At 37.7% G+C, this 240,000-nt stretch overlaps 2 protein-coding genes across 4 annotated transcripts; one reads left to right on the forward strand and one right to left on the reverse strand.

Moving 5' to 3' along the window:
• Positions 1-24,384: 24,384 nt before the first annotated feature.
• Positions 24,385-31,716, forward strand: LOC122334037 (high affinity immunoglobulin gamma Fc receptor I-like). The gene is made up of 9 exons (XM_043231928.1): positions 24,385-24,415; positions 24,976-25,011; positions 26,429-26,680; positions 26,761-26,892; positions 27,066-27,236; positions 27,997-28,284; positions 30,726-30,968; positions 31,057-31,170; positions 31,440-31,716. The coding sequence occupies exons 1-9, from the start codon at positions 24,385-24,387 to the stop codon at positions 31,460-31,462; spliced, it is 1,290 nt and encodes a 429-aa protein (XP_043087863.1). The 3' UTR covers positions 31,463-31,716.
• Positions 31,717-82,764: 51,048 nt separating this feature from the next.
• On the reverse strand, positions 82,765-235,619 carry LOC122334066 (metabotropic glutamate receptor 7). 3 transcript variants are annotated; one of them, XM_043231980.1, is made up of 11 exons: positions 234,351-235,591; positions 193,080-193,296; positions 160,023-160,158; positions 159,440-159,594; positions 146,527-146,664; positions 137,507-137,707; positions 130,144-130,283; positions 113,153-114,088; positions 90,752-90,998; positions 88,948-88,969; positions 82,778-82,814 (listed from the first exon to the last, which is right to left on the reverse strand). In XM_043231980.1, exons 1-10 carry the CDS (start codon positions 234,828-234,830, stop codon positions 88,965-88,967), a joined length of 2,655 nt encoding a protein of 884 aa, XP_043087915.1. In that variant the 5' UTR covers positions 234,831-235,591; the 3' UTR covers positions 82,778-82,814; positions 88,948-88,964. The 3 variants fall into 3 exon arrangements, with proteins under 3 accessions (XP_043087913.1, XP_043087915.1, XP_043087916.1); XM_043231978.1 differs by lacking the exon at positions 88,948-88,969 and having other exon boundaries at positions 82,765-82,814; positions 234,351-235,592; XM_043231981.1 differs by lacking the exons at positions 82,778-82,814; positions 88,948-88,969; positions 90,752-90,998; positions 113,153-114,088; positions 130,144-130,283 and adding an exon at positions 133,937-134,339 and having other exon boundaries at positions 234,351-235,619.
• Positions 235,620-240,000: the final 4,381 nt, after the last annotated feature.

Raw genomic sequence — 240,000 nt, forward strand, 5'->3', positions numbered from 1 at the left:
ACACACATATACATACAAGCACACACACACATATACATGCGCACACACACACACATGCACACACATATACATGCGCACACATATACATGCATGCACACAAATACACACACATATACATGCATGCACACATACACACACATATACATGCATGCACACATATACATGCATGCACACATATACACACACATATACATGCATGCACACATATATATATATATATACATGCATGCATACATACACATGCATGCACACATACACACACATATATACACATGCATGCACACATACACACACATATATACATACATGCACACATACACATAATGCATATATATACATACATATATATACATACATACATACATATATATACATATATATATACATACATGCATACACACATATATATACACATACATATACACATACATACACACATATACACATACATACATACATACATACATATACACATATATACATATACATACATACATACATATATATAATATACATACATATATACATATATACATATATACATATATATACATATAAACACATACATATATACATAAACACATATATACATACATACACACACAAATATATACATACATACACACATACATACATATACACATACATATACACGTACATACATACATATACACATACATACAAACATACACACACACACATGCATGCATACACATGCACATAAATATACATGCATGCATACACATGCACATAAATATACATGCATGCATACACATGCACATAAATATACATACATATATAAATATACATACATACATACATACATACATGTATAAATATACATACATGCATACATATATATAAATATACATACATACATACACATGCACATATAAATATACATACATGCATACACGTATATAAATATACATACATACATAAATATACATACATATATAAATATACATACATGCATACATATACACATATATAAATATACATACATGCATACACACATACATACACACATATATAAATATACATACATATATAAATATACATACATACATGCATACATGCATACACATGCACATAAATATACATACATGCATACACATGCACATAAAGATACATACATACATACATACATACATGCATACACATGCACATATAATATACATACATGCATATATAAATATACATGCATACATACATATATATATATACATATATACACACATATATAATATATATACATACATACATATATACATATATATAAATATACATACATGCATACACATGCACATAAATATACATACATGCATACATACACATGCACATATATAAATATACATGCATACACACATATATAAATATACATACATGCATATATACACATACACATATATACATACATGCATACATACGCATACACATATACATACATGCATACGCATACACATATATACATACATGCATACATATACACATATATACATACATGCATCCATACATACACATACACATATATAAATATACATATATGCATGCACATAAATATACATACTTGCATACATACACATGCACATGCACATAAATATACATACATGCATATATACACATACACATATATACATACATGCATACATACGCATACACATATACATACATGCATACGCATACACATATATACATATATACACATAATTATACAAACATGCATACATACACATGCACATAATTATGCATACATGCATATACATATATGCATACATACATATATGCATACATGCATACATATACGTGCACATAATTATACATACATGCATGTATACACGTGCACATAATTATACATACATGCATGTATACACGTGCACATAATTATACATACATGCATGCATACACGCGCACATATAATTATACATACATACATGCATACATACACATACACAAATATACATACATGCATACACATGCACATAATTATACATACAAGCATACATACATACATACACACATATATAAATATACATGCACACATATATAAATATACATACATACATGCATACACATGCACATATAAATATACATACACACATATATAAATATACATACATACATGCATACACATGCACATATAAATATACGTACATGCATGCATACACATGCACATATTTATACATACATACATACACACATATATAAATATACATACATACACATATATATAAATATACATACATACATGCATACACATGCACATATAAATATACATACATGCATACACATGCACATAATTATACATACATACACACATATATAAATATACATAAATACACACATATATAAATATACATACATACACACATATATAAATATACATACATACATACATATATAAATATACATACATACATGCATACACGCGCACAAATAAATGTACATACATACATGCATACATGCATACATGCATACATACATGCATACATGCATACTTACACATATAAATATACATACATACATGCACATATAAATATACATACATGCATACATACACATACATATAAATATACATGCATGCATACACATGCACATAAATATACATACATACATGCATACATACACATACATAAAAGTACATACATGCATACACATGCACATAAATATACATACATACATACATGCATACACATGCACATATAAATATACATACATACATGCATACATACACATACACATATATAAATATACATGCATGCATACACATGCACATAATTATACATACATACATACATACACATACATAAATATACATGCATGCATACACATGCACATAAATATGCATACATACACATATATAAATGTACATGCATGCATAAATACATGCATACACATAAATATACATACATACATGCGTACATACACATGCACATATAAATATACATACATGCATACACGTGCACATATAAATATACATACATACATACATGCATGCATACATACATGCATACACATAAATATTCATACATACATGCATACATACACATGCACATATAAATATACATACATGCATACACGCATACATAAATATACATGCATGCATACATGCATGCATACATACACATACACATAAATATACATGCATACATACACATGCACATAATTATACATACATGCATACATACATGCATACATACACATGCACATAAATATACATGCATGCATACATACACATGCACATATAAATATACATACATGCATACATGCATGCATACATACACATACACATAAATATACATGCATGCATACACATGCACATAAATATACATGCATGCATACATGCATGCATACATACACATACACATAAATATACATGCATGCATACACATGCACATAATTATACATACATGCATACATACATGCACATATAAATATATATATACATACATACAGTATACATATGCATGCATATAAATATATATACATGCATACATACATATATGCATACATACACATATATAAATATACATGCATGCATACACATGCACATAATTATACATACATACATACATACATACATATATATATATATGCATGCATGCATACATGCACATATAATATGCATACATACATACACATATATAAATGTACATGCATGCATAAATACATATATACATATAAATATATGCATACATACATACATACATACATATGCACATGCATATAAATATATACATGCATGCATACACATGCACATATACATGCATATATATACATACATGCACATACATGCATATACATACATATATATACATACATGCATACATACACATGCATATATGCAAATATACATACATGCATGCACATGTACATGCACATATAATATGCACATATATGTATATACATGCATGCATACATATACACATACATGCATACATATACATGCATACATGCATGCACACATGCACATATAAATATACATACATGCATACATACATGCACACATAAATGCATACATACATATACATGCATGCATACATACATGCATGCATACATATAATATACATATACATACATGCATACATGCATGCATACATATGTACATACACATAATGTATATATACATGCATGCATACATGCACATAAATATACATGTATGCATACATGCATGCATACATACATATACACATAAATATAAATACATGCATGCATACACATAATTATACATACATGCATGCATACATACATACATACATGTATATATAATATAATATACATGCATGCATACACACACATGCATATAAAATATATATACATGCATATATGCATGCATACATACACATATAAATATAATGTGCATGCATACACATATATATATAAATGTACATGCATGCATACATACACAAGCACATATAAATACATATATAAATGCATGCATGCATACACATATACATATATACATGCATGCATGCATACATGCACATATATATATACATGCATGCATACACATGCACATATATATATACATGCATGCATACACATGCACGTATATATATATACATGCATGCATACACATGCATGCATATATATACATGCATGCATACATGCATAAATATATATACATACATACATGCATACATACATATACATAAAAGTATACATACATGCATACACATGCACATAAATATACATACATACATACATGCATACACATGCACATATAAATATACATACATACATATATACATACATACACATATATATATATATATATACATGCATGTATACATGCACATATAAATTATACATACATGCATACATACACATACATAATGCATACATGCATGCATACATACACATATGCATACATACATATACACATATATAATGTACATGCATGCATAAATACATGCATACACATAAATATACATATATATACACGCATACATACATACACATGCATATAAATATACATACATACATGCACGTATATACATGCATATAAATATACATACATACATACATGCATGCATACATATATGCATACATATAAATATACATACATACATGCATACATACACATGCACATATAAATATACATACATGCATACATGCATGCAAATATACATACATGCATGCATACACATACATATAATATACATGCATGCATGCACATGCACATAATTATATATACATGCATACATATACATGTATACATACACATGCACACATAAATATACATGCATGCATACATACACATGCACATATAATACATACACATGCATATAAATATACATGCATGCATACATACACATACACATAAATATACATGCATGCATACACATGCACATAAATATACATGCATGCATACATGCATGCATATACATGTATACATACATGCATGTATATACATATAAATACATACATGCATGCATACACATGCACATATAAATATACGTACATGCATGCATACACATGCACATATAAATATACGTACATGCATGCACATGCACATGCACACATATGCAATATACATATAAATATCATGCATGCATACATACACATGCACATATAAATATACGTACATGCATGCATACACATGCACATATAAATATACGTACATGCATGCATACACACATGCACATATAAATATACGTACATGCATGCATACACATGCACATATAAATATACGTACATGCATACATACACATACACATGTATAAATATACATGCATGCATACACATGCACATAATTACACATACATGCATATATGCATGCATACATACACATATATAAATATAAATGCATGCATACACGCGCACATATATAAATATAAATGCATGCATACACGCGCACATATAAATGTACATGCATGCATGCATACATACATGTAAATGTACATGCATGCATGCATACACATGCACGTATACATATACATGCATGCATACACATGCACGTATACATATACATGCATGCATACACATGCACGTATACATATACATGCATGCATACACATGCACGTATACATATACATGCATGCATACATGCATGCACGTAATATACATGCATGCATACACATATGCATGCATATATATACATGCATGCATGCATACACATGCATATATAAATATACATGCATGCATATACATGCATGCATACATATAAATATACATGCATGCATATACACATGCACGTATAAATATACATGCATGCATACACATGCACGTATAAATATACATGCATGCATACACATGCACGTATAAATATACATGCATGCATACACATGCACATATAAATATACATGCATGCATACACATGCACGTATAAATATACATGCATGCATACACATGCACATATAAATATACATACATGCATACAAATGCACATATAAATATACATACATGCATACACATGCACATAAATATACATACATGCATACATACACATACACATGTATAAATATACATGCATGCATACACATGCACATAATTATACATACATGCATACATGCATGCATACATACACATACATATATATAAATATACATGCATGCATACACGCGCACATATAAGTGTACATGCATGCATACATACATACCCATGCACATATAAGTGTACATACATGCATACATACATACACATGCACATATAAGTGTACATACATACACATGCACATATAAGTGTACATACATGCATACACATGCACATATAAGTGTACATACATGCATACACATGCACATATAAATATACATACATGCATACACATGCACATATAAATATACATACATGCATACATACATACACATACACATGTATAAATATACATGCATGCTTACACATGCACATAATTATACATACATGCATACATACATACACATACACATGTACAAATATACATGCATGCATACACATGCACATAATTATACATACATGCATGCATACACATGCGCACGTATAAATGTACATGCATGCATACACATGCGCACGTATAAATGTACATGCATGCATACACGTGCGCACGTATAAATGTACATGCATGCATACACGTGCGCACGTATAAATGTACATGCATGCATACACATGCGCACGTATAAATGTACATACACATATATAAATATACATACACATATATAAATATACATGCATGCATACACGTGCACATATAAATATACATGCATGCATACATACATACACATACACATGTATAAATATACATGCATGCATACACATGCACATATAAATATACATACATGCATACACATGCACATATAAATATACATACATGCATACACATGCACATATAAATATACATACATGCATACACATGCACATATAAATATACATACATGCATACACATGCACATATAAATATACATACATGCATACATACACATATAAATATACATACATGCATACATACACATGCACATGTAAAAATATACATGCATGCATACACATGCACATAACTATACATACATGCATACACATGCACATAATTATACATACATGCATACACATGCACATAATTATACATACATGCATACACATGCACATAATTATACATACATGCATACACATGCACATAATTATACATACATGAATACACATGCACATAATTATACATACATGCATACACATGCACATAAATATACATACATGCATACATACACATACACATATATAAATATACATGCATGCATACACGCGCACATAAATGTACATTCATACACATGCACATATAAATATACATACATGCATACATGCATACATACACATGTATAAATATACATGCATGCATACACATGCACATAATTATATATACATGCATACATACATGCATACATACATATACACATATATAAATATACATGCATGCATACATACACATGCACATATAAATGTACATGCATGCATACATATACATATATATATACATACATGCATGTATACACATATACATACATATACATATATATGTACATATATGCATACATACATACACATATATATATGTACATACATGCATGCATACACATGCATATTATATATAAATGTACATACATGCATACATACATACATGCACATATAAATGTACATACATGCATGCATACACATGCACATATAAATGTACATACATGCATACACATGCACATATATATGTACATGCATGCATACATACACATGCACATATAAATGTACATGCATGCATACATACACACATATAAATGTACATGCATGCATACATACACATATAAGTGTACATACATGCATACATACATACACATGCACATATAAATGTACATACATGCATGCATACATGCATACATATATAAATGTACATATACATGCATGCATACATGCATACATATAAATGTACATACATGCATACACATGCACATATAAATGTACATACATGCATACACATGCACATATAAATGTACATACATGCATACACATGCACATATAAATGTACATACATGCATACACATGCACATATAAATGTACATACATGCATACATACACGCGCATGCACATATAAATGTACATGCATGCATACATGCACATATAAATGTACATACATGCATACACATGCACATATAAATGTACATACATGCATACACATGCACATATAAATGTACATGCATGCATACATACATACATACATACACATGTATAAATATACATGCATGCATACACATGCACATAATTATATACATACATGCATGCATGCATGCATGCATACACATGTACAAATATACATGCATGCATACACGCATGCATGCATGCATGCATGCACGTATAAATGTACATGCATGCATACATACACATGCGCACGTATAAATGTACATGCATGCATACATATATGTACACGTATAAATGTACATGCATGCATACACATGCGCACGTATAAATGTACATGCATGCATACACATGCGCACATAAATGTACATGCATGCATACACATGCACATATAAATATGCATACATGCATACATGCATACATACACATACACATATATAAATATACATGCATACATACACATACACATATATAAATATACATGCATGCGTACACATGCACATACACATATATAAATATACATACATGCATGCATACACATGCACATATAAATATACATGCATGCATACAAGAGCACATAAATGTACATACATACATGCATGCATACACATGCACATAAATATACATACATACATGCATGCATACACATGCACATAAATATACATACATACATGCATGCATACACATGCACATATAAATATACATGCATGCATACACATGCTCATAATTATACATGCATTCATACACGCGCACATATAAATATACATACATGCATACACGCGCACATATAAATATACATACAGTACATGCATACACGTCCACATATAAATATACATACATACATACATGCATACATGCATACACATGCACATATAAATATACATACATGCATACATACATGCATACACAAATATACATACATGCATACACATGCACATATAAATATACATACATACATGCATACATACATACATGCATACACATAAATATTCATGCATGCATTCACATGCACATAAGTATACATACATGCATACATACATGCATGTATACATACACATTTAAATATACATGCATACACATGCACATATAAATATACATACATGCATGCATACACATGCACATAAATATACATACATGCACGCATACACATGCACATATAAATATACATACATGCACACATACACATATAAATATACATACATGCACACATACACATACACATATATAAATATACATACATGCATACACATGCACATATAAATATACATACATGCATGCATACACATGCACATATAAATATACATACATGCATGCATACACATGCACATATAAATATACATACATGCATGCATACATGCACATATAAATATACATACATGCATGCATACATGCACATATAAATATACATACATGCATACATGCACACATACATATACACATATATAAATATACATGCATGCATACACATGCACATAATTATACATACATGAATACATGCATGCATACATACACATACACAAATATAAATATACATGCATGCATACACGCGCACATATAAATATACATGCATGCATACACGCGCACATATAAATGTACATGAATGCATACATATACACAAATATAAATATACATGCATGCATACACATGCACATATAAATGTACATACATGCATACACATGCACATATAAATGTACATACATGCATACACATGCACATATAAATGTACATACATGCATACATACATACACATGTATAAATATACATGCATGCCTACACATGCACATAATTATACATACATGCATGCATGCATGCATGCATACACATGTACAAATATACATGCATGCATGCATGCATGCATGCACGCATGTACATGCATGCATGCATGCACGTATAAATGTACATGCATGCATACACATGCGCACGTATAAATGTACATGCATGCATACACATGCGCACGTATAAATGTACATGCATGCATACACATGCGCACGTATAAATGTACATGCATGCATACACATGCGCACGTATAAATGTACATGCAAATATATAAATATACATACACATATATAAATATACATACATGCATACACATGCACATAAATATACATGCATGCATACACATGCACATATAAATATACATACATGCATGCATACACATGCACATATAAATATACATACATGCATGCATACACATGCACATATAAATATACATACATGCATGCATACATGCACATATAAATATACATACATGCACACATACACATACACATATATAAATATACATGCATGCATACACATGCACATAATTATACATACATGAATACATGCATGCATACATACACATACACAAATATAAATATACATGCATGCATACACGCGCACATATAAATGTACATGAATGCATACATATACACAAATATAAATATACATGCATGCATACACGCGTACATATAAATGTACATGAATGCATACATACATATACATGCACATATAAATATACATGCATGCATACACGCGCACATATAAATGTACATGCATGCATACATACATACACATGCACATATAAATGTACATGCATGCATACACACGCACATATAAATATACATGCATGCATACACATGCACATATAAATATACATACATGCATACACATGCACATATAAATATACATACATGCATACACATGCACATATAAATATACATGCATACATGCATACATATATACACATACACATGTATAAATATACATGCATGCATACACATGCACATAATTATACATACATGCATGCATACATACACCTACTCATTGTCAAAATCATACTCTAGATCTAATACTGTCACATGGAATGAATGTTAAAATGGTTGAAGTACTGCAGCAAAGTGATGACATTTCAGATCACTATCTAGTCTTGTGTGAACTCTGTATAGTTAAACCTGTAAACTCTGCACCTTATTACAAGTATGGTAGAACCATCACTTCCACCACAAAAGAAAGCTTTCTAAATAACCTTCCTGACTTATCTCAATTCCTTAGCTCATCCAATACGACGCAAAAACTTGATGATGTAACAGAAACTATGCACTCTCTTTCTTCTAGCACTTTAGATACAGTTGCTCCTTTGCACTTAAAAAAGATAAAAGAAAACAATCTGACTCCATGGTATAATGACAACACACGCACCCTAAAGAGAGCAGCCCGGAAAATGGAGCGCAGGTGGAGAAAAACCAAATTAGAAGTATTTCAGTATTGCCTGGCGGGAGAGTATGCTGTCATACAGAAAAGCATTAAAAATAGCAAGATCTGATTATTTTTCATCCCTTTTAGAAGAAAACAAACACAACCCCCCGGTATTTATTCAGCACAGTAACTAAATTAACAAAAATAAAGCATCAACAGGTGCTAATATGCCCCAAGAGTATAGCTGCAATGAGTTCATGAATTTTTACTTCTAAGATTGATACCATCAGAGATAAAATTGTAACTACGCAGCCGACAACTACAGTTTCACATCAGATAATGAGCTTTAGATCCCCTAAGGAAAAATTACATTCTTTCTCTATTATAGGAGAAGAAGACTTGTACAAACTTGTTAAATCATCTAAACCAGCAACATGTATGTTAGACCCTATTCCATCTAAACTATTAAAAGATCTGCTTCCAGAAGTCATAGATCCTATTTTGAACATTATTAATTCATCATTGTCATTAGGTTATGTTCCCAAAACCTTTAAACTGGCTGTAGTTAAACCTCTCATTAAGAAACCACATCTTGATCCCAAAGACTTACAGACCAATCTCTAATCTCCCTTTTCTGTCAAAGATACTAGAAAAGGTAGTATCCTCACAACTGTATTCCTTTTTAGAAAAAAATGGTGTCTGTGAGGATTTCCAATCAGGTTTTAGACCGTACCATAGTACTGAGACTGCTCTCATTAGAGTTACTAATGACCTGCTTCTATCATCTGATCGTGGTTTATCTCGTTATTAGTGCTATTAGATCTTAGCGCAGCATTCGATACTATCGATCACAACATTCTCTTGGATAGACTAGAAAACTATGTTGGCATTAGAGGAAGCGCCTTAGCATGGTTTAAATCATATCTATCTGACCGCTATCAGTTTGTGGCATTAAATGAGGAGGTATCATATCGATCAAAAGTGAAATATGGAGTTCCTCAAGGCTCAGTGCTAGGACCGTTACTTTTCAACCTGTACATGTTACCTCTGGGAGATATTATCAGGAGTCATGGTGTTAGCTTTCACTGCTATGCTGATGATACTCAGCTCTATATTTCAGCACAGCCTGGTGATACACACCAAATTGAGAATCTAACAGAATGCATAGTCCATATAAAAGCTGGATGATGAGTAACTTCTTAATGTTAAATTCTGAAAAACAGAGGTGCTAATAATTGGACATAAAAACCCCACATATAATAATCTAGAACACAGCCTATCACTTGATGGCTGCTCTGTTAATTCTTCATCGTCAGTTAGGAACCTAGGTGTGCTGTTTGACCGCAATCTTTCCTTTGAAAATCATGTTTCTAGCATCTGTAAAACTGCATTTTTCCATCTTAAAAATATATCTAAATTACGACCTATGCTTTCAACCTCTAATGCAGAAATATTAATTCATGCGTTTATGACCTCAAGGTTAGATTATTGCAATGCTTTATTGGGTGGTTGTTCTGCACGCTTAATAAACAAACTTCAGCTAGTCCAAAACGCAGCAGCCAGAGTCCTTACTAGAACAAGGAAGTATGATCATATTAGCCCGGTTCTGTCAACACTGCACTGGCTCCTATCAAACATCGAATAGATTTTAAAATCTTATTAATTACCTATAAAGCCCTGAATGGTTTAGCTCCTCAATACTTGAGCGAGCTCTTATCACATTATAGTCCTGCACGTCCGCTGGCCATTTGATAATACCTAGAATATCAAAATCAACTGCGGGCGGCAGATCATTTTCCTATCTAGCACCTAAACTCTGGAACAATCTCCCTAACTCTGTTCGGGAAGCAGACACACTCTGCCAGTTTAAATCTAGATTAAAGACACATCTTTTAACTTAGCCTACACATAACACACCAACACGCCTTTTATTATTCAAATCCGTTAAAGGATTTTTAGGCTGCATTACTTAGATTTGCTGGAACCGGGAACACTACTCCTAAAATACGATGTACTTGTGACATCGTAAAAAGAATGGCATCTACGCTAATATTAGTCCTGTCTCTTTCTCAATCTGTTTTCAGTTTGTATCCAGACTAGATGGTGGATCAGCACCCAGAGATTATGTTCATCAGAGACCAGAACAGCTAGATGCGCCCGTGGACCAATCACCAGATCCTGATGCACACACGCACACGCACACACTAAGTCATTTACACTACCTGACACAGCTGCGCTTTAAAATTGAACTGGAAGTTAAGTGCTGGGCCCGGGTCAGAGGAGAACTGACTCCAACCGAGTCTGGTTTCTCCCAAGGTTTTTTTTTTCTCCATTCTGTATGCATGGGGTTTTGTTTCCTTGCCGCTGTCGCCTCTGGCTTGCTTGGTTGGGGACACTTAACTTCTAGTGACTATCGTTGAATTGACTACAGAGACCGTCTCTGCATTTAATAAGAAATTGGTCACTCTCGTCATTATACATCCCTGTCATTATACTGTACAGTGCTTTGATGCAACCTGTGTTGTTAAAAGCGCTATATAAATAAAAATGATTGATTGACGCACATATAAATGTACATGCATGCATACACGCGCACATATAAATGTACATGCATGCATACACATGCACATAATTATACATGCATGCATACACGCGCACATAAATGTACATACATACATACATGCATTCATACACGCGCATATATAAATGTGCATGCATGCATGCATGCATACACGCGCACATATAAATGTACATACATGCATGCAAACACGCGCACATATAAATGTACATACATGCATACATACACGCGCACATATGAATGTACATGCATGCATGCATACACGCGCACATATGAATGTACATGCATGCATGCATGCACGCACGCATACATATGAATGTACATACACGCACGCACGCGCACATATAAATGTACATACACGCACGCACGCACACGCACATAAAAATGTACATACACGCATGCATGTACATACACGCATGCACGCACGCACGCGCACATAAATGTACATACACGCACGCACGTCACGCGCACATAAATGTACATGCACGCAGCATGCACGCGCACATATAAATGTACATACACGCATGCACGCACGCACGCACGCACGCATGCGCACATATAAATGTACATACACGAACGCACGCACGCATACACGCATGCATACACGCACGCATGCATACACACACGCATATACACACACATGCATACACACACGCATATACACACACATGCATACACTTACATACAAACACATACACACACACACGCGCATGCATACACGCATACACACACACGCATACACTTACATACAAACACATACATACACACACGTACGCAGGCATACATACATACATACATATACACACACATATATATACACATACACATACATACATATACACATACACACATACATATACACATACATACATACATATATACATATACATACATACATATATACATATACATACACATATATATTTTTTGTTTTCTTAATATTACTATGCATATAACTATTTAGCTAACCTTTACAAAAAAAATCATCAACCATGGTTTTACCACAAATATGGTTACTACAGCTTAACCATGGTAACTACAAATTAACCATGGTTTTGATACACAAACTATAGTTAATGCACATTTTAAATGCTAATCAATGTGGCAAATACTATGCTTTTACTACAACAAAACCATTGTTAAATGTAAATAGTCTATTTTAATTAGATCTGACATTAGCATGTTGCTAAGCTAATAACATCATTATAATTTGAAAAGTCTGCTTAAATTCAAATGCTAAGCTAACAACACTATATTTTTAACTGAACTGAGCTGGACAATGAAATGTCTGAATTCAATAATGAAATGCCTTAACTAAAAATTTAGTGTTTAATCATGCCATTATACATTACTGACTCTGTTCTTGTTTGATACTGTTAAGTGTTTTGACACAATCTGTTTTGTTAAAAGGGTTATATAAAAAATAAATAAAAAAATAAAAAAGTAATAAAAATGACAGTACCCTCGGCACTTGCTCTGTCGCAGCAAGGCACGTTTATTCAACCAAGACCAAACACATTAACATTGTCATGCACATTACTATGGATGTGAGGCTAAAATAACCGGATTGACAGAGCCGAGCAGCAGAAAAGCTTGTTAACAGCAAGAAAAGCTTGTGAACAGCAAGCAACCTGTTGATGCAGTCGGCTATGAAAGTTATGAAGTGCAACTGGAACTCTTAATGAGACTGGTGAAAGAGGCAACTGGAGCTTTGCTATACTGGGGAAGATAGATTCCCAAAAAAGGAAAGAGCAGAGCTGAAAGAGTTTAGCAATGAGTTGGAGGCAAAAACAGTCAAATTCATATGGGCTCGAAGGGCTGCTGAAGATGCGAAACTTTGGATGTGAGTGCATCTGCAGCACAGATCATGCCAGTAGTAATAATCAAACCTACAAGCTTACCCAAATTCAGTGGTAACAGGGGAGATTTCTACAATTGGAAAAAGGACTAGAAGAATTTCCAGAGACAAGAAGAACCAACAGGGTCAGCTGAGGTGAAAAAGATTAAGCTGGTGGATAGCATTGCTTTGATTGGAGCTCAGGTTATCCTCTTACACTGCTGTTGACATCTTCAGGGTGCTGGAGAACCGATTTGGGAGTAAAATCACAACCGCATGGAAATTGTTGAAGTATCAGAAAGGAGAGGAACTGAGGAGAGGAGAGGAGAGGAAATCAGCCAAGGGGAGTAATAGAGTTAATTCAAACGGTGGAAAAAGCCCTGGCAGATCTCACAGATCTCTGAAATATTGGCATATTCAAGAACCCAATTTACCTGAGTTTGTGAAGAGAAAATGGCTGGTCTAGGTGACAGAACTTGCAAACGGCATTACACCAGAGAACAACTTTGATGCACTACTAAAGTTCCTAAAGAAAGAAGAAGAAATTTTTGGAAAGCTTGAGCAGCTCAAGATCTCAGAGAAAGTTGAAAAGCCAGAAAGGAAATCTGAAAGGTATACTTTCACCAGAACTACAAAGTTTCTGCAGAAAGGGGATACATTGTATGTGGAGCTAAAAGACACGGAGACAAGATTTTTTTTCTGCAAAAAGTTCAAAGAACTGAAACCACCAGAGAAGAGATCCATTGTGGAAAAAAGTAGCTTGGGGTGCCATGAGGATAGTGACAGGTGCAGTGATGACTATCTCTGACTGCAAAAGAGTAGCCTCATTGGACCACCATTACTTCCTTTGTCCAAAAAGAGAACTCAAAGATATGGTTGAAAGCCAAGCTACCAGCAGAAACCTTAAAAAGTAAGCAGATTGACAGATGAGCAAAAAGAGTTTCTGGCTGAGCTCTCACCAGAATTAGCGGAATGGTATAAAAAAACTGGGAATGCTGGTTGGAAGTGCATTGAAAGAACTCCCTTTTATCACGATGTTGATGGAGATAACCATAAATCGAGGACAATTGGCACTCTTTTAGATCTGGCCTTGGACAAGTTATATTACGCATGAAGCTGCTGACAGAATCAAGCTGAGAAGAGAGAAAATTACCCTGGTTGTTCATGGAGTTGGCAAGATGGCCATTAGAGTGAGCACAAAAAGATACCTTCTCAGGATTAGAGTCATAACTCACAAGGAGACAGAGAAAGTTCACCAATTGATTTGGTTGGAGGAGATTGCCAAAGTCCATAGAAGTGTAACTCTAGAGCAACTTAAGTCATTCTTTGCACAAGCAGACCTTGCAGAATTAAAAAGACAGAATAAACTTGATTGATCAGCAATCAAGAGGGGAAACTTGTACAACAAAGACTGAAACTTGTGGAAGATCTCATGCTATTGGACAGTCTGTTGTGGAAAACTGTTGCTGGACACACCCAGATCTGTTTGAGATAGTGGATATGACACAGGGGTTAACATCGGAGATTGCCCCGCTGGATGCATTGCGCAATTAACTATGCGTGAGACAGCAAGATTGACAAAGTTTGAAGTGCAGAATCCTTGAAGAGGATTGCTATGTGGATGACATCCTTACATCCATACAAGCTTTGAATATTGGATACTTGGTTGAAGAGGACAAACATAATGATTTGCGTTAATTCTCAAAAAGGAAGGATAATGAGAACGGGCCAGAACTTCCTTGAAGACGAGGTGAAACTTTGAATACTCCTAAACCATTGACAAGGAAACATTTGCTAAGCCAGGTTGTTTGTCTATATGATTAAATTTGCCTTATTATACCTGCCAAGCAAAAGGGTGCAATTCTTGTCAGGAAGGCATTCCAAGAGGCAGGATATAGGAGCTTAACTCAACAAACGTGGGATAAGCCACTTTTAGGAAGTCTTAGGAATGAAGCCATTGAACTCTTTGAAGAGTATGTGCAGCTCAGTCAAGTTTCACAGAAGTCTCTCACTAGTTGGCTGGAAGTTAAAAGCCATCGGGGATTACATTCTTAGATGGTAGTGACAAGAGTTATGGAACTGTCTTGTACCCAACATGGGTGACTGACTCGACTAATCTGACATTTTATTCCTTGGACTAAGGCCAAGTTAGCACCACTGGACCAGAAGGCAGATGCTATCAAGGCTGAGATCTGTGGTGCAGTTTTTGCTGTAAGTCTAAAGAAGTACTTTGAGAAGCATGGGCAGATGGAGGTTAAACATTGGTTCCACCCAGACCATACTAGGGACAATTCAGTGTGAAAGTTATGGGTATCAGACATTCTTTGGAAACAGAGTCAGGGAAATACAAAAAACTGGGCCAGTGAGTGACTGGTGGTGAATCCCAGAGGATCTCAATATCTCAGACCTCATTACGAGGGGAAGCAGTCCTAAAGATCTAAATGAAGATTCTATATGACAGACTGGACCACAATTCCTCGGGCAACAATTAGAAGAGTGGCCAAAGAAGTCTGCTGCAGAGGTTGCTGCTGACACAAGGGAGAGAGTTAACTTACAAAGGAAGTTGCATTGTCCATGCATTGCCCCCAAAACCATGTGATGACAGGATGATCAATCCACTGAGCCACCTGTTCCTGTGGTTCCTGGAAAGACAACAACCAGCACAATGAATTGTGATTTGTTTGAATCACAAAAGACCACAGAGGTGATGCCTGAAATGCCTAACTGCTAAAAGTTCTCGTTGGGTTACGCTCCGCTCTGTTTAAGGCCCGACTATAATAGGCTATGACCCTCTCCCCTTTTTCTCCCTCCTGGGAAAGAATAGCACCCAGGCCTACATTACTAGCATCTGTGTCAAGGATAAATGATAATCTAGGATCCGGTGCAGCCAGAACTGGGGCATTACACAAAGCCTTCCTCAGGCGATCAAAAGCCAGTTCAAAAGTGATAGGTGGGCCAAGAGTACCTCCCTCTACTCTGGCCCCTGTCCGTTTCCTGAGGGCTGCATAGGTACCCCAACATCCAGGCCGTACATTCTCAACGCATATGACATGCTTCTCCACAGCGCCAGCAAACCACAGGTTCCCTCTGGGGTGCGCTTGTTTTAACTGTAAGAGTATGCAGCAAAAACCCAGGGATGGGCAACAACTCCACTAGACCATTCATCAAATATCCCATCTATAACTTGAGCTTGGTCTAGGGCTACGTCAAGAATAGATGGCCGAGCAACTCATACCTGCTGTCTTATGCAATGTGGAGTCTTGTGTGTGTGTTTTATACAATCCTCGGACAAATATATCCAGAGCCAATGCATCTCTTATTTGTTTGCTGAATGTAGGACAGCTGCGTTGAGCTAGATGTTGCAGGTCAGCCATAAACCCACCCAATGGCTACTTTGGTTGTCTGGGGTGCTCATGAAACTGTTTCCGCAGGACTGTAAGGGGGCAGTGTCCATCAAAACACAGAAACAAAGCATGACGCAGTGCCTGGGAACTATAAACCTGATTTCCTTGGACATCCAACAATACCTGGTACATGCGTCACCATCTAAGGAAGCTGCAATTTGACCCCCTCTCTCAACTTTGTCCTAACCATTAACCTCAGGCACCAATTTAAACTTCTGAAATGCCTTATAAGAAGAGCGGCCATATAGCGCCTGAGGTTCAGACAGCTACGGGTTTTATTACCCCCTTGTTCAAGCTGGGGGGAGGTTGCTAGCACTGACAGGCCAGAACATGTATGGCCATCTTTGGAACCTAGTATGGACGGACAGAGGGAATGTTGGGATACATTGAGCTGATATTCTGATGTATCAGAATGCATTCTAGCTTCCCAAGAAACAACAAACGGGGGACTCTTTTTTTTTTATTTCTTCTTCTTCAAAGGCTTTTCAACTCCTCTCTTTTTTCTCTTCTTTTCCAAACTTCCCCACACACACTTATTAATTAACCTTACCCTGGAGAGAAAATTTTTTTTTTCAAAAGAATAAGTTGCAGTAACAAACCAAGATCTGAAAACCACTGATATGAATATCTTTTCAATCTGCATGTGGTTTCTTGGGAATCAGTTACAAATTCTTTGTAATGTGTTAATACAAGCTATTTAGTCTTTCTCTTGAATTTCCTCTTCCTCCACTTTATCGTGACATAAATACATTATTATAAATACAGCTAATACCACCATTACAATAAGGAACCATCAAATTATTGCTCTAATTAACATTAACAATATACACATTTGGTTGGAGAAAAACCCTAAATACTGCAAGTCATAATACAAATACATACATTGAATTCAACAGGTTCGCTATAACTGTGAGAGTTGAAAAGGTCAGCACTATCTACTGCAAGCTGAGACCAAAGTTCATAAAATAAAGAAAACCAGTCCTATCTGTAGATGCGTAGAATGACGATGGTGGTGACAATGGTGGTGATGAAGATGATGATGATGTCTTGAACTTGGATGTTTGGTCATCATGAAGAATTAATTCCAAATACACTCAGGGAGGTGCTTCAGCAGTATAGTAAGGCCATAGTGCAAATGCAAAGAAGTAGTGACATACTTGTCCAAGAGCTACAGCATAAATAATCCTGCGAAATTGAATCAAGCTTATTTCTGTTCTCCAAAACAACTGATACAATCAATAAACATTAAACTTACATTTAAACAGGATTAGGAAGTGGGTCAAGGCAACCATGAGGCAGCTTCAAACACAACCAAAACCTAACACCAAATCAACTTAAATAAATTATCAAATTTATGTTTCAGCAGGAAACAACAGGAAAGTTTCTCAAAAATTAGAAAGTAGGTCAGGGAAACCAGGAGGCAGCATCAAACAGAACCCATTACTTACTCTAGTACTTCTGGCTTTTCTTTAATGCAGGTGAGCTACATGTTTCCCCCTAGTGGCTAGGATGAACACAACTTTGACAATCAATGCAACTTTGACTGTTACAATGCAATCCTGCAGAGGTGTGTCAGTCAAGACAGCCTCACAACATCCAGAGACTTGAGGTACTCAGGGCGGATCTCATCCACCCCTGGTGCCATGCCACCAGGAAGACTCTCAACTACCCCAGCGATTTCAGCCTGGGTGATAGTCGAGTCCTCGGTAGGACTGGCTGCATTGTTCCTGTAAAAGCTCTCCCAAAGGTGGGAGGGGGCTCTGCCAAACATTGCCAACAGACCCTCACAGTATGTTTTTGCCTGCTGAGTCTGTCCAGCTTCCTCCCCCGCCAACAGATCCAACTCACCACATTTACATTTACATTTACATTTACATTTAAATGAGTGTTCAAATGAGTGTTCAAATTGAGTGTTCAAATTAGTACATGCCAGAAGGGAAGGAATAAACAAGGGGGAGGAGAAGGGAGACAGAGACAGTGAGAGTATTTTTTTTTTTTTTTTTTTTTGAAAATGATGAGGTCAGGTATTGCTGAAAGATGTGAGTTTTCAGCAGTTTCTTAAAGATTGACAGAGATCCAGCATTCCGGATATGTACGGGAAGATCGTTCCACCAGCCAGGAACAGAGAACGAGAAAGTTCTGGAGAGTGATTTCGAGCCTCTTTGAGATGGTACCACGAGGCGTCGCTCGCTAGCAGATCTCAGACTTCTAGAGGGTGTGTAGATTTGTAATAGCGAGTGGAGACCGGTGCCGAGTCTGTGGTTGTTCTATATGCAAGCATCAGTGCCTTGAACTTGATGCGAGCTGCAATCGGTAGCCAATGTAAGGAGATAAAGAGAGGTGTAACATGGGTTCTCTTGGGCTCATTGAATACCAGCCGTGCTGCTGCATTCTGAATCATTTGTAGAGGTTTTATTGTGTTTGATGGAAGTCCAGCCAGAAGAGCATTGCAGTAGTCCAGTCTAGAAATGACAAGGGCCTGGACAAGTAGCTGTGCAGCTTTCTCTGTTAGAAAGGGCCTGATCTTTCTGATGTTGTGTAATGCAAACCTGCAGGATCGAGCAGTCTTTGCAATGTGATCTTTGAAGGTTAGTTGGTCATCGAGGATTACACCAAGATTTCTGACTGAGGTTGATGGGGTAATTGAAGAAGAACCTAGCTGGATGGTGAAGTCATGCTGTGTCGTTGGAGTGACAGGGAATACAAGCAGCTCAGTCTTTGTCAGGTTGAGCTGTAGGTGGTACTCTTGCATCCATGCCGAGATGTCCGCCAGGCAACCCGAGATCCGAGTAGCTACCGTTGGATCATCTGGATGAAAAGAGAGGTAGAGCTGTGTGTCATCGGCGTAGCAGTGGTAGGAGAAGCCGTGAGCCTGTATGATGGGACCACCAGGCGGTGATCAGTTGACAGCTCTGCCCCTCTCTTCACCTGAGTGTCCAAGACAAATGTCCACAAAGTCGATCATCGACCTCCGCCCTAGGGAGTCCTGAGAACAGAGAACCACATGTTCCAGGGAACCAACTATTCGTGTTCCTGCTGACCCACGAACATCAGAAATGTTTCTGTATGTATATTTCAAAACACATCAGTGTGCTGTGACACATCAGTGACAAAAGTAACAAAACCTCAAGACAAAGAGCAAGAGTTAAACAGTATTTCAGACAGATGAAGAAATAATACTTACCTTTTATCTTTGGCTGAAAAAATGGTATAATCAATAAAAAATCAACAAAATATAACCAAGAAGTTTTGTTTTTTTGGATCTGTATAATAGTCAAATTGACCCGGGAGTGGTACGAATGTAAAATAAATCATGCATGTTCACGACCCTAAATGAGGAAAAGTCACAAAATTTTGTCATTACTGTACAAATCACTCCGAGGCTTTTGACAGAACTTAATCTCACTGATTCATTTGATCAAAAGTAATTCCATTTTGTTCATTCATTTTGATCAAAGTTTATCGAAGTAAACATCAGCAAGCAGATGATGACATTTTGAAAATGCTACATAAATGGTTCACATGATGAGAACGGGTTTTTTTTTTTGATTTTGTAAACGCCACTGAACATGAACACATGCTGTCAAATGCTAAATAGAGCTGTGAAACTCTAGAATAGTGTTAATAGTTCGAAGAAATGCTTTTCAAAAAATGTATTTTGTTTATATGTTTGTGATATTTGGCTTTTTTGAATGAATTTCAGTATTTAAGCAACTTAGCAACTGATATATACTGATATATAAGATCAAGATCTGAAAACCACTGGTATAAGCTGCTCTTCACATGCATGTGGTTTATTTGGCATCGGTTTGAAATTCTTAGTAAAGTGTGTAGCAATCTCTTGAATCTGAGAGCCTCGACGGATGCGTGAGGTTTCCTTAGATTCACCACACAAACACTCAAACAGCATTTTTATTCCATACACCTTGAAGCGATTCACAACACCGCACAGCTCCGTGAAAAACAAATCTTGTAGTCTGTTAAAACAGTTAAGCTCATAAACATTAACTACATAAAACATCACAATCGATTACATTGCATAGCAAACATTCATGATCATCATACCTTGCTACGCTCAACAAGGAATACGAACAAATACGATCGTTTCATCATCAGACTTGTGTAAAAATCATTTCCAAGTCATACAAAGTAAATCCACATTAAAACCAATTAAGCTCAAACGATTCGCGGCTGACATGGGTGTGTGGACACCCGCCATTTTATTAAGCTCACGAGTCCACCGTCTGCCTACCGTGGCTGAAAAGGACAATTTCAACAGTTTCAAGCATTCCTGTTTTCCGATTTCAATTGAAAGTACAAAATATCAAGATCTCTCGATGTAGAGGAGCGACAGGTTTACTCCGGGCTCTTCCCGAGTGACCGAGAAGAAGATAGAGCTCATAGTTGTAGTTTGTTCTGTTTCAGCTCCACCATACAAACCATTGAAGAATAAGCAGTTGCTCACTTTATTGTGACAAATACATCATTATAAATACAGCTAATACCACCATTACAATAAAGAACCATCAGAATATTGCTCTATTTCCCTTCTTCATTAAACACACCAGAATACAGCTTTTCATAATAACAAATACAGTTAATCTTGTTCAGCTTAATACTCTTACTGAAATGTGAGCCAGCAGAAAGCTTGTGTTTTATTCAGTGTGTCATTCTGTGAAAACTAGTTAGAAGATTATCAAAAGATCTTTAATGTCTTTAATGTGAAAGATCTGACTCAGGTTTCAGGAAGTCATGAATCTTTAACGCAATCTGTGTCTTTAACCGTCTGTCATCATTCAGTCAGTATGAAGCTCAGTCAACTTCCTCTTGTGCTCTGTGAGTATTATTTTTCTAAATTTGCTTCAGTGGAACTGTTATTATATTATGTAGATGATCACAAAGCAACTCACAAAGCAATCAGACCAACAATATATATTTTATATATATATATATATATATATATATATATATATATATATATATATATATATATATATATATATATATATATATATATATATATAGACCAAAACAAATATAACAGAATAGGAAAGTGCTAGTATTAGTTGCTCGGGTAATGGGAAAAAGAAAGATCTAGTTCATGATATAGAAGTGAAGGATAAGTTTGAGAGAGGAAGATGTTTGTGAAAGATAAAAAAACTCTGTTGTGTTGTAGATCAGTGTTTGTTCAGTTTTGTGATGTGTTCGTTATCAGACTGTTTTCTTGAAGTTCCTGAAACAGATCTCTGCTACGATCAAATCTATAAATACCAGTTGAATATTTTCATGTTTATCTAGACACATTTAGTCCCCACACAATATCTCAATATTTGTTCACATTTATAATTATCAACTCAATGTTCACATTGTAATGACTTTTTCTCTTTGTTTTTTAGTGCTAATTTCAAACATTTCCTCTCAACATACTGAAGGTGAGTTTGATTCATATACTTCATCATGTACAGTGGTTGGACAATAAAACTAAAACACCTGGTTGTAGACCACAATAATTCATTAGCATGGTGTGGGGCCTTGTTTGGCCCACAGTGGCCAAAGGGATTTTGAGTCATTTTTCTTGCAGAATATTTTCCAGGTCACTACATGATGCTGGTGGAGGAAAACGTTTCCTGACTCGCTCCTCCAAAACACCCCAAAGTGTCTCAATAATATTTAAATCTGATAACTCTGCAGGCCATGGGATGATTTTCAACTTCACTTTCATGTTCATCAAACCACTCTGTCACCACCTTCAGGATACAGTGTTTGAACCATTGGGTGCACATGGTCCTCCAGAACGGTTTGGCGGTTTTTGGCAGTGATGCGCTCATCTAGCACCATGATATTGCAGCCCAAACCCTCACTGATCCACCCCCATGCTTCGCTCTGGGCACGCAACAGTCTGGTGGTACGCTTCTTTGGGGCTTCTCCACTCTGTAACTCTCCTGGATGTGGGTAAGACAGTGAAGGTGGACTCATCAGAGAACAACACATGTTTCACCACATTGTCCACAGCCCAAGATTTTTTCGCTGCATTGAAACAGATGTTTGGCATTGGCACGAGTAACCAAAGGTTTGGCTATAGAAACCCAGCCATGTATACTGACCCTGTGGAGCTCCCCATGGACAGTTGAGGTGCACATTTAATTCTGCAGTGAATTGGGCAGCTGTGGTTTTATGTTTTTTAGCAACTGGACATCCCTTTCCGACAGCTTCCTCTGGTGTCCATAGTTTCTCCTGTTGGATGTGGTTGGTCCTTCTTGGTGGTATGCTGACATTACCCTGGATACCTGGATACATCACAAAGACTTGCTTTGTGTCACAGATGTGCCACCAAGATGTGCACCAACAATTTGTCCTCTTTTGAACTCTAATATGTCACTCATAAAGTTGTGTCCATTGCAGTATTTTAAGCAAAACTGTTACTCTGCTGATTAAACCTTCACACTCTGCTGTTATTGGTGGAATGTGCATCAATGAAGATTGGCCACCAGGCTGCTCAAATTTAGCCATGAAACCTCCAACACTAAATTGGCCAAGTGCTTTAGTTTCATTGTCCAACCCATGCATTTTCATACAAGTGATTCTACTATGCAAGTGAACTTTTATAAACTGACTGAGAGTTGAGAAATTGCGTACATTTTATGATGATTAGAAATGCAGCCTTTTAACAAGTTGAATAATTGATTAGACAATTCTGAGGAGTGACAAGGAACAGTATAATGACAGATCTGTAACAACTACAGGGAACAACACTTCAGTCTCATCTGATGTGGCGTGTGTTTACAGTCAAGTAGCTGTGTTCAGTAAAAACAGTGCATTATTTTCATTGTGATTGTTGTCATTGTACAGCAAGACCAAAAGTGACTATCAAACCTGATCAACATGTATTCAGAGGAGAGAGAGTCACTCTCAGATGTGACATATATAGCTGGCGGTACAGCTGGTATAAAGATGGTTCAGACACTGTTTTCAGTGATAAACAGGAACACGCATTCAGTTCTGTTACTGAGTCTGACGCAGGTAAATACTCCTGTTCTGGATCAGAGAGAGAAGGATCACGAACATCACACATCAGTGAAGAAGTTACTCTGACAGTATCAGGTGAGTTTGATCATCTCTTCACACACACACACACACACAAAGGTTTGTCATGCTATTAATGAAAGATTTCTCTATTTCAGATAAAGCCACAGCAGTGTTAGGTGTTTCACCACAGACGTGGTTGAATGAAGGAGATCCAGTGACTCTGATCTGTGAGGTTAACAGCTCCTCTACAGGCTGGACATTCAGCTGGTTTTCTCTACTCTTATCAGGTATAAAATATAATGTGCTTCATGTAGCAACATCGGCATAAACTGATTTCATAAAATAAATATTATAGAGAGTAAAAATTTTGAATACATTTTGATTATACCAACAAAAGGTAATTTAAACATGTAAAAATGACTGCTTGTTTGAGGTAACTGCAAATTTTCACTATTTACAGGCAACAGCAATCATTATAATCCACTCTCAGACAGCAGCAGAGGATCTGGAGGACACTACAGTATCAGTTCTGCTGCTTTAAAACACACAGGAGTTTATGTGTGTGAAGGAGAGAGAGGAGATCCAGTCTATAACACATGGTTCAGCAACAAACAGTTAATATGGGTCACTGGTGAGTTATGAACCACAGAATGAGTGAGACACTCTGGACAATTTTACTTGATCCTTTTAGAGAAAACACATCATAACACAGTTACTTTTTAATAGTGTGAATGTAGTAAGATGCTTCTGCTGTCCAGTGTAGTAGTGTATCTACTATCTCTTAATCTCTTAATGCGCCAATATCCTAAACTCTCTCGTTCAGATCTCTCCAGAAGCTTATGTTCTTACATCTCGTGGTTTCATCCCAAAGAGACACAAAATCACTCACAGACCTTCTCCTGGACTGTTCCCAGCTGATAAAACAAGTCCTTAGACATTTTCAAAAAACATTTTTAGCCATTTTCAATATCTACTCTATTATATTTGTTTTGGTCTCATATCTTTATTAAGAAGAATAATAATAAAAAATCCTTGATGTATGTGCACTGTGCTAGACTGATCACAGCACTTATATATTACTAAATCATAACTTAACAGTTATATAGAATAATATAGAATAATCAAATAGATCAGATTAGACATTTTTATTAAACCTATTTAATGGAGGTTTTTGCAGTTGTCTTTGGTTTGCTTGCTGATGACATAAACAAAATTACACCTTAATATATTTATCATGACATTTTGAATAGAAATATTCAGTGATGCCATATGTCCATATTTTATATATTACCTGTAATATCTTCCTGAAAAGCTGCTTTGAAACTATTTAAGTTGAGTAAAGTGTTGTATCAGTCTTGGCCTGATTTCTAAAAGTGTAATTGTCTTCTCAGGTGTTTCTCCTCCAGTCTCTCTGATCATCAGTCCCAGCAGAACTCAACACTTCACATCTGTCTCTCTCTCTCTAAGCTGTGAGGACCAGAGTAATTCTAGATGGACAGTGAGAAGATACACAGACAGCTGGAGGTGGCTGGAAGATTGTTCATCATCATCATCCTTGTCAGGATCACAAACAGGGTCTACATGTACAATCAGATCCACCATCACAGAGGACACAGGAGTGTACTGGTGTGAGTCTGAATCTGGAGAGAAAAGTCATCCTGTTAATATCACTGTACACCGTGAGTCTGTGTTTCTGTCTTTATTCACTTCACAAAGCCTTTGTGTTTTGTATTTAAATATCTGGATTGTGATCTCAATTCAATCACCCACCACTCTAGTTGGTAATTTACACACTTGTCATGTAAACATATAAATGTTACATATTTCATAATGCTGCTCCTCATCTCGGATACTCTCTTACACAACAACATGAACGTAATCCTCTTCTTACTTTTAAATAATGTTTTAAAACTCATCTTTTTAAACTAGGTTTAGATGTAATAATGAAATAAACACAAAACAAAATTAAAACTGTAGCCCCTCACGGATGACTGCTGCATTTGGAGAAAGTGGAAAAAATAACGAAACATAACGTTAAGCATAAATTGATTGTAGGTCCTTTAAGAAAATGTGCTCAGACTTGGAGGTGCTGATTCTCATCCCAGTGGTGGGACATGGAATGGAACGGGGACTGATTGGAAGGCGTGATTGGAAGGAACAACCCCCTGATCTGAACCTGAGTGGTGTTCTGTTGCTGGACTTCTGTGCTAGTCACTATCTCTAGTTGATACCTCTCAACCTCCTGCACTAACTCAGACTCCTTCTCCCCCAGAGGCATGACATTCCATGGCCCTAGAGCATGTGTCCAAGGATTGGGTCACTGAGGCCCTGCTCTCGGTCGCCGCCCAATCCACAATGCACTTATGCTGCACCAGGCGCTCGCCTACTCCCACCAGACCTGGCTCCAGGGTGGGGCCCTGGTTGCAACGTAATGGGCGACGTCACAAACTTGCTTATATTTTCTTTCATAAAGGGCTATGCACCACTCTTTATTTGGCATGTCACCTAGGACCTGTTTGCCTTGGAAGACCCTAACAGGGGCATATAGCCTCTGACAACGTAGCTCCTAGGATCATCCAGGCACTCACACCCCTCCACCACGTTAAGGTGTCAGTTTCATGAGAAGCTGGGAGTCTAGAGGTAACTCTTGGTTGCACTTGTCCAGTGAACAGAAGTCAGCCGGCTGGAGGTGAAAGGAAGAAGAATGCCTTACCCATAGAAGTCTACAACACACTTTCTGAAGAGACACTTATCAAGGCTGTTTAAAAGGAAAGATAGAAGTATTCTATGAGTGGTTAAGATCACAAATAGGGAATCATCCAACACATTTTTTAACATTTGAGAGCAGCTTTCAGAGAAAAGTGCAATGTATCTCAACTACTATAAACTATAAACCTTCAAATAGAAGGGGAGGATATTTGTGCCTACTCCCATGCATAATTGAGGACATTAGATATGCTGGCCTTAGGAGAGACCTTCAAAAGCTGGTCAGAGACAAGCCAGCGTCAACACTTTTTACCATTACTAGGTTGATTGTTGTTCCGTGTCTGCAAGGAAACTGATGTTTCCTGTTCAGGTGGTGATTCCTTCCCCAGCTCAAAACCCCAACATGATGCATTCCCAATACGAAGGATTGATGAGAGTTTTGACGCTCTTCAGGGAGCAACATTCTTCTCTTCAATTGACCTGGTGAGTGGATAACACCAGGTAGCCATTTACAAGTGTGATAGACATAAGACAGCCTTTACAACTCCATTTGGGAGTTTTTAGCACTGTCGAAAGCCTTTTGAGGTGTGCAATGGGCCATCAACATTTCAACGTCTTATGCACAACAATGGGTGATCTAAGTTTTCAAGTCATGCTAGTATATTTGGATGCACTAGTGTATCTGCACTTGCAAAATGTTGGACATAGTCTTTAAGAGGCTTAAGGAAACAGGTCTCAAGTCAAGCCTGAGAAGTGCCACTTCCTTCAGCATGAAGTAACCTTCAATCAAGTCTCTGTTACAGATCCTGAAAAAATTGAGGCGGTAAGAGAATAGAAGGTCCCCAAAACAATAAAGGAACTGCACTCATTTTAAGGATTCTGTAGTTACTACAGAAAGTTCATAGAGAGTTTTTCTAAAATTGCTGGTCCCCTTCATGACTTAGTAGATCTGTTTATTACCCAGTTTGGCCAAGGGAAGAAGGATTTCTGTGCTTTGTGGTCATTCGAGCGCCAATCAGCATTTGAGCTACTAAAAGAGAAACGAACCCCTGCTCCTGTATTAAGATATGCAGATTTTAGTCTCCAGTTCCCAAGCAGGTCACAAGCAACCTTTAGACAGAAAGCAACAATGGTTAGTCATTCATTAAGAAAGATTGAGAGTGGTTCATGACCCAACAAAAAATATGCTGAACATAAGGCTGTTGAGAGGTAAGTCCTGGTCCTCTCTGGTCTCACGCTGTTCACTTGTGTCTTGTGTTTTAGTATTGGGGTAGTAGGGTTTCTTGAGTGTTTTAATAGACACCTCTAAATAAAATACATTATTATTGTTGTTGTTTTTGTTGTAATTACATTGTAGATATATTCTCACTATATTCTTCCTATTCATCTGCTGATGTTTGCTCTGTTTCTGTAGATGGTGTGATTCTGGAGAGTCCTGTTCATCCTGTGACTGAAGGAGAATCTCTGACTCTACGCTGTTTATATCAACATTCAACCTCACCAAACCTCAGAGCTGATTTCTATAAAGATGAATCACTCATCCAGAGTCAAACTACCGGAATGATCATCTCTAATTTCTCAAAGTCACACAAGGGTTTCTACTCCTGCAAACACCCAGAGAAAGGAGAGTCACCCAAGAGCTGGATCTCAGTCACAGGTGAGAGTCAAACTGAGCTGATTTATTTCTTCTTATGTTCTCGTTCAGATATGGTGCTTGATAAAGTGTTTGTGTGTCTCTTCTTCAGCGTCTCATTCAGGATCTCAGATCTCTGTCCTCCACACATTCACTTCTGTTCTGACAGTTTCTCTATATCTGCTAGTGACAGTCGTGCTGATTTACAAATGCTGCAGGATGAGAGGTAAAGGTCTGATTTATTGCATTATATTAATGTTTTGGGTGGAACATCATGTATTATATAAATTGTTGTAATACAAATCAGTTCAACTGACTGTTTTGCTCCTTCTGTTTATTTTTTTACTCCCGTAAATACACATCTTTTCTCACCGACAAAGGACTTAATTTTTATTTTAGTCTTTTTTAGTCGTATTTAATGAGTTTAAAGATTATAGTTATGGTTCATAAACAACAAAGCTGTTCACAGAAAAGCTTTTTTTGTGTGTTTTTCAGCTGAATCTGTTGAAGAACAATAAATGAATGCGTCGTGATGGTGAGAAAACTTCAGCTTCATCCTGGAATCTTACAAAAATGAATGGCTGTTATGTACATCGTTTATTTTTTGTGCTTTACCTAAAAAGGTCATATCTCTAATTCCTGGGCGATCAAGGGACTATATTAAAGTACTAAGGTTATTATCAGAACAAACTCTTAAGTATCTGTAAGATGGACCCAGAAAAACTTGTACTTTTTTTGTATTTTATGTGCAAAACTTTAAGTACAAAATAAAGATACAAATAGAAGCATGCACGTGATACTGCTAAAATCCTCAACATACATCTCTTCAAATGGGCAAAACACACACAATATGCCTTAAAATGCCATCTATACGTCATTAGGTTTTATTACCTACATCTCAATAAAATCACACCAGGGATTATGTAGCACTAATGGTGTTTATAGAGTGAGTTGATTGGCCGTCGGATGTCAAGAAGACAGCGTGGGTCTGATAGCATAGAAATGAGCTGATTATTCACTCTCAAGTGAACACATGCTACTGTCATTTAACACACCGGGATAGATGTGTTCATTAGCCAGTCACCATCACATTCATCTCTCTGAATGAAGGCATATATATCATATTGGATTTCACGCACATGGATCACGCCGCATGGGTTTCCATATCATTTATCTTCAGTAAACAATCTGTAGTTGCGACGAAGATAATAACTGGAAATAAAGAGAAGGAAATGCCTGTGTGAGTTGCACTATAGTTTACATCGTGTCCTTCGAAATGGAAGGAAACACAATAGTGTTGGTGCTTTTAAATAAAGCAGTTTTTCCAACTTTGTAAGTTTGCCTTCGTGAACGCAAAGTGTTTATCAAGAAGAGACCACACAGAGTGTTATATTTTCTTTTGTTATATAAGGATTCATGAGAATAGGACAGACTCGACTTTTTAAGACCCAACCTTTATCTAACCTGAGAATAAACAAAAGGTAGAAGGTGAAGGAGATTTAGCGCCATAAAACAATAAATGCATACAAAAAAAGCATAGGATGGCAAAATTACTCAAAATTAAATCATTAAATAAATGTTGAATTATATAAATAAAGTGTTAAATCCATAAATAAATAAATATTCATTGAGCTCCCCTACATTCATGACTTGCCAACAGTGGTGACTATTATAAATTTCGAATTGTATAAAATGCATAAATATTGTACATTTTAAATACTATACATACGAGTAGTGTGGTCATTGAAAATAAAAACAAACGAAATGAATTAAACGCTTTAAGATAATGGACAATTTTAATTCCATCTCATTAATAAATAGACTAGCTTTCTGGTTGAAAAGGGGATTTGTAAGTGTTTTGCTAAGCGAGATACTGAGGGTGGTTTGCTTGGCTCCAGTTCAGAGATGACACGATTCCCCTTTCGTCTACCAGAACCCGTCTACATTTATTTTAATTTTTCATTACGGACAAGACTGATGTCATTCAGCACTTGCTCGGATTCAATTACCCAGAAGTGCTCCTTTAGCAAGAGCAGTCGCGCAAAAATAAAATAAAATAAATAAATAAATGTTAAATTAAATAATAATAATGTTGCGCCTTATGATTCAGTGCCAAGCTTCAGCAAAATATGTGCCAGCAGGTATTTCAAATTGAACACCAACTACACGAAGAAGGTGCTAACCCAAACCCAAATAGCATTACGGTATACCTTTTATAGCGACTTTTTGATTATAGCCCGAGTGGGATTATAAACGGTATATAGAACTATAACAGATCAAATATCATAAAATCAATAACAGTTATCAGATCGTATATGAACGTATGGATCAGTGCTCTCCTTAACGACAACAAAAGGCCGTTGAATGTTTATGGATGCAAATTCGGCTGATTTGTTCTTCTTTGTCGATGGTTTATCTCGCCCATTTCTGCTGTGAAAATCATTAGACAAAACGCCTCCACTGTCAGTTTTGGAATATAAACAAATAGACTCATTTAACTCTGATTAAAACCGCAACAACAAAAAAAACCCTGAAATGCAAGTAGATTCGGCCTGTCCTCCAACAAAACCCTACAGGATGTTTGTGCAAGTGCCTTATAAGACATATACTTACGTTTTTAAGCTAAGTGCCCTCTAGCGGGTGTAAAATAACGACGGTTGTTGTGTTGCGTCTAACGTCTTGAAAAGATCAAATAGCAGTATTATGAAAATGTCTTATCGACGGTTTCTACCTTGTTGTGTAGATTAGCGTTTATGTATGACTCGTTAATGACCTTCACTTTTTGGACCGCTATAGAATGGTGGTATTGTTGTCACGAAAGTTTAATGATAGTAGTAGCTCTTAAATCCTAGTGCGGTCAAGCTGTTTCGATGCGCTAATTAGCTCAGCATTAGCATAAATTAATACATGCCCATGGCCGCTTTTGGTCAGTTAGAGAAAAAGCTAACTTGCTGAATTCTGACCCCCTGATTCCTCCTGTACAAACCTTCTGTGTTTGCTAAAATAACAGTGCTTCGGTATTTTTTGCTGGAGATATTTTAACTGTACCACAACCCATCTGGTGCACTTTTGACAACAGTCCAACTGCACCATCAACCTCATAATGAGAGCCCACCTGTCGCTTTGGCTCAGTTTTAGACCAGCAGCATCTGGTACAGTTTAATATGCCAGTGACAAGATTTTATTCTTTTTTTTATCAATATTGTCATTCTGTGCCCTTTAAAATGAGTGCTACCTCATTGTCCAATCAATCAGAATCGACCGCTCGATGTCACAACTGACCAATCAGAATCGAGAATAATCAGAATATGTGCAACGAGCAACCAATCAGAGCCCAGTATTCCAGAGAGCCTATTCTATAAATTAAAAAAACACCTGACCGCTCAGTGCTACATCTGACCATTTGAGATCAAGTACCAGTGCTGCGGTCAACCAATCAGAATCCAGTATTCCAGACAGCAATGCAACAAAATAAAAAACATCTACAACCAACCAATCAGAATCAAAGCTACGAATAACCAGTCCGAATCGCATATTCCAGAGAATCATGTAACAGTTCCATGAAACTGATAAAATAACAGAAAATAAAAATGTCTGACTGCTCAGTGCTACAACTGACCAATCACAATGAAGTAGTTGGTAATTTAATTGTTGTCTAAATCCACATAACTCAATTCAACATTAACAGTTTATCATTTGGACCACTTTCTTTTGTGGCATTACATCACTGATCTGAAATGCAGCTATATAAACAGACATAATTACTAGTAAGTTGAAAATCTATGAAAAACGATTTCTTAATGCTGCAATTTCTAGAGCGTACTGTACTCTGTTTGGCCTACAACTACAGTGAATGAGGGCAGATTAGAATAAAGATTTGATAACAGTCCATAGGCTGGCGTTATGGAAATAAACCCAACGGGTAATCGCTGACTGGGGTTTCTGACACTCATTTCAGCACAGCAGTTCATAATCAATTTTTACTTTTTTGTCTTCTGCTTTCTCAAAATGTCATTCTGCAAAGAGAAGAAAAACCACATGAAAGATTTCTTACTATTAGGCAATTTATATTAAACAAATCTGACAAATAGCTAAAATTAGGAGAGACTGATCAAAAGTAATATAAATAGCACATGGTGTACTAAAAATAAAGTAGTGAGTAAAATATGACTGTCCTGGGAGGAGCACATAGTACAGTAAAAATAACAGTAATATGGACCTAATGAGTACTCCTGCCCTGAAAGCAGCTCTAAGTACACTAAAAATAACATTCATATTGAGTTCTTGAGAGCAGCTCATAGTAGCTCATAGTAAAAATAACATTTAAATGAATATTGAGTTCTCCTGCCCTGAGAACAGCACATAGTACACTAAAACTAATTCATATGAAAATTGAGTACTCCTTCCCCAGTAGCAGTGCAAAGTTCAGTAAAAATAATAGTAATATGATTATTGAGTAGGCTACACCTGCCTTGAGAGCGGTGCTTAGTACACTAAAAATAACTTTAATATGAATATTGAGTACTCCTGTCATGGTAAATACACTCACCTTGCAATAAATGCCATGTCCCATGAAGCCAATGAAACCTATCTGTCAAGTATTCCATCCTGTTAAAATTTCCTGACTCCGCCTCTGCTTCAATTTCATTGGTCGAATCTGTGAACCAATCATTTTCCTTTCTGCCTTCAGAACATATTTAAGTAAAACTTCCATCTGCCATGTAACAGTTGCATAAATGCAGTCAAATAAACAAAAGCATCTGAGAATGAAGAATTAATACTACAGTTGACCAGAAACTAGTATTCTGGAGAATGTGTAACGTCCGTAGAAAAAAAAAAATTCTCGAAGACCAATCACACTCAATCAAACGCCAATATATCTTAAAGCTTTATTAAAGTTTTTGTTTAAATTTTAAATCTATCAAAAATTCAACTTAAAGTCAAAAAGCCTACAAAGGCTTAAAATGATCAAATATAAGTGAACCCTTCTTAAATCATTGACAAAGCACTCTGTTACCTTCAAGCAGCTGAAACAGAGATTTGGGTAAGGCTGTTCTTCAAACAGCTAGGGGCTTTATTTGCTCTGTGCATAGTTCATTTTTCTTGATTTGGGATTTGTAGTTAAAACGCTGAAGTAGATAGATCCGTCTCAGTGCTGCATAGAAAATCAAGAACTTCTGTCGGACTGATGAGCTTCTTGGGGACCTCAGAGACTTTACAATGAGTTGCAAATGAAGACAAAGCTCTGTCTCAATGAGTTCGTTTTACGAGGTGAAATTCGTCAATAGCAATTTCAGTTTAACTTTTCTTTCCCTTTCGGCATTCTTTGACCTTGTATGCTCAACTTTTCCTTTAGCGATTTTATGAAATGGGTCTTTCATAATCTAGTGTAATGAATGACCTGTAATGCTGAGGGGAAATGCATTAAAAGTGCTTCTCTTCATTTGCCGTTTCAAACCTGTGAACTCGATATGGAAGTCAAGGAAAACCTTTTTTTTACCAAATGTTTTACTGGATAAACAATTTGGCGAACAGATACAAAACGATACAAAACATTATGTGGACAATAACTCTTCCTGCTTCCTGGCGTTTTAAATATTATTCTGAATAGCATCTATTCCTATCTTTCAGATTGCGTTAACCAAAAGTAGTTTTTTTTATTTCGTTTTTTATTTGTATTATTGATGGAAAAATCTAAAGGTTTTCAGTCACGTTGACAGATTACACTGAGGTTGATCCCAGTAGTGCACAACACAACAAAATTAAAAAAGCAAACATAAGCTCTCAACACAATGAAAATGCTCCAGACCACTAGGGGGGCAGTAAAACACCAATGCTTCCTCGAGAGACTCAAGTCTAGTGTTCGGTAGCATTATTGTTGCTTAATTTCGCTTATTTTTGTTGGTTTTTTTAAATTGCGTTGTGCGTTGAGCTTATGTTAGTTTTTTTAACCTCGTTGTATTGTGAGCTTACGCTTGCTTTTTAAATTTTGTTATGTTTGTGCACTACTGGGCCACCGTATCTATTGTAAATTCCATCTATAATTCGCGCTCCTCTCCAGTCGGTGGCGAGTGTGGGATCATCAGCTCCAGAACAAAATAAAAACTGAGTCTTTCGCTAGTCATTTCATTACGCAAAAACAAATACCCAGTATAAAGGGAATCTCTAAAATTTTAATTTCGCCCAAAAATTTAAACGTGCTTACCCCCAGGGCATTCAAGATGAAGATACGTTGCAGTCTGTCGGTCATATAATGGAAGTCAACAAGAACCAAACGTTCCAAAGCGTTCCAAAGAGAGTCAAGAAAACAAAACACACACAGACGAAACCAAATTACACCCTATGACTCGTAATGATACATTGAGGCGTTAAGATGCAAAAAACTGAAATAAAAAATATATTATTTCATATCAAAAGTAATAAAGCACAAAGCGTAGGCTATTGTGATTTATTTGATGGGAGGCACACTATGTATAGTTAATTAATCAACTGGAAACTGCATAGACCAAAAGATTGAGAATCTATTAAAATAGAGCGATAAATCTTTTAAAATGTTTTAAATCTAACCACATTTTGCTGTTCTTGGCAGAGCGTGGACAAAATTCAATTTTGCTACACTAACCGTAGTTTAACCGTAGTGTGGTTATACAAACGGTATGCCAAAAAAACATGGTTATACACTATAATGCAACCATGGTTGATGTTCATAAGGGTTATCTGATGGAGTTTTTATGACCCAGTCTGTCAAAATGACGAACAATATTAAAGCCTAACGCAACCTATCTATTGATTTACAACAGTTTCGATCGATCTGCTCTTTCTATTCTCCATCAAGAGCGTGCAGAGCGTTTGGTCTCAGGTGGAGGTGCGGTGGGGTTCGCTCCAGAGTCACGGGTCGCTGCTGTAGGACTGCGACCTGTCCGTGTTCTCCCTTCCTAGCAATAATTCAAGCAGACAAAATGAGCCTCGTCATAATCACAGAACGTCCAAACGCAGCGTGTCAATCGTGACACGTCTTGAAACGCGCAGCAAAAAGGTCGCCCCGCGGGTCACAGCCGGTGCGTCAGGCTCCTTTCCTAATGCGGCTGTCGGGACGCCGTGATGGATAGCGGAAGGGACGTGTCATTACCCATCAGGCTCGGAGAGATTTCCGCATATACGAGTGTCGGCTCAATTGGGAGGAAGTAATGCAAATTGATCACGCTTCATTGGTCCTCTAATTGACGTTGGGCTTTGGTGACCGTTTTAATGGGACAAACACATGAGGCTTGTCGCTGGAAAAAAATGTAATGCTCAGAGGACTGGTAAAGTCATTTTTCTACATTTCAAGATGCAATCAACATTACTCCATCATCGTCAGCATAATCTTTTTTTTTTTTTATGTAAGTGGCATCCAGGTCTTCTAATGGACGAACACTGAATGCACTGATGATCTATTAATGACCCTCATCAGGGATTAATACGTCGTGAATCTTCAAAAAAAAAAAAAGATTTTTTAATTATTATTAATTTTTTTTTATATAAAATGTGTTCGTGAAATATCCAACGAACAGCAAATAATACGTAAATAAAAATCTGCTACATGAGCATTAGGATACTGAACGATACAAAAATAATATAGTTATATACTTTTAATAAAATATGATATTATTAATGCTTCATAACATATTCATTTGCCAATTTATAAAATCAACATTTCAAATAAATAAATGACGTTAGATACATTATTACACATACATTACATATAATAGAAATGCAGCATTGGGGAAAGTTACTTTTAAAAGCAATGATTTACAGTATATCTATTTTTTGGAGGATGATGCATTGCGTTACTTTTTATCACCCGGGTTTATTTTTTTTTCTTATGTTTTTAATAACCAAAATCCCGAACGTTATATTTTTCCCCTATGACTTTTTATGTTATTTTACTTGTTACTACTTAAATGAGGTTAAATGCCATTTAAAGTGATTTAATGCAAAGAATAAATATTCATATGAAGCGTAAATACAGTGAAAGCTTACGGTTTATAAAGTTTGAATTACTTTATGATGGATGGATGCTTTTTTTTTGGTGTTCAAAACATTCACTGCAATTATAAAGCTTTTAGAAGCCAGGATATTTTGTAACATAACACAAAAAGGAGAAAGTTAAGGGAGAGTGAATCATGGGATAATTTTCATATTTAGCTGAACTGTCCCTTTAACTCGTGATAAAGTATAGAACCTTAATGTACGCGGGGGAATAGGTTCCCATTTTCTGCCTTAACTAAAAGTGACCGACTTTTTAGATATTGTTTTATTTCCTGCTAAAAGACCCTCAGCGGTCCCTCGGCGGTCACATCACCAGAAAAGCATTACATTTAGCTTAGCTGTTTAGCGTGTAGCCGGAATATAAATGACAAAGAGTCTGCAACAGTGATGTTTCATTGATTTCGGGCCAGTGAAGCGCATCCGCTAACCATTCTATCTCTCTCTCTGGCCTGTCTATTAGCTCCCAGAATTGGATTTTGTTCATAACTTTAGTTTACGACCTGCACTAGCAAGTCAGCAGAAATCTAGTTGTGCTGTAATGTCCGTAAACATCTACACTCAGCTGGAAATTACACATCATAATCACCGGAGAGAGTGAAAAAATAGAGCGGCGTTTGAAATATAAAATCTGTTATCTGCATTAAGGTGATTCACACGTCGTAAAAATGCCCGTGAAACGCTAAAATGAGGCGTTGCTTTCCAATCAATCACGCATCTTTCATTTGTTTGTGTGTAACGGACAGAGGTGAGCGTTTAAGGAAGCTCTCCGTTGAGGTGAATTGTGTGTAAACACTTAATAATGGCTGCGAGCAGTCGAATGAAGTAACAGGACTCGACAGACGAAGGCGCTTTGATGGGTTTGAGGCTAAACTTCTCCTGCAAAGGATTGTGGCTATGCTAGCGTGATTTAGACAAACAACGACAAGCGTGAACAAACAGGATAAAGATTGGATGGATTTGGAGCAATCAGAAAGATAAATGCTTTTGGGGAGTCTTGAGGTAATTAGGTCGATGCGGAGAACGCAAACAGAGCTTTGTTGATGATTTTTTTAAGGATTGTGGACTGAGAAATCAAAATGTCCTTGATCTTGTGACGTACTGTTAAAAAAAACCAAAAACATCCTGTAAGTTTGAGAGCTGAAAACTTTACGATTATACTGAAGCCGGGCCAAAACGGCAGCTTTTGAAATATTTTCATTCTGTGATGCAATAGTGTGAATAAGCACCGCCTCCACAGAAGATGACCTGCTCCCACGCCACTCCCTGTTTAGCCCCGCCCACCAATTCTACATCACTCCGTTTAGCCCCGCCCACCAATTATACATCACTCCGTTTAGCCCCGCCCACCAATTCTACATCACTCCCTGTTTAGGAGTTATGTTACCCAAATTAATGTTGTTGTTTTTTTCATACAAATGTATGCAATTTAATTATTTTTTTTGTTTATTTTTATTTACACATTAATCATTTTACTGCATACATTTACTGTGCTAATTTAGTTTATTGATAGAATTATATTTTATTCCTGCAAATGTATTCAGACACCTCATGCTACCAAAAATATTATTTCCATTAAATTTTAGCTTTTTTTTATTTCTATTGATGTGTTTAAGTATGTTTGCATATATTACGTATTTTGTTAAAAATAATCAATTTGAATATAACTTAAAAAAAAAAGTATTTAAAGCAAGCAATCTAAAAAGCTACAAATGTCACTAAGTATAAGCTTTATCGCTAGTCAACAAAGCCCACAAATCAGGGTTTTTATCTATACTTAGGAGTGTCCCAATTTTTGGTAACTTTCAAACCTTATTTAAAATTAATAGAAAATAAAATGGCTCATATAATATTTAGTTTGACCTTCTGAAGTGTATGGCTTTTCTGAAGGCTTTGTGCTTTCTTTCCCAGACCCCTGAAAACTAAATATAGAAAATAATGTTGAAGGATTTCCACTGACATAAGTCCTTTTGTCTCTCTTGACCACTAAATCAGTGTTTCATTGACTTGTTTAATGCTTAAGAGAATTTTTAAAGGTATAATGTCTATATCACCTTGGGTATGCATCCGTTTTCAGTGATCTTACTTCGGAATTTATAAGAACGCTCTTTAGTTTTTTTTCTAAACACTATTAGACTTTGCTGTAAATTCACAGTTACTTACTGTAAAAAGCCCAATAAAATACCATGTATAAATATATATAAATTACAATTGCTGTAATATGCATTGCATTATGTGTAATTTATATTAATTTTACAGCAATTTACCATATCTGTGAATTTGCAGTACTTTACCGTTTATGCAAAAGCAGTACTGCTACTGTAAATATATGCTGTAAAAGTACGTTTCAGTATGGGTATCATACTGTAAAATAAAACTGCAGTGAGGGCATCATACTGTAAAACTCATCTACAGGTAAACTACTGGAAAGGGGCAGTTGCAGTAACTTACTGGCAATAGTGCTGCCGGTAAGCTACCGTAAAAATACAATAAAAAAGTCTAACCGGCTTGTTTTTTTCTTTAAGTCTCAATCTACTCCAAGACCACAGACCAGAGTCTGCGAGAGCTCACAGAGCCCATAATGGAAGATAGGATTTGTGCCACCCAGGAAGTCGAACAGGAGAAAACCTGCTGTGGAAATCAATGAGTCTGAGGATTAAACAGCGGAATCAAGTTATCTGCCTTAAAGAGGGAATGAAATTTGAGGTGTATCAGAGTGCCCTTTTTTTTAATATGAGGTATATGGGGTATATGTCTGAATAATTAAGTTTCGAAAGCAGGCATGTTTGTCAAGAGACGTTTGGACCTTGCATGTTACCTGCGCCGTGTTGAGCGTGTAGCCAAAGCCACTCGCCTCAGTTTCCCGCGTTCTAAAGATTCGCGCCTTCTCTTTCATCTCCTGAAAACGTTCCGTTTGTCTAGTCGGCGTGTATTCGCGATTCCCCGCGAACGACCTGACGTGCGTCGCTGCTTCCGGTTACCGGTAAGGTACTGGCAAGCTGGAAAACGCGGGAAACCGGACCACCGAGAGCGTGGAGGGAGCTTTTTTGTTTTCGTATTCGGTTTACATTACGACAAAGGCTCTAACAACCCGTGCTTGAACTGAACTGAACACCCAAACGAGCCCGTTCAACCTCGAAGATTGATTTAAACACTTCAAGAGGATATAATAAATCATCCTTGAACTTTACTTAAAGTGATCGTCGAAGGATGTCGTGTGAATCAGCTGTGTGTTTGTGTTTCTCAGAAGTGTTTGTGCTGGATGATCAGATGTGGCCGGTAGAGGGCAGTGTATGAATGGTTTATAACTGAACATGCTGGTGTTAAAGACACATAAAACACGTCGAAACATACTCTAAAATAAAAATAACAATACTCTACATGTGTAACTATTATGTAAGGATTATTTAAACCATCTTGCTTGAGATGGTTTGATTAAAAGAAAACAACAACAACAACAACAATAATAATAATTGGCACTTTCATCATTACATACAATTTTTAGAGTATATCCATGGAAGAAAATTCCCATTTTACCTTTCTTTATTTATCTCTGTAATATTAAACATTATTATTAGTAGTAGTATTTTTTTTTGCAAGCTTTTTTTTTGCTTGGAAAAATATTATTACTATTATTATTATTATTATTATTATTATTATTATTAAATGTCCATTCAAATTTTGTAAAATATATTATTTATTTATTTAAAAACAAATAAATATGTTAATAAATGCATCATGATAACTCATAAGCCATAAATACTTTCTCATTCTCAGGCCATTGCATATTTTCCCTTTACAAATACCATCTTGTGTAAATATTTTTCTTTTATTATTACATTATTTACGGCAAATGCATAACCCACAATCAGTTATTATTATTATTTATATTCTCATGTTGTGTAAATATCAAAATTATAATATTTTTTAAATTTGTTTTGTTTTGTCTGTTCCATTTTATATGACGAATGGTATAAAATCACTTATATATATATATATATATATATATATATATATATATATATATATATATATATATATATATAGTAGTACAAAAATAATAATAATAATAATAATAATAGAATAATAATTATCCACTGACACACCAGTTAAGATATATTTATTTAAATTTTTATTTAATTATTAATTTTTTCTTATTAGTTATATACTGGCATTTAAACATGGTCCCTACAACTCCTGTAAAAAACACAATAGATCATGTTCATGACAATAAAGTCATACAATATAAGAGTTTTTTATGCCCTGTGCCAAATATTTCACCTGAGGATCTATGACAGCGCTTCAAAAGAATTCAACGAGAATTCAAAAGAACAATTTCTCCTCCGTGGCGTCGGAACAGATGCCTAATAAATGAATGAACTGATCACTATAGAGTCTGAAATCCAACGCACTCCCTGCCGCCGTTCTTTGACCATCTGCTTGTGAAGATCGAAATTGCCCAGTGCCTCCCAAGTCCTTAGCTTCAGTAAGGCTAGCATGCTAGTTCTTTAGCGTGAAAGGTTACCCGGGGAATTCGTTCTGGCAGAAAGACGCCGCGTTTGGCCCGCGTTCGTCGTTTTCCATCCGAGCAAAGACGTTTTTAATGAAACATACCGAGTGAATAAGTAAAGTCTCCGTATCTTTAAAGGTTTGGAAACCCCGATGTTTCCAATTTTGTGAAAAAAAGAAAAGTTCCCTGCGACAGCCCGTATGTTGCCTCGAGTAAGACTCAAATTAATGACCTTTGGAAGCGGAGCTGAACATGCTAGCCAGCGAGCTAAAGGCCAGGCCTAAAGCTGTGTAGTTGGACTGCGGTTTGATCCTCAAAGGACTCAAATTTGCCGTGACAGCCCAGACAGCATAACTGATGAACCAGCCTCACTCCATTACCAGCGCCAGAGAGGAGAAAAAACAGTCCTGCGCTGTAGATGCGAAGGCCTTTTGTAGCGTGATGTAAGCCCGTTCTCGTTTATTGCGCTCGGCTTGTGCAGATTTCGAGATTGATCGCGCTCTTCAGGCGGTGGAGTTTCGGTAAATCAGCACAAGCTAGCTTAAAAACAAAGGTGGATGAGATACATCCGGATGAGAAGACTCGCGCTTTTTCTCTGCCTGCTTAAACCAAGTTTGTTCCTCGGAGAAGTTGAGTTGCCTGGAAGTTCTCCTCGCGTGTACAGCAACGTCACAATCGAATTTTCCCATTTCGCTTCCAAACACATCACTTTATGGAGGTCGGCTAATGTTTCACGTTGCAATCAAAACTAGCCGGCTTTTAGACAGTTAGCATATGCTAGCGTTCTTTAAAATGTTGCCGTGGTTACGCAATCAGCCAGACCAGCGTCATCCTAGCCGTCTCTGTTATGTCAAAACTAATCAAATTCCGTCAGTTAGCATTAGCATGTGCTAGCATGCTTCTAAAAAACAAAAAAAAGTTCTTTACCGCGATTTCTATCACGACTCGGGCTTTTGGAGTTACTTTCGGAGGTGCCTCCAATTTGAAAATCTTTTGAGCTTTAGCTAGATTAGAAGCACCTGAGGCCAACGCTTTACGATAACTGACTAGCATATCAATGATATCCGCTTTGAACCTTCTTTTAGCCGCGGTTCCGTGCCAATTACCTGATCTGTCCTTTACTGTTAATTAGCATCATTAGTTTTTTTTCACACGAAGCCCCGGGGTGTTTTCACTACAGCTGCCCATTCGCTTAAAATTCTCTTTAAAGGACGAACAAACTGAGGCAAAACACCATAATGCCATATTTCTGCAGTTGCCCGGACGCGAAACATTTCATTTCTGCAATTACGGGTATAATCGTAGCTCGATTTCAGCGGCGAACCCTGGGAAACACACACTTAATCTAATACCTCGTTAACGTGTGCATCAACAGCGGTGTTGTAAGACACTCGGAGGTCACGCCGGCCCACACGAGGGAGATTTCTGCCCGGACCGGGCTTCTTCTTAAACACAGAAATAAATAAATCCTTTCAGGCTTAATGAGCTCTGCAGGGGAAACAAAAAAAAAACATGTAAAAATGTTTGGACGTCTTCCAAGTCGGAGCCATCCTTCATCAAAAAGCCAGAAAAGGCAAATAACGGTTGTTGAAAAATGATACTGCATTTTGTTTTTTCTTGAAAGACAGGAACCACGGTACTTTACTAGCATGTTAAAGAGCCATATGAAGAAATTTTGGCTACGCAAATGCGTATTAAAAAAAGCTTTTACTCATTGCAGTGTTTTTATATGGGACGCAACTATAAAAAAACAACACTAGAATCGATTTTAAAATCGTAATATTTCTGCATTTTGACGTGAAAGGGTTTAATTTAGTCAAACGATTGATTGTAAAGCGCAATGACTACGTATGACTGAAGTGGTCAAAAGTATTGGCGCCCTTGGTAAATATGATGTGCAAAATTAATCTGCATTGTTAATCCTGTTTTTAATTGAAAAAATCCACTACAACCCAACCTTTCATTGGATATAAAATGGGGGAAATATCATTCTGAAATAAACGTTTATACCAAATGCAAGTTGGACACAATTATTCGTACACTTAGAAATTCTTATTAGTAAAATATCTCTGAAGTGTATTCACATTTATATTCACCATTCTGAGCACTCCAGGGGGATTATGAACATGAAATTATTCAGCCATGGCTTCCTGTTTGACATAAATATAAATAGGAGGGAAAACAAAGGGTCTGGAGTGATTCGGGACGGAGGAATGGTCTCTGATCTCGTCTGGTGTTCTCTAACCTCATCAGACATTACAGGAGAACATGGAGATTTCAAAAAGTATTGAATGAAAGGGTACCGTTAATTGTGTCCGATGTGTATTAGAGAGAAACATTTGTTTCATAATGATATTCCCCCCATTTTAATATACTCTCCACTGAAAGGTCGGATTATTGTGTTTTTTTTAAATATAAAACATCAAGAGAATTAAAACTGCAGATTAATTTTCACTGCCTCTGTTTGATGATATTTACCAATATCTATATGTGTTTATTTTGTATATATAAATACACACACGTGTACATTTATTATGTTTGCGATTAATCACGAATAATCGCACTAGCTCAAATACAAGATTTTGTTATAATTGACGATAAATGCATGAAAATCACCAATTTTCTGAAAAAAAAATTATTTAAGCCACAAAATAAACTTCATTTATTAGATATAATGAACTACGCGAAACGCGTTTCGAACGTCTCCAGCACATTTTATTAATACCGAAAACTTTTTTATAGCTAGCATGCGTTATCACGTCCGTCAAGTTGTAATCATTAGAGCCAAAACCATCGACATGACACACTAATGGGTGTCACTCACTTCACTGAATACTTGCTCGCTGAGAAATAATAATACTAATAGTAATAATAATAATAATAAAGCCTTATGATCCATCTGTTTTCACATCGATGTCTGTCAAAAATAGCATGCATAATGCACGGTAGCCTTCCGAGGTTCAGACGTGCATGAATTACTGTTGTTTTTTTTATTTATTCTTGTATTGCTATTGCTTTCCAATAAGAAGAAGAAGAAATAGTGGCGTTAGCAGCTTCAGCAGAGACTGTAATGTAATGCAGAGCGCTTATTTTATTTTGCGTGCTGTTTTTCAAGTGCAGTCAGGGTGACATGTACACTGTTTAGTATGGAGTGTGCACTAATATTCCAAATATGTCCTTTCATACCGCGCACTGGTTCACATACTTTTAGTGAATAGGCATTATGCAGTAAATAGTATGCAGCGCAATGCACACTACTATTCTGACGAAATGCATAAAAGCTATATTTTGACATTAAGCATGAATAGTGTCCCGTGAACGTTGTTGGTTTTCTGGAACTCGTTTGTCAGCTATAGTATCCAGCATGTTTAAGTGGCTTTAAGTAAGACGAATGATCCTGCAGTGCTGGTATCTATTGAGTGGATTGTTCTTCTATTCCCTAATTCTCTCTTTTTCCCCCCGAAGCAGAGTTTTCACTCAGCAGTTGTCTGTCACCTCAGAGTAGAGGAGAGACATGTCTCCTAATGGAGCCACAGAGCTCCTATCAACCGTGTCCTTGTGCTCTCAATTTTAAATGACCATCATTCAACTATGCATTTACGACTTCATGAAATTACATTTTATTGGGAGAAAATGCTGTGTTTGGATTATTAAAGGAATAGTTCACCCAAAAATGTCATTATTCACTCACCCTCGAAATGGACTGAACCCATATGCTGGTTTTTCTTCAGCTTCAAAAGCACGTTCAAGTAACAGTTCATCTAAAATTGAAAATTGGCTGAAATTTTACACACCCTTGGGTCATCCGAGATGGAAATGAGCTAGTTTCTACTTCAGATTTGGATAAATCTGCAGTGAATAGCTAATAAAAACATCGCAATAATGCACAAGTAATACATACAGCTCCGATTTATGAATTAGCATATTGTTATGTAAAAAGCGGTCTGTCAAACATTACCATAAAATCCATATAAAATGTGTGCTTTCAGTAGATTTCAAATATTGTGCCTGATAGATAGATAGATAGATAGATAGATAGATAGATAGATAGATAGATAGATAGATAGATAGATAGATAGAAATAAAAGATTGACAACCTCAGAATTTTTATTCATTTTATAGGTATTTTCAACTCCGTTACCTAAATTATACAAATTGTGACATGGCTAAACCCTGTTTAAAAGTGATATAAATGTGATATAGACACTGTATTTGCAATGTATCTATCAATAAACATTAAACAAGCTTCTAAATTACATGGACAACGTATAACATTAACTATGGAAGAATGAGTTACAGGGTTGAACATTTAAACTAAGCTATAAGTAGGCGCTACGATGTGACCAAATTATGTTTTTGTAGTTATTGGTTAATAGTTATTTCCTATATCTAAAGAAGAATAATTTTTTTCCTTGGATAACAGGGTTGAATTTTTGTACAAGATGAATGCAGTCAACTCTAAAATCTGAATAAATGTAGGAAAATAAATTAGATTTATTATTTACTTGCCTTACTGCCATGTTCAGGTTTGACTTCCTGGGTGTCAGTTTTTAGTGTTTAAACCCTGCAGAAATAGGGTTGTAAGTATGACGTAAGACACAATTATTTCAAGTTAGTTAATACTTAAAATCAGTTATTTATATGCAATTTCTCAAACTTTATTAACAAACTAAAACATGTATTTTTTTTCTTCTTCTAGGAATAAACATCAGTTCAAGGTATAATTTAAATGTACTGCATGGATGAAATACCGAAAACACCTGCGTGAAGATTATTTCGAATATCACAGCTTTTGTTCAGCAGATGGAAAAAAGCGGAAGAATTTGTAAAGACTTGCAGTGAGTAAATACTGATAAAATGTAAATTTTTTTATCCTTTAAATGTTTCATTTAAATCCCTCACATTTCTGGCAATGTTTGCAGGTAAACTCCTGCTCAAAGGTTTATGGTCTATTTATAGATACGTAGAGGCAAAAAGTAAATGAATACAGCATAACGTGGTTGAGCATGAAGAATCTGAATAGGAAATTGGTTATGGCGGAACCTCTGAGAGCACTCTGTGAGGTTGTGTGTGACCAAAGCCTAGTTTTCATCTACACCATCAACCATTCATTCTGCAGATGGTGTCATCCACGTGTCACTTCGATGTGACAGTTTCAGGCTGATCGTGGAAAAAAATATCTTGAGTTTACAACAACAAATCAAAGCAAATGACATGCTTTCAGTCGCATTTAATAATGCCGTAAACATAGAATATTTGGGTCGAAAAGCAACCGCAAACTCAGGTAGGGATTATTAAAATCGAGTCTGGATGTTTATGGAATGAAGTCAATTATAAGGACAAATGGATATAAAACTACAATAATGGCTACACACGGATAGCAGGTATTTTTTTAGCAAGTAAAAATAAAAATAAAAATCTACTCTGTTACGAAAATGTGGACATGTCTAAATACTGCTTAAAAGTAATTTGTGTGAAATGCACTAACAGGGTTGAATATTTGAATGTTGAATGAAAGCAGGATAAATGCAGTCAACACTACAGATTTGTTTTTTTTTTTTTTTATCTTGTTTTAATACTATGTTAAAAAAAGAACACTGAAGTATTTTGATCATTTTTTCCACTCTGTTACCAAAAACTGATATTGTTATTTCATTTAAAATAGATAAAATTTACATCACTGATTATAATGTATTCCATGTCTGGGAGTAGCTGTTATCAGACCAAATGTTTTATTAAATAAAAATTAAAATATTCATTGGATCTTGTTTCTTGGGTAACAGGGTTGAGTGGTTTATAATCAACACCAGTTTGAGAATTTTGTATGGTTTTTACATCATGTATGGGTCTTGTCTCAATCATCTTGATTTATTTATTTTAATTATTTAAGTTGCGCCTGTAACGTTCTGAAAGTCTACTTTCCTGCAGAGTTCATCCCCGTCCTTGATCAAACTCACCTGCCAGTAACTTTCCAGTGAATCCGAAGACCTCGATTTGCTTGTTCACGTATGTTTGATTAGGGCCTGATCTGAACTCTGCAGGTAAGTGGACCTTGAAGGTCAGAGAAAAGCTGCGCTTTAAAAGCAGCCACGGACATCAACGTGTAAACTGAACTGAACCACACAAAAAAAGTTCATTGTGTTTTATTAGAGGAGCTTCATTCGAAAAGATTCATTTCCCTCCAAAGACTCGTAGGTAAAATTGAGAGCCTAGAAGAAAAGCTGTATATGAAATGATACCACCTTTGAGAATAAACGGTCGTGCTGTGATCTGCCAGGTGAGGAGAACATTGTATTCTCTTCAGCAAAACAGCATTATTGTTTCATTTTTTTATTTATTTGCTATTTGCTTTATGTTTCTTTCCCTTTTCTATTGTTTCTCTGTGATCTTGACAGATGCATGAATCCACCATCGTTACGCTGATCATTCTGAGGCCGAAGGAAATGCCATTTCATTTCAGAAGCATGGCCATCAACGTCTCCTTTTCTCCAGAGACCAAAATCTCTACAGCAAGAGATGAAAGGTCATTCTTTTCGAGGTTTGGCAGCGCGGTACGGCTTGTACAGGAGTCAAATGGAAAAAACGTGTCCTTGACCTCCAAATCTGATGTATTTTCCTTTGCACGGCCCGTACGGATGAGGGAACAGCATACGACGGCAGCTTCGGATTGGCTGACAAATAACAGATGTCTGTGATCGTATGACGTTACGTGGTTAGGAACACAATACAAAATACGTTTCAGGTTAAAGAAAAATATTAAAAGAATGATTCTTTTTATTCACTTGCAGTTTACAGTAAAAATTACTTACGTTATAAAAAGCTTTTCTTTTTTTTGTTATTCATGCTTTTATATGTACTTGTGTATTATGCTACATTTTTCATCCACTGTAATTGAGCCAGATTTTTACATTTCACTCTTTGTTTGGATTGCTTTACTATAACCTTTTACTCTAACGTTTCTAAATAATATAATAACAGCTTTAATACATTAAACATTATAATGTTACATGCATTTTTATTATGCATTTAAGAACATTTTCTGCATTTTCACATAATATATATATATGCGTGTGTGTGCATTTTAATTTAGTTTAATTTAATTTATTTATTTGGGAAAAAAAAAAAAAAAAAAACTTGACTGGGTTAAGGCAGGGTCTGTGTTTGGGGGAAAAAATACTTGACAAGCCTACACGTGCATGTCCCCAGTGAAAGACCCAGGACCGAGAGCATCCTCTCCCGCGCCACTGTCAAGTCCTCCGAGACTCTGTTTGTAAGACCCCCATCTGTTTCCCTGACAGGAATTACGATCCGCTCCACCTGGACCCGTGTTCAGCAGTAACCACACGTGAAACGCTTCCAGAAGTCGTAATTTCTGCACAGCTGCATGACTCGTCAATGATTTTTAGCACTTATTTTGGCTTACGGCATCGTAAAATGTGCAGAACACTGCACTTCGGTGGGAAAACGGGACTTTTATCAAACAATAAGAGCTTGGAAGAAGAAGAAACAAGCCTCAGAAATGGACAAAAGGTGTTTGTCAGGTGTATGTCATTTTTTAAGGTCACAGCGGCAAAATATCTATACTAATATAAACCCTTTCACAAAACCACATTACGTCTCTTCAGTCAAATAAATAATAATGATAATAAAATTGCAACGCACTACAAAATTATTGACTGAATGAGCATTTGAGTTGAAGTATGATGTTCATACAAAATTATATTCTTATTTATTTTCTGAAGCACATATTTTATAAAAAAATACATAAAATAATTTGTAAGTATTTAAAAAAATGTATATAATATTTACACATCTAAAAATAAGATGCAAATATTGTTTCAAACATTAAAGTTGAATGAAGATGTGTAATTAAAAGGGCAAGAAAAATAACTTTAGTACCGTGGTGTGTGTTTTTTTATCTGCATGATCAGCCACGGCAAAGATAAGGACAGAAGCCATAGTTAAGCAATAGTGTTATGCTAATTTACTACGTAGCTTGCATCCCAAGTTATTCATAAAAGCTTTGCTTACCGGATGTTTTGTGAATTTCGATCGCTCTGCCACTCCAGTGATCATAGATCCTGGATGCCAGAAACACTTTTCCGTTTAGAAAATTAAAACAGCGATATGATGGTTTCAGGGTAGTTCAGAAAACACTGAAAACAGACAGCTTTCGTAAATCACCCATCCCTCCAAACGAAATTAAAAAACACGTAAAATCACAGGCATGTCCGCGATGGACAGTGTTATTGTTATCATTAATGCAAAAATATAAAAGTATATATTTTTATCATATTAAAAAGATGTATTTTAAACAAACTATACCTGCTTATTTTTCTTTGGACTTGGATTCTCTAAATATTTCAAGGTCACTTCACACATTTCTTCAATGCTGGGTGTATTTAGAGTATCAGTGATATCCTAAAAGCTTTATACAGATCTGACTAAAAACACGTGACTCTTTCGCATTTTTGTAGACAGCGATAGCATCGTTTACAAAAAGCTGCACACTGAAACCCAACGCTTTCTTTTTTCAGGCCTTCCGATGCTGTTTTCGTGTTTTTTTTCTAGTCGAAAACAGTGTAAATGCTCCCAATCCATTCGACACACTGTATACAGTGTGGTGAATAAAGCCGTGGAAAACCGATGATATTTGATTTGATTTTCCTCATACACACTAACTCACCCAGCAGGAGCGTAACGGCGCAGATGTCAAATGGATAAGCAGAAAGAGAGAGAAAAAGCGGGAAACGTACAGCACCCGACTGTAAGAGCAACTCAAGCTGACCAACAGCATTTCACAAGGGTACGGAACGAACGCTTAAATAAAACACGAATCGGCGTTTTCTGATTCTCCTGGCTTTGTGACAGAATCCAAGCGTTCAGGCTGAAGGAGGTCCCACCATTTTCATGATAAATGAGGAAAGTCGACTGCTAGTTTTAGACCTCCGGTGTCACATTTAACTAGACTTTTCTTTGAATGTCATTACGTTGATGTATTCGGTGATTGGTGTTCCTGAATGAACATCCTTAGAGGGAGAATATGTACCAGTTTGGTGTTATTTATCATTTTTTTTGTTTTGAACCCCATTGACTTTCACTGTACGGACAAAAACAGCTGAGAGATTGCTAAAACGTTTTGGACGAAAGAAACTAAAGTGTATTAGAGTGAGGAAGCAATGACCCAGTTGTATTTTTTAATAGTCGTTTGACATAAAATCACGTAACGGCGTCATTTCGTGTTCCCAAAAAAACTCACATTCATAACTTCAGCGTTCCCACCGAAAAACATTCCCTTACAAAATGTTCACGTTCTCCTAAGAAAAGCTCGATTCGCCATTTTTTTCATTGTGCTGACAAATTTAGCATTTGCTCTTAAAAACTTTCGCATAACGATCTGCTCGCTCGAATTTCCCATTCGCTCGCGAATTCTCTGCACGCAGGTGCAAATTGTATTCTTTCACACTTTTAGTTTTACTGCGAATGCAAAACTCATAATGGAAAAAGAGGGATAGGATAAATTATATTCGTACGTGATTTGTGCTTTTATATGTGAAATGTTTGTATTTGCCAACATGCTTTGCATTCACTTAAAACTTTTGAGTTCCCCAGACAAACTTTGTGTTCACGTGCAAAACCTCTACATGCAAACGCAAAACTGTTATTGGCGAAAAAACGCGACGGGAGGATGATGTACATGTTTTAAGATCCCTCACAAACTTAGCATTCTCGAATGACAAAAACGGCATTTCCCTGTGCAGATTCCCTCTGCATTTGCTCACAAAAATGTCGCACTCTCTTGCATCTCCAAGAAAAAGTCACAAAACGATTGCGCTTCCCAAAAAACTTTGCGCTTGTTCACAAATATGTCATCATTTGCTCTCAAAACCCAACAAACTTTGCGTTTACTGGTTACACTTTCTTTTTATAGTCCACTTTAGACGTTCTAACGACTACATGTCAACTGATTCTCATCCATTTGCAACTACATGTCTACTAACTCTCAGAGTAGACCGTTAGGGCAGGTTTAGGACGAGTAGAACAAGTTGACATACACTTGTAAAGTTGCTCATAATCAGTATGCTGTAACCCATCAAAATAAAGTGTTGTCGGGGAACGCAAACATTCGCGTTCTTCAACGAAACGTTTGCGCTCAAGTGCTGATGGAAGTAAGATGAGGCAGAAGGATGCAAAAGAACCGATTATTAATGTACCGTAAATTCTGGACTATAAAGCGCACCTGCATATAAGCCGCATCCGCTCTATTTAAAAAAGTTTTGCTCTTCCTCCAGCGTCTCACCATAGACTCATTGACGCTAAGCTTCCGAGCAGCAGCGCGGTCTCCTTCTTGTATAGCGAGATCGATGGACTTCAACTTAAAACTTGCATCATACGAACTTCTTCGTGTGGGTTCCATGATGAAGGGGTGAGGATTTGAAAAGATAGAGTTTGACAGGATTGGTCATTTGTCGTCCTTCTATCCGCTTCTACCGACTTATATCTGCTAAAGGGGAACTAGCGTATTCTTCTTGAACTAGCGTATTCTTCTTTGCATTTATTTTGTCTTAGTTTTGATTCTAATTCCGGTTAGAGCGCCCCTAGGGGTGGGAAAAAATCTGCAGAATAGCCGCACCTTTGTATGAGCCGCATGGTTCAAAACCTATGAAAAAAGTAGCGGCTTATAGTCCAGAATTTACGGTAATGTTTCCCTAATGGCTCTTTAGTTTTCGAATATTTTGGCAACGACAAATGGTCGAGAAGAAAGAGAATTGAACAAATAGACGCCGACCAACTATAACTAAAGCGGCAACCATACCGTTTGCAACGTCCGAGTATTGTTCAAGTACAGTATTAAACATGTTCTGATTGCGTTCCTACTTATAAACCAAACAATGCTGAAAGTAAAGAGCTTGATAAACCCCAAGCCTCAAGGTATACGCACTGAATTTCCAGAGCCGTGACCGATCTGGTGTTTTTCTGCATTTCTATCTTCAGTCCGAAACGGCGCTAATAGTCCCTTATATTTTCAGGACACGCTTTAATGGTAAAAGACCGGCCCGCCGCGATGAACTCTATGAAAAATGTTAAGGTCAATTATCGATCTGTTGCACGTTCGCCGTCTGCATCTGCGACCCATCGACTGGATTCACCGAAGTACACCGCAAACCAATTTGCAGAGAAATTGCCACCATCGACACAATCCCCTCAATCGCGGCGTCTGCATTCTCTCCAGATTTCAATCTCACGTTCCATCTGCGACCGCGGCACTTGACGGAGTTAAGAGGTAATGATCACTCATTTGTCCAGACGCCGTCCCTCCCGGAGAGGCAGGCGCGACGCCGCGGCGAATCTGCCAGATTGCATGTTGACAAACATCGACGCGGGGAATAGATTTCAATCTCAATGGTCGGAACCTGAAATCCATCAAGGAAGAAATCCGCACGCCTGAGAGGGATAGCTGTCTTTGCTCTATAAGCGTGGAGTGCTCTCGAATGGCCCGTCTTCATCTGTATTCAGCTCGCCGCGCTTTCTCTCGCCTCTGTTAGATGGGTCTTCACGGTTGCGTTTAGGTTTTTGTCTTGCTGTCCTTATGGGTGCCGGGGCGGGTTTACCTAAAAACCTTGATTATTGCACTGCGTTTGTTGTGCTTCAATGCAATTTAATGATAATGCACTGCGTTTAGAGCCTCGGATACTTCCTGGAAGGTCCAGAACATTTAAGAGGTAGTTCGTTAGCTTTGTATATTAATGATTAAAAATGTATTTATATGAAGTATCATCAAGGCTGTGCTATCACACACACACATTATTTTTATAAAACAGTAGCATATACGTGTATAATTAATACATTATACATTTGTTAAAAAAATGTATAAAGTACTATATTTCGTTATTTATTAGTATATTGAAAACTTTATACTTCTAAATAGTTTAACGTAGAAAAACAAAAATGTTCAGTTAAACTTGCTTGCATAAATTTAATACATATTACTCATTTTGAAAGATTAGAAATTGAAAAAGATTTATTATGAACGTGAATATAAAACTATGCATTTATTGAAAAATGCATACGTTGCAATAATAATAATAATGTTTTAAAATGATGTATACAAAGAGCAAGCTAAAGCACGCATAAAAGTAAATATTAAAAATAAAAAATAAATAAATAAATTTTAAATAAATGTTTCATATTTTTGGAGCTTTTGTGTTGCCGATTTTACATAAAAAATAGTTAACACACATATAAAATGTTAATAATAATAGTAATAATAATTATAGTTCTTCTGCTTATTATTATTAATTTTCTGATGAAAATCTAAAACAATAATAATTATTGAATAAGGGGAAAAAAAACTTTTTCAGTATATTTAATACATAAACAGACATTTCTTTCATAGAAATAAAGTGCTAAAAATCAAATGTATTATTTCTGTAGTGGGGTCAATGGAAATATTATCAGGGCAGCTGAAAATGTGAACTCAGCAGAAAGGAAGGTTTATTATTGAGTCCTCATAAAACAGATAGCTGCTCCTCCGCTGTGTTTCTCCAGCCTCGAAAGGCTTTAAACTGGAAAGTGAACCGTGCATGTGGTAAATACGCAGTTCATCTCTCTCCCTCTCTGTCTGTTCGCCATTAACACCTGTGATCATTAGATCTTCACGCTGGAAGAAACCTCGCACGTTAATTCACCGCGTCTCTTCTTATCTCTCACGATCACTGTATTATGCAAATGCGATATTATTATGGTTTCTCGTGTCCCAAACTCTGGGTGTCTGAGTTTCTGTGCGGGCGGGATCTTCTCGGGTTCCCCGGCGAGTCGTACATCACTGCTTCAGCTGAGCGATCGCTTCTTTAAGCTGCATAAACACCGTGTCAGAGAGTCTCCCACTCCTTCACCTGCAGAAGAAGAACGACACTCTCAGCATCAGTCTGTTTATTCATTCACACATCTATCTTATTATTTATCTAGCCTCATGCATCCATTCATTTGAATATCCAGCCAATCATACATAAATCTACATTCATCTCATTATCTGAATATCTATCCGTCCATCCATCCATTTATTAGAATATCCATCCATTTATCTATCTTTCCATCCATCATACATACATCCTTTTATCTGAATGTCTTTCCATCCATTCATCCATCCATCTGAATCTATATTTCCATCCATCATCCATCCATCCATTTATCTGAATATATTCCCCTACATCTGTTTATCCAACCATCCATCATCATCCATCATCATCCATCTATCTGAATATCTTTACATTCATCCATCCAACCAACCGTCCTTTTATCTGAATATATTTCCATACACCCATTTATCTTAATATCCATCCAATCCACCCATCCATCCACCCATCATCCATCCATCTAATTATCTTTACATTCATCCATACAACCAACCGTCCTTTTATCTGAATATCCTTCATCTATCCATTCATCTAAATATATTTCCATCCAACCATCCTTTTATCTGAATATCCATCCATTCATCCATTCATCCGTCTCATTCTGTATTTCCATCTGAATATCCATCAATCCAACCATCATTTGAATATTATTCATCCATTCATTAGAATATCCAGCCATTCATACATAAACCTACCATCATCTCATTTTCTATCTATCTATTTATCTGAATATCCATCCATCCATTTATTAGAATATCCATCCAACCATCAATTTATCTATCTTTCCATCCATTCATCATCCATCCATCCATCCATCCTTTTATCTTAATATCTTTCCATCCATCATCCATCCATCTGAATATTTTTACATTCATCCATACAACCGACCATCCTTTTATCTGAATATCCATCCATCCATCCATCGTATTCGAAATGAAGCGAAACAGCCTGGACCCTGATAAAAGTAAAAACCTTCTACCTATTTTAGGAGGCGGGTCCTCGAGAAAGTTTAACACATTCCTCAGCTCCGAAGTGACCGAAATCTCAAATTCATAAATACATACAGGTCATAAATGGCTAAACTTTGCTCTCTTCCATTTACACAATATGCTTATCTGAGAAGCTGCAGTTTCCATGACAACTAAACCAGAACAAACAGGTGGAACTCTGGATGCTTTTAATAGAAAGGTGAGTCCAGCATCTCACTTTTTCTTTTGTTCTTCGTCTCCATCCTTTTTTTTTTATTAAATCTAATGTCTCGATATGGACAAAATAGTTTTTGTACACATTGGAAACGAAACAGGAAGTTAAATGGATGGCAAAACTACAAAATATACATTTTTGGGGGTCTCTCTTTTAAAGTAACACATTTCAAGCTGCTAAAAATCACTGTGAAGTACGGTAAGAATTCAAAGCAGCTCGAACATTCTTCCAAACGTCTCTTTTCTCATAATAACGGACGGCGTATGAGTTCAGACCGTCCCTTTTTCGTATGCACAGAGCCGTTTACATAAGCAGTTTGAATGTAAGCATGTTATCTGGGCCTCTTCATGTGTTTGTTCCCGTTCTGTATCTCTGTCGCTCCTCATAAGATTTCCTCCCACTCAGGACAGCACAGTGTGCTTCTTACACCCACTCAGCCTCCATCCAGCCCGCAGAATTCACTTTCCTCCTGTTACGAATTCTGCTAACTCGCATCGTGCGGTCGGGAGCTCTAATGGGCCGCTGCTTTCAGAAAATAACCTCGCGGTCGACGTGCAGAAAAGAATTAAGTCAGAATTCAGAGATGTGTTAGATGAAGCACAGGGGACCCGGGTTTTCTTGTGAGACATGGGATAACGTGAAAAGCTTCTTAAAGCGGCACCTGACATGCACCGAGAGCTCTTAAAGAAACGTTACGGGTTCGTTCAAACGTTACATAATATTCATTTTAGTTCTCCTATTTCATGCACGTGGTTCATTGGGCTGAGACTGACACTCTTCAATTCATTTCACTCTATTACCATATATATATATATATATCATTTTTGATTTAGATTTTTTTAATTAATACTTTGATAAGAGACACTTTTGACAAATCGAGAAAATGTAAAAGTTAAGCATGTCATTTGCATTACTATAATGTTAGGTTTTGAATTTAAAATGTAAAAGTTTCACTTTTCATATCTGATTATTTTAAATAAAATAAAATAAAATAAAATAAAATAAAATAAAATAAAATAAAATAAAATAAAATATTGCTTGGGAACTAGCTGAAATAAATAACTAGTTCAGTTTTAAATACTGAAATTGCAACGAATCAAATAATAAAACGCTTGGCAACAATTGAAATAAAACAAGCTTTAAAATAAAAAAAGTTTTACTAAAATTGCTACAACTGAAATAAATAAATGTTGTCAAATGATTAATCGTGATTTTTCAAATATAATATATTTGTGTATACTGTGTGTTTCTATCATAGATATATAAATACAATCAAGTTTAAATGTTAAATATATTTTATATAAAGTATCAAATATAAGAAAATGTAAACACTTTCAAAATATATACTGTATGTTTGTGTTTTAATATTGACATAATAAACACAGTAAAATGTATAAAAATATATAAAAAAATATATAAAAGTCAAATAAATAAAACGAGACTGAAATAAAACGAGTACTAAATACTAAACTGAAATAAAATACTTTTGACCTAATTAATGCTTATTAATTTCAAGGGAGCTTTTTTTAATTAACAGAAAGCCCAAGAGTATTTATTATTGTCTTTTCTGTTGTTTTTGATCAATTTCATTTAGTCTTTCTTTTTGATTTAAGATTACTGTATTTTGACGCTCTGTTAAAAAGTAAACGTAAACGTCCGTTAAAAGTGTCCATGTTTGTTTTTTACGGAGCACTTCTTTAACCAGGGCCGCGTCTTCAAAGAAGCGCTCTGCTGAAAACGCTGTTTGGGTTGAGCGAGGGCTAATTTTGTATAGCTGTCTGAGTAGATTAGTATGCATGTCTGAAGCTGTCTGAAAAGATATCTGTTTCTGCCAACGCCGTTTGAACAAATTATAGTGGGAAATTACATCTGTTTCCCCCCTAAAATCATCGTTCAGGTGTCGACGAGACATTCGGTTCACAAAATATCTCTCGTGAGCCCAGAAGTGATGAACGCAGAAGAGCGACGCAGTTTCCCGTGCATCTTTTTAACACTTTAGGTTTCAATCATTTGGTAACATTTTTGTTATTTTTATAAGTAATTTTTATAATTTTTTAGTCATTTTAGCACTTCATTCTAAATATATTTTATTTAATTTATTTGTTTTAATCAAGTTTTCAGGTGTTTAACTGTGCCTGAAGCTAAACACATTCTAAAATCTTTTATGTATGTGTTCCAAATATGAATGCCATACGTAATAACATTGAATTTATGCCAAACACAGACTCTGGAAGCCGTTTGGGGTTAAACTCTGAACATCCCGAGCCTGTAAAAGCTGCACAAGTTGTCTAAAATGAGTCTTGTCAAACCAGACCGTCTCCAAAATAAACCTTGTTGACAAGTCGTGTTTACCGCAATATTTAACTAATGAATTGCAAACTGTGGAAGATAGATAGCAAAAAACGGCAGGCAAACACATCACAGGCTAAATGTCAGATGTCAACGGGCCTGCCACGACTGAGCGCGTTTCGGGAAACTGATTTGAGATTGATTCTGACAGAAGTTAAATGACACTGAGCTCTGGTGACTTGAGCAACCATTCAGGAGCCTGGAGTTTCACCGCCATCCCCCCTCGCACTCACGGCTGTCAACCCCGGGAATCTATAACGCTGGATACCGAACTAGAGATACGCCTGACGAACGTTCGATCAACGGAAGAACGGTTTCTCAGCTCCCCCGAAAAAAATCCACCGATACGTAGGTGCCTTTGAAAAAACGTATGGCTGGATACACTTTAAAATCACTGCTAATGTTGATGTGTTACAGTGAATGGGTGCCGTCGGAATGAGAGCTGATAAACGCATCTCTTAGCGTGCATTAAAGCAACAATCAAATGCATAACTGAAGTGTTTCGACGCTTAAAATCGCTGAGTCAGGAGAGAAATACGGATCGAATACAATTTACAAGCAAAAGCAGCTTTTCGCCGGAGAAAGTGCTATTTTGAATTAAGGAAGTTGTTGAGGGATTTGTCTCTTGCAAACATGACGAACTGGAGTGTTTTTATCAGCTCGCGTTCCGACGGCACCCATCCACTCCACCGGCGAACTTAACGCTACATTTCTCTAAATCTGAACAGAGCAGAAAAGAAACGCACTCATCTATGTCTTCAACGGACGGGCGGCGAGTACGTTATGTTCAGCAAGTGTTCATTTTCAGGCAATATGAATATATCAAGTACAAATCGTCAATGAAACGAGCACATTTCATTATAAAAGCTGAAGAAACCGATTTGAGATGATGTAAAACCCCCAGACGCTGGTTCGTTGGAAATCGTTGCGATGGAACGAAGCTGCGTTCGTTGAAAACGTGACAATCGATTTCACTCTTCGAAGGTATCTAGAAATACAGCGAACCACTCGGACGGCACCACGGACAGCGCCTTAAAGAGGAAGCACACTCGCATATATCCTTAGAGTTCATTTTCAGCAGATGCTCGTGTTTGCTTTGAGCAAATATCCCAAGTCAGCTTTACCCGCTTCTTTAGCGACCTTGGGCCCCCGCGAGCTCTCTTTAGACAATAACAGGAGAAAACAAGGTGACCCTAATTCCACCCCCCCACACCATTAGAAAACCTTCTACGGCTGACTGCTAACAATCCTCTCGTCGAGACGTCCCTGAACATGGGTTATTTGCCTTCAAAATGTAATCATGCATGTAAATGTTTCAGCCCCGTTACAAGCCCCCCGAACGCTCGACGCGGTTAAATGATAAAGACTTCCTGGGACATGATGAGGTTCGTTTCTATTCAGTACCATTACCACATCTATTTGTTCTGCGCTATTGAGTCCTTTAAGTGCCTGTTGTGTACCTCTGACATTTATTACACGACAACAAAATCAATTAAAACACCACAACTATCACTACGTTTACTACTACTGATAAAACGAGAATAAATTCATAAACGCCATGTTAATCACTTTTACAATTATTACCAATCATTTATAACCGACATCACGGTGTACTTATCTGGCTTACACACGACATATTATGTTATGTAAATATTGATGTCTGTGTTTGTCATTCTGTTTACTTCGCTAATGCTGCTCAGCATCGAACACCCACGCTTTCAGCGGCATTGGTTTTTCCAGTTAATTCCCTCTGTAGGGGTTTCAAAAACGTCTAAATTTATCTATAAAGCATGCTAAGTCACGTAACAAACAGCTCAGGGATGAATCATATGATTGCAAACTCGGATTTGCAGCAAAACATTTAGAACATTGAACGATAAGATTTAAGGTACAAGAGCACAAATGATCATCACTAACATGTGTTATCATCGAAACATTTCTCTAGGGAGAACATGCATATTCAAAGACAGTTTATGACAGTTTATGTATTAGTTATGATACGTGGTATAATTTGAATCTTGAGTCTCTTTTTAATTAAACGAAAGCAAACCAGTCTTTTAAAGCGTTTATTATTTCAGGACAACGGACAGCAACCAAACAAGCTTAACAGGACCATGGACAGCATCCTCAATAGAAAACAATTGGTGGGATGAAGTAAAGTTTGCGAAACTTTTAATCATTTGAACCAATTCCGTCGTAAAATGATTCACTGCTTTGAAACTGAATAACACGAGATGGACAGAATGATGTCCTTCAGACACCTTTTACAAACCACTTTACAAAGTGTAACCTAATAAATAGATTAAATATGAATTGTCTGTGTAACGTTCGGTTTTAATACATAGTAGGGGTTGATAGCACCATGGACAGCACCCCTAAAGAGCAAACAGGTGCGTTCAACTTCGCAAGCGCAGCGTTACAGACCGTTCTGCGGCTGACTTGAAGCGGTGCGTGCCAGTTAGCATCAACGTACCGCAAGAGCATTTCAAGAGCGGCTGACTGACTCAGCTGGTGCAGTTTCTCCAGAGAGATCTGATGACGAAACTGCTATTTCAGTTCCAATAATGGACACAAATCTGTGTTTTCAAAGCAGTAAAAGCTTTTTACTGTAGTCACAATGCTATATCGAGTCCACAAAACACTAGATAGATAGATAGATAGATAGATAGATAGATAGACAGACAGACCCTACAGACCCTAATGAGAGTTTTGAAGCCATGTGTTCCCAGAGCATCTGATTTCAGGACCATGTACAGCGCCCTAAAGAGCAACATGACTAGAGAATAACATGCACACCCAGGATAAAGAACAAAAGAGCTCTATTCTTGCTCACTAATTTTGTACTTGACCGCAATAGTGTATGAAAAAAAACGCTACTACCAAATAATCACTTTTAGTACATTAAAGGGTCAGTTGAGCTCAAAAAGGAAACCCTGCCATTAATTACTCAGCCTTGTCATTCCAAATGATATTTTTGAAGAAATCAGAGAGCCGACTGACCCTACAAAGACAGCAACTGAAGTGTTCCCAGCTCCAGAAGTGTAGTGAATACATGGGTAAAACGTGGTAAAACTATACTTGCGTGAAAAACACAAAAATAACGATTTACTCAACCATTCTTATCCACCGAGTTACGTCTTCCGCAGTTTTATCGAGTATCACGACACGTAAGCATGCTTTCCGCTATCATGTACATGCATGCGCTTTCCCCCGATCCTAAACAAGTCCGATTACGTTCATGAGCTCGCTTTCCCCGCAAAGGGCCCGCTTTTTAAAGCAACCAGCTTCTATAGATCTTCTTTGAGTTTCCTCAACTCAAAACTAAGCATCTGCTGAAGTTTGCTTTCAAATTCGAGTTGGCTCAACTTTTTTTTTTTTACAGTGTAGGCAAGCTATCCAGAAAGGACCTAAAAAAACTGAAATGTCCAGACTGGATCAGAACCATCGTGCCAATAAGATCACAAACCGCTTACGCTAACATCAGATGTCAGCGGCTTTTACACTGCAGGAACCCGTCACGGCTCAGAGCGGGGCCGATGCCATTTTACACCGGGCTCGAGACAGCTCCGACGGACTTTGATGCGGCGTGTAAAATCCCGGGCCTTTTCCAGGAGAGCGGTCCTCTCCGAGTCAGCCGTTGTCTAGGTAAGTGAAGTGGGCAGTTTTAATAAGCCGGGACATCGATTCCTCCTGCTCTCCTCGCCCCTGCTCAACGAGGAAGCAAACAATCGAGCACCGTTCCCTCCGCAACACCTTTCCATTCCATTAGCTCCACACGACTCGACGAGCATTTCCCTCCTCCCGCCACCTGGGGTGTCAAGAACAGAAATAATGTGATCAAGCCGAGACGTTGTGCCCGCATATAAAGCTTTTTGTTGTTTTTTTTCCAAAGGCTGTCATCCGGCTGCTCTTTCGAAGAGTGTTTTTTCCGTATTGCCGTCAGATGTTATTTGTAATATTCCTTGACGATGTGCTTTACAGACAAGGATGTCGAACAAGTAAAATGGAGCGTAGAACCTAATGGAGGGAAGGAGTTCCTGGAGAAACATCGAAACGCGTTTGTGAAAAACAAGAAGAGCTGGAGCAGGTTTAGAGCTCAGAACAGTGGGTTATTTCCGGAGTCTGCGTTCGGCGCGCGTTCAAGGTATGCATTTGTAGGTTGTGTCTTTGACAGAGGTTTGTGCGTTTGTTTCAGGTCAGGCTTTGATGTGGTCCCTGCCCATGACCTGAATGCTAAATCAGATGCCTTCAGACATTTCCTGCTGGCTTACAAGAGAGAAAAAAAAACAGCGACTGGAAAAGAAGGAAAAACATTACAGCGACTATCTATCTACTATCGACACAGAAACATGTTTACTGACAGCCTGCTTGTATCTTACTCTTAGAGAATGTTAAGTATTATATTCATCCTCGCAGTCTTATCTATCTATCTATCTATCTATCTATCTATCTATCTATCTATCTATCTATCTATCTATTTTGTCCATCTATCTATCTATCTAGTCTTATCTATCTATCTATCTATCTATCTATCTATCTATCTATCTATCTATCTATCTATCTATCTATCCATCCATCTATCTATCTATCATGTCTGTTTAGCTGACTGTCTACCCATCTATCTATATATTTCCTTCTGTCTGTCTTTTTACCAGACTGTCTATGAAACCGTCTGTCTGTCTACCTTGCTTCCTGTCCGTCTTCTTATCTGTGTAGCTGATTACTTCTATTTCAGTCCGTCCGTCCATCCATCATCTTTCCGTCTACGGGGCTGACTAACCGTCCCTTTCTCTGTCTACTTGTGTTTCTGTCTAACTCTCAATTTACCTGACAGCCTGTCCGGTTATGGATTCAGAAAAAACGCACATTCATGCATCTGAAATGTCTTCTCAGCATGTCTTCTCGAAGTCCAGACCTCCGACAGGTGACCGAGGTGGCTTTTTCCAGATAATTTGCCGATATGCCGTGTCCACCGCTGCTATTATCTCTATTGTATAATGCTGGTTCTCCTGTCAGGTTATTGTACAGTAAATGTTCAATTATGAGGAACTCCGGAGGGTGTGAGGCCTTATCTCCAGCCCTTGAGTCAAAGCAGATAGACACACACCTCTCTGGGATAAATCCTTCACGCACACTCCACCGGGATAATGCAGAGATAAGATTTCCACGAGAAGCGAATCCTGACTTCAGCTTTTCTACACTTCAAAAGAGGCAAGAGTAGTTTAAGGAAATAGGAGCAACAATACAGCGGGGAGAGCGGGGAAAGTTTTCCCAGATCTCTACAGCATACAGACTGCTGAGGAGTGCTCGTGAGAGAATCACTTCATATAAATCCAGAGTGCTCTTAGAGAATCACTTCATATATAAATCCAGTCAAACTGATTCGTGAGCACCGCTTAAATGTAAGACCGCGTTATACGTCTTGGTTTAAACGCCAAGCTGTTTATGTTTCCTGATTTAAGCAATTCAATTAATAAAAAAAATACAACTTTTGCTGGACGATATTCAGGTGAAGTAGCCTCATCGGAGAAAAAACCCACACACTCATACCTTCAGGCCCGATTTTGTGCCCGTTTGTGGAAACCGCCTTGAAATAGCATAAAGCTTTTTCCGGCTGGATTATGCCGGCGGTGTTTATCGTCCTCTCGGGTGTTTGGCCCCTCGTAAGGGTCATCGGCTCTCTGTGCATCCAGGCCCCGTGCGACGCTATCTGCCAGAGCAGCCGGCCTGCGTTTGTTTGAGAACGAGAGTCAGTTCCGCTCTTTCAGGGAGGCGTGCGTTTTCGCTCGCTTGCGTGATAGGCGTTAAGTCTTTCGACGTATCCCACGGTGCAATTAAGCCACCCACGCATGCGAGAAGCCGGCTGGCGATTGGAGGGGGAGCTTTAGATTACGACAATGAGAAGCGGCGCGGTTAAGAGCGAAGCTCTAATAGATTGTGTGCGTGGAACGCTTCAGCGCTATCTGGCGCTCGTTCGACGGCTGAACAAATTCAGCGGATGTTGATTAGTCCAGCTGTGCAAAAACACACAGCGTGATATGATATGATACGGTAGAGACTTTATCTTCTAGTTAGAACAGAGAGAAAAGACTGCGGTTAATACGCTTGCATTTTAAACGGGAAGTCTTTTTGATCTCACATTTCATTTATTATTAATGTTAATTTGATATTAATGGATATCGTACAATAGTTGATCTTTTGATATTAAAATTAATGATATTACTTTAGTTTTTTTTGAAATACCTTCCTAAATGTAATTAAATATTCATTTAATAATCCCTAATTAGTTCAAATGAATAATTTATTATATCCTGTGTTTCATAATAAAATTTAGTTAATTTTCTGATTTCTTCATTTAATTATACAATTAATGCTAATTATATTTTATTTAATATTCTTCCAGTTTATGTTAATATTAACAACAACAATAATAATATGTTAATAATATTCATTTAAAAATCAAATGCATTCAATTTTAATCAAATGTAAACAGTATCTAATCATATATTTTATAATATTAGCTTCATGGCTTGCTATTTTAATATCAATTAAATTAACAATTATTCAATTATATGATTTCAGTAATCTTTCTTTCTATTTGATCCTTTAATTATTATTACATTATAAAATTAAAACCATTTAAATATTTGTTCAGTTTAATGTTAACTTGATATTCACTTTATTTTAATCGTCATTCATTTGAAGTACAAGTAAACCGTATTTGATCATATTTCTAATTAATTTCATAATTTAAGTTATATGTAACGATTTGATATTACCTGTGGAGCGCATTTACATTTCATTTCATTTACATTACGTTTGATATATGGTCTTTTTTTACGTTCGTTTAAAAACGAGAATAGCAACTTAATACCTTAATGAATAATTTAGTAATAATTACATTCATAAAATGATTTTAATTCACACACATTGTCAATGTCTTCTAGCAGCTGTTAATGTCGTCTCGAGGAGGACATTTCTAATCAATAACATTTTGAAGTCAAACTGAGATAATTACAGAGTCCAGCTTTAGCTTTTTTGCAATGATAATTTTTAAATAAATAAGATAATTAAGTACCATTTTTATGCACAATAGGTGCTTAATTTATTTTTCGTTACACTGCATGTCTTCTGCATTTCTGCACCATCACGAAATAAAACCTCAATACGGTTCCCCAACATAAAAAACAGCATATCAATCCACGTCCTAACACTAGATAGATGGTGCGCCCTTGAGTGTCTCACACTTTCACACCAGAAGCATTGTATCTCTCCTCACAATGCAAAGCAGTTTATTGTGTTTAAGTGTTAGTGCGGCAAATCCTGCAACAATTCACCTCGTGATATTCTTAGCCCCGTATTGACACGAGAAAGATTTGGCTGTATCTCTCAGCCGCATTCACGGTGTGTGAAATGTATTTATCCAACAATCGCAATATGCATCCAGTCAGTGCACAGGAAGCGGATTGAAAACACCATCAACGAGGCCCGTAATGGCTGCTATTGTGTCTTCGCATGCGCACATCAGCGGAGAGGAATTGTCGTTTCTGAAAACGCTAATGCATTCTGGGAGCTTTCGAGCTAGAAATGCATTGGTGACCTATGGATGTGAGTTTCTTCGTGTGTCTGCATTCTGTCCCGTTCTGGGTGACTTAAGATGACTTCCGACAATCATTCGCAGAGGCGTTGTTAGCTCGTCCTCACGGCGATCAAAAAAAAAGAAAGTCGTTTAAAGCTAACTATACAGATATCTGAAGCGAAAAGATTAAAAATCTGTTTTCAAGTTAGAACGACAGTTTATCATTTTCTCGTACACAGCGGCGTGATAAAACATGCTAGCAAACAAACTAGCATTGTGAAAAGCAACTTTCGGTAAAACACGCTAGCAAACAAGCTAGCATTATGAAAGCAACTTCGATAAAACATGCTAGCAAACAAGCTGGCATTGTGAAAGCAACTTGGTAAAACATGCTAGCAAACAAGCTAATATTGTGAAAGCAACTCGGTGAAACATGCTGCAAACAAGCTAACATTGTGATAGCAACTCGGTGAAACATGCTAGCAAACAAGCTAGCATTATGAAAGCAACTCTGTAAAACATGCTAGCAAACAAGCTGGCATTGTGAAAGCAACTCGGTGAAACATGCTAGCAAACAAGCTAGCATTATGAAAGCAACTCTGTAAAACATGCTAGCAAACAAGCTGGCATTGTGAAAGCAACTCGGTGAAACATGCTAGCAAACAAGCTAGCATTGTGAAAGCAACTCAGTGAAACATGCTAGCAAACAAGCTGGCATTGTGAAAGCAACTCGGGTAAAACATGCTAGCAAACAAGCTGGCATTGTGAAACAACTCGTTAAAACATGCTAGCAAACAAGCTGGCATTGTGAAAGCAACTCGTTAAAACATGCTAGCAAACAAGCTGGCATTGTGAAAGCAACTCGTTAAAACATGCTAGCAAACAAGCTAATATTGTGAAAGCGACTTCGGTAAAACATGCTAGCAAACAAGCTAGCATTGTGAAAGCAACTCGGTTAAACATGCTAACAAACAAGCTGGCATTGTGAAAGCAACTCGGTAAAACATGCTAGCAAACAAACTGGCATTGTGAAAGCAACTCGGTAAAACATGCTAGCAAACAAGCTGGCATTGTGAAAGCAACTTTCGATAAAACATGCTAGCAAACAAGCTAATATTGTGAAAGCAACTCGGTGAAACATGCTAGCAAACAAGCTAGCATTGTGAAACAACTCGGTGAAACATGCTAGCAAACAAGCTGGCATTGTGAAAGCAACTCATTAAAACATGCTAGCAAACAAACTGGCATTGTGAAAGCAACTTCGTTAAAACATGCTAGCAAACAAGCTAGCATTATGAAAGCAACTCTATAAAACATGATAGCAAACAAGCTGGCATTGTAAAGCAACTCGATTGAAACATGCTAGCAAAAAGCTGGCATTGTGAAAGCAACTTCGTTAAAACATGCTAGCAAACAAGCTGGCATTGTGAAAGCAACTTCGTTAAAACATGCTAGCAAACAAGCTGGCATTGTGAAAGCAACTCGTTAAAACATGCTAGCAAACAAGCTAATATTGTGAAAGCGACTATGTAAAACATGCTAGCAAACAAGCTAGCATTATGAAAGCAACTCTGTAAAACATGATAGCAAACAAGCTGGCATTGTGAAAGCAACTCGTTAAAACATGCTAGCAAACAAGCTGGCATTGTGAAAGCAACTTCGTTAAAACATGCTAGCAAACAAGCTAATATTGTGAAAGCGACTCTGTAAAACATGCTAGCAAACAAGCTAGCATTGTGAAAAGCAACTTCGTAAAACATGCTAACAAACAAGCTGGCATTGTGAAAGCAACTCGGTAAAATATGCTAGCAAACAAGCTGGCATTGTGAAAGCAACTCGGTAAAACATGCTAGCAAACAAGCTAATATTGTGAAAGCAACTCGGTGAAACATGCTAGCAAACAAGCTAGCATTGTGAAAGCAACTCGGTGAAACATGCTAGCAAATAAGCTGGCATTGTGAAAGCAACTTTCGGTAAAACATGCTAGCAAACAAGCTGGCATTGTAGCAAACTTCGGTAAAACATGCTAACAAACAAGCTGGCATTGTGAAAGCAACTCGGTAAAACATGCTAGCAAACAAACTGGCATTGTGAAAGCAACTCGGTAAAACATGCTAGCAAACAAGCTGGCATTGTGAAAGCAACTAGGTAAAACATGCTAGCAAACAAGCTAATATTGTGAAAGCAACTCGGTGAAACATGCTAGCAAACAAGCTAGCATTCTGAAAGCAACTCGGTGAAACATGCTAGCAAACAAGCTGGCATTGTGAAAGCAACTCGGTAAAACATGCTAGCAAACAAGCTAGCATTGTGAAAGCAACTCGGTAAAACATGCTAGCAAACAAGCTAGCATTGTGAAAGCAACTCGGTAAAACATGCTAGCAAACAAGCTAGCATTGTGAAAGCAACTCTGTAAAATATGCTAAAACATGTTATCAGCGCGTTCCAAAACATTTTAGACGTGTGTTAAAGTTATAACCCACCAAACGCGCTGGTAATGTACCAGAAATCGTAAAAACTGGCTAAAACGTGTCACCAACACGCAACATGCTAGCCTTAAGAAATGTTCTTAAAAGTGTTTAGCAATGTGGGATATTATTAACGCATATTAAAACAAGACTAAAAAAACATTTCGCAAATAGCATTTCGTCTCGAAAGCCACAGAAATGTTCTAATTGGTTTGTTAAGATGTTAAAGGAAACCCCGGGACCTCGAGGCGTCAGGCTGAGAGCGCTCCGATGGCCTTTGACACCCTTAAACAACGAGAGACAGAGATAAGTGGGGTCAGTGTGAAATATGATTAAACTAGAGGCTTGTGCACGCCTGTGATTTAAAGAGTATGCTGCAAACAATTCATCTTCACAACCCACACACATAGTCAGCTGGTTTTTTTTGGTTTTGTTTTTTCTGGAGGAGAGGAGGACGCGCCGTGGGGTAGGTGGACTAAACTGGGCCAGAAAAAGCATGTCTCTTTGGGAATATTTTAACAGGTAAACACATAAAAATGAATGTGCGCAAACGGCAGGCTTCGAAAGCAATGTTCTACTTTTTTGCGAACATCTGGTTTGCAGAAATGAATCTAGTTAAACTTGTCGATGGGAGAGCGCACCGAATTTGTGGCGCTGCGTAAACAATCGTGAAGCGACACACTTATCTTCTCCCCGATGTAATTAGCACATTTATCATACAGTTGGTGACGCTCAAAGTTTAAACGTATTGTTTTTGCATGCTCTCTGATGAAGACTTAAACTTCCTGACCAGAAGGGTTTTTAAGTAGCTCAGCTGTTTTAAAGGGCCAGTGTACCTTTTCCAACAAATAGTGGTGCTACGACAAACTCTCGGGTAAGTGTTAGAAAGACTGATTTATTATAACGAATCAATTAAAGGCAAACGGGCCACAGCTCACTCCTTACAGATAAACTGTGGAAATTCAGATTCAGTCTAGAGAAAAAAAAATATATAATTTTTACAGTAAATACTATAGGCTACTGTTTTTGAACCATACACTATAGTAAATGTATTATACTGTATATAGTCTTTACAAAACTAAATGCATACTATACTATAGTGAACTAATAAACTGTAACAGTACTGTATCCTTTAGTTTTTACTACAGTAAAAATGCAGGTACACAAACATGTAGCTTTGCAGAGTCTAATTTATTTTAGTTAAATTGGTTCATGTTAAAAGCTCCTTTCTCACACATAAGATGCGCACTGCATTATTTCTTAAGAAAAGCAGCTATAATAAAATTGATATTCCTTGTGAGGTGTAATGTATTTTTAGTATATACTATCACTTTTTATTTTTAACTTTGCAATTTAAAGGTTACTTGATGTGTGCAGCCTTCATATGGGATCTCGGAGGATGCTGCAAACCGATTCATTTTACAGTAGATTTTACATTTTATTGTACAATTTTTATATCATAATTATGTCATTAATTACTCGTTCCAAACCTTCGTTCAAAACAAATGAAGATACTTCTGAGAGCTGTCCGACCCTCCATAGACAGCGGCACAACTGAAATGATCGATCCAGAAATGTAGTGAATACTTTGAAAACAACCCATGTGACAACTAAAATTATTAATTCGAAACCTCAGGAAATCATATATTGTACGGGTACATTTTTATTTGCTTCAAAGTAGTTTCCCCAGCTCTGGAAACCCCTCTCCAGATCGTGCATGCTTGACCGAGTTTCCTTGAATTTTTCTTTACGGTCTTGTACAGCAGCAGATTTGGCGGCCCCGTTCCTCAGGACCCGAGGGCAACCGTCTCAGTCGCTTCTTCTCAACTCTAAACCTAGCTCCGACCAAAGGGGGCTTGTCTCCATAAGATTGATGGAGGCCTTCAGTGCCATAGACGCAGTGATCTATCTCCAGCGCTCGCTTCTGTGGTGTCCTGCTGGAGAAACGATGCTGTCCTACAGAACTTGCTCTTATAGACTGAGGTTAATGGGTCCAAGTAGTAGGATTCTTATCTCTTCATCCAACGAGGTCAAATACACTGTGACCCAGAAAAAGAGGTAAGCCGAGGAGCCGTTTCCGAGCAGCCGGCTGGTTATGCTGTCTTTATTTGTGGAGATGGCTGAAGGGGAAGTAAATGGAGAGACGGAGCGGTTAAAGATCTGGGCTAGTAACCGAAATGTTCCAGATGATCCATGAACATGAGCACTGTGTCCTTGAGCAGGACAATTAACCTCAGGTCGTAGAGAGATTTTCTGTGGAAGGACGGTTCAGTATCATGTCACAGCTGCTACTATATTGTACTTTGTTTTTAGTTTTTTTTCCCACTGACCCAATGCTTTATTGACAGCTCAACCAAGCATCTAAGATCAAACAATCCATCTAATAATAAATATTTAATACTGTTTGTCTTTGATATTGAAATTACAATCCGTGACTGGCGTATACGCCGTCGTTTTATTTATTTATTGATTTTGTGGTTTGCATTTTTTTTTTCAAACCTACAGTCAAAATATGAACTAAAAACAAGCTTAAAAGTGATTCGGTACGTTTTGCACACTTGACAATAAACAAGAAATAGATTATTTAAACAGTCAACGTTTAAAAAATGTAAAAATATGTAATATTATATATATAATGAAATAAATAAATTAATAAATTAATAAACAAACAGTCTAGAATATAATAGGTAATCTTTGCAAATTGAGCTTAGATTAAAGTTATTACTCAGTAATAATCTTTAGAACAAATGTTGGTTTGTAGATAAAAATATTTCCTATAAAAAGACATATATACACACACACACTGTAATTGCAATATATATTCGTAAATTATATAATTTATAAATCAATAATTATACATAATTTTACAAAGAAACTGTGAACAAATGTTGGCATATTTCCAATTAATATATAAATGAATAAAAATAACATTTGCTTTAAGAAAATGAGAAAAGCTACTTAATAATGGGCAATTTTATGTTAATCTAACATGTCTATTGGTTGCCAAGAAAAACATGAGGTTTGTAAATCTAATACCTTGCAGAAATTACACCCCATTTCTGCTTCTTCGTAATTTTCTACATGCATCATCGTTGTGCAACATGACACACAAAGCGAAGATGATGAGCAAAGAGAAGTCTAGAGAGGATCGTAGCACACGCTGGGTGAGTGCATTCAAGAGCTTGTCGTGGGAAGTTGGTTTGTGCCATGATGAAAGCCATTCCCTGAAACAAACCTCATCCATCACTGTATCCCCAGAGCCAGGGACAGAGACAGCGCTCGCATCCTCTCAGTCCTGCTGCTGCACTACACACACAGACGCTCTCTTTCAGTGCCAGTATGTGGTGTTGAAATGCCATTGCTGTCCTAGTTTGCGACACGTGGCTTCTGACAATTCAATTGAGGGGTGAATAAAATACAGTCAAATAAAACATGGTTTCTAACATTGATTCTTTTTCATTTATATAGGCTAATAAACTTTTTGAGCAATGTTGCCACTTTTCAAGACAACTTTAGCAAATGTTGCCACAAATGGTCAACCAGGTAAGACACAGGGCCCAAGACTGATCTAAATTATCCAAATGGAAATTCGTTACCCATTCTTAATTGAAAAGTGCCCAAGCATCATTGCTCAAAAAAGTATCAGGCTATATTCATGTTCGGATTGAGTGCTGGACTCTGCCAGGGCTGACCGGGTGATCCTGTCTTTGATATCCATGGACGGGATCTCAAGATGAACATGAGGGGTTGAAGGTATCTAATATATGGATGGCATCTCTGGGAATCCCAATCTAAGCCTGTATTTCCCAGCTGGGAAAGAGTGGATTGTCTGCTGGGAGTAAGTTGATTCCATAAGTAAAGCAGTTCAAGTACATCTGCCTTTTGTTGAAGAATGAGCACAGGATGAAGCACAAGATTGACAGGAGGATTGGTTCGGTGGCAGCACTAAGGCCGTTGTTCTGCTGAGCAGTCGTGGTGAAGAAAGAGCTAAGCCTGAAGACGCTCTAAATTTACCAGTCAATCTGTGTTCAAACGCTCACCCACGGTGTTTTGGCTGAACCTGATAAACAAGGTGTGGTTCAGACATTCAGGAGAGACTTGAAGCAGAGCAACTTCTTACCGCTTTGAAAGAAGCCCGTTGAGGTGGTTGTTCATCTGGTCAGGATACCTCCCAGACACCATCTGGTGCAGGTGTGCTGGGCATCTCCAACTAGGAAGAGACCCCAGGCAGACCTAGGGCAGGGAAGGCAAGTGTGGTCCTAGAGAGCAGTTTCCTGCAGAGTTGAGCTCCAACCTTAATAAAACACAGCTGAACAAGCTAATCAGTTCTTTCAGGATGGTCTTAGCCTCAGGCGTCATGCACATGGACCTTTGGCTAAACATCTGATGAATATCACATACAAAAGCTTTGAAGTCATCATTGGATTGGTTAAATTCTACAAGATTTACAGAATTCTACAGTCCTTTTTTTGTTCTGCCTTGAAACCAAACCCCCTTACAAAAAAAAACACTGTGTTGACGATGTGATGCTGAACTGTGACAATGAGCACTTATCAGGGTCAACTAAACTTGATTGATCGCTCAGTCATATAGCCTCTTGGGCGGTCCTTAGCTATTCAAAGCGACCAAGGTTCCCAAATGTCAAACTTCAGGATTACTAAATCTATAGGCAGATGAGTTTTTTATTTTTCAGGGTTGGAGCTCAGCAGGACAGCTGCTCGAGGATTGAACCTGCCTACCCCTGGGCATGCTGGTGGGATTATATCTCTTTAGCCCAAGACACACTGCACGATTTTAGCAATCCTATAGGATCATTGCATGTCACACTGCAAGACATGGATAAAATAATCTTGGCAGACTGTATAATTGACACGTATTGAGCCGTACACTATAATGCACATTTCTATAGAAGAATAAAACGACATCAGCATGCACTAATGGTGAACAAAAAGAGAATGAGAAATGACATTTAGCAGCTGTAGTTTTTGTGTGTGCTGAAAAAAACGATTAAATATTGCACTGTGTGTTTCGGGCTTTAGCTCAGTTGTTTCAAATTCAATACTTGAAGGGCCACAGCTCTGGACGGTTTTGCTCCAATCCCAAACAAACACAGTTTGAGATCATTGTCTTAGCTGGCCTGGCAATGCCTTGGGATCCTTCACGATATGGAAGAAGCAGCGGCCATAGGAAAGGACGTATAGGTGTTTTTGCTCAGCTTACGGCCACTGCAACCCAGTCCTGGATGAGTGGGGGAAAACAGATGGATAGACATTATATTTGGAGGTTTTTTCCAGCTTCATTTAAGGTAGCGTAAAATCGATATTGTAAAGAAAGCAGCATGACTGATCCAGACGTGTCAAGGTTACAGAGGACACGTTAAAAAATGAAGAATTTTCACTGCTTACCGAGGTTGTAAAAACATACAGCAAGCTAAATTAAAAATCTTTATTGTGAATTTAGCAATTAGGCTGAGATAAATATTCTTGCGTTGTAGAGAAACATAAATAAATAAAGATCATAAACTCTCCAAATTGCCAAGAAAGCTTCATTAAACCAAACATATCTGGTTGTGCTTCACTGTAACTGCGCTTTGTTGTCTCGGTGTGCAATGACAAGCGCTGGCATTCTCTAAATAGCGCTGAGTAATTATGGCCTAAAGTATCAACCCCAGATAAGACAAAAAGGTGAACGGCTGCCCCAACTGCCCCAGGACAGATGAACACCGCTTTCACCGTATGAGCAGAGCGCAAAAAAAACCTCTATGTCCTCCTAAACTTTAGGCGACTGAGATTCCTCATTTCAAGCGGTAAGGCGTCTCTGACATGAGCCTCTAATGGAATTTTCAAACACTGGGGCGTTTTGCCCCCTCATTTCATTTGTTAAAGTCAGTCCTATAACTCACACAGGTTGTGCTCTCCAGCCGAGCAAAGAGGATTTCTAATCTTTAAACAAGGAAAGTTAAAAAGCTGAAGAAAAGTGATACATACCTATGGATTTTCTGCCTCTTCTCTCATCGCAGAGTTAAATTTAACCTGTAGTAGCTCAAGCATCAATGGCGCTGATGAAGACTAAAAAGCAATCCTAAAGGGAGGTTTCCGTCAGAGTCCCATTTAAACTCCAACAATTATCACGATTCTGCATTTGTCATGTGCTTGCGATTATTCCTGTGAGCACCTTCCCGACTGCTTGTTCAGACAATTAAATCGCTTAACTTTACTGTCATAATATTTTAAAACACGACCGCCATCATCGGTCCAGTGAGACCATATGATAACAACTCGATTTCTTTTGCAGTCACTCGCTAAGTGTGAGTTGACGAGCACTACACATCAGAGAGATTGCATCAAGGATATATCAGGAAGAGAAATGCAAAAGCCAATCCCAAGATCACAGTCCAAAATCATATTAAAGCATGATAGTTAAAAGGTTTAACTACAATACTATTTTGATTTCTCACAGCTATGACAGCTAGAACATAGACTGTTAGATTAGCATGCAACTGATTAGCCTAAGTTAAAAGCTACTTATACAAATATTTTTGTGTGTAGTTGCCTAGCATACAACTGAAAATCAGATGCGTGGACAAACAAACAGCTGATTCCCATAAAATGCTAATACATGCAAGATTTAGAATGTAACTGGTGCTTTAACGGTCGTTGATAAACGGAAACGACCTTGAGCTGACAAAGCCACAGTCAGTTTGTAAGCCAGCCAGGCGCTGAATATCACTAGTTAATTATTCTTGCTTTTCAATTAGCCTGAAATTCACCTACGAGCTAGCCCTGCGCTTAGCATGACTGTTAATATTAGCCTATGGCTGTTTGTTTAAAAATATTATTAATGTAATAGTAACTGCAACAATATTTTGACTTCCTTGCTGGTATTGTAGCCTGACAGCTGGTTGTTTGTTATGCTACTAGCACCACGTATATTCACTTAAATAGTTGGCTAGCCTGTTAAAAGACAGAATTATGTTTGTTAGGTCTGTAAAGTGTAATTTTTGTGAAGTACTAATAATTATTAAGATTTAGCATTCAGTTTTCTCAGTTACTTTAGGCAGGTTTGTCAACTGATGCAGCTGGCTCAATTGATCCTGCTACATTTAGCATTTATCAACTGGATTAGTCGTGTTTCAAGCCCTACAGGCCCTGCTGAAAAAAAACAACATACATGTATGCTGTTTAGGTGAGAGCTGAAGCTGGGATGTCATTTGATGTATGGTCATTTGTTGGTTTATACAGGTCCAAAGATGGTCTGACCATCTTAAGAACAGCAACTAGACCAGCAACCTAGCTTTGAAAACCTACAAAACCAGCAGTATGAGTGTAATACACTCACTGATCAGTTTGATTGAATGCTTACATTACTTAACATCCTCTAGATTAGAGATAATAATAACTAAAACATCTGGTTAAAATAGGTACCACTGGCATGTGATAAATGTAAGGGTGACTGGACAACTATTGGAATGCTAAAGGATAAACATAGCAGATTAATACAGCTAATTAGCTTGTTAAAACTATTAGATTGCTACTTAATTACCTTAAGCAGCTAGCCTGGACAGCCTGCATATAACAGCTGATTAGCACAAGATTCAGAAACCACATTTTTGTATTATATAACAAAAATAAATAAACTAGTAAGTACAAATATATAAATAACTAGTTTTAGTAGCAATTTTTATGGTATGGAATGTTTTGAATACTACAGGCCGATTATCCTTATTTATTTAGCATACAATAAACTGCTTAGCCTGCTATTTGCCTCATAGCAGCTCGACAGCTCAGCACATATTTTATAGTTGATAAATCTGCTATATTAGCACTGCTGAAATAACCGATTATAATCAAAGCTATTAAATAAGCTACCATCATACAAAACAACAAGAAAGGTTATTTTGATTACCTCACACCTAGTCATGTTCAGTTTAGCATAATACTTGTTAATAAGTACCAAGGATTAGTACTAGTAATAGCTAATTAAAAACAGATAGATAAGCCATAAAACAATAACTAGAATGATCAATTTATTGTTAGCTAGCCTAACGATTAACTACAGTTAGCAACAGCCAACTAGCACGTCAAAAGTTATTGCCATCATTACAAAACGATGAGTACTATTTCAATTTTGTAGAACCTGGTATTATTTGTATTTATTTATTAACACTTTTTTCCCCACAGCCCTGAAATTATTCATATTTATTTATATAGTTCTTTTGGCTACTAGCCCTGTTTTCAAGAGGACACTTCATTTGATAGATGCTTAAAAAAAAATCTAAACATGCATATAGACTCCACTTCTTGCGTCATTTTACGCCAGAATATAAGTGCTACACGCATTCAATCAGAGTGCGACGGTATGAGAGATTTTTCCAACGAGTCGTGGTAATTAATACCAGATCGGCAGTTCACTGGGATCCAAATGAGCGAATAGACCTGCAGTCATCTGATGCATGGCATGCAAATTAGATGTGACACCTTTATGAGTGGCAAAATTTGTATTCATCATCATTCAGAAAACTTGAGCTGGTCAATCGTGATAGGCAATACAGTAGACTCATGTAACCACTTTATGCTCATGACTACTCCCTCTGCATACAAGGCCGGTTGTTTAAAGCTAAATGACTGGAGGTCATTGTGCCAATAATAATTCAGAATATTGCAATGACTCATAATCTTGGTTTTAAATCCTATGTATAGTGCGCCAGTATACTACTGAGGATAGTTCACCCTAAATATTATATTATACTAATTCACTCTCCTTTATTGGATGATGTCACTGCGCTTCTGGTGTTACACAATAAGCACCATGTTAACCTTTCTAGAAATCTTGATTGTTTAATAACCTGTTATAAATACACACTGAATATCACATCCAGTTGTTTGATCTGTCTGATTTTGAAATTGGCTCATAACCCAATTACTAGGCTGGCTGCCGTTTGATATAGCTCGCAGCACTGCGCGCTTATTTATCAGTGGTGAGCCAACATTGCTGACATGAATGGTTCACGCATCGCCCAATGGAATTAATGTGCCAATGAAGACCTTGAACTTGAATTACATTTCAGTATTGTGAATAATTGTGAAGCCAGCTTCAGCAGAAATGCATTGCCTTGACTGTGCCAAATAAAATTACAAATATTGTACATTAACTGACAGATAGATAGATAGATAGGATGTGGTGTTTTTTCTTTTTCTCTGTGGTTGAGTATGGGGAGATGAAATATAATATTTTATCCATTAGTACAGTCATAAAATTCATATTGGATATTGTCGTGGACATTTCTCCTCGTTACAGGGATTGCACTGGCACCAAAAATGCGGAACATATAATCTGGAAGAAAAGAGTTAAACGCCGCGTATGTTTTAGTGCCCGGAGATGAAATGTCAATACTTACTGAAGACGTGCAGGCTGAAATTAGATCAATGTGTCCTGAGTTGTCTCTCATTGTCCTCAGTCCCCTCCCACTCACAAATGGAAAGGCCAAGACGGCAACACATACCTCTCGGCAAGCAGGTTAATAACTTTCATTCCCATGGATTGCATGAATTAACCCATTGACACCTGCTATTCCTTGCTTGATGAGGAGACCCCTACCAGATCGGATGACTGTTTGTCTTTTTGGAGGTCTCAATTTTGCGTGGTTTAAGCCCCCATGCCTGGTGGAAATGAAGAGAGATGTATTGGTTTTACTTCCAAAGCTTTGTGAGAATAATCATTTCGATCATGTTCGTGTTCTGTTCCTTCAGAAGGAGGTTATGGGTATCGTTTGCGAGTTAGCTCGCATCCGACAAACCGAAAGTCAATAGTCTCAGCTGCAGACAGCAGGCCCACAGCCCTCCCACAGCATCTTCTCAAGCCACGATGATACACACACGAAAGCAAGTGCTTGCTAAAATACCCGTCTCCATTCTGATTGGCTGCTTCATAGGCAGAAATCTGACTAATCTGCCTGGTAACAAAGCTTTTTCGTGTGCCTGAATGTATGTCACATGTTATATAAAGCAAACTATAAGCGGTCAAATTCAACATCCGTTTGTTCTGTTTTATCAGTAGTTTGTATGCTAGCGATGAATTAGCCTGTTAATGTAACATATAACTAATAGCATTGTTAGATGATTAGACTGTTCTTTTAACATACCATTAGCTGACTAGCCTGCTAAAATACCACCAATAGAAATAACTAACGAGTATAAATGATAAAATTGAGTAAAAATCAGTTTGTTGTTATGTTTTGTCAGTAAGTTTGTAAGATAGTGAATAAACTTGTAAGCCAATTGGTTAGCCAGCTAGCTTTGCAGATACATTAGTTTATCTTTAACGCATCAGCCAGTAGATTAGCTAATAGCTAATTAGCATGTTAGCATATAGCTAGCTCATGCAGTAAGCCTTCTTACACTAACACCCGCTAGCTAACATATTAGTCGATTAACCGCTAATACCACAGGTACCAAAAAACTAACAAGAATATTGCTTTTATTATACAGACAGTGAAATTCACGAACTAATATTTCTCAAGTAATGACCTCGGATGCATCCACGTCCTCAGTACATGCTGATCCGTGACATTTGCTGCGCGGCGTAAACAAGTCAAAGACGCGTTGGCGAGCAGCTGAGCCGTGACAGTGCTTTAGCAAATGTGTTTTGCAAGCCACACAGATTTCCTTCCCCTGAATTAAAGACACTTTAGACTTTCTCTCGGCTGTGATTGAAAGGCGTGTCTCTGTCGACATCTGACAGGCCTGAGCTTCAGCACACAAGGCCTTCTGCTGACAGTGCAGTGCTAAATCCAACTGCACACAGGCCCGTGTGCTAACGCTCCGCCAATCAAGCGCAGCTTTGATCCCATTTTATAATTCAGAAGATGCTTTCCAACACTTGAGCACTAGGACTTAAACAGAAGTGTTTCCATCACCTTCCCATGTGGGAAAAAAGTTTACATAAGTCATAGTCTGAACTGAATCTGAATGAAAGAGTTTTTGTTAGCCTAGCACCTTTGGCCTTATTTGGCAGATGCTGCTTAACTACAATGTCAGATTCTAAATCCTTTTTCGTGACAACCATTCCGTGAGAACGAAACAGACCTTGAAGCTGCAAGACAGAGAGCTAGCAAAACAGCATTATAACGAGCATGAATAAATACTTATATTTGGATGCTGAAATCAGCAACACCTGGTTGATACTGCCCAACCATAATCACAGAGTAAAAAGGCATTTCTCCACTGGCAACAACTCATTTTATTACGTATGCATGTTGTAAATAATATAATATAATGCATAAATGAAATAATAAATGATTTATTACTTCAATTTAATTCAAATTCAAGGCTAATACAATGCAGATTCAAGCAAGGAAATTAGGCTAATAATAATGAAGTAATAATAATAATAATAAGTAATAAAAATAACCAAATGATTTTGTTTCATGTTGGTATTCTTAGACACAACACCACAGAGTATAGTTACATGGTGGCCAAACATAAAAGTCTTCACAATATCAGCACATAAGCAATAAGGGCAACATGAATATACTTAGTACAAACCAGTATAAAATATACAGCCTTTTATTTTTCCATATTTTTAAATATATATTCATATCTTTTGCACAATTTCTCCATAAGTTCCAGGAGCAGTAAAATTCAAGACAAATTAAACCATATTCTATGAGTGAATAGATATCTGAGAGAGAAATTCATTAAGAGGCAAAGAAAAATCAATAAGGAAGCTTATAAAATCATTCGTAAACAGGCCATTGTAGAGAGAACTGTGGTAGTTTCATTACTTCAACATCAAACATATCAAAGCGCCATTGTGCTTCCTCTGCGAACGCTTTCTTTAAAAAACTTTACAAACACCGCCCGGTCAGGGGTTTTAGTCACTGTAAAACCAGTGCAGCATCTCTCAAAGTCACACAAAAACTGATCGATGGTCTCTGAGCCACTTACAAACATAGAGTAGGGAATATCCGGAGCTTGGCATTCCATTTATCTCATCTTAAAAAGGCGAAAAAAAACTAACTTCAAAAACACTTAGAATCATCAAAATAAAGCAACAATCTTCTAGAAATGGGATCTCAAGAGAAAAATAACATTTCATACAATGCATATCCAGAAAAGCCAAGAAAACCAAAGAAGAAGCATTGCCAGAAACATAAAAACAACAAAAGCAGAACCAAAAGGCTGAACCACACAAGAATTTTGCCCGGAAAATCCCAAAAACTTGCAGTTCGGAAGTACATGTAAAGATGATGAGGAGGACACCAGTGCCAACATTCCAAAGCCATATCAGTTCATCAATTACCTGAAGAAAGTCACTGTGATGGAGTGTCAGAAAAGCGCCTTGTGAGAGTCCATCACTTGAAGATTACAACCTCAATCGTTTAAACTGACAGGCAATCCAGTACGTTTTTGTGCAGCTCTTTACACCCCATCAGTTTCTTCCATCGAAAAAATACAACTAAATTTATTTTACTCGCCTGTAATTCCTGTTACTTTTTTTGCCAGATGTCAGGTGATTTTTGGAATTTTTTTTTGGTGTTGGTTGTGCTGTTTTATGTGTCTTAAAAGTGTGAAAAATCTTCTGATGTCCTCTGACGTTGTTTTTAGCACAGGGCCCAAGCCAGCTGCTCCATAGCCCCAGGGCCAGAAATTACGGATGAAAGCAGGAAGAGGACACCGAAAGCATGTTCCCGTTTTGCTTTTATTCCAAGAGCCGAAAGAAACCAGGAGGTTTTATCGATCCACCTTCCTCCTGTGATGGGAGCCACTCAGATCACAAAGTCATTGTAGCTCACGTATTTCTTCTTAGCGGCCGGACCTGCGGAGAGAGAGAGATGAAAGGTTGTTTCCTTTTTCTTGCTGAAATAAGAGAATTCATTGATTTCTGTCTAGGGAGGCCTGGCGAGACACTTTAAGACCTAGTTTTATCAGTGTGGAACTGAAAGCGTGAATGAGATAGTTCGATTCCAAAAAAATGAAAATGAGCTCTTTCTGACATATGACTGTTCGGAGGTAGTTTCTGCTGTATTATGCTACTTAACATTTACATGCCCAGTATTTAAAAGTTTCTCCTCCAAATAAATATTTTGTCCAAATCGTTTCCAACCCCTAAAAGCTTTGTTCATCTACAGAACACAATTATTACTATTATATTCTGGATGAAAACCAGGACATAGAAAGCCATTAATAAACCAAGTAATAAACGTCAAAATAGTTTTGTACGCAAATTTCCATAAAAATAAAGTCTTTATTCAACGTTTCGTCTTCTCTTTAGAAATCCATTTTGTAGAACATCTGCTACGCGCGCACTCTTCTAAAGGTCAGCGGCGCCAAAGAGTGCATACTATTACGTTCGTTTAAATCAAAGCGTTAATACAAGCGATGATAATAAAGCGTATCCTCATCATCGTGGCTGGATATTCTCAAATGGAGCTACGGTGATGCAGAAGAGTCACAGTCATAATCGTGACAAAAGTATTCTCGTTGCTTCATGGAACAAAGTTTGAACCACTGATGGCACATGGACTGTTTTGATGATATCTTAATTATCCTGGCCTTGATAATGTTCATGGCAATCAATTTCATCCAAAATACCTTGATTGGTAGTATTGGAATACCTTTGTTTTGAGAAGATAAACAATGCCTTTAGGGGTTTGGGTGGAGTGACCCTGTGCTTTAAACATCCAGCGGGTAGGTTAAATGGGAAAATCCCTTGAGCCTCAGGTGAGCTGGAGTTAAGTCAAACTCACATAAATGAAAAAAGTACTTATTATTTAATGAAAGAGCAAACTCAAAATTAAAAAGCAGATGAATATGGCATAAGTCTTATGTAAAGAAGCCCTCCAAATGTCATAACAGTGTGACTTTCCACACTGCCAGCTGATGTGTTTGCAGAGACTCTGTGTAACTAAACGACTCAGTCTCAAAATTACAGCGCTCATCCATGATCTTCTTGTGCTCTTTTGCATGTAAATGAACTTCTAAATATTTAAAAATAAAGGTTACCAAGTAGAGAGATCATTGTGGCCTTTAAGTGTCAGTAGCCCTTTAGTATTTGAGTTAAATGTCACTCCGACAGCCATCTATTCAGAAATGTGGCCTTGGACAGATGTGAACTGAGAAAGTGCTCTCAATATACAAAAACAAACATAAATACATTTTAATACACATAATAGGAGTCAGAAGGAATAGCTACAGGTTGCTAGTGTTTTGAGAAGTTAATAGAAGGTTGCTAGGTTGTTAGGGTGGTTGGTTGCCTGTGGGAGTTTGTTCTGGGCTGTTCTCTGGGTGTGTTGTGGACAGGTTGCTAGGGGTGTTATAGTGGTCGCTAGGGTGTTTTTTAGGAGAGATGCTGGGTTCTAATTATGTGTTTGGGTGTTCTGGGTAGTTGCTGAGATATTCTGGAGATTCCAAATGGTTGCTGAGAGGTTGGACTTAAGATGCTTGGGTGTTTCTGGTGGTTTGCTAGGGTGCTCATGGGTGGTTGCTAGAGCGTTCTGAATGGTTTCATAGTGTTTGTATGTGGCGGTTTGTTCTGGGGTTGTTTTTATAGTGGTTGCTAGGGTGTTTTTTGGTGGGAAATTTTAGGTTCTAATTGCGTGCTTAGGTGTTCTGGGTGGTCGCTTAAGGTATTTTGAGAGGTTGCTAAGATTTCTAAGTGGTTGCTAGAGAGGTTGATAGAAAGATGCTTAGGTGTTTCTGGTGGTTTACTAGGGTGCTCATGGGTGGTTGCTAGAGCGTTCTGAATGGTTTCTATAGTGTTTGTATGTAGCGGTTTGTTCTGGGTCATTTTTGCTGTATTGTGACCGGTTGGTAGGGTTTTCTATAGTCGTTGCTAGGGGTGTTTTCTGTGAAATTACTAGGTTCCAATTGTGTGCTTAGAGTGTTCTGGGTGAGTCGCATGGCGTTATTTTGAGAGGTTCTAGGATTTCTAAATGGTTGCTAGAGGTTGACCGAGGTGGCTAAGGTTCCTGGTGGTTACTATGGCTTTCTGGGAGGTTGCTCCATGTTCTGTTGGTGGTTTCTAGGGTGTCTGTGGGATGTTCTGAGAGGTTGCTAGGTTTGATTTCCAGGGTGTTTTTGGTAGGTGGCACTGAATAGTTGCTAGGGTGTTATAGCTGATGGAATTCTGAGTGGTTGCCAGCGTGTTTTTAGGAGATAACAAGGTTTAAGGGTTATCTAGTCTATACACATGCCTGAATTATACCGAATAAATGCTGTTTGGACTGTTTCTTTATATTTGACAATTACACTTGAGAATGATGGAAAACGATTAGGGAGGCAGACAGAAGATAGGAGCAGGTTTATTGAAGGTTGCTGTATTTTCCTGTAAAATAAAGGTGATCGACCCCTTTTAAAGAGCTTATTTGTCCCCAAGCAGTGCAGCCTCAGATTACAGCGTATATTTCACATTCCTTCCCACATAATCAAAGTTCAGCCAGAAGTCATTGCATTTCCCTGACCTACTGCAGTACATCCTTACCGTGTCACACACTATAAATGTCTCAATGGGTCTGGTTTCACATCTATAGTACTCATGGGATGGGAAGAGTGTTAGGAAATGCGAGTCTGGCAACAGAACGTCGGGGATGAATGGAGAAAACCAGTGCAATGATGATTAAATCTGAGCGGCTTTATTGGGTTTTCTACATTTGCATGCTACTTTTACTCGCACTCGCATCACAATGATCACAGTTTGCTATGATGCCTTGAATCAACAACTCTATTGAGTTTTACTCATCAAACACGAACCTAATAAATGCTAATCTTTTTTCTTACAGTAAATGATTTTAAATCTGTGTAATATTTTTTCGCAGATACAGAAATCAAGTTATATGAATTTAAATTTTTATTTTTTTTTACAATCAATAATGTGACAGTTGCATCATACCAAATGACCAATTACCAATTACATTAAAAAAATTGTCGGTTAACATAAAAACGAGTGGTTTCACGAATGATAGCATGATATTTTGCATAATGTATTATATACGAATCGGTTTAAACAATTTATGTAATGCATAAAATTAACTAAAAATATTTTTGCACAAATGCTAACAAGATAATTTTGCATTTTGCAACCATTTCTTAAGAATGGTTATATAAACGCTACGAAAAATACATGACATATTGCTATAATTATGTAGGTTCGGGACATCACAATTCAAAATGCTTTAACAAACAAAAGTTTTACAATTTCATCTCATAATGCGAACTGTAAACGCACACATCGCATAATGCAATATTTATAACGATAAAGTTAAACATAATAATGTAATTATATCGTTTAACTATTATGTTGCACAGCAATTACGATGGCGTAAGAGACTTGAGAATGGTTATGTCAGTGATTGTGTAGCATATTTTACAGAGTAACGGTGCACTAAATACAACAATTAAATAAAAATGGTTATAAACAAATTATATACAAACTGAAAACCAATAAATGAAACCAATTTCTGGTCACTTTAAAGGACACACCGCTTTTGGCAAATAAATAGGCTCATTTTTCAACTCTCCTAGAGTTTTAGCGTTTTATAAATCAATTCACACCGTGCACCAAGACTAAACTCAACTGTTTAACTCTAGGCGAGTTGGAAAATGAGCCTATTTTCAAAAAAGATGTTCCTTTAATGCTATGAATCATTGTAGAGGCGTCATTAAACGACAGATCAACGCGTCTATCAGAATAGCCTCTTTGCGCAGGCTAATCTTTTACAACGGAAGAAAAATTTGATAGCGTTCATTTATAATATTTTATTAGGACGAGATTATAACATGGGTCATTAACATCTGTAATACTGCGCACACTCTCTATTTTGGTGGCGATAAGGATCATTAAGATATCGAACACGACGTAAAAGGCTCACGAACACTGTTGTGTTTTGGCATCGATGCAAAAATAATAATCATTGATGTAAGAGTTATGGTGCTGCTTTCAGAGCAAATCCATACATTGGTTTTGATGCAAACTGTGGACAGTTGCGTAAAAATTCTGATTTAAGGTCGCGTATCAAATAGACTCTTGGCATTGGCCTCTCGGCTCGGTAGTTTTAGCGCCTGTTCCCCGGTGCCAGACACTTCAGGTTCAGGACATCCATATACATACATATCCATAAAAATAATTTAGAGAGTTAGAGTGTACTGCTATAGAGGAACACAGAGTGCACAGGGAAGGCCGACACAGATGGTTCACGGCTCTTTGAGAGTCGCGTGGAGTCTGTCATGCCCGTAACAGCGGCGCTGGGGACTTGAGCAGTGGGACTTGCGTTTGAAGCTTGGGATCTTCCACGTGTCATCTGATTACCACCGAGCAGCCGAGTTCACCGTTTCATAACTACGCTCAGACGCTTCTTGGAAACATCAATTATGCAAAATGCATGCGCGTGTAGATGAGGCGGACGCATCGGGGTTTGAACGCTGCAGCTACGCTTAAAATCGCCGTCGTTTTTCCTAGATATTTGCTTCATGTCGACTTCAACGGCATTGTTCTCTCTTGTGATTGTGAACAGGAACCGTGATTTTAAAAATCCCAAATATGTTTTGCATCGCTTGTATTCGAAAAGCTCGCTTACGCTACTGCTTAAAAAAACGAATTTAAAAGGGGCTATTGCGACATTTTATCTCACTTATATTTTGAGCACTGAGAGATACAAGAAGTAATTGCGAGTTCTAGACGCTGTAGAACTTTATGTCTGGAACTGAATGATTCAAAGTCGCAATTCTAACGATTTTCTTCATAATCGTGGGACGTAAACTCGTAAAGTCCAACTTTGAACTGATATGTTCTCAGAATTGCGACTTTATATCTCACAGTTCTGACTTTATAACCCTCAACTGTGAGGATTTTTCTCAGAATGGCGAAGCGTTTATCTCGCAATTTTTGCACTTTACAACTTAATAAAATGAGTTTATATCTCACGACTCTGCGGAAAAATACCAGTAACTGTGAGTTTGCGCTCGAGCAATTCTGAGAAACAAAAAGTTGCAAAAAACCTGTTAGCAAGCAGTGCTACAAGCTAATAAAAAGCTATGCTAAATGCTAGCAATTAAATGCTAACCAACAGGGAGTAATAGGGATTAAGTCTAAATGCTAATAATAAGAAGAAAAGAAAGTAGTGATTTCAAATGATTAAACATATATATATATGTATAATATTTAATATAACATATTTCATATAAACACATTTTTGTATTTGTATTTATATATAAATAATAAATATACACATTATATATTATATATATATATATATATATATATATATATATATATATATATATATATATATATATATATATAATGCAAATTAAAACTTTTATTTTAAATGCAATTTATCACGATTTATCTTAAAAACAGTGCTACAAGCTAATGAAAAGCAATGTTAAATGCTAATAATAAAATGCTAACCAGCAGGGTTTATATATAGTTTCTAAATGCTAATAATAGAAACGATGGAGGAATATTAACTGGAAATATTTCTGTATGTAATTATACATTTTTAACAACCACTAAGAGAAACAGTTCAGGTCTGTCTAGAAGGTCATTTTAGTTTTATATTTTATTATTATCTATAAAAACTTTCCAGTAACCATTTCAATTAGTAATGTTTTTTTATTAAAGTCATCCACAACATTAAAATCTCTTAAACGATAGATTCGAATTGGGTTACTGTTCTGTTTTGTCGTAAAATATAATTATCATTGCACTACATAATGTCACAAACACCGCTTGCTCTCACGATCACCTGAGCACAATTTCGCAAAGGCTCAGCGGGTACAGTAATATACTGTATTTTTCGCTTTCTCAAAATGTAGCATTTTCTTAGCATTGGTGCAAGATCGACACTGTGGGATCGTCACAAAGACAGATTAGCATTCCCACCTCGTCCTTTCCCCAGCTGCTCAAAGCCAGCAAGGTCATAACCAAAAGTAGAAGATTAATTTGGTCTTACCTGATAAATTATGAGAATTAGCCTGTTGGGAGAAAAACAGTACTTGGTGAGCTGTTTCTGATTGGTCCAATAGAAGCAAAGCAGAGATTCTGATTGGTCCAAACAGCCATGAAGTTGAATTTCAAGCTGGGTTTGAAGGTGGGTGTATTTTATCATCGATTCAGTGACTTTGGATATGCCATTACGTCCCATCTAAGAATGGCATATCTAATAACGTCAGGGAAAGCATTGCCACTGTCAAAACAAAAGCCTCGACGTTATCATTTTATTTTTGTAATTAATTCCCCAATAGTTTCTTCTTTATGTGCCGTGAGCTATTTGAAAAACCCGAAGCAGCTGAAAGGTTGCAAAGAGTCGCATTTTCCCCAGTCAAAGCCGCATAAACAACACCAAAAGCACTTTTCATCTCCCGAAATTTCATTTCCTTTTCAAAGAGCCGCGGTTTTCTTTTGACAGTGACGGCACATGCTAATCCTCCGGGCTCAAACCGGTCCTGCGCTTATTACTCTCCTCGCCGCGTCTCGTGTTCATTAGAGGAAATGTGGTCATTCTCAGCAGACGACTTCATTCCGTTATATCTGACATGAGCTCATGCGCAGCAAGCAACAGGCCAAAGCAACAGAATTTCAGCTCATGGTGACATTCTGCGATGAATCTTGCAAGCACTGCACTCTGGGACACGAGCTCGCTTTTACACCCGCCGGCTGAGGAGAAGCAACTTTAAGGGTCAAGACTGAGATAACGGTTAAGTGAATTTGATATTAGCACTCCGATAACTCCGGATTTAATAGAATGAACATAACCGGTTGGCAAATCTATAAATACCGGGATAAATTAATTACTTTTTTGATGAACACTTAATGACTTATAATTATAAATATAATTACACCATTCTTATGGATTTGATTCTTGAATTATCCTTGTAATTTGTAGAGGCTTAAACTAATTAAAGTCATTATAAAATAGTATTTGTTTATTTACTTATTATCAGTTAATTATGGAGAAACAAAATGGACAATATAATCCAATATAAACGTCCTAAAACTGTACATTTATTTTTGTTAATAAATACACATTTGGGTGTATTTATTTATAATATGGTTTGCTATCTTTGTAATAAATATTATAAAAATAAATTGTTAAAAAATATTGATCAAATATTATTATTTTTATGCGTTATTTTGTCGGGCAGCAAATCTGAAATATCATGAACCGATACCGATGGTTTTTAATGGTAATAATACAGAGGAACCATATTCAAATACTGATTCTGAATTGAACTGATTGATTTTTTACATTTGTTTTTTAAGCTACGCTTTATGTAATTTAACCAATACCGTTATCGGCATTGCCAATAGTTTGTTAAAATCGTATCGCATCAGCAAAAAAATACATTAAAAATACATATCATATACTAAAAGATATAATGACAATATAATTACAATTGCAAATAAACTGTCAATTTATATTTTTATTACAATTTTTATTGTAGGGCGAAAACAGGGCTATGATTGGTGCAAAAAGCCAGAACACATGCATAACAATAATGTGAAATGTGAAAAGTCACATTATCTTATTTTGATAAGGTACATTTGCTCATGTGATCCAAAATATCTCCAAAAAATAAAATAAATGAAGAAAAATAATAATAATAATAATAATAATAATAAAAAATGAATGTAAAGACTCATTTTCTAACCACATCGGTTTCTCGGTGGCCTGGATGTACAACAAAGACATCTGAAATCATCATGAGCAAACGTACAGTATCAAGTTCCACCAATGACTCCGAATGAACACTTACTGTTTGGATCCACATTTTCGCACAGTTCGGTTTTGGCCTCTCCGTTCGGCCGGTCGCTGGGTTTGTGCGACAGACGCGAGGACATGGTGGCCGCCGTCACCACGGCCTTGAAGCTGCGCTTGCGTTTCTGCACGTTGAGCTCCGGGTGGAAGATGATGACGTAGACCTTGGGCATGTAGAGCATTCCCAGAGCCACGGACGCGCTCAGATTCATGGAGATGGTCAGCGTGGTGGTCTGGATGTAGAGCTATGGGGACGAAAAAGGAGGAAAAGGTTATTGCGGCAAGGGAAAATGAAAAATAAAAACCTCAACAGAGCTAACAATTTATTTGGATGCACAGGTTGTCAGGTGCAGTGCATGTAATAAACGATTTGATTAAATTTGTCACATTTCTTGAGGTAAATACATATTGTTACGAGCTGAGGAAACACTGACTGATTGATTACACAAGACAAGTTTTACTTCTTCTTTCAACGTAGGCCCACTTTCACACGTTTATTCAAGAGTGGGGGTTTCCCCACGGAAATATGAATTAATTATGCATTATTAATTATGAATTAATAGCATAAGGTTTCTTGCACGGACCTAACATTTCAATTTATAAGACCTCAAGTATTCACAAGTATTTATTTTGTGTCCTTTGATATGCCTGATGTTTTGCACCAATGACCTGGGTTTTCATCTAAAGATCTTCTACCGAGGAAAAAATTACACCTGCACTTAAATGGCTTGAGGGTAAGTAAATCAATTTTGAGTGAACTATCCTTTAGGGATGGATCGGTTGGCGTATCGGTACACATATCGGTAGCGTACGGTTCCCAGACAATTCCAGTTGGAAATGATCATCCCTATCCCCTTGGAGGAGGGACTTAGGGCACTACATTATGACACGCACTTGCCCTGCTCACTCAAAAGTTCCCTTTCAAGGAATAGAGATGATCACTTGGTACCGTCACGCTTATCCAGCCGCCCCTACTATCCTTTATGAGTATCAAAAAAGTCAAGAAACCTTTTTTTTAACCTAGCTCTATTTGGTCGTTCATGAATTATTCTGTGAACTCCAGGATGGTGTTCGAGACGAAATGACGAATAAAATCAAATCTGAAGCGGTCAGCTGCGAAGGCACCCGATATTGACGTCCTGGTGGGAGAATTCAAAGCCAAATGATGATAATTGTTCTTAAAAACTGGAGCTGCTGTCATTGCCTGAGAGTACAGCTCTTGCATGGATGTACTTTTCTTGTATGAAAAAAGGAGCTTGTCAAAGAATCATAATGAAGGCTTTCATGCCGCGGCCGTATCACATTAGTACTACGGCAAAGATTCATTTCATGTGGCTGTTAGCAGCACTCCGGCAAGTATGTAATTACCGATATCCTCAATGTGTTTAATCTTTAATGTACTGCGAGTTCAAAGCCTGTTAGGAAGGTCACGGGTTCGTTTCGATGGAGCGACGGCCCCCGTTCATAAAACCAGAGCGGAATGAATTTTAGTAAACCACATATTGTCACCGAAACGTGTTCCGCTCGCGTTTCTACTGCCATCGACCCAAGAAATCAAACGGTTTATGGTCTGGACCAATTTGTCACTAATTCAGGCCAAGATCTGTCTCCTGATATAGAAAAAGATGGTCTATTTTTTATTGTATAGCAGACAATAATGGCACCAGAATTAACCGTTTTTGCAAACAAATAAATAAATAAATTATTTAACATTTTGCTTTTACTTTTTTAATAATTCAACTTTTATAGCAGCTTTTCATCTGTCAATATTACATTTTTACCATAAATAAAAAAATATTTATCAAAAATAAACAGCCAAGCAAAAGATCCAAAGACAGTTATTGCAAAGAACAACGATAAATAAAAATGCACCCTTGGGACGCTCTCAAAGTTCTCGAAGCTGAAGAAACACCTTTAATCAACATCAACCGAGGTTTGTTTTGTTTTATCTGAACTCGATCGCACCACAAAAAGAATCAACCACCGCCAAAGAGTGTAGAATCTGATCGGCATCACACGGCCCGGCTTCTATTTTTAGTCCATTATGGGAATAACGTTCACAACTCCAAACGGCCGGATGAGTGAATTCCCGCGGGCTCTCGAATCACACAACCTTAAAAAATTCTGAAGGGAAAAAAGAAAGTGTGAAAACCTCCAGGGGCGTCGAATTAATTTGCCAGTCCAAAGTGCAGATGCAGTGAAGGGACACGAGCTGTGGTGCGTCAGAGATCGACACCTGATTCTTCAGACGCTGCAGTAGAGGAGAGAAGACCCACATTCACCTCCAGACCAGGTGTGATGTCTCAGCAACCTCCTCTGACCTGATCCTCTGGAGCTTGTCCTAAACTACACCACATCTTGAGGATCGCAAAAGCTCCTTCTGGACCCAAGTGCACAATAAATGCTATTCACTACCAAAACCCACCAATATGTGTGTGTGTGTGTGTGTGTGTGTGCGCGCTTTTTTTCAACTTAATAAAGTCAATTAGAATCTTCTAAAATAATATGTTTTGGAAATTTCTGAAAACAATTACATATATGCAGCCTTAAAAACAATACGTAACTTTGAAATGTTTTATACTGTATTGAAATCTATAAAATATTACATCACGCAATGCGATATTGTGTGGATTGCCGAATGAATGAAATAATGAATGAATGAATGAATGAATAGACTGAAATGAATAATAATAATATTAATTATTATATTTAGAATTTCACGTTGAAATAAAATACAATTTGAACGAGCTAATGAATTTCAGAATACCAAAAACTTTGAGTTGTACCTAGACATTTTGATTAAACCTTAAAACTTTGAGTTCAAATTTAAATATTTCCAATTATAAATATAAATTACAATTATAAATTATAAACAGATTTTAATAATATAATAATTTATATATATATATATATATATATATATATATATATATATATATATATATATATATATATATATTAAAAATATTATATATATATATAATAAAAATTATTATTATTTTTGTAGTTACATATCATAATTGATCTTTCTGTGTACAATAACAGTTGGCGATTTGAGTATAGATCAAACCGAATGTGACACAAAAGAGAAAGAAAGAAAAAGCCTACTAAATAAATCAGTGTGACAGCTTGATCATAAACTGCAGTATCAGGAAGCTTAATTGCGTAAGTCACTTTCTGAATATGAATCACTTATTGAATGGGTTTTGTGATGCACACAGCAAATCACACACACACACACACACACACACACACACACTCCTCTGGTTAATTACCGAGCGTTCAGTCTTAACCCGGCTCTCATCTGAGATGTTCGGATGTGAGGGATGATATGGAGAAGAGAGGAGAGTTTTATGGATGTGATTTGGGCTAATAATGGATCAGTCAGCTCACAAATAAACAGCTCGATAGATGAAAAACACCAATTCTGCAGAGAAGAGCTTATAAAACATCACAAAGAGACTGGAAATCGAACCAAGAAGCAATAGAGGTGCTATGAAAGCACAGAAGTGTGTCGACTGATACAGATATATACATGACGGCGAGTGGAGCAGCTTTACGTGAGGATCTATTATATAACATTCAACCAGAAAACACTCTTCATTAGCATTAAACTGGAAGCAAATATTTATACCGTATTCTCCTAATAATATTAATGAACTAAAATATGTACTGAACTACTCAATTAGATTTAAAATTGCTCAGATATATTATTTTAAACGTGTCTCTCTCTCCAGATAGAGTCATTTAGATTAATTATTGATGATAATAATTAATCGCATCCGCTGTAAAAGTTGTTTACGTAATCTATGTATATACTGTGCATATTTATTATGTATCTATAACTTATGCGTGTATATATTTATTCAAACATGTTATGTTTATATGTTAAATATGCATAACTATACATAATAATAGGAATATATAGATAGATAGATAGATAGATAGATAGATAGATAGATAGATGATAGATGGATAGATAGATGATAGAGAGATAGAGAGATAGATAGATAGATAGATAGATAGATAGATAGATAGATAGATAGATGATAGATAGATGGATAGAGAGATAGAGAGATAGATAGATAGATAGATAGATAAACATACAGTGTAATTTGAACTAAATATAGTCAATTAATACATTAACATTTCAATTAAATTTATTCAGAATCAGTTTTATCATTTAATTATGTAAGCTTATGTTAATTATCCAGAATAATGTCTTTAACACTAAAATAATAAATAAATACGTGCATTTATTATGGGTACGAAATTAGTTGTTAAAGCAATCCAGTGACTGTCAAACAATGAGCGAATGTCGCAATCTGATTAGTCTGACGTGATAAACACCATCGGCCAGCTTAACCAGACCTCGTCCCGCGCTAAGACACATCTCTGATGATCCAGCCACTTCCCAAGATCTCCAACGACCTCAACACATCACTTATGACAACCTCATTAACGCCGGCGACAGACAAACCCACGATCCCCACCTCAACCGATAAGAATTCAATTGGCGCGCCGACTCCTGTCGTGATCGTATGCTAATCCTGGCGATCCATCAGCCAGATTTCCGGTCTTCATTTATTCATTCCCGCAGTCTGTTTCTCTCCGCTGCTCCCGCTCCGTCAAACGAGGACACAAAAGATCTGAGATGAAGACGCTTTTCAGCCTGGAGTCCCTGTACTCAACCCGAGGCCGAACCCTCTCCTCAAACATCGTCTGTGCCTTAAAACCGTTTTTGAAAACCGATCTTTTTGATGCCTTCAGAGAGTCGCACCTATAGAGGAAGCGAAACATCCTACGCGTGCCACATGAGAAGCTTCGGGCGGCCTCAGACAGGAAGGGACTTATTATATAAAGTGACATACGTGTAGTGACAGAGCAAGTCGACTCAAAGTGCGCTGTGATGCCGTTAACCGTCACGCCGGCTGAAGGTGACACGTTCAGTACGAGAAACGCTAACGGGAGACGTACAGTAGGCGGAAAGACGGCGTTTTTGTTGCATTTTCTCCTTCTTATGCGCTAAAAGTCCTTTTCTTCCCCTTGAGTTTAAACATCACTTTGAATACAAGAAATCGAGGTGCTACCGTGACTGTACGTCTCGCCATCGTCGTTCCCATTACAAGATTGAAAGTACGACTTTGATTCTCACGATTGCGACTCTATATCTTTTCGCTCTCACAACTGTAGCGTTATTACTTTTGAATAATTGTGACTTTACTGTGTTCAAGCTCTCTGAAGACCAACTTTGTTTCTCTTCATTGCAACCATCTCATTTTGACGCGCGCAAATTGCACCGGTTTTCCAAATTGTGAGCAACTGTGAGCAATTTAAAAATGTTCAAAATGTGACTAAAACTGAGAATAAGACCAGATTTGTGCATAAAACGTCAATCTTATCTGATCCAAAGAAAATAGCAATACCTTATACTTCTAGGGTGACCATGAGAGCCATTTTTGCCAGACATGTCCCGCTCAGAATTTCTATATTGCCTAAAATATCTCGCTTTTGGCTTTTCTTGTGTGCCGACTGATCGGTGTAAGACATCCACATGTTTTCAGAGCTCTATACTTTCAATCAAAGCGATACAGAAATCCCCAAAAAAGTGGCACGTACTGTTCCCCTTATATTTCAGCAGAGCGACCCGCTTCATTCATAGTCGCGGCTGATGGGTGTATAGAGTTGCAATGCATTATATTTCACGTCACATTTACATTTAAGTAGCTCGGAGCACAGAATATCTGTGGACAGGCAGACGAGGGTGTAGCATGCAGTCTGACGTGCCTGACTTATGTAACTAATCCTAAAAACTACTGTATATATATCGCAAATTAGCTTGCTAGCGATCCAGACTTCCAAAAAAACCCTTAGTGTTGGTGGTATCAAAACATAAAAGCCTCGCTCATGTATGACACGCATGTATATGTATGATGGCGTGCTTTCAAGCGCGTATCCCGTAGGGCACGGTATACACGCGCGCTGTCGGTGTAAGTGGAGAGACAGCATGCCACGTCGCTGAAGATCCGAGGCACCTGCGTTCACTGACCTAAATCCTCATGGGAAGGCCACAGATGGCATAAATAAAACAGCCCCCTGCATTAAACACGGGTCAACGGTCCTGTACGCACTGTATCCTAAAGTCAGCGCCGCATGCATTTTCACCGAAACTGCATATTCATTTCTAAAAAGCACCTGCTTTGCTGTAGAGCAACAGCGCACTGTCAAATTTCAAGCCTGAAATACAATACGCATGTCATCTAGCCGAACGTGAATGCATTCGAATTCATTCTTTTTTATATAGTAGGGGTACATACTCTGCCGTGGTACGTTGTTTTTTCATCGTGGCCAACGTCTTGGTCACTTCGTATCTCGCAAATTGAAAACTTGAATTTTCGACTTCTCATATTTTGATGGTCACATTATCTCGGAGTTGCGATCTTATTTGTTGTGATCGCTAATTTGTGTTTCTTGGAAATTGTGCATCTAGATTTTATCTCGCTATTCCGACTTCGCCTCTTTGGAGACTTTAAAGACAACTCTCTCTTGTAGTTTGGGTCTTTATAATCATGCAATTTTGACTCTACCTCTCAAAATAGTTTTTCAGAATTGCCATTTTGTTTCCATAACTTAAGTTTGTGTCTCTTATTGTGACTTCATGTCTCCCAGTGGGACTATATCTCATAACTACAGCTACGTTCAATGGGCTGTTTTTAATAAATTGCTATTAAGTTCTCCAATGTGTCTTTATATCTCAGAATCTGCATTATATTTCATAATTGCAGTCGTTCTGATTTTATATCTCACAGTTTGACTCTATCTCATAAGTCATCTCAGCGTTTCCAGTGTTTTTAGCGAGATATATCTCACAGTTGCAGCATTGTTTTTCAAAACGACCGTTTAGTTTCTAGCGATTATGTCTTTATATCTCACAACCTGATTTTAGCAATTGCGCGCCTTCTTGAAACCGGGCCTCCGTTTTCCGTGTTTTGTCTCGGTTCGTGACTTTATTTATCGAACCTATGTGCATCTCGCCATAAATCCGAAATCTCTTTGGAAGCGCAAAACATGCACCAAAGAACACGAGCAAGGAATTGCGTAGCTCTGCTCGTGAGCGAAGTTTAGCTTTCAGCGGTCGCACCTGGTCAGGAGGTAATTCAGACCTGACAGCAACGGGCGCCCTGCGGCTCTAGAAAGCTCTTCGTCGCGTCCACACCTGCTCTAGACCTGACTCACGGCCCAGGTGGCCTACATGCTGACCGCCGATCCGAGCGACCGTTCAGTGTGCATGTCCCTCAGCGGTTCTCCTTAAATCAATGATGAAGCGGAAATCGGTGTAGGTTAATCCTTGTGCATTTATAATTATGGATGTTCCAGTCAGAAAGCAAATGTAGGCTGGGATTATGCAAATGAATGCATACAAGACACATAATGAGATTTATTGCAACATCCCGCACCTGCTAGGGGTATGATTGGCGATTATGTTCGGAATCAGTACGCAAGGAAACAAACGCTAACCAGGCTTTTCTGAAAGCATATCCGCCGGAGGAAAATGAGAGGCTGCGACTCAAAAACGTTGTTATGATTGGCTACCTGATGACTGTTTTGGTTTTTAAATAGTTCTGCTTGCTCAAATGTCAGCCTGGATTAGTGACTACGCAGAGAAAGGCTTCAGACCGATTATGGAGCGCTTTTCATATGTGACATCTTCTTTACTACCTCTGTGGTATTTCTACAATAATAGACATTGCTGATAGCAATAATTAAGCTGGGGAAAAAACAGATGAACGTAAAAATAGCCAATAATAATAACAACAACATTATTATTATTATTATTATTATTATTATTATTATTATTATTATTATTATTATTATTATTATTATTTAATTGTATTTGAAAACAGCATATTATTTTAATAATAATAATGTATTAGTATTATTATTGTTATCATTATTGTTATTTAATTATATTTAAAATCAGTAAATCATTTTATTAATAATCATAATAACATCAACACAGAAACAATGTTAAAAGTTAATAATAACTTTTAAATTAATAATAATAATAATAATAATAATAATTGTAATTTGAAAACAGCATATTATTTTAATAATAATAATAATAATAATAATGATGTATTATTATTATTATTATTATTATTATCATTATTATTTCATTTTAAAATCAGTAAATCATTTTATTAATAATCATAATAATAACAACATCAACCCAGAAACAAACTATGTTAAAGGAGATCAAGCAAATAAATAAATAATAATAATAATAATAATAATAATAATAATTATTATTATTATTATTATTATTGTTAAAATAATAATAATTACTTATTTGCTTGACCATTTTAAAGTTCAATTTGATCAAGCAAATAAATGGATAAATGTTATCACATTATTATTATTATTATTATTATTATGTGAATGATTTGTTAGGATGATTGACACCAGTATGTCTGGAATTTGTCTTATTGACTGAAAGATCCATTTGCAGTCAGAACTTTTCTTCATTCAACCAGTTCAGACATGTACGCAGACGTGAAAAGAAGCAGACATAGCACAAGACAGTACATTAACTTTCCTTTCGGCAAAGGAACCTGTAATTCATACACCTACACCGCCATAAAACAACTACAAGCTCTAAAGGAATGAATGAGCCCAGGGTAATTTCATCCACTCCAGCCTTGAGAGTTGCGGAGTGGTGCATTTCACGGCACGTCACCCCCTTCAGACCAAAGACACAATAAAACACCGGACTTTCTGAAACGGCTGAAAGCCAGCTGTGTCATTTCCCTGACAAGAGTAGACTTATAACACTCTTGCATCTTATAGCACATAAAGCTGCTCTCATCAGAACTGCATTTTTACAGTCTCTTCAGAAAGTGCGAGCGTTTCTTGATTATGGATCCCAAACTTTTCCACCAATAACGTTTCATTCAACTTTTCCGGTCCCAGCTAATAATTGAATGAAACATATCTTTTTTCTAGAATTATAGCATGGTCACACTTCATTTTAAGGTCCATTTCTCATCATTAATTAACTTTAGATTTTTTTTTGCCTCATTAAACACCTAATTACTGCTTATTAACAGTTAATAAGCTAGTTTTTACATCTAGGTATTGGCTAGGAATACAGAATATGGACGTGTATAATATGTTCTTTATGTTAGTAATACACATGCTACTAGTTAACAGTGAGAATCTTTACCTATAATATTAATAATAGTAGTATTACCCCAGCTAGCATGGAATGTTTTAGCCAAACATTCTTTAATAGAATATAAATAGAATGTTCAAACAAATATCATTTATGAAACATTGTTCTGATCTTAGCTTGTCTAAATGCTAGTGGTTTTAAAACATGATTTAACACTGATTCGTTTTCCACAAAGCGCCATAATGTTCGCAAAGTTGTTTTTTTCGTACCATTAGCAGAATATCCTTACATAGTTGTCTGTATTGTTATTATTTCACATTTAAAAACCATTTAAAAACCAAATCCATAACGATAAATGATTATTTTGCCCTCTGTTGTCTTAAAACCCGTCATCCCTACTGCGTTCGAGTTCAAGAATCAGACCCGAATACGAGTCTCCATCAGCGATACGTCTAATCTGTGCGCTGGTGTCCCGATTCACAGCAGCTGATGAGAAACACCCCCAAGGCCTCCTTGAGCTAAAGACTCCGTGTCTGAACCCTTCAGCTGCTGTGTTTCGCTGGGGCAGGTCGGGGAACTAGGCCACTTCAAGAGGAAAAAAGAAAGGCAGGCACAAAGGAAGAGAGATCAACCTGAAATCCGAGCTCCTCTAGCTTGTCCTCGTTCCCCCTTGATGTTTTCCCGTGAGCGAGCAGCGTTTCTGTGTTTTATGAGCGCGGGGTACGCCTCGGCTACCGCGTCGCGTGCTTTTAAAAAGGCGCATTGATGTATTGTCCAGTGTTGGGGACACTGCTTTGAAACTAGCTTTACAAAACAGCAAGCTCGTCATTAGGCGAGGCCGCATTACTTTACTTGGTTGAAGTGACCCAATTCCGATTGTTTTTCACAGATCAGATACGGCCCACGAACAAAATCCTCATTTTCGCCAAGCCTCGTTCGTACCGTACGTGGAAACATATGCGATACGAATCGGACGATGCGTCGACTGATCAGATATCCCCATCGATTCAAAGCAACCGAAAACAAAAATAATGGCGACTCTGGCGGACGCGATTCCAATGAAGGAAAAACCATGGCTGAGCTAGTTTTTGATTGGCGTTTGGGGTGGTTTTGTTTCGCAGACCTGGCAACCCTGATTCTGGTTCAGTACGTCTACACTGGGTGCATAGTCGAAATGTAGACATCAGATACGGGTCACAGATCAGACTTGGTCAGCAAGGCATCACTTTTGCTGGAAATATACACTTAAGAGCATCTTATTGATTGACTTTTTGCGCTTCCTGCAGATTGCCCTAATAATCATAATAAGCACGCCCACTCTTTTCATCACTCTCAAGCTGCAGCGAAGCGTTTCATTCATTTTTATGCAATGTTTTTGCGCTATCTCCAGAGTGAACTGCTCCATCAAACACATCCTGTATGTGGGAGCATTCGTGTATTTGTAGGGTTGTTACTGGATTCAGCAAAAAGTCGCGTTAGACATTATCAGCCAAACTCGTGCACATCCCTTCAAATTCTATGGATCATGCATAGCTAATGTTGCCGCGATGCTTAAATATAACAATTCGTTTGAAATGACCCAATGATTTCTTACTAGTTTGGAGTTATTTACAATGATTTTTTTAAGATGATTCACTTCAAGAATCAGAATTCTTCTTATGTTTCCTCTAAAGAGCAAAGAGAAGAACATTTTTTTTAGTTAAGGCCCATCATTAAACTGTAAATGATATACACTCACTTACAGTAGTCACATACAGTAGACGTGCTCGAAGAAATCTGCCGAAAGTTAAACTGAGCATCAGAACGGGAACCGAATGTGGTTTAAGTGATCATGGCACGCTGAGTATTTCAGAAACTGCTGATGTACTTTGATCTTCACATACAAGCATCTCCAGGGTTTACAGAGAGCGGTCCGAAAAAGAGAAAAAAAACCCAGTGAGCAGCAGTTCTGTGGGCGAAAATGCCTCGTCGATGTCAGAGGTCAGAGGAGAATGGCCAGACTTATTCAAGCTGATAGAAACCGAAAACGGTAACTCGGATAAGAGCTTCGCAGAAGAGCAGATCGGAGACCAGAATCGGATTAATAGATTAAAAAAAACAAGGCTGCCTGGTTTCTGCTGTAACGTTTGGATGGTAGAGCCAGAATTAAAGCATCCTGTCTTGTACTGATGTTTCAGACCTGTGGTGTAACGGTGCGGGAATATTTTCACGAAACGCTTTGGGCCCTTTAGCACCAGTTGAGCGTTGTTTGAAAGCCACGGCCTGCCTGTCGCTGACCGTGTCCATCTTGTGATGGTCGCTTCCGGCAGGATAAAGTGCCATGTCACAAAGCTCAAATCACCGCAAACTTGAACAAGACAGTGAGCTGATTATACTCCAATGGCCTCCGCAGTCACCAGATCTCAGTCTACTAGATGGGATGGGAGATCCAGGGACCACCATCAGGTCAGTATGCACCAAAATCTCTGAGGAACGTTTCAAGCACCTTGTTGAATCAGTGCCATGAAGAATTTAGACAGTTTTAAAGCCGACTCGGTGCTAGCTAGGTCCACCCAATGAAGTGGCCATGTATTGATTGAACGGATTCATAAAAGAAAAAGAACTGACTGTGTTGCACTATGGCAGAAAAGCAGCTAAAAAGAGACAGACGAGAAACTGCAGGCTAACTTAGCAAGCTAACTTTCAGTGAAGCACGGTTGTGTGATCCGTAATAAATCTCCATCCAAAGGCCAAAATAACTCCAGGAACCCACTATAGAGGTTGCCGAATAAACAGAAGTTTAAATGTTTGCATTGATCCAGCATGACTAATAAACACACGACATGCAGTATATGGTTTATCTGAGTAATACTGTGCATTATTCTGTGTAAGAAGCCACATCATCTCACAGAAGGATGTATTTCACTCGACTGCCATCATGAAGTGAGTTTGGAGTAAAACCACATTATTAAACATGGCATTTTCAGCATGTATCACACAAACAGGGAGATGTGCATGACGACTGTATTCAATTAGTTACGCAGCGCTAGTAAGTAGCAATGCTACTTTAGTTCATTAGCTCAAGTTTGTCACTACAGAAGTTCATTGGGAATTGCTACTGCTGATAAATAGCTTTAGCAACCGAGTTACATGAGCTACAAGGGGTTCAAACCTAATACCTCACAAAAACGACTATTTTGTGCATTTAATAGGAGCTTTCTTGGACGCCGTACAGATTCCCGTACAGTCAGGTTTTAAGGACTCCTGCTCGTGAGCGAGGAAGCTAATGGAGGCAACGTGCGGCTAATGAATTTGGGTCACACTCCAGCGGAGACGCTCTCTAAGGTCCTCTCCGAGTTTCACAGAGTCAAAGAGCGAGTTCTGTTTTCGAAAAACGAAAATAAATCGGAAACACGCAGAGACTGCGTGCCGCGAAAAACAGAAAGTCTTTTCTGGGGCATCACATCCATCTATTCAAAGAACTCTATGATGGTAAGCAAACAATTCCGACTCATTTCAATTGCGCTGCTCTTCAGTTTCATGTAATACTTCTCTGTCCACCATCAAGCCTTCAGTAAATATCAAACATTCATAAATTTCCTACACCCTTCCCCCCCCCCTGGTGCCGTTGCCATAGAGACACTCGTATGAAATAGCCGGATTGACAAGCATGAACGATCTCTCTTCTGAGTTGCGTACCTCCACGGTGAACCCTTAAGAACGGATTCTGCGACGCAGACATTTCACGGGGGTGATGGCGGCGAGCTTTTAGTTGTTTTTAGCGAGGGAAAGCGCGAGACTGCCATTACCGCATGCTCAACGGAAAGTGACAGACACGGAGCCCTGAGGGACGCCCCATTAAACTTAGCTGCTTAGCTTCACCACTTGCCCGAAGACGCCGGCGCGCAAACAAGACAGACTGTTTACATATCAGACGTTTTCTTGCGCGAGGCGAGGGTAACAATGCATTTTACGAAAAGATTTTAACAGCTGCTTTCTGGTGCAAAACGACACGTTTTAAGGCCCAGAGTTATGTATCATATTATTTGATTATTTTTTCCCTAAAAGTAATACGAATTTGCCTACAAAAAATATTCAATAATTACGAAAATGTTTTGCTTAGTTTTTGCCATTTGAAAATATTTTTTAACAGCAACATCTATCCTTAAAACGTTGGGTTTTGTTTTCTTTACGCATTGCGCGGGTTGTTTTATCTCAAGCTCTTTACCGACATTTCCCAAACGTGACGTGAAAAACGTATATATACGAGAATGTAACGCGGCAGACGAGCAAACAGGCGGGAATTAAAAACGTCAGAGTTGAAGAAATCCATCCACTTGAGCACAAAAGTGCACAAAAATTAACAATAACCAAACGCTGGGACATAAAAGTGTCTGAAGTTGAATAATATAATGTGACAAAAAAACACTGCAATATATGAGTCTGTAGAAGAAAAATATCACATGATAAACACACACACACACACAAATAAAAAGCAGGACATAGTGTTTGAAGTTGAATAATATAACGAGAATAAAACGGAGAAGTCTAAAATGTCACAGTAGATACAGAAACATGATGAGTATCAAACCTAAACCCACAGAGGGTGCTCCATTAAAGCGAGACTAAATATGTTTTTAAGTTATTTTGCTTTTGGCAACGCACTTTGTAAACAACTGAACTTGTTGGCTCATTGCAACCATGATTCAAACGGTACTCAACATCTAAATGACTCTAATTATCATCCGCAAATAAGTGTCTCTGTAGCACTGATTGAAAAGCGCCGCGGTCTGACGGAAGAGACGCCGCCGCATGCCACGCACGCCGGGTTTTTATACGCGTAAATGCAAATGTGCCATTTCAGACGAGTCTGCTCCAAGCGCAATAAACCAGTGCCACTGGCAAGCTGGAGCACAGCTCACGCTCTCTGACACCGCTGGCTTTTAAGTGGACGCTGTTTGAGGCATATTCGTTGCATTCGTTGAGAGCTGCGTGACGTCCTAAAGTTTTGTTCTTCGTCCGAAAGCAGGCACAGATGGAATTTGTTTTTCTTGAGTCATCATATTGCACCCGAAACGATTCATTCTGCCGGCCCCGAGAGGGAAAGCACAACCTCAGCAGCAGTACAGCGACGAGTGTGTTTTTCAGGCTGGTTTACCAGAACGACTACGATTACTTTTAGACAATTATCAGGTCTGGAGAGGTGTTCAATTCTGCCTCGTTATAGTCCAGTTATGTGTTTCTAGCTAAAAATGGCAATAATCCAAAACTATTAGGTGTTTTTTTTTTTTCATAATACCGCGTGAGTCAGGGTCAAGATCAAAGTAAAGTTGTGGAATATAGCTCAAAAATAGCTGTAATCAAGATTACAATTAAGGTGAAATTAATTTTGTACAACTGAAATAAATTTTGTTAGATGTAATAATTACAGTTATGATTGAATATTCCAACAAACCCAAACATTACAGCACGTTTTTGTAATATCATGCAATAAAAAAATAATAATAATAATAAATAAATATAAAAATATTAATATAAAATCTAAAAAAAAATATATATATAAAAAAATATATATATATATATATATATATATATATATATATATATATATATATATATATAATGTTTTGAAATATTCTAACGAAAACAAAAATAACAGTTTTCACTATGAAAAAAAAATACTTTCAAAATCTTGTCTTGAAATATACCAACAACATCAAAGATTGTTAAAATACTCCAATAAAAACAAAAATGCATGTTAAAAAAATTCTAACAAAACCCTTAATAATATACTTAAACGCATGATCAAATAATAATAAAAAAAACAATCATTTTGAATTATTCCAACAAAACCAAAAATGATCAAAAGTTTTCGAGATACTGAATTACTGAAAATACTGAATAATTTTGAAATAATGTCGAAATGCTCAGAAAAAAATCTGAAACATTTTTATATTCTTATGTTGAAATATATATATATATATATATATATATATATATATATATATATATATATATAAAAACAACAACTCACATTTCATAATTGCATTGTCATGCAAAAAAAGGCTAGTAAAGGACGTTTTCACGTGTTAGCTTGCATACCGTTCCCGTATTGTGGCTCCGCTCTTAAAAGCATTTGAGAATTTCCTTCGAATTCAATTCCAACGAGTATTTATAGAGTTTGTATGCTCACATTATGTTAAATATGTATATTTACGTGCAAACAGCCGCAGTCTGTGCTGAACACTAATCAGCTTTCGGCATGTGGGTGCGTTGCTACATCCGAGCGCAATCCCCGTCTAACAGATGTACGTCACGCTGCTCTAGCTTTTATATTTATATATTTACCTTTTAATATCCATCACCGACAGCCCGTTTTATTGGGTTATGTAAAACATCATACCTGTCCAGGAGAGCGTCTATAAATATCCCTTCTGTTTGGTTCGCCCGCAGAGAGATAAGATAATTTACCATTTAGAGCCCGGGACCCATTGACAGGATCCCCGGCCGCCGCTATGATTAATGGTGTGGTCAAATATAGCCAGCCTATTAGCCTCATGTAAAAAAGCATCTGGGCTCAAGGTGTCACGGAGAGAACACAAGGGCGGAAAGAGAAAGCAAGAGGGTTAATAAACAGCGACGCTGCATCTCTGTAATCTGACCAGGTCACGTCTTTACGGTAAAGCTGCTCCGGATCTGACTGACGCTCGAGAGCTGTTACACGACACCAGAAAACGACAGGGAGACGCCAACCTCGCCTTCGAACCGCTTCTGAGACGGGGAAAAAACAGTAGGACGCCTATTCACGCCTGAAACGTCACGCCGTTTGTTATTTTAAATGAAAAGAACTACAAAAACTAGTAAATCAAACACCGTTGGAGTGCGTTTTACAAAAAAAGAAAAATTGTTCTGATTTTCTACAAAAAAAAATTGCATTTAATTTAGTGCGTTGCATCTACGTCTTTTGTAATTATCTGTGAAATTTAATTGCTTACTGTGAAAATTGTTTTTCTCAGTATTTACTGCCTAAAAACGAGACTTTTCTCCTCCAGGCTTTTTTTTTTTTTAGTTGCCAGCCAGTGGCGGCATTTTTGGTGATTTTCACCTAAATTTGACGGCCCTTAAACGCAGAGATTCGTTTTTTTATCACAAATACATTTTGAACAAAAAACTGGGAAAAAAAGACGTTTTTATCAAAGTACTGCATTTACAAGCAAAGCACATTCAGATCTCACATTCTTTGACCTGAGGATAATTCTATTAATAATTGAAGTTGCATTCAGAAAACATACATACATGTGCACCTATATATACACAAACACGTGCTCTATTTATATATAGACCAGCACACACACACACACACACACACACACACACACACACACACACACATATTCATATTGCTGGTTTATCGATCTATCCACGACATAACTAGAAATGTTTCTGTGTCTGTAAAGGCATCGCATATTTCATCCCCATCAGATTCAAAATGCTCAAAACACGATCTACGTGCATGATCTGTATATTATGATCTAAATTGTCGTTTCCGAGCCCGGTGGACCCGGGAAACCCAGTAACACATGCGCTAGGGCTTATACACCTACGACAGGGATTGCCGTAAAAAGTCGTCTTTGGCGGGGAAGCGTTGTAAACTAACCGACGAGATATTTTGGCGGGTAAATATTTAAGCATAAGATTAGCTTACGATGAAAAGTAGCCAGTTTTAAACACCCCTAAAAATGTCGCCCACGGAATTAAAGAAAAAAAACAATAAACGTTATCGTAATAAATGATTACTTAAAGTATCGAGGTAACACTTTACAATAAGGTATCATCTGTTAACGTTAGTTAACGTGTTAACTAACATGAACGAACAATGTTTTTACGTTTCACCGCAGTTTCAGAGGGTAATGTCCACTGAGGTTAAACACAGGTTCAGTATGTGAACCCTGGCACATTTTATTACGTTTATATAGGTATCACGGAGGTTCAGAACCGAAATACCCCTGGGCTGTTGCTAAAAGTTCAGATTTAGCCGTTTCATTTCAACAAATATGAACTGTTTTGTCGAACCGTCGCTACACGGGATTGATCCTGAGAGCATCTACCGAAAAAAGCCCACCGTCTATGAAAACAGACAGATATGAAGCATCACAGACGTTCAAAAGCATCACTTTTAAAATACCCCAGCATGCTAATTTTGAAATATGATATTCTTCAAGTAGTTGTGAAAATGTTTATGTACTTAATGGTACGTATTTCTCTAAAAAGTGCGCCAACGTACGATATGCCATGAGACCAGGTAGCCATCTCTGTTAATGTTATTAAATGAAAACACAGCCATTCACTGTTTAAATTAATTCACCGTGCGTTAACTAATGCTATCAAACACAACTTTTACCAAATTAAAACTAATTGACTAAGATTAATAAATGCTGTAGAAGTATTGTTCGATCTCAAACGATTTTCAAGACGACAATCACCCAACCCAAAGCACTGTTTAAAAAACAGAATACACAATATATAGAAAGATGATTCATTGTAAAAACAAACGAATCAGGATTCTTAAAAAAGGAAAGACTAAAGAACCTGGAAAAACTGTGCAAGTGTTTCGGACTTGGTGGTATCCGGTTTACCAGAATGAGTATGATTACTTTCTAATTACCATGTCTGGATAATTTGAGAAGTGGAGAGGTGTTCAATTCAGTCTCATTATAGTCCAATTACAGTTTTCTGACTGAAATTGGCAATAAACAGAAAGCACTGTGCTTACAATCGCCGTGAAATGAAATAGAGGATTAAAAACTGCATTTAGACCCAACTTTTGGCAGCAAAAGCTCACGGTTTGACCTTGATTGGTGAGATCCGCGTCTATCCGCAGTAAACGTTGGCTAAGAAAGAAACGTTACGCACTTTTAGCATCGCAAACGTCTCAACTGCGTATTAAGAGTGCGAGAAGCCGATGTGTCGGCCATTTTGGATTCGTTTCGATTTGCCCTTCCAGACCTTGACTCCTTACTTTGCATACTGCAGCAAACGATCAGGAAACACCCAGTCAGTCCCCATCAGCCTGAACGGATGCCGTCTACGGCAAATCACAGTGCCTTCAGATATTTCACTGGAGCAAAAAATGCAACCTTATTGAATATTCATGAGATAGCTCTCCTCATCATTGAATATTCATCCATATGGTACTCGAGTCCACTACAAATGACCAAAACTTCACATCAGTATTCCAATACGCAACTGAAAATGGCATAAGTAGATACCTTTATATGGTAATTATGGATTGAATCGAGGCCTTTGTGCTACACTCGACAGCAGCAGTTTATTTCACATCTCTATATTATGAAAAAGCAATCAATTTATGCTTCTTAACGCGCTTTTGCCGCAAAACGTGATCCGGGATCAATTCATCATCCAAACGCCTTGGCTGGCGCATGCGATGCGTTTCTGTAAATAACACGTTTGAATTAAAATCGTTTAATTTCTGGTCCACCGTCGATGGAAGGGGAAATCGCTTTCGCTGCCAGTCCTTTCCTTCACAAAGAACCGAGCGGATTCGTTTTCTCTCCACTATCGCTTTTCAGACCTCATATCCAACCTGGAAAGGCCCCCAGCAGTACAGATGTTAGCGTAGAACCAACAGACAGCAGAAAAAGCTGGCCGGCTTCAAAACAGCCGAAGCCCGCGCGACATGAAGGGAGAACGTTCAATGGAAGAAAGTCAGGGTGTGTTTGAAGACTTGGAAGAGTTTGCTTCAGAGGATTGTGGCACTGAGATACAGGGGTGGGCATAGAGTAACTTATGCACTGGACTGTTTTCACTTTTAACTTATAGTAATGCCATTCATATAGCAAAGAAATACCGTTTTTAAAATAATAATAATAATAAAATAATATAACTGCAAAAAAAACAACATAAAAACACTACTTTAATTTCCAATTAAATAATAATAATAATATATATATATATATATATATATATATATATATATATATATATATATATATATATATATATATATTTTTTATATATATAAAATAGTAAGTCAATATTTATTGTCGTGTATTTAAATGCCAGTACTCAGTTAAGAACTTTCTTACATATTTAAATGTGAAGGTACTTGTCAAAATAAAAACCGTATTACGGTAATGAGAATTTAACTGTAAAACAAGCGTTTCATTAAAATACTCATCAAAAACATCGCAGTGGTCTTAAGTCACGAGCCTCATTTTATAAACGGTTTCAACTTTCCAAAGGTTTTTGTGTCATGCTGCTATATAGAAAGCATTTTAAAAAAGAGTCCAATACGAAGTCTGCACGTAAATAAATAAATATATAAATCTTATTTCATGCCATACTCCGTCATAATATACCATAAAAGCACAGTAAACTTGCTCCACTTCCACGCTTTTCAATGAGATCATTCTGTCCTCGCCAGATCTTTGTTAAAGATTACTGTGGTGTGAATTCGTCATATCTAATAGAAGGGCCTTGAGGTGAGACCATTTTCTTTTCTTTTGCGGTGTGTGCAGAAAGCAAACTATCACTCAGAGCAGAAAACACACGGCTGGGATGTGAGAGAGACGCCGTTGAAGGGACGGACACACACACACACACACACACACACACACACACACACACTCTTTGTGTATCTGAGCGCCATTGTTAAGATGAAGACGGGCTCACGAACAACCCTAAGTGCCTTATTTCCACTACTGTCGCGAACGCGGCGCCTGCGTGCTCGACGCATCTGAGCAAGCCATTATCTTCATTTAGCCGAGATCTGAAAGTCTCTCTTCCGCGCGCGCGAAAAAAAACCCCCGCTTCGCTCCGTACTCGCGCCGCTTTCCCGCGCTCTCGGTTCGCGGCGTCTCCGTCAGAGCGGGAGCTGCGTTGGTATTCCGCGCGAGCCTCGCCGGGTAAGTAATGACAGGCGGCAAAGGCCGGCGTTCCCGCGCCCGCGCGTGGGCTCTAACGAGCTGCTGTTACATCATCTCCGGTGTCCTCGCGCCGGGTTCAGGTAATAGTCGCTTCTGTCCGTGACGCGCGCGCATACCGCATTTGAAAAGGCGCGTCCTCACGCGGGGTTAAGAAACAACGAGAGAAGAAAAATGCCATGAAACGCCTCCATTGTTATGAAGACAAGGAGGATTTGATGCGGCTGTAGCGAGCATGGCCTCGCTTTTTATTTTCCTCATGACTTTTGCTTACACATAAATAAATACCAAACCAACTCAGAGATGAAAAAAGCAGGCATTTTACAATTTACGCAGTCTATTCGACGTAAAAAGGTGCATTAATAATGCATTAATACATAATCTTCTGAAATAAATTCCCAAGTTAATGATTATTATTTCAATAGATTATTATATATTTAAATAAGAATAAATAAATAATACATATTCTGAAAAAAAAAAATGTTTATTGCTATTATGATGCCACATTGAAATACAAAAAATAAGGTAGGTTTTTGTTGTAGTATTGTTTTTGTGGAGACGTCTTTAAACTAAAAAAAGAAAGAAAAAAAAGCTGCGAAAGCGAAATAGAAATATTTAAAAATAATTCAAAAACGATAAAAGCTTAAACCTCATTTTATTATTTATCGTTTATATAATATTATTAAACATAACACTAGATCAATAATACTGAAACACCACTGCTGATTGGTGTATTTTATTAAGGGATTGTGGGTAATGTAGTTCTTCAGTGGGAATTTATCAATTACGAGTGATTGTTTTGATAAAACTTTAAACCACATTGACTCGTGGCTCCTAAAGGAGCATAAAGCCTGCGGTAGCCGAAGATACTTCTGTGTTTAAAAGCTTGTACGCAATTGCTTTAAAATGGATCAAGTGAAGGGTACCTTGCCGAAGCGGACTCTTGCATGTTTATAAAGGCAAAAAACAACATCCTGTGTGTTCTTAGAAACGTAATTAAAAGGTCCTAACAAATAGAAATGTTTTGGTGTCAGAGCCCATCACGGTATCCGCCGTCGGTACATCCTCGAATCAGCTCGCTCTATTATTTAGGTAATTGCTTTTTAGTACCGGCACCGAGGAGGAAAAAAGCTGAGCCGTTCGTCTCGTGTGCAGATAATGAGCAAATGTCCTTATGCTAATGAAATGTCTTTTAAAAGATTGTTGTGGGACATTGATTCTGATCCTTAACTGTGCTATTAATACCTATTTGCCCTTCCGTTCCTCGAGATGGCAAACCTCTCTCTGTGATGAAATATAATTTTTCATTTCTTCAGGAAGGGATGAAAAATGGATGATCTTAGAGGTACAAAAGCCGGAGTCTAGATTGCCTGCAGCTTGCAAACAGGTATTACAAAATAGAGCCATTACGGCAACATCAGCCCGCAAATGGATTTGAAATTGAGTGGAAAACCATGCATGCGGAGGGTTAGACTCTTAGCTGCCTCGAAGGGAATTATAGTGAGTAAAATATTCACGCCCCAAAAAAAAGGGCTGAAGTAAATGAAAGAAGGGGTGACACTTAGACCAATACGCTGTCAATTGCTTAGACTAAAAAGACACAAATCAGGTTTTCATGAAGAAAAAAAAGTGCCTACAAGTAGATCTCGTTTAACGCTGCTTTCACTTTATTGCGGCAGATTCAATCCCACGTGGAAAGCGATTCCATTGGCTGAAAGATCTCGCTTTGAGGATTGTAGGCGAGATCTTTCAGCGCGAGTCAACCGGCGTGCAAGAAACAAACCAAAATAAAACAGGAAATGGAACAATGAAACCAAAAGCACGAAACGACAATGCGAAACAAAAACTCAAGACGAAACTAAAAATGATGCCTGGTCACAAAAAACTAAAGCATTTCTGTCAAATTTGGGAGCAGTGAGCAAATACCAAGGAAACAGCAACCAACAATCAATCGGTAAATAAATCAGAAGGAAAATGGTATATCACTGATAATAAAACCATACTGAATGAGTTGTGAACTGGATCAACTGGACTGTTCATTTCAAATAAAAGAATTCGCTCAAAATAACTAATTGCTCGTAAACAGGAAACAACCATTTCAGGGTCACCCTACTGTCATTGAACGGGAAAGACGCAACTATTATTATTATTAATAATTTCTGTCTTGTTCGAAACCAGAGCTTTTGTGTTTACAACGACATGAGGGTGCCAAAAATTTAGATTCTCGATTCTCTCACCAAGCGCAAACGACACGCACGTACTCGAAACTGAGGCGCGTTGAAAAAAGTACTAAAACAAGCGTTACCTTTTCTGCAGACTGTGCCGTCCCGAAGAAAATGGGAATGAAGGCGAGCCACACAATGCAGGTGGTGTACATGGTGAAGCCGATGGGTTTGGCTTCGTTGAAGTTCTCCGGAACGCCTCGCGTCTTGATGGCGTAAACCGTACATGTTACCATCAGCAAGATGCTGTATCCTAGAGAGCAAATGATTTGTAGGTCCGTAATGTCACATTTGAGAACCCCTCGGGCCTTGTCGGGGTTTATGGTCTTCTGCTCGTCGTAATCGATTATAGTGTTCGGAGGGTCCACTCCGAACCATATGAGGACCCCTAAGAGCTGGACCGAGATGAGGCTGGACGTGATGGCTAACTGGGACGTCGGGCTGATCAGTTTAGGCGGGGTGACCGACTTCTTCCCTTCCTCGAAGATGCGGTAAATTCGATTGGTTTTGGTGAGGAGCGCGGCGTAGCTGATGCACATTCCCAAGCCGAGGAAGATTCGTCGGAAGGAGCAGACGGCGACGTCCGGGGTGGCGATCATTACGAACGTGATTATATAACACAGGAATATCCCCGTCAGCAGAACGTAGCTGAGCTCTCTCCCGGACGCCCGGACGATCGGGGTGTCGTCGTAGCGGATGAACGTGGCCATGACGAAGATGGTGGCGATGATGCCGAGCATAGCCAAGAAGACGGGGATGACGGCCCAAGGCGAATGCCACTCCAGCTTGACGATCGGGATGGGCTGACAGCCTGTCCGGTTGCCGTTGGGACGCATGTTGTAAGCGCAGAGCTTGCAGGACGTCTCGTCGTACTGGTACTGGTAGCCGTCGCAGGGCTCGCAGTGCCAGCAGCACGGCATGCCCTTCACCATCTTCTTACGTTGACCCGTCTTACAGGGCAGACTGCAGACCGAGCTGGGTATTTCCATCTCGCCGTTGGGCCACTGCATCTCATTGATCTGCAAAGAGATGGACGCAAATCGTTATTGATTCGATGAGTCTGACATTTATGCATTTGAATAGAGTTTGACGTGTTTTGGTGGGTAAGGGGGGAAACGAGTCTTGAAAATAAATCCTAAATAAAGGGATAAATCTTAAAAAAGAAGAAGGAGAAAATAATGTGGTTCGTTAACACACAAGGAACAAAACGAACTAGGACAGAACAAACCGTGCACGCGAAAACAGCGAATAAACAACATAAAGCTTTAACGCGCACACGAGCAAAACGCCCCAAAACAGCTAAATTAAAACAAACACAACATGCACAACAAAATTACAATAACGAAACAATGATAAATCGGCACGAAACACATAATAAAAACAACACGAAGCAAATCCAAGGAACAAAAAATGCAAAGAAAAACTAAATAAAAACACACAATACTAGACAAGAACACAAAATGTGTCACAAAACATGAAACTACGAAATACAACAAAAACCACATCAAAACAACATTAAAGTAAAACAGACAAAACAAACAAAATCGCACTGCAAAAACAACAAGAAATACAGCATGCAAACCGAAACAACACTATAAAAACAAACAACGCAAGACAAGAACACACTTTCTCTCTCTTACACAAACAAATCAAACAGGAAATGACATCAGAGAGGACCTCTGCAGACTCGTGAATGTGTGTCAAGGTCGGTTCTTTTAAAATATATTCGACTGCTTGTTTATTTCAAAGTCACGTAAAGCTCTGGAGTATTCAATAATCTATATTGCTCTATAAGACATTTTTTAACAGCTTCACGACCGACCTGTCCATCTTTTTTACCTTAACAAGTTAATTATGTGCAGTCATGAAAGGGCGTAAATGCTTTTAAGTGTGATCATAGGGAAGAAAAGGAAAATGCATTATTTTGAGCCTGCTTGTTGCTTTCCGTCCACTCCCTTATACCTCCGTTAATATGCACTTTGAATTTCATGCCTTTCATTCAAACATTGCTGATTGCAGCATGATTACCAATGATTTCTTTTAGCCCTTCGTGGCAACAATCACCATGGAGACGGCCACATTTTAATGAAAACAGGCAATAAGAAGGTGGTGAGAGAAATGCGGAAAATGCCACTTTTTGGAATGCGTGAATAAATCACATCACATAATAAAAGAGCACTGAAGAACAGCGAGTTTTAATCTCTTATAACTTCACAATGATTACAGGGTTGGATTTAGTGAAAAAAAAATAAATCAGCATTTGCTTTCACCAAAAAGCCTGGACGGAAATCTGTAATTTTAAAAATACACAGGACCAGAGAAACACAGTTTGCCCAAAAATCTCAAAATGATTCCTTCTTGGATGCTTTAAGAAAGCACTGTGAATGCGTATTACTTTGTTAAACTAATGCTAAAAATCAGGGATAGTTGGACCAAAAAACGAACGCTAACACCCAAAAGCCGGGTATCGATGGCTTCTCCAGAGGACAGCTAGAGACAATTAGCGCCAGAGAAACATTCTATTACACCTGGCTATTATTGGGTCGTGTTTGCTTTCAGGACCACAGAGCATTTCTCTATTTCCGTGGCAACACTGTGAATGCGGGCCTGACACCTGGAGATGCCATAATGAAAAGCCACATCAATCCAGATGACGCACTCCGGAGCCCGGCTGATTGGACACGGCCAGCATTCTGCCACCCAAACAAAAGCAGAGAGACAGCGCAGTTAATTTAGCGACTGAATCCCATCTGGGGGTCGCGGTGGAAAGGCACAAGAAAGAATAGGGTGACTTTTTCCTTGTTCATGGTCTCTGAATCTTACTTGAAATTCCTTGCACCATCTTATCTCCTTTCTAGCCATCGTTTTCCGCCCAGCTCTCTCGTGGAACTACGCAGTGATCCTTTCTCCTCTATCGCTTTTAAGAAATGGCTCCATTTTGATATGCGGCCATTTGAACAAATAAACAAATGGAATTGAGTAAAGAAAAACTAAATTCCAATGCAATATACCAAAATGGAATATCAAAGAGAAGGCAAAGCAGCAAAAATAAAACAAAAAGGCTGAAACAAAAACACCAGACAAAAACTAAAAGGCTAAACGAACAAACAAACAAAACCTAACACCAAAACAAATCTACAAACAAAACATACTAATAAATACTTACTAAAAAGGCGAATAAAAACAAATAACAACTAATGTAAATTAAGTCTAACATTAAGTCCATTTCTTAATTTTAGCTTTCAAGAGGGTTGCTCGTGAGCGCCCCCTTTTGTGGTTGCTATGCGCCCTCGATGTCAAAGCAGCATTACGGCGACGGTTTAGGGTACAACTTGAGACACAGGGTCTTAGAGAGCTTAGCTTAACAACTCAGGAACATGACTAAGGATGCTGCCTTAGTGAGCTTCACAGGTTTTGAATCGCGGCATTTTACAGCACATCTAACAATTCAGTTTTAATTCTAAACCAAGTTTTTTACTGCAATTCCATTGTGATGAGTTTTAAAACTCTGCTGTTCTCATTAGCAGACAGATATCAGGTATCGTTAAATATCAGATGATAAAGCACGATACACGCAAAGATGAAAAACGCATGCATCCGCGGCCTCGTGAGATCGGCTTGCCAGGAGCAACAGTCAGAGCAGAATCAATTATTTACCCAGAACACCAAATATCTCTCTGATAGAACAGAGACAGCCGTGCTGCTTTAAATTATTGAAGCACGCTCGCTCAGATGATGTCACATTTGAGAAAAGAACCTGAGAATTATTCCCTCAGCCCTGTCGTCTACGGGACGGTACCGCACACTCCTCTGAGACAGGGTTTTCATATAAACTAGAACTTACACCAAAACAGATGGTGAGGCAAATCAGAATCCAAGCAAAGCAAACTAAAACACAAAGCTGCAAATATGTTTTAAAATACCTACTGAAGCTAGCCAATCAAAGCCATCGGTCTTGAACGAACGCTTTGAAGTCTATATCAACAGTTATGGTTATGGTTTGATGAATCCTTTGAACGTGTGTCCAGACGTGGCTGTAACTGATCCCAAGTCAAGTTTGTAATTCATTTTGGCATACACACTTATTCTGAAATGGATTGAATTCATTATCTTCCCCAAAATTCTACAAACAATGCCCTGTAATGGCAACGTGGAAGATGTTCGTTTGAAATCTTTGCAAATGTATTAAAAATAAAAAACGAAAACATCGCATGTACATAAGTATTCACAGTTTGCCATGACACTCAGAATTGAGTTCAGTTTTGAGATGTTTCTACAACTTGACTGGACATTCACACTGATTTTGAAAAGCACACACCTGTCTATATAATGTCCTACAGTGTATGTCAGAGCCAATCCAATCCAAGGAATTGTCTGTAGACCTCTGGGACAGTATTGCATCGAGGAATAGATCTGGTGAAGAGTACAGAAAGATTTCTGCAACGCTGAAGGTTCACAGAAGCATGTACTAATGGAAGAAGTTTGGGACGACCAGGACTCTTCCTAGAGTTGGCCTCCTGAACAAACTGAACAATTGAGAAGGTCCTTGTCTAGACTTGTGACCAAGAAGCTGATGGTCACTCTAGTTGAGCTCCATTATCATAAGATGAGAGGAAGAAACCTACACTCCACCGATCTGGGCTTTATGACGGTGTGATCAAACTCGGTCTTCTCCTCAGTGAAGACACATGAAAACACACTTAAAATTTGCGGAAAAAAACACCTAAAGGACCCTCAGAGTTTGAGAAACAAGATTCTCTGATCTCATGAAGCTCCATTCTAAGCATCATGTTTGAAGGAAGTCGGTTTTGCTTATTACCTTCAGAGGACCATCCCAAAAGTAAAGTGTGCTGGAGTCAGCCTCATGCTATGAGTCTGTTTTACAGCGACAAGGACTGAGGGATTCATCAGAGTAGAAGAAAAGCTCAATGATCTTAAACACGCGGTGGCTTATAGACAACTCTGTGAATGTCCTTGAGTGGCCCAGACACAGTCTGAACTTGAACCCAATCAAATATTTCCGGAGAAGTCTTAAAATGTTGTCTGCCACTATCCGACCTGACAGAGGTTTAGAGGAGAAGAGTGGCAGATAACTGCTAAAGCTTGTAGACTCGAGGCTGTAATTGGTATCAAAGGTGCTTCAACAAATTCAACAATATTGAGCAAAGGTTGTGAATAGTTATGTACATTTGATTAATTTAATTCAATTTTTTTCGCTTTTATTGTGTAATAAAATTACAAAGTCTTCAAACAAACTTCTGTTACTTTGTCATTGTTGGGATTTGCTTGTACAAGTTATAATGAATTTCATTCATTTTGGAAAAAGACTATAAGGACAAAATGTGGAAAAAGCGACGCGCTGTGAATACTTTTCGGATGTATCGAAAATGTCATAATTAATGTCATAATTCTTTTTTGGGTGAGCTAACCCTTTAACTTTGAGCGAAAATGGATAACCAAACAAGCACTTTTCATGAATTCAACAATTACACTAATTTATGCGCAGTGTATTTAGTACCATTTTTTCCCCCCCTTAAAATTCCCAGGCCCCCAAAAGGCTGTTGTCATGTAAAAAAATGGCCAAGACAAAAAGTTTTCAGTTTGTTTTCTGAACGTCAACTGAAATGCAAAAGCAGTGCTAAAAAAGAAAACTAATTTAAAAGTGAAACAATAAAAAAAGTTCACAGCCGAAAAACTTTGAGCCTTCAAGTTCGCAGTCTCGCACAGAGGAGTTGTTTTGTTTTGGGGTTTTTCGTGCCAAAAGATGTAGCATTATCATTAAATCAGTTTTTCAGTCAAACAACCTGATTTAAAGCAGAACCAGGAATACATTACAACCCTCAACCCGAGTTCGAAGCACTTTTCAAACCTCAGCTTCCAACTTATTCTGACAACCGGTAATTTATTTTTCCGCTACCTTGAGTTCTTTAATCTGGGCCTCCTTTCTTGTTCAAGAAAGGTCCAAAACAAAGTTAGGAGTGAACCAGCCAAGTCCCCACACTTGATTTGTCGAGCTACAGTTCTCTTTAAAGAGCAATCTCTACCTCTGGGCGAATCGGATCTAGTATCATCTGCTGTCGTTGCTCACAGTGTGGGGTTAGCGGCTAGCAAGCGGTCATGAAGGAAGGCCATTTACGGTCATTGGGAAATCGTCGGCTGAGAGATTGAGAAACTCAAACTAACTACAGCAGTCATGACACCGGTACAACAGAAGTCAATTACTTGTCCCTCGGAAACAGATTGGCTCTGCTTTTTCGATGCGCCGACAACACAAGGTTCCCAGATTTTACTGATTAGCTGTCTCGCGACACACTTAAAATGTAAACTACTTAGAAAATACAAGCTGATAAAGGAAAGGAAAAACTTGCTAGACTTCAATCCAGCAGAGACAGACGCTCAACGTCTTTCTTTTTGTCCCGGAACCAATTTAGTTCAATTTAGTGCCAACAAACGGAGACAAAATAATGAACAGGTTTCCTGTTTTTAAACGCTTCCCTATTTCTCATTGGTCATGCCTGATAGCCACGCCCAAAACGACGCTATTGGTTGATCCACTGTTAAATAAAATAGGTGTTTTGGTGGGTTGCATTTGTTCATTCATTCATTTTTACATTTATTTAATTTTTAAATTAATTTATTTATTCATTCCAGTGTTGTTATCAGTAGCTAAAACTATTTAAAATAGCTTATATATAAAATAAAATAGCGACTTGTCATATATATATATATATATATATATATATATATATATATATATATACATTTTTTCTTCATTTTTTTTTTTTCATTTATGGTTTGCATGGATGGATGTTTGTATGCATGTATCTATGTATAGCATTATATATAGTTACAAATATATATATAAAAACTATATAGTAAAAACATAGTATCTTTATTCTTAGAGTTACAATTTCCGTTCTTTTACATTTTTGCTGTCGCACCTTAAGATGCATCGATACGTCAGCTACCCATATATACAGTCGTTTGGGTTTGGAACTAAATTAATCTATCTGCATTGAAATTATAAATTATATCTGCATTGACAAACGCATCCCAAATGACCTTCACAGCGAAAATCGCTAGCGCCGTATTAAATGCACGGTCAAAACTTTTCTGTATTTAGCGCGTCTACAGTCATACACACTTCCTTCGAGGTACCAGGATGCGCGTGACCTTTAGAACTGCAGTGTTTTGTCCCGTGGCTGCTGTTCTGTTCTCAAATTCTCCTTCTTTTCATGCTTGGCCAGATCGCTCGGTTCATGTCCCGGCGTGCCGCGGACGAATGGAAAGATGGTCCGGAGTGTATTTAGCCGTGCGGAGAGGAGGTGAAGATGGGCCCTCATTATTCCCAGAGCCTCCTTCTCTTATCGGGCCCAGCCAGGCCTTTGCTTCCCTTCCCTGCATTTAAATTGCGTGTCAAGCGCAATTGTCAATAAATCATGTCGGTGGGCAGGCCGCCGTCATAGGTGGGGTGACAACTTAAATAACGCTAGCCCGAGGGTGAACGACAGACCTAGTGTCTGCCCGACGGAGAACATCCCACAATACAGACAGGTAAATAATAATATGAAATAAATACGTGAATGGCAGGGTGAATACAAGTGGGGAACAAAAAATAAAATCACGCAACCTTGACAGAGGACTCCAAAATATTCAGCAATTCCCCAGAACATCCAAAACATTTTTCGCATTGTTATATATTGCTTTGAATTATTATTCCAGCGGAAGTGGATTCGGACACGCCCCCAAACGCATAAAGATATATATTATATTACACAATAAATATTCTATATAATAGCAGCATCTAGCTTTTTACGAAACAAATTCTACAATTAAAACAAGTAGTTTAAATTATTTAACATTATTTGGGGGGAAAATTTGTTAATAAAATTCTTAATAAAAACTTCTAAATATATTCTAAAATATTTTTTTTCCCAAAAAACAAATACTAATAAATAATACAATAGTGCATATGTAGTATGCACCATACGGTATAATATATAATATTAGTATATAAACTAATTTTTTTAGTAACATATTCGCTTTACATATTTATTCTGCATAAAAAATGCAGCAAAGTTTGGGCCTAACAATAGACAGAATAGCAAAACTCGCCCATGCAATACAGACCACAACATTGCGAAGGAGACACGAACGATTGCCACAATGTTGCACTGCGCTTTTCAAGGTGTTTAGAGCAGTTTTAATTGCGTTGCTGTGTGCTTTCTAATGCATTCCGATCTCTGTGGGAACCGTTAGGTTGAATGATCAGAGGTATCATCGTACCACAAACCATGTTCCACACTGCCAGTTAGAGATGAAACTAGCACCCAGGAAGGTTTATTAAACCATTACGGAAGATATTCGTATTGCATATCACCAAATCCATTCGTCATTCAAAAACCACTGCAATCTCACAGTCAAAAATGTTTGAAAAAGTCAACCACTACAGCTCCAAACAAGCCGTCTCCAGCCATAGAGATATTGTGTGTAGTAACTCGCTCACAATAGAGGTTTCAGAGTGTTTTCCGCAAGGTGCCAAGCAGTCTCTCTAGTTGCTTAGAAACCAAGAATTAAAGCTCTCTGGCTTGCTTTCTTTCTCTTTCCTCCACTCATACGCTGCATGCATAAACGCGTCCACTGCGGCACATTTGTGGTCAAGGTTTTCAACTTTGACTCTCTGCGATTCTGACAGCCGTCGATTCTGGAAACAAATGAGGCTCATCTATTTACTCCTCGTGGTGAACTAGCGATGTTAGCGTTGCGCTAATGTTTGCACATCTGGGGGGAAGGGGGCGAGAGTAATTAGCTTGATATCTGCTCCCCACCCAAAGCAATTTTCCGACCAGCCTTCATGGACTTTGGGGGACGTTCTCTGTCCTATTGCTCGTAATTAAGCGCAGCGTAGCAATCCTAATGAATTTAACGGTCCTGTTGCTATGGATACTAGACGAGATGTAACTCTTTAGCCTTCGGTATGGTTGGTTTCTTCACTTCTTCATCAGCTCACCTCCTCCTCCTCTTCAACACACTCAGTGATAAATGGGATGCAGATTCATTTGAGTGTGGGAAGCGGCGTGACAATGCTAATTGCGTTAGCCCAGTTGCGCTAATGAGAGGCGTGGCGATACTTGGTGTTATGAATGCGCAAAACTGACTGCAGTGTCTCAACACTGACTTCTTGTCCTCACATATTCAAACATACATAGTGAATTTCAGGATTCGATTTCATGAGCTGCAAGAGTTGTTTTATTAAATATAAATGTTTAAATTATGTTTTAGAAAATAAAGTATTATTTTAATAAATGTTTTAATTGAATGATGCCATATTACAATCAAATAATTATTATTTTTTTTATGAAGCATTACATATATTACTTAAATGTATTTTTTTTTGTAATGGTAAAGTTATAAATGATGCTTTTCAACCACACATGGATGATTAGGAACATTTATAATATTTTAATCTCAATTTTTATTGAATAACTCAAATGTCATACGGTATAACCAAGTAATAAAAGTAATTATTAAATAATTATCTATTGAATTTTTACACTTTTACACATTTTTCTATAACTATAAAAGATTACAAACATTGTGGATTTTTGAAAAACTTTTTCGAAAAACAGAAGTATTCAATTAATTATAAAAATGGCTAACCATTGGTTACACCATCTGGTTACACCAAATGACATTTTAAAAGTCAATAAACTAAAATGTTTCTTTCAAATTCAATCAATCAAAAAAAAAAAGTTAACAGTGTACAAACATACATTTGAATGAGACGTTTTAATTGACTGTTCAAATGTCATGTGGTATAACCTGCCGATCGATTGCCCTGTTGCTATGGATACTAGACAAGATATGACTCTTTAGCCATCGTTGTGGTTGATTCCTTCAGTTCTTCTTCAGCGCACCTCCTCCTCTTCCTCCTCCTCAGCAAGGTCAGTGATAAATGGAATGCGGATTTGTTTGAGCGTGGGAAGCGGTGTTACGATGCTAATTACCCTGCTTGCGCTAATGAGAGGCGTGGCGATACTCGGCGTCGATATGAGTGTGCAAAAATGTCTGCTGCGGTAATTGTCTCTGGCTTGTCACACGGTGCTTTCTCAACACTGTCTTCTTGTCGCTTCGCATTGCACATTTGATCTGACACCCCGCATACGCTCCAGAGCTTCCTCGTTCAAGTGCTTGCTACGATAATTAACTGCCGTGGAGGAAGACCCCTCTTTTAGCAGGTCCCTCGACACGCGGTTGCCACTGAATAAATATGCCGAGCGTATTAGCGCAACATGGCGTGATTGAAGGGGCGTGACTATGGAAATGTCTTAGGATAGTTTCTTCACGAATCCCTGTTCTTCTGCTTAATGAGTACAAGCCTAATGGATCCAGTTATGAAACAGGAATTAGCATCTTTCATTCATTCTCGGCTCATGCTGGTTTGGGTTTCGAATGCTGGAGGCCACGTCTTAAATTGACAGACGCTCAACCGCCTTTTGCTAGGAGGCTGCGGTTGTAGTTAGACACCGAGGGCTAAAGCTAATTTAACAAACTGATATTTTATTCAAGAAAAAGTTCCAGAAGAACATCTGTGGGGTTACCAACAGCAAAGGGAAGGAAAAATATTCAAATCTATAGTTTTAACCATGCAACGTGACGTGAAAACCCTGCATATCATAAACAGGATGAAGTACAGACAGATTAACGCAATGCTTTTAGCGTCCGCGTCATTGTCTGGCTCACCCTGCCAGGGTTTAATTTGTAATAATGACCGACAGACTTAGACGACATGACTATTAGACGACAATAGGGGGAAAATGCGATGGCAAAAGATATTCGCTGTGACTCACAGGCCAATAAAGAGCAAGCGTAATCCCTCAAGTGACAGAAGACGTACTGGCTCTGTCCCCGAGACAGACATAATTAGCTCATCGGCTATAGGCTCAATTCTCCCAGACTAATCAAAGTTTGAAACTCCGGGGAAGTGCATAATTATACCCTGTTGGTATTAGGGAAAGTATCCAATGATAAGCTAATTAAAAATGAAGAATGGGTGAGCGGTTTTGTTTTCAAACAATGCTCCTTTTTATGTCGCGCTTGATGTTCAATTTGTGTAAATACCGTCCATTAATTTAGTGTGAACTGAGAGAAGTCTACGGAGCCTTTGTTTCCCGTGTTTTCATCTTGGATTGCCGGCCCTCATTCGGTCTATTGTGACGAAGGTTGGCACAACAGCAGGCAGTGAATACATCAATCCTCTATTCTGGCACGCAATCAACTCGACACAAGTTGTGGGGATGTAGCAGACGTTTCATTATGGCTAGCTTGAAGGTCGGCGTTAGCAGACTTCCCAAAGTTTGAATATCTCCAACAAGTGTCTATATAACATACGATATTAAACCGAAAATACTATTACAGCAATTTTCTTCTATTACAAATTTTCAACCCTAACGTGAGAATGTCATTTTGTTGTGTTCTTTCCCCAAAGAATTTTGTAATATGCAATTCAATTTAAAATGTTGCCGTCGTTAAGATTTTGGCTGCAGTAAAAAGCAGTAAAATTGTGAAATATTATTACAATCTGAAATTACCATTTTGTATTGCACCTTATTTTATATTGCAATGTAATTTATTTTTGTGATCCAAAGGCTTCGGTCTTCAGACACATGATTCTTATCGCTGCTCAAGACAATGTTGAGTCATTTTTAAGGAATACTTATTTAAAAATTGTAAATTATATAATAAAAATTAAATGAATGTATTTGCTGTCACATTTGCTAAACAGAAGTATTATTATTATTGAATTAATTATGAAAAAAGCATAACATAAAGATTTCTTGAAAGATCCCTCACTGTGAAAATATTAACTTTAGCTAATTTCCATCACGTTAATAACATTTTCAGTTATCATTATAGTAGATAGAAGTAAAAGTCCAGAATGACCATTTTTAGAAACATAGGACCCAGTTTATATTGCATTATGTGTTCATATACTAATCAACAGATACAACACACTCATTGCACACGTGCATGTTTTGCATAGCATTAATATGAATGAATAAATACTTGCATTTAGTTACTTATGCGACCAGTTTGATTAGGTTTAACTCGCCCCTAAATCCCTGAACAAATCAAACCCGTTCCCAACCTTAACCGTATCCCACCTCAACAGCAGCAATAAATCATGAACACAACAGATATACTGTACCTAACAATTAATGACTGTGACCGTACATAGTGATAAAGTGCTTGCTTAAATTAACCCAATGCAAACCTTCGTATAAAAAAAGCGTGAGCGTAAAAGACGGATGGTTCTGCACATGAAAATGTCTATAAAACGTAAAAAAAAGACATCTATTAACTGAAGGATGTGCGACCGGCTTCCAAAGGTCAACATCTCTGTTAGTGTCACTGTGACTTTTCACGACGCCTTTCGTCTGACTCATCAATGCAACACTCAAGCCCCGCCCCTAGCCAAATCTCACTGGTCCAAAATCTCACGCACGACCAAATATCCTCCAATCAGCTGTGATTATTTCACAGTTAGTGGAGACACGTCATACGGAGGTTCTGTATAAGAAAGGTCTCAGCTTATTTCTGCATTCACTGACTGTCACGTTACATCAAGAAATCTTGCAAACAAAAAGAACAATGCGCGTGCCGGTGCGCAGGTAGAAAGTTGATGCGCCAAAGCTGTTTGCAGAAGCGAGTCAGCTTCCTGTTTTAAAATTCAGAGCTTTTTACCAAAATGCAAATCCTAGGCAAATCAAGATTGCGTAATGTCATTAAATATTAATTCCTCTGCAGCAAGCAAAAAAACACATTAGAGCTCTTTTCCACAGCATATTCTGATGAATTCGGTAATTCTGGGAATGCATTCAACTTGGGCTTTTATCGCAGGCCCACTAAGGAAGAAGGATAAACCCAACAACCCGCTGTTGTCTCCTGCTAGCATCCGATAAGAGTCAGTAGGTGTGCATTCAGTATCAGCGTTCCCAGTACAGCTCATTGCAACATGACCTTTCATGGCCGTCTGCGCCCAGAGAGTGAGGAAAAAACATCGCTTGACGCTTTTCGAAAGGACGCCAAACGCAAGGACGCTTTTGCCGCGAGACAACCGTAAGAAGAGACGACGAATCCCTGCAGCTCCGGCCCTGCAGGACCGTTAGCGGGACTTTCTCTTTGTTTCTTCACTGCTCTCTGTGGGGAGAGCCGAGGATGAGGCATAAATGACATTTGCTTTGGAAGACGTAGGCGATCCTTGGAGACGGATCCTCGTCTGTGACTCAGAGGAGCTATTCTGCCGTTAACAAGCTCCAGTACTCATGGGGGCGGTAGAGTTACCTTCGAATGTTGTTCAACTGAATGTAAATGTGTAGAAAGACGCGAACATGTGAAAGAAACAAGCCACGAAAGCAGATGGTTTATGCTAAAGGCTCTTATTTGCATTTGTTGCGAAAATGCTAAAAACGCGACTTGTGTAAAATGTTCATGCATGCTAACAGATGAAGCGCAGCTAAAGTGCAATCACATTTTATTTTGGCATGAATTGAAATATTGCTAAGACTAGAAGAGCCACACAAATTTACCACAGAAGCTGCATTCCTCGCTAAGAATGCGCTTAACACAAAATGGCCGCACTTCAGCAAATTTTAAAACATTTCTGAACAATTCAGAATGATTTCGATCACTAAGCCATATTTTCTATTCTCAATTTTGGAGACATTCCCACACCATACCATGCTAATGGCTAAAATATGCTAATATGTGATGCGTTTAGTTTTTTTTTTTCCACAAAATAAAATGATGTGAACGTTTGACACGGTGACTAAAAGTGCCAGTCAGGTTTTTGGTTCAGCATCCTCTGAGACAGAAGAGTTTTTGTGGAGCTAACAAGCCTCTGTACTCTAGGGGGCGATAGAGATGCCTTCAAATATTATTAAACCAAATTTAAACGTAGAAATAGACACAAAAACAACTATTTTACCGTTGCCATGATGAAAAGAAGAAACTGACCATAGAAACAGTTTATGCTAACAGCCTTGATAGCATTATTTGTCGTAAGGCTAAGAATGCGATTAGGATGCAATTTCGCACATTTTGAAAGCATTAATGCATAACTCTCTTACGGATTACTGTCATTTTGGCATAAAAAATAAGCTAGTCTTCATTTTTAGAAATATTTCGCACAGCATAGCATGCTAACAGCTAAAACACGCTGACGTGAGACGTTTTTCACATTGAAAGCACAAAATGAAAAGAAAATAGTCAAGAACGAAGGACAATGCGGACATTAAGACTAAAAGAGGCCCGATATTTTTTGCCACTTTAAAAACAAAGCATGAATTGCGCAATTTTTTTTTTATTTTTTACCCAGACCAGTCAAGCCACGCTCAAACAATCTGGTCAACGAGATGCGTGACTAAATGTTGACACTATGACCTAAAATGTGTTTTTTTTTACCAAATTTACCACTGGCCATATTGCAAATCCTGCTCTGCGAAGAATTTTACAGCGGTTTTGCTGAACCCAATCTGCATGTACTCCACAATTCCCGTACGATCAGCAGTTTTTGAGGAACTACAGGAAGCAGCGAGGCTATCTTCGTCGTCGAGGGAAGACGAGAAATCCCTGCAGGACGGTTCGTGGCACTCTCTCACCGTTTTCTCGATTTCCCCTCTGTGAAAGGCCGAGGACGGGGGTTGAGGCGTAAATGACATTTGCCGCAGGAGCCGTAGGCGATCTTTGGAGACAACTCAGTCAGACTCCTCATCTGTGACTCAACGGAGGCTGGAAGATGTGAATCACAAGTGGACAGCATTCTCACCCTCACTTTCTCCCGTCTTCTCTCCTCTAATAATACGGCTTCTCGCAGGCTGAGCATATAAAAAAGATTCCCGCAATGCAAGACAAATCTATTTTTCGACGATATCGAGGCCAAGCGAGAACACGGCCTGACAAATATTAAGTGTGATGAGATGCATACTTCCAGCAACAAATACAATTATTCTTTGCCTTCGTGGAAATAAAAGAGCGATCAAATATATATATATATATATATATACACACCCATAAAGGCCCTAACTATTGGATAATTCATACACAACCACATCACATGGACTTGAGGTCTACACTGACCCACACAGAAAATACTCAGTAGTCTAGTCTAGTCCTCCATCTACTGTCCTGAAGCTCATCAAGATGTCCCCCGTGTCTACGTACCACTCAGTGGCTTCATGCATCCTCTTACAGTGTAAGGACCCCTGAACACAGTGTATGGATTCACAGCAACGCTTCATAATCAAACCATATGCGAGAAGAAATGATTTCGCTTTATTTGAATTGAACTTTATTTATTGCTGCTGTGTGCACGCTCAATAATCCCAGCATGCATAGACTCGAACAGATTGCTGATATTATTAATGCACATCTAATAACCTGTACTCCCCGGGGAAAGGGTTTCTCATATATACACGTTAACATATAATCTATGGTTCAATCAGAGGTTATGGTCTTATGAAGCTCTGGCTATTAAGATGAATCTTTTAAATGTCCCTAGCAATTATCTGGACTAAATTATATTATGTTTAACTGCTACGCTCGGCTATGCTCAAACCGCTGGGTGTAGAAAGAGCGGGAATTAAAATAACAGCAAAGAAAGCAGACACGTAAGTTATGATTATAAACCGCAGAGGAATAAGGGAATTTGAGGAAGAAAGTATATATAAATAATCCAGAAAAATCTATTATTTATATATATATATATATATATATATATATATATATATATATATATATATATATATATATATATATATAAATATATATATATATAAATTTTATTTTATTTTTGCTTAAATATTGCTATTACATGTTCATTCATATTTATAATGAATAAGAAGAAAATATGCAAGACATAAATGTAAATTATATATCAATTACATAAATGATTTGAATGTAATATAATATAATATAATATAAATGACGTACATTTTAAGTAATATGAATGGATGAATGAATGAAAATAAAACTAGATAAATGCAATAAAATATGAAGAAATATTTTTTTGTGTGGAGCAGTGAGTGAATGAATCTTTCTCATTTTCCTGAAATAAAATTATAAATAATATAACATTTAAGGAATATGTGTGAATGGGTAAATGAATGAACGAATGAATGAACAGAAATTTAATGAAGCTAAAGAAAATAATATGAATGCAATATAATATAAGCTATATAAATTGAGAAATATGAACGAATGAATGGAAATACAACCAGGAAAAACAAAAAGTATGGAGTCAATTTGCGTGAATGAATGAATGAACGAACGAACGAACGAACGAATGAATGAACGAACAAACAAATAAATGAATGAATGAATGAATGAACGAACGAACGAACGAACGAATGAACGAACGAATGAACGAATGAACGAATGAACGAACGAACAAATGAATGAATGAACGAACGAACGAACGAATGAACGAACGAATGAACGAACGAACAAATGAATGAATGAATGGACGAACAAATGAATGAATGAACGAACGAACGAACGAACGAACGAACGAATGAACGAACGAACAAATGAATGAACGAACGAACGAACGAACGAACGAATGAACGAACGAATGAACGAACGAACAAATGAATGAATGAATGGACGAACAAATGAATGAATGGACGAACAAATGAATGAATGAACGAACGAACGAACGAACGAACGAATGAACGAATGAACGAACGAACAAATGAATGAATGAATGAACGAACGAACGAACGAACGAACAAATGAATGAATGAACGAACGAACGAACGAACGAACGAAATGAATGAATGAATGAATGAACGAACGAACGAACGAATGAACGAATGAACGAACAAATGAATGAATGAATGAATGAACGAACGAACGAACGAACGAATGAATGAATGAACAAACGAACGAACGAACGAATGAACGAATGAATGAATGAATGGCAAAAAAAGTGTGTTTCACTGAGCACAGAGTATAAAAGGTGTTTTCAGAATGAGTTTCCTCCCCGAAGCTCCTCTCTTCACACACATGTACTCACGTGCAGCTGGAGACTTTCTGTCCACTGGCCAATGACTTTATATCCAGGGGTGTTGTTGATGTTCATCTGGTACTGGAAGAGATCGTAGCGTCCCGGTGCGTCGCCGTTCCGGTTAAACGTGACGGACGTCCCGGCGCTCCCTACGAAAGACAGACCCAGACCGTCAGATCGATCACACGTCACCGAGAGAAACCCAGCCGACGAGACCCCATCGTCTGGAGACGAAAGTCAGAGATACAAGATACAGCGGCCCTCAGGACAGGACCTGACAGCCATCGTTTGAAGAGCTTTACCTGCAGGGCCCGGCGCTCGCGATCACAAACCTCACAAAACACACACAAGCATGTACAAATACGGAAAAAAATAAAATACGATTTTTAGAGATGCGCTGTTTTATTACTGCATCGATCCTGAAAAGTGAAGTCGACTAATCCTATAAATAAAGTGTGGGAAACTGATATTCGCTAAGAATTGTTCGCTAACCGCAGCCCTAGCGCGCCACTGGAATCAGACTGTTTCGTAGTTACGCATTTCATATCTACTTTCACATTAAATTGAAGTGATGATGAAATGCATAGATGCTGAACTGCTAGTGCTAATAATAATAATAACGGAACAAAAGTTTGCGTAATATGTGTTTTGTGTATATTATACAATGCGTATTGAAATTTAGACATAAAATATTGTTTTCTGAACTATATACGTGCATGTGTGCGTTATATATGCATAATAAATATACAAAAAATATACTTTGACAGCACTAATAATAATAATAATAATAATAATAATAATAATAATAATAATAATATAGTGGTTCAGTAATACTATATATTACCTAATATAAAAATATAATTTTAAAATAAACTAGACGTGAAAAATAAAATCGTCGTTGTTGTTTTTTTTATAATATAGAAAATTAATTGGAAATGTACTGTGTGTGTGTGTGTGTGTGTGTGAACGAATAAAGGCATTAACAAACACCTAAAATTAATTAATGCAACAAAATATATAAATTATTATTAACTATAGTAGTATTTTAGCATTTAATTTATTCATTCATTCAATTGTTTGTTTATTTTAAAAAATAATAAATAATGATTATGTTTATATCACTGGTTGTAGCATATGACGTTCATTCTCATGATAAATTCAATAACACAAATATTATAATACAGGTATAGTACTTCTATTAACAGAATAATATGCCGAAATATGTCGTTGGTTTCAAGATTTTGATGCTTTATTTATGATGTAATAGACCGGTTGCACCACCCTGACACTTCTGACTTCGTCCATCAACACGAAAATGTATAATGTTTGTTTTTAAATACGCATCCGTAGATAAAACAGAAAAATACCGCATCGTTCCCAAAGAAGAGTTTCTTTTAAGACGACCTCAGACGTGAAGACAGAGGGGAGGAAGTGGCAGTGAAAGTAATTAGAGAGGGATTCAGAAGATTGACTGTTGTGTCGTTTTGAGAAACACGGGTGGACAAAAACCCGCCGGAGTGTCTTTTAGTCCCTTCATTATTCAGTCACCCGCTGCCTGTTTGTCTGTTTTGTTAAGAGGGCATCATGGGAAGAAGGAAGAAATGCCTCATTCTACTAATAGACTGAAGACTCCAAAAACTAGAGGAAACCCGCAGAGATGAAGAAACACTTAAGGAGCGGATGAGGACCTGCTGAACACCTCAGACAACCAGCTTCTACTTCACACTGAATTAACAAGAATCTTCAGAGACGCTGCTGGGGACACGTGAACAACTTTCTTCATGAACCGGGCTTCAGTTTTATCATGTTTCCTTTTAATCCATTTCAACAATTCAAGAAGTCTGAACTGAAAATAAAAAGTCAGAATTCAGATTCAGATTCTCTCTCTCTCTCTCTCTCTCTCTCTCTCTCTCTCTCTCTCTCTCTCTGTCTCTGTCTCTCTCTCTCTCTCTCTCTCTCTCTCTCTCTCTCTGTCTCTCTCTCTCTCTCTCTCTCTCTGTCTCTGTCTCTGTCTCTGTCTCTCTCTCTCTCTCTCTCTCTCTCTCTCTCTCTCTCTCTCTCTCTCTCTCTCTCTCTCTCTCTCTCTCTCTCTCTCTCTCTCTCTCTCTCTCTCTCTCTCTCTCTCTCTCTCTCTCTCTCTCTCTCTGTCTCTCTCTCTCTCTCTCTCTCTCTCTCTCTCTCTCTCTCTCTCTCTCTCTCTCTCTCTGTCTCTGTCTCTCTCTCTCTCTCTCTCTCTCTCTCTCTGTCTCTCTCTCTCTCTCTCTCTCTCTCTCTCTCTCTCTCTCTCTCTCTCTCTCTCTCTCTCTCTCTCTCTCTCTCTCTCTGTCTCTCTCTCTCTCTCTCTCTCTCTCTCTCTCTCTCTCTCTCTCTCTCTCTCTCTCTCTCTCTCTCTCTCTCTCTCTCTCTCTCTCTCTCTCTCTCTCTCTCTCTCTCTCTCTCTCTCTCTCTCTCTCTCTCTCTCTCTCTCTCTCTCTCTCTCTCTCTCTCTCTCTCTCTCTCTCTCTCTCTCTCTCTCTCTCTCTCTCTCTCTCTCTCTCTCTCTCTCTCTCTCTCTCTCTCTCTCTCTCTCTCTCTCTCTCTCTCTCTCTCTCTCTCTCTCTCTCTCTCTCTCTCTCTCTCTCTCTCTCTCTCTCTCTCTCTCTCTCTCTCTCTCTCTCTCTCTCTCTCTCTCTCTCTCTCTCTCTCTCTCTCTCTCTCTCTCTCTCTCTCTCTCTCTCTCTCTCTCTCTCTCTCTCTCTCTCTCTCTCTCTCTCTCTCTCTCTCTCTCTCTCTCTCTCTCTCTCTCTCTCTCTCTCTCTCTCTCTCTCTCTCTGTCTCTCTCTCTCTCTCTCTCTCTCTCTCTCTCTCTCTCTCTCTCTCTCTCTCTCTCTCTCTCTCTCTCTCTCTCTCTCTCTCTCTCTCTCTCTCTCTCTCTCTCTCTCTCTCTCTCTCTCTCTCTCTCTCTCTCTCTCTCTCTCTCTCTCTCTCTCTCTCTCTCTCTCTCTCTCTCTCTCTCTCTCTCTCTCTCTCTCTCTCTCTCTCTCTCTCTCTCTCTCTCTCTCTCTCTCTCTCTCTCTCTCTCTCTCTCTCTCTCTCTCTCTCTCTCTCTCTCTCTCTGTCTCTCTCTCTCTCTCTCTCTCTCTCTCTCTCTCTCTCTCTCTCTCTCTCTCTCTCTCTCTCTCTCTCTCTCTCTCTCTCTCTCTCTCTCTCTCTCTCTCTCTCTCTCTCTCTCTCTCTCTCTCTCTCTCTCTCTCTCTCTCTCTCTCTCTCTCTCTCTCTCTCTCTCTCTCTCTCTCTCTCTCTCTCTCTCTCTCTCTCTCTCTCTCTCTCTCTCTCTCTCTCTCTCTCTCTCTCTCTCTCTCTCTCTCTCTCTCTCTCTCTCTCTCTCTCTCTCTCTCTCTCTCTCTCTCTCTCTCTCTCTCTCTCTCTCTCTCTCTCTCTCTCTCTCTCTCTCTCTCTCTCTCTCTCTCTCTCTCTCTCTCTCTCTCTCTCTCTCTCTCTCTCTCTCTCTCTCTCTCTCTCTCTCTCTCTCTCTCTCTCTCTCTCTCTCTCTCTCTCTCTCTCTCTCTCTCTCTCTCTCTCTCTCTCTCTCTCTCTCTCTCTCTCTCTCTCTCTCTCTCTCTCTCTCTCTCTCTCTCTGTCTCTCTCTCTCTCTGTCTCTCTCTCTCTCTCTCTCTCTCTCTCTGTCTCTCTCTCTCTCTCTCTCTCTCTCTCTCTCTCTCTCTCTCTGTCTCTCTCTCTCTCTCTCTCTCTCTCTGTCTCTCTGTCTCTGTCTCTCTGTCTCTCTCTCTCTTTTTTTGGAGTCACAATACATTTTTTATAATCTCACAATATTGTTTTATATGCATACTTTGCACTGTTACCTAACTACCTATCCATCCATTCATCCAGTGATGAAAATGTGCTTTCATTTTTTAATTTTTGATATCATAAAGGTCTTTAAAAACCCAGTAGCAAAATGTCCCAGTTATGTCACATCGCAGCAGTGAAGTCACCCGTTAAACTTCTAAGCTATACATTAATTGCACTGTAGATATTAGACGTGGACATGACCTTCTGAAGAGTATTAATTATTAGTACGCAAAGAAGCTTTGAATCTCTTTTTTTATGTTTTCGCTGGAGGAAACAGTTTTTGAACTCTTTGAAAAAACAGCAGAAGCGTCAGTCGCCCAACTTCAAGCAGTATACTCTCTCCTTTCCACCACAGTCCTCATCTTTTCCTGAGTCTGTGACAAGAGTTAACAAAAAACAGGACCATTTCATTAATAAGCGTGTCCTTAGATGTCATTAATAACATGCACTTTCAGCAGTATCTACTTTAAATTATTTCTTTATTTATTTTCACAGTATCAGCCTGCATAAATAAGTTTCATACTTTTAATACTTTTTTCTGAAAGTTGTATATATCAGTCTGTTTAAAGATCAGTATATTTCATTCAGAAATTGCTAGTAAAATTTTAAGAAACTTCTAAAATATCTTTAGCGTTTCTAAAGCATCATCCAATTTACCCTTTATAAAGGAAAATGAAGGTTGAGGCATTAAAAAGTGTTATTTTAATATTATTTATGCTACATACAATAGAATCCATCTGTGAATTTTAATATTTCATGAAGCTAAAGATGACTCATCAATTTCTGTCTTAATGCAAAATATGCATACATAAATGTTTTAACTGTCAAGTCAACAGTAGAACATTGCATTTCAAAATAAACTACGTCATGTGTGCATATACAACCTGAATATGATTATGAATTATATATGCATGCCGGAGGGAAGGTTTTCTTATTGTGCATGCAATGGAGATAAATTATGAATGCCGTACTAGTATTAGCGTGCTACAGTAAACAATATCAGACGGGTAGCAAAGGTTAGGCTAGCTTTTTTCTCTTCTTTTTGATGTTGAATTCTTTTTGCAAAATGTTTAAATTATTTATTTTAATATATAAATTAAAATGAAAAAATGAAAAACTAAAAGTAGGTGGCAGTAACTCACTGAATCATGCATTGAATCAGTTTGTTTAAACGGCTGATTCGTTTAGTAATGAAGCAAGCGACTCAGGGGTCACTGAGTCATTGACTCACTAGATTTGTTCAAAAGCAAAGATTCATTCAAAAACGAAACAGCGCTGTGTGAAAGATTAGATCGCTTTTTTTAACCTTTGTTCACAAAAAAGAGTGAATCTATTAGTCACTTAATATGAATTTTCGTATAAAAAAAAATAATGAATTCAATTCGATTTGCAAACTCTTAAAAAGCTGTTACTCTCTTTAGCTGATCGTGAAATGTTACCGGTTGTAAAACGACCCTCCGTTGTATATAATTTACTGTATTGTTATTATAATAGTATCTACATATAATACCTAAACTGAAAATTTTAACTGAGAAGGTGAATATATACTATTTCTTAAATTATTATCATTAATATTTTAGGTGCATGTTTACATTTACATACACATTGATATTATATTTAAACATTAGTTCCCTTAGTAGCAATTATAAATATGTTATTTAGTACAGATGATCAGATAAACAGAAACAAAAACATACAATAGCTTGTTTTTCATCATTAGAGCCGTCAGTATCTATTTATTTATTCGTTTTTTATGAACTAGCTTTGATGTATTTCCATAAACCGTTGTATGATGTTTGAACGTGGCTGTTTACTTTAAGAAAAGCTAATTATAAACAGCTGAGGTAATATCGCTTCGAGATGATTTAATGCTCTTTTATGGCATGGATTGGCTTGGGTGCTTATCATAAAAGACTTCAGAGATGGTAAACATCAGATAAAAAGCTTGTTATCAACAAAAGAAGACACGCTGCTGTTTGTCATTTCTGTACGTTTTTGTGATCTGTTAATATTAGGTACTTCACAAAACCGTGAACATATCTCTTACGAAACAAACGGCGGCAGATCTTTTTTTAAACGAACTTGAGAAAATCGATTGCTTACGGCTCCAAGAATATCGAAGTGATGCAATCTGCAAAACATTTCATTATAATAACAATGTGTGTCATTTTCTGTGTTATTCTTGAAATGATTAAATAATGAACGTTGTTTGGATGGCATGCTTAATTCTTGAAGGTTTCTTCGTTAACATTTAGCCACCTGGCTTTGTATTCTAGTAATTAAAAGCGAGTATTTTGTCGAGTCTGTTTTTAGTCTCGCTCGCCGAGCCTTAAGTTAGATCCTATATTTACCCCAAATAGTATTTTCTCATCATCACACAGACATCAAAGGTACGGTTGCACTTTGATCTAACAGTGCCCTGGTGCAGGACTACAAAAGTTTCACTTCATTAAGATGCATTAATGAGAGATTTCCTTTCTTCTTGGAAGTTTCCTATTTCAAAGGTCCAACACAAAGGCAGGTTTGGGATATGCGAGATATAAAGTATTTAGAAAGTTGGAGCCCCACGCAAGAAGAAGCAACAAAGAGCAATGCATGGTGTCTGTGTGTCCACTGGAACAGAAACCAGTCTGTAAAGTCTGTCAAAATACATTATTATTTAAACATAAATGCAAATGTGTATTTTTCTTGCTTAATCCAGTGTGTTTTCTTTGTAATTATTTGTGAAATTGCCTAGCGATTGTTTAACCACCATTGTTTTACAGTGTCGTTAAAAAATATTGTTTCCAAAGTGTACACTAAAATAGTGATTTTTACATTCATGTTGAAAACAATTCAAGCTATTAATTAAAAAGCTATAATAGTATGTAATGATTTCTTATAAATATTTTTGAATAAAAAATAAAGAGGTAAATAACGTATTACGTAATAACTTCAGTTGCACCACATGACATTTTACAACCATTTTATGTCTATAAAAATTCACATTTTTAAATATTTTTTTTAATGAAGGTCTGCAAGTGTCCTCTCTATATCACTTATTTATTTATTTATTTATTTATTTATCTATTTAGGTTGCACTACATGACATTTGGCAGACAAAAGATTTTCAAATACCAGTAAACATTTATTTTAATTCAAATTTTTAAAACTGATTTTATGCTTTTCTTTTGTATACCTTTATGGCCGAAAATATATATATATATTTTTTTTTTTTAAATGCTAAACTCTATACTAGTCACCATATCGACGAGTTGCATTTTTTTCAATTTCAGTATTGTAATCAATGCTACATATTTACATGAACTTACTACAGTAACAACCGTAAATTTAGCTTGATCGCAAGGATCTAACCCTGAATACAACAATGTAACAAATTCTAAATAATAAGTGCTTGTAATTAATTATTATTACTCAGTACTTGTTGTGTAATTACACTGTAGTAACAACGCCTCAATAAGAAAGTGTAGCCGAATTAATATCGGTAATACATTTAGTCTATATGGCATTTATCTGTTATTGTGAGCTTCGGTGGACTCACCGTTGAAGCTGACTGATCGAATGTACTTGAGGAGCTTCTTGCCACCGGCGTGCTCCATCTCCCCACAAATGCCCGACTGGTCGGGACAAAGGTCCTTCTGCATGTTGTGCAGGGCGTGAGCCATGGCGTACACCGCGTCTATCACAAACTGCACCTTCCCTTCCTGCTCGTATTTGGAGTCTGTTCCTATTCGCTCTTGCCCTGGAAGGAAGGAACAAACCAAAAAGTCAAAACAGAGTGAAGACTTTGTAGCGAGACATGCTCCTAAATGCTCTCATAGGAAAACATAAACACAAAGAAACAGAGTCGACTCGGGAAGCTTTTGAAGAAATATGTGAGGTAGAGCACCAAAACAACAAAACAAAGATTTGAAGCTATCACACGCTTTAGGAACGATCTTTCTTTTTGACAAATCTTGACAGATTTTGGACGCTATCTTTAACGCGTTGAAGAATGACTTCAGTCTCAGATTTTTTCACGTTTTTGCTTTCTTCAACTTAGCGGTTTATTCATTTCTTGAAAGCACTTTAATTGGCATTTAGCAATGTGAGTAGCTTGTAGTATAGCTCACTGCTGTTTTAGCAATTAGCTAGTAGCGTAAAAGCTACAGTGTTGACACATTCTCTACTGAAACAGGAAATTGGATGAGGCATACTGAATGACTTTTTAGAATAAGAAACCAAGGAGTGGTGTGTCGCCCTGAATAACGGCTTGCTAACCGCTAGCCACATTCACATTTAATTGGACAAAGAAATTGTCAACCACAAGTAGTTTTGTCAATATTTTAGCTTTGTTTTCCCAGAAGACTCATTTTAAAAGCACGCGTCTTCTAAAAGTGTCGAAATTTGTCGGCTAGGAATACATTAGCACGTAGATTAGCCCCAGCGCTAACAGACGTAGATTAATAGAGTCATTGTTCTGACAAATCTGTAGGAAATTTTTTGACTAAATGCTTTTTCTCTTCAGAAATGTCACTGAGTCGGGATAATTCATTATGTACTGAGGGAAAATGTATTCCGTACACATAAAATCAACCGAGCAGACTGAGGGGCTAAGCGCACCTTTACTTAAAGATGTCTTAATAATGACAGTGGTCAGACTTTAGCCTCACCTTAAGCTGCGAGGAAAAGCCGTGACAGTTCTATTAAGAGCCGCTATTCCACGATCCACCGGTGGAGGATCTCATGGGACGCCGATGGAGTTCATGCAATATTCTTAGCAATTTCTCTCCAATTAGCTCTGCTGTCGTCCAGATCTGACACCCACCCTTAGATGCCAGTCCTGGTTCCTCAGGGATGCTCTTATAGTCTGTCTTCCCACTATAACGGCTTTCATTAAACATACCACAGCTGGCTCAGTAGGCTTTTCTGTCCCATCAACCATGGCTAACTCAAATATGTGTATTTTTGAGACAGCTTAATCATAAATGGCCCAGTCCTATGAGGAAGGAACGGGTGACTCTAATAGTGCCTGACAGAACAGGAAAACTAGCTCTGAAAAATTTCAGCCCATCCAAAAGCGGCATTAGATCTTTTTCGCTGAGCTTGAAAAATGCCATCTGGGACTTGATTTTAATCTGGGATGAGTGGATCTCATAATTTAGATGATATTTACTTGCAGGATGATTGATTGACGTCTTGAAGACGTCCTTAGAGAACAAAAATCGTGGTATGTTACTTCTCGTTTCTTCTGCCTTTGACTTTGCATCTCAGAAAATTCACTAGTTATTTGCTGCGCTGTTGAGATGCTAATGCTACCATGCTAACCAAACCATTCTAAATTAAATTGCACATGTGTGCCCTAACCCTTGTGTCAAGACAGATTGGCTAGTTAAAGAAGTTTCTTGGCATCGAATTAGAGTGTTATGACTGTCATCTTGTCAGGGTCAGTCGAAAGCCTTGAGGGATTCAGATCAATAGACATCAATGACCCCGGGCAGTGGCAAAAAGCCCATTCTGCCATGAGGTTCGGACACACTGAAGGTCATAATGACCATTAGAAGATAATAAGCTGTTATTACGGTGACAGATATTTTGTTGAACAATGCTTCACAATTACACCTAGCTGCCATTGACTGGAAACCCTACCGAGCTGAGAAGCTTTTAGAAAATTATCTCTAGTATATCCTTGATTTTGTCATCACCAGGCCTCTGCTTTGTATTGACCAGAACTAAACTGCCGTACATTACAGTGATTATCACCAGCAGCTGTTTATCATTATCACTTGGTAAAAATTCACATGGCAAAGACGCTTTTTAGGTTTTAAAGTTTTAAAGGAACGGTTTATGAAAAATTTGCTGAAAAATTGCTTGCCCTCAAGTTATCTAAGATGTAAACGAGTGTGTTTATTCATGGGAAGAGATTTGGAGTAATGTGGCGTCACTTGTTCACCAGTGGATGCTCTGCAGTAAATGGGTGCCGTCAGAATGAGACTTCAAACAGCTGATAAAAACATCCCAATAATCCACAAGTAATCCACACCACTCCCACCAGTCAGCATCCTGTGAAGCAGAAAGCTGAGTGTCTGTAAGAAATTGAGATGTTTTTAACATCAAACTGGAGCTGAATATCCATAATACCATATACTCGTCTCATCTGAATCAGGAGAGAAATATGCACAAATCAAATAGCATTTGCAAGCAAAATGGTGTAAAACTGTTGGTGTCATTTGATGTGAGAAGACAACATAAGACTGATTATTTTCTGTACTTTTCTGGATTTGTTTCTCGTAAACATGCAGCTTTTTCACTTCACAAGACATTTATCGATGGATTGGAGTGGTGTGGATTTCTTGTGAATTACAGCAATGTTTAAATCAGCTCTCATTCTGACGGCACCCATTCACTGCAGAGGATCCATTCGTGAACGACTGATGTAATGCTACATTTCTCCAAATCTGTTCCAAAGCAAAAAAAAAATACTCATCTACATCTTGGGTGTCCTGAAGGTGAGCAAATTTGGTGCCAACAACAAACATGAACTTAGATCTTCAACAGAAGCCGGTTGCCCTGAATCATTGAAAATATGCTCTTGGCATTTTGACTTTCTTAAAAAAAATAAAAATAAATAATAATAATAATACCAAGGCATTTTAATCTACTTGATTCTCTTGTCTAAGTGGTAAGAACAGACTCCATTATGGAACGTAGATCTTGGCAGATGTTTAAGCTAATAGGAGTGCTAGTTTCCAACTTGCGTGAATGGGTTTCACCTGATCTGTATCAGCCATATGTTATTTAAACTGCAAATGTATTATCTGTCACTCTGATGGAAACATGCCAGGTGTTAATGCAGAATTAAACAAACCTTGTGTAAACAGCAAAGAACCCAAACTATCATGAACTTATAAATGTCACATTTCACTTCATAATAACACTGCATTGCATTTAACATTTTTACGTTTATTAAAATTCTGCATCTAAAGCCCAAAATATAGATCGTTTTGTAAACACACAACCATTCGAACTACATATATTCTTAATATGCGTGTAAAAACATAGTGTACAATGGGCTTTAAATGTAAAATAAGGCTTATTTCAGCTTATCATGCCACAAGCACATACAATGTGTAGAGATAAAAGTGGTTTAACTTTTTAAAGCTTATCTCAGGAATATTCAAACTAACATAAATACATCCTAAGAACATATTTTACAGGGTTCCCATTAATACACACTGCTGTGCAGTGAATGGGTGCCGTCAGAATGAAAGTACAAACACGTCCCTGTTCCACTGGTGAACAAGCGAGCTAAATTTGTCGAAACCGTTGTAGATTAGTTTGTTTGTTCGTCTTAAATGACCTTCGGGTGAGTACGTTTCCTGCAGATCTTCATTTTGTGTGTGAAATGTTCCTCTAGGAGAGAACTTCGGTTTGATCATTTCTCAAACGTTGTTACTTTTGAATGTTCTTTTCAGAGAATGCTGGGATTCTCTTGCATTCTAGCTGTTTTGGAATGCAAAGATGCATCCCGTGTGTTTGCCCCCCCGAGTCTGCGTCTGCAAACTCCGAAAAGAACGCCACCATTTTTAGTTCTCCGTGTGAGAGATAATTGAGAGATGCGGACCCACTGTGGCGCCAGCCTGAGGCAACTCTACCCACAATCCTTTATTCTAAAACAAACCGATGAAGCCATTCATGAGCGCAAACAGAGCGCCTCGCCATCCACCACTCCTTACGAAAGATTCCGTTTGATCTCCAAAATACCTATTAGGCATTTCAGAGATAATTAGGTAGCTTGATTCTGCTTAAGTAGGGGATAAAAGTTTTAAAAGGTACCGCGTCCCTTTCTAAAAAAGAGAAACCGTGACACCGCTGGTGGACTAAACTGAACCAGAACATCATTGCGGAGCTTTCCAAATCCCAGTAGTTACAGGTGTGAATAATAAACATAGTTCAGTCGAGAGAACAACGAAGCCTCGTATAGATTGATAGATCGATGGACGTATGGGCGGTTTCCTGCTTCTGATGTGCTAAGCAATGGCTGTCACTCTCATTACTATCAAGCTATAATTCTGCAAAACCCGCCGCTGAAAATGGAAGCGATCCTGGAGCATGTGCTACATAGATAAACACAGCATGTAATTATGGTGAATAGATGTCTGTGGGCTGATTGGCGCCTGCTGAAAGAGGTCAAAAAACGGAAAGGAACGAATCAGGGTGTCCTCGTTTTTCTCAGAACAGAACATCCTACACAAGAAGCGCTTGTTTGTTACCCATACAGCAAACGTGAGACCTGCACAAAGACCAAACAGACCAAACACCAATACGAAACCGATAAGTGAAATACTAATAAAGGCATTTCCAGTAAAGCTGCTTCGGGAACAGTTCGGATTGCGAAGAGCGCTATACAAATAAACGTGAATTGGAAAAAAATCGATGTCACATTACAAAAGTAAAGCGCGTTGACTTCGTAAAACTTTGACTAACTAAGAACAATAAAAAAGAAACAAAACTACATAAAAATGATACTTTATATATAAAAATGAATCCAATTCAAGTCATTACCATGATCTATATCAATAGGCACGTTTCCATTGTGGATTTGCGGAAATTAAGTGTTTCTTGGAGATTACAGTACACTGAAGAAAGATCGTTGAACTTTTTACATACGTCATGTGACCTGTGAATGCGGAAAAAAGTTTCCATTGCAGTTTTGTGAAATATTCCTTTTTTCGAATGGCCTGAAATGTTTTGCGATTATACGGGCATTTTTGCAAAATTTCCATTAAGTGTATTTTCAGTTTGCGATTTTAATTTGTACAATTTGAAGATGGAAACTTGCAAAAAGGCGCCAACATAAGACTGGTTCACGCACAGAACCCAGAGCTCTACAAAGTTCCAGAAGGAGAATTTAGTAAAAGGCTGCAAAAACTCAAGTGCATCATTCTCTCTGAACATTTCTACAGAAAATTCCTATAATGACAGCAGTTCCGCAGGCAGAATTCTGCAATTTTCCGTTTATGTTTTCTTTTGTGAGGGGACCGAGAAGCTGTCATTTTCATGAAGTGCCACTGCAAGTCCACATTCAAACACTCCAGTGCCCTGAGGACACTGAACTCTGGCTCTTCACTCCGAAAAAGGGCTTTAAACATATTCCCAATGTCATTCCGAAAGAGAGGAATGGGGGAAAACTGCAGGGCAAAACATGTTGTTCTTAAGGGATATTTCTGTCTTGTATTGCATTAATACATATCCAAACATAAGACATTTCCAAAAAAAGCAAAACAGCAGATATTAAAAATATAATACAATTATAATTGCAATATATAAATGCATAATTACACAAAAAATATTCAAAATAATGCATGTTAATGTGAATTCAAAAATCATCGGTGGCCCAATAAAATATTTTATTAAAATGTTTGATTTTTACGATGCAGGCATCCCAATGGAGTCCGCCGTGTTGAAATAGCATGACCTGCTAAATCTAATTGAATTTATGTCTAGACCCTATCGTGCAACACTTTTGCTTGCAGAAATTGTGAATTAATTGCCGTTTTGTACATGATATGATTTATACATTTCAATTAAAAAATATCTTGTTTTAAAGGCATTTAGGCGTTAGATGTTATTACAGGAAAACGAGATTAAAAATACTGCGCAGTTTGGTCTCTTGTCGCATTTTGGCACGAGGCACCGCAAACTGACAGTTGAGACTATTAATATTGCTGCTAACAATCTCATTACGCCTTTTTAATAGTGGCGGTGGCGACTGTGCCACACACGTAATGACCTGCGTACAGGAGCACATCAGAGAAACCCAAAAATTGATTACAAATTCACAGTGACGTTCCAATCCAGCCCTCTTTAATTGCATCTTCTTCTGTACAATCGTGATCCTGGACAACAGCCAACTACTCTCTTGCCGTTCCCATGTCATCCATCAGACCTGCCTCTCCTTTGCCCCCCAGCGCACACTGTTGTTCCAGAGACGACACCATGTGCTTTCTTTCTCATCACATACTCGGGCCCTTGATATCTGTAAATTGGCCCTCACACCGCCGGCGTCTCCGGGCGATGTAGACTGTTGTTGCCAGCTGTCGCTGACAGAAACTGCCACCACCTCCAGTTCTTGAATATCTCACCTTGTTGTCCAGAGACTCACAGAGCAGACAGGACACTCAATAAACGAGATTTCTCAATGGCCACATCTCGCAGAGACCATAAACTGGAGGGAAACAGTGTCTGGATCTACAGCTTTCGAATTGACTAAAGCACTATTTGGGCAAGTTACCAGAACCACAAATGGGGGGACAAAAAACCATTTAGTGATGCTTCATCCACACCACTAGGTGTCAGTATATATTTAAAAAAATATTAGTGCTATAAATAGAGTAAAATATTTTGTAAAACAAGTTTAAAGGCACTTTCACACCAAGAAGGATAACTATATAACAATTTCATTATTATTATTATTATTATTATTATTATAAATGTGCACTGTAAAAAAACAAAACGAAACAAAAAAAGTTCTGAAAATGATTCCAACAATACACATCGATATAATTGTGGTGCGGACTGTTAATTTTTTACATTTTTTACAATAATTTTAAAAATGATATCTTTATCATAGTTAACATCCTTTGTGTGAACTTAATTATCTCACAAAATTTCACTTTACAAGTAAAAATATCTCGTTTTGAAGATGTTTCTGTTTAGGAATAAATGTACAGGCATATTTCGTGATAAAAAAATAGGACTGTCAAGTATATTCTGCTGCTGTGTGAATGCCAGTGTAACGTGGAAGAACTTTTCACCATTTTTAAGATCCGCCATATTATCATTTCATCTGAAAAGCGAAACAATGGTTACGTTGCTTCTTTGGATTTCATCTTATTCTAGCCAAACTCTGGCCACTCAGCAAAGAAAGGTTGAGGAAGGCAAACAGCACCAGAATTGATATGATTGTCACATGCTTGGTTGGTGAAACATATACGAAAAAGTTAGCATGAGGGTCGCCAGGTCTACGAAACAAAACTTACTCCAAACATTTCCAACCAAAACCGTTTGGCGTGGTTTTCTCTTCCATCGCAATCACAAAATGACTAGGCTAATGTTTTTCAGTCAGTTCGTGCCATCTTTGTGCAACCTGCATCAGACGGTTTGTGAACAGACTGTGGGCGATCTGTGGGCGAGCCGGCAGTCCGTCTGAGGCTGGTGATATGTTACTACCAACTTGATATAAGGTGTAGGTGGCAGTCACATAGCTTCTACCAGATGTATGTTGGTCCAATGTGGTCTAAATAGCTAAAGACCTCAAGTACCATCTGGCGCACCTCATTTTAACCTGGTAGACTATTTTGGTTAAGCTTATTAGAGCTTAGACCACCTTGCTCTAGCAGTTGTGAATTAATAGCAGCTGAGAGTTTAAGCAACTGAAATTCAATTTTGCGCAATAAAGAGTTTTGGTACAGCATTGGGTCATCACTGTAAAATCTACCCTGAAGCAAATCCAGTTGCTGTACACTGTCCTCAGTTCTCCTATGTGACAGTCATTAGTCAATTAACTGAGTTGTCACCGTTTATATTGGTTCAAATATCAATAAATATCTCTGGACAAGCATCATATTCCTCAGAGAAATGTGAAGGGACAGATTACGCAATACAGAACAATTCTGGCTAACAATTTCTTTGTCATGCTTTTTATTTCGTTAGCACGTAGTCAATAGTATTGATTCCTACATTAATTACTCTAGATACTCTAGAGTGTTTACCCCTTGTGCTTTTATTGACTTCACCACAGGCTACAAGACAAAATACAGGCGTACACAATTTCAAAATGACTTAGAAATAGCACTTCAGTAATTATGCATATCATTGTTCTAATCTAATGTTCCACTTAATCCTGGATTATCGCATCCAAAGCTACACCTAAAATATTAAAGATAGAGGAAAACAACCTTGCATGCACACTTCTGGTATCCTGTTATGAATATTACCAAATGTTTGTTGACAATCTTGATGCACGTGTACTCTGTCTTGTAGCTGACTGGGAATTGGGAACCAGTCAGCCTGAACTAGCCATGATGAGCTGAGGGAACCTTATGTAATTGAGAGCTCTGCTACAGAGGAGCATGTGCTTTGTATTCAGAAATGCAGTGCTAATAAGCTGGAGTCAATGAGCCTGACAGGGTTCTTCAGGTTTAGCCAAAAAAAAAAAACCTAGGGGAACAGTGGTAACTTTCATACTTTTTTCAATCACTGCAGCAAATGTCTTAATATAGACTGGCAGGTTTATAATTCCTTGCTGAACAATCATGCTTGCTTCATTTTTGAACACTGTATCTGGTTACTAGCCGGTTTAAGCAGGTTATTAACTGGTCTAAGCTGGTCATTAGGCAGACAACCAGTTATCGAGAACCAGCTTGGACAGTAAAGTACTGATCAGCTAGTGGGTTGTTGTCGTTGCTAACTTCTTACTGCTAATTGCGCTAAAGATCACTGTGTTTAAAAGGCTTTTTCAGCTAGGGTTTCAGACCAAACGGCAAACTCACAGAAAGAATAGTGTGTGTTAATCTTTACCTGTGCACTTTCTGCTCGTGTCTTCTTTCTTGGAGGAACTCATAAGCTTGCAGTTGAAGTTCTCCTCCCAGAACTCAGCGAACCAGACGTTCCTTCTGTTGTTTTCCAGTGTTCGTGAAGTAAAGTAGGTGTCGAACCCTGAAAAGGACAACATAGTATCATTAGCGATAGCATCAGATAATCCGTAACAGTGCCTGAAAAGCAAAGTTCCTTTGTCTCGATTATTGCTACCCCACCAAAAAACAAGCTACAATCAGTGCCAAGTTTCCAACATATTTGCAATCAATAACTATTTTATGTTTTGATAAATCGGTGGCTAATTTATGTGAATTCTCATTCTCAATCAATTCACATTTGTATACAATAGGCATAGAAGAACATTAAAAAAGGTTGGTAATAAAATAGTTAGGTGACTACCAGGTAACTGCTCAGTTACCAACATTTACCCATTACCAATACTGATGTTTTTGTGTTATTGTTTCGAGTACATAACTAACGATAAGAACTTTGAACAAACATGTTATTAACATCATGTAAAGTTAATATAATATCTCAAATGAACATTTTTAGAGATTATCATCGTACGATCCACCTTGGCACATTTGTGTGGCAAAAGTTCTGCATCCCCTACAAAATCATTAGCAACCTTACTTGACATTCTTTGCATGAGGCAGCTTAGCATTTAATCAGACCGTTCGCCATCAGCAGACAAACAATAACATTTATCAATCCGGATCCTGAAGAGTCTTTTGAGTCTGTCCTTGTTGTCTGCCATCAAGGCTAATAACATGCCTCATCTAAATAGGTTTGTGGCGTAATGAGGCTTTCATCCACAGTGTAGCTACAAGGACAAAGGTCAGCAGAACATTTAATTTTGCCACAGGCAAAAGCTAACCTTACATAGTCATAGCTCGTTTAAACTTTGTTTGCTTCCATTCGGCAGACTGCAAAGGAAGTGAGTGCGGGTCTGTCTTGCCCACTAGAAAATAAGTGTTAAGAAAGAGATAAGGTGTTATCATTAAGCTGCTACACCAGAGCAGCCCTAAGCCAGTCAACAAATGCAGCTGAAGTCTTTAATGCACTCCTGGGCATTGCATACTCTCGAGTTAGAGCAAGCATTCAGCCTATCTGTGGCTCCCAAGCTGCATGCCCCGAGTTGGCATCTTGAGGGCAGAGAGTCTGGTGGCGAAGTCAGTCACTTCTCCTGTGATCGGGTGAATCAAGGTTTGCCCAGTATACTCAAAGTGCACGTAGAACAAGCAACTCACTTACACCGCCACAATTTTTTGAAGAGCTTACAGACTTCAGTCAGGTTAGCGCCATATTTAATTTCTGACAGGAATGAAAACGAAGCTGTGAAGGATAGAAGTACAGGGCGTTCAGTGGACTGCACTGCTGTTTAACAACATATCGATTGTTTAGCTGATGAAATATCTTTCTAAAAATAGCTTTCAGTAGACAAGAACTCCACTGAGCAATTTTTTAAGTTTTGAGTTGTGCAACCAGCATGATTTTTGGACCTTATATTTAGTGGATACCACTGTTCCACAGATTGAAAGTCTGCTGAGACTTGTTTTGAGAGAAGGTGTTTGGAGTCAGTAAATAAAATAATAGGATGAAATGGTGAAAAAAAAGCATTTGCGAGCCAGATTTACTCTCAAATTTCCCACATGTGCAGCAAAATTACAACAAAAATGTTTGAATTACAACAAAAACAGCTCTACAAATGATTTACACAGACATTTGTCTTGTTTTTCAAGCACTGAATACACAAAGAGAAAAGAGGAATGCAACCATTAGCTTGTTGCGAGCCAGATTTAAGCCCAGTTTTCCAACTTGAGCACCAATTTTGTGCAGTAACTGCTAGGATGTGGCTCTCTTTCATGAAACATGAGCAAAACAAATGTCTATACATTTAAATTCTTGCACAAACAGCTAACTTAAAATGCCCATGAAACAAGCTAATTGAGTTTTGCAATAAGAAAGTACTAAAAATTACTTACACAGTAGAGAAAAGAGAAAGGAAATGTAGCCAAAAACTGGTTGCAGGTCAGATTCAAACCCACTTTTTCCACATGAGCACCACGTATCTGCAGCAGCTGCTAGGATGTGGCTCAGTACACACAGTGAACCTCTTTAATAAAACATGAGGAAAACAAATGTCTACGCATGCATATATTTAGCAGAAATTCTTGCACAAACAACTGACTTAAAAATGCTTTACAAACAATTTGTGAGCTAATACAACTGCTAATTGCTAATGAATGCAATAGCGTGCCAATTTAATGAAATAATAACATTAACACAGAAAAAAAATATTTACACAAATTGATTCTTTTGAGAGAACAGAAGAATGAAAAGAGAAAGAGGGGGGATGTAACTTTGAACTGTTGCAAGCCAGAATCAAGCCCAAATTCCCACATGAGTACCACGAGCACTAAGCCACAGCTCCCACAGCGCACTGAGCTGCTTCTTCAGCACATCAGCAAAACAATTAGAACAATTAATTTCTGTTTGCAAATAGTTCATATAACATTGAAAATGTTGAGAATGTAAAAATAAATGCAAAACAATTGGAAACATTTATCGCATGTTTGTTTTGTTTACTAAAGATATATAATGCTGTAAGAGTCAGGTGGAACATCATCAGGAAATGTCGCAAGCCAGATTCGAACCTTTGTTGCCCGTGTGAGCACCACAGCTCAACACATCGACACATGTACAGAAGTCACGCACATATCCCATCCGTGAGACACAAGCAGCAATATGACTGTGTATATTCATAAAATCACTAATACATTAACCATCCCATTTCAGCACACCCAAAACAACCCCAAAAACATAAATAATCCCAATAAAATCCAAGCAGATCGAATTGCAAGCGGTTCGTAAAACCATCCTAACACAAAACTTTGCATCGTAAACGATTTTACGAACAAACTGCCATAAAATTTGTTCTGCTCATGTTTTATGAATAAACTACAGCTTTCGTAATCACTACAACATACTGACCTGAGCTCGAAAACTGTTCTGTGGCCTTAACGGCTAAATTATTCCTCAGGCTGATTGATGCATGTTTTCGGTTTATTTGTCAGATGACCTCGACCGAATGTGCTCTACACATCACTCCACAGGCTTACTCAACTCAGAAACGGATCCTCAGCAGGTTCGCGTGCTCGCTCATAAATTCTGCTAATTGCAGCTTATTTGTACACAAGCCTTGTACACAAGAAACTCCCAAAGGCCTGTCTGTGTCATTTTCTCCGTGTCTGGAGGACAAAGCTCCGAGCTTCACCTTTTGTTTAAAGCGTTCAGCAGCTGCTCGGTTTGCTAAGAGATTAGCGGGCAGCCCATCAACCTCCTCCATGGTGGGATTCAGGAACTGTCCTTGCTCTCCGGCGATGGCATTTGTTAAAATAAATATGAACAATGTACCTAAAGAAAGGCTTTTGACCTCACATTAGGCATGATTTGATTTGACACGAAGCTATTCAATAAAGCACTATGCATGGAAAAAAAGCAGTTTGCAGTCTTCCATTAAAGTCATCACATTCATTATTCATCAAACTAATTTATTTATATGGAGAGACCCAATAATATATGTTAAAATTACATAGGAAATCAGCATATCGCAATGATTTCTAAAAGATCATGTGGCACCGAAGACTGCAGTAACGGCGTAGAAAATTCGTAGATAATGACGTAGAAAATGACACTGATGACCTTTGTGAGGCTGTCCAGGTCCGAAGCCGGCATCTTCATCTATCTTTATAGTGGTTAGGTTCACATTCCTTTAAAATCTACTAAAAAACTCACTAAAAAAATCCATTCATGTCATGCAACAGGCAAGCGCTAATCCGCCAAAATGCAGATTTGTCGCGCAATAACTTCTTATGCAAATGACAAAATCCATTAGTTTAAATGCATTTATTAATTCATTTTAAATAAATCACAGTAAAATAGATTCGAATAAGTACATCGTGTGCATGTTTACTTTTATATACGCTTCTAATAATATATGATTAATGTATAGTATGTCATAAAAAAAACAATTCTGTAACTAATCGTTACTAATCGCAACCGACACGTACTTTAAACAAAAAAAAAACATAGCCAAAGCCAATTAGTACTACATTTTAAACAATAATAGGCCTTACCTTTGGCTAATAAATAACTACAGTTAAATATCTACTATTTGATAACTATTTAAATTACTATTTAAATATTATACATACGCTGACACCTAGTGTTGCGGAGGACGTATTATGCAAAAATCAGCCATTGATTAACCATATATGCAAACAAAATGTGTGTGTGTGAACATTTACTTGTAAATGTACAAGAAATAAATCATTATCGCGCAATAAACCCCAACAAGGTGATCAGTGTTAAGTGTTTCTGGAAATATAGTTAATTTATGAGAAGAGAGCAGACCTAGAGAGACTGTAGATCAATCGTGACACAAACTAGCACATATATATTTACTCCTCCCTAGGGCACACGTTTAAACCGAAAAGACTGAAGACCAGCAGGAGTTCCTTTAAAGCGCGTGTAGGCAGTCGCAATGTGTCTTTGCAGCTTTTCACCAGGCGTCGCCACGGAAGATTAATTCAGGCAGGCCTACGCCATTTCCTTCTGACTCCGCAACCCACGGCCAATCCATCGTCATGGGAACCGTGCGAGCGAATGGCAAGCTTTCCCCACACCCGTCCCGAACCGCTTTGCGAAGCTTTCACCCCGAGAAGCGTTCGGGCCAGAAATCCCAACTTGCGGCGTCAAGCCATGCGAGAAACCTCAGGTGACAATCGCTCGCGCCGCCGACGCTTCAAATAAAGTGCCCGAGTCTCGAGTGCCACGCTGGATCTGCGCCTCCCGCTGTGATTTTATGGACGGTCCGAGGTTAAACGTTGCTCGGAGCCTGTTTGGGGAGGGAAGGCGAACCGAACTGATCTTCAAATCAACAAGGATCACACTCCAAGCTGTCACTCCGCTTCGAGTGTCTCCGAGCGGCTGATATAACGGTGTTGGGGAGCGCAAGCGGCTAATGCACTCGCAATTTGTCTCCGTCTCCGTAGCGAGCTCCAGACAGATGGGGGCTGACAACTTCAGATCGATTCTGCTAAAACAAGTCATTGGGGGAGGTGGTGAGAAAACAGATAATAATTTAGATGAGCATCATGCTTGCATAATTTCTGCGGCCGGGAAAAAAGAAGGAATAAGCTTCTGTTTTCTCGCAAAACCGCTCGCTTACCAAATCATTTAAACGGAGTCGTTCACTGAAAAACAGCAAACTTTGAAGGACTTTTTTCTAAGCTAAAATGCTCTGTTCAGCACCAACTGTAGAAAAAACGCTGAATGCTTCCATTCTTTTAGTTTTATATTCAGAAACAGACCAGTTTTACATTTCTACCTTGTTTTGTCACTTTTTTTTATTATTGGCGTATTGATATTCCTCGCACATTTTGATTAGCATTTGTTCTAAGTGTTAAACTTCTCTGAGAATACATTTATTTTATTTATTAAAAAAATACAATTTGGGGTCAGTGGGATTTGCATTTATTTATCCCGCATAAATAAATGCACTTACATTTATTATTTACGATTTATTATGAGAAATTTGTTCAGCAAGGATGCATTACGTTTATCGATGTTTTACTTTTGCATTGCTACGATAACGTTTCTATTTTAAATCTTTGAAATAAACGTTTTCTCTTGAAATTCAATTGGTCACAAAAGACAGATTTTGCTGTCGCTTTTAGCACTGACAATAATAATAGTTACAAAAACGTAATCATAATGACTACTAATGCGATTACTTTCTTATGTATAAACATATTAAAAATGACGCTTGTGGTGAATTGATGTCAAAAGCATAATTTTGTTTATACGTTTATTTATCTTCATAGCTAATACTTGTTTATCCCTCCTCATTTGATTTAAAGCAAAACTAGTTTTCGGCATGAATTATTGAAACCTCGACTCTCTTAATTATTCAGTTTCAGCTGAAAATATATCACCCTGAGATTAAACACTAAACAGCCCTGCAGTAGCTTTAACTTATATAATACAATAAAACTGGGTCAGAAAATAACTCCCGTATCTATTATTTGTGGCATAAATCTTGCCGACCTCTCGCGGTTAAAGACCCCCCAAAAATCTATTTTTAATCCCGTGGCTTTCAGCTCATGCCGTTTTCAGCAGATATTCAAAACGTTGACAACATTATCGTTCAGAAGATTTACTTCTATTCGGAAAGTATATATACTTTATACATACATACATGCATGGGTCAAAGGTGAAACAAAAGGTTTAACCATAAAAACAGTAAGTCGAATAGCGCTTTAATTTGTTAAAGCAGTATTACTTTAAATAAAGCGGTAATTAAAGCGGTAAAATGCAACTATCCTAGTACTGTTTTTCTTATTTAAAAGGCATACAGTATGCTACCTTATTCTTTGTTTGAATTGTTTCCATAAATATTGTGCTACACTGAATGGCGGTTATATATGCTGTATATACATATATATATATATATATATATACACGCACACAGCATTGGGGCAAGTGTTCCTATCAAAGCAAGCATAATCGACAATAGCCCCGTCCTTTCAATCTCACTCTTGTAATGGCGGCGACGGTAAAAGGGTTGTCATTGTGAGTTTAGGGTCATAATCAGAAATCCCGGAGTGACAATTCCAGGCCCCCCTGCTGTTAGAGAGCCATCTACTACATAACACAATAAGCACCCAAACAAACAAACCCAGTCGGAGGTCACAGCAGAGGCCTGGGCACCAGCTGTGAGCCTAATGGCCAAATTAAAACTAAACCAAGAGACTGAAATGCCACATGATAAGGCAGAGAGGAACCGCTTTGTGCACAGTTTGATCCAATTACAGACTAGGCCAAGAATGTCAGCTTCCTGCTAGCTCGTATGCTAACGTCCGAGTAACAGCAGGTGGAGAAAGTTTGATATCTGAGAAGTTTGTTTCGTGTGGTGAGTCACGATTCAGCTTGCTCTGTTAATAATAGCACAGACGCTAACCTGGCGGTGATATGCAGAAGTTGTTACCGTAACACGCGGGAAGGATTCGTTTCTTCGTTTAAATCATGGCTACGTGCACAACAGCATTAATGCGATTTTGCTAAAATGACAAATGAGTAAAACATGGCCTCGATTAACTAAAACGGCAGAATGAATTAGAAAAAAGTACATAAATAAATAAATATTGCAATTAGAATAACTAGGCTATGATTTACCGAGACCGCAATTTACTAAAAAGGGAACGAATTAGCGAAACGTGGCCATGATTGACTAAATCAAATTACTAAACTAAAATATGCAAATATGGGAACTGTGTCGATTTACTAAAAGTTGGGTACGGATCGGTCAACTGTGTCGATTTATTAAAACAACGGAACGAATCAGTTAAACGCAACCATGAATCACTAAAGCGAAGAAACAAACAAGTGAAACTTGGCAACAATTTACTGAAACAAAAAAACGAAACGTGAAACGTGACCGCTGTTTAACATAATGATGAAAATGAGTTGCGTGACAACAATTTATTAAAACGTGGGAACGATTTGACTAAAATTATGAAACAAATTAGTGAAACGTGGCCCCGATTTACTAAAACAATGGTTAATCGTTGTGAATTTAATAAAATAAAGGGAACAAACTAGTGAAACATGACCACAACTTACTAAAATAAGGGAATGGATCGGTAATCGTGAGGAATTAATAAAACGCAACCGTGATATATTAAAACGAAGAAACTGATTAGTGAAACGTGACCACAATTTAGTGTAATTATTAAATAAATTTACTAAGATGATGAAACCGACCTGTGCTATGTGACCATGATTTAATAAAACAAGGGAACGAATTAGTGGCCACAACAAGAATGACCATGATTTAACCAAAATAAGGAAATACAGCTATGGCCACAATTAATTAAGTTGTGGAAGCAAATTAATCATTTATGGTTATTGTATATATTTTTCCCAATAGTTCCTCTTAAGATAACCTTTCAGATACCTTGTAAATGTCAAAGTCTCCTCTCAAACTTGAAAAAAGTTTGTTACCAGGCTGTTTCGGCTCACTATTGACTCCCATAGTTGGAAAAAAAACACGGAAGCTAATGGCTACAAACAACCTGGATACAAACTTTTTTCAAAATACCGTCTTTTGTGTCCGGCAGAATATTTTATTTCCCCCCGGCCTTCTATAACTACAGAAGAGTCGAGTTTTAAATAGCAAAAATATCGAAACTCTCTTGACGCTAACGGTCTAATCAGATTCAATGATCTATGCTAAGCTATGCTAAAAGTGCTATCGCCTGACCCGGATATCGGCTGAATCAATTCAAAAGACGGTAAAACTTTACTCATTAACTGGAGAATGAGCCTATTTTAAAAAAAGCGGGGTGTTCAATTAAACATCGGTTCAGTTTCTTCAGTGTGGGTTCACCGGGTAATTCTGGGTTGTGACGCGTTTTTAGTCTAGTAGCTAAACGGCAGGACTGACATTCCTATGATTATCCTTGCATCACACTCTAGCATCTCCAGGCCATTCCCTAAGTGCTCGTCACATCGGAGCGCTCGGGCTTTTCCTGGAGAGATATCTCGGCTGACAGGCTGCCAGCTAGATTTCTGCACGAGTTACCTGACTAGCGAACGAGTAGCTATTGCACTGCACAGCTACGGGGTGTTTTAGTTTCGTAATAATTCAAGTAAAGACAGGAATTTAATTTCACCCTCAGGTTCTGTTGGGGATCTGAGAGGCCTCAAGCTCTGTTCGACTTTTCCTAATTTTATGAGGATGGATTAAAAACAAGGTTTCAAGGTTCATGATACATTGCTTCTGTCTGAGGACCACAGGTGTGAAATATTAGCTGCGTTTCTTTAGGCTAGAATCTTTATTACTACTTAGGGGTAAAAAGATTTTACTACGTTGTAAATAAAACAAAGATTACTGCTTTGTTTTAAGAAAACACTATTTCAGTTTTTCAGAACTTTAAATAAACTTTAAATAAAACATGAAATAAGAATACTTTAGCTATGGCACCTTTATAACGATTGAGCAATACGGTAAAATTTCTTTGAGAAATATGAAAAATACAAATTGACTCAAAATGCCTTTCTTAAATATGTCAACTTTGAGAACAAAAAGCTTCAGGAAAGACGTTTTTTAGTGGGTTAATTGTAAATAATATTAGTGCTGTCATGATTGTGATTAAATGCATCCAAAATAAAAGTTTTTGTTTGCATAATATATGAGTGTGTACTGTGTGTATGTATTATGTATATATTAATAATAATAATGAAAATGACATTTATTTTTTATATAAATAAAAATATTTTTTTATATAAATAAATATATTTAATATATAAAGGCAAATTTTTTTTCTGAAATGCATGCATGCATGTGTGTTTATATATATATAATAAAAATACACAGGACACAAAACTAAATCCTTTATTTTTTTACTTTTAATAGCGATAAATCACATGCATGTGCGTGTGTGTGTGTGTTTATACGTACACAATACATTTACATAAAACACACACATTAAATATGCAAACAAAGCTTTTATTTTGTATGTGATAAATCACGACAGCTCTACTAAATATTGATTGATTATTGACAGCGCTGCTAATTGTTAATATCGTAAAATAAATAAACAGCTTTACTTGTTTTCCGTTTTTAATTTTAGTTTGTTTTATTTGTTGTTTTAGTCGTTTTAAAAAAAATGTATTTCATTTCAATGAGTTATTTAATATTTTCTAATACGCATTACCTTTATTTCAACTAATTTTTACATTAAATTTACATAAATACATTTGTCTTGTTCTACATAAAAAAAAACAAATTTGAACATTTTTAGAAAAACTTCTTAATTGAACATTTTTAAGATATTTTGGCAGGAGGCAAGATAAAACAAACTAACATTTTCGTAAGTAAGAAAAGCATTTTTGTGCAGCGAATAAAAAAGATAAAGCGCAGTCGTAAATCGATTTTTTTTTTTAATGTTACATGTTAGCTAAAGGAGTATTAGCGCTTAGCGCTTCGTTCAACCGAAGGTTTTTACTCGAACCTAAAGTCACTGCATTTCAAACCTAAATACGTTTGGTTGTCACGACACGGCAAAGTTAAAAGCAACCCAGCGAATATGCGTTTTTTCAGAAGCGGGTCTAGTTAAATCACAGATTGTTTTGTCAGGGCGGCGTGTTTAGTCTACGGTGTGCCACAAATCAAAACAAGACACTTCAGATCATCAGGTTGTGTATCTCGCACACATCAGATCAAAGACTACCATCCGACTCGCTTCCAGCTCCGCGTCGATCCAGAAAGACAACATCGTTTGACTTCAAAAAAGGGAAAGGTAAACGAAAAGGAAGGAGTCGCGAGTTTCTCGCGAGGCGCCTGTGGAAAGACAAACTCCCTACGACTGCAGCTCACGGCGACGCTACGTTCAATTGTTTTCACGGGTCTTTTTCAAAGAGCACAATAAAGCTGTAAGTGTGATGCTTTCCCTGACGAGTGCCTTTCAAATTGTTCCATCAGTGCTGTGAAATGCAGGGGCAATTGCTCGACCCGGCAAAGCACCGCTCGACGCACTTATCAGCAAATGGCAAACAGCGCAAGCAAGCGCGAGCTGAGAGATGCTATCATAACCCCGTGGATACCTGGAAAATGCATTGCACTGTGTGACACGATTTAGATTTGCAGCGTTGCATGGCGTGGATTAGCTGGCGGGAGGAGTGGAGATGTAAATACGGAATTATCGAGGATAACATTTTTCGCGGGACGGAAAACCGTTTCGTTTAAACGTGCGGAAAGGTGGAAACTGTTGATATTTTTTAAAAACTTATTTATTTATTTAGCTCATTGTAGGGGTTTTATATCACGTGGACTATTTCGCTCAGAATGTACATTATGTCATCATTCGGTCAGGTCAGGAAAAAAATTACGTATAAATAAATCAGTAGAACATTAATGCTCTTCATGGAAGGGCAAAATACATAGCTCAAACCACACCAGCTTTGTTTGTGTATTATTTATATGCTATTTTTAATATTTTTAATTATTGTTGTTAGCTACATCTAGACAAAAAAAAAAAAAAAATAGCATAATTATTTATTGAAATCAACGTAACATTAAATGAAATAAAAAAGTTTAATAGCTAAATTAGTTAAATAAATATTAATAATAAATATTGCTAAAATTATTTTTTTTTTTAGTTTTAGTAGTTTTATTATTATCATTTATTTTTACTATTATTATTGCTTTAATTGATGTTTGGTAGTTTCAGTAATTTTAGTATACTTTTGTTTTTGTTCAGTTGCCAAAACATGCCCAGTATTTATTTAATTTCATTGAAAATATACGTTTTAATGCATATTTCTAGTTGTACAGTATAGCGTTCCACGGCAAGCGAGCAATAAAAAGACTATTATTTGGCAATGATCTCGCAAATTATTCACGCTCGTGCTAAAATAAAATACGACACTAACTAATTTAAACTAACGCCACGAGGAAAGACAAATTCGGAAACATTAGAGTGTGTAAAACAGATAACAGAGTTTTCATTTATGGCTGAATTACTCCTTTAATGCGACAGCAACGGGAAGCTTTCCTGTCACGGAGAGACCTCAAGGCCTTTTCTCCACAGAGGATCCATCTCTCTTTTTGCAGCATACGTGCCTCCGTCATCCACAGAGCTCTTTATATCATTAGTTTATGTCCGCCACAAAATCTAGCACCACGGGGCCTTTCCTTTATTAATCTGGAGCTCGTGGAGAAGCGCGCCAGCTGGGTCGGTCCGGTTCGGTCTCGACCGTCTCTATCAAACGCGACACAGTTTCCGAGACTCCAGGGAGACGTTTTTCTATTATTAGAGCGACGTTCCTTCCATCCAATCCAACTCTGATCCGAGCAGCACCTGAACTTCTCGTGCGATCAAGTAAAAATAGGGTGTCTCTTCAGCTTCAGGGACGGGGGATTGAACGCTCGCTTTCACGTTCGGTTTGAGCTAAAAACGTCCAGCGGAGCACGCACAGGAATTGCATTCAGGGCTTCTTTCAAAAAAAGAAGCATGCAGAAGGTGGCTTCGAAGGGAATCAACAAGCTAAAAAAAGTTTGGTTTGAAAGTCATTTCTGTGCAAATGATGAATCTGCACTATTGATAACAGACAGCGTGTTTTTTTGCACCTGAATAAGATTTTTTTTTAAAAAAAATGCCTCACTCCTTTGTCATGCTGAGGCTAATTATAGAGAGAGCATTTTATGCAGCATAAATGTACAAAATTGAATAATATATTGAATTGATTTAATTAATTTGCTACAATATAATCACAGTTGAAGGAAAGTTGTAATATCACACACACACACACACACACACACATATATATATATATATATATATATATATATATATATATATATATATATATACAACACACAAATAACATTATTATGGTATTAAATGTGTGGTCTGTCAGACGTTTTGTTGTTTTAAAGAAATCTATAATTTTCTTAATAAAGTAGGCATTAATTTGGTCAAAAGTGAAAAGCAAAAACATTTTTTACATTGAAAATAATAATAATAATAATATGTTTATTGAGCAGCAAATCAGAATATTAGACTGATTTCTGTGTAACAGTAATAAATTACACTTTAAAATAGATTCAAACAGAAAACTGCTGTATTTCATGATATTACTCTAGTTACTGTCGTTGCAATCAAATAAACGCAGTCTCCATGAGCCCGAAGAATCTCTGAATGGCATTTTATAACAAAAATAGACATTGACCCAATTGTAATATGAAACAAAAGCGCTGGACCCACACGAAGCCATTGAAAGTCATGAAGCACTGCTCCCTAAAACCCCCGAAGCCGATCGCTCTTACCATCAATAGTGGCTCTTTTTGGCAGGATGGTGACGGCCCCGATGGCGGCGTCCTCCAGGCCTTGAATAGGGCTGTTCTTGGCTCCCCAGCTGTCCGAGCCGATCCACAGGAAATGGCCCACTTGATCGGCTCTTTTACTGGCGTTGAGGATCCCCCTGCGAACATTCCCACACAGAGAACCGTTAGCGGGACGTCCGGGCCCTCTGCGACTCTTCCGCAGCGCGCGAGATGCGGCCTCGCTATCGTAATCGCATCCGGATTGAACCGTTATCGCGTATGAAATACCAAAAAAGCAATTTTCAATGGGTTTGCTTGAATGATGACGCGTTGATGTCATTAATCAATAACCCAGAGCGGCTGAGCTCATCCGGCAAACAAGATATAAAGCCCTGAAGTGCACCCTTGAGTTCTATCTAAGTAATAGCTTTGGGGGCCAGTCGAGTATTGACTTGTTGTCATCGAGAACTTTTATGTTGTTATTTTTGGAGCCGGGATGGGGAGCGATTAATTGCTCGAAAATGAAATTTGCCGAAGCTCCGTCTCGCGACTTCCGCCGCTTCTCCGTCTCCTGTCAACGGCTTACCGGATGTCTTCGTCGTAAGCAAAAATAATGACCGCCCGGGCATGACGGGTCTCCAGCAGCTGTCGGATGATCTTGTCAAAATCAGCCTGCTTGTGGTCGTGAGGGATCTTCAGGGACTGAGCGATGCAGATTCCACCTACGGAAAGAGCAGAGAGAGACCCGTGAGTGAGGATGGAGACAAAAAAAATGGACTTCTCTTTAATGTTGGCACGCGGTTCGCGTTCTTTTTGAAACCGAAAACTTTCCAGAATGTTGTTGGGAAGTCTTTGTGACAACCTAAATACGTTGTTAAAAAGAGTGTTTTTATACCATTAATATATATATATATATATATATATATATATATATATATATATATATATATTTTTTTTTTTTTTTTTTTTTTTTTTTTACACAAATTAAACTTTATTGGTTTACAACCTAAAGATAACCTATAGAAATATTTTAGAATAATAATAATAATATTAATAATTATTATTAACCTAAATATAACCCATACAGAGTGTTATTATTATTATATATTTTATAAAAAAATTATTTGCAATTTAAATAACCTGTACAGAAGATTCTCTAATGTTTAATTTTAGGTTGTATTTATGTAATTGTAGATTAACCTTCATAGAACATTGAAACCTAAACATAACCTACACAGAACATCCTGTGATGGTTATTACAATCTATTTTATAACCAAAAACTAACCTTTCTAGAATGTCACAAGAAGTTACAGGTGTATATATATATATATATATATATATATATATTACAATTGGGTCAATGTCTATTCAAGACCCTTGACCTAGAATAATGTCTTTCCTGCAAATGTGTGATGAATATCACATAGGAACGTCCAGGACAGCCGTGCCAGAAAAAATTGTTAGGATCTGCCAAAATCCGTCAACACTCCTGCAGGCTTTGAGTCAGACAGAAAAGGAAAATTTCCTTCCGACCATTTTCAAGACATTCACCCACTAAACATGAACATTCGCCGGGATCGCCCTGCTTAGGAACGTGAAAAATTCAACGGCGTTTGGTAAAGATGTAAACGAAAGTGAAATACAGCTTCGTCTCGTTTATAGTTTGCAGGTTGATGACGACTCCAAATCTCTCTGGTGATTTATTAGACGGCCCGCGTCGATATCTGAGTCCGTGCCCGCCGCCCTGGAGAGCCGCTTTTATGAGCGAGGCTTCAGAAGATCGGAAATACGATAAAAAAAGACAGACAAACGACGTAAACCCATGGCAGCTGCTTTAATACGCTGGATGCTCTGGAAAGAGAAGCGCTGAACTTGGCATCACTCCCTGTTCGTCTCGCTGAAATCCCGCTCTCATGTTCCCGTTCACTGCACAGTGTACTTAGCCAAGGGAGTTTTCCCCATTATTGGGAATATTCACTGGGGAAGCTCACGCTGTTCTGCCATTCTGAGATAGACGAATCCCACCGAGCAGAATGAATGTCAGGACAGTGGTTGTTCATTGCGATTCAAATGCGCTTTGTCACACGAATATGAAAACACATGCTTGAATGCTAATGCCGTCTAGTTTTCCAATGCACTGTGCAGTTCTGCTCACTAAATTCAGCCTTGCACTAAAAACGCTTTGTAGATCGGTTCATGAGAATCATGAAACAATATTAGTGGACTGATTCGATAGATTGATTCAAACAAGCTAACTCAGTAGTATATGAAAAGAGTCATTGAATTAGTCTCGCAGTATATTTATTTTCAGTCCGAGCTTTCTTTAGTTTTTTATTTATTTTGCCATTTTAGCTTATGTATGACATATTTGTCTTAAACGCATACATCCATGTGTATATTTATATATCCATAATAAATATACACAGTGCACGGTCATGTATTATGTGAATTATTATGTATTATTTTGGATGCGATAAATCACTATTAATCCTTTGACAGCTAAAATCAGCTACAATATGCTTTTGTTATTACAAATTAGAATTTTTTTTTCATAAATTACTTTAAATCTCGAAAAGTGATATTGTCGCTGATATATTCATTACGATCATTCAGACTAGTCTGTGGAGAATATGATTCATTTTGACCTTAACAAACGAGTAAATCAGACTTTTCAGAGCAATGCATACGTATTTTATAATAAACGAGAAAATAATTTATTTTATAATAAATTCCCCGAAATGCAAAAGTCCAATGCTATGTCACAATCAATTTGTACGAATTTTACAAGGTGGCTAATTTTGTACGAATTATGTTGCACAATTTGCAATTCCTATGAATCTGTACGAATGACATACTCAGTTTGTACAAAGTTGTACTAGTGAGGTCGTACAAATTCATTACTCATTACTTTATTTCAAACTTAGGTAAAACAAAACCTTTATCATAAAATAATATTTCCGCAATATTTGCTTTGCGAATGAGTTTATGTAAATCATTAGAAAGAAGAGCGAAGCTAGCAGCTAACATTCAGGGACTGATTCATTAGAACGATCCCATTAAACTAACTCTCATCTTGACCGTTTGACAAATTCAGATGTTCAATATGTATGATAAATGAAATCTGGAAGACAAAATTTCACTAACAATGGAACAGAAATTAGTTAAACTGTCGATTTTTTTGTTTCCTGCTGTACTGTACCTTCAGATTAAACCGCTACACCAGGAAAGGAAGTCCGAAGTCAGAATCTTTCCGGCCTTTCGAGTCGAGTTAATGCGATTTAATTGATCTGTCAACTAATGTTAACTGACCAATTAGGCTCTTCCAGAAGCATGTCACCAAATGGCAGGAGTCGTGATAAATTGACATGGACAGGCCCCGCAGACACCAATTATAATTAAATCCTTCTTAGCCATGGGTTTCAAGCCCAACACGCCTCAGAAAATACACAATGCATGCTGACAATGTATGCGGCATGAATCTCCAAAGCGGATGCAGACTGTATTTTCCCTATACAGCACGCCGTGAAATCTCTGAAATGTAATCCAGCCATTGTTTACGGCGCTCTTTGTCTTTTGTAAGACGCTCTTCACCAGCGCTGGCGTTCTTCTGAGTCCAGATATTTTGAAGTGTGTTGTGTCATTGTTAAACGGCTGCAGATCTCCGTCACTAATTTTAGTCCTGAAATATACCTGTGAGCGGTTTCATAACTCCGGTTCCTGCTACTGGAACATGAACTCTGTTGAAGACTGAATTCAAATGCCTTTGTTATTTGACCGGGTGTTTCAAGTTAATGTGATGTACTGTATTTGATCTCTACATTTGATCAGTAAGAACAATATATAATTTATTACTACTACTACTACTACTACTAGTAGTAATAATTTGTTGTTGTTGCAACTAACTATAGTAAATAAGTGTAAGATAAACAATTAAAATATCTAAAAGTAAATCAATTAAATTTTGCTTATAATACAAGTAGTAGTAAATCAAATTGTTTTAATACTACTACTACACTACTACTACTACCACAACTATTATTATTACTACTACAACAACAACAACTATTATTACTACTACTACAACTACTACTACTACCACAACTATTACTACTACTACCACAACTAGTACTACTACTACTACTACCACAACTACTACTACTTCAACTATTACAACTATTATTACTACTACTACCACAACTATTATTACTACTACAACTACTATTACTACTACCACTACTATTACTACTACTACTACTACTACTACTACTACTACTACTACCACAACTACTACTACTACTACTACTACTACTACTACTACTACTACTACTACTGCTACTACTACACAACTATTACTACTACTACTACTACCACAACTACTACTACTACAACTATTACAACTATTATTACTACTACTACCACAACTATTACAACTATTATTACTACTACTAACACAACTATTACTACTACTACTACTACTACTACTGTTACTACTACTACTACTACTACCACAACTACTACTACTACTACTACTACTACTACTACTACTACAACTATTACTATTACTACTACTACACTGTGGCCATTACTACTACTACTACTACCACAACTGCTACTACTACTACTACTGCTACTACTACTGCTGCTACAGCTATTACTACTACTACTACTGCAACTATTACTACTACTACTACTACTACAACTATTATTACTACTACTACTACCACAACTATTACTACTACTACTACCACAACTATTACTACTACTACTACTACCACAACTATTACTACTACTACTACTACTACCACAACTATTACTACTACTACTACTACTACTACTACCACAACTATTACTACTACTACTACTACTACTATTATTACTATTATTACTACTACTACTACTACTACTATTACTACTACTACTACTACTACTACTACTACTACTACTACTACTACTACTAATAATAATAATAATAGTAATAATAATGTAAATTTTTATTCGCTAAAATTACAAATGTTGCATTGTAAATTAATGGAAATAAACAAATAAATAAATAAATAATAAACAAACAAATAAATAAAATGAAAAATGTAATTATATTAATAGTATAACTAATAGTAAAATTGTATTATTATTGTATTATTGAGTAAAAATTATTTATTATTATTATTTTTATATAATGTTAAAATTATAATTAACTTAAGTGAAAATAGAAGTACTAAAATAAGAACGACAACACAAGCACATAAAAAAATTTAAACATTCATTGCTATTATGTATTGAACACTGATATATTGATTATTGCTGCTGTATTAAAAAGCAGTCAACAATTAATGCGGGTAAAAAAGCGCTTCAAGTCATGACTACTTAAAAAATGAATAAAGAAATAATAATAATTTTCGATACTGAACATCTAAAGTGGTTGACTGTGGAACATTACTGAACAGGTACATAGGGTTTCAGGACTAATCGTCATTTTAAAGGTGATCTCGGGTAAAACTCTCAGCTCAGAGCTCACCTTAAATTTAAGTGGCGCTGACAGGACAAGCTCAAAGAGATAAAAGTGAAGAGACCCGATCAAGTAAAACCAGGTTTAGTAGCAGGACTCTGACATTTCTCAAGGCCAATACTGTTATTCACATCCATAAAGCCGGATGCTGGAGACTGCCGTGGCCTGACCTGGATCTGACTCCTCATCTCACAGCGCAAGACGTAATCACTGCATCAAAGACATGACCTGATGAGCTTTCACATTCAACAAACATACACCAACCCTGAGAAATATCACCATCAGGAAATAAAAGACATTCAAATAAAGGGTTCAGAGGTTATTATAATTACTATAACAGATTTTCTATTGTTCAATAAATATGAAATCGTTTCAGTAGTAGTAGTAGTAATTTAAAAGTAAGATTTTTGTTTAAAAAAGACAAAAGTAAATATAAAATTAAAAATTATATAATAACAAGTAAAGCCCTATAAATACTATAAACTGAAATTATGAGTAATTTTAGTAACTGAGGTTAGATTAAAGTCCTAAATAATTAATAATAATAAAACGATAATTAATAATAATAAGAAGACGAAGAAGAAGAATTTTTATTATTATTAAAACTCGATTTTTTTTATTACAAAAGTGCATAAGTGAAACAAAATTTAAAATGTAAAGTAGTAAAATTTTAGTATTTTCAAAAATAGTAAAAGGTCATATAATAAAATGCACTTTATTTATTTATTCATTCATTCATGACTAAGACAAACAGTGACGACATAATTATCTTTAGCAGGAAATGATCTAAATGATTGCACTGCCTAACTGAAATCAAGTACTAAAATAAAAAATATATATATTTAAAAATGACAAAAGCATGTAGCAAACAAACTAATCTTGAATTACTTTGCCATCTTAGCCAGCTAACTTTCATTCAGTGAAAATAACTTAGACATAACGCTAAATGAAAACCATTTTTAAGAAACAACAAAAGTACATAATAAAAGTGCCTCCAAAAGTCCGAATCGACTCGGAGAAGTAATGACTGGAGTAAAAGCGGTGACGACTGCGGCGACCCGTTCTCAACCTATTAAAAATGAAAACACGTGTAATTGTGAATCATTTATCTACTATATATGTACTCGGTGCTCGTGGCTTGTTTATCTCAGCTCTTTTCTCGGCCTACATCGCAAAATGCGAGGCGGCTTTATTTCTCCCAACACGGCAGAACGGAGTGACCTACAAATGCTTGATTTACGACTTTCCGGCGTCGTTTTCTGTTTCCTTCCCGAGCATGAACGCAAGACAAACGAGTTTACATCGGCATGTTTCCCGACGCGTTCTAAACGGCGCTCGTCGGAGAACGGCGTTTCGATGAACAGCCTCTAGTAATTGGCTCTTCGGAGATCGTCGATGCCTCGTCTTTTCATCGTGGCGCTTCGACAGCCATCAGAGACACTCGGAGACATACATGTTTGAGATTCTAGACACTTTCCGTCATTAGGGGCTAATTTGCGCTTCGTGAATGTGGAGAGCGCTGTTTAAATCAAACAGAAAACCCACGACCGGCGTCGACGTGCAATCAGACGCTCGGAAGCAGGTGGATTCACCGCTGAGATGATTTCCGTCTTTTGTTTTCCACTTCACTCTTAAATCTGCTAAAAAACAAGACTTTACATTTATTTCTTCACTTTTTGTGAGCGTGTGGGCAGATACTACTTGAGTTTTGGTATATGTTTGTCAGAAAAACGAGACTTAATGTCTTGTAAACTTCACACTTAGTGCGTTTTTGGCTTGAAACAATCCACCGAAGGAGTGAGGAAAGCCATCTTGTTTTTAAACGGGTACGGATGACCACACTGGGACGACTTTTTCTTAACCTGATTTCTCGAATTACTTTATTCTGATGCATTTGACAGAAAGCAACGATTAATGTTGCGTCAAAATTAATGAGTTTTTGCTTCTGCCAAGAAAAAAAAAAGTATCTAAAGAAATAATTATGCAAGGTCAGAAAAAATGGTTTAGTTTTTTTTTTTTAACCATTAGAATTTTTTTTTCAGAAAACGAGATCAAAATGATCTAAATTAAGCAAGTTTTTGCTAAAAAAAACAACAAAACACCTGCCAAAGAGATAAGAAATTATATAATTATATGTATGAATGAATTAATAAATATAGAAATAAGTTTTTCTTTTGAGATAAGTTTATATATATATATATATATATATATATATATATATATATATATATATATATATAATTTGTTTGTGTTACATATTTGTTCTTTTATAAACTCAATAACCTGGCAAAAATGTAATTATTTTAGTCAAATTTTTTCATTAAAACAACCGCGTTATCCTTTGTAATTAAGTTTATTTCTTGGCAGATTATATATTTTTTTCTTCTTGTTTTAAGCATTAACCTCAATTCTAAATTATTAACTAATTTTAATAACTGTTTTGCAGAAAACAAGACTAAAGTACACTGAATGAAAATGAGTTGCTGCTTAAAACAAAAAAAAAAATTATCTGCTAATGAGGCAAAATAATCAAAGTTTCTTTTTCCGATCACGTCGCATGAACTCGTTTAATTCTGCTACATTTTTTAGTATATTTTGAAAATGGTTTATTCATAAAATGTAATGAAAAGCGAGCGATAATTATTTCATGCCATTTGAATTGAGCTCGTTTTCTGAACACTGTCGTTCTGCTTGCTTTTCAAATAAATATAAATTTAAATTAATTATAAAAAATATATTGCTTGCTAAATAGATGCAGGTTAAAAGATCAGAATTTCATTATTTAGGGGTGAAATCGTTTTCCAGTGAACGAAGGAGCGAGTGTTTTTGCGTAAAGCATCCGTGAGGAACATAATCCAGCGTAAGTGTAATATAGTGCGAGATGGACGACTGACAGAGTTAATGAGCATATCTGTGTGATGGGAGCCAATTGAGGAGATTAAGCCCCAAAAATGAGAGCTAATCTGCTTCATGAATGAAGCTGGCGAGCGAGTGACTGGATTTCACTTACACGCATTGATCTCGCTCTAATCCCTCAAAAAAAGCCCGTTTCCCACCGATCGTATCGCTGCGGTCCGGTCCCTCTGACATTTCTCTTATTTCAGGCTCTTCGTGGTCGTGTTATGGTGAGCCTTCGTCCAATTCATCTCGGCTGCAGCCGCTTTCCGCTCAGAAACACTTAAACAAAGCTCAATCCTAGCGGCTGACATTTAAAGCCATGGGAAATCGTAAAATGGCATGGACGTGAAGCTAAAATGCAGAGAAAACAAACAACGTTTCTGTATCGCTCTCTAAAAAACTATGAGATGATGGAGACTACTACGTGATGAAGCCATGATGAACGCTAATAAATAAGCAATTTATCGTACAATCTCGTACGGTAATATTAGTAAAATAAACAGTAGAAGACGGTTTTTTCTATGCCGTATTCACATTTTACGTAAATTAATCGACCTTTAATGAACAATGATAGTTTTGTTTAATTTAATGCAAATAATAAAAGAGTTGCTGAGTCACAAAAACAATAAATAATAATCCCTTGTGAAAAGGAAGTGTGCTTGACTGCAAAACCAAAATACATAAAACTCACGTTAATAAATAAATCCTGGGGTCGCGCATATTATAATAGTGTCGGGTTGATTTTTAGATGAATAAATAAATCTTATGAAGCCCAAATTATCCCTGGTGAAAAAGAAGTGTGCTTAATGACAGAACAAATAAAAAAAAAATTGCTAAATAAATAAGCAAATAAATAATAAAACTCGTGGCCGCACATATTATAATATCGTTGGAACAGAAGGCCACAACTCACTTAAATACACCTTTAAAAACTGCACTAATGTCAGTATTTATTATTACTATTATTATTGTACCTTAAAGAAGTACATTTATTTTGATGTTCTACCGTAATGAAGTACATGTAAAGTATTAGATTCAGAGTTTTATTTGATAGCCAAAGTCAGTATATCTGAAATGTATTAAATCGCATTATCGCCTTATGAGCCATTTATATATTTATGAGATTATGCTCTTCTCTTTAGGCTAGTTTCTGTAGTACAGTCAGGATGCTTAAAGGGACAGTTCGCTCAAAAAACTCATTCTGTTTCTCCAAAACGTCTGTTGAACACAAACGAAGGTACACTGTAGAAAGTTAGCTAGCAAATAAAATACTATGGAAGAAATGATAAAAGGTTTGGTTATTGCTTAAAGGATCACTTCATAAAGCACCGGACGACTTCAAATCATCCCAATTCTAAAGTAAATCCAATTCTATTTTCTTACAGGAGAAACCTGTGAATGGCTGCGAGTGAGATTGAGCCTAAAGGAGTGTGTGAGCTCTGAGGATATCAGACAGCGCTCTCATAAAGTACTCTAGTTATTGCCCATCTTGGCACTTCAGCCTGCTGACGGCACTCCAAGGATGAACGGCTAAAATCTATCAGTATTATGAATGACAAAATATTGATCTAGGTAATCATTTCAGAGTTAATTCATGTCTATTTCCCCGGCCCGAGCAATGGCCTGAAATACGACTTCATCCCAGGCCTGCTAAATCTAAAAATTACATACGGACTGTCAGAACTTACAAGGTCAACCTTGAGATACGGGCTAAACTCTGGCAAGCTTGAGTGATCCGGCCGCGCTAGCTAACTCGCAACTTCAAGGTTGTAATTAAAATTGCAGGGCAATTGTACGTGCCGCCCGACGCTCTCCATCATACAGCCTTACGTAGGAAAAAAACTCAATATGAGCCGGCGCGAATCCAATAAGACGGCCCTACTGTTTCTCATTTGTGCATATTGGTAAGATGGCGCAACCAATCGAGATATCACGTCGTCTTCGATGGCCTGGAGTAGCGTGTTATGTTGATTTGTGGCTTTGGGGGAAAGTTGTTTGCATGGGCCAGCAATTAATCTCTATTGAATATGTAACAAAAGCGAATCATTGCGAGGCTGCGGGCAGAGAAACGGAGATCTTTCATCATGCTCTTGTCTTGCATCTTAAGAGGTTGCGGCTCTGGTATCTTCATCACTACCGGGGCAAACGGTCCTCTTCTTTGAAAACTTTGTGATGCTCTGGCTTTGCTCGGTAACGCGCGTCCTGACCTAGAAAACAGTGTGCCTCAAACTGTGCCTCAACGAAGGCAATTTGTTACGACGTAGTCTGTAGACTTTGCAAACTACGTATATTTACAGACTGGAACATTGTCAGACTTGATCATGGGGCCAATCTATCTTCGTTGAGGCGACTCACTTCGATGCGCATGGGGTTATTTGATAGAAACTCAGAGTGGTGGTGGTTTACGAACAAAAGGGGAAGTAGTATTTTTTTTTAAATCCAATTAGAAGTCAGTTATTATAGCGGATTTTGGTCTTTGCCACTTACTCGATCCCACTCATCCATCTGAGATGTAGATGGGTTTCTTTCTTCATCAGATTTGGAGAAATGCAGCATTACATCACTTGCTCACCAATGGATGTGAATGGGTGCCGTCAGAATGAGAGTCCAAAGCAAATAAAAACATCATAAATAATCCACACCACCATTATGTTATATTATTTTTTGACAAGTCCTCATCCATAATAACCCTTCCTCCATAAAACCGGACTGTTTGTGCTTGTTCTATGCATATTTCTCTCGTGATTCAGACAATGCAACTTTTTCACTGGAAAACGTTTAAAATATAGATTTGATTCATACAAACACACATTTGTTTTTTTGACTTCTCAAAACGTTAAATGATGGACTGGAGAGGTGTGCATTATTGTGATGTTTTTATTATCTGTTTGGACTCTCATTCTGACGGCACCCATTCATTGCATGTGGTGACTAAGTGATGCAATGCTACTTCTCTCTATCTTCTGTTGTCCTCTCACATCAAAATCCATCATAAAACTAGACTGTTCGTCCTTGCATATTTATTTCCAGCTTCAGACAACTTTATCACTATAATTGTTTCACACAAACACATTTTTTCCCCTTCACAAAATTACTTGTGGGTTATTATGATGTTTTTTTATCAGCTTTTTGGACTCTTTCTGATGGCACCCATTTATTGCCATTGATGAGAAAGTGATGATGTAGTGCTAAATTTCTCCAAATGATGAAAGAACAAAATAATCTACATCTTGGATGACCTGAGGTTGAGTTTGTTTCATTGAATAAGACTTTTTGGGTAAGTCATTCATTTCAGTGCAAGCTTTACCAAAGGAATATCACATTCTCATATTATTGTAGTCACACTGTTGAGAAATTAATTAACTTTTCAAATGGCATATTTGATATAGTGTAGTAACTTTAATATGCTGTACTTTTATCATAAAAAGATAGATTGTTGCCCTATCAACAAAGTAAAAAATGATCGAATAAATAAATCAATACAATTGGCTGCAGTGAAAGTATTTTTTGCATCGTTTGTTCCATTTTCTAGTTTGCAGGAGCTAAATGAATAAGGAAAGAGCATGCAAATAAATAAATAGAAGTCATTCAACTTAAACGAGGGTCTGGGATTCCCAGCGTTACAAATTGCCATGTCTTTTTTCAATGCAACAAAACAGACAAATTAGTAGCAATGCAAGCGATGCTCTTTACTCGTTATTCAGACTCTTTGTGTTACTTGGAAAGATTAACAATGTAGAGGAGACCACTGAGAAGATGATGATAAAATGTCCAATTTGTACACGCAAAATTGATTTAGCTTGTTTTCATGTATCTGCCAAATGGATGGATGTCTTTATGGCGGAAAAGCTTTGTACATCACGCCGATTTTCCAGCATCCATGACATTTTCTACGTTCCCCATGAGTAATGTGACAAACACCCCAAAATATCGCAGCAATTCAACTTGGAGTCAAAACAGACAATGAGCTGTAACAAAAATACATATTTGTTTGACAAAACAAGAGCTAATTTTGCCTTTAGGAATGAGTGATAACACAACTGCACACCCCGTCACCCAAGTTCATCAAAAACTCGCTCATTTGAATGGCAGGCATGTCACTGCGAGAAACCATTATCTTGAATTGCGTTCTTACTTTCTCGCATCTTAAGCCAGTGGAAAAATAATCAAAGGTCCCGCTTCTGGGAATTTCACCTGACAAAAATGTCAATTACTAGAGCCTGTTATATTCTAGAGAAGACAAAAGTACAGGTACTTTAATAATAAGTTGATGGCATATTTTAAATATGCCAAATATTAAGCCATTTTCGAAAATTTCCATTTGAAGCTCATCTAAAAAGCAACCATTAGATCCAAACCTATTCTAATCAGTATTTTGGATTTGGCTCTCTGATAAAGCATCCCTCGGAGAGCCACTGTTTGTTTAGCAGATAGCGGGGGAAACGCACATTAATATTTCACCTGCATCCCTGAAAATCCTCCGGTGACAGTTGTAAAATCTCCCTGGATCCCATCCGTGAGCGAGCTTTCTGTCAGCGAATCAACAAGGCTCACTTTGCTGCTGCTGCTGCAATCCTTCAATAAAAGCATGTTTACACCGCATGACCACGTCGCATTGTTTTTTAGTCGTTTTAGGACACTCTCAGATTCTCCTCAGGCATAAATGCAGCTCTTTTTATTGGCGGTTCTCAATGTTGTTAAATGCTTCAAACCTCTCTCGACTGTCCCCTGCGGTTTTAAAGCTTTCAATCTACTTCTGATACGTCAATGTCTTGCTACACTCTTCAATGTCCACACCACCCCACAATGAAAAGTTTTGTCATTGATCACCATGTCGTTCCAAACCCGTAAAAGCTTTACACAATTTAAGACATTTAAGATGAAAACTGGGAGACTTGTGACGAGTAAATAACACTGTCGAGGTCCAGAAAAGTATGAAAGACATCATCAGAATAGTCCAACTGCCATCAATGGTTCAGCTGTAACGTTATCAAGCTACAGGAATACTTTGTGTATTAAAAGATCCAACAATTTGGCACGATGGCATTACGTAGCGCCATTTTGGAGAGTATCCACTGAACGCAAAAACCTTACATTGGTCCACAAGGACATGTTTTCTACATGTAATTCTACTTTAATTTGAATTATTACAAGCACTTCTCTGTGTCATGGTTGACACAGAAGAATCAGCGCTACAATGATGATATGGCGTTACAGCAAATTGTTGGATAAAGTCATTATTTCTTTAAAAGAAAAATCAATTTTTTTTCCACAAAGAACCTTTCAGCGATTGGTCCTTAAAAGGAACATTTCCTTTTCAAATCCATTCAGCCAATCTCCAGGTCAATGTTGAGGACTATTTTCAGGTGATTCATTGATTATTACACCAGAATAAGAGTATAGTTCTTAGACATATCTGTCTGCCACTATACATTTTGCGCTTGTCTTAGTACACAATATAACCAAAGCAGAGTCAAGTATTAAATAGGAAAAATATCAAAACTCTATGGTAATTTAGAGCAAGATCTTGCCGGATTTTAATCAGATTCAATGATGCTAAGCTCCAGGAAAAAGTGCTATGGCCAGAACTGAAAATCGGCTAAACGGATTCGATAAAATTCAACTGTTTAACTCTAGGGGAGCAGGAAAATCAGCCCATTTTCCAAAAAAGTAGCGTGTTCCTTTAAGAATTTTTTTTTAGAGAAGAACATTTTAAAAATGTAAAGGACTCTTATTAGTGATTGTGTGGAGCCCTTTGAATCTGCACTGAAACTGCTATTTGGACCGTAATTTCGTTGGCAACCATCGAAGTCCACTATATGGAAAAATATTATAGAATGAGTCTCAGGAACCTGACTGAAGAAAGACAGAAATGAACATCTTGGACGACATGGGTGAGAATAAATGATCAGGACAATTTAATTCTGGATGTGCTTTAACATCAATAAAACCTTTGCATAAAGAGTCTTTATAGTACCAAAAACGTTATTCAGATATATATTTTATACTAAGGAAAAAAGGGTTTGCTGTTCACTGAAAGATTCTTTATGAAACCAAAATGTTTCTTCTACAGCATCATTACAGGTTCTTAATGGAATTATCAATACAAACTCAGAATCTTGGTTTTTAAAAGTCAAATTTTAAAATGTTCTTCATACTAAGAAAAAGCTTGGTTCTTTTAGGAACTGTTCACTGACATCGTCGGATATAACAGCGATCGTGCTTGCATGTCACATGCCGCTTATGATATTTTCCCTAAACAAATTTGATTGACTAATTACCAGTGAGCGCGGCCTCGTGTACAGAAGATCAAAAACAGAGCCATAAGGAAGGAAGCGCTTTGTTGGAGCAGATGAAAGCCGACTGTGCTCTAGTTATTATTCTGTCATGCCAGGTTACGCCGTTTGTGCCCTTTCGACTGACATGTTTGTTATTTGAGCTCTGAGTGACAGGGAAGGGGTTGGACGATGCTCTGGATTGCACGTCTGAAGACTGGATGAACTGACGTAGGCAGTGATTTGTGTCATTCTCCCACTGTGCGCTGCTTCGATCAGTTTGCGGTTGGTTTCTGAACCCCTCCGGCTCAGTCGCGGTAAGACTGTAACTACTAATCAGTCCCAACATGACCCTCGCTGCCTCGAACCGCCAATTGTTTTGAAGGTTCTCATCATATTCAACTCCTTTCTTTGTCATTTCTTGCAATTTAGAGGCCTTTGCTTTCTAATCCTAAGTAGATTGTGGGGTCCATTCCTGCCAATTTGAGAAAAGCAAGTAAGTAAGCGAGTCTGTAACTAACCAAAAATGGTGGGATTCCTCTTAACTGGTGTTACTTGCTTTAAGCAAGATAAAATGGATATGCAGAAGTACTAATCATGAAATATGGATTTAATTCAATTTTCATATTGCTGCTAGCTGACAGTGAATTATATCTGGCTAGTAATAAAGTGAGCTTTCGCTCACGGGGAACATATGCACAATGCTTTCTCGTGTTTTTGGAAAGTTCAGCTATTTTTATCTTGATACACTCAAAAAATGAAGATGCTTAAGAGTGAAAATGCTAAAAATAAAGGTAAAAAAAGGTAAATTCCATATAGAACATCCATGGAATGTTTTTTTATTCCATAAAAGGTTCTATATAGTGGCAAAAGGTTCTTTACATTGATAAATATTCTCAATTCATTCTTCAAAATGGTTCTTTTAAGAAGTGTTCACTGAAGTGCAATTTTGGAAACCAAAAATGAACCTTCAAAAGAAAGAAAATCTTTTCGATATAAAACTTTATAATGGTCTTACCAACTTTTTTTTTTCTTTTACAAGAAAAAAAAAATTGTGCAATGTAAACGTTTAATAAATGATGAGGTCACAGACTGCAATAATGATTATTTTTAAGATTTTTAAGATTTCTTAAATGCGCCATTTACTGTGAGAAAAGTTAAGATAAAGAAAAGATAAGATAAGAAAAAAAAATTAAAATGTAATTAATTGTATAAATTGTAGTGATTTTTTTCAATGTTAAGTGGAATTTACCCAAATTACATGATTAAAATCGCAGCAATGCAGTAATGCATAAAATATTAAAACTTTTAGAATATAACATATTGTATAAAGGTATTTTATACCATCTAAATGTGTAGTGCAAGACAAACTTTAATATACTTTAATTTAGTTACAAGAATGACTTATTCAAGACTCTCTGTGAAAACAAATCTTCTTTTTGAGCAAACTGACTGTTTAAAGGGCTTTTGGTAGTTTACTGGTAAACAAATGCCTTTTTTGCCCTGATCTTTTCACCGTCTCCCATCAAGGGCAATCCTGGCACATCCTGGCACCGAGCAGCATCTGACATTCACCTCTGCTTCCTTCCCCCTGACGCTGAGATACTGGAAGAGCTCCAGTTTTTTTTTCTCTCCTCAGGACCTGTGACTCAGACACCATCTCCAAGGTCGGCTGGCTGCGGCTGTAAATCAGTCTTAACAATACAACCAGTCTAGAGAACAACACACGTCATAATCTCGGGTCATTGACTTCCTGGGACGATCTCAAAAAAAAAAAAAAAAAAAAAAACAGAGAACAGTCAGAAGATGCATTAAAACCTGATCATTTCCAGTTTCACTCTCAAGAGTCAACAAGGCAGGAATGCGAAGGAAAATTAAATTAATGTTCACATAAAGTTACTTAGGCATGAAAATCTATGGTTCGGTTTTGCAGACAGGGCTTAGCCTAAACCAGGATTAGGCCATATTTCAATTAGAGAGAGAGAGAGAGAGAGAGAGAGAGAGAGAGAGAGAGAGAGAGAGAGAGAGAGAGAGAGAGACAGAGAGAGAGAGAGAGAGAGAGAGAGAGAGAGAGAGAGAGAGAGAGAGAGAGAGAGAGAGAGAGAGAGAGAGAGAGAGAGAGAGAGAGATTACTGGTGTGCATCTTGAGACAAAACAAAACCTCTAACACGTTTCAAGACCAGCCAGTGCGAGTTGAAACAGCTCAGATTTACTTTTTACTCTTTTTTTTAGGAATAGGCTTAAGCCTTGTCTGTGAAACCGGGGGCTTATGTATAATTTGCTACATAAAATATGATTTTTCTACAGCACATTTTTTTGAACATCTTGATACGTGTTGCAAAGAAGCCGCTGCATTGAGAGAATTTGTTAAATTGTTCGGTTTTTGATTTGGTTTTGTTATTTTTTAAATGAAAACACGAAAAACTTGCAAAATTTTGTGAATGTATGTCAAACATTGTTTAATATCGAATTAAAAAACCAAAACTGAAATACTAATTTCTTTTCTAATGCTATTGTTTCGATTGATTAGTTTACAGTGAGGATAGCACCAGGATGCAACTACTTTAATATAAACGCCGTGTTTTTAACGTCTCGATACGTACAAGAAGTTACAAAAGACATTGGATGTGAGTGCAAGGATCAAATATGTCCTCTCGTACGGTCTGATGTTGTAATAATTCATACAAGACTTAATGGAGTTACAGACTCAAAGTTCACACTAATGCGAACAATCCTAAGTTTGAGCGATAATATCTTAGCAAGCACCATTAATTATGTATGTTACTTGTATTGATATAAGATTACTACATATCCTGTTCTTAAATCAGCCTGTAAGCACCTTCATGCTCCGAATCCCGTTCAATGTCAGCCCACAGTGACATTTCTTTATCTATTTTTTTTTCTTCTGCAACGCGTGCCCTGCCCCGTCCCGTTTCAATTACCCAATTACGTTTCATCTGGCAATCTCTTTGAAATCGGTGCAGAAAACATGTTTCCAGACATCTGTGTTAAGCTATCTGACATGGCTCAGTGCTTTTCAAAAGCACGGGTGGCTGTGTTTGGGTCTCTCTGGATTGATCTGCTTAATGTTTTATTTTGTGTTTTGTCACTCTTGTTGCTTCAGCACAATAAAACAAAAAAAGAGGCGTAGACTAAACACGGCTTTCACCGGGACAAAGCGCAGCTTTGAAGTGGAGCAGAAACATGGCTTTTAAGTCGAGAAGGAAACCCCTTTTGAACCTGCCTCACACGTTTGCTCCCTCAGGAGCTCGGTGACTTATTTACTTTGTTTACGCTGCGTTCTCTCCCCAACTTTTGCCTTCTCTTTCAATTTTTAATGCTATAGACGCTAGGTGTTTCTCCTCCGGAGTGATGCAAATGCCTGCTCACGCAATATGTATAATTGAAATGCCCCTCGTTTCAAAAATGCAGATGACAAAAACACACAACCAACAAAGGAAGATTGTGGGGATTTGGGAAAGGGTATCCATAACTGCTCGACTGCGTGATGCAAAACAAGCCGGGAATTTAAAGAGCAAGCAGAATCTCTGCCAACCGGTTGCATCAGCATTCAAACGAATGGCCAAAAAGGTAAAGGCTCATCCTACTCCGGCTAGCTCCCGCTTTCTTGCCTTGAAGCGGATGAGATGAGCGTGTGTTATGTCACTTAAATAATATGCATAAGATCAGCTGGTGAGGTTTAAAATGAAACTCCTCCGCGTTTCTAAAATGATTATGCACCCATGCACTTTAAAGTGCACTTTAAAATGAGATATATAGGAAAAAATTCGAACTAAATGTTAATTGCAACATTTATGCATGATGTCAATATTTGTTTAAATACTAAAAAACTACTTTAAATTTATTTTATAAAAAAAAAAATATATATATATATATATATATATATATATATATATATATATATATATATACATATATATATATATATATATATATATATATATATATATATATATATATATATACACACACATATATATATATATTTTTTTTTTATATATAACACACATATATATATATATATTTAAATTATATTTTTTTTTTTTTTTTTTTTTTTTTTTTTTTTTATTTAAAAACACAATTAGCTGAACTTTTAAGCTTTTTGACTCACTTTTTGACTCACTCAACATATTCACACATCACTTAAAAACTAATAGTTAAATTTGGTAGTTTATTGTCATTTCTAAAATAAAATATGCATCTGTAAAATATATTAAATATCAAACAACACACTACAGATAAAATACTTCACATGTACTTTAGCATGTTAGTCAGCACAACAAAATAATTATACTTTGACCATTTTTGACAAAATAATATTAAATCAACTATTTAATTTGTACTTTAAAGTGATGTATTTAATTTGACTATATATAACGAATTGCACAAAAGTGAGTTGAGAAAGTACATCACTTTAAAAAGACTTTCATTTCTATATTTAATTGAAAATATATTTTTTTAACAATTTTTATAGGTTTTTAACACACTTTTTAGTAGGTTCAACAAAGTTATGCGTTTCTTTTTCACAAAGGTAACAAAAACAAAAAACGTTAAAATACCTCTAGCACCAATCTAATTTTTTTTTTAATTCAAACTGTAACACAAGAAAATGTGAGTCTTCGCTATACTTCAATCTTCGAGGACCCCTAGTCGGCTGTTCTGGCATTTCTACAGAAACCAAAGCTGGAAATATAGAAACTGTCAGTAACTTTGCAACCGCTGACAGCTGCCAAGAAGCTTCTTCGAAATCTCATCCATCATCAACTCAACTTATGAAGAAAAGGCCATCAGCACATCTGACACGCGCGGTTCCCGAACCAAAAGACAGCCGTGGGTCAAACTTCTGACCTTTCGTCTTCTCCCATACAGCGCTTTGGTGACATTTTTCTTGCAATCCAAGCAAAAAAATCATACTGATATATATACAAAACTCTTGTCAATCCGGAATAAAGTCTCAAAACAACAGGGGAAATGTTTCGGCAATGACACTCTGCAAACCAGTTCACTTCCCCAAAGTGTCACTTTTCCAAATAATATGGGATTTTAAAGAAAGAAATTGGCTGCAATGTAAAAAGTTGGAGAGATGATTGAAGGGAAGGGTTGTAGAGATAAGTGAGTTCAGCCTGGTCTTATTGTTTATACACAGGTAATAATACATAATACATAAACTTACATTTTTATTGACACTAAAACATACAATTTAGACATATTTCAACTTTTAAAACGTACAAACCATGACTTGTTTTTAGCATTAAAAAAACCCATAAATTTTTTTACATATGTTTTATATCATTTTATGAATAAGCGACTTTTTTAGACCCCTTAACCTGCCCATTTTCAAAGTCATGTATTTTATTTGACTATATATTACAAAAGCGAGTCAGGAAAGTGCATCTCTTTAAGAAGCTTCCATATCTATTTAATATTGAATTATCTTATATATGTTTTTTTACCATTTTCTTTTTAGGTTCAACAAAGTCCTTTATTTCTTTATCACAAGGGTAGCTTTGTACAAAAAAAAAAAAAAAAAAAAAAAAAAAAAAAAAATTTTATATATATATATATATATATATATATATATATATATATATATATATATATATATATATATATATATATATATATATATATATATATATATTTTTACAGCCTTTAACCTACCTCCAAAACTTAACCTACCCGTTTTATAACAAACATAAAACCCAACTGACCAAATAAATGACCCTTTTAGTAGCAATATAGCATTAAATTTATTTTTATAGTCACTATAATCTCACTCCCACCTATTCAAAAAGAAAAACAGAGAAGAACAGAATGAAATGTTATCATTTCATATTAAGTAAACAATTTAATAATGAAATTGAAAACAAGGTCATCGATGAGACAACTAAAAACGACGGCAATAATACAATCGATGCTGCGATTTGAATATTCATGAGGATTCATTTTTAGGCGTCGTAAATGCGGCTGTTTAGATGCAGAAAATACAAGAGTAAATGTACGTTTTTATACAACCACGTCTTATATAAAATGCGTCCGAAGTACCATGAGATCGCGTTAGTAAGCTGAACTGTTTCCAATAACAGGACATGCGTTAAATGTTGACCTCAAAGTGCTACGCGTGACATTTTCCTTCCAAGCTTTGACCGAAAGCGAAGTCGATAAATATCCAAACACCCCGTTCCTGCAAAACCAAAGGCTGGCCCGAAACAAAACAAACCTCGGCAAAGCATAAGCTGGACACATGTTCTTAGCGCCTGCTTAATCTTGCCTTTGTGAGGGAAGACCTCAAGCGGTCTTTCAAGCAGCTCACCCGCCCTCGAGCGCTTCGAATTAATATTCCACCGGCCATATTTCCATTTGTTAGGGCACAAAATCTCTGACTACCCACACAGCTCGAGGGACTCCGGGAGAGCTGGAAAGGTCAAATCCCATACGTGAGAAGCAGCAATGAACACTTCACAATGGGAAAAAAACCCTACTAGACTGCTAAGAACTAATAATAGCAAATATATATTCCATTGTTGATATTGCAGCCTGAAAACTGTGAAAAATGAACCCTCGGCCGTTCCATGCATGAGAAGATCCTCTCGTTAGAGCAAGCGTAAACTAAAAATCTTATTAATCTGCACTTTTTTTGCATGTATAAACATCTTATACGGTTTTAGAATTCGAGTTAATGTATCTTAAAAGAATGCATTTTGAATGTCGGCAATTAACAGCGCAGTGGTTTTGATCAGAACTACGTTTAATCTTGTTTCGAGGCTGTATAGGTGTTTCATAATGGGAAAATACCGATTAGTCGAAAGCGTTTTTTGCTTTCTGCCTAGCACTTTAGCAGCACTTTTGTTACTTTTAATACGCCATTACAATTACGGCTCTAGAGCAATAAATATCGCCTTGAAAGGTACTGTTCCTTCCCGTCTCCCAGCATGCACTCTGACATCAGTGCCATTAGGAGCTCATAGATCTGTCCTTAAGAACGTCTGACAGGCTAATCTATTTTACAGCCTCTTTTACAGGTCTGTTCGGAGGGAATCCGACTGAGGAATTCGCATCGCTTGATGAAGTGAAAGTTTAGAGACAAGAGCATTGCAAGTAAGAGGGGCACTTCGGCCATCCATTACCCAGTAATGGACTCAGAGAAAAGTGAGAACTGCTCTCTAATGGATGGAGGGGGCTGGTTTCCTGTTGGATCGCATCCATAAATTGAAGTGATTGGCTGTTGATGTCGTAGTGTGGACCGAGGGTCAATTTATACATATTCAGATCAACCATCTATCAGCGCTTTCATCGTTTTACAACTACGAAGACAGTTACAGGGAAGAAGTCAAGAATGGATCTGAGCATGAATTTAAAATGAATCGTATTTAAATTCTTAATGCTAATATTCTGTCAGGGCTTAGTGCCTGCTTTCAGCGTGTGCTCCTACGCTATTTTTAATTTTTATATGCTTAAGTAATAAATACTGTAAGGACAAAATAAAAAAGTAATTAATAATAAAAAAAAAATATATATATATATATATATATATATATATATATATATATATATATATATATATATATATATATATATATATATATATATATATATATATATATATATATATATATATTTTATTTTTCATTTATTGCAATACAACAATGACGTTTTTGAATATTTCTGCTTCAAACTGTACAAAATATTCAGAATGTAAAGCCCAGAACTGATAAAAATTTACATTTTAACATATTTACTTAGTTTTTAGTGGATTATGCCTTTAATAATCCAACATCTTGTTTGACACTCACATTATAGAAGTGCATGCTTATTAAGCATACTGTTTTCTTATAAGCTATACTGTTTGCATACTTTATGCATTACATGGTATTTGCATGCTGTTTACACAAATCCCCAGTGAAATCAATCCATCAATTTTGTATGAACTGTCGATGAGCGCAGTGCAGTGCAAAGAGCGTTTCATTTGCTGACATGTTTTTTTAATTTCATAAGCAAAAAAAAATACACACACACATGCACCAACGATAATGCATTAGTGATGGAACAAACATCTTTTGCATCTGTTAAATCGTTCATATTTGAAAAACAAGAACAACCATCTTCTTTTTCCTAAAATAAAACATGTTGCATTAACATTGCGCACGACATCTCGACTCGCTAAACTTGGGGAAGACTTGATCTCACGGGATTGTTGTCTTGTAAGCTAGCACAGAATGCTAAAAGGAAATGTGGTCTCTTTAGCTGCTTCTGAATTATTCAGAGCTAATCTCTTTTGGACTGCGCCACTGCTCTACAACGCTATTAATACTCAACTGAAACAACATGCTTTCAGTAAAAAAGCTTCCAATTGAGCTAAATTACTCGGTTTTCCCAAGCCAGAAAGCAGATAGAGGATTTTAGAATGGAAAAGACATTGGTCAAAAAGATTTTTCAACACTGAATGCTAAGTAACACATTTGTAACACTAATGCTCTTTAGTCATTAAAGCAAAGAAAACAAAAACATGCTTTAAAATACGTAGTCATTATGTTAAAAAGTAAAGGCTCACGCTGGATTTCAAAAGCCTGGTTCTTGACAACAAACGGTCTGTAAACAAGAAGAAAATATAAACCGGTTATAATTTAACTGTCGTCTTCTCATATCGACTACATATTAATGAATCTGTGGGTTAAAAGCAGACTGTGGAAGGAAAAAAGGCAACTGGCTACTGTGGAAACTCCCATGGCACACGTTTTAAAAATTCTGTTTGAGGAAGCCAGCAAGACTGAAGCTTGTCTTTGGGCCTCAGCTTGCGTTGTTAATGTAGGATTTTAGGTTTGTCTGTTCCAGCAGTGTATCTAGCTTTTAAAGTCGTGGAGATCAGCCTGGGCTGTACTGTGGAACCTGCCATTTAAAGCACTTGCCCAGGCCACAGGTATTCCAGTATGCTGTGCAGCGCTTCTGAATACATTTGCAACTTCAATAGAAAAACACCTGAGTAAAACGAGTTACAGAACGCCTCTTTAAACTCATGCCGGGTGGCTTGTTGTCGTCACGCGGCTCGTAGTTTCGTGTTCAAAGGGGTGGAGGTGGATTGGAGCCGTTGAGCTGTCTTGAAGACTTGTGAACAAACTATGTTTCATAATGGAGTCAGAAGTTGATGATTGACACGTTGAAAATTCAAGGGACAAATGAGGAGTTTAGCCCTACATGTTCTACCCTAATTTGACTTTTTGCAAGGTGCATCAAACAACAGAACAACAATTGGCTAAGCATAAGCAGTAGGGTAATCACCTGCTTAGTTTCAAAACTTCACACGCATCTCAGCTGAATTGAAACCTCATAACCAGTTTGGAATGAAAATCTTATATCCAACAAAATAGTTTTCTTCCTCCAATCTGAATTTTTGAGTTGTTTTAGCATGCTGCTAAGCCACAGATGACGAACAGAGTGCAACAGTAACTGCGTTATCATTATCTTTCAGAATGCACAAATTAAAAATACGCCCCAAAGGAAACACGTCGGTTTTGCAAAAACTCCCAAATATCACAAAAAATGTTTACACTCCCGTGAGGTGGTTTTCGGGCCATTCGAAAAGAAGGGATATTTGGAAAAATGTATTTTCGGGAAAAAACTGAAATGTCCCAAAAGCAGTTTCACTGAAGATACATGCCAACATCTCCTTGGATTAAAAATAATGGCTAGTGGTATCACAAGTCAGGCAATGGATGTTTAGTCGTATAACATCAGTTAATGGAAGCAGCGCCATTTTGCAATAGTATTTTTTATAAACTCTAATGGAAAAGCAGCTATTGCCCATTCACTTTTTTTTCTTGTCCTTGTTTCCATGTCTATTACTATTTTACCTAATTCTTTTCACTGATTTTCTCACAAATGCAAATCTACCTTTGAGTATCTTAGGGCAGGCAATCATGCTGCCTACTTTTTTCATCCTGACACGCTGCCTACGTAAATAGCTTGGTAGGTTTTGGAACAAAACTGCAGATGTTCTGCACCAAACATCTTGATACATAGATCTCATTACCGTGATATGAAATGACTGATGCTATGATATAAGATTTTGCTCATATTGCCAACCCCTACAGTGATGGCTCTCTACCGTGGCAGAGGAGACGGATTATAATTTACAAGTTACAAGTGGTGGGGGGAAAAATAAATAAATAAATGAATCACACACACGCTGCACAAACACTGACCTGCGTCTTGTCTGTAGGTCAATTGCACTGTGTACCCATGCAATGCAACGTTAATCATTAATCAAGCGTTCAGTTTACGACAATCAAACAAGCCCTTAACCGAACAACTATTGATCAGGGTGAAGCTTCTGTGACAATTTTGGCTAAGGTCGAGTCACACCTCATTAGTCCATCACTATTTGAACCTCTGCTGTCTTGCTTAAAGATGGAATGGCAAAAAAACTGTTCCCATTGGACCCTTTTTTCTTTTTCAGGCATTTCAGCTTCCAATGCACTGGATCACGAAATAGGGCATAGTGGCACAGAATTCCCTGCATGTACAATTTGTGGGCCACTGGTGCTGATGGAGAAGGGTAGAGTCCTGGGAGGGGGATGAATAATGTATTGGCGAAAGGCTTCGCTGTGTGAAAAGCTCTCGTTGATATGTTGGCGCTGTGTTCATCGCCTGAGAAGAACAGGGGGAGAGACATCTTAATAACAGCTTTCCCCATTCAACTCAAGACTCCACAGGGCACTAAATTGTTACCTGAGCCCAAGTCGAGTCTATGTGACTGACTAGCTAATAGCCATCTGCCTCTTCTTTCCTTTGATCCAGTGCTATTATGAGACTTAAGCCTGAAATCAACCAAGCAATTACAATCCAGAAACGAAGGGCCACTGTCTACAGATGCGCTAAGGAACAGAGAGGTCTTTCCAGGGTCTAAATCACAGCAGCGCACTTTCATGTCCTAGTTTGCAACCCTCGGTGGTTCGTGGGAGATTGAGAGGAACCAAACCTACTTCTTTCCAGAGAGACTTTAAGGCAAGACAACTGTGAAATTAAAGTGACGACCACTGGGGATGACACTAATTGTTGAATTGATTCATTCCAAGCAGGGAACTTTTTCAATCTTGGTCCACTTAGTCCATCTCTTAAATGTAATCCAGGATAGTGGCATCCACACTAATGAGTTCCCAAGTTAATTATTAAGCCAAATATCAACAAATATCGATCATGTTCCATGAAGTCATATCTGGGGGCAAAGAATAAAACTCGTGATTTAGCAACAATTAAGATTCAAAGAGCTGGAGGCCACAAGCATTTATCACCAGGTGTTCAGGTTTTCCTAGATCCTGCGGCTGCAGAGAAGAAAAAGTTAAGAAACTAGGATGTATTTCTGACATCTGAGATCCACAAAATCTTACTCCAGTGTACTTCAGGGATAGAAAACATGTCAGAGCTGCCTACGTTGACAGTGGTTTGGTATAACGATGAATTTCAGGGAGAAGGTATGGTTCATTTTATCATCTGGGCCTTGCAGGGGTATAAACAACATCAAGAAGTTTGCATTCAGATTTATTTGTTCTAAAATAAGCCCTACAATGAATGCATTGCTATTCTTGAAACGATCTTGGATCATTTTATGCTGCTCGTAACATTACAAATGACCCCGCAGATGTTTAATTCGCATCTAAAAGAATACGATACCACAATTCATGCTACCAGAAGTGACAGTGTAGCACCAACACTTAAATGTACACCCACCTCATTAATGTTTAGTCCACAGTCTCAATTTCAGTCAACACTTTCACTATTGTAGTCATTATGTGACAGCGATCTTGCCAAATGAGATGCTGCGCTTCCTGGATGGCATATTTACACTGATACAGCCAGAGATAATTACTCTGTTCCAAAACATAGAGAGCTGCTTCAGCTGCCTACATAGGCAGCTGCCTAGTAAGGTGACAGATATGGAACGCTCTGCATATGCAGTATCTTTGCGTGGGAGATTTGTTCCAGGAGCTCAAACAGAATAGTATGGCGCTAGCAAATGCCAAGATAATGGGACTGACTCCCAAGGAATGCATCAATTGATAAAATCTTAATGCAAATATAAGTTGTTTCAGATAAAAGCGTCTTGCAAATGCATAAATGTAACTGAGATTGAGTTCTCTACAGTTTTGTCATTAGCATGTTGCTAAGCTAATAGTGTGATGAGACAAAAATACATAACACAAGATGCTGTCTAGGCAAATTTTTAAACAGAAACTTTGTTCCTTAAAGAATGCTGTAAGAATATCCAATCCTGGATATCTGAGAAGCAATGAAATGATACAAACACACTGCCATTTTGAAGTTACTGATTGATAAATTAGTTCAGTCCTATCATCTCCAGAGCCTCTGCATGTTCACTTTGCTTGTAATCTGTAATACTGATGAAAACATTGTCTGTGACACTGCAGTTGAAGGATCAAAGGTTCTCACCCCGATTCTTCTGAGTCTGGACAGCTGCAAGTGATCGTTTTCACAGCTGCAGTTTGGATATTACCCTGCTAAGCCTTCAAAGGAATTTCAAGATGTAGACGATGATGATAGAGAGATTCAAATAGCCCAATTTCATTCCCTTTGTTCCCTCAGCTGATCTAAAATGTGCAAGAAAGTAGAAAACACAAGTAAAATAAAAGCTGTTGTCTTACCTAATATTGACATTGGGGACTTCCAGAATAGGATAGTTAATGATCTCATTACACATTGTTAAAAATGCAGTGGACAAAGGCTAATTTGTGATATTTGCAAGACTATTACTGTAAAAAAGAGAGACAATTCTGCCTAGAACATGCCATACAGGGTTATGGACTGGGGGTGGTGGGAATTTATGTAGCCTCTCACTACCTGTATAACGCACTGTAATACTGTCTCATATCTAAGCCCAACACCTAGCAACCACACAGATTACCCCAACAACTACACAGCAACATGATAATAAGAACTACTCAGAACACATCAGCAACCTCTTAGCAACACCCTACAGCTAGCAATGGCTAAGCAACCACCCAGAACACCCTAGCAGCCACATAACAAATGTTAAAAAGAAGTTAGAATACCTCATTAACTGTATAGCAACATCCTAAAATCATTCAGAACAACTAACACTTTCTAAAAAAGATAAAACTGCTTAGGAACCACCTAGAACTCTTCAACAACCTCATAGCAAAATGTTGACAACCACTCAGAACATCTTAGCAACCTCAATGAAACACCACTTCAGCTAGCAATCTTAGTAACCACCCAGAACTCCCAAACAACCACATAGTAAAATATTAAAATCCACTCAAAACATCTTAGTAACTTTATAGCAACATCCTGACAATCACTTAGCAAAAAAACATTATACCTTAGAAATTGAACAGCAATATCCTAAAAACCACTTAGAACACCCTGCAGCAAGTAATATCTTAACAACCACTGAAACGCTGCACAGCAATGTGTTAACAACCACTGAGATAAGCAACATCCTAATGACTACTTACAACGCCTTAGCAACTGCACAGCAACATTCTAACAAAAATTCAGAACACTTCAAGCTCATAGCAACACCTTACAGTAAGCAACCACATAGCTACATACTAACAACCACAGTACTTCTTAACAACACCCTACAGTTTGCAATGCCCTAGCAACCATGCAGGAATGTTAGAAACTGCACAGCAATGTTTTATCAACAACTCAGAGCGGCAACACGCTAACAACCACCTTAGCAACTGCACAGCAAAACCTTAATAACCACTCAGGACACCTTAGCAACCTCATAGCAACACCTGCATTGCACATTGCTTCAGAAACCACCCAGTACTCCCTAGCAACACCTGCACAGTTATGTATTAGCAAACACAGCAAAATCTTAACAACCTTAGCAACTGCACACCAATATCCTAACAATTATTCAGAATGTCCTAGCAACCTCAAAGCAACACTTTGCTAATAACATTGCTTTAGCAAGCAACCAGAACCTTATAGAAACCACTCCGTTAAAAGCAACCACTCAGAACATCATTTAAACTGTACAACAGTGTTTTAACAACCACTCAAAGCAACATCATATTAACGAACACTCTTAACACCTTAACAACTGCACACCAACTTCCTAACAACCACTCAGAACAATTTATCAACCTTAGCAACCACATGGACCCTCTATTAACCACACAGCAAAATGCTAACAACCACTCTTAGCTTAGAACTATTTAGAACATCGTAGTAACTATAGCAATGGTGTGGACCTAGTATTGTCATAGCAACAATCTGGAAAACCCTTGCAATGGCATATTAAAACAGCATCAACCACTGAAAGACATCATAGTGTTGAGTTTTGAGTTGTCTTACTTGTTTTAATCTTTCTGGAACTGATAAAAGAAACAAGAGCTGCAAAGAGTTTTAACTCACCAAATAAAACTTTTATTTATAGCAGAAGAGTTCCTGTTACACCTCTACAATCTCCGAGAGCTTGATTACATCCAAACCACAAAAAGCCGTTTGACAAACAAACTCTCATTTAATATGAATCAATCTGTTTCTCCTTGGCTGCCCTCATCTCAGGCATGAGTATGTTTATTTGGGTAAGACCATCTGAACACTCTAACTACTCTAAACCAAATCACATCCTCGGCAGGATCTGTTGAAATTTTGATGAGAGATCAGACAACACTTGAAGTCACTTCTCTGCAGTATTAAAGACAGGTTAGCCCTTGGGATGTCCTGAATTTTATTGGATGCACACAAAATCTATGGGCAAAATCTAGTCGGCTTAAGGTACTAGATGATGTGCAAAATGTGCGATCAGTTAAGTCAGCTGTGAAAAAGCTATTAAAGCTAAAACCGATTGTGAAAATATTGTTGCGATATAATTATTCCAAACCTGAGATCATTTTAAAACACAAAGGAATAAAAAGTGATTTATTTTACAAAATGATAAATTGCTATATTGCATACAAGAGGTAAAATGATAGTAATGTCATTACAATATTCTGGAAAATTATAAAATGGATCTGCATAAAACCCGAAATGGTTTTATATTAAAGAAACACAGAACACCCTAAAAATCCACATCAGTGCAATGAAAACCACTCAGAACACCACTTTTAATCTTGTAATGCACCTTGCTACTAGCAATGCGTTAGTAACCAACCACAAAACCCTAGCAACCATAAAGCAACAGTCAGAACACTTTAACAACTGCGATCAGTGCACTCAGAACAACATAGCAACTGCAAATCAAGACCCAACAACTACTCAGAACATCTTAGCAACTTGCAACTAGCAATGCCTTAACAACCGCCCAAACTCCCTAGCAACCTTTCAGGACAACAAAAGCATCCATAACCCATTATAATTCCATAATGTAAGAGGTTAATCTAAAACTATACTCAACAAGAAACACCTTAGCAACTATGCATCAGTGTGCTGAAAACAATTAAGAACAACTCAGCAACTATAACATAACATCTTAGCAATGCTCGGCTTTGACTGTTTCTATAGCAGCTGCAGTGACGCCCTGACTTTGCAGTTCAGTGATTGGACCTTTTTGTCAGAAGGCGGGGCTTTCTTCAATAGAGAGGTCATATTGAGCATCGCATATTTCCCCATTCAAAATTTTATTTTTAGAATTTTCAGTTGAGCTGAAAATTTGCATGATGCGTTGTCATGCAAACCAATCAGCAAAGAGCTTATTGACAAGTCCAGTTGTATCAGAAAACGGAAGACAGCATTATACAATATTTTTATTTACAAGAAGCACAGGAAATCTAGAGCAATGGTGCAAGGCAAATATTATCTTTGCGTTTGGAATGCACCTACTTTTAACAACTATGCAATGCGTTAACAGCCACTCCAAACCACTTAGTCTAATAACATCACCCTTCAGCTAGCATTGTCTTAGCAACCACGCAGAACTCCTTAGCAACCCCTCAGTGCAACTTACCAAAAAAACATCACTAACCCATTTTAAGTATAATGTGCCATTTTACAACTAAAATGATCTTCAACAACAGAAAAGGGTGGTGTTTAATTGCATCAATCTTCACTGATTTGTATTCATTATTTGTCTTTGGAACAGCTGTCTATTTCTTACACAAAGACTGTGGTAATCTATAATTAATGTATTTCATGAAAAAAAAATAAAACAGACCACCGAGATCCTCAACACAACATCCCGAGGGCATTCAACATGCGTCTTTTTGGAAATGCTCTCAGGTGCATCTTCTTCTCAAGTGGACAGAAGTTCATTGAGCACGTTTAATTTGAATTAAATGTAGCACGTTAAAGTCTTAATGTCAGCGGTTATGCACATGCATACAAACACACTGTAGCTGAGGATAATGAAGGCAAAGGCATTCCACATCACACAGCGCTGGGTTCTCAACCATATGAAAAAGCATTTCCATCGTCTCCCACAGGATAAGCGCCGAGCCACTTGTGCGCCAAAGCAATAAGAGTGATAAACAGTGCGAACTGCCACTCATACAAGATAATCAAATACGCAAATTAGGATCATTAATAACTGTCTCCTCTCTTCAAATCCTGAGTGGACTGTAAATCGCTTCATAAATAAAAATTAATGAACAAGCCGGGGTGGATGGCAAATCTGGCATGCGAAGAGAAGATGACAAATACCTGAAGGTAGGTGTGGACGTAGGTGTTTCGTTTGGTTTAATTTCAAAATAAAGTCTGCAAAACTACTCGCCAAAAAGGAGAAGTGATAAAAGACTTGTGATGAAGCGAGAAATGCTGCTAATCTGAGCTCTAGCGCACTGACAGAAGAGATATATTCCACCTCACTGCTAAATTGGACAGTAAGCCCAATTAACAGAATTCGCTGACTGCTGAAAATCCTCTGTGAATCCAGAGAGAGTCCGTATTCGAGCTGCTACAAAGCAAAGATAGCATCTCGCGCATTTCTATTTGACATGTTGGATTTTGAATTCAAAATTCTTCTTTGACCTAGCAGGTTATAGCAGTTTCTTCCGTTGTGTTCCATGAATGAGGCTCGATGTCCCTATCAGTAAACGTACAGTAAAAGAACATTCATTATCCGCCTAAATTTGTGGCCATAAAATAACCACAGTGGAGAACGCTGCCAAACAGCTCTGAGCACTGTTGTTTTTGCCAACATACTGACCTCTGCGCCAAAGTCTCTTTGGAAAGCCTCAGCACATATAATAAGAAGTCTAAGCACTTCTAGCACTTGAGGCAATTCACACTCAAAATGCTGTGCTTTTTAAAAAATACATGATACGTTTAGCCAAAACATTACAACATGCTTAATCTCCAACTCAAACTCACAGGAATATGAATACATTTAATGAGCTCTCGAATTTGTACACATTTAATATGAATCCAAAATTGTATGGAGCCCTACACATGATATGCAGAAAGACTTGTTGGTCTTTTTTGGTCTGAATGAAAATGCATATTCTTACATTCATATGCATATAGCTTTGAAAGCTAAAACCTCGCACACATGTTAACCTGTAGTTTAGGACTCCCTAAACCAAAATATGAACCTTTCATAACTCATAATTAGGCCACTTTAACTAAAATGAGGGAACAAATATTAACATCTGGCAACGGTTTACCTAAAATTAGGGAAATTAATTAATAAAATGAGGGAACAGAAGCAGGAACAAATTCTCTGTTCATGGCAAAGATAAACATTTTTATGTGCAGCGTGCAGGTCAGGGCCCTGAAAAATTGGCATTTTTAGAAAAAGGTAAGCATGGAGGTTTACTCAATATTTAACCATCAGACAGGTGTAGGCCTAATGTAGACACAAGATTGTACCGACTCACCAAAACGTAAAATGTCTCAAAACGTGAGAAGAGATTGTGGCGTGCATTACTAAAGCCAAAGCCATTCATTTTCCTACTATAATGCAATGTATTTAAAGTATGCAATATATCAGTATAAAAGGGAAATTAAATCAATATATAATAGAGCGGGTTTTTGTTGTTCTTCATCTGAAATTGAATGCATTATGAAAAGTGGGTGAAACAAGGCAGCTGAAGGGGAGGGTTTAAAAAATAGAAAATTCATTAGAATTAGTAACAGGACATGCTAAACGACTCAAGATGATGATCTTTATACTGTGTATTGCATATGATCTATTTTCACTTTTTAAGTTTTATCATTCGTTCATACTGATTTCGAAAAGTGTTGTTTCAAAGAATAGCTAACCGAGCTCATTATGAAATTAATCTTGGTGCAATTATTGTCTGAGTTGAAGAGCCATTGAACTATTTTAATGAGTGCCTGCCAAATAGAGCAAGGACTGTTTTTGTTATCCAGTTCAACGATTCGTTTAAAAAAAAAAAAAAGAGAATAGTTTGTTACCCAATTGACCGTCTCTACAAGACTTCAAGGATCATGAAACAATCATGAGGTTATTTTGTTGACATACCATAGGCCCAGTTAAACAACCCCAATTACTCATCATGTCAGGCTGCACCTTACCATCTAATTTGTGCCCTAAAAGGTACAAGTCAAGTTCTAGTAATTGGCTTCGCTCACTAATGAGGCAGACATCTGGAATGAATCTTCTTTCCTTGGGGCACATAACACATTGTTTTGCAAGACGTTTGTGAAAAGTGTCCCCACCGTTAAGAGACAATTGTGTTGTTTACATATTCATTTATTCGAGAGGGGAGCTACTTGTTTGTGGGGAAACACCGCCAATTGATGACTTGAAGACGTCTCGAGCAATCAACTTTGTATTGTAGAGATGAATGAGTGCAGCAATCCAGACATTTCTCAGTGAATAAGGCTTGTTTTTTTAAAAAATATAATCTGCAAACACCGAGAAACTGACAGCTTGTTATTAGCACAACCGAAATAAGTCTTAACACTGCTGTTTACTTATGCAGAGAATGCTTCGAGTTTTTCAGGACTTTATCTTCAAAGACTTGTTGTTTATTGTTGCGTCTGACTCACCCGCTTCTCGGGAAATCTGCATGAAGGCCTCGACTCCTTTCTCGCCGTAGCTTCCCTCTGAGGCCACTGTAGACACGTAGTTCCACCCCATCAGTTTCACTATGTCCACCATGGCTTGCGCCTGGAAGGAGTCGGGAGGTACGACGCGAGAGAAGAAATCGTACCTGCGGTCGTCACTCAGCTCCGGAGCGGTGGAGGCGTAGCTGATCTGCGGAATCTGAAACCAGACCGAAAGAAGGCGGTTAGATTCGCTGTCGCTGCGGTTGCTAAACTGAGTTGGCCCAATTTTTATTTCCGTCAGCTCTTATAATGGAAAATGATGGAGTGTTTCCCGCCGTGATTCCGTATTGAATGTCAATTACTCAAACTTTCATAGGCAATTGTATCTGCCGGCTGTCATTTTGACACGGTCATAATACGAATGCTGGTCTACTGTGGGTTTTTGCAATGAAACTCATATGCAATGGAAACTGAGAGAAGGCCGTTCTCTCTCTAGTGACGCAAGTGATACTGATGTGAATTTTTGCCTCAACCCTTGTTTATAAGTAATTATAAACAAATTTAAACATGGAAACATTAAAAAAATTTGCACTTATTGTTACATCTGAAATTGGATTTTTTGTTTGTTTTGTTTATTTGCATGTTATGTTTAATGCCTTATACTTGGTGACTTAATGATGAATAAATAAATACAGCATAATAAATAATACTGTATTATAATAAATATAGAAACAGGGAAACAAAATTCATGTATTATTAATGCATCATATGTAAAGGCTAGTGTCACCTAAAAAGTTTACTTAACATATTACATACATTATAAAATATAAATATAGAAATACATTTAAAATAAATCTAATTTGCAAATTAAATGCAAAAAAATAGATCCGCACTGTAAACATGATTGTGATTTTAACAGAAAAAAAATTGAAAATGCTAGTTAAATTACTGTGAAATTTACAGGGGAAAAAAAATTAACTGACATTCCCAGAATTCCCTGCATTGTATTTCAAATTTTGTTGCAATTTTATCTGTTTTCTTTAAAATCACTGTTTATTATTAGTTTTTCTTATCAGTTATGTTCAAATGGTTGTATGTTACATCTAATGCTGTTAAATTAATCTTTATTGCATATTTTATCTTTTTTTCAGTTTAGCTTGTGTGAATGACACCGTTACACCTCCTATATATATATATATATATATATATATATATATATATATATATATATATATCATATTTAAAAGCTACTTGTGATGGGCTTTGGTTCATCGTGTGGCTTTCTCATCACCTGTATTTGCTGGTTATCAGTGTATTTCAAAAGGTACAAAACAGATTTCAGTACTTAAATAGGTTGGTAAATTAACAGTATATCAGTTAATTAAATTACGGTATTTAACTGTAAATTTTACTTAAAACCAAAATATCATATGTATAAAATGAATCTTATTAAAAGCAATGAATGATGAAAATGCAATAAAAAAATTATGATTCTGCCAGCTGAAGAAAAAAAAAAGAATACTGAAATATATATTGAACACTATCAAAATACAGTGTCTATATGTACTTTTAGTAATGTCACAGATCTCTAATCGTGCCTGACTATATGGTAAAGCAGATAGATCAATCTGTTGGAAATTGGCATATGCATAATAAAAAAATGGTGTTTGGCAGATATCAGAAACACACAGAAATAGACTTTCACATCACCCACCAGCTGTCGGTGTAAGCCGCAGCTTCACATTTATCATCTTGGACAAGCTGCATAATATACTCATTGTTTTTTTCAGTTATGTAATGAAACAGCGAGTGCCGCATTTAAGTCATTCACCTCAGAAGAGGTCATGCTGAGAATATACACAAACACTAAAACGGTCACTTAACACCGTTTAGCATAAAATCGTACCGATTCTACTCCCATGTCCTCCTAATGTACAGTGGAGGATGACTTCAACTCTGAAATTTGATGATTCAACCTCTCAGAAATGATGAACTATACCCTGGAACAAAGCTTGTTATGAAGTTATGAAAATGTCCTTGGCTGAGGCAACAGACCCCAGATGATCATCAATGACGGCCAACAACATTCGGCTATTTTCCAGCGTGTTCAATAACCATTTGCTTTGAGTCAAATTTCAGTATTAAGGGGGACCTGAATATATAAATGTCTTCACACAATTTCAGATAAGCTAATCTGCAGCAGCCCTCGCTAGCAAGCTAACAATATCCCGTATTATCCACCAAAGCCCAGGCATGTTTTCTATTTTCTGACAGATGCTTTGTCACGTCTTCTGCGTTAGAAGTCTTGCACTCAAATTCTGAGCAACTCACATTTATATTATCAAGACATGCAAAAGCACGCTGTGCCCAGGCTTCATGTGACATTTTTCTTTGTTTACTCAGTAAACACTGTAAAGTAACCTTGAAATGACCCTCAAAAGGCTAGGGAACAAAAAGAAAACGTTATGTTCTTTTCAAGCACATTTCTGGTGGGAAAAAACTCACCAACATATAGATACGAAAGAATTTTGAAGGCAAAGTCAAGAAACTTGGAGAAAAAAAACAGAACTGCAACTGATGGGCGAAGTGGGAAAATAAACTGGTCATGAATAAAGATTACGAACCATAAAACTGTATTAAAAAGGCGACTTGGCAAAAATCTGGGTAAAACATACGATAAGTTAGCTACTAGTAAACACAAACACCATCCTAAAGGTCAACACTCCAGAAATAACTCTAAGAAATTCAACATATCCTTTGAAAACTTCTAAATGAGTTTGACTTAAGTTGCTCTCAGGGTTTTCTTTGCAATTATCTTCATGCTTTTTCTCCATTTGACACAGGTCTGGGATTACTTGATCTTTGACCAAGTAGGGCCAGATGAATTCTTCTCAAAGTTAATTCCCTCTCCTAAAGAGGGCTCCCTGCTCAACAGCCAACAAACTTTAGCCAAACGGTGTTTTTTTTCAATTAGCCTTTTGATCTTGCTTGATTTAATGGTGAGCTAAGCTTTTCCATTAAATTATTTGGCAAGTAGGAAAATATATAAGGGACAGAAATATGGGGGTGGATGTGAGAACTGTGTGCTTTTGAGAGAAAAACACCAACATATTTAGTGATACATACGATGAAAACATGACAGTATCATGTTATGTTGAAAACAGAAGCTCTTATTATTGCATTGAAAGCTCTGTGCTGTATTGAACAATGTGTATTCCTAAAAACTATTTTGCAAGCTGTCAGTTTCTTTGCTATTTCTTTATCCTGGCATGCAACTATATTGGCTCTCCAAGCATGAATGCAATTTTTGGAAATCTCAAACCTTTGGAAAGAAAAGGGGGAACAAAGCATATTATACATGGGATATTAAACTTTAATTAGGTTATTGCAATGAAGAATCAAAATACAGCAAGAAAAGGACAAGGAATTATGAGGAAAAGAAAGAGGAATGGAGGCTAATACTGTGATGAAGTCGATTCGAACTTTTCTTGTCTGCAGTTTGAGAGTCTGAGAGGTCATATTAACTGCTTAATCACAAACGAGTTGTGCAAATGTATTAGTTAAAAAGAAACCTTTAGCAAACCTGCATTTATCAAAAATATTAATTTCATGAAAACCAACTCACAAACAACTTCTTAAGTGTATTTTCCTAAAGGTAATGATACAAATTTGTTTTTCTTCAGAGTTACCACTTCAGCTTATAATAAAGTTGAGTCAGAAAGCGACTGTATACATATGACTGTGGTTTTGTTTGTTATATAGAAAACATTTTTGCACAACTGTCACAAGCTGAAGCAATTACAGATTGCCTTTTTCAACCCAAGTCAAGGTCCTGAAGCACAAAGTCATCATTTAAATGGTTCAATTCAAAGACAGTTTCTTTCACCTGCAGCAAGCTTTGACTATTGGAACCAATCACAAAACCCCAAAATGGGATCAGCTTGCAGTGAGAACTACAGTTTTTAAAAGCAAAACCCTTCCTAGTTCCTCCATCTTTCTTTCACAGTCTTGTCTCTCAGAGACACACAAATAATATCAAGGCCCTGGATCGTAGCCTTAGCCCTTGTAAGCTGTCAACTGTGTATTTATGTGTCTGTGTGGATGACAGGAAGGGCTGTGATGAACATTGTTCGGCTTAGGGATGGCGCCCCATTATCGGACTCCATTATCTTGTCTATCAGGGTGACTGATCTGAAGGTGGCGGATACTGTGTCCACAGAATCCAGGGGCCTGTCTTGTGTCAAGTCAGGAGGTGTAAGAATAAGGTGTCCTGTCGGGCTATCGGTCAGGTGAAGGTGTCTTTTATTCAGCCACACAAACAAAGCCAGAGGAATCTTGTGGCATCTTGTGGCCTTCTCGTTCTGAAGTGATTACCAGTGTCACCGTAAAAATTGGTGCCTAAAGCTGGATTGGCAGAGTAACGATAAGATAATTCTGGGACTGAGAAACTTGGAGGCATGTTTAACTAATGCATTTCGCTTCAATTGTCCCTCTCATATTTGGAAAAAAGACAGGGCCAAGATTGTACATTGCGTTTACTCAATTTATGCCTAAACAGGTTTGTGTTTCCAAAATCCATTTTGTTTTCAAGACACTTGAGTCTTATTATCGCACCTAATTAGCTTCATACCATCTTGCGCCTCACACTCTGTGCTTATCTTCTCGTGTGATTCTCCTTTCTGAATTACGATCAAACCCCTATGAAAGTACTCAGTCCATAAATAAAGGGGCTGTGCTATCTGTATTTGAAGAACCATATTGAGAGTAGCTTCTTCAAATAAATGTCTGGACCAAGCCACCATCTCTCTTCACACCATAATTTTCTCTTTTTTTATTTAGTATTGCTATCACTTTTATCTATAGCTTCCTTGCGAGCTAGTAAGCGCCTCTCCAGGGTTGTCACATATCCAAACACACATCCTCATAAGTCAACATTTGGCGTTCAAAACAACCCTTTTTTTTCACCTGCCAGTGCTTAATGCGGTCATGACCCTGGAGTCTTCTGCCTGGCCCAAAGACAGATGAGTTTCAGTATAATAGATCTGCCTTATGAACGCTGGGGGTCATTTTTTGCATCCACTCAAAAGGTCAGGTATGTTGACAGCGCTCATAAAAAGAAACAGATGAGGTATTTGACAATGGACTGACCCGGCATTGATCGGCGGTGGAGTGCCTCTACCTGAGTGAAATGGAGAATCACTGTGAAATGAGGCTACAGCACTCAACGTGTGACACGGTGGATGGCATTTACAGTGACATTTTCTCCACCTCTATTTTCTATCCAACACGAGCAGAACTGGTGACATTAAGTTTTATGGTGGTTGAGAACTTTTGGAGTAGCACCATTAGAAGGGTGAATTTGTAACTTGATAGAGATCAATATGAGATTGTCCTTTCATGCCAAACTTGTGAATTTCTTCCAGCGTGCATGTTAGAAGTTTTGACAAATGGTCATGTTAAGTTCCAAAAAGGCACCATAAAAGTCGACTTGTGCTCAGTATTTCAAGTCTTCCGAAGCTCACAGAAACTTTGCGTGAGGAATAGACCAGAATTCAGGCCATAATTTCATCCAAAATGAATTAGAAAAAAAATAATGCTGAACCAACCAACAATGAGAAAATAAAAACGACTTTTATGGAGCTTTTTTACAGCTTGAAGAGCAGCATGAACATTCTTCAGAACATCTCATTTTATACGCAGGTGAGGAATTTATACTTGTTGGAATGACTTGAGGTTGAGTAAATGGTTTTGCGATTGAATAAATGGCTATGATCTGCTTCCAGTAACACAGTGGCATTAATCAACCTGTTGGTGCTCGTTTACATCGCAAGGCAGGTCGTTGACCATGTCGTTAACATTGAACTATCACTCAAAGTAATTACACCGCAAACCACCTCTTTCACACAAGGAATCTACCGACTGGCTTTAGGTCAACAAACAGACCTCACAGAAAGCCAGGGATTACCTGCATACGCCTAAACTTTAAATGCAGGCTCTGCATTCCCAAGCCTGCTCAACTCTTGACCCTTAATTAGAAGGACTAGATAAATCACAAAGAAACTCTTCGGCTTCTAAAGGCTGGGGGAAGAGAACAGCCTTGACCATCATGTACCGCAGCTGTGCCTCGTGACTCAGGTCTCTGACAAATGTGTATGTCAACAAATCTTGGATTAAAATAACAAATGTAAGTACCACGCCACATGCTGGCATCGCTAATGTTCTAATATGTGACACAAGGACCCCAAAAGAGTCAAGCTTGGGAAATCAAATTAATATGCGGCGAGTGCCGTTGATGTGAAGTTCATTTGCCTGGTTCTTAGAGACGGCGGATTTTAATCACTCTGACCCACTGCATGGAGGTGCAGCAAATCACTGATTTCATTACAAGTGCCCATTCTTCCACGCTTGCTGCTGATTGTCGGCTGAAAGAGCTGCACGGTTTCAGTTCCTTGACACGTTTTATACGCCATGGACAATGGTGCATGGCACTCCCTGGGGTGAAGTAGAGGGGAGCGAAACATAATGTCAATAATCACTACAGTGAAAATAATTTAGCTAAAGAATGCTTAGAGCAGACATTCAGTCGGCGCTCTGGAAGACCTAAAGAATTTATTTTCCTGCCTTTGTTAATGTTAACGTTGTTGCACTAACTCTCTTACAGGGAGTTAATTCTACAAAGCGCACTCAAATGGCATGATTCATCGCATGAGTGTACTGTCATGGAGTAGATTATTCCTGTTTAATCATGTGGTTTAATTTGTCTGTTGTACACGTCTCTGGAAACTGGCAAAGAGATCCGCAAGTAAATTTGAAGAAACCCGTCATTGTTTAACAGCATCCTAAAGAATAATCCTTTGTCTCACCAACAGAATGACTAAAAGAGGGTCTCATCTTATAATAAGAAGTCCATTGTTGAAGTGGGTATCGAACGGTGCCGCAGGGGAAAAAGCTTAACAATTAGGTCAACAAGAAAGGTATGAATCTTTCCCTAATTAAAGGCTGCAGTACAATAGGCTACAACAGTGCTACTGTATGCGTTTTTGTCAAGTAAGCTGATAATGTTAGCTGTTTTGCTAGCTTTCACACAACTTGGCCAAACTTGGCTTCCTCTCCAAAAAATCCATTAAAGACATGGAAAAACCACTATCAGCAAAACCCCGAACGCTCAAAATGACTGACGCCTCAAAGTCCTCTGATTGGCTGAACAATAGCACCTAGAGAATAGACTCACTTTTGCTGCGTACAGTGTTTAGGGTTGTCACTGAGATGTTGTGGTTTTTCAGAACAACTATCTGTCAAGTGCTTTAAGTAGGGACATCTTATGCATGCTATTTAGTGATGATACTACTACTACTACTATTAATAATAATAATAATATTACAACTCTTTAAGTATAGTATGCAGGTTATTTAATTATATACTGGGAACTCTTAACTGCAGCAGCAAGTTCTTGCATTTTGTGAACTGGATCATGAAAAGCCTCCAAACCAGACTAGCCTACAAAACCCCAAACAAACGTTCACTCTCAAACATCAAAGATTTTCACTGCTAGAAACCAAAACCCCATAAACTAAGCAAACTCCATACACCATATCCTAACACCACTGCTGAGCCCTACACAAACACACTCAGATCCTACTGCACAAGGAAAAAAATATATTTCACACTGAAACATTGTTTACTGGCTCACAGCATTAGTTTACAGGGAGCTAATACAATTTTCACTGTATATCCTGGTATTAATTATGGATTTATTTTTCAATTAGGAAGCATGATTAGTCACAGTTCATTGACACTTCAGCAATACTGAGGATAAATTGTTCATGGCACAACAACACTGGATTTTTCTTTTCTTAAAGAAAAAGTGTACTTTGTAGAGAATTTCGAACCTTAAGATCATCGCGTAACATCACAAAAGTCCTCCATGTAAAAACTAACCAATGATAACAGAGGTCATTTACATATGCGAGTCCTAAAATTACAGATTAATTACACAATTTATTCACCAGAAATTAGATACTTAATAGATATTCAAACACTTCATTCAGCGCTTCATTCCTTCCAGAGTTAAAATTATTTTGGTAGTGTTGGGTCCAAGTCCACCTTGAGTCGAATCCTAGTGTTTATCCAACTAAGTTTGAGTGGGAGACGTATTTTTATATTGTTACTTAGTTGTTTTTAATCTTTTATGTTGCACGTAACATGGTTTCATCTGTACTCTGAAAAAATTTCAAGTTCAAGTTCATCTAATTGCAGTCTGAGGCCAAGTCCAAGTACCTTTTTATTAATACCACATGGACTGTTGTTGGATCTAGTAGGATATAAAGTTTTCACCCACTGTTCTGTTGCTGAATTCTCAAACTTTAGGCTCTGACATTTCCATTCAGCAAAATGGTTGCTTCCGGTGTAGGCACAGCAAGTGTCAGAGAGACAGTGGGCCATGGCCATGAAAAACAAAACTACAATTAAGCCGTTCTACAAAACTTTACACAAAACTGTGGCGCTTTTAATAATATTTATGTAGGAAACTGTTAAATAAGCAATAAGCTTTATGTTGTGTCCACGTTTGGAGTTATAATAGTCGTTTTGTACCAAATTTATGCAACCAGGCGCTGTAATAGTAATTGGCACCAAGTAGAGCATCTAAATCCCAACGCTTTTAAAAAGAGCATCGCCATTACAAACAACAGAGAATACGGCTTAAAATATCTCTTGCCGACTTCTTCAAATTGAGATCCTGTTCTATTTTGCAGGTAAGAATGGCTTACTCTGTATTATATCGGCTGGGGATTTCAGGACCATGCAAATGACTATTTCTAGTTAGTTCGCTTTGTTCCTTATTTTGCAGACTGTGAACCAGGAATGCAACGTGGCTTAAAATAAGTCGCCCATCCCCAACATACATACACACACACAAACTTCAACTACAAAGACCATGAAAACCCAAAGCGCCAGACCCACAAACATCAATGTTGCAGTTGTTTGTGAAGAGGTTTAAAGGCTTTGGGATCCTGTAACTATATCTGCAAAACTCTTACATTTTGTAGAGTACATCCCAAACTTGATAGCATAACATTTTAGTAAATGCAGCCATTAGTATATGTATAACTGATATTTTGGGGGGCAAAATAACCTAAATGGAATTAAGCTATGTTGTGAATGCAATTTCACGTTGATTTTCTCGACCTGTATTAAAGCACTTTTTTTATGCACGTATGTAAACAAACTTCCCACTTACAGGAAGTCCTAAATGCAACATTTCCTGTTTGCTTTCTCGTAGGCTGTCCTCTGCACCCAAATCGCATCTGAATGCAGTGCAGTCCGTCGCTTCAAACAGAATCCTAGACTCTTTCATCTTGTGTGAGCTGCAACGATACCCTGCAGAGGCCTGCAAACAAATGAGCCTCAAGCTGCAGGTCTGGGTTGATAGTAGATGCCACACAATATCCACCAAACTACATTTTGTTGTAATTAATTTGGGACAGAGAAGTGTGCCATTGAAATGGAGCGTCATTCCCTGGGGTAGAGGGACTGTGGAATTGGGTAAGGGCTGATGTGTCCGTCTTTACCCTTTTGAGTGAAAAGAAAAATGCCTTTGGGCTCATGAGGCCAGAGAGTGCAATACCTGAGTCTCATCTGGCGAGCGTCGATGAAGCTAAACCTTTTACCCACAGGACAACTATGTAATTGGATCACAGTGTTGTAGGTTCCACTGTCACATTACAATGTGTAAGATTAAACATGTTGACATCTCTTCAAAACAAGCGTAAACCTTGCGAGATTAAAAGCAAAAGTAAATAGCAATTTATAAATATTATTATTTTAATTCTTATCATTTGTTTTTCCAATTTAGTTTCATCCCCGGTGCTAAATTCACTTAAAGTTGTTTATTGTCATATAAACCATGTACCGAGAAAAGCTCATTTTAATTCCTCTCCACAAACAAAATTTGATCACAATGACTTGACTTGAGAACGTTATTGCAATGTACAAAAATAATAAATAAGACAATTATCTTTAACATATATATTTTGGAATGGCTAAGAACCAAATGTTCAATTTGGTCTATTTTACCTAGGTTTGTGATAGTTATAGTTCAGTTATGGACACGGTAAGTGTTTATGCATAAAAAAAAATACTTTTGATAATAAGCCCAGTTAATTTTTGCTTTTCAGAACACCGTCGAAAACACAGCATTGTCATAAGTGCAATTCACACAGAATTATAGTTTCAGTTGCCCTGTTTCTACACATTCGTGTCAAGATGTACTGTGCAGTGACTGTAAAATAGCACTGCTAAATTAAAAGTCTGAATCCGATGGAGGGCAAAACTTTGATAACAGACAGGCTGTTTCTCTCTGAGAGGGACACATTTCTATTGCCAGTGGAGAGAGAGACAGCTGGTCCTGTCACTGAGCCCGGCCATCCTGCAGTAGGTGGTAAAACTCCGGAGAGGGATATCTTTTCCAGCTCAAGCTAATTACTGAGCCTGCATGCTCTCATCGGACTGTGAATGACATTGATGCAGAAGAAATTTTGTTTTATTTCAATTTAATGTCCTATTAGTGAGTTTAAATACACATAAAATGGGTAAAATTGTTTATTTCAAATTCATTTTTTACACTATTGTGAACAGTAAGCCTCACAGACAGTCCTGATGCTAATTGCGAGGATATTATAAAGATACAAATTTAAAGCAATCGCATATTAAATATAACTAATGATTTAAGACATTTTTATTTTTATTTAAAACAAATTGTTAATATTAGTGTAGTGGACTAGCATTAGTGTTAATACTGTTTTAGTACCAGTACACTAGAATAATACCACAGTAGAGTACTATTATCATTATAATGTTAAAGGGCCGATACAGGTAGTAGTATAAGTATAGTAGCATGCCAAAAGTATTCCTGCCCAAGTATGGTAGAGTTCTAGCACAATATTAATACTATTAGATATTAGTAAAACACTAATACTATTATATAATACTAACAATATCTAATACTAATAATGTAGTACTAATATCTAGGATTTTAAAGCTCATTTCGCAAATCATTTGATTCAAAACCGGTTTTCGTAGCACATTTTGTGAATCATTTTATCCCAGTACAGCTGTCTAGCATCGTTGCTAGTACAGTGGTAGTATATTAGTATATTATTTAAACATTAGTGCAGTAGTATAGTACCAGTGTATTTGTCTTCTACTAATTCTTTTATAAGCGTGATAGTACAGCACTAGCATCAGTATGATTCTAGAGCTAGCATTTGCGCAGTACTAGTGTGAGTATATTATTCTAGCTCTAGCATTAGTGCAGTACTAGTAACATTATCATTGTCGTAATATTACAGATTATGGTAGAAAGCTAAAATGTCAGTTATATTATTGTAAAACTAGCATTTTTGCAGCACTAATACCAGTACAGGAGACTAGCATTACTAGTAGAATAGCATTAGCTTGAGTATATTATTCTAGCACTAACATAAGTGTAGTTGTTTAGCATTTTTATTAGTACAGTGCTAGTTTCAGAATATTATTCTAGAACTAGCAATTTCTAGTTGTTTTGCTAAATATTTGTTTAGCTATGCCTAGCATTACTACTCATATAGAGCTAATGTTTGAATATTATTCTAGTACTAGCGATAGTACAGTACTAATACAAGTATAGCTTTCTAACACTAATATTAGGACAGCGCTAGTGTCAGGGTTTTTTTTTTTTTTTTTTCCACTGTAGTAGTGTAGTATTACCAGAAGTATAGTATTAGTGTGATTATATTATTCTAGCACTAGGAAAACCGAACAAGAACCAGGATAGTTGTTTAGCACTTAACTTAATACTACAGCACTAGTGTCAGAATACTATTCTTTGCAGCTAGTACCAGTATAGTTGTTTAGCTATGCCTAGCATTACTACTAATATAGAGCTAACGTTTTTATATTATTCTAGTACTAGCATTAGCACCGTACTAGTACCAGTACTGCTGTTTAGCACTAATATTAGTGCTTCAAAACACTTAGCATGAAGTTGTAAAGACCTGGACACTTTTCTATGAGATTAAACTTTATCTGCTTATTCTAATAAAAGAACCTAGTATTGTTTCCAAAGCAACTCAGCTACGATAACGCTCGGCTAACCAGTGCCAGATGATTCCGGAACCTCCTGCCAACAGCCACATGACACATTCAGTGGTTGTTAGCCAGAGACTGCTGAGATGCCTGCCTGCATCAGTATTCACCAGACACGTACTACTAACTCGAGCTAGCCATGCAAAAACCTCCAAAACAGCCTTTTTTTTTCTGTAAAGCACATTCTGGAACCAAAACCTCACACCTCGGATGTGTGACATGATGGAGAGATATACGGAGAATAGGGGTGGCACTATGAGGCATGGGGAAATAAGAAGAACAGACTTCCTGCCAGGAATTCTTCTGCCATCACTGAACCATGAGGAGCTCAGGATGCTGTCAAGACTGACCACTGAGAACAAACTGTAGTTATAGCGATGTATTTTAAGACAAACACGGCACGCCATCACACCCCAAAATGAAAATCTGTTTTGTCAGTAAATGACAAACAAAATGGAGTGCACCTGTCTGCTTTATCATTTATTCTGTGTTTGCGAATCAGCAATAGATCAGTACAGTGGTATAAAACCAGAATCTGTATAATACAAGCATTAAAATCAATCAGTCAGTATTCTACATATTAGGAAATAAAATATATAATTAAAACATACGGTTTCCTCATAAAATTTGAGTAATGGAACTCCTATTGTGTGACTATGTTGAATTTCTTTGAACCACATTTGATCTCTCTTCCTGTCTGTCTTATTCAGCATCCTGTAAGCTATGGCCAATTCAGTTCCAGCCCACACTCGTGAACTCAAAATGAGCCAATTCTTCAATTCTTTGTATCAGTGTTGTTATATAGCAGTATTACTGAAGTCTGAATGTACCTTGGGCGATTCTGATTTTGAAGTCAGTTAGCATAAAATCGTATGGCCCTATAAACCATATTTTTTACCTAAGGATATTACTGCATTATGAAGCATAAACGTAAAGCCTTAATGATATCCATATGCGACGTAATCTGATTCTGCATTTTCTTGCATTTTGTACCTAGAGGTCCTGTGTATTCGGTCTGCAGCTGGTTTTATTGTTTTTGACCCTCCACTGCAACAAAATGAGGTTGAAAATATAAATAAACAGCTGAATGATGCACGATATAAAGATTATCCGCATCTGTTGATTCCATCTGAAGGCACGAATGGCAGCAACCCTGGCAAGACCGACACGTTATTGATGACATGATATGATTTCATAATAGCGCTGCAGTTAGGAGATCATCACCGCCTGCACTCCCTCAAATGGTGTTGCATGGAAAAAGATAAGACAAACAAACACAATCCCTTCCCAACAGACCCTGAGGGAAACATTAGGGCTACGAGGCATAGCGTTGTACAAGTAACCGATGCTCTGGGTTCAGTTTATTCACATTGTCCTGTAGCTTCAGCCTTAAAGTCAATGTAGTAACCTGGAATTTTGTGTGTTGCTACGTTGTTGTGCAGCAAAGCGCATCTAGATTGAGCAAATGGACTGTAGAGATTGGGTCGCTACGGTGTATTACACAAATTTGGAGCATTTGACCCACTCACTAGTGGTTCTCAAAGGTTAAATACTCAACTAACCACCTTTTTAACCTCATCTATGAGTATTGCACCTTACACCATCTGGTAAATGTGACTCCAGTAAACTTGTATTAAATGTATTTCCAAATGAACTGCTGTAATCTTAATAGCATAACATGCTACGTTGACATTAATAATACATCGCAATAATAATACAACCTGGCACATGCACTGTGACTGACTGAACCCACCTTGGATCCCTGAAGTCATTATAGTAAGTGAAGTGAAGTAATTTTGGCAGTGATTCACACATAGATACCCATCCCACGGCCTCAAAGGCTTATTCATCTTCAGCAGGAGTGGCATAATTTCTGCCAGATACTTTTCTTTGCTGAGCTCTGCTGAGCTGAGTGAAACTATTCAGACTTGGCAACGTGTTGTAGTGAAGCATTAAAGTTGTAAAGTTTGCATTATTTCTACTAATCTGTAGAAAACTAAATCTGCAATCAAAGGCCAGATATGTAAAAACAATTTCAAATATTTCTCTAAAAGGTCAAACTATCTTCTCTTCTCTACACATTTCGGGCAATAAAACAATACTCAAACAAACTGCAACACATTTGAATCGTAAAAAAAAAATACAAACATATGGTGTATTATTGACTATTGTGTGACCAATCAGCCTGTATGTATAAGCCATTGCCGATAATAGCTCTTTGTAATTCTGGTGGCTGGGGGCTTGGTCCTGGATGCCAGGTCACTGGCTGAGAAGAGAACATGCTCTGACCCCCAGGGGGTGAAGTCGCCATCTGTGTAGCCGTCATTAAACTAATGAACCATGCTCCACAAACAAGAGAGCTAACAGAGAAACGTTAAGCAGAAGACAAGTGACGTTAGCTTCACTTTTTTTAGCTTGTGGTGATTTACAATCCGTTTGCTCATCCCTCGTGTGTACCTGTCAAACAGTTTGTACTTATAAGTTCGATTTCGTCAATGACTGCCGAGTTCCAGTTTGTTTGTACTACCACTAAGCAGCATCAGTTACAAGATAACATTGGGATTCTGCCTGAAGTGGTCGTATTAATGGCTTACATGAGTGCATGATTAGGTGGAGCAAGATACTTTCAGCCCCTTGGGGTCAGTAAGGTCTCTTTGATTTGGCTTTTGCCACCGCGTTTGGCAATCCAAAGAGCGGGCACTCTGAGCCGCCACATGCATTTGATCTAGCAAGAGGACGGCCAATAAATTTCACAAGGGCTGGATATTGGACTCTTGATGTGGCGAATAAGTAGGGCCTCATCTGAATGTAAATGTGCCTCTGAAATGGCATTTCATGGAACTGGGGAACCTGTGCAGGAGTGATGTAGAATTCCAGCACAGCCAGTAATACTGAGGAAAATAAATGAAAAAAATGGCTAGGATAACGTCAACGGGTGTAATAAACTAGCCTCCTCCAACCTGGCAATTACAGTCATGAGAAATATATACATACATGAGTATGTATAAGATATATAACAGGGTTCTCAATTGGTTTTGCATGCATGCTCTTGTGGATGAGGTTAGCTTTCACAACTGCATGCTTAGGCACAACCTTTGACGTCAGCAACATTAGTTAGAAGAAGTGTTTGTATAAATCAGGGCTTTCACTGTGCTGCAGAGTTTAGCTCCAATGCACACTCCTAAACAAGCAAAACAATGGCTGTATCTGAAATCACCCCCTATACCATTAAATGGGTACACAGGTATGGAAACAGCCATTTTTAGTGGTGTCTGAAACCATAGTGCATGTTCTTGAGTGCACTTATTCAATCCTACAATGCACCGCAAAAACAAGTGTACAATCCGTGCAAGCTCAACGGCTAGTGAATACCTACAATGCACAACGTTATATAATGCAGAGAAATTAAGATTTTTTTTTTGATAGCTGATAGATACTGACCCTCCATTAACAGCAAGGATTCTTACATGATTGAGATCCAGAAAAGTACCAAGAAGATTGACATTCATGTGACATCAGTCTGCAAACTGTAATTTTCAAAGACACAAGAATACTTTTAGCTCAGAGAAAACAAAAAAAATAATTTCATTCCAAATTTTCGTCTCTGCTCCATAAGGCACCCTGACATGCTTGTGTCATTGTGTCTTGTGGTCTATGGACAGTCAGAGAGCTCTCGAGGCTCTCATCAAAAATATCTTATGTGTATTCCAAAGAGGTCTTACAATTCACAGGACATGAGGATGAGTGATCCTATCCAATCAATGACAGATTTTTTTGGGTGGACTAATCCTTTAAATTGTTTAAATAGGGTTTATAAATAATTTCCACAACAGAGTTCAAGACAATTTCTTACACCTTACTACACATTTACTTATAGGAGGCGATTTCAGGTACAGCCAATGTCTTCAAGATCACCAGAAAGCAGGCTGGTGTGTTTGATTACAGCTGAAGCTAAACTTTGCAGGACAGTCCTCTGTGCCTTCTCAGACTGAAGTTGCTCAGCCCTAGTGTAAGTTGATTAACCTAGTTGTTTTTTCTATCCCGCCGGTATCCAATTCTGCTCCCGGAGGGCTACTTCAGTTTCGCTCCATCACATCAGTCTGGAAGTCTGGTAATCATGAAGACCATGATTAGCTGGTTCAGTAGAGTTTAACTGGAGTTGGAGCTAAGCTCTGCAGGAAAGTGGACCTTCAAGAGCATAGGATTTGGCAACACTGTGCAATCCTAACAATACACCAATCTCCTGTTCCTGGAGATTTACCTACCTGCTAAGTTCAACTCTAACTCTAATTAAACAAAACTGAACTAGCTGATTAAAATCTTTAAGAACACTTGATCGTTACAAAGAGGTGTGTCCAAAAACAGTTGGAATTGAACTGACCTTAACCACATAAGTCACAAACCACCAACTGAGAGCTACTTAAAAAACACTGCACTTTTTCTTCACTTTTGCCTGTTCAAATGTCTTGTGACCATGCAGCGAATCTTGTGCTTGGATCTCAGCGTGGATATTTAATGTTAAATAAAGTTGTGCCAGGCGTGTTGAAACTTGCTCCTAGAGCAGGGGTCATCAAACTTGATCCTGGAGGACCGGTGTCCTAGACTGGAATGTTCTAGATTTGTTTTGAATAAAAGCATCTGCTAAATAATTGAATGTAAATATATAGATTGGCCCAGACCCAAATGGCACACTTCATGTGCACTTGTAGTCTTGGGGGCGTACAATGCCCACTTCATTTCCACAAAGTCTACAAGACTATAGGTTGAACCGAAGACCAAAAATTGTCAGACTGCCATTTGGGAGAGGGCCTTGAGCCCGAAACACACCACATGATTTTTGACTTTTCCTTGATGAAAGATCGGTTTCTGTAATTGTGGCTCCTAATCAGTGGTCTTTTGTTGTACAGTGAGAGAGGTTCAAAGATGACCGTTGTCACAGTCTTGGTCAAAGTCTTATAACTTCCTTTTCCATCTCTTTCACATTTATCTCAGCACAATTAAAATGCAATAGCAGTATCACGCATCGCAGCATATGAGTCAGACCAAAACACACATTTTCAAAGGAGAATAACAGACTGTAGCATTGTTTTTCAGATAAAAAAGCACATTAATTTAGCATGTTCTTAAATAAATGCAAACATACTGGTATTTTTATGCGTCAGTAGATTCTCAATCCTACATACTGCACTTTTAAGTCTGGAGACCTTGATTAGCTAGAACAGGTGTGTTTTATTCATGTTCATTACAAAGTTGTTAGTAACACATTGCTACACTTCCTTGCATGCTCTAGATAATTTCTTACTGGTCCAAGAAAGTCGCTATGATATTTTGGCCTCTAGGATTCCTTATTTCCCCCCTTCGGTGTTGACTCAATGGGAATTGAGTCAATGACTCAGTGGAAGCTCTTCGATCTATATTTTCAGCCTCCCTGCTCCTGTACAATAGAGGGGTTCAATCCTGTAGAGTTTAGCTCCAACTCCAATTAAGCACACCTGAACCAGTAAATCAAGGAGGCTCACTATACATTTCCAGCAATGAGGGTTTGGAGCAGGTTTATGCTAAACTCTGCAGGACACTGGCTCTCCACGAACAGGATTAGACTCACCTGCTGTAGAGTTTCAAACCACGCTCAGATCTGTCAAGATACAGAAATCTGTTAAGCATAGAGATACCAGAATCTGCTTTTAGCACGCAGGTATCTCGAAGTTAACACATATGTCTACATGTCTCTTCAAACTTCAAAATGATCTGAAATATGTAATCTACATTCTTTTTATACCTCAAATCCTTGCTGTATGTTAGCCACTTCAGTTTGATTTGTGTCTGTCTTGGTGTTTTTCATTGAAGAAGAAATGTCTGACATATAAGAGTAACTTTTATAAACAATGAAATATCCCTCTGGCACTGTCTGAACCACTGCAACAGCAAAATAATGTTTCTCATGAGACAGGATTACAACAAACAAGCTGACCACTGTTATTTTTTGACTTTTACACTACATTCACTCCTAATAGAGACACAGGTGATGTCCTTCAGGAACAAGTCCATAGTTTTAAAATCAATAGATATCATTTTTATATGATGAAGGCATATACTGCATGATGGTAGAGATATTTTGGCTTTACCTCCCACCCCTGTCATGTAAGCATCAGCACACATATCCAAAAGCTTATAAATGATTTACTTCATCTTCACACCAGTAGCTGTTTGGATTACACATATAACCTCTCTCTTTGTTTTTTCTCCGCTACCACCAATATTTGTTTCCCTCCTCGGTTTCTCCTTCCTTGCATAAGAAGAGCTGCGTGTTTTCAGAGCTCAACTCCCTCCGGCAGAATTTCAATGGCCTTCTCCTCTGCTACGTTTCCTGCTTAGGGATCAGTGCACAGCGCTGCTGCATCTCCCCAACAACACACTTCAAAAGTAAAATCTCCTAACGTTCGCATTCTCACTGTGATGCCGTTGGTTAATCCTGGCCTACGTGCTGCAAAATCTGCAAAGATAAAACGAGACCATCGATTGGGTTCCCTTGTAAACAGCTGCACTGAAACGCCTTGCGATATGTACTGTGTATTGTGTGCTTATGTCTAGCTCATTATTGCGCCACAGCAGAGGTTTAAAATATGAACATCAGTTGATAATGATATCTCCAGCATGGCTGGAGAGATCGGGAGATTTATGCCCGGTACACAGACACAATTAGTCAGTGTTGCTGATAAAACAGACGAGGCATAACCCAGGCTGTTGTTACGATGTGCAAACTCATGAAATCTGGGTTAATTAGCAGGGCTTGCTAAGAAAAGCATCACTGCCGATCATGCTTAGGGTTAGGAACGTGGACAAACAATGAAGCATAATGTTAGTGATGCCTTACTTAACAAATAGCATAACCTAGTTAATGTAAACAACATTTTGGCCGGTTCGGTCTCTTCAGAAAGTTTTGGAGCAGCTGTTATTTAGTTTTCACAGCCTGCAGCTTCTTTGGAATTGGTGTGACTTCACCTCGCTGTGACATCTTTCAAAAGGTAAAATCCTCAACACTTACAAGTGTATTTCTCGACTAAAACAAGTCATCTTTCTTTTTTTGGCAGCAGGAGAACCTCGCAAGCTGCCGCCACGCTAATTTTAAAACCTGACAGTGTTTCTCGACAATGACGGCTGACAAGAAACACATCCACAACACAAATCCTCTAGTACTCCTCTTTTTGGTTTTGCTTCAGAACTTCGTCTTAATGAACGACAGTTGAAACCTTCATCCTGTAATTTGTCAGAAAAAGAGATGACTCAGTTAAAGGCCAAATACAAGATCCGCTTTGTAGGGAAATATGTCAGACGCCAAGAGGTAGAACCACAATGAGAAAACTGGAACGCTGTGACAGCTTCTTTCTGAGCTCACCTCATTTGAGGACTTCAAGGTTACGCTGATGTCCCAGTCTCCAGCGCTTGTGTTCCTTCAAGTCTCAGAGCTGTAATGAGCTCATTACGCACTCTCTGAAAATGTCATGGACCCAGGCTACAAGCATAGTTTTTCCTTCTAGAATAGCATGTGGTTTAAGGCCCTTTTCTGTAGTGCATGTGAGGCGAAACGCCATTGTGCGAACAACGAACTGAGTGCTGACCCAGAATTTCGAACGCAGTTCAAATGTCGCGTTTTACATTACAGTACGATCTGTAAAAAGTCATTCGGTACCGTGTCTTTCGAAAAGGTCAACTGTATGAAACAGCCATGCTCTGTAAAATAAGGCAGTGTGAAGCATTCAGAATTACAACTGTTAACATTTAAAGTTAAACAAACCAAGAAAGTGGCTGATATTTCATAAAGGCACAGTTGACTCAAAAACAATAATTCTATCGTTATTTACTCACCCACTTAAGTACTTTCAGAGTTATTTTTTCTCCACGCAGTGCAAGTCAAGTGTAAGATTAAATGGGAGATCACACACACAGTTTCACCCGATCTCATGTTAATTTTGAGTACCTATAGAGTAGTACTGCATCCTTCATATCTCCAAAAATCTAGTTTTATCATATTTATCAAATAAAGAGCTCTTGGAGGAGTTCTGTGTAGGTGGAGCTACAGAGTGACAAGCACTTGCGCCGATTGCCAAAAAAACAGACATTTAATGCCATTTCTCTTACCGTCTGTTGTTGAAATTTTATATTTGCATCAGTACTGCTTTTATTGGGTTTTACTGTAATCCCTCGATTCTGTACATACACCCTTCAGCTTAGCACACTTGAAACATTAACTCACCACCTTAAGGACCAAATTATGTAAAGCTTTATTACATGAAAATTAGAGGTTTTGTTGTGAAACTCCATCTCGGCCTCAGGGAATTAAACATACTGATGCAAAAACGCCGTAATTAACAGTGACATAGCAGTTTGATTAAAAGTTCTAGGGACTGATTAGTAATTACAAAGTATTTTGCGAAATCTTTGAAGCTGTTGATCACTCCCCGCTGTCGGGAAAAGAGTTGCACGCATACTGGCAGAAAACGACATGGATAAAGGTTGTGGCTACAGGTCACACCCCACATCATGTCTCTATTTGTACTAATTAAAGATTTGTCCATCACTATACGCAGATGGAAACTGGCTTCTCCAGTAATTGAGGTGTAATTGCTACGTATTCACTCAGTAATGCATCCATTGATTCCAGTGTAATTAGGTTAATGCTTGATGCCGGGTCAAGTGTTAGAGGTGAAGTTGGTGAATTTGTGCTGGGAAGTATGGAAAGTGTCAGTCTTGGGAATAGGGGTTGTTACATTTCTGCTTAAGAAACTCAGTATTCTGTTCCCTCGTATCTTCAGGAAAAAGAATATTGGTGTCAGTGGGATAAAAATATAAATTAATCATCAATTTGCATTATCAGAAAACAAGTTTTGATTCTTAAGCAGAGATTCTCAAAAGGTTTAAGGATTTCTAGATATTTTTTTACTGGAAAGCTACACTAAAAAAGATAAAGAAAACGTTTACTTTGTCACAATACAGCGATTCCCCAATGCCATTTATATCTGCATGGAGGTCATGGAGACCTTGAAGAAAAATTCATATCACTATATTAAAGACGACGAGATGAACTACGGCACATTTCAGCATCAGTATTTGATATAAGAGAATAAAGCTGTGATTTCTTCTTTTTTTAGGCTAGGGGTGTACAGAGACACAAAGGAGTTGGTGCGGCTGACATCATCAGAACCGAGGACAATCAGACTTCATTTCGCTTCAGGCTGAGGACGGATGAACCTGCTCGACTTATGGTACATCTCGGGGCTTTGTTTGAAATTGAGGTTAGCTGCGCACACACAATTGCATTTCGTTGGGATTGTAGTTCCACTACAGCTATCAAAGAATTGAAGCACGTGGAAGTGCTTGCCTCATAAATGTTTAAATACAATTATCGCTACCCACACTGGTCAGCTAACAATGTATTAGCTTGCATTTCCCAAATAAACAAACAACATGTTGATAAGCTAACAACACACTAGCATTTTGTTAAACGATCAGCATGTTAGCACACTGATAAGCTAGCTGTTCTGTTAATACACTGTCGAACTACTATGGTAGCACATTGTTTAGTTAACAAATGTTTAAGATAACATATTAGCATAGTTTTAATCTAATATAGTTTGAATGTTTTTTGCTTAGCAAACATACCATGCGCCTTTGCCAAAAACAAGTCGGCATGTTGCTAGGCTAACAGTGTTTTAGCAAATTGTTAAGCTAACAACGCATGTAAACTGCAATGTGTTAGCATTTTGATAAGCTAAGCTAACACACTTTTTTTTCAGATGCACTTTAAGACATTAATACGTTGCTAAGTTAACAACATGCTGGAATGTAGCCAAGCAAACAACCTGTCAGAACACCGCTGAGCTAACAAGTATGCTGACATGCGTCTTAACAGCACGCTAACCAAATTAAAAGCTAATTTCTGCATGTTCATGTCAAAATTTAGTTTGTGTTTACCATTTCTTGTTCTTGTTTTATTGTTAAGTTAACCGCATGCTAACAAGGTACTACCTTAACAGCAAGAAAAGTTGTTAGCTTAGAAGCATGCTGACAAGATAACTGGTAAGCTAACATGTCAGAACTTTGCTAAACTTACACGTTGGTTAGCATGTCTATGATTTAATTAACACTTTTAAGAGGTTTAAATGATAAATGTTACATACAACAACACAAATAAAAATACATATAGCACGTCTTTTCGAAATTAAATGGCCTTCGTGTTTGTTCCTGGCCTGCATGTCATCTAGTAGAAAAAATAGTTTGTGTTTTTTTTTTTTTTTCTCGTGACCACTTCCTCTTATTTCTCAACACCATTCAACCACCTGGTTTCATTATGGTACCCATTTTTACAATCCAATCTTTTCCTAATGGATAAAATAAAGTCCTGCCCTACATTTTATTTTCTCGTTGAACATCATGTTTCACTTAGCAATACATCACATTACAGAGGTAAAATGGGTTGTGAACACCATTTCACGCAACTATTAATTACAGGAGCAAAAGGAGCAGCACAAATAGGTCAATGATTCCGCATTTATGCCCTTTTTCCACCGCTGGCGACTGTTCCTCTTTCAAAGCAAACAGAGAGACTGTGAACATGGAATATCACCTTTTAGCCATCAACCAGCATGGCACGTCAGACATCGGTTAAATCAAAAGCGGCACAAGAGTCCAATCTCGTAACGCAACACAAGATGTGACACTCCAATTAGTTGTAGAGCAAACTAACAAGCGCAAAAAGCATCATTCTCTTAATTCCGAATCACACAACGCGTCAGGAAGCAAGCGAGAAAGCGAGTGACAAGCAATTACAAAGGTACACACAAAAGATATCGAAGTCTTAAAGAAAATTAAAGGCCCTTGACACAAATTTCAGGTTTCCGTTAATGGACACTGTAGTGATATGAGTAAATAAACATCCTGTCAAGACTAAATTGCTGCGTTGGCTGTCTGTTTAGACACTTGATTGTTGTAGTCTCTGTTGATAACAATATTTAAAATTGCATCTCTGCTAAGGCTGTTGTCAAGTCATTTTGCTATTTTTCAGCGACTAAATTCGATACTAAAGAAACTGTTAATTCAGAAAGGCACAATAATAAAATCAACTGCTAAAATACGTAGCGTTACTACATCCATTTAACAAAATTGTAGAATTTAAAAAATCTAGGCAAAATTACAACCACAAATGACCTAATAGCTTTGTACGAGTAACACAGGGTTTTTAAAATAACTATAATGAGTAAATGATGAAAAACAAAAAGTATATTTGAAACTAACCCCAAGGAAAGCAATCATAACCTGGTATACTGCATGCAATGAGAATGCATAAATAAAGTTTGAAGTGACTATTGCCTGAAAAATCATGATTTTTTAAAAATATTTATGTGGTGTGGGTTTAACAGCAAGATATTCTCTATATGTATGTTTAGTTTGAACTAAAATAAATAAAGTGCTTGGCGAGAAATGTCCCGTTAAGCATCGGGACTGAGGGATGTTTGGAGTCGGAAAAGAATTCGGCGCCTCTTCCGAGTAGCATTTACACGCATGAACGCTTTGGGGACCAAAGCACTCAACAACTTTCACAAGTTTGCCATTCTGACGTCTGCATACACTTTTATATAATATCATGCTATGGTGGGTAGAACATCCAAATTTGATAGGGAAATCTGCATAATATATTTTGCTGTGCATCACAAAAATATCGCTTAGGAAAAATCCTCTCTTGGTGTAATTTCCGTGAAGTGCAGCCTATTTTTCACACTGCGAACACACATTTGTCTATCTCTCTGTGAAATTAAAGTGATCTATAAACCCTCATACATTGATACGTGTGCTTCGACGTCGACTGGTGCGGGAACAACAACAGCTCTACTCACAAATAACACAAACACTTCAATCCATTGAGATTTCTAGCCAGAAGACTTTGTTCACTTATTGGAAATGCAGACAGTTATGAATGCTGACAGCAGTTTGGGACCAGAGAGACGAGACTTGGGACTCGGATGTTCTGAACAAGCAACTCCGTAGAGAATAATTGACCTCAGTCTGACTTTCTGTGTATATATTCAGACGTTAGATCTTCATTTAGGCCTAAATTATGACTCGAAACCCTCAAAGGAGACTTAGTGACAATAATCAGACCAGACTAGAACTGTCTGACAGTCTGCGAAACAGATGCCGATCCATAATTGATTCATGAAAGAAACGGCGCCGTGAAACAAGACAAAAGAACAGAGAACTAATAAAAATAAATGTTTTCGTGTAATGTCAGGATGTGCGAATAAATAACGAATGCATAAAAAGGCAAAAGGGCAGGTAATTCATATTCAGAATTTATGGAGAGATGAAAAGTGCAAGGGTTGGGTTTGTAGAAAGGCTAATTTTACAGTGTCACAAATTATAAGCCAGGGTTTGCATAAAAAAGCCATCCAAGGACAAGAGGGAAAATAAAAATGAACGGCAAGGCGAAAGCCTTGGCTCTGAATCGCTTGCGTTATTTGCATTAAGAGGCAAAGGTTGTAAAAAGCAGAGAAACGGCTGGCATTTCTTCAAAAGGGTCGTGATAAGATCATAGATCAATTAGCACAATGTAAAACATTTACAATGACATATTAACAAGCCTGTAACTTGTAGCGCATGATTTCTAGCGGTGCATCCAACTGAGTGGTAGAATAATCGAGTTACAGCAAGAGAGGATGTTCTATTAGTCTCCAGAAGGACGGGGAGGGGCCTGTGCAAAAAAAACTGCACAATGGATTTTTTATTTATTTATTTATTATTTTAACACTACCCTTCTTAAATAAAAATCATTAAATAAATAAATCTAAATATATAATTAATATAATTTTATTTTATTATTCATTTATTTTTTTAAATAACTAATTGAATTTACCATTTACTACAGTTACATTGATTGCAACCATTTAAAATTAACATTGTTTTCAAATCCCGAAATGCTAAGATCTCTATTAACCACTCCTTTCCATGAGCCTACTCTTCCCTGATTGGTCAGCTGGCACAGAGTGTTGTGATTGGTCTACCACATACAGCAGTCGTCAGCAAAATGACGTGTTTGTGGAATTATTCAAATGTGTTACGCCGTGACGTGTAGCCATCACGGAAAGAGGATTCGAACCGCTACCGACTCGTTTAGGCTGTATAGAGTCGATTCTTTATTTTGGGAAACAGTAATTTTTTTCATGCACTTACATTCACATGCAACTACATTACACACTGCATGAAAATAAATATTGGGAATGGCACAATAGGGACACTTTAAGAGATACTGGACAATTGATATTAAGTGGTGGACAGCTTAAATGACTTTGTTCAGACTTTGTAGGTATATTGTGTCCTACCTACACTCAGGTGTACAAATATTTAGCTCATTGACATTGCAAATGCTAAGTAGAACATCGGTAGCTATGCCAAGGAGAGATTTTTGCTTGACTGGCTGACCCCCGACTAGGAACTTGGGGCAACAAGGGACGGAATGGCCTGAGGCTACTAGTCCCAAAAGCTATTAAGATCCGCTACAGAGAACAGGCAGTGAAATTATACACGTTGTTCCAACTGGGTCAAGCAAAGTTGCTACAAAGATGGCTTGAACGCAAATATATAAGGGGTTTGAAATGTTTTAGACCACACTGAAAATCTGGGACTCCATTTTGATAAGAGGAACCAATAAACATGTTTAAGATTTTGAACAAAGAAACTGGAACATTCTCAAAGCATGCAGCCATAACTGCTTTTAGCTCATGCTAATTCTTTCTTCTCAAAAAAAAATTAAAAATGCAAAACAGAAACCTTTCGCCAGTGGTTTCAGATCTTTGCACCTCACTGTACTGCATTTTATCCAGAATTTCAAAGTTCTTGCAATTCCCAAAGCAGATTTTTCATTCTCTTTATACTTTAATAGAGACTCTTACATCTACGTGATGCCCTACTTTCATAGCAGAAACACAATAGACTGGTAAGACTCTCAAACGCATTATCCTCTGAATTGAAATGGACTTCCTGTGATCGATGGAGTTACAGCAGGGAAAACCACTCATGGTAATGCCATCCACTCATAGTAATGGAGGAAACCCAACACTCTTGAATCAGTGGGTGGGATGCCATGTTCATGTCAAAGTAATATTCATCCAGGCTAGACCCTGTCTAAAGATGTAATGCAGATGAAGGAGAAAATGGACGAATCTTTCCTGCATTTCCTATAATATCGCATACACTTAGAGATGATTTCTGTGAGGTTTTGAAATTCTAACATGGAATAAAAACGTTCACATTCTGATCAATCATAAACAAACCCAATGGCCGTTTTTAAAGAAAATCCTTTGTTCTTTAAAAAAACAACAAAAAACGTATTTCCCCTCCCCCCTAAGCTTTAAGATGTACTCTAATGATTAGTTTCATTTACAAAGAAAAAATACTAAGTCTTTCTAATCCAAAATGCCATCCTCAGGTCAGTGTGTTACTTATTCTTTCTAATTACACAATCTGACAAAAAAAGTTATTTTCATGTAGCATCAATGTTTTGGTAAATATTTAAGTCAGGTCAGTTTTAGAACGCCTTATTGCAAGGATGGGAACATTCTAGAAGTTTCTGTAACATCCCGGAATCTTCTACCGCCTTCTGGAACATTCCAGACCATTGTGGGACTAGGCCATAAAAAAAAAAAAATCTATTTTAATCTAATTAATTACATTATGTGGCAATTAATTAATCACACATCAAATTTGGCATCATTTGACACATCATTTACAGTCATTTCTGTCTAAAACATGAACCACGCTACAAAAAGTAGCTTAAGCAATAAATACATTGTTTGATAAAACTTGAGTAATTAGACACAACTGTCCTTTTTGGCTGGATAAACTATACCTTTAATAATGTATTTCATAAATTGCATTATTATTACCTTGGAAATTGGAAAAGTGACCAAAACAGACATCATTGTGTCAAAACGTCAACATTAACTTACTGAAATGTATCTAGTTATCTATTATTGGAGGGACATCCTAACTACGTTCTCTGGGCTCCATCACAGTCAGAATTCATCCAATCAATGCTAGATAACTAGATATACATATATCATCAATGTGATTCTCATAATCAGCTTGCCAAAACTAATAAATAAGTGGTAAAAATAGAAACAAAGTGAAAAGTAAGTTTCCTCAACACTGCTATTGAAAGCCTTCACACCATCGGTTCAGCCACTGATGCTGTTGTCTGAAAAGATCAGTATTTTGAAAGTGCCACATAATTTACACTTTTGAGGGAAGTCAACCTACGCGTGGCTTATTTATAGTCGTCTCTGAACATTAAACTGAAATAGGAGAGATTTTAACAATTGAACAAAATTACATCACCTTTAAAACCGAGCGAACTCTTTCTCTAAAACAGTTTTAGAGGTGTTTTGCCGCCTCGGGCACAACAGGTTCCTCAAAGATCTGTGACGAAGAACAGACAAGAAACGTGCTGCCCTCTGTAGCACCCATGCATCAATACACACTCTGAACGTCCCCCTCGGGGGCAAAGAAAGGGAAAAGAGGCAAGCAAACGAACGAGAAACTTTCAGGATGTTACAGAACGAGGACGGTGACACATCCCGAAGTCAGCATGTATAAACAAGCGCCAGACGGTGGAAGACAGAATTGAGTGAGAAGGTGAAGGACATAGACAGGACAAACACAGGAGAGACGTGTAATGCATTTCCTGTAGGTAAACCAAGCGTGACAAGCTTCCCAAAAACATGACCAGGACGAGGAGAGGTTCATGTCGGTCAGCTTTGAAAATATAAACAAATAAATAATTATAAAAGAAATGCTATGAAGAAAAGTGCAAATTCAAACGACTGAGCTATAAATAAAAATCAACTGTAATAAACGTTGGGTTAAAAATAGAAATACTTCATTCTCGTGTTGTGTTATGGTCATTTTGACCCAAAGAGAAATGTATTTTCTTTTCTAGAAAATGCTGATTAATATTTTTGCATTGGCATTCCCAGTGAAAAATGAACAGCGTACCAAAAAAAAATCACTTTAAAACCTGTGCTGATTATAAAAATACAAAATGACAAGATTTGGTGATAAAATTGCGTAATCGGAGCTAAAGAAGGTTATTACAGGGAACATCAAATGAATTAAAGGACGATTTTCAGCATAACACAAGGGTTAACGCTTCGCACCGCATGGCAGTGTGGTGCCAATTTGTCTGTCTAGAATTTCTAGACCCCTTACTGATTCTAAAAAACACAGCAAAAGCTAGCACAAATGGACTGTCAGAAGCAATCGCCTAAATACGAACCAACATGGTGTTTTTGCAACAATAACGCCGCAGTGAAATGAAAACCCAGGTGCGCGTTTGAAATCCACTTTACATTTAAAAGAAATAATGTCCCTCATTGACTACGATTAACTATGCCATGTTGTCACAACTTCAAATCACTGCACAGAGTCCTCCACCACCCTAGGTACAATATTACCATGGTAACATGTTCTAGCACAATTATCCTCAGTCTCGGGCACCAGATTTACAGCGCAGCTGAAATGCTTGAGCACAGAACTGGGTTGTCAAGTATTTCACTTTCCGAAAATGAGAAATTTATGCCTCACTCCGCTGAGTAGTCTCATTAAGAGAGAAGATTGTGTTTTTCATCAAACATATTGCATTATTGATTTTAAAAGGAATAGTTCATCCGAAAAAAAAAAAAAACGAAAATTCTGTCATTATTTACTCAACCTCATGTTGCTCTGAATTCCGTGCGCCATTTTTCTCAGTGGTATGTGAAAGGAGAAATCCTTTAGTTCTTCCAGCCATTTTATCATCCGCATCTAGAAATAACACTTTTTTCTCATTGAAGTATTACGTGATCGATTTATTTATTATATTTCAATATGTTTTGAGCGTTACTTTAAAGGCCAACCGTGATAATGTAGCAGAGACATGCAGACAAAAATATAGTTATTATGGTCAGAATTTGTTCCCTTGTTTATAGTGGGCTTTTGTTAGCCACTTTGTACTAATCTATTACTTTGTGGCCATGTTGTACTAATTGAAATAGTAAATAGTGGCTACGTTGTATTAATTCGTTATATAGTTTTGGTAAATAGTAGCCACTTTTTTACTAATTTGTTCCCGTTTTAGTAAATCGTAGCAATGTTGTACCAAATCATTCCAACTTTAACACAAATCACGGTCACATCGTATTAATTCATTCCTTTGTTGTAATAAATCGTAGCCGCTTTGTATTCATTTGTTCACATTTTCGTAAACTATAGCCACGCCACTTTGTCTTTAGTAAATTGTGATTACGTTGTACTGATTTATTAACTCACTTTATTAAATAATAGCCATGTTGTAGTAGCTGTTCCCTCATTTATGTAAATCATGGCCACTTTCTCGTTATAGTAAACCGTAGTCACGCTGTACTAATTATTTCCCTCGCTTTAGTAGATCGTGGCCGCGTTGTACTGATTTCTTCGCTCTTTTCAGTAGATCGTAGCCACGTTGTACCGATTTGTTCCCTTCTTTTAGTAAATCGTGGATTTGTGATACTACATTAAAAACAAATTGTGGGTATGACGTACTAATTCATTCCCTCTAATTGATTTCCATTGATAAAGTTGGAGAAATACTGTAGTTATTCAGTGATTTTACTGTTTCTGAAGTCAACACGTTCGACATTGTCAGTGTGGACAGACTCAAGCTGTTGCAGAGAGACACGTCATGGGTTGAGTCTGTTGTAGTCGTGTTTGTGAATCAGGCGCTAAAACAATTCATTCTTAGTGAAGAATGACTTCCAATCTCAGCCAGATTTCCTCCAAAATTCGAAGGCTCCACTGGCTGTTCATGTAGCTGTACATAATCTATGATTCAGCGCTCTCCAGAATTTGCTCCAAATTGAGCGAGTGATTCCCATCACTGCAGTTCCTATCTGGACCGCTGGTCATTAGACTCTGCCTGCAGCTCTCGATATGCCCCGACGTAATGTAGATGATTTCATGAACCCTCATCATTAGCCCCTGACGAACTCCCCAGGACCCCGAGCAATCACACGCCCGGTCAAGCATCCCGATCAGGCCGGGTCAAGATGAGCGGCCGGAACTGTTCTCTCAGCAAACGCCGAGGAGAGGAAATGGCAGCCTCTTCTTACGAGGCTTCATTTCTCAAGCACAGGTCGAGAGGGCTAACGCTAAGTGGCAGCTCGGTCAACTGTTGTATTCATATAGGCAAACAGTACTTGGGGAAAAATCACTTGCCACTTAGCCGCTTTCACCACCAGAGCTGCAGTATTCAAGAGGACTGAGTTTGTCAATCAGCGGGACTTCGGTGGGGTTCGATGCAGATACATGCATGTGAAAAAAAAACCTGGTGTGTTAGCGACAGATGCTAATAAGCTACTACGGACACTAATAAAATTCCATTTTAATTGTATTTAAATGTGACCCATTTTAACATGGGTTAGTGAGTCCATGAGGTCTTAATTTCAGCCGCTAGCATCAAGTCTTAATGGTTATAACTACTGACAAGAGGCTATTTGAACCAGTCTGCCTTAAATAATGCAGACAAGCCCTGTACAAACGAGTCAGTGCAACATGATAAAACCATATAGCATATTTAAACTCAGCATGGAATTAAAAATAATACCAATTACTTCCTTTAATCATGTCCCAGTGCTCATTATAACAAACACATTACACCACCTCTGAAACAAATTTTTAGGTGAAGTGACCTTAATATTAGTATGAATAGCATTACATGTCATCACAGTAAACAAATTCTAATTCCTAATGATACATCTACTTCAACGTAATTAACAATATTTTAGAATATTTAAAACACTGACCAAAAAACAAAAATCAAACTTTTGAATGTCTGTTAGTGGAGAAACAGAAAAGGTGTAGATATGACATTTACGCTAACTGCTAAAGCTAATCATCCAAACAATCCAAACAAATTTCCTGTTACACTCAGAAAGAGGCAATACTCTTTTAAAAAGGTACTAACATGTGCCATTTAGCTACTTACGTTGCTAATATTTTGCTAGTTCTAATATGCTAACTAACGCTCTTAACATCACGTTTTAAATAAGGCACAAAGATGTACCTTTTAAAAGAGTGCTGCCACGGTGACAGCCTTTGTACCTTTTTTAGCAGCCCAATCTTTTGTGAAAGCTGTTTCATATTGACTTCAAGGCACATTTTCTTTTATTGGCATGTTTTTTTAGGTTCATTCATTGCCTTCAAAATCTCTCCTCAAAGGTTGGTTGGAGTGAGCGTCACAATATGCTGTGAAAAATTACAAGTGAAATGCAAGAGACATGCTATGTTGACCCTCCAGGGTCTGTTTGGACAGACCACGATGTTCTCCAGAACTCTGCCGCACTGCCAACGCAGGGTGCCCATTCAGATTACACATTTTAACTGGACAACCCAAATCCAAGAACACCTAGAGCGCCGCTCTCGTCCGCTGGTACAGCAAGCTCGGCCTCTCACATCCCAACTTTCCACTTGGCTTCTTCGCCTTTGGACATATATGTCAGACAAGAGTACCGTTCACTCTTCGCCAACGAAACTGCCACCCTGGGCTACGCTAGAGACTGTATAACACCAACCTACCGAGCCAACGGTGAGGAACAAACGATAATGTCGATTGTTTCAGACAAGGTGCTGCTGCAGATTAGGTTGTAGACGGAGTAATAGTTTGTGGATATGGATGGAAGACGGGTGGGATGGATAGACGCAGCGGTTGCGGAGGGGAAAGCGGGAGACTGTTATTTAGCAAGTGACCTGAAACTGCCATGCCTATTATTCCAATTCACTGGAATCCTAACGGTAGACTTCTCAGACTGTGACTCCTAGAAGAAAATTGAAGTTTTAAGTATAGTTCTTCCGCAGGTCACGCAACACTTTTTTTTTTATCAAAACATTTCCAAGCCTATTTTCGGGAGTTTTAAACACATACTGGCAAAAAGGAAGTGGTTTTTCACTTTTCCTTTCTTTGTATGGGCACAATAATATCTGGTGTAGAAAAATGCTCTTCAAACATAGGCTGCATTTTACGCATCACAGGAACACTCCTGACTTAAAGGTGCGTCATTTTGGCCAAATGTTGAGAAAGTATGGCGCAACGTACTGTGTAATACAGTGATTTGCTGCTTCAAGAAATGTCGGTAAACAAAATGGAAAAAATAATAAAGTACAAGTAATTTTCTGCCAGGATATTATCCGTTTTCTATGTAGCATGTATGCATTGAGTGCAAAGCAAACCCATAATGCATTGCGACATGACAAAAATCAAAGTTGGATAATTATCGCTGTGTGTGTATATGCTTATCAGAGTATCACGCTTGTTAGCTTAGCAACAAGCTAACACCAAATTCTGCTAAAATTAAATGCTTAACGTGACAAACACTACTTGTAATTTGTCAGGGCACAAACAGTTGATTTCTCTGTAGTGTGAACCCAAAGTGACCACTTATGAGAGTTATTTTGAGTTAGGTTGTGCCTATGTAGGCAGGACACAGCTTACTAAGTTTATAACGAAACCAAAAAGTCTATTTTTTGTTTGCTCCACTTTGCAAAATATCAAGAAAGCATTCCTCCAGCAATTCTCCAATGAATCTAATGTGGCACCTTCTACGGCATAACATTAACAGTGACAAACAAATGAGGGGCTCTTCGATCCCACTCATATTTCCCTTCACTGTCTTTTTAGCTCTGAAATCTATTTTTTTTTCTCTAGCTGTCAGTCAGGTATATGAGACAAGACAGATTTCACACATATTGCCACAGAATCATGTCAGCACTGGTAGCTCTGCAAAAAAAAAAAGGTTTTAGGTTTCTGTTAAACTCTGTATTTTTGAGGTCAGTTTTTATCCAGGTCATACAAAAATTTGTTTGGCAACACGTTTTGATAGTCTGCTGACTATAAGTACTAATACAGTATCCTAATAGTCTACTGGGAGTTAGTTGACATGTAGCCAACTAACTCTAAACTGGACTTTCTAAATAAAGTATATATCCATCACTTCCAAATATGTCAAAACTTCCAAACTTTTCCATATAGTCCATTATCAATTTAAGAGGGGTCTAAATGTACAGTACGAATTATTGAACCTACATCATTATCTTGAAGAGTTAATAAGATCAATGAGAAGATTTAAAAATAAATCTCAATACTTCCGGAACACTAGACCCAAGAGCACTCTGAAAAATCCAATAATACAAAAGGAAATATGTTACAGTCTATTAGAATTAAAGAATGTAAATCAAATTATCCCCTTTAAGCCCAGTTAAACATCCTGCTTTGAATGGTGCCAGCTGAAAACTTTTCACCATATTTCCTGTGGGGCTGTAAAGCTGAATTAGTCCTTAGCTCAAGTCTGTTGTTAACCTTAAAGATTTGTCTTGGGTTGAATAGAAATTGCCACAAAGAGCTTCTCAAACCATAAGCTGATTATTCAGTAAAGCAAAATGCTCGCTTCATGCTATTTTCCTTCAAAGGAAATGACATATCTGGTATTTTATTGACGGTAGATGCAAAAATAAAGGCGCAATCACAACCCCCTTCCGGTTCTAGACATGGTATAAAATGGTGAGCTGTCCTATTTACAATGCTTCAGTGATAAAAGAGGACATTGGGTAATTCTTTAAGATAATGTTTGGAGAAGTGAGGCGCCATCAAGTCATATAACATCAGTCTCACCGCGAAAATCCGGTCCAACCGAAAGCCTCGGTGACGACAACTGATGAATTTGTCAGACGATGCCAATAAACAAGATGCCATATTAGTCTAATTTACAATAGCAAAACTGAGACGTTAAACTGTCGCTGAAAAACGTATAGCATGTTATATACGAGTTCAAGAGCCCCCAAACAATCTGCATTTTATGATATTTGGATTAGATTGAGACTGGATATAAAAGTTTATTTTGTGGTTTTTGTATATATATATATATATATATATATATATAAAGATGTTATTTATGAGAATATGCCCCCAGTATGGTTTCAGTAGTGAAGGTAAATAAATAATTAAATGTTTATGAGGTGAGATATGCCGTCTTATTCACAAAACCTTGGCTCGGTGCTTGTTCTGTGAAGAAGTTGAGATGTTTTAGCTATTCTGTGCATAGCTGTCTTTGTGACGGGTAATCCATTTGTTTATAATTGTCTTTTCGGTTTTGACAGGGCTAAATTAATTACCGTTTGATCTGAATGTGGGACATAATTAGAACCCTCTAAAAGCTGCAGCCAACCCTCACATCCCTTCTGCCAAAACGGATCATCCTGCACCGTAATTAAACTTCAGCTCATCTGTCAGAGAGTCGAGGTTTCCTTTACTAGAAGAAAAGAAGCAGCAGGTACGGTGTTACGTTTACCGTAAAGTAGCCACAAAGGTTTAGAAAGGCTCTAGTGGTCGACATTAAATGCACATTTCTGAGAGAAAAATGATCGTGAATTAACGTAAATCAAATCATAGGACTGCTGTAAAAGCCAGCTAAGCTGTTACATCTGAACAAAATGGCTATGTTACAGATATTTTCCCGTCATTTCTGGTCAGTAGACATTGGCAGCAAACAGCTTATGGGAAACCATGCAAGACGTTTCCCCCCAAGCGTGCCTTGAAGTGAATCTTTGCCGCTGCACAGACGGGTAACTCTCAAAGACGCCTACTTCCACTAGCTGACAAGGTTGTATACAAGTCAAATAAAACTTGCTGATCCAAGAAAGTCCCTCGAGTGATTGGCCGACTGATCAGCTTGGTTTCACTCCAGTTCCTCATGTTCCTTTTCTGTAATTACTACCGCCCTCTAAATAATAAATATGTCTCATACTCTCTTAAAAAATAAAGGATATTTGTAGCAATGTCATATAAGAACCATTTTTGGAACCAATTTTAAAATAGCACTTTTCATAGCTTGAGGAACCATTTTGCTCTATGAAGAGCTTGTGGAATGGATGTTACAAGTTCCTCATGGATGGCAGCAAAGAACTTTAATTTTTAAAGCTGTAGAAATCATAAAAGTGTGCGACACAGTAACAGCCTCCTTCCGCTTTGCACCTGCCTTGAAATCTTTATCTCGGAAATGTTTTTGCTGCATGTTTTAATCCAAACTGAAAAGACATGGTTAGGGGATGATTTGGAGGTCTCTACTTCAGCAAATCCCCGATGCTCTCTATGAAATAAGTCTGAGAGACCTGCCATTCTTGTTTGCTAGAACACGAAGGCCCTGTTGGGGCTACACAACCCTCTACTGATAAAACAACTGACTGAGCCAATTGCTCACCCAATTCTTACCTGTATGTCAACTTATTCTACTAACCCTTAACCTACCCTAATGGTCTACTCTGAGAGTTAGTAGACATGTAGCTGCAAATGAATGAGAATGAGTTGGCAATGCATGTAGTAACAAAGTTAGTTACAGTTAGCAGAATGTCTAAAGTGGACTATCAACAAAAACAAGCTTACTAGGCAAGTTCATTTAACAACTGTGGACTACACAACTTCACCGGAGTTAATAAAGCATGATATTTGGACTACAGTGACCGTTGCTTAAACACTCGAACATGTTTCAAGAAATGTAAACTACATTATGTTATGCAAACACTGGACCATACAGCTTCAAACACAGTCTACGGATGAAAAAGTAGAATTGTTTCCTGCAGTAACGCAAGTCTGAAAAGCCACTCACACTAGTGAAAGCACTACATCCTCACTTCACACATGCTAAAAGATTTCAATGTCACACTCAGAGCAAAATCCCCCTACATTAATGTCACACTCGAAAATCGACAGTAACCTCACAGTAAAGCAAAGAACAATTTATTGACAAGAGCTAACCTGCCTGCGACAATCTGAAGTGATCTCTGCTGGATAACCATCACCGGAGTACTTTTGGTTAGTATTCTATAGTCTTCTGATGTGAGAGCGATAGATCATTCCAACAAATTATTCCTTCTCATGTTGAGGTAATGGCAATACAAATTAATCAGTCGCACTCGATGTGATAAATGTCAACGAAGTCTGCAGGGAGCTGAAGTATCTATTGATTGGAGAGAAGAAATTATTTCATTAATTACTAGTATGTATATCATTGACGCTTCCTAAATGAGAAAAAAGATCCGCGCTCATAATGATTTATGGCAGCTCGCCCAGCGGGACTCTCTCGTTTAACGAGCTCCGAGACGAGCCAATGGCAGACGTGCTTTATGACATCAACCGAGGATTTTTCCAGGCTCCATGCTGAGCAACTTCACAGACAGGCGTTGAACAGGAGATAAGAGACAGCACTGGGAGTAACTTAAAGCTCATCCTCAACTGGCAATATAGCAAACTAATGTGATTATGAAGTTCGGAATTAAGATTAGCGGACTGGCTGATGAGATGCAGCTTTTAAATGGGCTACACCTGCCTCGCGGGACGTGTAGACGAAATGAATTGCGTCACGATTTTCCAACATGAATGGAATCGGTACTTGTTTGTGTGTGAAGATACCTCCTGGGTTTCAGACCCGCTTCAAAGCCACCGTGTCATATCTAATGATCCAAAAGAAATAAATTCAAATCAGCTTTAGATGAAAACCAGGAAATGTATAGTGCCTGCGATACTTGGTTCTTAGTAGAAAGCCAGTCATAAAGATTTATAAAAATCTAGTCAAATAAAAAAAGTCCTATTGTTTTTTATTGAATCGTTTTTAGAATATTATAGAATATACAAAGAGAGGGACAGAGAACTATATTTGAAGTTTATTTTCAAAACCCCCTTTTTTATGTTATCCTGTTTTTAGTATGGCTGACCTATGTTTTCTTTTTCGCTTGTTTGAACGCAAATGAACTATCTGTATGATCGAATCCGTTATTTTGTTTCCGAAATGAGAATAAAAGATCGTTTGGACACACATTTCCGTCCCCAACTTCAGCCAACATAATATTAACTATCAGTATCATTTATCAAACTCATTTTCCTGAATTATTAAAAGGACCCTTTTGAAATAAATTTTCCAATAGACCAAATTTAGCGTTACATAACAAAAAGTTGCAATCTGGCACGGCTGCAGTCAGGTTTCTGGCGGTCTCAGCCGCACGAACGCAGCCAATATTGATAAATAGGCTGGGATTTCTCACGCTGAAAAGAAGCCAGCCCCGAAGGGAGGAGTAGCCAATCGGAAGCCAAAGGATGGAGACGGCTGATAAAAAGAGGAGAGCGAAGAGGTTATCAGAGCAGAATGACCTCCAGGTGGGCTGAATCTTCCATCAGCGCGCACCGCCATGCCAGGCCCTGCCTCCTCTGGCACTGTTGTCCTAAAAAGATAGGTGGGTGGCCTAAACTCCTGCTTTGGTATCTGTTGATCATCTAAAGCAATAAGAGCTCCTTTCAGAAAAATAGGAAAAAATATCTTTTTTACGGTGGAGATGCCTCGATGGTGTCCAATGGTACTAGTTGAGCGCCATATTTATGTACAAGGTATTCGCATCGTCACCGAGTTGTTACGGATGGTGTAACGCTAGGATTTTAATGCCTGCTTCTCACTGACTAGATAAAAAAAAATCTGTGCTGAAGAATTCCTGGGTTTGTAGGTTATGGCTTCTGTGAGAAATGAGTCCCACAGCTCTGATATTTTTAGACTTCTGTCACTCTGGCTGTTGTCACTTTCATGTTGGTGGCCTATGAGTGAGTGATAGCAAACATATACTGTATTTACTAGAGCCCAAGGCAGCGGAGGCTCTGGGCCAGAGAACCAACGTCAAGTCTGAAATCAATAGTCACTTACAGACTATGGAGAATCATTATGACAAGAAGCGTCCCGTTTCAATGACAAAACACAGATGTTGCTGTATTTAATCGATCGAAATTACACTGCTTTGGGTTTCAGATATGCACGTAGTATTCACGTCAACATCAACCCATTTTGCTTTTGTAACGTGAGGTATTTAGTATTCTTTAGCATTATTGGTATAGATACTATAGAAATATTACTTTTAATACTATGTTACTGCTTAATGGCCCCCGATATACTTCAAACGGAAGTGAAGAACGAACTGAAATGACGTCAGTGATGTTTATAGGGTCAAACAGCTCAACAAAGCAAAAAACGGTGGTGCTGGCAAAGAAAATAAAAAAAACTATTTGGTACATTGTCATGTAAATTGTAACTTTGTAGATTACTATTGCAAATGTCACTTTTTCTCTAGCTTTTATATTTCACAATTTAAATGTAACTTTATACCTAACAATGCGAACGTATCTCGCAACAGCGGTTTTGTTTCTAGTATATTCGACTTTATATCGATTTCATTTTACGTCTTGGAAAACTTTAGCTCATAATTTGACGGAAGATGCTTCTCATTCCACGCTCGTAGATGCCATTACAGTTTTAACCCACAATGTGACTTTTTCGATTGCGACTGTAGTTTAGCTTTTTTTAGAATAATGGCTTCATATTACAGAACTCAACTTTATAACTCACAATTTAGGTTGAAATCTCACAATTGAATTTTGATTCACATTAACGCTTTCAAAGCATTTTTTATCTCACAATGCAACTATACTTCACATTTGATGCCATTAAAAAAAATTTTAATTAATACAGTATCTCAAAATGTTACCTTATATATATCGCAATTTGAATTTAAATGTCTTTCACATATCAAAATGTGATGCTAAGACGCCACGTTCAAAGTTTAAAGATGCTATTACACAATTTTTGACCTTTTATCTAACAATAACACTTTACAGCAACATCATTTAATCTCACTATTGCAATTTAGTTTCTAGTAAATCTGACTTACAAAGTTACACCTTACAATGTAAGCTTTATTGTATAATTTGTCTTAATATAATTGCATCTTTGAACATTGAACGTAAAGCATCTTATCTCTATTATAATTAATATTAACCTTTTTCATTCTTAGATGCACCATGCCGCCACCAAATAAGACCAGTACGATGCATTACGGAAATTAAATATTGTCAATATTCCTTTTTACGTTAAACGCAGACACCTTCGACTTGAAGTACAATTGCAGGCCATGCCCTGCTCTTTACTTCCCATCACTTCCTCTCTAAAATACAAACAGAGTAACGACATATCACAAGCTCTGCCACAACTGAATGAAATTCGGGGCCTGTGGCGTCACAAGCGTTTTGACTCAAAATGTGTTGAGGTGGAGAATGTAAAAGCCGCTTGTACGCCTCATGAATTGTGTCAGAGAGCATCGCCCTCCTCGCATCAGCTCTCATCACCGCGGCTCTCATCGCGTTCGGAAAGAGCTCGTGGCCGTCGGGGATGCTTTGTGAAATCCCAGCCCTGGAGCATATAAAAACAGTGAGAGACTCGGAGCAAGCGAGAGGCCATAGGGAAATAAGCAAACAGTTTTCTGATAGGATGCAGGTGGCTAGCGGGGCACAGCATGGGCTTTAAATTTGTTTCTTAATGCTCGCGGCCGAGAGTCCGTGACACAGGCAGACTGGCGTTACATCCCATGTGTACGGCTGTATTTCGGAAATATGTTCTAAATAGCCCATGTAGGGCAAAAAGTCAAGCTCTTAGAAGAGCTCCTCGAGGTCTGCTCTAGCTATTAGCTGTGTGGTAGGAAGCTGGAGAAAAGTCACATGAACATTGCAGCTTCGCACGCGAGCGCTTGCAGCTACTGTAAAAGCATTAATTCAACAACGCCATTTAATCTATGTCTACGTATTGTAGCGCGCAGAGCGGTTTTTGTCAAAACTGAATACGGTTGTGAATATTTCATGTAAACTCACAATAAAGCACTCGACAGATGTTTGCCGTCGGTTTTCCATTTTGTTAAACCGTTTAGGCCTTTAAATTGTTCATTGGTGTCAAATGTTTGAGCAGGAACTGGTTTGGTGAAAATGCCAACGTTTCGTTTTTGGTTAACTATCGTACTACGTTAACGAATGAAGTCATTTTCATGTTGTAATCGCAAATATTTGAAAGGTTTATTGGCTTTAGTCGTGGCGGGATGTACGATCTTTGGCGTTGACTCGTTTCCTTCCGTTGTAAGTGCCTTAGAGCGGCCAAGCTTATCGAAAATGATTTTCTGTGGTAATCGATGGCACTGAACCCGAGCCATCTCTTCGAGATCTTGCCTGTGAGACCGAAAGAGAACCTCGGTAAACAGAGCTAGAAAATTTCTGGAGAAGAATGAGGTTTGAATCATCCTGGCAGACCGGTGGGATGTCATTAGCTGTGTTTATCTCCGATGCAGAACGTAGATAAGGCTGAATAATCCTCCCGCATCATTACAGCAACTGTATAGACTGTTACTCTTTTAATTGCTGTATCACTCATCGCACACTTCAGAACCAAGGGGAGGGATACAATTATCTCTTCACATGCTACATTTGGATGCACTCGCGTTTTTTGGTTACCGCAACTAGTTAATTCACGCCCCTACAAGGATTGGTTCTGATAATTATATTACTACCGGGGGTTTGTGCTTGATCGTACAATCCAAATCATGTTTTCAGATCTTCTACATGTTTAGCTCGCGTTGCATCTGCCAAAACGCACGCTTTGGAGATAATCCGACCGTGATTTCCCAATGTTTTGGGAACGGAGGGAACGAAATGAACTATTTATTGCGATGCAGACTTGAACTAGCTTAGGTGGACAACCCAATGCAGCTCAGTCTGCCTCCAGAAAGCTGAATCTTAATTCACAAATTTATTTGAATGAGCAAGCCTATCCGCTTTACAGTAACGCCGAGCCTGTTTGGAGCAATTACAGCAAATGCTTTTTTGGGGGGGGATTATTTATTATTATCACTACGCAATGTGCAAATATGACACTGTTTATGCATCCGGCAATCCTATCAAACAGACAAAGAAGTGAACCCTGCAGGAAAGCCACTCTGCAGGTGCGAGGCCATGCTCCATCGATTCATTGATCGTGGCTAACAACCTGTTTATGTCACACCGCCGATTGCAAAAACATAAGCAACGTTTCCAATGCACACACAACCGTCTTTACGCGGTGCGTTTTGAGGCATTACGCGTCCTCATAAATCATCCGTCGGGGTGAAACGACGTGAAACTGTGACGCAGGAACTCATTCCAGCACATGTGACAGGCTACGGCCGGGCACTTGAGCTCAGACTTACCTGGAACAGTCGCAGTATATTTGCGACCATGATGGACACCGAACTCGCCGAAGCCCCTATGACTCCGACCACCTTCTCGGGTTTGACGAACACCGGGGGCTCTCCGTTCGTGCACCTCACATCCGACGTGTCTTTCTGAATGAGAGCCTGCACGAAAGTAAGCGACTGCTCCAGCGCGTACGTGTCTCGCGAGCATGTGTCTAAAACCCGAGCGCCTAAAGTGATGTTGGGCAAAAGCTCGTCGTCGCTGTTGATCTGGTCCAATGCATAAAGCATCGCCTCCAGCCGGTGTATCCCGTTCTCCTTCTTGATATCTCCACACGGTTCCCCGGAGACCCCGCGGGCATGGACGGGGAAAATGCCACCCAGGGTCACGTCCCCCTCAATCCTGATGGAATGAGGAGCGTAGATTTCCTGCGAAAGTGTCACATCCACGAGCGCTTGAATTATCCAAAATACCCGCCATGGAAAGCGAGCCATGTTTCCTTGTCGTTGGGAAAGAGACCAAAAAAAGGCACTTTTCGCGGTATTTACAGGTAAACGAAAACAGATTCGATCTCAGCGACGGCCATAGAGCCTTTCAAAGTAAGGTTGGTGTGGGAACGCGCTGAGGGTTTCTCCAAAAACGCCGCGCAATAACGATGCGTTGTTCCTTGGGAAAGTGCGCATCGTATGGCGCCGCTTGTTGCTTAGATGTTCTGCATTATATCTTTAAACGAAGAAAAAACGCAGCGGAGCAAAGTAAAACGCGCGCGGCACCTTTGCACGATTTGTCCTTAAATCAATCGCGCGCAAAACGCGTTAAAGTGCAGCGATATTCGACTAAAACGCGTCCGGTCAACGCTGATGTCATACCGCCGCCGCGAAACCATCTCGACTGAGTTTTAACGGATTTTAGATTTTGTTTAAAAATTAAGGCGGCAAAAAAAAAAAGTTTTCGTTCGGAATGATAACGCTCGGAGAAAAAACGTTGCAGAGAATCGATGTCAGGTGAGATATCCGTGACGTCCTCCCATCGCGCACTTCGCCCGGGCTTTTCTTTTTGTATTTTTCCCTCTTCTCTCGTAGCAGGTGCCGCTTATTACGTTTGAGAGAAAGAAAGCGAGCTTCGGCGGCGATACGTCTTTAGGTCTTGCGAAAATCCTCACAAGAGACAAGAAGACAGCGCGCGTGTCTCCTCCTCTCTCTTTCTCTCTCTCTCTCTCCCCATCTCTTTCTCTCTCCACCCAGAATCAAATATGGATTTGTCAAATGACTCAACGCACGATCGATGTCGTGTTACTCATCCTGGTCAGCCCTCAAAGAAAATATGCTCCCGCGTGTGAGGCGAATCGTAAGGCGATGCGGTCGTTAAACTCAACGATTAATCTGTCTCGCTCTTTATCGTGAGATGTTTCTCTCTCCTGATAGAGAAAGAAAGGCTTGTCAAACATTTAACAATATTTGGATTCATATGCTTGTGCTCCGTCAAAAAAAAACGACGTTATTTCACTGATGTGGGTTAATATGTAATATGTTCTCTCTTGTTTTCCTGTTGAATGCAGCGACTGTGTCTGACAGAGGAAATGAATTCTGTCAACATCAATTCATGATTTTACCGCCCCGCTAGTGATCTGCTCTCTCTCTCTCTCTCTCTCTCTCTCTCTCTCTCTCTCTCTCTCTCTCTCTCTGTCTCTCTCTCTCTCTTTTTCTCTCTCTCTCTCTCTCTCTCTCTCTCTCTCTCTCTCTCTCTCTCTCTCTCTCTCTCTCTCTCTCTCTCTCTCTCTCTCTCTCTCTCTCTCTCTCTCTCTCTCTCTCTCTCTCTCTCTCTCTCTCTCTCTCTCTCTCTCTCTCTCTCTCTCTCTCTCTCTCTCTCTCTCTCTCTCTCTCTCTCTCTCTCTCTCTCTCTCTCTCTCTCTCTCTCTCTCTCTCTCTCTCTCTCTCTCTCTCTCTCTCTCTCTCTCTCTCTCTCTCTCTCTCTCTCTCTCTCTCTCTCTCTCTCTCTCTCTCTCTCTCTCTCTCTCTCTCTCTCTCTCTCTCTCTCTCTCTCTCTCTCTCTCTCTCTCTCTCTCTCTCTCTCTCTCTCTCTCTCTCTCTCTCTCTCTCTCTCTCTCTCTCTCTCTCTCTCTCTCTCTCTCTCTCTCTCTCTCTCTCTCTCTCTCTCTCTCTCTCTCTCTCTCTCTCTCTCTCTCTCTCTCTCTCTCTCTCTCTCTCTCTCTCTCTCTCTCTCTCTCTCTCTCTCTCTCTCTCTCTCTCTCTCTCTCTCTCTCTCTCTCTCTCTCTCTCTCTCTCTCTCTCTCTCTCTCTCTCTCTCTCTCTCTCTCTCTCTCTCTCTCTCTCTCTCTCTCTCTCTCTCTCTCTCTCTCTCTCTCTCTCTCTCTCTCTCTCTCTCTCTCTCTCTCTCTCTCTCTCTCTCTCTCTCTCTCTCTCTCTCTCTCTCTCTCTCTCTCTCTCTCTCTCTCTCTCTCTCTCTCTCTCTCTCTCTCTCTCTCTCTCTCTCTCTCTCTCTCTCTCTCTCTCTCTCTCTCTCTCTCTCTCTCTCTCTCTCTCTCTCTCTCTCTCTCTCTCTCTCTCTCTCTCTCTCTCTCTCTCTCTCTCTCTCTCTCTCTCTCTCTCTCTCTCTCTCTCTCTGTCTCTCTCTCTCTCTCTCTCTCTCTCTCTCTCTCTCTCTCTCTCTCTCTCTCTCTCTCTCTCTCTCTCTCTCTCTCTCTCTCTCTCTCTCTCTCTCTCTCTCTCTCTCTCTCTCTCTCTCTCTCTCTCTCTCTCTCTCTCTCTCTCTCTCTCTCTCTCTCTCTCTCTCTCTCTCTCTCTCTCTCTCTCTCTCTCTCTCTCTCTCTCTCTCTCTCTCTCTCTGTCTCTCTCTCTATTCTCTATTCTCTATGTTCTATTTCCTAAATCATTTCTTGGTCAAGTGTGTTCACGTAGAGGTTTTCAAAGGCCAATGTTAAATTAAAAGACAAATGCGTTTTATTCCACGTTTAATTTACGTTTTATTCGTTCAAAACACTCTCATGTTTCATTTACACTTGAAGCCAGAGGGTAGCTTTGCACAGAAAAGTCCAAAAAGAACTCGTGGATGTTATATATTTCGGTGCCTTCTCTCACAATTATATTGTTGGGTAATAAGTACATAAACTGCGCCATCGTCACGCCACAGTCCATTTTTACATATCCGAGCTACGAGTTATAGTTTTTATTCGGCGTACTATTCATGATATGGGGTAGTGATATTGCTTCTTACGCTCACTTTTGAGACTCGCCATATCCTACTCTACTACTTTTCTCAAGATTAGACCTGTATTTTGGTGGCGCTCAGGATCTGTCAATCATTCACCACTGTCCTTTCAGTCGTCTCTCTTTACCTTCTATGTACTGTAATGTACTGCTAGCAAGCAGCCAGGTCCCTTTTAGCGCTGCGCGACGCATTATTCGTTTTCCAGACCTTTCCAAATTGCCAGTTTGCTGTACACTGATACAGTGGTAATCGACGTAATTAATTACAGTACAGAAAATGTCTGTGATGTATTATATAATATTATAATAATCTCTCTGACCACCACCGGAGGGTACCTTCTTCACCTGAATACTATCTGTCTATTCGTAATCCATTATCCACACTGGTAAACGTTCATGTCTCTGGATCGTCTCAGATCTTTACGCCGCTGTCGATCGACTCGTTTGTCTACAATTCTGTATTAATAAAACTACAAACGGATCCTGCTTCTGACCCCTCGACCCCTGACCCCAGCGCTGTCATGTACACAGAGAAGAGAAGTGGTCCAAGGACTGAGCCCTGAGGAACCCCGGTGAACAGATCGAAGACTTGGAAGCTGCTCTTGAAGGTCTTTGAGAGCAAGACGGTTTCAGACAGATCTCCATTAATAGTAGCAGTATTATTTAATGGAGGAAACTGACTTGTGTTTTCAATGGTTCTTAAAGAAAGCATATAAAGTTATTTTCTCTCTCTTAAGTTTTGGGTTGGTCTACATTTGTTTCGTTATTCCTAAAAATAAGCGAGATGTAAACAGAATTCAGAGGGGACATAAATTCAGAACTGAGACATGCATTGCATTGGGATCCGTTTTTCTCTGAAAAAACACCAACCGATGGTTAGGTTTAGGAGTGGGGTTAGTGGAGAAACTTCACGCTTAGCTAAACAGTCATTTTGTTTCTCGTACGATCTGGTTTTATCTTCGAGCACATCCTCAAGGAATGGTTTTGAGGTATTTAGCGCACTTCTGGAGATGCGTGTCCTCAAAACACAATTTGACGAGGTTTAGTCCACAAAGACTTCCTTCAGTAGACCTGCGGATGCGTGGCGGAGACTGAGGTGAAGAAATGAGACCGACGTGCAAAAACACGACTCGCGCGGATTATTTCCGAAATTCAGTAGCGCTGTTGATCTTCTGCGTCTCGCCAGTCAAACACACGAGACCGTGTTCACATTTCTATTGATTTCTTCGGTCAAGTATACTTGAGTGAGGGACATGGATGAAGTGTTTGAGAATAAATCCACATTAACCTTACGTTCCTTACTGTCTCTGCTCATCTGTTGGCTGGCATCTGCGATTGCCAAAGTCTCGTTGTATACTTCGAGTATAACGCTGTACTTTATTGATTTATGTGACACTAATTAGAGTCAATGAGCTGCGGGAGAAGAAAAAATCACGAGCCTGTGCTGTTTGACTGAACTTTCCTTTTGTGTCCTTGTCTCTTTAATAACCACAGTCTCTCAGACGGCTGTATTCAGCATTCGACGCTTTTATATAAATGTTAATACGATCAGACAGCTATAGATTTGATGCTTGTCAAAGTCTTAAGACGCTTTATGATAAATGCATAAAAAACAATATTCATATCGCACGATATGAGTTTATTATAAACCAAGAAACGAGTCAAAGCAAAGGAGAAATGCAGAGAAAAAAGTATGTTATGTGTGTGTACAGAGAGAGAGAGAGAGATAGATCTAGTTGTTAAAACCATATTTAGCACTGGAAAGTATTAAAAGAGGTATTGGGAGAAAAGAAAACCACAATCTTTTGGTAGATATCGATAATTATCATGATGAATCTTGATGTATTTCGAGTTTAAAGTCAACCTTACTGATTGGCAGAACACTAGGTGCTCTGAAGAACGTTAGTGACCGGTCGACGGTAGCCATTGACTTCCACAGCAAGGAAACCCTACGGAAGTCAATGGCTGCCGACTGTTACGAACATTATACCTTCTTTTGTGCTAATCACGCGAAAGAAAGAAATTCGTACATACTTGAGGGTGACAAAATGTCATTTTTGGCAAGTACGAAGAACGTTAGCGGTGCTCGCTAAAGTAAAACGAGGAAAACAGACGTCGGTTGCGAAAACCATTTCGCTGCAAATGGACTTCATTCACGTGTCCTACAACATATGATCAGATAAAAACAGCTCCCTGTGATGAAAACACATCATTAAAGCGGCGACCCCCGTCCTGAAGAGGAGATCACAGTGTATACCTCTAGCATACTGTACTTACAAGACTTAATATTTCATGCGACTTGAATCCAAAATGGCTATATCCACAAACTCCCTGTAAGACGTGGATGTCATTTATTCATAATGCATTGACATACTCAGACATTTATAAAGGCAGGGATGAATTATTCCTTACCCTAAATTATCAATAAGCCGCACGC

This window comes from Puntigrus tetrazona, unplaced genomic scaffold, assembly GCF_018831695.1.
Source record: "Puntigrus tetrazona isolate hp1 unplaced genomic scaffold, ASM1883169v1 S000000472, whole genome shotgun sequence".
NCBI lineage: Eukaryota > Metazoa > Chordata > Actinopteri > Cypriniformes > Cyprinidae > Puntigrus > Puntigrus tetrazona.

Coding starts and splice junctions, on each gene's coding strand:
- LOC122334037 (XM_043231928.1), top strand. CDS start 24,385: ATGAAGCTCAGTCAACTTCCTCTTGTGCTCT. Junction 26,893..27,065: donor GTTTTCTCTACTCTTATCAG/GTATAAAATATA, acceptor CACTATTTACAG/GCAACAGCAATCATTATAAT. Junction 31,171..31,439: donor CAAATGCTGCAGGATGAGAG/GTAAAGGTCTGA, acceptor TGTGTTTTTCAG/CTGAATCTGTTGAAGAACAA.
- LOC122334066 (XM_043231978.1), bottom strand. CDS start 234,830: ATGGCTCGCTTTCCATGGCGGGTATTTTGGATAATTCAAGCGCTCGTG. Junction 160,159..193,079: donor GCAGATTTCCCGAGAAGCGG/GTGAGTCAGACG, acceptor CTCTTTCCGTAG/GTGGAATCTGCATCGCTCAG. Junction 159,595..160,022: donor GCTTACGACGAAGACATCCG/GTAAGCCGTTGA, acceptor GAATGTTCGCAG/GGGGATCCTCAACGCCAGTA.